Here is a 288,358-nt window from a genome sequence, read left to right on the forward strand (position 1 = left end):
CTATCTTGCACTGTTTGACATTTTGGGCTTGGTCTATCAGCTTGTGTAACAGTCGACAATTGAGGTTTCAACAGTATTATGAGGTCGCCAATTCACATGGTGGACAGTATTATAATAGGGCTAAGGATATGGTTAAGGACAGGTCTAAGGATATGGTTAAGGACAGGTCTAGGGATAGGGATAAGGACAGAGATAGGGACAGGGATAGAGTTAGAGATAATACTGTCTACATTTGAATTGTCAACCTAATACTGTCTACATTGCAATTGATGTCCTAATAATACTGTCAATGTCATTATATTGTCTACTTTATAACCTCATCTACTCTGCTGCCCATCAATCATATTATGTCAATCCAACATAAGGGTGGGTGGGAGTTCCGAAGGACAATTCCATCTTGCATCACTTTTCTTTTCTGCCACTGCTGTGTTGTACTGTTTTCTAAATGTGCTATGAGCTGCAGGGTGTTTGTGCCATTACTAATCGACAGAGCATCCAGGCAGCTCACTGCATTCTTAGAGTTCATTGACAGCACTGTTAGCTTACCTGCCTTAAGCCCATTGTTATCTTGTTTTGAGGGACCCAAAGAATCCAAGCACTTCAATCACAAAAGTGGCACTCCTTGTCGCTGAAGTGCTTGGTTTGCTAAAGTGTGCATGTCCTTTTTAAGGTGGTGCAAGATGGACAATTCCATCTTGCACCACCTTTCTTTTAAGCGAACGCTGTGTGCCAATGTTACCTAGATGTGCTATAAACTGTTGTGTGCTTTGCAAAACTTAGCTTTCCCAAGACACCCATTGATAATGCAGATGACTCAGCACAACATTTTGACGTCTGGTCTCAAAGAATTGACCAAAATTCGTGACACTGCTGCCATAACTCCACCTGATCCTACTATCAACATCCAAAGGATGGTGGAGGATGATTTTAATGACAGCGTACAAATAGACATGTCAGACAGTCACTTTAGATACTGGGAGGAAGAAAAAGCAATTTGGAGACCCATGTACAAACTCGCTTTGCAATACCTAATCTGCCCACCCTCCAGTATGTACTCAGAAAGAGTTTTTAGCACAGCAGGGATCCTTGTCAGCGATCGGCGTAGGAGGCTACTTCCTAAAAATGTGTAAAAGATGATGTTCATCAAAATGAACTACAAATTCCATGAGGAATGCCTTTACCAGCAATTACATCGAAGTACAGAGACTTTTGTAATGGTGCATTCCACAGGTGATGATTTGTTATTGTGTGAGGATGATGACAACAACATCTTGCCACTGTAGAGTTCAATGAGTGCATAGTTGGTCTTAAGGCAGCTAAGCTATTGGTAGCTTGTTTTGTTGGGGGCCCAAACAAACCAAGCACTTCAGCCACAAAAGTTGCACTTCTTGTCACTACAGTGCTTAGTTTTTTAAACTGTACATGTCCTTTTCAATATCTTACATAAAGGTGGGTGGGAGGACCCAAAGACAACTCCATCTTGCACCAGTTTTCTTTTCTGCCACTGCTCTGTGGCAATGTTACCTAGACATGTTGTGAACTGCCGTGTGTTTGTGCCATTGCTCTGTCGCTTAGTATCCATCCAGCTTGCTGCAGTCTTTGGCTGAAAGTGGATGAAAATAATATTGTGACCTGTGAGATGTTCAAAATTGATTGGAAATAAGTGTTATTGAAGTTAATAATAATGTAGGAACAAAAAAAGAGCAATTATTGGATTTTAGCATATTTTAGCTATTTTTCTTACAAAATGCAGATCCAAAACCAAAAGACGGGGGTCAGTGAACATCTCTAAAAATTACCCATGTGTCAGGAACCCCTCCAACCAATACAACACGACCCGGAGTCTACTCTGATAGTCAGGTGTTCGCTGGAGCCCCTAGTGGTGGGGACAGACTTGGCTGCAGACTACAGAGGGTCGTGTGGCGTGTATCAGCTGTGGGGAACCCAGGAGCAGAGGATAATGGCAGGCAGCAATTCCAAAAGACGGGCCGAGGTCAGGGGTCACTTGCTAGGAGGAATAGTCAGGAAACAAGCCAATGGTCGAGGTCACGGGCAAATCAGCAGAAACGGTGGTACAGGCCAGAAGGTCGAGGGCACAGGCAAACAGGCAAATCCAATAACAGGCAGGGGTCATACACGGTAGGCAACAATCCAAAGGAACACCAGGAATACAGCAGCAGGCAGCAACACAGGAAACTGGAAGCTATAACCGGCAAGGAGGCTAAACCCTCCCTGCCATAAATACTGAAACAGACCAATGAGAGCCCAGTACTCTAATTGCCCACAGGCTGTCCCTTGATGGAATTAATCAGCCTGCAGACTTGCCCCGCTGTTGTGCATGCCCTGTAATGCCGGGACGCGGCGCTGGATAGAAGAGCGTCTGGCCGTTGCTATGGCAGCAGCCGACGAGCCCCCGGAAGTGACGTCCTGGTCGTCATAGCGATAGCCGGGACGGAGGTAGGAGAGTCGCCGCGGCTGGGCACCGCCGCGGCTCATAACAGTACCCCGACATCCAGGTTTGCCAGGGAATTGTTTGAAGAAATCCTCAATGAGTTTGCGGGCATGTAAGCGTCTCCACGGAATCCAAGATCTTTCCTCCGGGCCACGATTTTTCCACTGGACCAAGAAGTGGATTTGCCCCTGGACCTTTTTGGAGTCCAGAATCTTCTCCACCAGGAGTTCCCTGTGGCCCTCTGAAATGACAGACTGAGATCTGCGTAAGTAACAAAGCCTAAACTTACGTGCAGGGATAGCCAGCTTCAGGAGAGAACAGTGGAAGGTATTCGGCATCCTAAGTGACTGAGGAAGCTTTAGCCTGAAGGCGACAGGATTGACCTGTTTGATGATCAGGAATGGGCCAATAAATCTAGGCCCTAGTCTTTTGCAAGGCTGTTTGAGCTTGATATTGCGTGTGGACAACCAGACTTTTTGCCCCACCTTAAATGAACAGTCCTTCCGGTGACGGTCTGCAAATTTTTTAGACTGGAAAGAAGCCCGAGTTAATGCAGAATGCACCTTCTTCCAAACAGATTTAAGGTATGAAGCTGTGGAACGGATCTCTGGAAGACCGGAATAGTTGAGTGATGATAATGAATTGGACCTTGGATGGAAGCCAAAATTACAGAAAAATGGAGAGACTTGGGTGGAAGAGTGAGATGCATTATTGTATGCAAACTCAGCCCACGAAAGCAATGATGACCAATTGTCTTGAAATTCTGTGATGTAGAGACGTAAATATTGCTCCAAGGACTGGTTCACTCTCTCAGTCTGCCCATTAGATTGAGGATGATAGGCCGAAGAGAGACTTATGTTAATTCCCAGAAGACTGCAGAAAGACCTCCAGAATTGGGTGATAAATTGGGAACCCTGGTCGGAAACAATATCAATGGGTAAGCCATGAAGACGGAAAACATGTTTCACGAACAGCACAGCCAGATCCTGAGCGCTGGGGAGTTTGGTTAATGGAACAAAATGGGACATTTTGCTAAAACGATCCACTATTACCCAAATTGTGTTGTTTCCTGAAGAACATGACAGATCCACGATAAAATCCATGGACAGATGTGTCCAGGGTCTCATAGGCGGAGACAGGGGCATAAGTGGACCTGACGGAGAAGTTCTGGAAGTTTTTTGTTTTTTGCGCAATCTTCACAGGTGCGGACAAAACTCTCCACATCCGAGGACAAGGAAGGCCACCATACAGAACGTGCAAGTATTTCAAGGGTTCTGGAGATACCCGGATGCCCTGCTGATTTGTTCTCATGGGCCTCAGCGAGAACCGCTCTGCGAAGATGCACTGGAACAAAAAGACGTCCTGGAGGTGTTTCGGAAGGGGCAATTTTCTGAAACAGACGTATGGTGTTTCCTAGATCCTGAGTCAACCCAGCGTGAATGATAGAAGCCGGAATGATAGATGATGGTTCACCAGTGGGTAATTGATGAGGCACAAAGCTCCTGGACAATGCATCCGCCTTGATATTCTTAGAACCGGGTCTGTAGGTTAGAATAAAGTTGAAGCGGGTAAAGAATAAGGCCCACCGAGCTTGTCTAGAATTTAACCGTTTGGCGGATTCAATGTACAATAGGTTTTTGTGATCAGTGAGGACTGAAATACTATGAACTGCACCCTCAAGCCAGTGGCGCCACTCCTCGAACGCCCACTTGATTGCCAGAAGTTCCCGGTTAACCACATCATAGTTGACTTCGGCAGACGAAAACTTGTGTGAGAAGAAGGCACATGGATGCACCTTACGATCACCGGGGTCCCTCTGGGATAAGAGAGCACCAGCGCCTACTTCCAAGGCATCCACTTCCAGAATAAATGGCAACTGTGGATTAGGGTGCTTGAGGACCGGAGCAGTAGTGAACGCTGTTTTAAGAGCTTCAAATGATGCAATGGCCTCTGGTGACCAATTACAAGGATCCGCCCCTTTGCGGGTAAGGGCAGTGATGGGAGCCACAAGATCAGAGAAAGCCCGAATGAATCTCCGATAGTAGTTTGCAAAGCCCAGAAATCTTTGGATTGCTTTTAAATTCGTAGGACGTACCCAGTCCAGGATGACTTGGACTTTACTAGGATCCATAGAGAATCCATCGGGAGAAATTACATATCCAAGAAATGACAATTTTTCGACATCAAACTCACACTTTTCAAGCTTGGCGAAGAGATGATGTTTTCTGAGTTTAAGCAAAACCTGTTTGACATGATCGCGGTGTTGAGAAAGAGACTTTGAATAAATCAGGATGTCGTCCAGATACACCACTACAAACTGGCCCAGGAACTCACGGAGTACTTCGTTAATAAGGTCCTGGAAGACGGCAGGCGCATTACACAGACCGAAGGGCATGACCAAATATTCATAATGCCCTGATTGAGTGTTGAAGGCCGTTTTCCACTCATCGCCCTCTCGGATGCGTATAAGACTATAGGCGCCACGGAGATCTATCTTGGTGTATATGGTAGCGTCTCTCAATTGGTCAAACAGGACAGAGATGAGCGGAAGCGGGTAAGTATTTTTGATGGTGATCTTGTTCAGGCCACGATAATCAATGCACGGGCGTAGACTACCATCCTTTTTGGAAACGAAAAAACACCCCGCTCCTGCAGGAGACTTTGAAGGTCTGATGAACCCTCTTTGCAAGTTTTCCTCCACATAATCTTGCATAGCCTTAGTCTCAGAGCCAGAAAGAGAGTACAACCTTCCCTTGGGCAACTTGGAACCTGGAAGCAGATCAATGGCACAATCGAAGTCTCTATGTAGAGGTAGAGAATCAGCCGCCTTCTTGGAAAACACATCCTAGAATTCACTATACGCAGAGGGCAGTTGATCCGGGAGCGACTGCAGGAGCCGCAGAGACATGGTCAAACAACTTTGAGAACAGTGAGTACTCCAACGAGTAATTTCTCCCAGATTCCAGTCGATCACAGGATTATGGAGGTGAAGCCATGGATGACCGAGAATTAGCGGAACAGAAGGGCAATCAATGAGGAGAAGAGACAAGGTTTTAGAGTGAAGAGACCCAACTGTAAGACGTAAGGGCGGAGTTGTGAAGGATATCCTGCCACCCGGTAAAGGACCCCCGTCCAGACCGCAGACAGTAATAGCGGAATCCATTTTGATGAATGGAATTCCAATGGACTTGGCAAAACTTGTATCCAAAAAGTTGCCTGCGGCACCGCTATCAATAAAAGCTGAGGTATCAGAAGAGTGTGATCCATAGGAAAGATTAGCGGGAACTATTAATGCGTTTTTGGAAGAAATGAACTGCAGACCTAGATGAATCTCCTTCTCTAGGCCTGATCTTTTCCTGACTTGTTGGGGCAGGAGCGCAGGAGATGGCCTTTGGTTCCACAATATAGGCAGAGGCCTAAGGTGCGTCTCATAGATCTCTCTTCCTGAGAGAGGCGATAGGCGCCTAACTGCATCGGTTCTGCAGCTTCCATATTAGGAGGAGGCGCAGAAAGGAACGTACTGGGAATGGATGTTTCCCTCTCGGTTCTTCTTTCCTTGAGGCGTCTGTCACTTTTGATTGTAAGCTGCATGAGTCCCTCCAGGGAAGTAGGTGACGGATACTGTACCAGGGAATCCTTTATTTGCTCCGATAACCCCAAACGGAATTGGCTGCGTAAAGCTGGGTCATTCCACTCGCTATCAGTGGACCAGCGCCGGAATTCAGCAGCGTATTCCTCTGCAGAACGTCGGCCTTGTTTTCGGGATCTGAGGTGACCCTCAGCAGACGCTACCCGATCCGGGTCATCATACAGAAGGCCTAGGGCTTCAAAAAAGGATTCCATGGACCTCAGAGAAGGACTGTCAGAAGGCAAGCTGAAGGCCCAGGACTGCGGGTCCCCTTAAAGCAAGGAAATCACGATACCCACTCTTAGCTGTTCAGAGCCGGAGGAACGGGGTCGGAGATGGAAGTACAATTTACAGCTCTCCTTGAAGTTACGGAAGAGATTCCTTGCACCAGAAAATCGATCCGGCAAATTCAGCTTGGGTTCCATAGCAGGAACTGATGGGTCTAGCTGGGCTTGGTCTTGAGCGGCTCTGGTGACCTCTTCCTGAGCAGACAGGCGTTGAACCAGGTTCTGGACCACTTGTGAGACGGACTGGATCTGACCTGCCAGAATTTGGGCTGGAGAAAGGTTTGCTCCGTTATCTTCCATTAAAGCGAATTCTCCAAAGATTATGGCAGGTTATAATGTCAAGAACCCCTCCAACCAATACAACACCACCCGGAGTCTACTCTGATAGTCAGGTGTTCGCTGAAGCCCCTAGTGGTGGGGACAGACTTGGCTGCAGACTACAGAGGGTCGTGTGGCGTGTATCAGCTGCGGGGAACCCAGGAGCAGAGGATAATGGCAAGCAGCAATTCCAAAAGACGGGCCGAGGTCAGGGGTCACTTGCTAGGAGGAATAGTCAGGAAACAAGCCAAGGGTCGAGGTCACGGGCAAATCAGCAGAAACGGTGGTACAGGCCAGAAGGTCGAGGGCACAGGCAAACAGGCAAATCCAATAACAGGCAGGGGTCATACACGGTAGGCAACAATCCAAAGGAACACCAGGAATACAGCAGCAGGCAGCAACACAGGAAACTGGAAGCTATAACCGGCAGGGAGGCTAAGCAGTTATTTACTTTTTTTTATTCTTTCTGGTCTTCTGAACTGTTTGCATAATGGACTTCTGAGATCCAATAACTGAATATTGAAAAACAATATATGACAAGTGAACTGCATGCATCTATTAGAAGTTAAATGGACAGGCTTATTTCAAAATACAATATTATTTAGTTATAATTGAGTGTAATCATTATTTGAAATGGATTTACCTTTACAATTTATTTTGAATGCTACCACTAGAGTTATAATCCTTGCAAATAGTTCTACTGCTGGTCTTCTCTACTGTCAGAGCCTGTCCAATGCCTGCATTTTACTAAATACAATATAAATTACTGCTTTAACAAACTACAAAGCCATTGAGACAACTGCACCAACATACTGTGTACAGCTCTTCAAATGCTTTAAAATATCTCTCAACTCGACCCATCTGCTGTGCGCCTCCTATCCATGACCATTTACGTGCTTCCATTCCCGATTACTAGACTTTTCTCTGTAACTTGTATTACTGCAAAGTCTAAGGGACATTTTTCTCATTCTCCTGGACGTCTCCGCTGCTTTTGACACTGTTGATCACCCTGTTTTCCTACACATCCTTCACTCCATTGGCCTTCGTGACACAGTTCTTTCCTGGTTCACCCCCTGCCTATCAAACCGCTCCTTTAGTGTTTCTACCTCTGTCACTTCCTCCTGTCCACTCCCACTATCTGTTGGGGTCCCACAAGGCTCTGTTCTTGGCCCTTTTTTTCATTATACACCTCTTCTCTTGGGGCACTAATTCGCTCATTCAGCCTCTAATACCACCTCTACGCTGATCACACCCAAATCTATATCCCTACACTGGCTCCGTGTCCTCCAGAATCCAATTCAAATTACTCACCCTTACCTACAAAGCCCTCAACAACACTACCCACCCCTGCATACATCTCAAATCTCATATCAAAATACTCTCCCTCCCGCTTAGATCTATCTCTGATCTGCTCCTTGTCTTGTCTCTGGTAACCACCTCTCACTCCCGCCTACAAGACATCTCCTGTGCTACTCCCCACTTATGGAATTTCCTACCACGCTCAATCAGGCTTTCCCACGGCCTTCAACTCTTTAGACGCTCTTTGAAAACCCATATCGTTTTTTAGAGGTGACCTTATCCCCAATAACACTATTCACACGAATGCACCCTCACAACTGTCCCAATCTCCACTCTAAGCGACACTCACTCCTCGTTTCAGCTGTACTCTCTTCCATTTAGAATGTAAGCTCTCTAATGAGCAGGGTCCTTCATACCCTTTGTTTTCATGTCTGCATTTATTTAATCTACCTTGTATGTCCCTGTTTTATGTATGTACTGTTTTACCTACTGTATGGCACTGCGGAGCCTTACAAATCTACGATAATAATAATGTGTAAAACTCCTTCCCTTGTATAATAGGATTTTACCCTAGCCTCCAAACCTTCAAGTGCTCCCTGAAAACACACCTCTTCTGGTAGCTTATTAAATTTTTGAACCACCTTCCTAACCTTCGTTAAATAGTCTTCCAATTACCACACCTCTACAGAGTTCACACACAACTTACGTTTTCTATTTCTACGCTCAGTCTAATGCAGTGGTTCCCAAACTTTTTTAGTTCGTTGCACCCTTAGAATCTCCATAATTTTTTCAAGGCACCCCTCCAAAATAATTACTGAGCAGTCCCTGTTTTATAACCAGTTGGTTCAAAATACAGTAATAAGTATTTAGATCAGGACAGAAATAATTAGTAAATTGTTTGCAAAAATAATACACATAAATCCAAGGGAAAAAAAAATATTTGTATATATTTTTTTCAATTATATTTCTGTCAAAGAAAAATTTACAGCTAATATTCAGAGGAATAAGATCAAACAAAATAAAATAACATGTACAAAAATCATCACACAGTGCCCTCCTTCATCCACACACTCTGCCCTCTCCTTTTCTTTTGCTCCTCCATTACGGTTTCCTATCACTATTTCATACTTGCCAACTCCCGGAAACTTGCTTCCGGGAGTTGGGGGCGTGACTGGAGGGTGGGAGGGGGCGGGGCAAGGCGCATCATTTTGGCCCTGCCCCCCGCAAAACCGTACTGTGCGTCGTGGGGGGCGGGGCCAAAATGACGCGATTCACCGAGAATCGCGGCAAATGACGCGATTCTCAGTGAAATCTTGGATCCGGGAGAAATGCCAGCTCCCCCGGGAGCCCGGGAGACTGACCCGAACTTCGGGAGTCTCCCGGACTTTCCGGGAGAGTTGGCAAGTATGCGTTATTTCCCTTCCGTTTCTTTACTTACCATACTTGGCCTTCTTCCTTCTATTTCTTTTGTCTTCTTGCCAATCTGGCGGCGCCCGGTACCCAGCATCCTCCTCTCTCCTGCCACTTCTCACTGAATTCCATGTGCGCCATGTGCCAGGCTACACCTGCTTTACCTGGACGTTGGCAAGCTTTCCACTCGCCCCTCCCCAGTCAGAATATCACCTGTTTCTCAGGGCTTGACACCACTCCATGGACTAAGCTTGACAGTTGTAAAACACTACAGAATTTGCTGGCGATATATAAATGTTAATAAGGGAGGGGGGGGGAGGGAGTTATGGGGGGACTCTGTTCCAGCATCAGATCACATATACTATTAGGCCTGCAGATTGTTTTTATAGCTAGTGTTTTAGGACTTTTTGAAGAGTGTGACTTTATACCTCGCTGCAAAGCCCTGCATTGTACAGCCAATCTGAGGTCAGCCTTTGGCTTCTAGCTGATTTGTTTGTCTCTCGTACACTATGTTTAAGTGGAATACTTTTCCTACTGAGGAAACCTGGAACAATTTGCTTTGCACAGCGCTGTGTAATACGGTGATGCTATATAAACAACAACAACAAGCAGGTAGATGAAATATTGCTCAACTCTGGTGTTTAGTTTATTTCAAAGGTATTTGTATCCTAACACCCAGCAGTAAACATGATCATTATAAAAGTGGAAATTACAGGCTACACCCTCAACACACCTTTGATAATATTGCCTTATGCTTATGAATCTAATTCTCTTACTTTTAACATTTCGGCATGTAAACAAGACACACCCTTCTTTTTTCTCTCAACACAGTGGTTGGATTTGCTATAGAACAATGTGGTTTTTTTTTTTTTAAGAAACTGCAAGACGTGACAATAGACATGTTAGGATAGTCTCGCCTATGTTTATCAGCAGGGAAGAAATACATTGCTGTTATGAGTTATTTAGTTCTAGTAATCATACATGTAGCACTGGCAACTCAAGCAGACCACACATCTGATTTAGATACATCGCTGCAGGCAGAGAACTACATCTCCCAACATGCAGTGGGGAAAAGGACCTGGTGAAGAAGCAGTTGAAATTCTGAGAGGAACATAGTGGGAGGCGCAGCAGTTGGAATTGGAGGAGCATGGAGGGAAAACAGTATTGAAAATGGGATACAGCAGTGATGATAGAGACCAGCGCTGTATAGACAGAAGAGGATGCCATAACAGGAAGCACGATAAGCTGAGCTGATGTGAGAGGTCTGAACTCTGTGCAAAGACAGACACTGATAAGTATCAGTGTTTCTTATATTGTTCATGTGATTGGACTGAGCCATATTTGTTAGCTAAACAGGGAGCGTTAACTGGGGTGATTGGACTTAATCAAATCAAGAGAAAGCAGCAAAAGTCTTCTGTTATACAAGTAATATTTACAGAGTGGAGATCATTTATTTGGCAAGGAGACTCTAATATGAATGTGGACATTGTCTGGCACTTCAGGCTCCAAACTGCTTTATATTAAAGCTGAAAGGGCCTATATTCCAACTAACTAATGATAAAGCTGCATATATCCATATAGATATATATTTATTTTCTTCTGCACTGTATTACTATTTTAAGTGTTCATAGATATTTAAAGCGATTTAGATAGATATTTGTATACAGCTTTATATCAATATTTTAGTATAGCAAGTATTATATAAGTGGTAATAGAGGTACCTCTATTTTATGATATATCCGAGAGACCTGTTTTAGGTGTTATGTACCATATGTTGTAGTATGTTTTTTGTTAATTTTATGAGATTTTACTGTTCACACTATAATAGTCTGTTTTTATATAAAGTTCTAAATTTAATCAAGTGTGATTAGTGTGTGTGTGTGTGTCTATGGTCCAGAAAAAGGGGGGCAGAGGGTTTTGTAGTCTCCTTCCGGTGTTGCTTAAACCAGGACACTACCAAACGAAAACCCTGGTGTGATTTGACCATGGTGGAGGCACTCCGCTACTGTTGAAGATAGACCGTTCAGACCACCCATATACAGGACACGCATTGACACGCTTACATACACACCATAGCACTACAAAGGGGTGTTACATGCATCTTTACAGGTATAGATGTATGATTATCATCTTGTGTAGCAGTGCCACTCACAGTGACTATAGAAGGCACATGGTGATCATGTCTGAATAAGATCACCTACGATCCACAGATAAGGTGAGCTTGCATCACAGGTACAAAATACAAATAGGACAAATCAGAAACAGATAATCTTGCATGTTCCTGATTATTTAAGCATCAAAAGTATATTCATCAAATTTCATTGATTTGGCTATTAATTATCAGCAACCTATAATCAGTAGCCACTTTATTAGGTACATCATCATCACCATTTATGTAGCACCACTAATTCCACCGTGCTGTACAGAGAACTCACTCACATCAGCCTCTGCCCCATTGGAACATACAGTCTAAATTCCCTAATATACATACACACAGACACAGACACAGACTAGGGTCAATTTGTTAGCAGCCAATTAACCTATCAGTATGTTGTTTTTGGAGTGTGGGAGGAAACCCATGTAAACACGGGAAGAACATACAAACTCCTCACAGATAAGGCCATGGTTGGAAATCAAACTCATGACTCCAATGATGTAAGGCAGAAGTGCTAACCACTTAGCCACTGTGCTGCTTGTTATTGCAAATATCTGATCATGTGGCAGCAACTCAATGCATAAACATATGCAGACATGGTCAAGAGATTAATTTGTAATTCAGATCAAACACCAGACTGGGAAAAAAAAGATGGTTTAGATAACTGACTGAAATGATTGTTGCTGCCAGGTGGTGCGGTTTGAGTATCTCGGAAACTGCTGATCTTCTGGGATTTTCACACACAACAAACCCTGGAGTTTACAGGAAATGGTATGCAAAACAAAATGAGAGGCAGTTCTGTCTTGACGAAAATGCCTTGTTAATGCCTAAACGCCCACCGGTCGGCTACCTCTCTTTCTCATCCCTTCTTCCCTTCCTCGACTCCGTTTCTCCCGTCTCTCCCATGTGTCTGTCTTCCCCTCCCTTTAGATTGTTCGCTCCTTGGAAACAGGAGGTAGGAGAGCCCTGCTCAATCACTTTTAACTGCGCTCTCCAGCTACTCAGCTCACCTCCTCTCGGTCCCTCTGCCCTCCGTCTCCTCTCGCTTCTCTCCGCTCCCCTCAGTGACTCTCAACCTGTCATCCGTGCCCACCCTCTTGGGCCATAGTTACCTGCCTATACTCACTTTTCTCCTCCCTCCCTCTCTTTCATGCTGTGCCTGAGCCCCCAGAGTTACAGTGCTTACTGTTACTTGTATTGTGCGGTTTCACCTTGTACTGTGCCATTGTTTGTCCTTGTACGGCGCTACGGATACTTTGTGGCGCCCTATAAATAAAAATGAATAATAATAATAATAATGAGAAGTGTCAAACAGACAGAAAAGTGACAGAAACTAATATAACCATTCATTAAAACAGTGATCTGCAGAAGAGCATCTCTGACCGCACAGCACGTCAAACCTTGAAGTGAATGGGCTACAGCAGCAAAAGACCACACTGGGTTCTAGGTCTGTCAAATCTTTATTTCTGCTGCGACATGCAGATGGTAGTGTCAAAATTTGGTATAAACAACATCGGAAGGATCCATTCTGCCTTGTAAATCTCTAAAATTCTGTCCAGGTGCAAAGGGGTGTCCTACCCAGTACTATAAAGGTGTACCTAATAAAGTGGCCACTCAGTGTATGATAAAGACAGGGGAAATAAGGGGTTTATGGGACATCATGTATTATATGGGGGTATGAGTTATCTATGAAAACTATTGTGGTTAGAGGTGTTTATCTATTTAGGGCAAGCATTAGAGGAGATATACAGATCATGTGCCCAATGAGTCATTATATGCAACCTACAAGCAACTTGTGTTTAAAAAAAACCGAGCATGGAACTTGAGCTTAGTTCTGTAAGTAGGCTCTGGCTAAATGTTATTTGCAGTATGTAGAACAGAGTTCAGGATATGCATGTGTGCACTATAAGGTCATATCAGAACACATGCACAAAAAATATTTTAGAAAATTAAGAACTATTACTACTATAATCATTAATAAAAATATTTGTAAAAAAATGTTTATTATTTTCAGAATAGTAAATACATGTCTGCATGTTCTTAATGCGTACTGCACATACATTCCGTTTTTATAGTCTATCTTACTCACACACATTTTCTGTGCTAGCTAGCTTTACACATGCAGTTTTTAAAACAAATACTATGCCGTGTTAGGGATCACTATCAGTCGGCATTTACACCTGCCCTGTAGCTGCTGCAAATGCTACATCTGAAAACAATCTGAAACCCAGGACTTGAATTGGCTGCATCTCTGTTGGCATGCCCTACATTTATCCAACTCTTTTCTCCCACATTCCACCCTTCAAGTCGTAGGCAGTCGTGTCATTTGCATTCAGACATAAATTGCATTCAATTGTGTTGATTGGCATATGGTCCGTTTCTGAGCATACGGCACACAAAGAGACTTATGTTTGAAGATGAATCACAGGCCCGATGTGTTTAAGTACCAAGTGGTGACTCGAGACAAATGCTTCCCATTTGATGCCGTTGCAGAATTGTACACATGCCAATAGAATTGGAAAAACCAAATTCTGAAACTATATGCATCTCCGACTGTACTATACGTGGAACATATTTTTATTACCAATGCCAACATCTCGTTGAAATTTTCGAGGATGTACATAGATAGTTTAATACAGCTTTTTTTCTGGTTATCTGCAACTTTGGTATGCAATTAGAGCAATGTTTATTACACTATCTTTAGCTTTTGTTGGTTTTTACCCCCATGGAAGAGTCCCTGATGGTCCATATACGTGGCTGAAATCCCTCAAATATTTGCATGCTTATCTTCAGAATTGCCTTTCAAAACCCTTTGACAAACTTTCATAAAAGGACTAATGGATTTTTCTCCATTAACCGAGGATGACTGGGTGGAAAGACTCCGTAATGTCATGTGTAATCATCTCTAATGATGTTCTAATCTATTCACAGGACACCTGTACAGTTACACAAAAGAGACCCTAATCTTCTGATTTAGGTTTCATGCGCTCTATAGAAATGGGAACATATTTGTTCGTTTTGGAGCTGCTTGAAAATTGCCCTGTCTAGATAGCGACTATCCCGTTCATGAGTAATCAAGTTTCCACAGGTCAGGCCTCCTCAGATCTGTCTGCTGGTTATTATAAATGGCCTTGCCTTGCCCCAAGGAACCTGAGATAATTCTACCAATGCTGTTAACGGTACACTGGAAATCTATGCCACCATTGAGGTCATACGGATTGTGACCTCCACATTGTAGGTTAATGTACATGTGCACAGGATATCCAGATAAACTGGAAAAGGTTTGCGAGGCTTGTAGCGGATTTCTACAGCAGCAGTTATCTCTCATCTCACAAGAGATTGATTATATATGAATACTGTATAACCGGAGGATCCATTAATCCGATTTCATGCAGTCAGTCCATAAATCTTCTCACTTGGTTGTAAAAGAGTGGTGTGTATAACAGATTTTATAATAGTTACTACATATTTGTATTAATATTGGAAAAAAAATAATCAACATAATGAAACAAAGTACAGCACTCCTTTACATATGATGCTGTAACTAAATGGTTGTATGTTATATAGCTCTGTCAAATAAAAATGCTTACAGTATATTCTGTCAGGAGGGTCATCGAACACCATGAAAGGTGTTTGGTTCAATGTTTGCTGGCTGTCTTCAAATTCAAAATAATTGTGTTTTTACCAAGTAACTGCTCAATTATTATCATAAACGCTGTTTTGAATTAAAAACTTATTTGTACTAAGTGTTTAAAAAAAACACCCAAATGAAACCAAATTGAGAAACACTAGACAAATAACATGATTTAACTCTTTATTTTTTCTTTTTAAAAGCCATTCCTCTTAAATAAGATCCTAAACATTCACCAGACTGTCACTGTAAAAAAATGTACAGTGGCTTTATTGACTTGTACATTCCATAAAGTTTACAGCTGCAAAGATATGAGGCACACTCAGTATTGCACTTCATTAAAATTTCAGGCTCAAACATAACCCAGAAGTTTAAATGAAACTGCCGTTGTAATGTAGTAAATCTTATACAGGACAAACATTGATATCTTTATTTATTATGTACAGCATTTGTTACAACTTTATACCTTGTTAAGTGTATGTGCCCACCAATGCAGTATATCTGCATTCTCTGCTGAGCACATGGCAGAGCTCTCTCTCCAGCAACCAGATTAACAGTCTAGAAGAAAAACATTCTCCTCTTTTTCCACCGATGCAGGTATACTTGTACAGGGCTATTGGAAAGTCAGTGCTCATTACTGTAACTTTTCTTCTGGTCATACACATACTGTATACATTAATTTATATATCCTTGATATGAGGAGCCTTTCTATATGCTGTGTATACAAGCATTTGTTTGTACACATGTGGTGCCTTGTCAATGGTGCTATATGTAATGACCACATGCAAGCACCTCACAGGTATCAATGTTTCAGTTTAAAAAGAACATTAAACATTTGGTTTGAAGAGCATGGATTGTGAATACACAGCTGTATCTGGTGGGTCCTTCCTGTTTAATCTTGTTCGCAGACTCTTTAAGTGGTCCCATCCTGACCGTAGGCTGTCGTCCAGAACCTGCCTGGCTTGACGGACTGCTATAGACGGTCTCAAAAGTCTCAAAAAGGGAAAAGAAACATGGACTCATTTAAAAAGTGTGAGCATTTCTGCACACTCCACAGCCCAAGGCAAACTCTTCTCCTGTGGGTGGGTGAACTACATGAAGAGGACACTCCGTTCCTTCAAGTTGTTTGCCTTTCGGACCTATAGCAAGAAGAGTCACAAACAGTAACATACACAAGAGTTAACGTTGTATTTGAAAAATATAACAATTTGAGATTACATCATGTTTACAACTTTACAATGGCATTTTGGAAGTGGAGGTTTATCAGAATTACATAGAAAACATAGAATTTGATGGTAGATAAGAACCACTTGGCCCATCTAGTCTGTACATTTTTTTTTATTAACCTATAGTACTTTAAACCCTATTTGATCATTTATTCTTTATAAGAATATTATTTCTATCCCAATAATTTTTAAATGGCTCTACTGTATTAGCCTCTACCACCTCTGATGAGAGGCTATTCCACTTATACACTACCATTTTTGTGAAGTAGTTTTTCCTCAAATTTCCTCTGAACCTACTCCCCTCCAGTTTCACTGCATGTCCTCGATGTTCTAGTACTTCTCTTACTTTGAAGAATGTTTCCATCCTGTACCTTGTTCAAACCCTTGATATATTTTAAAGTTTCTATCATGTCCCCTCTTTCCCTTCTCTACTCCAAACTGTAAATATTAAGAAGGACTTTGAGTCTTTCAGAGTAAGTTTTGTGCTGTAGGCCATGCACCATTTTAGTTGCCCTTCTTTGTACAGTCTCTAATGTGCTTTGTACATTTCTATATTAAACCGGATTGTGACAGTTTAATTTTAGTGTGTATTTTACTGTACTGCATTTACCAAACTTCTGTCACTAAAAGGAAAATAATTAAATGGTTTGTATTGTGTGTGCTGAGTGATTTGTCTTTATTAGTATAGCATGAAAGTCCACAGTCCACATCCACCTATTCAGCAAGTGTTACAGCTACATTTATCTGATATTCTTCTGACCTGAGATAGTCTCATACATAGTAGAGGAATCATTCAATGTTTTCTGCATTAAGGAATCAGTGCAATTGAAGTTAATTTAGCAGAACACAAACTGTTGTTAACAGAGCATATTAACAATATTAGCATTACATGAATAAACTATTTACTACTTTCCAAGTCGTGATGCACTGAAAAAAACTTTTATTGTTTTAGTATCATTTCTTTCCTGTGCTCATTACTTGCTTTTTGACGGATTGTAAATGTAGGAACAGGTCACAATTATTGTTAATTAAAATTGTACCCTAACAGATACCTGCAACAAATACATCTGTTAGCACACTAACCTGCAGGACAATGTGGAAGTTCTTCTTTCAGTATGCTGGTCATTCTCTGGAAGTCATCATGGCAAGCATTACAAAAATGTGTTGTTCCAAAGCAGAAAAATACAGCCACCGAGCAGCAGTAACGACATTTGTATTCTAGGAAATCTGTACCGTGTTTTGGGCACATCTATTACATAGGAAATAAAACAATAGCGCGAGTTATGTCTACCTCTGTAACTTTACTACGTGCACTTATTTATGTATTTACAGTCCACTATATATAGATACAGTGAAATCAATTGACATGCAATTCATACACAAAAATACAACAGTTACACCTACTATACCTCACGGTAGTAGTCAGCATATCGATGCTGACTACCCCGACACCGAAGGGCTCCTTCCCGACAAGGATCGATGATGACTGTTGTGGCAAGTGACTGTAGCCAATCCTGATGAAACAAGAATCCGGCGCGACTTGATGACGTCACTTACATCGCCGATGCTATTAAGGGGGTAATGTAAGTATGTGCCCATGTCCAACAGTTTGTAAACTACATTGGACATGGGCACATACTTACATTACGCCCTTAGCAGAGATAATAGCGCCGGCGATGTAAGTGACGTCATCAAGTCGCGCCGGATTCTGGCTTCATCAGGATTGGCTACAGTCGCTTGCCACAACAGTCATCATCGAACCTCGTCGGGAAGGGGCCCTTCGGTGTCAAGGTGTCGGATTTCTCAGCGTCATTATACCGTACACCACCCATACCTCAGTATACTAAATGGAAAACTGTTTATGAACATTACTGCGAACAGATTAAAATTTGTAGGACTTTACCGCATTTATTTGGCAACCATAAACCATCAAAACCTGTTACTTGATTGAACTTTTTGCACACAAAGCAATAACTATACCTGAGCCCTGGACACATCTGAACACGCTCCACATATCAGCTCTCTTGGATCATAGTCATCTCCTTGTCCTGCTTCTGCATCACAACGCGCTTCACCACCAAAATATGCCTAAAACAGAGGGAAAAAAATAATTCAGCTATACACCAGCATGCACAGATAAAGAAGCGTAATTTAAATGCACTGAAATTGATACATATATCAGTACAAAGCGCACAAAACAAAATCTGGATTTGGGAATTCACCTGTAGTTAGTCTGTGGCACACAATGGCAGATATAGATTTTTTGCTTACTGATAAGTGCTACTCTCTAAAGCCAGTGGGAGGAAATATCAGTAACTAGTGGGGTTACACACTGGTCATAGAGAGTAGAGCTCTGAATACACCAATTCAATTGCTATAATATGGCCTTGGTGACCATAAACCCTTTATGATTAATGGCATCAAGAACAAATCTGTTAAAGCTAGGCTACAGTGATTCTGACAGACCTAAAGATAAAGTGGCTCTAGAAATGTACCTTTCAGCTTGAGAATGTTGACAGCCCAGCCATCTGGGAAGAAAATGAGCAATGCAAACAGGCTCTGAAATATGGCTTCCAAACCCTTACGGGCTGGACAATGTGTTAATCACCCTTAACTGGAGAATTGACATAGACCTGCATTAGAATAGATGAGGATTTCACAGGCCCAGGAAAGCCCGAGATGTGCAGGAGAAATAGATCACATGGGACAAATAAAGGTATGCATTGTCCCACCATTTTCTACAGAAACCAAAAAGGGACATGGGGATGGAATGTAAAACACAGTACCTTATTTAATCAGACTAAAATCAAGGGAAAAAACAACAAGTTGAATTTATTAACTATGTTTCATATAGAAGTACATTTAACATAACAATTTCATGCATTAATTTGGCTATCACTTTCTCTGTATATGGTCGCCTACTTGCTTCCATTCTGCTCATCACATAGTGACACTACCCCCAACTTATCCTTTATGTGAACATTAATGTGATTGGCTTCAGGATTTTCTATCCCTTCCAACTTCAAAAAGGGTAAACACGAGCAAAGGCAGATATAGAGAAACAGAACAAAGATTTGCTAAGACTATCAAATGTAACCAAAATAACACCACCAAATTCTGATTATCACAACTATTCTCTAGAATGAAAAATCTATTGGATAAATTCACCAAAGGGTCCAGAAAAAGGCATCTGTGTGGCCTGTGGCAGAGAAGACTACTGTTGCAGCAATATGTGAGCATTGTCTCTATGGGGGCCTTGGTCAATAAGTCATCAATGTTTGGGATGTTGACTTTCCCCCAAACAGAAATGAGGTTTCAAAATTACCATAGCTAGAACACCACATGGGTACAATCAAGGTCACATGGGAATATCTGGAACGGCCACCAAGCACCATCACTGGCCATGTAACTGTGAGACTGCTGTATTTTGTAACACTTATGTAATGTTGGCACTGTATAAATATGGCACTGTGTATCAGAAAATAACTTTTAAACCACTTTGCAAAGCATATTTTATACTGGGAGCACAAAGAGTATGCATGATAAAGGGGGTCAATTATGTGTTTCTTGGCTCAACAGGAAAATCTATGCAGCAGTTGTTTCTCTTACACTAAACATCATGGGACATAAATGACAATATGGCTTCCATTGCAGGAGAGGAGAGAGAAGGTAATTCCTCCTTTGTCACACTGCAGTTGTCTGGCTCTCCCTGCTGGAGAAGTGGCTGAGTAGGAAAGAAGGACTGTGTTTCTTTTTTGACCTGTTGTATACTAGATGATACTTAACGCTCCTAGTTAGTCTGTCACACAGATGGTTTACAGATAAGTACTTTGCCATACTCGTCAAGTATTAACCATTGCCAAACAATACATTTTACCAACTCCCTGATTTAATACAAGGAAGAAACCGTATCTATTCAGAGACTATTGTGACAGTTCTAACAGAACTGACAAAACATGCATAGTACTCATCATGAAACACAGCAGAGCCAGTAGTGCTCTTAAAATCATATAGTGAATTAGCCTTCTAAGGTTTCTTATATCAGATCTGACAAACATTATCTATTAATAACAAGACTCTTCTCTGTTAATAACCTTACTGCCATGTAGAAATACCAGGTCTAATATAAAAAAAAAAGTTTATGCATATACCCAGAATTACCTTTTTGCACTTGTAGCAGACATAGTAAGCATATCTATTCATGGCATAGCTGGCTGGGTCATTGTAAAATCGTACTCCTGGTGTTGTGATTGCGTCACTTTTGTGCAGTCCTTCATATTCCAGCCTCATCAAAGCCTTTCTTCTTACATCTTCATAAAGATCTTTGATTGGATCCATAAGATCCTTTAACACTGTATGATTTATTTTGTTCTAAAAATAGTGGGGGATAAAACAAACAAGTGAGATATTTGTTATTTACATCAGACATCATTGCACGTCATCTGTGATAACAATATAAAGGTCGACAACCCCCAAGTTATGGTATCTACTTAGAAAATGTCAGTATTCTCCACAAATGGGAAATATGTGAAGACACATAAAAGACAATAGGGACTCTTAATTGAAATAAAATACTACTGAAATAATTTTACATTTAATTGTAATTTTCTTTTAATGATTACCTTGCAGATAGGACAGGTCATAAAGCCAAACGTTATCCGTGGCCCCAGCCATCTGTTTTCCAGAACCCGCCGACAGCATTGTAAGTGAAACACATGGCTGCAGTCCAGCTATAAAGAAAAAATTATAATATTTTTTATATTTATGTTTTAATCCCCCCTCCCCCCAAAGACTAGCCACAATGCATCCCCAAATGGCTGGAGAAAATTACATACCTCACTGAACACATGCATGTTAGATATACGACACAGATGTAGAAAGTACTTGAAGAGGAATGGTGTATATGCTAGTGCACCATACCCACATCTTTGCACAAGTAATTTCTTATAAATTGCTCTACCTGTTATATATGAATAGTTTAACTGCCACATCATCAGTTCTGGACACTGGTTACATCCAAAATACAAGTATGTAAGTAAACATACAACACAGGAAATGGCAGGATAATACAAGTGTCTCTGCAGTAAAAGTGGTAATTTGTGGTTCTCTATAAACCAGACATGTCAAACTTGCGGCCCAAACGCATAATTTTTTCGGCCCCGCCAAAAAAACCCAAACAAACAAAAAACAAACAACATATCTGACAACAGCGCCCGGGACCCTCCTCCCTGAATGTTGGGCGTGACATCATCATGCCTGACATTTGCAGTGAGGAGCGCACAGAGAAAAGCCAGGAGAAGAGAAGAAAACAGAAGAGAAGAGAAGAGAAGAAAACAGAAGAGAAGAGAAGAGAAGAAAACAGAAGAGAAGAGAAGAGAAGAAAACAGAAGAGAAGAGAAGAAAAGAAAACAGAAGAGAAGAAAAGAAAACAGAAGAGAAGAAAAGAAAACAGAAGAGAAGAGAAGAAAACAGAAGAGAAGAGAAGAAAACAGAAGAGAAGAGAAGAAAACAGAAGAGAAGAGAAGAAAACAGAAGAGAAGAGAAGAAAACAGAAGAGAAGAAAACAGAAGAGAAGAGAAGAAAACAGAAGAGAAGAGAAGAAAACAGAAGAGAAGAGAAGAAAACAGAAGAGAAGAGAAGAAAACAGAAGAGAAGAAAACAGAAGAGAAGAAAACAGAAGAGAAGAAAACAGAAGAGAAGAAAACAGAAGAGAAGAAAACAGAAGAAAAGAAAACAGAAGAGAAGAAAACAGAAGAGAAGAAAACAGAAGAGAAGAAAACAGAAGAGAAGAAAACAGAAGAGAAGAAAACAGAAGAGAAGAAAACAGAAGAGAAGAAAACAGAAGAGAAGAAAACAGAAGAGAAGAAAACAGAGAAGAGAAGAGAAGAAAACAGAAGAGAAGAAAAGAAAACAGAAGAGAAGAAAGAAGGCAATAGAAGGGTAAGCGAAGAGGAGCCAAAGCAGCATGGAGGGCGCAGTGTCAAGCATCGGGAAGAAAATATTAAACTTTATTTTTGTTTTTTCTTAATAATAAACCTTACAAAATGGCATATAAGACTATTTTTTTTGCAGCCCACACAATCTTAGACTTTGATTATTTGGTCCAATTGGGGTTTTGAGTTTGACATGCCTGCTATAAATGAACACCCTGAAAAAAGTTGAAATGATCACACCATCCATTCTGGTGTGCCAATACTGCTGAACTGGATGGCTCCCATGACTTGTTCAACCTAGTTCTCTTATTACTAAGGTAATTGATTAACTCTTAAAAGAAATAACATTAAGTGGATTCTTTCTGTATGCGCCACCATAACAGACAGAGAACTGTTAAAAAGAAATTCAGTAAAGCCTTTTATGGTTAAAATTGGCTCTCAACACTACTAATATACACTGTTGAGTGACTACAATACTTTGTCACATATATGGTCTAGATTTCTCAGCTCAACTATCATTTTTATTTTTGCGTGTAGGACTTTGTGTACTATGTAGGGAACTCAGTCATAATAAAATGGTATTGCAATTATTGCCATATGACCAAACCAAATGCAAACAAACAAAACTCACTGGTGTCAATTGCTGGGCCCAAAATATGTATTTCTTTCTTACAGATTACAAACCATTATGATTCAACATGAACTTAAAAGTAAACGAAGCGCTCAATCACAATAAAAACCCTGAAACATAAGAACCTGAATAGCGGGAGCGGCTGAAAGTGCTTCTGTAAAGCAGACCATGCACATGTCATCTGCGTCCTGTTTCAGACTTGTTGCACTTTTATCGCAGCCGTGCAGGCAAGGCAAACAGTGGTCCTCATTCTTCACCCCACCACATGGATGTCCACATGGATGGGTCTTGCTACAAGCTGACTTTGCATACTCCTATAACAGAAAAATGTTTGTATTATATCAGAGTCACAGAGGTGAAAATAGTTTTCAACAAGTCCAAAATTGTCACTGGGATAGCGTCACTCACCTGGCAGTCTGCATCAGAGCACACGCTGCCCACAGCCGATAGCTCTGTCCCATTTCTGGAGCCACAGAAACGGCATGTTTCAGAGCTGCTGCTTGCAGGCTTCCCTATTACATGAAACAAACAAGGAACAGTAACATGCGTTACTAACATGCGACAACCGCTACTTTCCTTACTTCGCTCTACTGTGACAAAGCAAATGACGCTGTATGATTTAGTTCGTAGTAACTCAAGTGAAGTGGTAACCATTATTTATTGGTTTAGGGGTCATGGACATATAGTTTACAATCATTGAAGAAACAAGTGATTTAAAATGGACTTGTCTACTAAAAGGTTACACATTTATGAAGAAAGTGATAGATGAAATCAGGTCATGGGATATCAGAAGATGAAAAGGAAAGCAGCAATTAATGTAGAGACAACATACAGAGGAGAAACATGAGGGTTGAACAGGACTGACCACGTAAAGAGTCGAGTAAGTGGACACATCGGACAATATATATATTTTGTGTATCCCTTTACATCTAACACACCTGTCTGCTCTCTGAATTCCACCATAGCTTTCATGGTTTTAGAGTCCGCAAGCGCCATCAACCAGAACAACTTTGTTCTTCCACAGCCTTCATGCAGATCAACCTTGATTGCTTCTTCCTCTTCTTTGAAAACCTACACAAAATATTAGCAATTATGGAAGGAAAAAGTAGACTACAAGGTGCAAAATGAGTTTGTATTACTTTGAAACTGTAACCTGGGATAAACAATTTAGGTGAATAGGGGCACAGGGTGGTTGTTTAATATCTTGACTTGTTCTATTTAGAAATCTGTGTGGGGATTTCTAGTTTTAGAAAACACCATTTACGTCAAGGAGATGTCCTTAAAATTCTAATTTTGGTAAACAGATATAGCTACGCCTTCAATTTACCTGTCTTTGATGGGATTTTGTTCGCCGATGCAGGTGCAGAAAGCGATCACAGTCTGTGCACAGGTTCCCACAAGCATTGCACAAAATGATTGCCGCAGTTTCGCCATCATCATGATTATCACACATTGGCTGAGAAACAACAGAAGGGAAGTTAAACAGACTACGACTTTCCAGTCTCCCCAACAAAACATGCTCTGTCTATCCACAAACCATTTTATATTATTGTATTACATAATATTAGATAACGAAACAATTTGAAAGCATTTCAGTAGTATCTAGTAATGTATGTTTCCAGGAAGCACACCAGACTCCCCAGTTCTTTACAGCTTATAGTGGCTTCTAGATGAGCCATAAAACATTTCTCCAAAAGCCAGGTTCAAAAATGAGAACAATTACAATATTTAAAATTAAACTCAGAACATAATGAGGCAATTTAAAAGCAATGAGATAGGTTACCATTTGTTTTTGCTGCCCGTCCTTCCCCATCCACCTCCCAGAAGATAACCGGTCCACGTGATCTTGATCAAGCACACACAATGATGCTACAGCTAGCCATAGCTAAAATAAATTCATGTAATGTTAGTTTCACCAAAAGAACAACAAAATCTATAAATAGGTCTGATCATGTATAATCTGCAATGCATACTGGGAAAATATACATGTGGTTTGTCACCACTTAAAATGTAAGTTGCCAAAAATATAACAGCTAATAAAGTCAAACACAAACATAATATGCACACACATAAATATACATAAACACATACATACAGCCATGTGAAAAATAAAGACACCCTCTTTCATATTTGCGTTTTTACATATAAGGACATAATAACCAACCATCAAGTACTCCCCAAGTCACACAACAGATCTTACTTAATCATTGAGACCAGGTTCGCCCTTCCCCAAGTAAATTAAATTGCTCTGATGCCTTAAGAGTTAAAGAACTAAGTGAACTATTAGCTTGGATTACCACCTGCCAGTCTGCGTGTGAAGAGCACCAAAGATTTTACATTATAATTCTGTGTGTATTCCATATGTGTATGTATCCTCACTACTCTCAGTTATGTGTAACAGCTCTCTTTTAAGAACTACTACTGAGCATTAAACATTACTCAACTTAAAGATCCTTGACTACGCTTATCATCCGATTACTTTCTGTGACCTACAGATAGCAGCTAACCCACTAATCAGTCACCTGGCTACTTTGCAGTCCTGATCCAAAGCAAGTGGCCAGGAGGAACCAGCAAAGAGGTATTGCAGCAGCTACACACACCACCCAAAAGTAAGTAGGACAGTAAGAGAAACCCTAAGATAAATTTGTACAACCATATTCCCGCTAGACAGAGCGGCAGAGTAAATCCATCCTGTCACAGTCATCACTTATTCAGCAGTTGTAGATTTGTTGCCTCTAACACATTATGGCTTTTGGGTGTAAATGCAGGAATTGTTATTTTGGGTTCATGCAAACATTATACTTGACTGCTTCAGCAATTCCCAAAAGCAATGAAAACTTTCTTGCATTAACAGCAAAGTGTATTATGACACAAAACTAAGTCCCAGAATCTCACCCTGGTGGTGGCGATACATCGTACAGGGGAACGATACTCCTCCTCCATCTTTGTCAGTGCAATGATTGTCTCTGCAATTGCATTTTTTGTGACACGAGACCATGCCTCTGAAAGGTGGCCCTATTAAAACATTGAAGCCAGAGGATAAGTCATGCATGGGACCGTTACATTTATTTTGTCCTTTTATAATGAAGTCTTGTTATACTAAAGGAGATCCTGCTAAGTAACATCAGAAGCGAATGTTAGTCAGTTAAATGCTACATTATACACACCATTTAACCTTGCATACAATATTTTCACAAAGTATTATACAATTTGCAAAAACTAACTAGTTTGTGTTAAATCTACTGTGCTTACTTTACTTTATTAAGGGAGCAAATATTGGTTAGAAGAACGTGCAGAAGACCTATGAATATAGGAGCACATGGTGTTAATAAGCTATTTAAAATGGTGCTGTGACTCACACACAAAATACATTTGTACTGATCTACTTTCAACTGTGCTTTGCTGATGGCAAATAACCCCTTTTACATTCGCCCAATCCGCCCATTTGTCTGCATATAAATAAACCATTTACATAACATCAAGACATTCTGTTAAAGAACACATAATATAATTGTTTCCGGTCTAAATTAGTGCAAGTTAAACCACAAGTATAAGAAATGAGGATCTGCTTTAGGAGAGTTCATTTATCAACTGAAAACCAATTTACTTCTATGCAAACTGTCAGCTATCTAAAAAGTAAGCAGCAGAGCACACTGAACCAGGCTAAACAGGAAATCAGTGCAGCATGGTCTTGTCAATTTTGAATACGACTGTTTACTGTGGCAGAATAATTAACTAAACTATGCTGTACTTTGACATACCGAATTAAATGGATCTAAGAAATGTGTACTTTAATTAAACAGTGTGCTTCTCTATTTGGTCTTGGATGGATATGAACTTGGGAGAAATATTCTACTTTATTCAATACACTCAAATTATTGTGTAGTGTTTTTTATTTCTTTGTTTTTTTTTTTTTTTAACTATAATAGTGCAGCATACTAATTGAACTTCTTGAAACTCATACTGAAACTTATATATTTAAAATTCTAACACTGAATACAACTTTGGCATTTACATTCCCAAACTAATTATGTATGTGAAGAAAACATAAATGTATAAAACACATCACATGACAACAGCACGGTGGCTCAGTGGTTAGCACGTCTCACAGCACTGGGGTCATGAGTTTGATCCCTGACCATGGCTTTATCTGTGTGGAGTTATTATGTTCTTCCTGTGTTTGCGTGGGTTTCCACTGGGGTGTGTGAAATGAGGATGATGAAAACTAAGTGTTTAAAAACTTACAGCCGCCATGTCTTTAATTAATTTAATAATGATCTCTGAAATCTGAGTCGGAGTTGAACCCTTCATCCACCAGTGACTTTCACCTCTTCGAAGGTAACTGATCAACAACAAAAAATAATAATAATGTAAATACAAATATACAAGTGGCGTCTCACTCTATTTACATCACTTTTAATCCTTAGACCTTACAAGTCAGAAGGTTATTTTAAAACTTTAAATTGACATCCATAATTGATACACAGAATAATGTCCCTTCCAGATAAAACAGAAGTAGTGTTCTGTATCTACATGTCGCGCATCTGTCATTTCATCATAAAACATTTGAAAATAAATGTTTAATTACGTCATTGATGTAACAGTTATCTTTAATTGTAAAATGCCAGAATTATTTGTATAGTACAAATGAAGCAGATTTCAGTGTACCTTTAACAGTGCACTATGATTCTCACAACACAGCTAATCCTTACTCATTTCAACTAAAAAAAACTGATAATGATCTATGTAGTTTATGGTCAAGTGAGCTAAATGCTGCAAAACAAAAAAGAAAAAGAAAGCAGAAAAAAAGCTGTGCTGCCAATCCCATATCTAAAAAACACAAATTAGTGATCAAAATGGGACTAAATATTAACCCTCCATTTTTGAAGTAGCTAGTTTGATATGTCAGTTCATGAAGTCATATTCACATCAACTATGCAACAAGTAAGCTTTTAGATTTTGCTTACTTGGACAACAATTTTTTTTTTTAAATGTAATAGAATATACCTGGAGTTAAAAATCATTGGTAAAGTGACAGTAGTGACACCTTTGCCAGCACTCATTCCTGCCGTGCCAGTGATCGGCGTCCCCTTGGCCTTTAACTGGACAGTGAGTGCCTTAGCAATGCATCCCAGGAACATATCCAAGATACCAAGCTTGTTCCAGTCTCCTTTCTCTGTTGAGTGTATAATGTCACTAATGTCGGCTGGTGGGAGAGATTTTACACCTATGATACTAGCAAGACGAGATGGAGTCACCTCAGGTAAGACACGACGCAGCAATGAGGTTACCTGTGAAGAAGACCCAGAGAAGTGCAAGTTACTACAGCAGCTTCCATAAATGTCTATTAGGTTCCAATTAGTTAAAGCCTAAATACAGTTACTAGCTGCACAAAATGTATCCGTGTGCTTCTTACATTTAGTATTTTTCCTGTATTCAAAACAAGCAGCAAGGAATTAGCAAAGTAAAGTGGTCCTCAATCAGGTTTGATTTGCCTTTCTGACATGCAGTTCCACAATATTCCATCACATCCCTGCCCTCATATTATTGCAAGGGACTAGTAAATCAGTTTAATTTTCCCTCTCCTCTATCATATGCAATTTAACCATCTATCCCTTTTTTTATTTTCCTTTTACTCTCTTTTCTTTGAAAAAGTGTATTTTGTTACAGCAGCTTCAATGAATGGACATGAGCCACTTAACTAGAATGGGGCAGTTCACAAATCATTGAAGCTGCTATAACAACTTACACTTCCCCAGAAAAAATAAACAGTCAAAAGATTAAAAAAAAAAATTTTTTGTTTTTTTTACTATCCTTTACTACTTTTCTTTGTCTATTTCTTTTTCCATGTCCTATCTTTCCTTTTGTTCTTCCAGATGCCTACTACACCTCCTATGTCATATTACCAACAGTCATGTATCACCTACTCTCTGAATGTCTGTAGGCAACAGCTAAAGCCACAGTCTGGCTACTAACCCATTTCCACTGCATCGTTAGCTATCCCTACTGCCTTTCCACATTTCTCAATGACTTATTTATATCATATAGCAGATTTTCATTTGTACACATGCTTTTTGAAAAAGTTAGCTATTCTTAAAGCCTTTTTACTGGAGTACTTCTCCCAATATGGGGATGAGGTAGTAAATTTAGTTTAATCACTCACTTGTCTCTGCACTCTGGGGGAAGCGGTGTGTAGTAGGTGGAAAAGATCTTGCAGTAATGTCAGCTGCTGAGCTAAATACTGTCTGCCAACATTGGATCCACTCAGAGCAAGTACCATGGACAGCAGCTCAAAACAATAAGCATCAGAGGATGCATCTTCATCATTTGGTTGCGAATTTGCATTTTCCTTACTGGAAATGGCATGCTCCCACTCTTCCCGGACACGTGTTGCCTCCATCCTGATAGCTTGTACTATGTGGGCACACACCTGAAGTCAAAGGTTTTCAGTAAATAGTCACTTCTATTGAATGTAAATGTGCACGATCATAGAAGTAGTATGACGATTTTGTTAAATGTGCAAAATAGGTTACAAAGGTTCTTTAATCCTTCTGGTACCTGCATCAGTGTCATCTGGTTTCAACTGACTAGTGTGAAAAGTACAAATGCTACTCAGACAAAGTCTGATGATACTGAGCAGATAACACTGTACTGGAGACACTCATATGCAGATGACCATCCTATTGGAGATCAAAACTATCTAAAAAAAGTACCAGTCACTGAGCTTCCACGCCTCATTATTTATATAACACTAAAGCAATTATGTACACTAATGAAGATTTATGGTACACCCAAGTATTAAAATAAAATGAAATCTAAATAAAACAAAAGTGACCTGATAATTTGTCTAAAACCATTTCGACACTCTAAATCAATAAAAGTGTCAAGAAAAAAATAAAGCTAAAAATACTCATTCCCATGATATAAACATACCTGTTTTTGTAGGTTGGTGAGTTTACTCCTGCTAAATATGATGCCAACCATGTGCTCCTTAAGGTCAGCATCAGATGTTGCCTACAAAGACACGAGTACATGATTACTACATTTCCTATATGCACAACTCTTTTTGCTTTGTACTTACCACTAAATCTTTTTTCAAAGGCAATATGAGTACATATATTAACTACACCCACTAAACAGTGTAATGAAAACTTACAATGCATATCTTTGGTTGCTCTCAAACAGACTTAAGTCATGTTTGTTTGTCGTAGAACAGTCTCAGTTTTCATTTTGTTCTACTGCCTAACATAATAGTGTTTTAAATAATCCTCAATGTTAGAAATCTTTAGGAGTGTGCTTATTGACTAGCTAAAAGAACACGTGTTATAATTTTGTATTTACACTAAAAAAAAATCCAGAACTTTGCTCATTTGGGTCAAGCTGATGTGATATTTTCATTGATCATTTAGTTGCCCAACATAAATTAATCCCCTTACATATAAATAAGCTGGAAAATTCTCATGTGAAACATATAGCAGCATTATATGAATGTACCTTTTCATCGCCTTCAGGTGAGGACAGCAGAGCTTTTTCCTCTTGCTCAGGCGTGGGTTCTGCATCTCCAGAGATCAGCTTGCCAAATACCTGTTTAAAAAAAAAAGAAAAAGAAAGACAAAGTAAAAAAGTGAACCCGTTTCTATGGAAAGCATACAGAAACAAACAGAACCCTCTTTAGCACCTATTCCCATCTACTGTTGCTCTTTAATATACCACATCTTATCACACAATAACTAATGTAGACAGGATCCATAATTTTTTTAAAATATAAAGTATGCTCCCTTCTGGCAGGAGGTGGGGAAATGTGTCTTTCAGCTGGACGTGGGAGTACCCTCCAGCAATCAGAGATTATGTATGTTTGGCCTGGGTCTAACTGTGGACACACAAACTTATTAAACTACTTATCGCTACCCTGTTGATGTTGGCAAAAGTGATCATTGCCAGGAAGTGGATGGATCAGGAAAGCCTTATTCTAAAAGACTGAATAGATCTTGTTAATTATACTGTGGGACACGAACGGTTTATGTATAAAAGTCGTAATTTGACTACTAAAAATGAAAAGATTTGGTACAGATGGAGAATATCTCCTCTTGTTACAAGGGAGCTACAGGAGGTGGATCTTTCTTAGATATTATGCACTGGACCACTACTGTTTTGATATTCGGATACTGCAGGTCTAAATACTTGTTTTGAAATAATTTGTCCATGGAGCGAATATAAAAAAATAAAAATAAATAATAATAATAATAATAATAATAATATACACCCGTCACTCAAGTGTAGTATATATGCGTACCAGAATGATGATCTTTGAGGCTTATCAGATCAAATGTCCCAAAAGAAGCAGGTTACACACTTTCATAATCCAGCATGCAATAGGTGTCTCAGGATAAAGCAGAAATGGAAGCCACAGATGTAAAATTGAAACAAACAATTTATTAAGTGCACAGTAGGTACTTACACATAAAGTAGCAGATATCCAAGCATATCTGTACAGCACACACAGATCCAATAAATGGTATACAAAGGTCCCGGATGTGTATGAATGATAACAATGACCTCTCATTGTTATCATTCATACACATCCTGTGCACTTAATAAATTGTTTGTTTCAATTTTACATCTGTGGCTTCCATTTCTGCTTTATCCTGAGACACCTATTGCATGCTGGATTATGAAAATGTGTAACCTGCTTCTTTTTTGACATTTGATCTGATAAGCCTCAAAGATCATCATTCTGGTACGCATATATACTACACTTGAGTGACGGGTGTATTTGTTTCAATTTCATTCACTTTTTTGACCCATGGTCTATCTCTCTGGTACTAAGGACTGCTATTCCAGACCATTCTTGGTCTTTTTTATATAATACTACACTATTGTGCGCCTTTGCCCTCCATATTTTTTTGTTTCTAGATTTTCCTACCCCACCGTTTATTTTTTGGAAGACTGGCAGCCACCTGCAAATGGGAAGTGTTCATTCCATCTAAATTGACTATTTAGAACATCAGTTCCATATATGGACTTGTGATAATTTTCTGTTAAACTGATATTCTGTTGAAGCACCGTATTGGGTATTTTGCTATATATATATGTGTATATATATATATATATATATATATATATATATATATATATATATATATATATATATATATATATATATATATATATATTTGAACGAAGTATATGTTATGAAGAGGACTACTCTTGATAACCAAGGATAATTCCCATGAAATTTATTATGACAACATCCTCATTCTTATAATACATACATTGTTTGACTCCTATTGTTTTCTAATTTACATGGTTCTTAAGTATTGTGTGTTTGATTTTGTGACACTTATTACCCCTGCGTGAATATAGTTTTAGTATATTATTGTTAAGTTTCAATAAGATGTATAGTATCACTATTTTTAAAAAAAAAAAAAAAAAAAATTGAAGAAACACAAAAATCTCCTTGGATAAATACCAATAAAAAGCTTCTTTAAAAATTGCTACTATGAAGTGATAACTTATGTATTTATATCACAAACCTGTGATGTTATCAGTCTGAACACACGCAGCGTTTCAGCTTCACAGTTTCTTTGCTGAGCCACACTGGCAGAAATCTGTCCACCAATTTTAATGGACTCGCCATCTTTCCAGCCGAGAACTTTTACTTGTCGCACTCTCAGTGTATTCTCAGGGCCCTTCATCTCAATCTTTATGATGTGATTATCCCCTCCAGGCAGCTCACTTGTTACCCATCCAATGTGTCTGGTATCCAGGTCAGCCTTGTAGGATAAAACACACATCATCACATTTCATCTGTACGGCAACCAAAATTTATGTAGCTTTCTTGCAGTAAGTTTAAATTAGAACTTGGTTATTGGGAAAAACACACAAACAGGCTGTGGAACAATCTGCAAACTGTCAAAAGCTAAAATAATCAATTTTGAAAATTAAGAAAGCAATATGATATCCAATACCATTAAATTCAAGGTTTCTTTCCATCTAAAGCTAATGAATAAAGGCATAAAAATGCAATCCTTTAATCTAATAAACCAATACAATATTGCAGCATGCTTTACCTGTTTAATTCTACATAGATCTTCCACAGTCTTGCCACATAAAAATGTCATTGAAGTGACCTTGTTCTACAAAAAAAAAAAGGTATCAGACAAGTTGTGATTTGTTATGTACATAGTGTACGTGGAAATGAAATATTTGAGGTAACAATTCTTGTCACACTGATAAATGACAAAGTTTCCCATAGTTTGTCGATATACACAAAAGCTAAACAACAAAGAAATTTCTATGTATACTGCAAATATTTTCCTTTGATATTTTTAAAGAGCTACATAAATATTAGTGACATAGGATTTTAATGCTTACGAAAAACTTGTTTCTCTTAGTCCATTGGGGGGGACACTGGGGTGTAGAGTAGTGGGGACAAGTGATGGGCACTTTAAGAACTTTGTTCACTATTATTATTATTAATTTTTAATAAATAAATTTTAATAAGTTCACTAGCCCTATATCCTCCCTCTCTATACCCCATTTTCTGTATAAGAGCTAGCTTATGTTTAACTAAGCCCCAAAGAAAAGGAGAAACTAGATAGAAAAAAAAACTAACAGAAAAAGAACAGCATTTTCTTGAACAAAAAGACAACATTCCATACAAAAGGAGAACCTAGAGAGTCAATAGTGGGCACTTTGTGTACCACCAGGGACTCCACCTTTAGAAGAAGATGATCATCCAAATAGGGATAATTCCCGTGGACCTCAACAGTGCAGCCATGACAGCCGTGACCAGATCAAAAGGAAGTGCCTGGAATTGGTAGTGATCTGACTGAACTGTAAACCAGAGGAGGGACTGATGACCCTTCCAGATGAGAACAAGCAGATGGACATCCTTCAGGTCTAGAGCCACCATAAACTCAACCTTGTTCCATCACCGACAGCAAAGACTCCAGCTTGAATCTGGGCACCCTGACCTACGTATTTAAAGATTTTAGATTCAGAATAGGCCTGAACGAGCTGTCAGGTTTTACAACAATAAACAGGTTGGAATAAATCCCCAAACCTTTTTGTGATTTCTGAACCGGAATAACTACTTTGGAAGAAATCAGGAAGTGGATGGCCTTTAGCAGAGCCTGTTGCTTTTATGGAAATGTGGGAAGCCCCGTGAAAAAGAACCGTCTGCTGGGAGGATACCCAAGGAGATTGATCATGTACCCCCAGGGTCCATAACTCCCCGTACCCATGCATCCATGGTAGAATGAAAGCACTGATCCCTTAATAGAAGGTCGCAAGACCATGTACCCAGGCCGTTTTTTCACAATCCACCACCACAGGCCCAGCCGGACCCTGGCTTAGCAAACTAGGAATAGAATCCACCCCACTCACTACACAGGCAGGGCGATTTGGAGAAAGCATGCCCACTGATTGAGACTGCACCAATTGGGCAAGCTCAGCCACAATATTAGTTAGTGGTCGAACTCAGACGGGCTCCACAGAGTCTGAACCAGAACCCCCTGGCGTACACGGCATGTGGTCCCTAGACTAGCAAGCCGCGCACATAGCGACCGCGCCTGACCCACTTGACGAAAGCTTGGAGTTACAGACGGCACAGGTGAACTTCATCATATAAGTCACCCAGCCTTAACTCTCAAGGAACTCTCCCCTATCTGATATTTTCACACAGATGGGACCAAACAGAGAAAAAAAAACCTGTGAAAAAGAGAGGATTTTTTATACTTGCTATAAAGCCATTACTCTGACTCCATCTGAGGGACACTGCTACTATGGTGTTAAATGAGGGGAGCGTGGAGTTGGCACTTAACTAGTTAACTTGTTAATTGTAACATGCTGACAGACCTCTACCATCTGCAACCCCTTGTAGTTCCTCAGGTTAATTCTAAGGCCCCAAGGAAGGGGAGTCAAACAACCACGACCAAACAGCAGAAGAGCAGAATTAACATAATGTAATTTGACAGGATACAGAAGCCTTGATTGAAAACACTAAATAAAATAAAATAAAAGTGAACAGGGCTGCAGAGCCCTAACAAAAACCCAGAATTGACAGGCACTTAAACTAAACTATACAGGAAATGGGGTATAAAAAGGGAGGAGCTAAGGCTAGTGAACAAAGTTCTTAAACTAGTCCCATGGTTCCCCAATAGGAGGATAGAGAAATGAACATACTTCTATTAATAGAAAATTATTTTATACAATGATGATGCATATTATGACAACTGAAGCATTTAACTTGAGTTGTGCATGGGAAACCATATTTCTGGCAATGTACATCTGACAATGGATATAAATGTGATTGGTGTCTTCTATGTACCCTTTGGTGTGAGCAGAGTCATGAAAGGTAAATGAAACTACACATTACATAAATTTCTACTAGGCCAATATTTTTTTTTAAACCTGAATCTCCTGGGTTTGTGTTCTAGCTGGAACTACATAAAAATGTTCTTAATGTGTTCTGTACCAAACAAATTAGCATGAACTCTTCAGAATGCAATATTATGTAGTAGTTATAGATACCCCTAAGTCGCGAGAGTTGTCTACATGAACCGATACATAGCGTGCGTTTATGCCTTTGACGCAATTTATTGTGATGCTCTTTGTTTTATTCTTATCTTCATCTCCTGACTCCCAGAATGTTTCTGTAGACCCATCCGTTAAACTTCCTATCATAGCTGGTCTGCTAGAAGTTTTAATGTCCACAATACTAGTCAGGTCTTTTAGGGCAGTCACCAAACACAGTTCCTGTAAGAAAAACAAATGCAATTCACGTTCAGGGTGCATTATGAACTGGAAGATTAGCAGAGTAGTTTAAAATCAACAAACAATTCTGCACTGGGTAAACTGCAGCACTGTTGTGGTATAAGGCAATTCATCTTTTTTTCAATTGAGTTACCTAAAGCGTACAGATAACTTATTTTTCTGCATATTAACAAATAAGTCACATTATTTACTATGTTAAAGCAAATATAAGAAACTGAATAGTGCCACCCAGTGGCCACATTCACACATTGTTTGGTGACATGTTTAAATGTCATCGTCAAGCAAGTGTATAAACAGAAGTTTGTACTTTGACACGAAAGCCTTGAATGTGGTGTCATATTAAATATAATAATGGCATAAATATTAAATATATTTTAAATTAAGGGTACAAAACGAATTTGATATTTTTATTTTTTTTTAAACATTTTGGAGGTGCCCACTATAGTAATTCCTCACACAGGGAGCTGCATTAACGTCCCTCATTTTGATGTCAACTATAAGCTGATAACTTCCCAGTAAAGGTTGTTAGACATATTTTTGTCATGCTTTATCATGTTTATGCTATAAATTTAAATATGAAACTTAACAATCATATAAAATTTTGACAGCTGAACAAGTACCATATATTTAGAAATGAATAATTACAGAACAGAAATTAACTAAAGAAATCAAACATTTCGTTGTGCTGACAACATAACATGAGAATTACCTGGTTCATTGCTTCAAAACCAGACTGCACACTGATGTTGAAACTTTCCTCACTATCGCCGTCATCGGACTTTGAAAGGATGTTGTTAATGTGATGAAATACGTTACTCTGGTGAAGAAACTGGTGGTCAGACTGCTTGAACTTAAGACTCCAGCACCTGATATAAAATAAAAGTTGAAACATTCTTTGTTGGTATTCAGCATTTCAAGTCATTATGGCATCAGATATCTACAGTTAAGACATGCTTTACCGCTGATGCTGTGCCACCTTCCACCATTGTCTAATTTTCCTAGTCCAAATTTGCCAGATAATACTAGTTCTAAGGGTCTCATTTCTAGTGTACTCCCCTGTCTTCTACCTAAAATAGCATTTTCCATTAGAAAACCCAGTAAAATTAAGTGGGAGGCCGACATAGGGATATTAAACTTGTATTTCCAAATGGTAGCGAATTATTGGGTGAATTATTCAAAGTGGAGTCTAGAAACAATCAACTTACAAAAATAATGATCAGAATGCTATGCTGTATTCTCTAAACAATGTATTCCCATTTAATCTGGGCAAATGTTTTACTTGAATCTGGGCCAAAATCATCTGTATTCTTCACTATAATATGGACATAACAGTTTCCCTACATCCTAAGTCTTGTCTCTTGACTGTAGATTCTCTCTTACCAACAATCAAAATCTATGTACACTTTGTTGAAATGCTATTTCAAGTGAGAAATGTTATAGCTAATAAACTGATCTTAACTGAGCCACCTGAGAGTAGTTGGGACAGGTCAACTCATCTCTATCCTTTAAAAAAAATGGGAGAATTCTGGGTGCAACTGTCCAATGCAAATCTCTGCTCAGGTGGAATATAAATGATGCCAGCCCGTTTTTTTTTTAATCAATCACTTCTACACAAACAACAAACTCTTCCATTTAAAGGACATGTACAGCTAGAGTTTTTGCACCATGATTACAATTAGAGTGATCTTTCTTCGACTTCGCTGTTCTATAGTCACCTCAGTGCCATCTGTTGCAGAGAGCTACCACCAGGAAGTGACATCATTAAATCAGAAATAGTTTGGAGAAGACGGTGGAATGTGTCGGGCAAGGGATGTGCTGCTTCACCAGCAATAACTATGTCTGAAAGTGGGTGCTCACACACTCTTGTGTCTTTTTCCTGAAACACACAAATAATGAAAAGGTTATATTATAAACAAAGGGGCATTAGAAACCCACTAGCATATAAAAAACAATGTATACTTCGACACAATTACAGCAACAGAATCACTTTCTGCTAGTTGTGTGTCCATTTGTTTAATGGATAAGCTTACGTTGACTAAAAAAAAAATGTGTAAAAGTTTCCTCCATGGGATAAAAATTAAACTCACTTTTTATGAGAAGCCAGTATATGACATTGCAAAATATTTACTATGGAGTTACGGAAACAAAAATAACAAAAGAAAACAAACACACAATAGAAGACAGTAAATGGTGCTGGAGATACTGACAGTACATACTTGTTCTGCATTCTCTTTATTTGCCTTATTCTCCTCATCTTCTTCCTCCTCTGGTTCCATGGGGGCAGGAGTGAGAGACACCACAAAGTGCCATAATATATCATGTAGAGAAGTTGTCTGGATGACATTGCAAAGCAGCCAATTGAATGCCTAAAACATAGGAACAGGTCTGGCTTACAAAAAGCAATATAAAGAAATAGCAGGGTATTTTAGAATGCAGCAAAAACCAGTTTTCTAGACTATTTACAAAAAGTGACATTTACTTATAGAGACAAACATTTTCCCCAGAGTTTAGTCAACAAGCTAAGGAAATTCACATGAAATATACGCAAACTTATCTGATAAAAGCAGACAATGGCTGACTGCACCTAAGAATTATGACATTTAAGCAGTCTAACTCTAGCACAATCTGCAGAATTACTTGCCTCCATAGCAAAGACCCGGCAGGCAGATTTCCTTAGCGCCTGTTTCATGGCAATTTCTAGACCTTCTAGATCGTGGTGCTGGATAACAAATGCCAAGACAGGCCACTGAAAATTTCTCTCTCCTTTTGACAAGGAACTATGGGCAGAAATCAAGCGTGACAGCTCTGGAGACGGATGTCTTAACAACGAGGAACCAACTTCTGTGGCATAATGAACAAAATTAGTGGATTAATAATCTTCAAAGAGCCTCATAATCTATTATGCTTTATGGATAACAAACATTTTGCTAGCAAGTACAATACAACCCAGCAACAGAGCATACCATTCTAATAATATTAAGCAAAACAATAGCACGCAATTTAGCAATAAACATGTACCATAATTCTACTTGCAAAGTTTGAATCAACTGAAGTATGAACAAACAAGACAAAAGGCTTTAAATGTAGTGATATTTAAATACAATACAATTAGTTCTTCTATATGGAATCATATCTCCACAGTCAGCGGTAGTTTCATTTTACCAGCATCTCCACTGTTGACTCTGCGCCTAGGAATAGCTTTCACCCGTGGCTGAAGGACAGAGTGCTGCTTGTCATACTCCGAGGCCACAACAGAGTAAGATCGTTGGAAGACTGTGCGTTTAGCGGAGTCAGTGTCTGTAATAGGGCTTGTTTCAAGGCTACAAATTAAGAAAAAACAATATCAAATGTAACACACTTGAATCTATCAATTGCTGAAATAACCAGAAAATAAACAGTCTTTTATAGCTAGAGTCCAGCAACTACTACTTTATTGTAAATTATATTTCTGCCAAAAAAGTTTACTACTGTAATCCATTTAAATATGATTCAAATCGGTAATGAACCTGAATTTCTACTTAGAGGGAACAGTTACTATTCCAAGTCAATTTCCCCTTTAAGTACAAAGCTATAACACATTTAATACAAATTTAATTAGATCAGAAAATAAATCTCAAAATGTCAGAGAAATACCTGGGAGGCATTGATTTCATGTTGTTCTCTGGTTCCTCAAAGACATTTGGACATGCATCAGGAGTGACTGATATGTAAGGAGCAGGTACTGATGTAGATCGAAGATATCTCATTTCATCCTGGAAAAGGTTGTCATCCGGATATCCAACAAAGTTTTCATGATGATGTCTGTGATATAAAAGTGTAGAAGAGCATGAATGCAACTTCCATCAAGAACAGTAAGTGAAATGTAAAGTCATAATTTATAGCATCTTTCTCTTCTTCCACATTAAATAAAAAATATTCTGAAAACAACCCTAAAATATAGTCTCATCAGTAAATTTCCTGTTCCTTTTAAACTGTACCAGTCATGCAATTTGAAACATTACAGCATTAATATTAGAACAACAAAAGCATAATTGCAATGTAAAGTTATTAACATACATGCCACTCGAACACATAATCAGCTATAAAACTGTGCCACTTCTTCTATGTATCAGGGCACTATTTAATTTAACCGTTAGCAGAAGTTCCAGTTCCCATGTGATCATTAAAATACAATGTACTGAAAGCTGGCAATTTGATGATGCAACAGACTGTTTCTCAGGAGCACAATGAGCATGGCTGTTACTGGTACATGGGAGGATCAGACTCATTTAGTGACTGCCCAACACAGATCTATGTTCTAATGTGCTGTTGTACACCCAGCAAGCAGGTGCTTTTCTGCTCCCCTACCAGACAGGACCAAGGCTGACATGGATCCAGCAGCATGCCAGTGAGATGTGTAATTCTACTTCCAGGCATGCACCTGGTATAACACAGCGTTCAATATGACTGCACTGTGCCTCATTGCAGAACATCTGCATAGAGTTGCAAGAGACTCCCAACAAAAGCATCATGATGATCGAGACTGCTTGTAGAGAGGGGCAGAGCGGAGGGACAATCTGTGCCTTTCTGTACTGCAGAAATATATGATCACTTTAATTACAAGTCACATAGCACTAGATCTGAATTACAGAGGATCTTACAAAGAGGTGCATAGGAGGCTTGGATCAAGTCCCTCGGAACCCCTAATTTAAAGAAAAGATAAAAAGCCTTTAAAGTTAAACACTGAAAAAAAACAAATTGAAAATAAATAAATACAAGTAGTTAAAATAATGTCTCCCTCCAACTCACCTTAAAAATGTTCCACCGAGACTCTGAGACATGGACGCATTTTGTAAGAATGTCAAGTCATACAAAAATGCTTGAATATAACACTGAATAATCATTGTTCACACCAATGAACATAACACCAAGACACCAAATGTTGTTTACCCTCACCAGCCCTATTATCTCAATTCCATAGTAAAGGTTTTTGCACTTTGACAAAGTCACATTACAGGTTACATATTAAAAAAAAAAAAAAAAAAAAAGGCATTTCAAACTAACTAAAAAGTGCATCTCTGTCTCCATAACTTCATTAGAGCTTGTGTAAAGTACACATATTTGGTATACCTGTACTCTGGTGTAACACCTGAGTAAATAATTTCATGACAATATGGAAAAGCGTGTAGAAAAAAAAAATACAGTAAATAAACATTTGGGTGACAGGTACTCTAACACTTGTGCTGACACTATGTTTCATGTAAGAAAAAGCTTATTTACCTTGCCAAAGTCTGCAGGTAGAGGCACTGTATTTTAGGAGGCAGGTCTTCAGAAATGCCCTCTTTCACACTGGGCAGCTGGGACAGAAGAGGCTTTGGAGGATGGTAACACAGAATGCTTGGCTCTGCTGCACTGCTCAAGGAAAGCAGGAAGAGTGCATTGGCTTTTATTACTTGGTGAGCTTCCATGGTGGGCAAAGCACGGGGGATTTTCACCTGCACCGGCTTCCGTCTGGATTGCTTCACCTGTAAATATAAGTGTCAGATCTTCCTTTACTTCCAGCGTCACATTTTAATGAATGTGACTGAATATCACAGACTCAACATATTATTTATTAAATGTGGATGAAATTAGTAAATAAGGCATTTGTCTAGTCCAAAAGAGCAGAACAGCCTTTATTACCTTTTCCCTTACCGCTGCTTGTTTCTCTCGGAGATACTTCTCTCTGCAGCGGTCACAGACTAAGTACCAAGTGCTTCCACCCACTCCTCCATCACCACAGTTCCCTGCCCATCCGCCACAAAAGTGCCCTATGCTGTTATATCCTTGACCACCAGCATATCTTCCACAGCCTTAAATGGAGGAACAGAAATAAATCAAAATCTAAAATTTCATTATTTGACATGTCTACTAAAAGTAAATAAATCTGGTTACATGTAAAACACATAATAATAAAAGGACCACATCATTAAAAAAAATATACTTTTAAATATTTTTGTGTTTTTCACAACTCTTATTCATGTGCAAATCTTTCAATAGAGAGCCCTGAAATAAAGTTCCATTTCACGGTTTCTTAGTTGTACTAATAAAGAGACTCATAAGCCCAGTGGGGTTTTAACTTATGCAGCTAAAATCACATTAATACGTTAATCTAACATATTAAAATCAATCTTAAAAATACATTTCTGTTTAAGTTCAGTAAGAAATGTTGGTAACATACAACAGGACAAATTGAAGGTAGGTTGCATTGGCGCCAAGAGAAGGAAACATTTTCATGTAGGTGAATAATATAAATTTGTTTTCATGTACCTGTTAAATTATGGGTTTCAGAAACAGAAAGTTCTACTTATGCTGCACAAAAAAAATATAAAATTATCAAAGATGGAGCAAAAAAAGATGAAAGACCTAACAGAATACATTGTGCAGCAGCAAACCTTTACCCACTAGGAGACAAGTGCTAAACATACCTGGATGAGCCTGCCGCATGTGATATGTCACTGGATATGGGTGAGATTCGCCACACAGCTCACATATTGTGTCTTTCTCAGGCCCTCCCACGGACAGCTGGGCCATTTCACCAAACAAATTACCACGTGGCCTAGCTTCTGCTTTGTCCTTCTTCTTTTTCTCCTTCTTGGCTTTCTTGCCATCCTTTTCACCTTCTTTTTTCTTTAACACAGCACAAGAACCAGGGCTGGGGAAGATCATATTTTGGGAGGCTGCTTTTATGGTGGCTAATGAAATATCTTCCCAAAAGGCTACAAGGTGTTGAAGTGTTAAGGGAAGAGGGGGTCTTGACTTAACAGGATGATGGTTGGACACCTCAAACAGGGAAGTCTCATGTTTGCCATCCTCGCACTTCTCATGGAGAGTGCGTTCTGTGAGCATTGACAAGACTTTGTTCTTATTAATACTGACCATTTTTGATATATCTGGCCCATGAGGTGAAATATGAAACATACTGAGAGCTGATGATATTTCTATAGAGTGCCTGTTCTTTAACTTGACTTCTTTTTCTTCTGTAGGTTGCTGGCTGTTAAGGCTACTTCTAATGGGTGCGTGTTCTTTGGATAGTTCTGGATTAAATTTCAGAAAAGAAGAACAAGCCATGGCATCATGAACTATACCTTCATGCCAAAGAAAAGCTGCAAACACAGCTCTTGAACACTCAGCTACAGAAGGAGACATTGCTTCCTTTGCTGGCTCAGCAGATCTTGATGCTTCTTTGAAAAGAAGGTTTGTTTTCTCTTTTTTGGGTCGAACATGCCTACCAGCACTTTTGCGACTTGCTTTGGGAGATGCTCGTGTATCTTGCTCTTCTTTTAGGGGTGCTTTTCCAATGCTAAAATGGACTTTGGATGAACCATCATCATCAACACTTTTTAGCTCTGTAATGTCCTCACAAGTGCTGTCTATAATGCTGTTCGTCTTTAAAGTACTAGAGGAGCAAACTTCAACAACCTCACTGTGCAGATTTTCTTGAACAACATGCGGAGAAGGAGCTCTGTTTTCGCTGCCACCTGCAGATTTGCCATCTTTCTGTGACGTTTTTGGCTTGGGTGAAGTGGATCGCCCTCTTAATGGTTCAGTGAAAGGTACTTTCTTTTTGCGCAGTGTATCAGGATCTAGAGTATAGGAATCAGACTTGGATCTTTCCCGTGGTGGTTCAAGTTTGGTCTTTGCAGGACCAGCAGCTTTTTGAGGTAGATTTTTCTCTTGTGGAGATGCTGAGCGTGTTGCAGCTGGACTAGACATAGTAAGCTTTCCTGCAGGCACAGTTTTTGGCTTTGGTGAGGTGGAACGTGAGCCTGGTCCAGGAGATTCGGATCTCAGACCAGATGCTTTTCCATCCGATTTCAGAATCTGGAGAGTGTTGTGGTTTGGTGACAGAGATCGGCTGTGAGAATCTGATCTCAGTTTTGCAGCATCACACTTCAGGAGAAGAGATTCGCTTGCTGTGAGCCCTTCATTATTTCCAGGCTTCTTCTGTTCAGCATTAAAGCGACTTACTCGTCCATCTGGTTTCGGAGATTTGCTTTCAACTCTGTGTTTTGAAGGCAAGTCTGATTTGTTCACTGTAGCAACTGGCTTGGCGGTTATAGCTAGTTGACCCCTTTCATCTGCATGACACAGTGTAAATAAATACATTATTATTTTTCTTCCATGTAACTAAACAAAATTAGACCCTGCAGCAGAATTCATGCTCAACTTCTAAAACAAAAAATGTTCATTTAGAATAAAATACATAAAATTACATAAATATTTAAGATCAGTAAATAAAAAATACATTTCTATTATAACCAACCAAAAATGATTCAGCCAGCCAATGTATTAAATGCATAAAGGTGGACAACTGTCAGCCACAAATTTGCACACTCTAGCTGGGTTTGCTTATAAAAGAGGTGGTCACTGGTGCACTGCACTACTGGTGCCATACATTGGATACAAATCAGGCTAAATGGCTCAATGTGGCCACTTTAAGAACAAACATTTAGCAGACTGAAATGCAATGAATGATCACACGTGCACAAATAGCTAAAGTGGAAGTTGGCACAATCACAGTGCATTAGACATAAATGTAAATTATGGGCTAAACCAATGCTGGCCACACATGCAGCGACTATTAGTCTGGTTAATTTTAAATTAAAATTGGTCTTACTGTAATTGCATTGCATGTGTGTCAAACTAATTGTATTCTTTACAGGTAGGTGTGGCCAGTGGCCACATGTGTGTGCAGGCATTAGGTGGCCACAATGTACTGTGGCCTTACAGTCCAGTGAAATGAACTGTTCTACCCCCAAATGTGGTCGACTTTAAGGTATATGTCTACTACTGTTGACAAGACAGCCATGCTCTATTTTTACTGGTTTTCATTATGCCTAAAGGAACATTATCGGATTTAAACGGCTATATATCATACAGGCAAATTGTAAATTCAATCTATTCTGTGCCTGTGCAAAAGTAATATACATTATAAGAAAAACAAGATTGTTAAATAAAAATTGGTATCCACTGTATCACAGGCAGTGTCCACCGAAGAACGCCCTTTTAAAATAAAATCCCTTATAACATTTTTTTTTTTTACTATAATTTCAGGGTACTAGGTTTAAATTATTATTATAATTATCCTGCTTACAGAACATTGGTCGTTGGTTTGGGGTGGAGGGTAAGATGTACAGTGGGGTAAATTTGGGAGGTGGGACTAGTTCTCGGTAGCATGTTGAGTTCTGCCTGTGCCAAGGGGTGAATAGCAAGGCTGGTACATAAACATTTGTGCCCGATGTTTCATCCCCTAGTTGCAACTTCTAAATCTTAACCCCTAAACCTAGGCCTGACGTTTCCTCTAAGTTTATTAAAAAAACTGAAAAAAAATTGATTTTATTTCAAAATGACAGGTGCAAAGGTGTGCTGTCCCTCTTCCATATGTGCAAGGTTGTTTTTTAAAGAATAGATTTATTTCATACTTTACTAGGCACTTTATAGCAAGACTGGACTGTATTCAGACATGCTACAGAACATTTTGTCTGATATATACTCTGAGCCATAAGTACACCGGTGGTCTGTTCCCACTGTGTGCATCTGCTGACATGAGCAGCCTGTAAATTCTCAGTACAAAAAACCACCGACTTTGGTGATTGACACAGTAGCACGGGCCAGAATGTACAGGACAAACTGTTGATTCAAAGCAGAAAGGGAGCGACAGATACTCACAAAAATTACCAGTTAGGTTTCAATTTAAAAAAAACAACAAAAAAAACCCCACAAAAAAACCAAGTGAGCACATTCTTTAGTTCTAAACTAACTGCTAGAGCATTAATCCATATAGTTATACAGTAAAAGGTAGAGCCGGTACAAACTTCTTGTGTCCGCAAAAATAAAATAATGGGCATAGAACTAGCTTGTCAGGAAAGCATCCATTGACAAGCTGCCTGAACTATAGTTGCTCAACTGGCGGTCTGGAGATGAGATATGGCCTCAATTCTATGGCTCTAAAAGATCCTGGGAAGCTCTTTAGCTTCTCCTGCCTAGCATTTTTAACAATGGTTGTGGAAAAATATTTACAAATCAAACATTTAACACATATAGGGCAGTTCAGAAAAATATGTACAATACTTTCAAACAAGTAGTAAACAAATATACAGAATGTAAAAATAAATTAATTTGTAGCTGGATAGCCAAATGATGTGGTTGCTGTATGTATAAAATGTGTAAGACATTGATGTAAATATAGTAATAATTCAAAGCTTGATCTCTGTACCTTTCACATGTTCTGTAAAAGATAGTTGATAAAAAACCATTAAAAAGTGTTGGTGTTTTTTTTTCTTTTAAAAGGACTTTAACACCTCAGGACATCCCCCTCTCAAATGTACCAATTAGGTATACAATTCACAGAGCAGAAGGACCTGAAAGGGATGTTGCCAAAAATAGGACAACCCCTTGATAAATATAGTAAAAACGTGCTACTTAATGCAATTCACTGTATTGTGAAACATTCTGACAGATGCAATGACAGTTTTTGTTAAAAAAAAACAAAACATAAAACAATACGTAAAACAAAATACACAACCGTTTGAGATCTGTATTTAAGTGATATTGATTCTTGAATTTAACAACACATTTCTTATACTGTACTCCATTGACAATTGCAGGTTGTTTATTCTATTGTATGTCAATCTATTAGATAAATGAGTAATTAAGCTTAAACATACTACTTATTGTTAAGTAGAACACCTAATATACAGCTTTGCTTAATGGAAAGTGTGCCAAGTAAACAAGTGGGATGAGAAGCATGCATACCCACCCTTTGGTTTGACAGAAAGAGGTGAGAAAGCAGATGCAGGATGAGCGTTACTTTTGTTAATAGGCTCACGAGAAACACTGCATGGTGTGGGGTCTACAATGGAAAACAGTTGTACAAAAGTAGCAAAGATTTTAGCAAACAAGACATTTTACAAAACATATCAATTGACAGAAGCATTTTTGGTACTTTATATATCTTGTTTGGCAAAGTAAAAACATTTACAAGGCTGTTGTGGCCCAAAGAAAAAAGTGTTATGTTTTTGTGCAGGTTTTGGCATACAAATTCATAACTCCCATTTAACTCAATGATTTCTGCAAATCCACAAATAGTAAACCAAAGAGTCAAGCATAAACTACCCAGTCACACTGTAAAGTAACTTGATCCTCATGTTGCATATAAATATAATACATAAACATTATCCAAATTCCTTTCATGTTATTTATTTAAATTTATAAGAAATACACTTACATTTTCAAAATATGGGTGAAAACAATAATGTGTGTAGACCCTAGTAAATCTTCAACCACCTCTTACCTGTGATGTCCTCGCTTTTGTCTAATAAAACCACCAGTAGCCACATTCATTATGTTAACAGTGTTGACCTTGTGTAAGGTTGTTGCATATCAACTTATGTGATTATGTTAGTGAGGACAGAGTTGTGTCTGACTGGGGCAGTCTAATGATGTGAGGAGAGGACTGGAGGCATGCAGACTGTTCCTTCCACTATTAACTGTCAGAATAATAAAGTAAGGTTTTAATTAAAATGATACAGTAAAATTGCACATCTATGAGTTTATACATACAATGTGCATACTTTGTGCTTGCTCACAACTCTGAACTGATTTGTGCTGAGTGGACAGTGCAAGCAAGTCACATATCAGTATCATTGCGCTCAGAAGCAGAGCAGTTTTGCATGTTCAGTAAGTAAAGGGGGACTTCTTACAGATCAGGGAGAGTGTGCAAAGCACTCTCCTACTCAAAATCACATGCGCAGCAGACCTCTCCTCCATCACTTTAATGAAGACAATATAAATCACATCCATGTGTGTGCGCAACTCAGAACTGATTTTTCAATTTGAGATGTGCATTACAGGGAAAAACCTCTTGCAGGGTAAAATTCATCAAGAGTCAAAAATTTTGCTTACAGTTAGCCGCGAGGTCACATAGGAACCGCGCAAAATGAGTTTCTGCACAATAAAACCGGGCACTACTATATAAAAAACTAATCTTTGCTCACACCAAGCATGAGTGAAGGTTACTATCAGAAACATCATGGGGAACTAACTACATCATGCAAGGTTTTCAGTGTTCTCCCTAGCACCTATTTCTCGGGTGCATCACCTGGCTGTTTTTACTTGCCACAGAGCTCTTGGAGCCCAACAGAGTCTTATAATAGAATAAACCATTGTTTCTCCTATTAGAACAGGCACTACAGTGAGCAGTGTGTGTTAGACCACTGACCACCACTCCTGGCAGGTGTGGACAATAAATGTTTTCAATATTATTGCAAAGTATTATAAATGCCCCCACCCGGCTACTACTCAATGCCACTAGGCTGGCAAAATTTTCTGGGGAGAACATTGGTTCCTATGGGACCTTGCAGGTAATTAAATGTGCACCATTATCTCCATTCAAAATGACTTTTATAAACATTCCAAAAAAGCTCTGGTCATGCCGTTTGCTTTGTAATTTAGAAGTAAACTACTGTTCTATTCTCCCTCTATCAGCTAGTTACAAAAAGGTAGAATCAATTTATTTTCAAAGGAAAAGGTAACTTCTGTGACATGCACCACAGAAAACAATTATATATGTTTGTCAATAATTAAGTAACCAAAAAGTTTAGCATGAGCCTAAAGTGGCCACACAAAAACTAGGCATATAAGATGGGTCTGACTAAACAGATGGTGGTCAGCCCACAACCCCCTCATTAAGACACAATTTGCTATAACCACTTCACTGCTAAATAGGGTGGTCCTAACTCTAAACAATTAGAGTCCCAAACCCCTCCAAATGGAAATATGGCACCAGAACATGGTGTCAGTAGCTTTTGGGGAATGCTGGCGCCATATTGCCAATTGGAGAAGTTTGAATTATATATCTTGGTAAGATAGCCCTCAATTTAAAAACACATATGTATGGCCCAAAAATATGGACTCTCATTGTTTACAGTTAGGACCACCTTATTAGCAGAAGCGCTGTGAAGTGGCGGGTGGATTTCCATACATTTGCAAGTGTGTGCAACTGAGATTTCTGCATTCTTATGTACAAATAGAAATAGCAACTCCTTTGCTGGTTATAGCAGTGTGCTGGGGGATTTGCTCTGTATTTGTTCCTTGCTGGATAAGTCCACCCTTTCAAGCACCTTTCATGAACCTATAAATTAATTGAGCAACTTCCACTTTTGTATTGTAAAACACAATTTGATCAGATAGATACTATAATATTGGGATCACACAACAATTATTGACCCAATTTATTCTGAAACAACCAAACTGGCTGATGAATTTTTTTTGATTTTCACTCCGGCTACATTTTCTCTACATTTGAGTCATACAAATGGTTTCCCAGCCCATCAACAACCTCTCCACACTAATCAGGTTTGTCCAACAAAAACTGTTATCCTTTCTTTAATTACAGATCAGAATAATGTAATTGCTATTTTCAAGGTCAATAAATTGCTGTCTTCCTTGTTGGCTTTTGGGCTCACACACAAGACATTAAATGATAATTGGAACAGAATAAGTAAAACCTGGCCCCATAAGATTACTTGGGGTCCAGCATGTACACTACGCAGCGAGTTCCCCAAAATCTTCGAGTGCACCCTCCCCTGCTCTTATTGTTCTGCTGTCAGATGTCTGCTCACCAGATCAGCAGGAGAGTGTTGCAGATATTGCAAGGCTCCCTTGCTCCAGCTGGCCCAAACAGGCAGCACGTTGTCCAGCGACAGCGGGTACATAGCAGCAAAGGACGCACAGGAGAACAGGGGGCTGGTCTATTCTTATGAACTTCAGACAGATAAGTGATGTTTGGCTACACATGATAATTCAGTATTTCAGTCTCACATCCATGAACTATTAGAACCATTACAGTTTAGATTATGGCACATATGCAGAGGGAAAACATTCTACAGATGCAATGAAGGCAGATTTTTCCACTGCACTTGTGATCAGGCTGACTAAGACAACTAAAGCAAAAATACAAGTTGCTTTAAACTTTGAAGGATATATGATTTTTACTTATTGTTCTTTAGAGAACAATCGCTATTATCGATGAAACATGTCAAGCAATGCTAAGGATAATTCTTCAGAGGTGTATCTGCCCTACTTATAAAAGTTATGTTTGGGACCAGCATTGATATACTTTGTCCGCATAAGAGTCAGCGGGATCGACTGCCATGCAGTGCCTAAAGTGACTACCTAAGATCATTGTACAATTGGACGGGATTATTGTTGCAGACAGGCTGATAAGCCTCCATACTGGTGAGCTTTCTATATACATTTACAGACCTCTGGATGCCTGGTATATATTATTACTAAAGAGGAAGAAGAAAAGGTTTCCAGTGATCATGAATTAGTCTGTACTATATATGATATAACTGGACCCCTCAGCGTGCTACATGGCTAACAAATCAAAACAATAGTATGATTAACTTTAAAACTCAGACAGATTGTTTGGTGATATTAACTGGAGGCTTTATTTATGAAGATACCCTATAAATAACATTTGAATATGCACCGATCAAAACCACTGACAAGTGACGTGAATAATCTCTCGTTATCTCGTTAATATAGCACCTGCCAAGGGGTGGGATATATTAGGCACCAAATGAACAACAGTTGTTGAAGTTGGCGTGTATGAAACAGGAAAACTGGGTAAATGTAAAGATCTGAACTACTTTGACAAGGGCCAAATTGTGATGGGTCAGAGCTTCCCCGAAATAGAAGTTATTGAGGGGTGCCCCTGGTTAGTACTTACCAAAAAAGTGGTCCAAGGAAGGAGAACCAGGGAACGGGCAACAGGGTCATGGGCTCCCAAGGCTCATTGATGCGTCTGGGGAGCAAATGCTAGCCGATCTGGTCCAATCCCACAGAAGAGCTACTGTAGCTAAAACTACTGAAAGTTATTACTGGCTATAGTAGAAAGGTTGCTGGGGGATATTTCTCTTTATTTTTTCCTTTCTGGATAACCCTACCCTTCCAAGCACCTGCTGTGAACCTATTAATTGATTGAGCAACTTCTGTATGATTGGAAGCATAGTTGCCAATTCCGCTTGTTCGTTTTTTTTTTTAAGTTGCAGGTTTTTTGGCTTTGCAAAGAAGTCTGTCGAGTTCAGGTTCATCGCTATCAAAAAAAAAAAGCTTTATTGCCTTATTGTGTATAAGAACATTTCAGTGTTAGACACTGCTGCTCTCTTCATAAGTTGGCGTGACCTCAGCTGTTGGTAGGTATGTGTTAGCAGGAGCTCTCAGCTCAAGTTTATAGCTGCCTGCAACTTGCAATAAGCGCGCTACTCTAGGTTAACCCGCCTCAAGTGCCTTACAGTGGCAACAGGACTGAATGGAGAGGCAGAACCAGGAAGAGGTGAAATCAGGGTCACTCGGTGTGTTTTAGTGGGGAACCTGTGCAGGAATGCACAGGGTGGGTATAGCTGAGTGCCCCAGTAACCAGGAGGATTTAAAATGGAGAAAGGAGTCACATGTGTCAGTACATCTGTCTGTAGTATGTATCTTGTACCGAATATTCTCTACATATACACTGTATATTATATTTATATGTGCTCTGTCTGTATGTAGAATAAAAGTATTAGTATCACTGAGCCTGGCACAACCGGGACCATTCCAGGATTTATGATTGTGACGTCATTTAAAGGGATAATATATTAACACATTCATTGCCTAAGGTGAAACTGCATGTCCTCTGTCTGCAAGGAAACAGAGTAGTAGTCTAATTATATTCATGTATATATGTCATATTTGTTCCTGACTGGTCACCATTCTTAGTAGATAAAGTATTGGAATTAATAACTTTTTCATTCAATGCATTTTAATAGCAGTGAGAACACAATTGGTAAATGTTTTACTGTACCAGATGCTGTATATAAGAAGGTATAGTATTTTCTTTAGAATTTATTCATTGTTCCATTGTTTGCGGGTAAGGCTAAAAACCTTACCCCACAAAGTTGTTTCCAACTTTTCTTTCTCATTCATATTTTTTTTCTGGCCTTCTGTTTACTACCTTGCAGATTAAGCAGTTACACTGCTTTAATAATCTTTAGCTTACAAAACAATTACCATCAATATTTATGAAAATTCTAGTAAACTTTAAAAGTCAATGTGTGTTGTGAAATATCATTATAGTGACATTGAACACAGATTGTAGAAATCTTTATATATATTTATTTAATAATGAACAATAAACTTTGTAGTTTTCAGTACAATAACACCCCTGTCCCCTGTAGGTTGGGCTTGTTTTTCACTTAGCGGTTGCTCGTTTTTCATTTCAGAGTTGGCAACCCTGATTGGAAGGTGTCAGAACTCATAGTGCATCGAAGCTTACTGCATATGGAGCTTCATAGCTGCAAGTCAGAGTGCCAATGCTGACCCTGTCCACCGCCAAAACTACCTACAAAGGGCAAGTGAGCACCAGAACTGGATCATGGAGCAATGGAAGAAGGTGGCCTGGTCTGATGAATCACAATTTCTTTTACAGCATGTGGACGGCCGGGTGCCTGGTTTACCTGGGGAAGAGATGGCACCAAGATGTACTATGGGAGAACAGCAAGGTGGAGATAGTGTTCTGCTGGGAAACCTGGCATTCAAGTGGATGTTACTTTGACATGTACCACATATCTAAACATTGCTGCAGACCAAGTACACCCCTTCATGCAATTGTATTCCATGATGGCAGTGGCCTCTCAGTGGGATAATGTGCTCTGCCACACTGCAAAAACTGTGGCCCCCAAATTCCCCAGATCTCAGTCTGATCAAGCATCTGTGGGATGTGCTGCAAAAACAAGTACAGGCAATAGAGGCCCCACCTCGCAGCTTACAGGACTTACAGGATCTGCTGCTAACAATCTTAGTGCCAGATATCACAGGACAGCTTCAGAGGTCTTGTGGAGTTCAAGTCTTAATGGGTCAGAGCTGTTTTGGTACCATGAGGGGGACCTACACAATATTAGGCAGGTGGTTTTAATGTTGTGTCTGATAGTTGTATATGTTTTGTTTAATAAATACAACTTTTAGACAAACTTATCTGGATTGAATACATTTTTTATATACAGTGCTTACCACCCAAATCCTTTTTACTGAGTATTTATTATGGGAGATCCAGGACCCAGAGTCCATAGCAAATTCACATTTCTTTACATCAATTAAAAACATTTAACGTTACGGCGCCATTAGGGGTTTTTAGCTTAGAGTTATAGATGCAAGAAAGGGGGAGTTGAATCAGACTTTGGGAATGAATGAAAAACCATGACTTTGACCAACTTGAACTTCCAAGTATTATGTCCCTGTTTTTACATTACGGGCAATTCCAAGAAAAAGTGGACATTGGTGATGAAAAAAAAAAGTTGGGCTATTCATAAAATTAATTTCCCAGTGCATCAGTCAATCTATAGTAGTTTAAAAAATGGGCTGGTAAGTGTGTCACATGACATTCTGCCATTTTGTCTTATTTCAGTAATGGCTATCAGGCATACACTGATTGTACAACAAAGTGTTGATGCAAATGTCACAGCTAAGAAAGATGACTCTTTTGTAGTAAAGTATGAGAATGATTAATTTTATGGGACTGTCACTGATATAAATGAGAAAGGGAAGTTCTGTGTGCGGGTGATGCATCCAGCCAGAGGTGGGTGGGTATGGCCAAACCAAGATGATGATATCTGGTACCCATCTGAAAACATTGTTAGAAAGGTAAATGACCCTGTACCAGTTAATGCAAGGGGCCTTTTTTAATTTCCTGATTAATGTATTTGATGGTTAAGACCGTGACAATTTTCAGGTTATGTTTGTTACACATACATTCCATTATATATTGTCAAGATAATAAGAATGACTTTCCTGAAAATTGTACTAAAACAATCTGCGTGGTTTATTGTAAAAAAAAAGTATGTAATAAATATCTGTTGTAGTTTCAGAGAAATCAGACATGTATTTTATTTCAGAAATTACCATGTCCTATCCCGGTTACATCCGTTACATTTAAACAATGTATTATTACAGCAATACCCCCCTCCCCCCCCCCCCCAGGCTATTACCAACTAATTACTGCTGGTAAAATTAGCAATGTGCCTTAGCACAACATACATCAATTCAACTGTATATATACACACTGTAATTATTGCACCTTTTTGGACCTAAATAGAACCTATTTAAAACTAGAAAATCACAAAAAATGAGTGTGCTGCTCAATAATTAATTACTGAAATTGAGTGAAATATTCCAGAACTCGACACAAATATTGAACTTGAATGGTAAATGATAATAGCATTTGAAATGCCACATACCTTAAAACAAATGTATATGTAAATATGCATATGTAACGTGCATTCATTTTCACCTTTGGAGAAAACAAGTACGACAAACATTAAATATTAGGATAAAACATTTGATATCCATGATGCTGGTGACTGGTACATGAAATGAAGAATACTCATAAAACAGACCCTAAACAGTAACTGTGAAAATGGCCAGTACACTGTATGCACACAAACTAAAAATAAAAGGAAATGTGCAGATCACCAGTACTTATGTAAAACTACTTGACAATGGATTATCTCAACCCTTACAGATGGTGTGTTAAACTATATCTATTACAGAAGAATAGATATACCATCATTAGACATTTTCTAAATTAAAATCACCACAAAAGGTGCAAGACAAAATTATTGAAAGTAGAAAAGGGCTATATTCAATCACTACATAAAATCCCTCAATCACATGACTGTACCCTCAATAAATCAGAGTTAGCATATGAACAATGATTTAATCTAATTTCTCTAAGTATTGATCATGAAAAGTGATGTAACCAGATTAACAAAACAAAGAATCTTAATACACAAGTGAATAGGTCCAAGCTCTCATTCTAGCTATATAAATTTCACATGAAGACTATATAGTTAGTCCTTCAATGAAGACTATAACACGTCGGCACAGAACAGACTGCTTTATAAGGAGTAACATCTAGCCGATGCAAGAAACTGGATGAAATATATACAACACGTAATGTGTTAGCAGGAATGACGTAATTATTAACTCTGCTGTTAGAAGATAAATCAATATTTTCTTGATAAAGCCAAGCCTTTTTTTTTTTTTTATACAAACATGACTTTAAAAATCAAACCCCCAACAATGCACTTTTCTACAAATTATAGGTACAGGTTTAGAACAACCTGATAAAAAAATGAACCAATTTATAGTTATTGTTTTTTTGTTTGTTTTTGCTTTCGTAAACAACTAGGCATGCATAGAGATAGAAGTCTCTCAAGACACAAATGACATTGCTTCAGAAAGAATGGATGGATAAGCACGTGAGACGGACAGACTTACTCTGAAGCGAAGGCTGAGGCTGCTGGAAGGAGGGGGACTGTCCAAACACAAATGGGCTGTGGACTAGGGAAGAGGGAGGTTTTGCAGCTTGATCAAAGATGGAAGGAGCTGGCAAACTAGGCCGTGACTGAATGGAATTCAGTAAGGCACTCAGCTGATCACCTGCAATGGGCAAAACAGTCAAAACTACAACCCATTATTAAAAGGAAATAAAAAAAAAAAAAAGGTATGTCACATAAAAATGTACTAAGGATCACAGCTTCTGACTGATCAAAAGGAAGATCAAATCAAAGCCTGGTAATAGTTGAAAATAACCAGCATTGCATGCAAATCTATTATAACATGCACCAGCAAGATACATTAATGATATTGGTTCCATTACATAAAGGTAGAACACTACCTACAGTTGAGTAAAAGGATTAGGCTCTGTTGTGCATTATCAGTAGAAGATGCACATTGTGGTGTTGATCATCACAATTTTGTATAACCCAAATTTAAGTGTGATGTACATGTTTCTGTATTATCCCCTAAACAACAGAAACATTACAACTGCATAACTAACATTTTGGTTTCATGAATTAAGTAACATGCAATAAAATAAAACAGCCAAAACCAATAAGAATAGATACATTCACATGTATATTGGTCGAGACCTTCAGCATTTCATCCGAATGAAGATTTTTCACATGTCAAGTATCTTTAGACTTGGCAAAATAATGACAATAACAACTGCCTACACACTACTAATTTTGTTCACTTTGCTTCAGATTACGATTTTAAAGGTTTCCCATAGTACAACGAGTACATCAGATTAGGGCAATCTTTACAAAAGGTAAAAAACAAACAAAAACCCCCCAGGAAGTTGTGTAATTTCATAAATCTAATCTATATTACCGTCCTGCAAATTTCAATATCAGAAGTGACATCTTTCATGGGATAATTTAAACGAGAAGAAACAGGACACTGAAAGTGCAAGACTGACATCTTATGACTTGTCTTGGCACATCTGGCAGGTCTAAATACACCGCCTGTGAAGGACGGCTTATCAAAAATAGGCAGAGAAAAAAAATAAAAAAATAAAAAAAGAGTAATATTTGAAGTGGCAGCTTACTTAAGTTGGGTACACACTACAGGTTTTTCACCCGATTATCATGCTAATCACACAATAAACGACTATTATGTCCAACAATGAATTAGTGTGTATGCTTCCATGATCTTGCTTTATCATACCAAAGCACCTTGTATCGTTTCATTTGATTTCATAACTGGACTAAAAATCTCTACAAATAATGGAACGATGTTGGACAAATTGTGCAGTGTGTATGCACTTCTGACCTTCAGTGTAGGTAGATGAAGAGCACAGATTTGAAGGTAAATCGTTTAAAATCATGAAGTGTGTACACGAGTCGGCATGCTGATCGGGACTTTCAGTCATTGGTATAGACGTTAAAGATATCGCACTGAGAGAAATTTTCTGCAGTGTGTACCCAGCTTTACTGTACAAATATATGCTTGGTTGCTGTAGGCTAAAGCACCATTATTAATTAAGCATTTATAAATTTGAGACTAAAAACATCCACTGTAAACTCGCACACAGAACGCAAGTCCGCAAACTCTGAAAACAACTATTTTGCACACAAATGCCTCTTATTCCCGTTTAGGTCAGATGTTTTCTAATTTACACTTTTAAATACAGGGGTTGTTTTATGTAATAGTTTCAGAAAACAAAAAAAGTCTGTTTGACATTATGTGTGTGGGGGTCCTTGTGTCTCAATAAAAGCCCCAGTCTTTAATCAATGAATCCAACTCAATCCACATATAGACATGCAACACTACCAGTTCATTAGTGTTATACAATTAACTATTGTTTTCAATACAGTGAAAAGTGACAACGCTTATTATTAGTTTATATGTAAGGCGCCACAGCACTCTGCAGTGCCAAACAGTGGAGATACATAAAAAAAGAGACATACACCGTAGACAAAATAAACGCAGACATGAAAACAAAGAGTAGTGAGGGCCCTGATCATGAGAGCTTACAGTCTAATTGGAAGAGGGCACAGCTGAAACAAGAGGAGCGAGTGGGGCTTTGAGTGGAAACTGGAACAGTTGCGAGGGTGCACTAGTGTAAGTAGTATAGGTGCGAACAGGGTAAGCTGATCAAGAAAACTACAAGGATAGATTACAGATTTATTTTAAAACAAGATTAAATTAATGCCAAGGGTACACGTGTTATTTAAAACAATTCTATGGCCCAGGTAATGGTATTCTTTGAAAAAACAAACCAAAACACCTGGCGCAAGGAGAGATGAGGGAAATCGTGGAGACTACGTGTAGATCAGTAACTGCAGCTGTAAAGATCAATGAGATCTAAACAAAAGGTATACAACACAACAAAAAACAGCGCTGATAACCGATGTACACAAAAATAGGAGAGATCAATCCGTGAGGGATATACAAACACTTTATTAAAAATGTTAATACAAATAAACCATAAAATAAACAAGATAAAATCAACACTGGCCAGCGGATAAGGATAGTGCATCAAATAGAACCAATGGAATAGGTATATCATATACTGGAGGTGGAAAAAATATATATACGTAACAATAACTCTCTAATTGATTGCAAATATGGGATCCCACAATGGAGAGTTGTTACTGTCCAGTAACCCAGTCACAATGCATGAAGTGGAGCCGGATTGATGGTACAAGTGTGGCCACACTGCTGTAACAAGATTAGTTGGTACCGATGATATAAGAAGCACCACTTATAAATTTCTGGCCCGTGAAAATATATATTTTTTCCACCTCCAGTATATGATATACCTATTCCATTGGTTCTATTTGATGCACTATCCTTATCCGCTGGCCAGTGTTGATTTTATTTTGTTTATTTTATGGTTTATTTGTATTAACATTTTAAATAAAGTGTTTGTATATCCCTCACGGATTGATCTCTCCTATTTTTGTGTACATCAGTTATCAGCGCTGTTTTTTGTTGAATGGTATTCTTTGCACTTTGATCAAATTCGGATGGATCATGGACACCAGCAGCTCTGTCAAGGCTTGTTTTGGACTTTGCAAAAACTGGTGTAAACAGAGATCCTAGTAATCATTATTTTGACAAACATGGATGCTGCCTTCACCTATCGATAGGCAAGTGTTAAATCATTAATGAGTATATACATAAACTGATTAAACATTTTATCCTGGAAAATAAACTAATAACCCTCAAAAAAGCAAAGCTTTTCTTTGTAGTTCCGTTTAACAGCTCTTCTTTATTCTAAAGGATTGCACATGTTTCTGACGTAAAACTCTACAGTCCACTATAGGGATAATAAACAGTTCTTCCTTTAATCCAGAGATGCGTAACAGGAAATATTCCAAACAAAAAAAAAAACAGCAGATGAGTTGCCCCAGAGTTCTTTCACCAGCAAAATAACAATACAATATTATTATAACAATATAATAATATAATGCAGGATATATACAGTGTTTCAGCAGTGACCATAGAAAATGCAACACACCTGAAATGCAAAATCAAACTGCAAATGGATATACTTATACCCTTATACTACAGCTTTGAGTAACTTGCGAAAACATACAGGGAAAAAAGATGGTAACCCATCGCAATCAATTCAAAAAATGAAAGCATCTCTGGTTGCTATGTGATACAACAAGTTTACATAAATTGTACACACTTGTGCACTACTCCCATTCTTTTCTGGTGAGAGTATTTCTGATGAATTTAAAAGTCATGAATTGAACCTACAATTGTCCTGGTTTGGAAGGGCAGAAAAAAATAAATATTGGATAGAAGTACTGATATTGTACGATAAGTGCTGATTGAGTGTACATACATCACACATATAAAACATCTTAACTGGTTTCATGTAGTAATATCACTGATTTCCAAAAAGAAACGAGGAATATTTCTAAAAAATGGAAAACAAACTGAAAACTCTTCATAAAAGATACCATTGGGATTTTGCAACCCATGTGCTGTACTAGCTTTAGGGTCAGCGCAAGAGCCCTTCCCTTCAGCTGCTGCACCGACCCCCCACCACCGCTGCTTCTTCTTACCTTGCATGGAGTAGGGGTGGGGTGGCATCTCCACTGTTATCAGACTGGGAGTGTGACGAACGGTTGTGAAAACATCGCCAACATGGAGGAACAGCAGGCAACAACTTCCAGGTCAGCTGCTGCTCCTCCATTTCAGTGGATGGTACTCAGTGCTGTGATGCCACAAAGAATAAATAACATTTAATGATTTACAGTATCACCCGCCTAATTTTTCTTACTGGTAGCGTCGGACCTGACTAGCTTTTGGAGCCGTAAAATCCAGGCTGTGTTGTTTTAAAGGCACGCTAACTTCATTTTTAAAAGGCGTGACATGATTTGTGACCGTCACAGAAAGTATTGAAAGTTTTTCTGTACAGTGCCTCTGACAAACAGCTGAACAGCAAATTTCATGCACCACTATTTAATTTTCCTATACGTGTGTGCTAACAATTCACACCCCCATTCACTCTTTTCACCACTCCTTTTCCCAACTCCAAGTAGAGGTAGTTAACTTTATTAAGAGACTATTAGATAGATGGGAAGAGAAAGAAAGTAGCAGAAGAAAACCACTCAGTGTAAAAAAACTTGCTGCCTCCCACAAAAATGTCTTTACTCAAAGATAAAACAAAACAGTAGACAGTATTGTCATACTTTCCTGCACACAACAGAAAGAAAAATAATGCGATCATGGTCAAAAGCTAGCAGAACAAACAAATTCAAATGTCAACTTCCCCAGTTATAGAACAGAAAACTCACTTATGTAACGGATTATTCTAAGTTAAATGCATTCCTTAGTGCGATAGCATTTGTAATATAAAACACTGTTCAATTCTGCTTACAAATGGAGCAAAAACAAACAAAACCCTCTAAAAACAAAAGAAAGTTTGTAGCTTCAGCCTAGTTTTTGTGCACTATACAATTACGTAAACACATTAATTGTACATTAATTCAATGGTAAGAGTTACTACACACAAAACAAAAAACGCAAAACATACCTTTGTTATTTCCAAGGCCGTAATCAAATCCCGGCACGATGTTCCCACTTGCAGTACGACGAAATATCTGAATGGAAAATGGGCTTGGAGGTGGAGTCTGAGAGCTGTGATCCAAAACTTGCTCTGAGTAATGAAAACCAGATACATAATTCGCTAGTTGCTAAATCAGTCCCAATAACCCATAGGAAAGTGGTCTATTTTTATGCAGCAGTCAGCTTTTTTGTGATTATGTACTTATAACATGTAGCTGGCCCGCTTACAGCACTACTTTATATTAAATGTTTTAGTGTTACACAAATATGGGATCTTCTAAGGAAACTCGTGACTGTTCCGAAAACCAGAAACAAAGCAAAAGTTAAATCATTGGAGATATATGAGTGATTGTTTCAAACATGATTCACCAAAAGCCTCCACCTAGTAGGACTGAAATAGCTCAACTAAACAATTTAAATGTAATTTAGACAATTTAAAGTATGATTCTACAAATTATGAAAAATAAAACCCTTATCCAGAAAATACCAAGTCCCAGGCATTTTGGATAATAAATCTCATAACTGTATTTTGGAAATTTATGGACACAAGCATTACTTAAGCTGTCAGATATCACATGCATCTAAAGGTCATAGACACTGACTAAAAACTAAGTATAGAGTTGTTGGAGTAAAAATGGCACAGAGAACAAAATAAAATATGAAAACTGCATCAATTTGAGTTAGATCTACATGAACAGCAACTAGAAATATGCAATGTATTAAATATTTGGTTACATGGTTTAAAGAACTCCAGTTCCTTTTTACTTTTGGGATTAACAGGTGTCATAAATGAGGGGTGGAACCATGGCAGTTCTTCAGAAACTGTTCCCTATTCACACTGGTAATGATCTCTAGTGAAGTTTAAACAGTACACCTCTCTTTCTGTGTTTTGAGAACACTGACAGTACAGTTGGCATCGAGCCTTAGATACCATTCAATCAGTTATTAATGTTGCATTATGGACTTTTTCCAATCAATCTTTGCCTTGGAAAGCCTTGGGAGAAAGAACTGTTACCAGCACTGGGTGAGTTATTTGAGAACAGTGAAGCCCCAGATAAGAAACAACCACAGTTTGGTAACCTAGAAAGGGGTGTTTAAAACTCTAAAAGAAAAAAAATGGAGTTCTTTTTTAAGCACAACTAATTTCTTACATTGACTGGTATAGTTAAACAAGAAAAGACCTTCAATATAGTAATTTACAGAAATTCAAATCCTTACATGTTGAATGTTTACAGTGGCAATAATTTCAATGAATTTCTTAATTGTATTTGTACAGATTTAGGCTAATGCTCTAGTGATAGCATTTTATGATGCTGACCTTCATAGCTGAGGAACATAACAATTTGTTAACTTCTGGGATTACCATCAATTACCTGTCAGTGTCAAAATGCTCGAATTAAAAAGCAAGCAACCCCACTATCATCCCACTGTGACTGAGGCACCACACATCACTCACTGACTTCTAATGTCCTAGAAAATGGAAAGTCTCTTTACAGATTGATTGATGTATTGAAATACAGAGGCACGATCAGTGTTTGACTTATATGCACCACTGGATGAGCGTTTGTGCACAAAGCAAAAGCAGTTATTTGTCTTGTGTGAAGTTTGCTATAAAGGAGATTGGTACTGGGCCAAACTTCACTGTTCTGGAATGTCAGAGTAAGACCAAATATTGCAGTTTACTCCAAAGCTCACATCCAAAAATCTCTATAGATGTAGTTGTCTTATAATGTAACGCTTATTTTGTTTGTTAGTCAACAGATGTTTTAAGGCAAATATTCCTGATATTATAAAGGGAAAGTAGAAATAGAGAGTTAAAATGTTTGGAACTTGCCATCCTCATGACGAAGATATTGATTGCCACCGGCATCTCTAGCCAAGGACCAAGCCTCGCCTTCATCATTTTCACAGAACTCTACCATGCTGTTCTTGTCCAGCTGTACCCATGTACCTTCTGAACTGATCACCTGGTACAGAGACAGAAACCACAAGATTCATGGAGATCTTAACCATGTCACTGCCTCATGTGATGAACATTAATGGATGCATGCAATGTTACGAATCAGAGCATATATGGTCATTCCAGCATGAAACAGGCTTAAGGTGAAGTTAAAGTATGCAGAGTAATAATTTTAAACATCAGAACAAAGGCAGCAAAAAGCATCCAGCAAAAAATGACAAGCATAGCAGGAAACGGTCCTGATTTCAACCAAGGGATCCACATATCTCATGAGTGGATTGAGAAATAGCATGACACACTACACCCTGAGCAAACTTTACATAGAAGCATCGAAAATTACATATTTTCACTGTAGAGAAACAGTGTTCCATAAACAGCAAGTCAAAGCTTGACACATTTATAAACCAGCAAGTTAATTTGCAACTGTACAGCACACTTATATTTTTGTTCATTTCATACAAGGGGTTAGTAAATATTCCAACTGTTCTATGGAAAATTTACTAAATGCAAATTTTCCAAATATTAGCACAATGCAAAACTTAACACGGAGGATATTTAGGGAAAAAAATAGCTTTTTTACTTCTGTAATTACATGACAAAAGCTGTATCATTTAAGTCATGAACTGTAGCTATAAGAGTCCATACCTCGCCCACAGCCTTGACTTTGTTTCCCAGTACTAACATTCCAATTGGGATACCTCTTAGGTTTGGGCAGCTTCTGATGTTGTGACCAGAGGGCCCAGTCTTCACTACCTTGTAGAATCCTGGTCCACCCCTAAGAGCTGGGACTTCATGTTCTCCTATTGACATTTCCTGTGCACAATGTACATTGAAGTCTTTCAACATATCCTCTGCATTTACTACATGGTCCTAGAAAACAGAAGATCAGAATATGCATATTAATGTTCAGTGTTCAATCTACGCATTTTAAGTGACAAGAACCATTTTATAAAACAAAGTCAGTTTCATGGACCCAAGAAATAAAAAAATTTTTTTTTATTTTTTTGTGCTGGGGACTTACTATATTTATTTACAGAAATAGATTGCCCAATTTGGCCAAATTATTTAGAGAGATCCATGCTTTCAGCCCCCTTCTTCCCTCTTTTTATAAAGTTGTTGAATCTGGTGATTCCTTGAAATCTAGTGGCTCTGGCTGCAGTGTGGATATGAGGCTAAAGCTGTGGATGAAGAAGCCGCTTAGAGCACACAGCCTCTTCCTTCTGAGCGGAGCACAATGAGTGCCAGCACCTGCTAGATGTCAGGAAGGTGCCGATTTAATACCAAATCAGGAATCGGACAGTTTATTTCAATTGACCAAAGTGTATTATTTAATGACAGAAAGAGCTTTAAATATTTTAGTTCCTTAAAATAGGATTTATTCAGTTTTACAAATCAAAATTTAATTTCTTGGTCTCTAAACTAAAAGCTATGTCCAAAACTGCTCTAGGTTGCTACTTTTAACGCAACTCTCTAACCATGTAAAATGGGTGCAAAATAGAAAATCGGCATCATTTTGTACTATAAGCCATGTCAGTGAGGCAATGTAAGGTATCTTCGTGTGTGAAAAAGTAAACCGTAGTGTAATTTTCTACTACAGCAGCCTACAAACTATATACATTCCAAAGCCTGAAACCAAGTTCCTGAAATTCCACCTGTAGAGGAACACTCTGTTTTATATGTCATTAACATATATCTTAACGGTAATTCTGGATGTGAGACAACAACATATGTGTTATCGTCAATGATCATACTTGAGCAAACAGTATGTGTGTGCAACACAAGATATAGTTTTTAACTATTTATTTTCTTATATACAAATCTTACACTGCTAGATTAAATAAGAACAAGCAAATGTTAACCAGAAACCTTATCAGTAGGGGAGATAAAGTAAATAAAACAAACATTAAGACATATTCCCTCTAACATGAAGGCATTTTCATTTTGTTTCATATATAAATATACATATATACACACACCCCAACGCAATGTCATATCAACCTCGCAAATACGCAGATAATCTAATTCACTAAAGTTTTTAGCAGATCAAAAGTTGCGAATATAAGAAACGGAGTTGTGGCTTGGGCTACAGAATATGTGGAGACTATTAGATTACAGTGTGCCACATCCATGTTCTTCCTCAAACATTACTTTAGTTAAAAAGGTAGTCTGTACCTTGAAATTATTTAAATTTATTGGCTTGTAGGTATACAAAATTTACTAAATACATTGTTTTTCTTGTTTCAGTCATTCTCAGCCATGTCTTTAAATCAATGCCCTAGGACACCACAAAACTGCTCATTGGATACAACAACATCAAATGCACAGATCTCAGCAAAGGGCAGAAGAAAAAACACATACCAAAATAATTTCATCCTAGTGATATAAAGACATGGATAAAAAGCACAGAAGGAAGATATAGCAACACTGCAGGACAGGGTGTACAATCCAATGAACTAATACAGACAATATAATAGCATTCATAGCTCCTTCTCCCACACTCACTTTTACAAATGTGAACTGAAGGACTCTCTAAAGAATTCCACATGATCTCAAAGATCCATTGGGTAAGATGTAAACAGTGGTGAAAGGCAGCATTATCACAAAGCAGCATAGAGGTTGGTGATCTCCAACATAATAGGAAGATCACAGGTTTTATAAAGCAGACTTACCCACGGATGTTAAAATGCATGCTTTTGCTAGCATTTTTTTTTTTTTTTTTTTTTTTTTTTAACACCAGTAAAAGCATTTAAACAGGTATGGGGATGGAACTTATTGGTTCAAAGGCACCCCAATATCTACTTCTGCTTTTTATACTTTCCATTTTCCACTAACTTGTGGTCACTGAAGGAATGTCCCCAAGTGACAACAATGATGTTGAGGGCTTTGCAGGTGAGGGCGAGTAATTTGTATTGAATGCTGGAGGTCACAGGGAGCCAGTGTAGGGATTTGCAGAGTGATGCTGCAGATGTGGGGCGGTAATCAACCTTGCTGTGGTATTGGATGGAAGTGGAGATAGATGGCTGAGGAGAATGGCAGATAAGTGGAGATTGCAGGAGGTCAGAAGATTACTGAATAGATAATAGGTTTGGTCACATCTTGGGCAAGAAGATGGCACAATTCTGACAATATTGATAATCTGAAGAATACAAGATTGGGAAAAAGACTGAATGTCAGGAATAAAGCAGAGGGCATTCAAGTATGACACCAAGGCAGCGAGTTTGGGAGGCTGAGGAAATTGAGGTCTGTGAGGGAGATATTAGAAGAGGTGGTGACACTGGTAGGAGGAAATAGGATAAGGTCTGTTTAGGACAAGATAAGCTGTAGACAGCTTTGGGACATACATGCAGTAGTAAATAGGAGCGTTAAGGGGAGGAGAGGTAGTTACTCAAATAATCCTTGGCGCAGGCAGTTGTCTTTAGATGTTACATAATCACTACCATTGATTGGTATCTACCTGTGTACATTTGTTGCAAGACAGATAAAGCAGTTTGTGAGAGATGCCACAACTGGTTAGTTCATTTTCAAACACGAGATTCATCACAAAGAGCAAATAATCAGGAAAAATGTTAAAACATTTCAAAGACTTAATATCCCACATAGAAATGTCAAGTCCATCATAAAGATATAGTGAAAATATGGCACAAGTGAATTTGTCAAGAGAAGGCCATTCTAAGGAGGCCACCAAGAGGTCTATAGCAACTTTGACAAAAGTTACAATGTTCCACGACTGATATAGGAGAAAATGTCCATGGGACAATAGCCCGGGCACTTCTCAATCCCGCACTTTATTGGAGGGCAGCAGACAGATAAACATTGTTAAATAAAAGTCACATGAAACCTTGCCTAGAATTTGCAAGAAAGCATTTTGAAAGACCAACATACAAATTAGAGAAAGATTAGAACGTTTGAACTTTTGGCCTTAATGACAGGCACTATGTTTGTCAAAAGTCTAATACTACAAGTTATACCAAGAACGCTATCCCTCCTATGAAGTATGGTGGCAGGAGCATAATGTTATATGGATGCAGCTCTGCTTCAGGAACTGAAAAGCATGTCAAAATGGATGGAGCAAGATATAGATAAATCTTGTAAAAATAAAAAACTGCTACACAAAAATATAAAACCAAAGCCCCAAACTGAATCCAAATCAAGAATCTGTTAAATAATTTCAAAATTGTTGTTCACAATGGTCCAACATCCAGCTTGATGGAACTTGTGCAATGTTGCAATAATTAGTGGGTGAAAATTGCAGTGTCAGATGCGAAACTTTTCATAAGACTAAGCTGTTATTGCAGCTAAATAAACTTTATGGCAAGTATTAAAACAATGGGGGTAAATAGTTATTTAATCAATTGTCTCTTTATTTCTTAGTGTGATGGGCCTTCTAACCACCAAGTGCTGCAGGGAATGTTTCATCTATCCTAGTGAGCACAGTGCTCATTGTAAAATGTTTTATAAACCCCCCCTTCCCCACCACAATTAAAAGTACCCCTGCTGCCCAGTGAGGATCAGGGACACGACAAAGTGGACAACACCCACCCCCAAACCAGTACAAAAATTAAGAAAGAAAGTCCAACTGATCCTCATTATAAATAAGTGTCAGCTCGACTGGATAAAAGGCACAAGGATTTCCTTCAGCCAGCATGTAAAATTGCATGTATTGGGCAAAAATACCCATTATAAAAGGTGTATACTTCACTACCATCAGGTAGGCATTGTGTCAACAGGTATTTCTTGGCAAATAAACATCACTACTAGTGACAAAGGCAGTGCTCTGTACTTGCAAGATGCCTATACCTGCGGCATCGCTGTGATTTGTAGGAAAATTCTCCCGATACAGTATTGTTAATTATTTTACCAACAGCTGAATGTCCCAATCAGCATGCTGATTCATGAGTACACACTTACATAATTTTACATGAGTTACCTTCAGATCTGTGCTCTTCATCTGTCAGAACCATGGGCTGAAAGATCATGACTCAGTAAACTCTATGGAGATCTGCCGACACTGCTGGTCGTGAGTGCATACATACTTCAGAATTTGCCCGACATCTTTTCACCATTTATACAATCAAATGAAACAATACAACGTGTTTGGTACGATAAATCATGATCGCGGGAGTGTACACACTAATGCAATATCAGACCTAACAGTCGTTTTTCATGTGATTGGCGATAATCGGGTGAAAAACCCAGCTTAAGCGCCAACACTCTAAACTATCTCCAGCTGTACTGTCTTGAACCCAGGCTTCTGAGATAATGCTGACTCCTACTGAGCAGTCCTCGTCCAAAGTAAGTGGTCAGGAGGATCCAGCCAGAGTAACTAGCAAAAGAGGTGCTGCACTATTACACACACCAAGTAGCTTCAGGTAACTGGAAAGGAGCATGGTGGTGGCAGCAACTATTCACCTATGACTGAGGGCACCTGACAGAGAGCGAGTTCTGGTATAGCAAAGCTGAACTGGTAGAAGTGAGGCCAGGTTACGGATAACCACAACCCCAAACAACCTGTAGATTTATGTTGACCAGTAGTAAAACAAAAATAAAAAATATTCTATTTTAATTCAATGCCTTTTAAAATAAAAGTAGGTTATCTATAGTCACTCTATATACTGTGTCTAATGTAAGGCATTAATTAATTCCCAATATTTGATATTCCCTATTGAATATATGGACATAATAATTTAAACCTACTCAATTCGTCTTTGTCTTTGATTTAGTACTTTTGTATAATAGGAGTATTATTATTCTATTTGGATTGTTAGGTACACTTTTTTGGGTTTGCAGTTTGATAACTACCAATATGTTCAGAATATTTTAACAATACTAAAATGGATAAAAACCCTCAAACAATATGTTTTGTATTCTTGCCTTAGCAAATATTGTGATACATAATTCATATTGGTATATTTATCCACACTCACAAACTTGCATCTAGTGAACAATCACCTGTGGAATATTGTGTCCAGGTCCCGACGGCTGTTAGGCTCACAAGAAAATCATGAGTATTATAAGATATGTTTAACATCTCTTTTTAGCTACTGAAGCTTCACAAAATTGAAGAACATGTGCAAATAATGGAACCAGTACCACTCTATGCACACTTTCCTTGCTGGAACATTATATTGAATTCAAAGGGATCAGATAATTTGATACCTGCAGTCTATATAGAGTGGCTAATACTGGTATCCCCTACACTTCAGCACTGGTAGATCCATTGTAATTGTGATCGAACAATAACATTCTAAGAGGTCAAATTAAATTATTATATTAAGTTGTCTAACAGGGGATCCAGCAGTTTTCTGACTGAACACTGGTTAAAAAAGTAAACAAAAAAGCACAAACATAAAATAAAATAAAAATAAAAAATATTGCATTTAATAGTCTTGTCTCCCATAGAAGCCTTCATTTCACAAATTACACAATCCATAAAAATTACAAATGTTTCTTAAGTTTTGTCAGTTAATAGCAGCAATATTATACTATATAGACACACCATAAAGATATGTACAACATACAGTAAATAAAGATAAAAATAAATTGAAATGTGTACTTCTTGGTGGTATCAGACTTCTCCTAGTTAAATTATGCCAGATATGTGTACTTGAGTAAAACGAGTGTATATTTAGGGGGACATACTTCTAGGTTACTCTATTTAGGGATGCAGTTGGTTAGTAACCGTGAAAAAAAGTTTTAGCTATAAAATAACACATTTGAAAGCATAAAATGTTACATTTTACATTAAAGTATAAACTTCATTTTTGGACACTAAGCAATAAAAAAATGAAGGGTTTAATCAACACTGCAAAATAAATGTGAAAGTCTAGTTCACATGTTTCCAATGGAATTTCACTCCCACATCTTGCCTTGTTAGAAAGCACAAAAATAAAACCTACTAACAGAACTTTGTGCTGTGACAATTTCACACTAAAATTTTGCTTAACCTTCTACACTTTTTAACCCACCATAGAGAAAAACACTGCATTGCAATAATCGCAACCAATGCAAATGTATTGTAATTCTACTAATTTAGTGAAACTGTTAATGTTTATAACAGCGGATATCAACATTAGACTAGACATACTAATAAAACAAGCCCATGATATTAAACACAATCATTTTAAAGTACAAGTAAAACAAAAGGTAACATAAAATGTTTAAAGGACAGACGTACAGTCAAATCCATAAATATTGGGACATCGACCCAATTCTCATATTTTGGGCTGTATACACCACCACAATGGATTTGAAAATGAAACAAACAAGATGTGCTTTAACTGCAGACTTTCAGCTTTAATTTGAGGGAATTTACATCCAAATCAGGTGAACAGTGTAGGAATTACAATGGTTTCTATATGTGCCTCCCACTTTTTAAGGGACCAAAAGTAATGGGACAAACTAAACAATCCTACATCACTTTCACTTTTTAATACTTTGTTGCAAATCCTTTGCAGTCAATTACAGCCTGAAGTCTGGAAGGCACAGACGCTGGGTTTTATCCCTGGTGATGCTCTGCCAGGCTTCTATTGCAAATGTCTTCAGTTCCTGCTTGTTCTTGGGGCATTTTTTCTTCAGTTTTGTCTTCATCAAGTGAAATGCATGCTCAATCGGATTCAGGTCAGGTGATTGACTTGGCCATTGCATAACATTCCACTTGTTAGCCTTAAAAAACTCTTTGGTTGCTTTTGCAGTATGCTTTGGGTCATTGTCCATCTGCACTGTGAAGCGCCATCCTATGGGTTCTGAAGCATTTGACTGAATATGAGCAGATAATATTGCCCGAAACACTTCAGAATTCATCCTGCTGCTTTTGTCAGCAGTCACATCATCAATAAACACAAGGGAACCAGTTTCATTGGCAGACATACATGCCTACGCCATGACACTACCACCACCATGCTTCACTGATGAGGTGGTATGTTTTGGATCATGAGCAGTTCCTTTCCTTTTCCATATTCTTCCCATCACTCTGGTCTAAGTTGATCTTTGTCTCATCTGTCCATAGAATGTTGTTCCAGAACTGTAATGGCTTTTTTAGATGTTGTTTGCCAAACTCTAATCTGGTCTTCCTATTTTTGTGGCTCACAAATGGTTTACATCTTGTGGTGAACCCTCTATATTCACTCTTGTGAAGTCTTCTCTTGATTGTTGGCTTTGACACATATACACCTATCTCCTGGAGAGTGTTTTTGATTTGGCCAACTGTTGTGAAGGGGTTTTTCTTCTGTCATCCACCACAGTTGTTTTCCGCGGTCTTCCAGGGTCTTTTGGTGTTGCTGAGCTCTTCGGTGCGTTCTTTCTAAGAATGTTCCAAACCGTTGATTTGGCCACACCTAATGTTTTTGCTATCTCTCTGATGGGTTTGTTTTGATTTTTCAGCCTAATGATGGCTTGCTTCCCTGATAGTGACAGCTCTTTGGATCTCATATTGAGAGTCGACAGCAACAGATTCCAAATGCAAATGTCACACCTAGAATCAACTCCAGACCTTTTACCTGCTTAATTGATGATGAACTAACGAGGGAATAGCCCACACATGTCCATGAAATGGCTTTTGAGTCGATCATCCCATTACTTTTGGTCCCTTAAAAAGTGGGATGCACATATAGAAACCGTTGTAATTCCTACACTGTTCACCTGATTTGGATGCAAATACCCTCAAAATAAAGCTGAGAGTCTGCAGTTTAAGCACATCTTGTTAGTTTCATTTCAAATCCATTGTGGTGGTGTATAGAGCCCAAAATATGAGAATTGTGTCGATGTCCCAATATTTATGGACTTGACTGTATATCTGAAAAGTTTTCTGCCTCTAGGTGCTCATCCACACAAATATTTTAGAGTAACATATGTTAAAGAACAAGGACCATGATTCTCGGTCTTTGTACATATAATAAAAATCTGTACTCAATGATATAGAATATCAAATTATATAATATATCTATCTCTGCACCCACAAGGTTTCACTTCAATTAGGAAAAGAGGATATGCATATATAGCTACGTGCCAAATATACATATGCATTATAGCAGAAGAGGAGAACAACAGAATGACAGACACAAGCACATACTACATTTTCTGGTGTGTTTTGGAGCAATCCCTTCTAAAAATATGATGCGACAAGATATGACAGATATACAAGACTGGCGAGAGCAGGTAAAGAGGAACTCACCTGAGGAAAAAAAGCTTTAGAAGTCCAAGATAAAAATTCCAAGTCCCTGGCTCCATGGCTAGCATAAAAGATATTCTGAGCAACAGAGTTTGAGAGAGAAATATCAACAGAGAAAATGGGGAGGGAGTAGCAAGGTGCATAATATACCATTAAAGCACAAGGAAAATACATAATAAAAGACAGTGCACTTTCTGAAATACACAACATTTTATTCAGTAAATACTCCACAAACACTCGAGGAGTGAGGCCAACTGCAACACTGAAATAAAGCTTGGAACAGATGTAGTGTGTCATGCCATTTATAGGAGAGTGACTGAACAAGAGCCCACAGGAAAATTTTCAGATAAGGTGAAAAAAAAATGTAAACCCTACATATGCATGACAAGAACTACAATTTCAGAGCTCTTGACCTAAACGGAATATTTTCATAGTGATAAGAATTTTACCATGTTATTAATATGTCAGTAAAATCTTGGTTAACAAAAAAAAACCTACAACAAAATTCCCAAAAACACACAGATACAAAATACCTAAACACAAACGTTAACAGAGACAGGCTTCCTTGAACAATGTACAACAGATTCATTAATTTCATTGTTTGAAATAATTAAGAGGCAGACTGAAATGTGGTAAAACACTAATTTATATATACTGAATCTGGTTTTTATTTAATGAAAAAGGTAAAAACACATCTTGCATTAATGATAGCTAGCAAGCACTAAAGAGCTGGAATCAAATTAGATCTATGGCTCTACGTATCTGGCCCACCTCACCTTAACCTTAATGATTATTTTATATTTTATTCATATAAAGCTCCTCAGATAAATGCAACTATTACGACACTGAAATAGATACACTTAAGTTCATACTCTTTGTTTGAGGTCATTATATACACCAAGATGCCTTCCATTCTTAAGTATGCGCCTCTCTGTGAAGCAACTAAGTGGGTCACCTTTGGGATCCTACACATTACATTGTAAAGAGTAAAAAAGCTTCCAACAGTGAATCTCTGTAGAGGGGAAATAAAGTCTGTCTCCATGAAATTATTGTGAATATAGCACCTCACTGACCACCCAACCATACACAACATTAAAGCATACCATCTGTCCATAACACACTTTAAAAGTCACCTGCTCACAAATGCACACTGAACGGACATCCGAACAAACTATAAGTAAACATGTGTTACATTTACTGTATTTACAGGTGTATAAATTCCTGAATGAAGCCATCTTTTGGGCAGTTAGAAACATACCTCAGAATTAAAGAGAGTATGAACATCCAATGTAAAAGGCAAAAGCACTCTCACTGCTTCAGACATTTAGATTGTATGCGCTCTCTCTCTCTCTATAATACCAGGAAATCCACCAGCTTTCAACCATTGACACTGAGAAATCATGAGATAAGTATTACAGGATCTTTAGCTTGCACCAAAAACCAATTAAAAAAATGACCAATGTATTAATGGCAAGTACAAGCGAGATAACACATTTTAATAACCGATTTTCTCATTGACGGCATGTTTATTAATACTTGTGTATCAGGCTTTTACTCAAAAGGGCCAATTCAATTCGGCCTCATTATTCAAGAAATAACGCGGCCTGTGCCCTATTACCGTTCGTACGGTAATTTTAACGCTGATTTTTGCTTGCAACTCTCGGGGCCGTGAGCAAAAATTTGGGTTAAAATTACCGTATTAAAAGAAATAGTACCAATGCCGCGTTAACGACTAACGTGGCCAAATTGAATCTGACCCAAACTGTCTTATTAATTGCATGACAAATACTTTAAAGCCGTGGAAAACTGCGAGCCTCCTGGCATAGAGACAACTATAAAAGTTATCAGAAATCTTATCAAATTGAAGACCAAATATTACAAATAGATGCAATTTACAGCCATAGACTAGATTTGTTTATAACTGGCACAAAACAATAATTAAAAAGCATTGAAACTACACCTCAAAAGCCATAGTAACATAACAAGTGCAGCAGCAGTAATTTATAGTCCCTGGTGGTGACCAATACAAATATTCAGACAGACCACTGGTTTGATTTATAAATATTGCTATCCCTTTAACTAATTACAATATAAAAAATTGATGAAAAAAAGGGAAATCACAATAGACACCAGAAAGAATAAACAACAATCTATGCGGCTCTGCATTTTACTAAGTGTGATGTCAAAAGGGTTACTATTTCAGAAGATGGCACTTTAAATAGTAAGTGTTCAATCTAGCCAATTACACATGCTGTGGCAATACCATTGTGGTGCTACTCCCGCCATGTGATCAGGTCATGTGACTGCCATGAACGAGATCATATGTACGGTATACAATCTACAAAATACTATAGGAAAAACTTGCATAGCAAAGTGTAGTATAGCAACCAATTGGACACTTGTTTTATTTGCATTTTTAACCCTAGTAAAATGAAAAAACACCAATGGGTATGGAAACATTAGAAACAATGGCTTCTACTGTGAGACCCATTTACAACAATATAAAATGAATGTAAAGCACATTTAAAAACACCAGTGACTATGGCCCTTATATAAAAGCTAATTGCCGATTGTTGTGATGATTCAGTGCAAAGGTTGCACCTTAAGTTAGTAAATGAACCGTCTGTCTTTAAAAATAAGTATGCACACTATTTGACAAATATTTAATAGATTTAAGCAAACTGATTTGAATATGTCCCATCCATGACCTTATCTGTGAGGAGTTTGTATGTTTTCCCCGTGTTTGCGTGGGTTTCCGCCGGGTGCTTCGGTTTCCTCCCACACTCCAAAAATATACTAGTAGGTTAGTTGGTTGCTAACAAATTGACCCAAGTCTGTGTCTGTCTGCGTGTCTCTCTGTCTGTGTGTGTGTTAGGATATTTAGACTGTAAGCTCCAATGGGGCAGGGACCGATGTGAGCGAGTTCTCTGTACAACGCTGCGGAATCAGTGGCGCTATATAAATAAATGGTGATGATGATGATGATATGTAAAAACAAAAAAACCAACACTGGATGTTTTAATGACCATGGTTATTAGCTATACATTTTATAACCCACAGTATATTAAAAGATATAAAACCACACAGCTATATACATACAGTATGTTGTTCATGGGCTTCTAAAAAAAATAAAAAATAAGGAGTTATAACTCCTGGTTCATAAATCAATGATGGGATCATGCATCTGAATACTCTCCCCCCCCTACAAGGCAGAAGTAGAATTCCAATAGAGTTGATATCTGCACAGAATTCAAGATAATCTATTCTTAGATGCAATTATGGTACAAACATAGCTAATAGGTGGAATAAATAACGTGAAACTACGGTATAGCTCTAATGCATCAGGAAATGGCACCAAATGTACACCTGCAATATAGACATGTGTACCTCTCGGGCACTTGATAGGGACGCTTTTTTACTTACATCAACAGGTGCCAGCAGACTCTTGCCAAGATGCTGATTAAATGACAGGCACCAAGCTTCATTGTAACCATTCATGTTAGGAACATACTTCTTTATAGTCTCATCATTCAGTCTTAGCCACACACCATCATCATTGTGGATCTAGATGGGAAACAAGCAACAATAACGAGCCATGCTCTCCTGTAACTGCTTCTGTGCTAGTAAGGCCTACTTGACCCATTCTGAAAAGCACCGGTTAGTCTGACGACTAACTGTGGGCATTACACCACATGTACAACTAGTAATGCAAGAGTTAAGGCAAAGGGCCAAGGATAGTGATAAAAAGTATGTGTGTGTACTTGAGCACTGCTCAGGAGAAACAGATCAGGGCAAAGAAGCAAGCAGAACTAAGTGTCTAGCACTAAGGGACACTCTATAAAAAGGTGTACACCTAGAAGAGAGAAAAAGTCACATCTGCAAAATAAAATAGTATTATAATTTGCAAGAATAAAATAGGTCACGTTGTAAAATGTTTTATCTGAAAATACATATGTCTACTCCAATTTTAAATCATGAGAATTCAGATACAGTTGACCAGTAATGGGTTGGACCAGAAATAGGCCTAGGAATTTAATAGTGTGACTCCCACCACCCTTGTTAAAATACTTTTCTTTCACACTTTATACTGTCAATGCATTTTTAAAATAGAAAAAAAAACAGTAAATATTTCAAATACATTTATCTGCACTCTAGAAATAAATCAAGTGGCTGATTATGTAATCTGCTAGGACATGATAAATATTAAATGTCCTTAAATGTCTAAGGAATTACCTCATCAACAAAAGCGATGGTTCCATTGACTTTCACTATGCCTATTTGCTCACTCTGAAGGGAGGGGTGGCTACGAATACGGAGCCCTGCACTGTCCTTGGCCACAAATTTGCGAACCTATGAAGCAGAAGTAGACAGAAGGGAGAGAAAACCTAACATAAGCGCAAGAGCACAAGAAAAACAAAGACTGAAATGATCACAATGCCAAGTATTAAGGTAATATGGGTAGCAAACAGGTTACAGGTTGTTGCTAGTTTCCCAGAACAATGCAATCAATTTCCAAATAATCTAAAATGAGTACGAATCTAAAACCACTTATTTGGGAAAATTAAAAGGTAATATAAAATGTAAACAATAATTTAATAGTTAGCATCACCTAAATTATATTATTTCTGAATAAACAATAGATTGATCAAGATCTATGTTCTTAAACAGGGTATCAGGTTCTTAGCCCTCTTCTTTTCCCTCTTTAAACTGCTTTTCTCAGTGGACTAAAATGCTCCTTTAGCCTCCACTATCACTTCAATGCAGAAAAAAATAAATCTACCTCTCCCCTTCTCTTTCTGCTGATGTGTTCAACACTCTGGCATTGGAACATCAAAGTTGAAATGGCAATGACAAAAACACTCCAGTGCCACTAGCCTGCTGCTTTTGTGTCATTCTTGATTCCAACCTTTTCCCCCCACATCCAGTCTCTTGCACTGTCTTGCCGTCAACTTCTTTGAAACACTGACAAAATACACCTCTCACTCAGGGCATTACCAAATCCCTTATCGATTCTCTCATTATCACCCACATTGACTACTGCAACCTCCTGATATATTTGTCCTTCCATCCACCAGTCTTTCCCTTCTTAAATCCGTTCTATATGCTGCAGAGACACAAATTTTCCTCTCTCATTGTACTGTTTAGAAAAACCCTACACTGGCTTCCCTATTACCTCAAGAATTCAATTCATGCAATCAACCCTCACCTTCAAAGCCCTGAACTACACTTTCCCTTCATACATCAACACCCACCTCTTCACTGTAGACAATCCTAAACCCCACCAGGGGGTAAATGTATGAACATGCGGGTTCTTCAACACCCGCGTGTTCAGCGATTAAATTTCAAGCGGCGCTGCATTGTAAAGGGAAGCTTCCCTTTACAATGCAGCGCCGCTTGAAATTTAATCGCCGAACACGCGGGTGTTGAAGAACCCACATGTTCATACATTTACCCCCAGATACTATTTCTGCAGTATTCTACCAGCTACAGTCCTATATGTACTCAAAATCCAACTGGCTTCTATAATCTGTGTTGCCCTCTCCCTCTACAGTGTAAGTTTTTGTGAGCACAGAGCCATCTCTACCCTCTGTCCGTTGTATGCACTTGTTCTATTTTTAAGTATGATTTGTAATTTGTACGATTTGTCATTCGGATATTCCAGTGCTGCAGGATTTACAAATAAACAATGATTATGTTAAAGCCGTGCCCTCTCCCGAAACACATTTTTATCAGATGTCTTGACCATAACTAATAAATGTTACTGACTGCAGCAGAAAAGTTATACTGAATCTTCCACACAAAAAAAGGAATGAAGAATTATTCAAAGCTGTTAAAATGGAGAAAATCTCTTTCCACCTCATCTCCCCGCATGCCCCCTTTTAAGTTTGTCAGTGTCAACTTTGAAATTTTTCCCCCATGACAAACATTTCAGAGTTTAATGGAGGTTAAGCTCACTGGGTAAGTGTGCTCTGTTTATAGATAGAGTTGCTGGAGATTCCAGTTCAAACTCTAGTGTCTGCCTAGGTCTTCTTTTGTCCTGAGAATCAAATACTAAATTGCAAGCTTGATAATGCAGGGAAGCTGTGCCTGAAATATTCTATGTGCAGTGCTGTGTAATACGGTTTGTGCTAAATATTTTTTTTAAAAAAATACAAATTTTGTTTTATAGAAAAATCCAAATTGGCGCACATTTTAATTCAGCTAAAAAGTGTTTAATAAAAGATAAAAAAAAATAAAATGTAGATCTCAATATTTTGCAAACAAGGTTAAAATCATAAAACAAAGACTCCTACCTTATTGGGTTGAGGCTCCACTTTTGGTTTTACTAACTGGGTTCCAGGTGGTATCATCCCCTTAGGTGGGTCTTTTACTTTTACTTCTAAACCTGCATCTACATAAACCACAGATAAAACATACATCAAAACATCATAAGACAGAGCAGTGGAAACATGAATGTGTAACCCCGCTACTGTGTTCAATCACTCATTATGATATAAGCAAACTTAGATGCCACTTAAACCCTGTGTGGGTTACAATATAGCATGTGCGTGTGTGTGTGTATAGCTGCAAACGGCAGGCTTCCAATTTAGGAGGAGTCCTTATAGACACATGAGATGCCTGATTGATAACAGTACAATTGATCAACTAAATATACGAGTGGGATTACTGGGACAATATAGTGCCGGATTATATAATTATGCTAAACAATTGCTAGGTAGATACTTTATTTAAATCCTAATAATCCTACTACAAATATACTCAAATACTTTAGCCCTTATTGGGCGATATATCGAAGTGTGTATATGGATTAATGTGATCAAATTAAGAATGTGTTTGAGACCTATATGGAGTTTTCACTTTAAGACATCCCATTATTAACCAATGTAGTTATTATAAAGGACTATTGGGATAGTGGATTATGTGAACAACTGTCAGAGACTCTCCTCAAAACTCAGCGCCTATATACTGTTGCAATCAAGGTTACTATAATAACTAGTCCTATCTATACCACACATACTTCAATTAATTTTATTTGAAGTGGTTTCTATAGCTATTAGATCAGTTCAATATAGGAGTGATTACTATATCATATATTGAATGTCCATATATACAGACTTTAAGTAGCGGGGCATAGCAATTTACTTTGCTATTTTAATTCACTTTAGTTTTAATATTTCGCTATTCAACTGGAGGGATTTTTCTTAAAGTATACCAATAAAGGAATAGACATTTTAATTTATTTCTCAATATCGCAGAGTGCCTTTGAATACACAATTTCCCTCTATTCTCTCCTTCGCTTGCATGAATGTGTAAGGACTGATCTTATTTTTCTATGATTTTAAAAATAATAACTACCATTGTTCAAATATATAAAATCTCTCCTCAAATTACAAACTCAGAAACAAGTACCCATTGTAAATAGTAAAATATGATCATCCAACCTCAAAACATTTTAAACATGGTCACTTTGGACATTAATTTAACACAAATGAGGTAAGGTACTTCCTTAAGTTATTTGCTTTGGCGGGACACAGAAAATATATATATGCATAAATGTACCGTACCTATTTCTATTCCATCTATGGTAACATGTATTGTGTAAAGACCAACAGCTCCAGGAGTCCAGTTTGCACAATAGGTGCCATCGTTGTTGACTCTAATTAACATGTTTTCACTTGGCCTATGAGAAAGAAAAAGTGAGGAGCCTACATAGGTTTTCACATGCTTCTGTGGGGAGTATTTTAGCAGCCATAATCAAAACGAATTCATCTTAAAACAAAAAACATATTAATATTCTCTCATTCTACCTCTCCGTCTGTCTATATTACTCAGCATTATTTTTTACTGTGTTTGTTCCCAATAGTAAAGCGCTACGAATTTACTGGCACAATATAAATAAATGATGATGATGTTATGGCAATAGTTTTAGAATTGTATGAAACATTCAGTTCTAGCAAATCATTTGCAACACATCACAAAGAATGTTGGCCATGAGATTTGTACAAAAAAATAAATAAAAATAAAATAAACCATTGGTTCATTAAATACATTCTACTCTAGTAATTTATTTGAGTTATTCAATTAATAGTAGTTGCAACATAAACAAATCTGTCTGGATTTTCAATAAAATGAAAATATACCACACAAATGTGTTTTATGTCATATCTCTGACTTATCATTGTATAAAGGTTAAAAAAAAGCCAAAACACTTAAGGCAAAGTAGCGAAACACTGACTTATTAATGCCACTAAATATGAAAATGTATTGTGTGGCCAAATCCTTTATTAGATTGCTAGACTTAGATACTTACCTTTTAGGCATCGGTGAAGCATATCGAAGTTCTTCAAAGGAGTAACTTTCATACGCCTGTGAAGAAAAGAAGAAAAGGTTTCTCTCCAAAAGCAAAATACAAAATGTAAATGTCTTAACAAATCTTTCAGTATTTTCTGTAATGATCCCAATATAAATATCATAATCACCTAGTCACTATATAAACACATTGTTTGCCAGCATAAAAATAATAACCTATATTACTGAAGTGTATCCACGCCATGAATACATTTCCCAACTTCAAGAACAATGTCCTTTAAGGCCATAGCAGCTACTTTACCGTGGATCTGCCAACTAAAATTCTGATGGCAGATGCATATTATATGAGAAATACATACACAGATTAGATAGAGAAATGTGTAAAAATATGTTGTTAACTGTTTTGCACATTATTACCTTCATCATTGTAATAGCAATGTAACGAGCTTCCTTCACAATCATTGGTTCGTAGGAAGCATCAAGCTTAGGTGAAGGAAGACCACCGAAGGTCATATCAGAGTCTGTAATTGCAGTGGATGACGGGCTGCCTGGTATCCGGGGAAGTTTTTTCAACTGCTCCTGCTGCAGGGAAGTCTTTTTTTGAGATACAGGTACAGCTTTCACCTCCACCTAGAATTAGACCAGTAAAACAGAACATTTACCTAGTTGTTGGGATAGCTGTTAAATTGTAGAATGCAAGGGGTGTTGTAAATATAATGCATGAATTTCATGGTCTACAAGTGTGTTAGGATGTGTTATGTCAGCACAAGTAGGTCCAACATCAGGCAATATTGTTTACATGGTTTCAAAACAGATTTCAGAGCCCTCTGCATTTGATATTTACATATTTGTGATCTCCATCAGTGTCTGTATGAGGTTGTATATCATATGAACACTTGATTTTACATTTAGTATTTTACATATAGCATAATTATTTATTGCTATAAAAACAGCAAATTTGCACAGGAGGCATATGTAGGTTAACCATGTTCATTTTACAATCTGTTTCATTTTTGAAAAGAATAAATATAAAGGAAGGAAGGAAGTGATGCTAGTGAGATGACCACAAATTACTGGCTTATTGATATCCTGCAGCTGCACAGTGGTGATCTCTGGAGAGAAATTTGCTGCACCGTAGTTTTGCAGTTCTGTTTATATTTTCTTTGGGGGTTAAGCAGGATTCTAATCATTAAGGTGCCAAAGCTTATGGACCATTGGGTGCTCTGGTCTGCCAGCAATGGGTTGGTATAAGAGTTCAATTTCTACTAAAACCACCTACATTTTGATCATTTTTGAAGACCAGTAACATGACGGGAGCAATTGTGTATTGACTGAATGAGGTTAAAAAGGTTAAATTATTTAAAGAGAGAGAATAAGGGGAACTATTACAAAACGTAATGAGCAAAAAAAGTCTAGAAAGCAAAGTATGATAGTAAACATAAGAACCCAAAGTCAATAAATCAGTAATAAGCATGAGGACAAATAACCCAGTATTATTTAGCATTAGTAGGGCCTACCCATACAAAAATGGATTCGATTCTAAATAACCTTTATTTAGCATGTAAAACTGTGATAAAATAGATTTTTTTTTACTTACGTAAAAGCAGTTTCTCTTAGTCCACTGGGGGACACCAGGAACATTGGGGTATAAAGTAGTGAGTGTATAGGGGCCAGTTTATGTTTAACTAAGACCAACAGAAACACCAGAGAGGAAAACATAAAAAGCAACAATCTTGAACAAAAAAGACAACATGTTATACAAAAGGAGAAACTGGAATGTCAAGGGTGGACACCCGGTGTACCCCAATGGACTAAGAGAAGCTAATTTAAGAAAGTATAAAAAAAAATTATTCTCTATCCTCCTACTGGGGGACACAGGGGACATTGGCGACATCCCAAAGCCCCAATTAAGAGTGGGAACGATCAGAAGAAACAGCGCATAGCACAAAGCACCTCTTTCCCAAAACTTGCATCCCCTGATGCAAATGCATTCAACCTGTAAAACAGAGTAAACATTTGAAATAGGACCAGGTGGCCATCCGACACAGCTGCTCAGTCAAGGCACCATGCCATGCCGCCTATGAAAAACTCACTGACTTTGTGGAGAGAGTCTGAAAATTTTCAGAAACTGGCTGTCCAGCCCCATTATAAGCCTGACTGATTACAGAGGTAATCCACCGCACAATAACACCTTAGAGGCTGACCAGCCCCTCTTGTGTACATCAGAGGACTAGAAGATCCTCCATCTTATGCACATTTTGAGTCCTATGCACATATGTACGCAAAAGCCTGGACTACATCTGGAGAATGAAGAGAAGCTTTGTCCACCGACGACTGACAGTTGATCAGTGCAGGGATAACAATGTCTTGATTCATGTGAAATCTTGACACCACTTTAGGGAGGAATGAAGGCTTAGTTCGGAGAACTACCCTATCCTCATGAAATAAAATGAGAAGTGGAGAGTTGCATGATAATGCTGCGAGCTCTGAAACTCTTCCAGTGGATGAGATGGCCAAGAGAAAATTAAGAATTATACTCACCGCTAATTTCCTTTCCTTGATATACTCCATGGCAGCCCTGACAATGGGTTAATACCCTGATCAGCTTAGTGTACACAGGAAGAATTTTGCCCTAACTGGACCCTATATAAGGCAGCTCCTCATCTTCCTCAATGTCTTTTGAAACTTTCCAAGCCGTCCTATAACATAACTATTAGAACAAGGGTGGAAAAATATTGCTGCCATGGAGTATGTCAAGGAAAGGAAATTAGCGGTGAGTATAATTCTCAATTTTCCTTTCCCAAGTCCATGGCAGCCCTGACAATAGGATATACCAAAGCAGTACAATATTTGGGGGGGGGGGGGGGGGGGGGGGGCAATAAAAACCAACACCTTATTAACAGTCAAAAAAAATGTATTTACACAGTTTGCTAGAGAATCTCTCAAACTGTGTCTCCGTTGAGGCTGAAACGTCAAGCATATAATTCTTAGAAAATGTGTGCATTGACGACCATCCGGCTGCCTTAAAGATGTCGGTTGCCGATGCATGGGTTTTATGTGTCCAGGAGGTCGCTACCACCCTAGTTGAATGCGCCTTCAGTATCTTGGGTACCTCATGCCCTTTCCGCCTGTAGGCCTGTGCAATCACTTCTCTAATCCACTTCGCCAATGTGGATTTGGATGGGACAAGTCCCTTGCGAGGACCTTCAGGAAGTACAAATAGTTGCTTTATCTTCCTTTTCAGTCTTGACAATGTAGGTATATATGGCTCTCACCCCATCTAGGAGTATGGAGTTGTCTCTCCTCCCTATTAGTGGGATGAGGGTAGAGAGACGGTAGTACCAACTCTTGATTGATGCGGAAGGAAGAGACAACCTTGGGTTCGTTCTCAAAATCACTTTAATCTTCATAAATGTTCAGAAAGGGTTCTTCACATTATAACGCGTGTATGTCCCCTATCAGACGAGGCGAAGTGATTGCCACCAGAAAGAGCACTTTCCGAGTGAGACATTTGAGAGAGACGTTCTGCAATGGTTCGAAGGGGACAGTGGTTAAGGCATCCTGGACAATATTAAGGTCCCAAGGGGCTAAGAACTCTACACATCTGGAACACTAGCGGACATGGGATCCTTCGCCATGTTTTTCGTCCAATAAATGGATTTTTTCCAAATTCTGTAATAAAATTATAGAGGAATTATTTTTGCTTGCCTGAATTAGAATGTGTATTATCTCATCTGAAACACCTTTGGATTTCAATAGCCGCTGCTCAGTCTCCACGCCATCAAACCAAGGGAGCCCGTATTTGGATGCAGAATTGGCCCCCGATGTATTAGGTCTGGTCTGACCAGCAACCACCATGGACGTTCTAGCATCTTCCGTGCTACTATGAACAAAGGGCGACGCGGCCAAGCCAGGAGAACTGCTATCACCTCTACCCTTTCCTGAGTATCTGAAGGATGACTGGAAAGGGAGGAAACACGTACCCCAGCTTGAAGTTCCACTGTATCGACAGAGCATCTATTCCTAGGGCCCTGTTGTTTCTGTGACGGGAGTAGAAAAGGGGTACCTTGGCATTGCTTCCTGTGGCCATCAAGTCTACTTCTGGTGCTTCAAACCTTTGTCGTATGAGTTGAAAGACCACTTTGTGCAACTCCCATTCTCCTGGGTGGACTTGGGTGTCTGCTTAAATATTCCGTCACCACGTTGTCTTTTCCTGCCATGTGTAAGGCTAAGAGAGATCTCAGATTAGTCTCTGCCCATGCCATCAGAGTGGCTATTTCGGCCAGTATTGCTCTGCTCTTGGTGCCAATCTGCTTGTTCATAAAGGCTACTACAGTCTTGTTGCCGGAGAATACTCGCAGATGTTTGTCTTGTAAGTAGGACTGGAAGTACTGGACTGCACGCCAGACCGGTCTCATCTCCAAGATGTTCCCCTGGAGAAGTCTCTTCGTCTCGCCAGGTGCCCTGTGTGACCATCGCCTGCATGTAAACACCCCCCACCCTTCTGAACTGGCATCTGTGGTAAGAACACACCAGTCCGGTATCGAGAAAGTCACACTTTTCTTCCTCAAGCCTTGCAGTTGCCACCAGTCCAGGGACTGTCTTGCTGACCTTGAGAGGTTGGTTTTGGAATCTAGCGACCCCACTGTATGATCCCATTCTGAGAAGAGGTTTGATTGAAGATCTCTCATATGCCATCTTGCCCATGGAAGCATTCCTGTTGTTGAGGAAAACATCCCTAGGAGGCGAAGACACGTCTGTGTCGAAACATGAGGTTGAACCTGAATTTGATGAGCTATAACTGGATTTTGTCCACTCTTTCTTGAGAGAAACAGACCTTGTCCGTTCTTGTATTTATTTGTACTCCTAACAAGCTGTTGTGACGGTCTCAGATGGCTTTTTGATACATTGATTAACCAACCGTGCTGTTGTAGAAACTGGATTACCTGGGATGTAACCTCCAGGGCCGCTTCTTCTGACTTTGTCGCAATCAGGATATCATCCAGATACGGCCACAGAGCTACTCCTTTCTCTCTGTGTGCTGCTATGAGGACTATAAGGACTATAATGTTCTTGGAGATGTGGAAAGGCCAAACGGAAGACAAGTAAACTGGAAATGGCGTCCTTGAATGCAAACCCTCAGGAATTGTTGGTGACAAATCATGACCGGGATATGAAAAAAATGCATCCTTTAAGTCTGTCGCCGTCAGAAAATCTCCTGCTTGTACTGCTTTGAAGATTGAGTTGATAAGACTCCATCTGAAAGTGTTTTGCTTGCACATAGCAATTCAGAACTTGTAAATCTAGTACCATTCTGAAGGCACCCGACTTTCTGGACGAGAAAAAGTCTGGAATAGAACCCCATGTTTTCCTGATTTGTCGCCACTGGAACAATAGCTTTTGTTCTCACCAGGCCTTCTAGGCCTTCCTCCAATGCTTGCTGTTCTAAGAAGAACGTGGGACTTCTTGACTGGACAAATCCGTTTCCTTTTGGCTAGGTATGGAATTCTATGGCATATCCTCTGGTGACTATTTGCTGGTCCCACCTGTCTTGTGTGGTCTAATTCCAAATTTTTGCAAAGCGCGATATGCTGCCGCCGACTGGGGACACTGGAGACTGGATCTGCATATAGTCATTGGGTTCTTTGTTGTCCTTGTTTCCCCCTTTTCGGTCTGAAGGATCAAAAGGACTGTCTTGTCACAACGTCTTGATGTCTGGAAAATTGTCTGTCAGGCCTATAGGCAGGGGCTTCTTTAAACTGTTGCCTTGGAGAGTAAGTGAGGAAACGTCCCCCCTTTCTGTCCCGTGGTAAACGATTAGCACAACCACTTGCTAACCTCTGCATCAGATTATCCAGCTTCTCTTCAAACAAGAAATTACCTTCATATGGAAGCGTTGTCAGATGGCTTTTGGATTGATGATCTGCTGCCCAAGGATGTAACCAAAGCGATCTTCTTGCAACAACTGCAGAGGCCATGCTTTTGAAAGAAAAAACAAACTAACAATTGTATCCAATGAAGCTTCACACAAGAAAACAATGCTCTTCTGCATAACGTCTAAGGATTTTAGAAGGTACACTATTTATATCTTCAAAATCTGTATGTAAACATGCTGGCCCACAATCTAAGGGCTCTAGCTACCGAAGCCAGACTTTAGAGTTATGCCTGAGGAGATGTGTAATTGTCTGAAGGAAGTCGCCATTCTCCTATCCATGGCGTCTTTCAATGGTACCCCATCATCCCATGGGAGAGTGGTCCTTGAGGATAAGCCAGCTATGGCTGAATCCACCTTATGTACCGAACACCATCTTAGCATATCCTTATCCTGGAAAGGGTACATGCGGTTCAGTCTCCCCATGTTAGGATGACTTTTGTCTAAGGCTTGCCACTCTTTAGAGACCAAGTCTTTAAATCACCTTATGGGTATGAAACACTCTACATTTCACCTGGAGTTCTGAAAACAGTGCATCCTGTGGCTTGACCGGAACTGTAGGTTTCTCAATGCCTTGAGATTTGTTAATATGCTTGAGTATAAAATTTACGCTATCCAAATTAAACATTCTGGGATCCTCTTTCACCTCAGCCTCACTATCTGACTCGGAATCCCAAGTCCTGAAGGGAACTGAATGTTTCAGAGGATGGCCCTGGCCTCACATCCTCCTCTCCTCTGCTATTGGAGTCCTGTCCCTCTTTTTGCCCCCCTGCTGTGGGGCCTGAAAATCCTGCATGGCCTTCCCCATCCATGAAAAGAACTGCTTGAATTGTTCTGGGGGGCAGGCTCTTCTATCGTTTCTGAGGTACATAACGGATCCATGCAATCTTTCGGCAATCGGCCATCACAAGCTGAACACACTCGATTTTTAACTTTACATTTTCTTTTTCCCTGCACAAGCTCCACAGAGGTACTGTAAACAATAGGGGAAGGGGGGGGGGGGATAACTAAAAAAAAAAAGGTACATACACACCCACTTCTAAGGGCTTACCTTGGGGTGTCCTTCAGCTTTTTTGGGGCGGGCTCCTGGTCCATAGTGCACTGTATCCAGATAGCTGCTAAGTCCTGCAGCATACAACCACCTATAGCAAACAATGAGCCTCATATAAAGGGTGTCAGTTGCTTTAAAAGGTGCCTGTTCTGACATCAGAGTGTCTATCGCAGGATAATGTTTTCCACCTGTAATGCTTTTCACCTGTCCCTTGACAGGTGTACAGATGAATAGGAGTAGTGCTGCACAGCAACCCGGCAGCGCACTACGCATGTGCGCGCGTTCTCCATGCACGCGCATCCTCCCTGTCTGTATGCCTGACTCGGAAGTCCAGGCAGCATCCAGACTTAAACAGCCCAGCTGAGAAAAACAATGCAGTTGCAGCCCATGCCCCGCTGGACTGCACATAAAGCCAGCCTCATGAGGAAAAGCCACAAACCTTGGGTAAGCCCTTTCGAATAAAATAATAAAACAAAACCAAAAATGCTACACTGCACTAACCTGTCATACACTTGCTGAGACAGGAAAAGAAGACAGTGAGTAAGAGGAGGAGCTACCTTAGATAGGGTCCAGGTGGGGCAAATTTCTTCCTGTCTACACAAAGTTGATCAGGGTATTAACCCATTGTCAGGGTTGCCATGGAGTTGGGAAAGGAAACAGTTTTCCAAGTCAAAAACTTTAAATTCACCGTGTCCAAGGGTTCAAATGGGGAATGCTGTAAAGCATTTAACTAAAACAACTTTAAATCCCACGGCGCTACCAAAGGAATATGCGCAGGCTGTATATGAAGTACACCCTGAAAGTTTGAACATCAGGCATCATAGCAAGTCTTCTCTGAAAGAAGACTGAAAGACATCTGACCCTCAAGTGAACTAAGGAGCAGACCAGCATCCAGCTCATCCTGCAGGAACATAAGCAACCTGGATTACCGAGAGGTTGGGTACCCCTTCCTTTCACACAGGCAATAAATGTCCTCCAGGCATGATGACAACTTTTAGCTGAAACCAGTTAGCGAGCCCGAAGCATGGTTTGCACCACGTGCTGAGACAACCTCTTAGCTCGAAGGATCATGGCTTCAACAGCCACACCGTTAAACCAAGATGATAAAACTGTCCTTGACATAAAAGGTCTGATCATAGTAGCAGACGCTACGACTGACCTCCTGCCATAGAGAAAACGACAATGTACCAAGCCTTTGGAGGCCAATCCGGTGCCACCAGAATGAGTGGAAATATACAGAGGTCTGTTTGTCAGCCAACAGAGGTCTTACCATCTCCTGTAAGCCCTGAGTTTTGTCCAGAGGCAAGAACACCTGCTGTTGTTGGGTGCCAAATAGAAGTCCAAATGATCATCCCTTGGGTCGAAGTCAACAGTGGGACTCCAGAGTCTGGTTTGTTACCTGGTTACGGGACAAGAGTATCGTTGTTGACTCTGCCTTTAGAAGATCGTCCAGGATTATCCTAATCCTCTTTGACCACAACAGCGCAGCTATAGCCATCTTGTTCTTGGTGAAGACCCACGCAGCAGTGCCTGGAATTGGTAGAGATCCGACTGAACCGCAAACCTTAGGAGGGACTCATGACTCTCCCAGATGGGAACGTGCAGATAAGCATCAGTGATGTCTAGAGCTACAAGGAATTCCCCTTGTTCCATACTGTAACTCACCGACCGCAAAGAATCCAGCTTGAATCGCGACACCCTGACCTGGGTGTTTAAAGATTTTATATTCAAAATTGGCCTGAACGAGCCATTGGGTTTTGGAACAAGAAACAGGTAAAAATAAAACTCCAAAACTTTTTGTAATTCCTCAACCGGAATAACTATTCTGGAAGAAATCAAAGAGCGGATGGCCTCTTGCAGAGCCAGTGGCTTTTTCGGACATGCAGGAACCCCCGTGAAAAATAACTGCTTGAGAGGATACCAGAGAACATCTACCAGGTTCCCTCGGCTCATAATTTCTCACGCCAAGACATCCGTGGTAAACTGAAAGCACTGATCTCTGAATAGAAGGCAGGCTCCCACCACGGCCGACAGTAGAGGGACAGAATGACCTCCACACCGACTGCTTGTTTGCGGATGTAGCTGCCGAACGCCGAGCAGACCTGACGTTAACGCTGCAGACTACCTCTGGCCGACAACTGACCTCTCGAGGACTGACCCATGGAGTACTGACTGTAAGACTAGTCTTCGTCCGCTGTGTAAAGAGCGAGAGCTCCGCAGTACTGCCTCAGGAATCTCCAGTACCAAACGCACAACCCTTATCAAATTCTCCACACCCAGACAGTGAGGAGAAACTTCCTTCACAAAAGAATAATTCTCCACATCAGATTCAACCACCACTTCGCCCTTCTCGAACAGTCAGCATCTGACTCACTTTGCAGAAGGGGCGCTGCCACCCGCCTGTGCTTACTGGAGTATGATGTTGTAATGGATTGCAACAACCTCTCTGAAATCAAACCCTGTAACAAGGTTGCAAGAGGCTGGTTCTTCAGAATCTGAAACCACAGGCCTAGCCGGACCTTGCCTTAGCGGTCTAGGACCAAAATCCATCCCACTCAATACAGAGGCAGGGGGATTTGGAGAAAGACCAACTGAGCCACAATTTGGCACCAATGCAGCCACTGCTAGAGATGATGAGAACAGCCTGCGGTGACAGTGGCCGGCTCCTCAAAGGTGTACAGCAATGGGAGCAGGGGGAACTGCAGAGGAGGTACCTAAGATCCCCTGCTCCAGGCAGCTGCCAGATTCAGATAGGAACCGCCGGCTACACAGTGACGATGCAGGTGTTAGGAGACAGTAGGCAGATGCCTCCGAATCAAAAGTAAAATTGAATAAATTAAGTTAAACGTTAACAGGGCTGCAATAAAACAGCCCAATTTGCCGGGCACTAAACCTAAACTGACTCCTATACAGGAAATAATAGGAGGATAGAGAAAATGGGATTTTTATACATAGGTAAAATCCGTTTCTCTTAGTCCATTTGATAGACACCTGGTGGCCAACCTTGATGCTCTGGTTTCTCCTTTTGTATGACATGTCTTTTTTGTTCGAGAATGTTGCTCTTTCTATTGTTTTTCTCTCTAGTATCCCCTTTTCTGTAGGGCTTGGCTAAACATAAACTGAAGAAAATTAAGTTTGAGGAGAGAATTGAACACATGACTATTTATAGAAGGGACAAAATTAACTAATTTAAGAACAAGTAGAGGGTCTGGGACTGTAAGATAATGTGTAAAAATTAAATCACACTTTAATAAAGTCCATGGATATTCAAATTAGAGAACAGCAATCCTTTCGTCATGCAACAAACATTGCAATGTCAAAAATAGTAAGATAAATAAGTTTGCTTTAATTTACTATGTAATTGTTCTTACATTTGAGCAATTCCCATATTGCTAATTGACAAGCTTGATCATCACAGTTCAACAATCTACCATTAATATTAAAGGTAGTTTCAAAACAGTGACTTCAACAGTACACTGCCTTGCCAAAATATCATGACATTTAGACACCACATGCTTTATATTTAAATTAAACATTATAAACATATACAGCCAACAAAACTTCATACCTTCATATTGGGTACATGAACAATTTCCCCATATTGATCTTTTGTCTGTACAGTTATAGTAGTGGGCCAGCCACATCGGATATCATCTTTATTAAGAATTAGTGAAGTCTTCTGTGGTTCAGCATACGAGTCTGGTTGAAGCCACCTAATGATATATAATACATGTTTTTTAGTGGAGTTCTGTTTTGAGACCTGCATGATTGACACACCTAATACAATATACCACACTAACATGTAAATATTGAAATAAATGTGGAAAAAGAGGCCTTTATCTAGTTTCTATAGAAGTATAAATCTGTGTGTAGAGCTTGCCATTTACTATAAAGCCACTTATCATAAACTTCCATCTGTGTCTTATTCCTAAGTGGCAACCCTCTTACAGTATTATAGCGCTCAATGTGTTTTGGGGGTGTAACAAAATAGTGCGTCTAAAAAGTAAAAATTGTAGGCATAGGAAAGCATACACAATTCCTATGTTTGTGAATAGTTGGTACAAAAAAAAAACAAACAAATAAAAATATTTCTAGCATATGTATTCGCCTGTATTGAACACAATGAAGCAAATACAATTTTGGAGGATAGAATGTCCTTAAGTTATTGAACCAAACTTAGAGCTAAATTTAAAACAGAGCATTGGATTCACTTTATTATAAAACTAAGCATGCATGAAAACTTGCCATTTCTATACTTTCTATACCATTTCAGCTACTAATCAATCAAGTATTTAAGATATTTTATTTGGTAACAGAATACTGCAAAATGATTTTACAAGTGATTAAAATATTTTTACACTTATTCAATTCTTTCCTCTGAATCCATTGGGGTACACAATACAATGGCGATATATAGAGCTCCCATTAGGACAGTGGCGCTTTAAAAATCTTCAAGGTGTTTTACCCCTCTCTCTTCTAAATCCCCATCCTGCAGAAAAACTCTTAATTTACTAACCAAGCCCCACAGGACACAGCCAGAGAGGAAGAAACAGAGGGAAAACTACAACCCTGACAAAAAAACATTTATCTTTGTTAAACTTTAACAGGAGAACTAAAGCGTAATTGGCAGACACTGTGCACCCCCCCCCCCCTCCAATTGGATTTCGATAAAAGGATTTAACATAAATAAAAAAAAATCCTGTTTACTCTTTTATCCTTGGGAAGACACTGCACCAAAGGGGCATCCACCGGACCCTTCAGTGTTGCATACCACAGCACCTTCTTACTTAAACTGACATCCTTGGTAACAAATTTTGTAAATGTATGAAACGAAAGAGCACGTGGCTGCCCACCACAGCTGCTCAACCAAATCACAGAATTGCAGCGCACACAAAGCTCTCAATGATGTGGACAAATGAGCCTTCATGTTACAAGGAATAGGTTTCCCTGGTTCGATGTAAATGTGACAAATCATATAAGTGATCTATCTAGTTATAAGCTGCTTAGATCCCAGACAATATCTTTAGAAGCATCAGAGAGGACCATAAGATAATCTAGTCATCCTACTGTCTAGAGTTCTTCTGACATATCTTAATGCCCTGAGAATATTGAGTCAATGAAGAGATCTCTTTTCCTCTAAGGATTGATTCTGACCCAATGCTAGAATCACAGTCCTGATTTAAGTGAAATATAGAAATCACTTCAGGTGGAAAGTATAGTTCTGGCTTGAGAACGGCCTTATCCTCATGAAAAACCAGATCCCTCAGTTCAGACTCCCCCAGGGCAGTGGAAATGGCCTGAAGGAAAGCGGTCTTAAATGTGATACCCTTGAGATCTACTGAGTCCAGTGGCTCAAAGAGGAGTCTGTTTTAATGCCTTCAACACTAAATTCAAGTTCCAAGGGACTAAAGGAAGACCAAATAAAGCGACAAACCCCTGTCTAAAAAGGGTCTGCACCCTCATCTATTCTGGAAGAAATTGGAGTTCGCTCAGGATTCTCTTCATTGTTTTAACCCATTATGCAAGCCACCGTGTAAGGAACAGCAAGAGATGGCCTGACTAGAAAGAAAATAGGGAAGTTCCTAATCTAACAGCAAGAAAATTAGGTCTTCTAGAGCCTATGATAATTTTTTGCTGCAACTGGTTTTCTGGTCCTGAGCATGGTTTTCCCTGTCAGAAAAACCTATTCTTCTTAAAAATCATGACTTCAAACTTCAACCATTGTGGACCGAAATCTTTCATTTAATCTCTCAGGTCTCCAAAAATAATATCTCTCCTTTCCCAGATATGGCATTACTTCATCTGTATCCTAAACATCTCCAGCGACACAATCATTATGTCACTGGACATATTCTCATTGCAGCAAGAGCTGCAATAGCCCAGAACTGGAAATCACCTCTAATTCCAGCACTCCCTAAAATTATTAACAAGATCCAACAAAGCTACAAAATGGAAACCATAGGTTTTAATTTGTCTACAGGGGCTTCCACCCCGCTTGTTAAGTGGTTTATATGGTATGAGTACTTTACAAATCACAGCTCAATCTTTGATCCGTGAGTACTGTGGAATGGTTTTTGAGTTAAGCTGGGTACTTGGGCTAGACCCACTGGTACACTTTCTATAACCGGATAGTCTCTTGTCTTGTCTTGTCCCCCCCTTCATCCATCTGTTTTTCTTGTTTGTTCTCTTTGCCGTCTTCGGCTTATGTATACTGGGTTATAAGATGTGTTGTTGTCTGTACCAATGTTTTTTCTTATTTTTATTTACTTGTTTGATTGTTTATCTAAGCAGTGTGGATTGTTCAATATAACTGATCGGCTGTATGTACTCTGCAACCACTGCTATGTTTGTAATATGCATTTCTAAAAAATTCAATAAAAACCTTTTGAGTTAAAAAAAAAAATCAAAAAAAAATCATGACTTCAACTGCCACACCATAAAGCCAGCCTCTAGAATTCTAAAAAGGTCACTGTATTAGCAGAACCTTCCTTAGGAGAAGATGTCGCGATGGAGCCACCAACACTGAGAACTCTGTAGGGAGCAGACACATGAAAAACCTCCCATCTGCAGGGAAGAGCTGGGCGGTGTGTTATATGTGCGAGTCATTTATCTCAATGCCACTCCTCTAATGTGTGGTCTGGTAATATTGCACTCAATGGCAAGGTATCAGCGCAGAGCCCTCAGACTCTACCTGTGTCATTGAGTCAAGAGAACCCCTCAAGAAGAAGTACCGAAAGTAGTACCATAATAGGAGCTGGAGATAGTATCGGGAATAGCACCTCCTCTGCTTGCTCCAGCCTGCTGAAAAACGGGAAAGGCTGTTCGCTTTTGCCGATTGCTGAAGCGGTAAATTCAAACAGCAACAGGAATTTAAAGCATAGAAAATGAAAAGTTAAAAGTACATGCTGCCCAAGCAACCCAGAAAAACCACCCCGCTGAGCATTCTAAAAATCTTCAAGCTGTTTATTCTCCTCCCTCATATTGTCAGGGGACTCATTTTTTATTTTTTTTTATAAATAGTGCCAATGTCCTGATTGAGGCTCTATATCCTCATGGAGCAGTGTTCCTCCAAAGGGTGACAGATAAAAACACACACCAAAAAAAAAACAAAACCAAAAAAACCTGTCTGTGCAATATTGACACCTTGAATGTGTAGGTTACCGTGTTGCAATGGTGCTTAATTAGTATCATCCCTTATTCCTGCACCCATGCTCAGGTCAGACAGTGAATGCCAGCCATACCTTAATGTTAGAAATATCCTTTATACGTTTTTTTTTTTAATTCGCCTAGCTAAACTAGCTCTCTTACTGTGTAGCGATAATACACACAAACTCTTCTTTAGGGCCTAATTATTACATTTAAATGAATCATGCATTTCCCTTTAAAGATCAATCTCACATACACTATTTTTAATAGCAAGTTTTGTGCCATTTTAATATAAACCTTATATTCATTTTTCCAGAAAGTTCTCCTATAACTCGTGCTTCTCACTGCAGAAAAGTGACTTAAACAGAAACCAAATGTTTCCTGGTTGTTTTTCAAAGGGTTTGCACGGTAACAAGGTGAGTATTATTGTTATTAACATTGGAATATAACATAAAAATAACTATGAATGAGTAATTTTATTAAATGGTAGAATCATATCACATGCAATCAGTGCATAGGCCTCTTAACAGGTTTAAAGGTGAAGTCCAGTAAGAAGTATACCACAATTGTAACTCTATATCGCTGTTGATACATAGCCTGACTGTTCAAAAATAACATACTCCTTACTCCGTCCTAGACTGCTTATAAATTTAATAACCATCCAAGCTCATTATTAAACAAAAACTCCACCGAACAATATATTCACAATAACCCCACATTCCCCAACTAGCAGAACCCCCTCAATATCTGGCTGACGATGTACGATTTAAAGTAAACTCAATACATAGAAAGGTTGTCAATGTAGCTGAACAAAACAGTTAATAAACCGTTGCCATGTCTTGTTTAGTTCAATTTACTTCCAAGTGTTTTCCACAAATAGTGGTCTGTCTGTTACAGCATAGACTGGGGAATTTGCCGATTTGTGGTGGTCTAGGGGAATGGGATCACTCAGGAGTTTCCCCATCAGGATAGAGTTACCCATTAAATGTTTCACTGTTTATTGGCTGACAAACTGACTCAGCAATTGTCTTATTTTTTGTGTGTGTTGTAGCTATTTCTTTTCAATATTCTTCACCTGTATCAGTCGAGCAGTGTATTTTGAATAGATGTATTGTTTACCTTCCATTTATCTTACCAAAAATGACCAGCATATAATACCCAGCAGTGTAATTTCCTGATAAACAAAACTATCTTGCCAGCAGCTTACTATACCTATCAGTGTCACAATATAATACCCATGATTATCTTTAGCATTTTTGCTTTGCTTGCAGGAAGTCTTCCTCATTGATTCCATTTAATATCGCTTCTGCCTCTTTCTACATCAAAAAGTTAAACACTTAAAATGCTTGATGCATGTTTAGATGTGACAGGCAGATGTAGCTATAGGAAAAAAAAACTGTGATAACATAAATTTTGAGCAATGTTTAAGTGGTTTATGGGAAATTCTTAAATGTAAATGCTCTTCTACTAACAGCTTTCTAGCAGTTCAAGCTCCCATGTAGGCTAAGCTGCACTTCACCATTCATCAAAAAAAAAAAAAAGGTTTTCCCTATGACACAGAGCAGAATTGCACTTCTGCATTCACTGTAAACTTCTACATAGAAAAGAGCCTCCTCTGTTAAAAGTAACCATAGGTCATTCCATCACCACGGACTCAGGCAAATGCAGAAGTGTCGCTCTGGCTACAATAAAAGTACAGGAACACTAACGGTCATTGTAATGGTTCCTGCGGTCACTAAAATAGTCAATATTTCAAAATGTCAGTGTAATTCGTTAAAAAGTTATAAATAAAAATCTACCTTGCCAATCGTCCACCGCTGGATCCAGGCATACAGGTGATGAAGTCCTCTAGAAAGGACTGCTCATTGCTTTGTATCTGCAGAGGAAGGTTTCCCTCTAGAGCTTCCAGGATGGTTGGAGAATGTGATAGTGCAAGTCCTTTCCCTAAAATTCCTGAATGAGTTTTGCACACCTACAAGGAAAACAATAATAATGAAGTAACCATTTTAAGCTTAATGCTAATAGCGAAATAACTATAATTGTTTCTATAAACGGCATCATTTATTCTGTATCTTAAGATTTTTTAATAGGAGATCATACACACGGATTGCTCTGTCGAGGTAAAATAAAAACATTCAGATTCCATTTGTTTTTAGGGAACTAAGGAACAAGCCCCTTCTGAAAATAACCCACCAAGAAACAAAAAAACGGATAATTGTTAAAGGTCATAAAGACATTTGAGGACATCAGTCACCGTATACGGTCTTAATTCTAAGAAAGCAACCATAGCATGGTCTACATAACTGTGTCAGGGACACATTTATGATGAAAAACAACCATAGTACTGTGGATGAAATGGCCAAACATACTAATTAGAAGGGGTGCCACATGCTTTTGCCCATGCAATGTGTGTGTATGTATTTATCACTATCATAAGAGGACACCTTAGAAAGTCAGTTTATCAAATTTCTGCCCTGGTAGAGCTATCCCAGGCAACTCTAAGTTCTGCTATTGCGAAGTGGAGATGTCTAGGTGTAATTGCAGCTCACAGAATGGAACCACTGAGTGCTGAAGTGCATAAAAATAGTCTTTACTCTATTGAAACACTCTACAGAGTTCTAAACTGCCTCTGGTAGCAATCTCAAGCACAAGGACTGTTCTTCGGGAGCTTCATGTATTGGGGTTCCATGGCCATGCAGCCACACAAAAGCCTCAGGTCACCATGTGCAATGCCAAACGTCAAATGGAGTGTAGCGTAAAGCACACTGCCACTGGACTTTGGAGTAGTGAAAATACGTTTTCTGGAGTGACAACTCACGCTTCTCCATCTGGCAGTATGACAAATTAATTTGGGTTTGGAGGATGCCAGGAGAACGTTTAATACCTAATGACAGCTGTAAACTTTGGTGGAGGCGGACTAATGGTCTGGGGCTGTTTTTAATGATTTGGTTAGTTCTAGTAAATAGAAACCTTAATGCTACATCATACATTAAAATTGTAGAGAATTGTATGCCTCCACATTTTAAGCAATGGTTTGGGGAAGGTCTCACCTGTTTCATCATGACAATTTCCCTGTGCTCAAAGTGAGGTCCATCAAAAAAATGGCTTCCAGAGTTTGATGAGGAAGGACTTGACTAGCCTCCAAAGATCCCTCACCTCAACCCCATTGAACACCTTTGGGATGAAATGAAACTCTGAGAGCCAGGCCTATTGCCCCAACATCACTGAATGACCTCACTAGTGCTTCTGTGGCTGAAGAATGGAGGTGAATTCCCACAACCATGTTCCAAAATCTAGTGGAAAGAATTTCCAGAAAAATGGAGGCTGTTATAGAAACAAAAGGGGAAGGGGGGCAACTCCATAGATGCTCACGGTTTTGGAATGAGACAATCAACAAGCATATATGGATGCAATGTTTGGGTGTATATGTATTACAAGTTAACCCGTGCATGATACTCATGCATTCTAGTCAAATCAAGCTACTTAAGGTGTTAAAAAGGTTCTTGTCATGCATTTGGGGCTAGGCCAGGCCTCCTCAGGGGAAGAGCGTTACTTCCCGACGTAAGCGCCCTTTTTTAACGTGGTTTTGTCCACGTCACCACCTCATCATTCTTCTCCATCACCTCATCCTTCATCTTCATCGCCACATCCTTAATCTCCATCGTCTTACTGTTCTAAAACCTCTTGATACACAATGTTTCTGCTAAACACCTTATCGCTGTGCTCAATCAGTCTTCCTTGAAGGGCAGTATTCATAACCTGCACTTTCACATCACTGCTTCTCTGTACTCGTGAAAATGCGACATACAATTGTCCATGACCAAACACGGGCTCTGGTAAATAAATACCCACACGGTCAAGAGTTTGAGCCCTCAACTTGTAAATTTAGCCTTTACTACCCCTCCCATGGGGGAAAGGGGGAATGATGGAAGTTAACTGACTTCACTATTATAATTTTTTTGCCAAATAATGCCAGTATACCAAATTTCAGGTCAATTGGATGAGCCCTTTCTGAGAAAATAGTTTTTTTCCCACACACACACACACTAACACACGCCGCTAGGCTTATATATATTAGATAAGAGAGATGCATCCTGTCAGTCTCAATAAGGATCTGCAAATAGGATATTCACCTCCTGGTGGACTAAAAGAGATTCTTCTTGCCCTAAGTTCTACAATTTGTGTGAAAACATGATTCTAATTCTGCTTTTGAGTGTCACTGCATCAGTCACAAAAGAAAATAAGATGTAGGTGCAGACAGTACAATTAACGATACACCAGTACCTAGCCCAAGGGGTTGGTACATGAATGAGAGACAGGGGAAGGAGGGGTTTCTATTACTCTTGAGGTTTCCCATATACCCAGACCAACCTACCGGGATAGGTATTAGGTCCTGTACATTCCACTCTTTTTATTAAAATGCAAATTACCTTAAAAGTAAGGTATTTAAATTTGTTTATGACACTAAGCTATATAGAGTATTAACACAGATAAGAATAGTAGCTTGCTACAGAACGATATAGACAAAATAGCACTGGGACATGTACATGTGAGATAAAGTTTATTGTAGATTAATGGGTAAAGGTTACGCACCTAGTATCAAAGTTATTACAACAACCTAACACATTAATTTGAACATTGGTTGAAAAAAGCATAAGCAGAAAATGCACAGGGAACTAGGCAACAACTGCAAAGGCACATTAAATCATGGGATGCATAAAAAGGGGAAAAACAAACTACTACTATAAAGTAAATCACTCGCTAGATCAAAAGTTAAATCTGGGGTACATTTTGGGGCACCACATCATAAGGACATAGGTGAACTTAAGAATGTTCAGGGGCAGACAACTGCAGTAATAAAAGGAAATGGAATGGCTAACTTATTTAAAAAAAAAAAAAAAGCCTAAAGAAGGTACCTTAGAGGTGGACCTAATCAATATGTATAAATATATCCAAAGTCAATAAAAAGATTTCAACAACAAACTTAATATCAAGGACCATAGAGGTAACAAGGGATGGCTTAGGGCAGCACGGTGGCTTAGTGGTTAGCACTTCTGCCTCACAGCACTGGGGTCATGAGTTCAATTCCCGACCATGGCCTTATCTGTGTGGAGTTTGTATGTTCTCCCTGTGTTTGCGTGGATTTCCTCCGGGTGCTCCGGTTTCCTCCCACACTCCAAAAACATACTGGTAGGTTAATTGGCTGCTATCAAAATTGACCCTAGTCTCACTCTCTCTCTCTCTGTATATTAGGGAATTTAGACTGTAAGCTCCAATGGGGCAGGGACTGATGTGAATGAGTTCTCTGTACAGCGCTGCGGAATCAGTGGCGCTATATAAATAAATGGTGATGATGATGAAGGGATCATCAGTTGTAAATGGAAGAAGGAACAATGATTTATCATGTGCGTAGGAAATTATTTTTATTGTAACTGTGATTAAACTCTGGAACTCCTTACCACATAATAGCAAGGTCACCGAGATTAAGAATGAATTGAATGCCTTTCTTACAAGAAATGGTAACAGTAACTATAATTACAATAACATTACAGATGTGATGGAATCAAGGAATTTATCAGATGTCATTTTTGGGGTCAGGACGGACCTTGCAAGACTGGAGGAAGGATAGGGCCCAATTAGGAGCCAGCATCACCAGGAATGTCTCGCTCATCAACTCATCAAAAATGTGGGACAGAAGAGCAACACAAGAAATACTCTGGGGTCATGGAATGACATTTTGAAGACATAATTGTGGACCACTAAAAGGAGGTATTTAGGAATTTTCATCTTGGGAATGAGCTCCCTGCTAGTAAGGCACATCCAAACAAAAAGAGAAATACCCGGAGAAAGAAGTGCAGAATATTATACGTTGCAGTCTGAGACCAAAGTTGCCACTTAGTATTATATTACCAGAAAAAGAACAATAATTAATAATTAAAAAGAAACAAAAACATCCCTGAAATAAAGATTGTTCAAGGACAGCAGGGGTCAATGTCAGGTAGCCTTCACTGTGTCACTTTCCAACAAGATGTTGATGCAGGATTCTGGAAATTCTTGGAGAACTCCCACTGGCTGCCTATGTCACAAATAGTGCAGGACCTGATTGGTCCTGCACTCTCCAGCAGGAATCTTCAGGAATAACATTTAAATACTTGCACCATCACTGCTCTATTTGGTCTATTGTGATTGTGGATAATCATGTGGCTTCACAACTCTTCTATTGAAATACAAAGTACTCAGGTGTATACTGTTCACTGTACCTTTACCAACCCTCTGGCAAACAAGAACAAGAAGATGACTCCTATAATTAAGTATATATAACACACATTTTTTTACTTGGCTGGAGTTCTCCTTTAAATGTTGGCCTAATTTCCCTACACATGAAAGTCACAGACCTCTCAGAAAAACCATTAACATGAGTAAAGTCGCTCCAGGCATAATGCTAGTTTTAATATTCATCATTTTACCTGCAGAGCAGCCTCTTCAACAATTTCCAGATCTTCTTCCAATTCGCTGCCTGTTGCCAAAAAAAAATGGGAAAACTATCATTTTTATACTTCAAAATTATTCTCATAATGGTGAGATCTTTCATATTCAAATTGCCGTGCAAGGGTGACTATCTTCATACTCGCCAATTCTAGCAGTAAAAACAAAATTTGTCCATCAAACCAAAGTACTATATGCTGCACGTGGATGGATAGGATGATATAAATTGGTGAACCTAAGTAAATGCCTTACATAACAGAAGGTGGTTTCTTAATTTTGTGAGGAAGTTCCCAATTACAAAATTATAATAAGGAAATATGGAAAATAAATGAAAACATTAGTGACATACGCAGAATAGCCATTTATTTCAAACATGTAACACCTGAATCCATCTGCAGCAGTGTATAATGAAAGCTGTGCAGACTGTGACCTGTAAGACTTTGCAATCCACTTATAACTATCAAAATGTTTCTGTTTCTCAGTTCTACAAAGATATACAAGCTAAACTCTGAGAGGCATTGTTTATACGTGAACCCCATAATCTCCTAATAGCGATTCAGAGCTCTCTGGCCAATGAATGTCTGATATCAGGTTGTGAAAGGGGTTAAACAACAAAGTCTAAAAATAACAGAAGAACAATAGGGAGGCAGTCACAAGCAAAGTTAGCTCATATCCTGTACTAATAAATAGCATAAACTATGCAATACATAGCGATACAATTAAGAGGGATGTCACTTTTGGCCAGCCTCCTTTCTGTATGTGCTGCCCACCTCCCTCACTTTTATTGTGCTCCACTGAATAGGGCCGACTGATTTCTGCTGTGCAAAGACTACCTTTACATACATAGCTGTGGCCGGGTCACTCCTTGCCTCCACTACCTGAATTTCCCACTCCAGATTGCTGGCAACCCATGTATAGTGCGAGAGAAGGTAGCCAGTGTTATTTTGATCTGAAGGCCATTTTCCCATGCGGGGAGAGCAGCAGTGCCAGACCCTTTTCCATGGAGCAAAGTAGCACAGCTGAATTTAAAGAGGTCAATCCTCCTGGAGCAATATATGTGGGTGAAAGCACCCCCTGAATCCGATTAGAATGTTAAAGCGTGAAAAGGTCAAGGCTGATTCAAATACAAGGAAAGTGAATCAACCAGGATTCGTTTAATCAACAAGGGCTGGATTACCCTCTACCAATATGTATGAAAAAACTGTATATTTCGGTAAAATCTTGTGACCACTAATCAGAGCTACAGTATTATCCTGTCCCCTGGCTATTCTGTGTTCAAACCAGCATTCTAATTCAACGCTCTGCCTGCTACACTAAAATGGTAAGTAGAATCCAGTCAGGGTAACCAGCAAAGAGATGTTAAGCAGCTACACAAACTACCCAAAAGCATTTCCAGGTGACACACACCAAGTGTCTGGTGACCGAGTAACTCCTATTAGGTGTGTGGTCAGAAATGAAACCCCAACAAATCTGCAAAAACTCTTCCGCTTACATGGTAGTGGAGTAAGTCCATCCTGTCACTATAGCACATTTCTATTTAAAAGAGGGATTGTACAAAAGTGGACAAACTCTTTAAGATAAGAATATTTAAGGTTAGCATGCCTCAAATAACAGTATAACAAAGGCTCACAAGCATAACTAATCACTGAAAATTAAGATCATATTGAAATTCTACATACACCACTCAACAGTAAAACTAGTTATCTTACCAATGGGGAGGGCCAGATCTTTCTTCATTAAAGCAGCAGCACATATGCCGCCTAGGTTGGCCAACTCTTTTTCCAACTGAATAATCCCCTAAAATTAGAGACACAGACAATAATCTTAATCTTTTTCAGAACCATGGTGAAAAATCTATCAAACATGCAGTGAGATAAAGTTGTAGCACTCATCTATATTACACCTGGAATTTAGGGTTAAGCCTGCAAAAACAATGTGGATAATAGGATGTCATCAGGTACATCTGATCGGTTAAATATATGGCAGGTGATGGGTAGATTTGAATTGTGAAACATCCGTATGAGTTTAATAATGGATTTACTTGTCCCCTGTTATATATTGTCATCTATCTACTCCTATCCATCTCAAAATAAACTGAAGACATGACACAGGACTTTTAAAATATACTCTGTATAACCAAATCACGGGTAATAGGAGAAAAAAGGAAACAGAGACATGGACTCCACAAGATCTCTGAAGGTGTCCTGTGGTGTCTGGCATCAAGAAGTTAGCAGCAGATCCTTTTAGTCCTTTAAGGTGCGAGGTGGGGCCTCCATGGCTCTGACCTTTTTTCCAGCACATCCCACAAATGCTTGACCGGATAGAGATTCGTGGAATAAGGTAGCCAAATCAACACCTTGAACTCTTGTCATGCCCCTAAACCATTCCTGAACAATTTTTGCAGTGTGGCAGAGTACATTATCCTGCTGAAAGAGGCCACTGCATCAGGGAATACCGTTTGTCATGAAGGGATGTACTTTGTCTGCAACAATGTTTAGGTAGGTGGTACGTGTCAAACTGGCATCCACATTAACGCCAGGTCCAAAGGTTTCCCAGCAGAACATTGCCCACAGCAACAAACTGCCTCAGCCAGCTTGCCTTCTTCCCATAGTGCATCCTGGTGCCATCTCTTCCCCAGGTAAATAACGCACGCACCCGGCTGTCCACATAATGTAAAAGTAAATGTAATTCATCAGTCCAGGCCATCTTCTTCCATTGATCCATAGTCCAGTTCTGGCACTCAAGTGCCCATTGTAGGTGCCTTTGATGGCAGACAGGAGTCAACATGGGCACACCAACCAGTCAGCTGCTAAGCAGCAAGCTGTGATGCAGTGTGTGTTCTGACACCTATCTATCATAGCCAGCATCAATTTTTTCAGCAATGTGGTGCTACAATAGCTCTTCTGTGGGCTCGGATCAGACAGGCTAGTCTTCACTCCCCACAAGCCTCAACGAGCCTTAGGCGCTTATAACCCTGTCGCCGGTTCACTGGTTGTCCTCCTTGGACCATGTTTGGTAGGTACTAAACATTGAATACCGGAAACACCTCACAAAACATGCAATTTTGGAAATGCTCTGGCCCAGTCATCTAGCCATTACAAATTAGCCCTTGTCAAAGTCACTCAGATCCTTACGCTTGCCCATTTTTCCTGTTTCCAACACATCAACTTCAACAACTGACTGTTCACTTGCTGCCTAATATATCCCACCCCTTGACAGGTGCCTTTGAAACAAGATAACCAATGTTTTTCACTTCACTTGTCAGTGGTTTTAAATGTTGTGGCTGTGTAAGCCCCCCAAAGTTTACATTTTATTGAAAAGGAGAAACAGAAATGTAAGAAGCAAGTGAAAACAAACTAACCTCATCAGTTCCTGGATTAAATTCATATCCAACAGCAAAAGACTTGAAGCCATAAAAGCAGGCCTTTTCATCTTTAACATAGTCTGATGCAGTTTCTAGAGAGAACAAAGCCTCATTTCCTAGAGATGGAAAGGATTTATTTTGTTAATAAGCAGATTCTGCATGTCACATGTAAAAAAAAAAACAATAAATCACCTGTGTCACCAAGAAAACACCAACTTACTACCACAAATTGTCCATAAACACTGTAGGTATGGTGTATTTTATGTAAGAATTTCAGCTCACTACTTTGTTACAATGCAATTATACAACAAGATTAATACTAAGTGTTACTTTAAATTTGTTTAAACAATCTATAGCCAACATAAATTTGTGATAAAAAGTTAAGTTAAAATAAAAGATTTGGTACGTTGTTGAGGCCTCAATTTTCATGTAACATAATGTAGCAATATAATTCGCCAGTTAAAATCAGTCAAAATGATATTAGGGTTTTCACACATTTTCAAGCACGTTTATTTGTTTGAAAGGCTGTCACCACTTGTTCCTTCAGATAGAAATCATTAAACCCAGTAGAGAGCATTATCAACATTACACACAGAAGAATTCGGAGTGAACGGGGATAGACTATAGACACATGACAATAGTACATGCTGCATCTACAATTGGTCATGCATTCACACTAAATGCTCATGTATACAGTCATTGTGTTATTGATAGAACTAGTTGAAGTGCCAATTATGCTGCCTAATAGTGCGTCTATATTTACTTACACATTAATTGGCTATGGAACAAATAAATTGATAAAGCATTTACCTGGTAATATTAAGACAGCAGTTGGCCACCCAGAGGAGCCAGAAAATTTCTTAAGCTCAACCCAGGAATTAAGGCTTTCATGAACAAGCAGCTTTGGTCCAAAACCTGAGAGATGTGCATGTCGGCCGGGGATCATAAGGCGCAAAACATCTTCAGACTGAGCTGTACCACACTGTGGGTCAAACTCCACAGATATCCATTTAACACACTCAGGAAAAGAAACCTGCAAAGGCAGACAGAAAGGTAGTGTTACAATAAACTGTAATACAAATGAAGGTGACCGAACTAAAATTGGGGAACCATGTGTCATTACCCTAATCAGGCTGCCTCTTTCTACAACAAAACATTCATCCATAGACAATACAGCTCCAGCTACCACATACAAAATAAACACCATTCAACAAGATATTTCCTCATGCCAAATTCCACCCACCCTTAATTAATTTTCTCCAGTAAATGAAGAAATCTTTGCACTCATCTCATACTACAACCTGTCCCCTCGATCCTATTGCCTCACAACTTCTCCAATCCATCTCCTACACTGCAAGCTCACTTCTTCAACCTGTTGCTCTCTGCTGGCACATTTCCATTCTCTTTTAAATGTGCTCATCACACCAATTGTAAAGAAACCATCTCTCAATCCAGCCTCTCTCTCCAACCACCACCCTATTTCACCCCTCCCATATTCCTCCAAACTACTTGAGCTATTAGTGTACAAATATCTGCCTCACTTTCTCACCTCTCACTCCATTCTCAACGCTCTGCAATCAGGCTTCCACCCCCACTATTCCAGTGAAACTGCTCTCACAAAAGTTATCAATGATCTACTTACTGCAAAGTCTAGGGGTATTTTCTCAATACTGATTCTCCTGGACTTCTCTGCTGCTTTTGACACTGTTGATCATCCTCTTCTCCTACAGAACTTTCACTCCATTGGCCTTCGTGCCCCAGTTCTTTCCTGGTTCACTTACTACCTATCGAATCGCTCCTTTAGTGTTTCTACCTGTGGCATATCCTTCCCTCCCTCTACCTGTTGGCGTCCCACAAGGCTCTGTTCCTAGCCCTTTACTTTATTCACTGTATACCTCTTTTCTTGAAAAACTAATTTGCTCATTTTACCTCCAGTATCACCTCGACGCTGATGACTTCCAAATTTATATCTCTTCCACTTGACCTCTCTCTCTCCTTCTGTATTATCTTGTATAACTAACTGACTTTATGCTATCTCCTCATGCATGTCCCAATGCTACCTAAAGCTCAACATATCCAAACTAGAACTTCTTATCTTCCCTCCTTTCAGAGTCACCACCTCCTTAAATTTACCTCCCTGTCAATAACATAATTTCCTCAGTCTCCCAAGCCCGTTACTTTGATGTCACAACTGACTCCACCCTCTGCTTTATTCCTCACATTCAGACTCTCTCCCAGTCCTGTCAAATATACCTTAAAAACATTGCCAGAAAACAATATTTTCTAATGCAACATGCTACCAAAACGCTTATCCATTCTCTCTTTCATCATCTCTACTGAAACCTCCTGCTATCTGGCATTCCCGACACCCATTTATCCCTACTGCAATCTATCCTACATGCTTTTGCAAGACTGAGCTTCCTCTCTCACCTCTCTACATCTTCTGCACCACTGTGCAAATTCCTACACTGGCTCCCTGTGACCTCCAGAATCCAATTTAAAATTACTCGCATTTATTTACAAAGCCAACACCACTCATCACCCCCCTTCCTACATCTCAAATCCCACATCAAAATTCTCTCCCTTCCGCCCTCTTGGATCTACCTCTGACCTGCGCCTTGTCCTTGAAGGTGGAATGACAGGTGGATACAGAGACGAGACTTCTCCAATGCTGCGCTCCACTTATGGAGATCCCTACGAATCAGGCTTTCCCACAGCTTTCAAATCTTTAGAGACTCTCTGAAAACCTCTTTATTAGAGCTTACCTTAACTCCGATACTATTCACACTAATGCACACTCACATCTGTCCCGATCTCCACTCTAAGCCACACTCACGCCTCTTGTTTTAGCTGTGCCCTCTTCCAATTAATATGTAAGCTCTCAAATGAACAGGATCTGCCATTCTCTTTATCATGTGTGCATTTATTTTGTCTACCTTGTATGTCCATGATTTCTGTATGTACCGTATTCACTACTGCACGCACTGTGGAGGCTTACAAATACACAATAATGAATAATAATAGTACTCTGCAAAATAAGCTCTGCGGGAAATGTTGAAGCTTCACAAATAAAAAGGTACCGGTAATTGTCTTCTGCTTTAATATAATGTCTCTACGTGATTACAATAAAAAGGAGAAATATATTGGCACAATTCAGAATATCCAGTATGTTTGACTTATTGAAATCCATATGGAGGACATATTAGGGGTTACGGTGTAAGCTGAAGTCTTGCATGTGTCAATAGCAAATTTTACTTCTGCTTCATCAGTTATTAATTAAATACACATCTTGATAATAGAACTATACCTTATACTGCATCACACTGGCTGGTTTGTACGGGTGCTCACTTTCAGACACGGCATAGTGATTGGAGGTAGTACATGCAGAGAGCTGCTCGGGCTGATTGCCAGTTGTGCTGTCGGTGGATTGATTTGGGTTGAACAGAGGGGGGGCATATTTCTGGTTCAAAATAGCAACTGACGGAAGTAGTTGTTGAACAAGACCAAAAACTTCAACAGCGGCCTATAAGCAAAGTTAAAACAAGGCTTACTGGTATTAACTCCCACAACAGTAAATTCCAAAAGATGCACAAAACAAGCTGGTTCTCAATATTAGTACAGAATGTAAAGATCTGCAAAGACTTACACAAATCACTATAATCTGCATTTTTCTACAGACGTCAATCATGAAAACACAATATTCACTTGTCCTTACCTTTGGAATAGCAGCCGCTACTGGTCCAATGTACGCTATCAGAAGGGGAAGCAGCATAGAAAACAGACTGGAAGAACTAAGCAGCTCTGGAATGTCATCAGCTATCAAGATGAAAAATCAGCAAGAAAAACCAATGAAATTTTCTCAAAAAAGTCATACACTTTAATTTTGCGACAAGCACTCAGCATGCTTCAGTTCTAGTAAAACTTCTTATATATAGTATTCTATATTACAGAAAACAAAACTTATGATCAAGTGAAGCAAACACTGGTTCAGTTTCATACAAAAACAAACACTTTTCAGATGAGAAAGTCTGATGATTCAATTTCTGTCTGATGAAGTTAAATTATGAATAAAGAAACCCCCTCATCAAACACCAGTTTTAAAAATATGAAATGCATTCAAACTACACAGGTATAATTAAAGCCTCAAATATTTGTAGAATAAAAAATTACTCTTATTGAAGTTTAAATATGCCGCATTCTTTACAAGATGCTGCCTGAACTGGTAGAAAAATTAGGAAGATCTTACCATCAACAGCGAGTGCTCTGTGCAGCAAGTCCTTAGCAGCTTTGGTTACAGCATTTACTACAGAAAGCGCTCGGCTGCAATTTTTGTCTTCTTCATTGGCTTTGCTCAAGAGTTGTGACTGAAGATCTCCATCGTACTCGCTCCTACAACATGAACAAACAGTAATATATAGCAGATCAAACAAGTCTTGGCCTTACACTGCTAATCATTTAAAACAGAAAAAACAAAAAACAAAGTAACAAAGTAACAAACCTGTAATATAATACTTGTGGGATTTGCCCTCTGGTTTGATTTGTACCATTACTACTTAAACTGCAGGAGCTGAATGTGAAGGTCACACCATCGGGACATTGAATTGTGGTTATTCCTCCATCCCCATTAGCAGTGCGGCTCCCATAATTTCTCAGACGTACTGCATATTTCATGTTCTCCTGCAAAACAGAGGCGCCAATGAGAGAGATATTTCAAACGTTACTTATTTTTCATTGAATATTCACTAAACTAAAAAAAAAAAGAATAGCTGCAGCATTACCCTTTTCATCACAATTTATGCAGAAACCGACTTCTTGCCACACATACTAGATTTATTTAGCTCTGGGGATATTAACTTTAAAGTATATTGTTAGAATGTGTGACTATTAATTAGTGGTGAATGTGGTCTTTTCTGCAGGTCTCAGTTTTCAAACAAGAACAGAAGATGATTTAAATAAACACTAATACACATACACCTTTCACAGCATACTGTGAATCAAGAGCTGGAAGGGGTGAGAACATGCTACATCTCATTCTATATAATATTGTGGGAACAAGTAATAGGATGAAACACATGAATTGGATTAAACAAGTTCACTTACGAAGAAATATTTTGCATCAAAATATGATTACAACTTTCTGAAAAGAACCTATTATCTTAAAAGGTATTTGCATGAATCTGGACAAAATTTTGCGAATAGCATTTTGAAGGCCTAATGTGGAGAATGCAGGAGAATAGTTACATGTTTCTCTGATACACATGTCTACAATTAGTACACGTTTACCTTCAAAGGCACAGCCTTGTCCAGTCTAATTTCAGCAATATCACTGGGTGATTCATCAGTTGTGTAAGTGCCTTTCACCAGCTCTAGTGATGTCCATCTATGAGAGTGTCCTGCATCACCAGAGTGGTCACTCTGTTCAAAGGAACACATTGAAAAATCAAGACCATGCATATTTATACAGTCCCTGATGAGGTGCAACCAAGTATGCAAACATGTAGCATTAGAAACAACAAAAAATATTCTGAGTAACCCAAGTAGGATGAAGACATTTCAAAAGTGAAATTGGTACTTTATGGAAACCCCTCCATAGCTTGGTTTAGGAAAATGTCCTATTTAACATACACCGTAAAATAGATTCAAGATCTGTTTACATATCAGATATGATTAACAATTATTTAGTCCTCACCAAATCCTAAAAATGTATGAATCTAATCTTATTTGAGAAAATATTTTTGTACTCACCGTAAAAACCCTTCCTCGTAGTCCATTGGTAGACACTGCGATACATTGGGGTATAGTAGGTGACCCAAGGAGTCAAGGCACTTTAACATAAACTTGTGAGTGTGGCTCCCACCCTACTATATCCCTCCCACAGGAAGGAGTCTTCATTTTATGCAAAACAAAGTCCAAAAGGAGGGCATAAATTCAAGTTAACCAAACAACCACAGTGAACCCAGCATACAACACAGAACAAGGGTGGGCATGCAGTATCCCCCCTTCCCCATATGGACTACAAGAAAGGGAATTTACAGTAAGTACAACAATCCTATTTTGTCTTACATCCTATTGGGGGACACGACAATACATTGGGGACATACCAAAGCTACCCCTAAGGGAGGGATTGCTGTGAAATAGCTGCTCGTAAAACCTTGCTCCCAAAGCTAGCATCCTGACATGCAAAGCCCAGCAACCTGCAGAATTTGACAAAAGTGTGGACCAGCAGATCAAGTGGCAGCCGGAACAAATGATCAGCTGAAGTTCCGTGATGAGCCGCCCAGAAAGCACGCAAAGCCCTGTTCTACTGAGCAGACAAGCACCCTGGCACAGGCCTAGCCAACCGCACGTAGGCCAACACCTCCAAACTCAGACACTCAGCATGCCAAAGATACCGCCAGTAAAAAAGCCACCTTCTAGGTAAAATACAGAAGATTCACCAATTCTAAGGGTTCAAACGGTTCTTTGACCAAAGCTTTAAGAACCAAATTCAGGTCCCATGGCTCAACCAGTTGCACAAATTTGGGTAGAACATGAAGCGCCCCCTGCAAAAAGGTGTGAACCCCCAGCCAAAACGACCAACTTGCGCTAGAAGACTAACAGCATGGAAACCTGTAACTTCAAAGAAGATCATCGCAAGCCCTTGTCTAGTCCTGCCTGAAGGAAGGCGGACAACCTGGCTAGGTTGAAACGAGAGGTGTGGGAATGATGAACCTCACACCAAAGCACATAGGTCTTCCAAACCCAACAGTAGTTTGCAGCGGAGGAAGGCTTCCTGGCCTTAATCATGGTTTTCATCACCGAAGCGGAAAACCCCCTAGCCTGGAGAATCATGGTTTTAATAGCTACGCCGTCAAAGCCAGCCGACTAAATGACTGCCATCAAAGAGGGCCTTGTGCAAGAGGTACTATTGCCACTCTGAGAAGTTCCGAGTACAATGCTCGGCGTGACCAATCCGGAGCCACCAGGATGGCCGTGACCTGTTCCCTCTTCAATTTCTTTAGGACGCTTGGTAGCATCAGAATAAGTAGACCAGGTGAAACCGCCACAGAATAACCATGGCATCCACGAAGCCTGCGGCTGGATCTCAAGATTTTGTGCAAAATATGGGAACCTTAAAGTTCAGACGAGATGCCACGAGATTTGTCTGGGCGATTCAAATGCTGAACTAGAAGGTTGATTACAAACTCGTGCAGGGACCATTCTCCTGGCTGGACCTTGTTGCTGCTGACAAAGTCGAGAAACGCCTCCCAGTTTTCTACCCCTGGGATGAAGACGGCCGAGATTGCTAGAAAGTAGCATTCCGCCCACAACATGATCCTGGATGTTGCTTTAAGCGCCCTTGCGCTGCGGATGACTCCCTGATGGTTCATGTATGCTACTGCTGTTGCATTGTTTGACTGGATTCTCAGGGGCATGCCCTGCAGAAAGATCTGTACCTGGACGAGCACGTTGTAAACTGCCCAAAGCTCCAGCACATTGATGGGGGCAGCATGGTGGCTTAGTGGTTAGTACTTCTGCCTTACAGAACTGGGGTCATAAGTTCAATTCCCGACCAAGGCCTTATCCGTGAGGAGTTTATATGTTCTCCCTGTGTTTGCGGGGTTTCCTCTGGGTGCTCCGGTTTCCTCCCACACTCCAAAAACATACTGGTAGGTTAATTGGCTGCTAACAAATTGACCCTAGTCTGTCTGTCTCTGCCTGACTGTCTTTCTCTGTCTGTGTAAGCCCCAATGGAGCAGGGACTGATGTGAGCGAGTTCTCTGTACAGCGCTGTGGAATTAGTGGCGCTATATAAATAAATGGTGATCATGATTATGATGATGAGTAGCGTTACCTGGGGGTCCCACAGACCCTGAAACCCAAGAGCTGTAATGACCCCTCCCCACCCAAATAAGATGGCGTCAATGGTCACCAGCATCCAGGGTCCACGACAAGAAGGACCGACCCGAGACAGGTGACCCGAGTCAGCCAAAAGAGAGACCAACGCACAGATGTGGACAGCTTGATAAACTGTTTGTCCAGATGAAGATGGAACTTTGACCATTTGCGCAGGATTTCCCTCTGGAACATCCGCGAGTGAAACTGTGCAAAGGGCATCAATTTGGTGAAGACTCTTGGTGCGGTAGCCAGGCCAAAGGGTAAAGCTCTGAACTGGTAATGAGCATCTTTCATTACAAAGCGAGGTAGACACTGATGCCCCAGCCATATGGGAATGTGTAAGCGTCCTTCATGTCCAGGGAGGCCAGAAACGCTCCTGGTCCCATCCCCGCAATGATCGACCGGAAAGATTCCATACTGAAATCTAGGATTCGCACCTAATGGTTGAGGGTTTTTTGAAGTTGATGATGGGACTGAAGGAGCCATCTGGTTTAGCAACTAGAAAGTAAATGGAGTAAAACCCCAAATCCCTTTCCAGTGGGGGGACTGGAATAATTACCCGAGAGAGATCGGGACCAACAGATTCTGGATTGCCACTCGAAGTGCTCTGCACCTCAGACCGCAGGCAGGAAGCCCTGTGGTAAAAAATGTCAAGGCAGTGGAAGAGGTCTATGACATATCTGCGAGTGACAATGCCCCGATCCCAGAGTCGGGAGGATGATTCCAGCGTTTTGTCCTGAAAGATTATAGATGAGCTCCCACCACATTCCTGTGGTAGGGAGTCCAGTCATGCTGAAGCAGACTCTGTTGGTCTAGGGTTACCCTGTCTGGAAGGTCCACGGCTCTGACAGAACTCTCCCCTTGAGGGAGCAGTGTGACCTCTTTTAGGTGAATCCCGAGATATGCTGAAGGAGCAAAAAGGACAGAAAACTGGGATGTTTTGGTCTGCCCTGGGTAACTGATAAAAAGGGGCTTTAGCCACCTGTAGCCTCCTGGATGAGTTGATCTTACCGTGCTTCAAAAAAGGGGATATCCCATCAAAGGGTAGTGCTTTCAAAATACTCTAGCAATACGCGTCCGCGAACCAAAACCGAAACCATAGGAAGCACCTGGCAGCTATAATGAGTGCTGATAGTTTTGAAGTGACTGATATAGCATCCACGGATGCCCGTCCTCTTAGATCAGAAACTTCTCTGATATGATCAGTAAGGACCAAAAACTAATTTTGTGAACTGCTCCCTTGCAGGCTCTTGGTCAATTGTTCAGCCTAAGCCTGAATTGCTTTATTTACCCAGGCTTTGGACATACCCGGCCAGAAAATGCTATCTGCTGCTTCATGGGTATATTTGAGCAAGAAATCACATTTTTTTGTCTGTGGTGTCTTTAAAAAGAGACTACCCCATTGTACAGGGATAATAGTGTCTCTAGTCAACTGGGCAATAGGAGGCTCCATTACTGCGATAACTTCCCATTTTGTGTATTCTTCTGCAGGAATGGAATAGAGAGACCTGAACGTTCCCTGGCATATGTAAAACGTCGGTCAGGCTTTTTCAGGCTTCTGAAATTGTAACCATCAACTGAGCAGATGGAGGGAAAGAAATTACTTGTTTCACCTTCGAAATCTGAGAAACCAGCTGTGCATGAGATCTCTGGGTTTACAAAGTCTAAAGTCTGGCGGACCCCCAACAGTAAATCATTCACACCTAAGAACAGTGATCGAGTCTTCTGCCCTTCCTATACCCTCCTCTCCAGAGTCTCTATTAATATCACTCTTCCTCAGATGAGAGGTCAGAAGTGGAGTCTACTGGCAGAGCCGCCTGCGAGACTTAACGTTTGTATGATGTCCTCTGGGATGCATTAAGGATACGTTCCAATGATACGTTCCAATGAGGATGAGGCCCCATCCAATACCTGGGTTAATTATGCAAGGGATTGCGCTAATGTAGATTCCATATGGGACATACCCGAGATGGGTAAAGCCATCTGTGAAGTAGACATGTGTCAAGCGGAAGTAGAAGCAGAAGATTCACCTACCTCATGGTGAGATAATACCCGCATGAGCTCTGCTATTGATGGCGTCAGCGAACGGAGCGAAGCAGGTGCTTCCAGGACAACAGAGGCAGACTGAGGCTGGTGCTAATCACGGAACTCCGCCTCATATGTTGCACACAGGGCCTCTGGGTCAGACTGTCCACAAGAGAATTTTATGTTACATTTTAGGACACAAGCTAAACTAAAGACTCCTTCCCGTGGGAGGGTATAGTAGGGATGGAGCCACACTCACAAGTTTATGTTAAAGTGCCTTGACACCCTGGACCACCTACTATACCCCAATGTATCAGTGTCCCCCAATAGGATGTAAGAGAAATATATACTTTGCCATTTACACAACAAAATAATAAGCCAATGACATGGCCACCCAATGATTCAATAGCTTGTAGCAACACTTTTATCAGCAATAACTTGGAAGTAATAATGTCCAGAAGCTCCTGCCATTTTTGGTGGGTCGGTTGTCTTTTGCATACAGCCGCCGCCCTCAGCTAGGTCATCCTACCTAGAATATTGGATCTGAACACCATAGCATAAAAATTTATTTCGCTAATCTAATATCAGTGATGTTCAAAGGAGGGCTTTGCAGATAAAAGACAGGTAAGCACTATACAGTCAGTCAAAAATATTGGTACCCTTGCACTTTTTTCAAGCAACTTCAAATTTCCTCTAAATATAAGTTGAAATTAACAGGAGTATTTGGTATTGACAATTATTTCTCTGTTAATATAAAAACGTTTATTCTGAACTTAATGCTGTATATCCTTATACAGTATATCAAAAACATTAAAAGAAATGGCATTGGCAAAATGATCGACACCCTAGACTCAATGCTTTGTAGCACAGCCTTTGGATAAAGTAACTGCATTCAACTGCTTCCTATAGCCATGGATGAGCTTTGTGCACTACTTTACAGGCAGCTTGGTCCACGCTTGTGCTGCTACAGTCCTCCCAGAATTGAAGGGAGTCTTCTTCCACTTCCATTTTCATCTCTCTTCACAAGTGTTTATGGTATTTAAATCTGGACCTGTTGCTGGTCACTTCAGAACAATCCAGTGTCCTGTCTTGAACAATTCCTGATGCTTTCTGAAGTGTGTTTGAGGTCATTGCCCTGCTGGACCTTCAATGCAGAGCAAACTTTCGGACACTGGGTTCATAATTGCAAGCCAAAATGGTCTGGTAATCTCCAGATTTCAACTTTCGATGCAAAGCACGCACAGTGACAGACGCAGTACAGCAATCCCCACAAAAATTCACTGTATCCCCTACATGTTTTACTATGAGTAAAGTGTTGTTTTCATTGAAAGATGAATTTTGCTTTCTGTAAACATAGGGATGATTTGCTTTATATCAATATGCTATCATTTTAACTCATCTGCCCACAGGACATTCTCCTGGAATGAACTTCACTTGTTTAGGTGTATTTTGTCTAACTCATCAAGTCTCTATTACAGCAGTGGGCTTCCAGAGCCTCCTCCCATATAAACACCATTCAGTGAGTTGGTTACGGATGGCGATTTGAAACGCTCGTACCTTGTGTCTCAAGACAAGCTTGAATTTGTCTGGCAGTTGATCAAGGTACTTTCTCCACCATTCAAATAATCCTGTCCTGCAATCTTTGATCAAAGCTTCTCTTGCAGCCACATCCAGGGAGGTTGGTTGGCTAATATGTACTTGGCCTTAAACTTACCAATAACACTGTATACGGTCGAAACAGGAATATCAAGGTTTCTGGAGATTGATTTGTAGGCTTGAGATTGTATTATAGGAGATTAGACAGACTACTGTAGCCATGCTTGGCTACAATAGTCTGTCTAATCCCCTCAAACAATTATCTGTATTTCTTTCTTTCTCCATGGTCATTGCAACACAAAAACTAGAAAATTAGTCCTTTTCTTTATTCAAACTCATTTAATGAGTGTTTTTTATATTGCAGGCACCTGCTACAGGTGAGTTCAGAAAAATAACCTGCTTGAAATTCTTTCTAAATACTTTAAAAAGGTGCCATTTTTTCCTGCCCATTTAAGGATCTCTGTGCGGAATATACTATGAATCAGTAAAAGTAAAAAGAAATACATATGTGGACATACCAACATATTTTTTCATATCAACAATTTTCAGGAAGAAATGGTGCATTATTAGAAGAGAACTGCAGAACTACCACAACTGTACACTGTACAAGAGAAAGTATACAGAAAACATTTAAAGATATGGGTAACATTTACAAAAATTGACAGTCCTGGTCTACCCATAAACCCCCCCACCCAAATACACACCCGTTTAGGTGGAGCCAAAAAACAGAACACATTATTCCCCCATAAATGTATCCTAAAGGACGATCTTCATATGCTTCATCAATTGGCAAAGCATAACACAATTACATTATAACGTCTATGCGACATGTAGTAATTCAACAATGTAATGAGTATTCTCACACACCAGCAGCAAAGACATGACTCTCACATATCCAGAAATGCCATGCTGCAGTTAGGTAACATACTTCAAGAGAAAGTAAAAGGCTTTGAAACTGTGATATTAAATAAAAGGAATATGGAGAATGTTTTCCAGTCAAGGCAATATTTAATTATACAGAATTTGTTTTTAATATTTAGTTACTACTCACATCGTCTACCAAAACCTCTAGTTCATACTCATGGATTCCTCCTCCTCCATACACACAGAATCCAACGACCACAAGCCCAAGTTTGTCTACTGAGAAGCAAATTGCATCTGGAGAGCCATTCCCAGTGTTCCAGCTTCTACCCTGGCTGGTCTTGGTGAAACGATTAGGACTGGACTTAACTGAATGCAGAGAGTTTAACCCGTCAACCTATAAAACAATTATACTGAAGATTAGAAACAAAAAATGGAAAGACATATATGACCTGATGCATATGTTTAAGATGAGGGGAATATTTAATGCATGTTCTTTTCAGACCATGTACCATTTGAGGTGTAATTTTTTATTATCAATATTTTAAAATTAAAAAGAATGTGTTCCTCTTTCTTTTTTTTATTTGGAATTTCTGCATATGCTAGTCCACTGTCTCTCCAAGAACTTTGTACATACAGCAGCTTGGTCACACCTGTGACCTCCTTTGATCTATTCACTCTTAATCAGTCTCAGGCTAACACAAAACAAAGTCAATGTCTGCAGCACAGTGAAAGGTGACAAGCTCATGAGATAAAGCAATAAACATAACAAAATCTATCTTCTATGTAGACAGCTGTTAAAAAAGAAAAAAACGGCAAAAAACAAACTGGATTTTTGTACTTGTGTTAAATACTTTTCCCCAAGTCCATTAGAAGACGACAAACAGGCAATAGAGGCTCAGACCTGGAGTTGTCACTTAAAAAATTCTGCAAAATGTGTTTACACCCCCCCCCCCCCCCATCTCCACACCTTCCTACCCCTCAAAAAAAACCCTGTACCTGCAAGAAACTCGTTATTTTTAACCAAACCCCACAGGATGGAAAGGAACATGAGAAAGACAAAAACAACACTAAAACATTGAAAATCCTAACTTCGCAATGGATGAAAGGAAGGTTGCGAAGACTTAACCTATTCACATAAAAAAAAGGGAGGTATGGAGAACTACAAGACAGAACCCCCAGATCATGAAATTAGCCAAGCAGTTCGAAAGGAGGATGTTTAAAAAATAGCTATCAAGCTCGGACACAATTCACAAACCCAAAAGGAGTAGTGCTATCTTTCCCAGGACAGAAGGAGCAGCGATCTGTACCTTTAAAGAACCAAGTCCAATCCCTCCAGCAAAAACAGACGCAAACAGGCCCACTGAAGAAAGAGGTTGGAAACTACATTTCCTTGTACCGAGAAATAAATGAAAAACCTATATAAACCCCATGTCAAAGGCAGTTGCCAAGGCTAGCCTACAGATATCCCAAAAGCATCCGTTTACCACAAACATTTTTCAAGATGCATGGCATACCTACTGACAAAATCCACGTTTTAAATGTCTACAAATGGGGTAAACCGTCCACATCCTGGAACAAAACGTTCCACACAATGCAAGATCCCTTAGGATACCCTCTCTAGTTGTCTCTCTGATCGCTGATGTATGCTCCAGTTCAGGTTGTCTACTCCCAGCCACCATGAAGCAACTAAACAGTCTTGGGGGGACAGTATGATGGCTGGACAAGATTAGACCTCTGACAATATCAATATAACCTCAATCTGGAACATCATAGAAGAATCTGTGCAACTGTACTGTCTCAAAGCCTATTTTTCTCCCAAGACCTACATGCCAAGAAGGACAGATCTGAGAGTCAACACATTCTAAACCAGTCTGAACCATCAGGCTCATTGGTTCTTTGACAAGAACACACTCTGGTGGCAAGAGATTGTCAGCCTAGACAAGCCTCTGAGAAAGTAGGTAAGTCTCACCCATGGGACTCCAATGTCTGTGCTGTCTTTGTACCGGAGCTAGAAGCCAGGCTGAGGTTCTATCCTTATCAAGGAAGCATCAAGGGAAGATTGTCAACGGATCACAGGTAGAGCCCGAAGATGGTTGAGTAGTGACTACTCTGCAAATGTGAAAGTCACCAGTGACCTTACCTGATCGAAATCTGTAGATGAGCATCCTCATCCATGGACACCCTAAGCCTACAGCACCTTCTAACCAGGATTTAGGGTATTTGATGCCATAAAAGTCCACCTGAAACTTTAGGTTAAACTTGGATGCTCAACATGTCACTTAAAAGATCGGTTTGGCTATGGACAGGAAGAAAAACCCCGGTCCTTTGCTCCTCAGGTATCTAAAGTGGAACACGCCCACTGAACTTTGAAAAGCAGTAGAGGAGCTTCCACCCAAGTTGTACCCCCGCCTACCCATCACGCCAACTGTATCTCTGATAGCTAGGATGCCAGTTGATTAGCAGACTCAATCTGTTTTCCTCAATGTTGCCCTCCACGAAGGAAGAGGACTGAGTTGTCAAAGTCTGAACCCCAATTTTCTCTGCAGCACAGGACACAGCCCCCAAGGGGCCTGCTTCCCGAACCGGAGTACAAACAGGGAATGAGAGCGAGCCTGCAGAAAATCTCAGCAAGGTCAGGAGGCACAAACTAATTCGAACACCAACTTTCATTACATTACTCCTCTGGAGGGCTGTGAGGTGTCTGAGATCTGGCAGGCTACCAGGTGAGAGGAAGCCTGCCAAGGAGGAGGTGCTGGCCAGTCAGTGGAAAGTGCTAACATGACAGAGCATCCCTCCCCCCTAAAGGTACCTAGTGAAGATTGTGCTCTGGCGTCAGCCCTCATCTAACCCGCCTCTATGTACAAAGTGCAGGCCTCGGTCTGAGACTATCTTAGCTACGCATTCTGGAGAGGGGAGCACACTTACCTACTGATGCTGCTTCAGAGCGCAGTCCAATGCTCGATGATGGAGTGCAGAAAAGTTACAATCTGGAATTAAGCCCACAATGAGAGCAGGTGGTGGCAGTAGGAGAAACTGACCATTATCTCCTCACCCTGCTCCTCATATGCTGTGTGGATGCCAATAGTTATTTGCAAAAAAAAGTACATAAATAAGAGAGACGGCTACCACAATCAGCCAAAAGCAGTGCCTACTCCAGTGAGGCACTCAAAAAAACAAAAAACAACACAACAAAACTGGAGTTCCTGGCAGAGAGAGGGTACAGAGGGGAAGGAGTTAAACATCTTGCAGAACTTCAAGCTCCAGGTCCGAACATCTATACCCCCTGACAGCAGTATCCCCAAAATGGATAGAGAAGCTTCCTTATTTTTTAATTTGTTTGCATATGCAATTTGCCTGTCTATTAATGTTTAATATAGTTACATTAGAGGCTTGAACCAGACAATGTTTTGTGAAGAAAAAAAAAAGTTAAATTGCTGCTCACATATAGTTGAATAGTTAAGGCCTGAAGTTGCAGACCTATTTTAGAATTTCTGCAAATACATTAACAGTTTTGTAAATAATGAATAATGGATAGCAGTACAAAATAAACTTTAAATTAATTACAGTTCATGTTATTTGTTTACTATGAAGAACGTAATTGAAGATGAAGGGTGAATTTGTCAAAGTTGCCTTTAAAGAGCACAGACAATTGTATTTCATCACCAACATAAGAAAATAGCTGTATTTGTCTTTGAACAACTACTAGATGCAGAGTGTGAGTTGTGGTCATAATCTCTGGATAACATAGGTAGGAGCAAAGACAGGGTCACTACCAATTACAGCAACTGGCAACATATCATATAAACCTACAAGCCCATAAAAGCCCTGGAACAGGGAATCAAGCAGAAATGGACATACCTCTGATCCAAGAGCAGACGCTGTTAGTTCACTGACAATACTAGCCAGGAGACCACAAGTGTTGGATACCAGGTGTGAAGAGAAGAGTTCATGCTCCCTGCGTAAGCTGTTCCTTACAGGTAACACAACAATGACCAGCATCTTTTCCAGAACCTCACGAAAGCTGGTCATACCAGAGACATTCTCCTCACTCTAGAAAACAAATGGTGTTTTAGAAAATAAGTTAGTATACAGTGATTGCTTCATAAGGTCACAAAGAAGAGATTCATACTAGTGACCAGTTAACAATAGATACTATAAACACAAGAGAAAAAAACCAAGCAAATCCAAAACATGCACAGTTTGTCTCTAAATCATAATGTTCAGTCCATGAAGTATGGTAATGACAGCATTTTGCCAACATATTGACAACCATGCTTAGCTATGACTATCTTCTCAGGAACAAAACACAGTAACAGTCAGTATCTCTGAAATATTGCAATATATTTTATGCTCAAATATTTGTTATGTTCAAAAAAACAAAAAACCAATAGCATGCTTACATGTTTGCATAATCAAAGAGAAAATTATTTTTACTGGACCTGACTGAGTTTCTCCATACTTGACACCAGCAGAGGAAAGCGATGAGCCAAAGCAGTGTCATTTTCTGTGCTAACTTGTTTCACCATTGAACGAAGCAGAACTTCACCATCATAAGCAATGGGAAAGATGGAAGTAAGTTTCACAGAAGTGTGGCAAAGGGCAGACATAACTGCAGCTAGCAGACGACTGCTTGATGTTTTGAAATTAGCTTCCTGAATGTCCTTTAAAAAAAAAATAAAAAAAATCACTTCTAATACCCGTTTGACCAACACAGTATTGAAAAAAAAATACAAAACACAATTCTGTTATCAAATCATTAACCTTGTATAGACACACTTTTTTGAAATTCAAATTGATAAAACATTCCCGCACTGGTAACCCAGCAGCATCTAATTACTAATTCATAATTTAATACATTTTATTTGCAGTAACTTGTATATATTACACATTGCAGACCACACAATTTGCTCTGAGTATATTGTATATAACATGTCAGCCATGCACCGATCTTAAAAGGTGTATTCTTACCTGATCCAAGCAGTTCAGCAGGTCACAGAGACAGGCCCACTGGAGTGCAGGAGTGGGGTAGAATGAATGGAAGCATGCTGTAAAGGTGTTATGACACTCCTGGAGAACAGCTTCCAGCAAGCTTAATGGCTGACTGAGATATCCTTGGGGGTCATTGTCCAGTTTCATCATACAGTTATCCACACCTTCAGAAAGTATTTTCCTTAGCAATGTCCTAGTTTTTCCAATGCATTCAGCCAGCTTGCTTGATTCTTCTACAACCGGTTTAGTGGAAGCTGCAAAGAACAAAATCACAAAAACAAGATCAAAATACCTTAAAATGTACTTATTTACTACATGAAACGGTGTATTAAAAGCCTGACGCAAAGCTGGGTGGTTTTTTTCTTAACCTTTTTTTGGGGTAATTTATAAACTTAAAAAAAAAAAGACCCATAGGAACTCTAACACAAGTGTAGACCACATTCTTGACTAGCCCAGACACCCTGTATCTAAAACAACCTAAGCTTTATTAAAAGAGCAGCAGGAGGCCATTAAATCACCTGATGCAAGTTGGACACAAAGCCCATAACCATAAATACATCTGATAGCACAGAGAGTCAGTATATATAATACACACTGTATATACATAGTCCCCCATTACAAGTCTACTTAAATCATCATCATTTATTTATATAGCGCCAGCAAATTCCGGGGCGCTTTACAATTGGGAACAAACATTAATAAAACAATACTGGGAAATACATACAGACAGAGGAGGTAAGAGGGCCCTATGGGGTACTTAAATACCAAAATACTTGGGACAAAATTTGCATACAACTCACAATACATTTAAAAACACTAAAATAACAACAAATCAAGTAGTATAAAACATTTACAGCAATTGTATATGGACTTCATCCCCTAAAGAGCAATTTGCAGCAAATGTACTAGTGAGATACACTCTGTTAAGGTAGGGCATCGAACCAATGACTGGATTTAAACTAAAAAAAAAAAAAATATTTTCAGCCTATTTTCTATATTTAGCCACCCAAAAAAATTCACAAGTGTGGACTTAATCCTCATTAGACTTTATTTGATGAATGGTTAAGAGAAAAATTGTGGTGTTATTGGCTACTACTCTTTTGCCCCTCTTGTCTCAACCCTAATCCGTCATGAGGACCCCTCCTTACCCTATCTTTTCCAATTTGCACTTATTTTTTCTACCGTTTTATGTATGCTCCGTTTCTTTTCCATTGTCCAGCTCTGCGGAGCATAGTGGTACCTTACTAATCAAAAATAATTACTATGCTGCTGATCTTATCAGAATATTCCACGGATCCAATATTTAAAGATACAATTTTAGTGTAGATAAGCCATTTATTAATACCAGTGAAAGCAAAAAATTACTCATCTAATTTTGTCGATGTAAACACTCCAGCACAAAATGAACAGTGACCCAACCTATGTCTAGATTCTAAATTGTAGACAGGATAAAGCAAGATAAAATTATGCTATTTATTAAATCATTACAATTCATAAAAAACAAACAAAAAAAACGTAATACTAAAAATACAAATATTAAGTGTGTATCATCTGAGAAGTGAATTTCAAATGTAGAAAGGGATACCTTATAGTATTTTAAAGATGCACCCCTCTATCTTTATATTTATTCCTCTCAAATCTAACTGATAAATAGAACAAGATCATGGCCACAATGACTATTTGTTACACAGAGAAATCACTGAACACTGAAACAGTAATACCTGATATGGGGTAGATTTCACACGTGTAAACTCGCAGCAATCGCAAACAGCAAGTCCCCACAAAGCGTAATCTCTCCAAATCCAGAAGAGTAGCTGTGTACTGAAAACCTTTCAATCCTCTGAGTTCTTCTACACCTAGAACCAAAGTGGTCCAGCTCCAGTGCAAAATGCTCAGCAAGGATTCAAAACACTCCTGGGGAAAGACAGCAAAATATGGGATTCAAAAGATCAAAAAGGCAACATGAGATACATACAATACATACTGCGGTTCAAAAACAGCCAAAATAACAGAACAGGAAGACTGTACTGTTCAAAGTGAAGCAAATGCATACTACTTTATAAGAAGCATAGCTATCTAGAAAGCAAAGATGCTAAAACAGAAGCTTTTTTAAAACATGGAAAAAAAAAAATAGCATAGCAATGAATGATCCCTATTTAAAGCTCAGTTAGCACAGCCCAGATATGGAAAAAAATGCCAGGATGTTGGAGACCGAAGAAATGCTTTTCTCAAAATGCTGCCACTATTTAAAATAACAGAAAAAAAACCCCAAACATAACAGATGAACCATGGTAGCCAAAGTACTAAGGAGTATTCTTCTCTGGGGAGAGTTGACACACACTATTGAAAAGAACATTACCACAAAGCATTGTACAATGGAGACAAAAATAATTTTTATACTTGCATTAAATTATTTTCTTTGAGTCCATTGGGGGATACTGAAAACACTGGTGTATTGAGGCTGCACTGGAGCTTTGTGCATTTTAAATCTAGCTCCAAAAGTTTAAGCCCCCCCCCCCCCTAGATATCCTCATCCACTAGCTTACCAGGATCATCAGTCTTTGTTTGTTTAAAAAAAAAAAAAGGTCCCAAATACAGAATCAGGAGAAAATGAAATCTACCGATTTGGTAGAATGTGCCAACACATTTTGGGAAATAGGCTTTCCTGCCCAATTTATGCATCATTACACATCACTGCAAAAATTGACCTAGCAGTGATCTGTTTGGACACTGACCAACCCATCTTGTAGGAGCATAGTGGACCTAAAGGTCACCAGCCTGCACATTTCACAGGTCTTATGGATATAGATCCTCAATGTCCAGAGTGGACAGCCTTAAGCGTACCACAGTCTGAAGTTGGAAAGACATCCTAATTAAGGTGGAACCTGGACACCACTTTGGGCTCAAAGGAACATAAAGTCCGAAAAACAGCCCTGATCTCACAAAAGATGAGATATGGAGACCTAAAAGAAACAGCTCCCAGCTACAATATTCTCCAAGCTGTAGAAAAGTAAAGTTTTCCAGGTTGGCAACTTTACATCCACCGAATTAAAAGGTACAAATGGTGGTTGCTGTAAGGCTGTGAGCACCTGGCTGAGGTCCCAAGTAGATATTGGGTGGGGGGGGGTTAGGGTGTTTGATGTATGGAGGCTGCACTTGCATCATTCCCTGCAATTCTGTCAGTGAAGGTTTTCTCTTAAAGAAAACGGGGGTTTGAACCACGATCCTTCCAAAGCTAACTTTCGAACCACCAAAGGGATGGCCAGAAGACCGGCCCCCTCGGCCTCCTTGAGCGGGACTGCCCTGACAGCTTCCACCTGACTTTCTTTCCCCCAGGGAACCTGCACCTACTGCTGCTCCCATGTAGGCCCCACCACTGGAGGCTGACGACAACAAAGACCGGAGCCACCCACATGCAAGCTGCCAGTGCTTGTTCCAATGCAAATGGTGCTAAAGACACAGAGGCCACGTTCACTACCTGTGGTGGAAGTAACGAGTCACCCCAGAGGCACGTTCCGAGGTGTGAGCGGGCAGGCGCAGTTATCGTCAGCAGTGGGGTTAAGTATATATATATATATATATATATATATATATATATATATATATATATATATATATATATATATATATCTATATATATATCTATATATATATATATCTATATCTATATCTATAGTAGCCCTGAAAAAGATCGTCCAGCACTGATGGACGATTGAAAAAAAATAATTGAGGGGAGGAGCTTGAAATTTTGAAGCCAAATTTAACGTGCTCAAGTTCCAAGGCAGCCTGAATATCCCAATGTTTCTCACATGGATAAAAGATAACTATTACAAGCTTAGTACTTATATATTTAGTGCAAACTAGATACATTGCAAACATTGCTCAGATAAAGCAGTATCAACTTTAACTTTCCTCTTTTATCCCATTCAATGGGGTTACCATGGGTAAATACACTGGGGAAGTCTATAGTGAGCTCCTAACGATTACTCAATGCCAATGATTACCTGGCCTAAATAAGGCGAATTCTAGGAAACTGTCTAATTGAACAGCTCATTTTTTATTTTAATAGAAAAGATGGATTATAAAGATCATTTCAGTCAAAAAACAGAGTTAGGATTGCACTGTGCAAATTATTGGTCGTACTTCATCCAGCTAGAACTGGTTCTATTCACTTATTATAATAGGCATTACAACAATTTAATAAAAGGCATTTCAAAGACACCAAGACAGTAAATACTCCGGTATGAATTTGTATATGTGCATTGCTTATTCCATTTTGAACAAGAGCATAATTTGTAGACTTGATATAAATGAATATAGAAAAAGACAAGTTACTCACAACAGAAACGGACCGAGCAAATGATCTTTTCAGGATATGCACTGGCTCACTGACTTGCTGCTTTCCTTTGGCAGCATTTCCATCGCTTGTTGGCAACCTGTCATATTTACAAATGAACCTTACATCAAGAAATGCAGCTCATACAGTAGAAACATTTGGTAAAATTACTCTTTTTTTGTAGAAGTTTCTATCTTTTCACATGCATACAGAAAAGAAGTTCTTACCTATAGAGCAATTGTGGTATTTGACCTGCATTAACATCTGTACCATTATTTGACTTCTTGGAGCTTTTAAATTGGAAAACAACTCTGGCAAAAGAAGAAGAAAAAACATCAGCGCCTTAAGCTTGTAATACTGTACAAAGTGTAATATGGAATCACAATTGGCAAGGTCTACATACATTTATCTAAAAAAATGTTACACACTGAATATTTTAGGGAGTTTTGAACTTTCTTTCATTACTCTGAAGCCGTTTACAGACATTTAACATGGAGTTTAGGGGAGGATACAGGGGCTGGGCACTTTTTGGTCTATGGCTCTGCAAGTTCAGATCGAAACTTCTTTGGACTACAAGCGCATAATCACAAGGTCTAGGTCTGCTGGTAGTCAGGTTAAACTTGTTTTAATCATGCCTTAAATCACACCCACTTTCCTTCATTATGGATGGACTCGTATTTATTCGGGCTGTCTTTTTATTTGTGCTTTTTTTCATATCTATTCAAATATCAAGTCGAAAAGTCAGAACAAACTAAGAGATGAAATATACTGCGGAAACCAGAAACAGGTCTACATTTTCCACCAGTGGGAATACATAGCAGGTAAAACACAATGGACTATCAAACATAACAGGAGGAGGGAAAAAGCTGCTATAGCATTGACTATCGCAGTTGCTCTCAGTAATGATGTAAGCACCAAAACATATTCTATAAACACGTCAGATCTTATCTTGCTTGTGATTAATATTCTACTTCTTAAATAAAAGCTGCTTCCCTCCTCATTTTTCTATTTATTTATATATACCTGGTGTGATTGGATCACTTATAACCAACTTATGGTATAAATTAATTTAAAGGAAATAGCACAGGGCGCTTATTTATATAATTGCAAATGCACTTCTTTTTGATATTGTGTATATTTTGGTATAGGAAATCCTTATTTCTTGATTATTTCTTGAGACCAGAAGAAAATTCGTTTTTTTTCTTTTTTAACCTTGCTAGAGGAAATGCATTATTTCTGATGCATATATCTGATACAATAAGCCTTTGTTTATGAAGTCTTGTGTATCTTGGTGTAAGGAAATGCCTTGCTTGGGGTTTTGCAACTTTTCTTGGGGAATTCTTTTCTTTGGAGGAAATGTGCATTTTGCAACTGTTGGAAGAAAGGACACATGTTAATTAGCCCTTATTGATGTGTGAGGGTCTAGCACCTGAAGGCATAGGAAGGTTTAATTAGACTGCTGTTCGATTTTCTCTGTCTCTGAAACACGATCCAGGAAATCACAGCAAAGTTTTAGGATATCACAGATAAGCATAAATATTGTTAGCTTTGCATTGCATGTAAATCCATGTTTGGGTAAACAAATTGCATCCTGATTCTAAAAATAGCCTGTGAGGCTGTGTCCAAATCTGTATAAAAAGCCCTGTCTTGTATTGAAAATTGTTCTTCTGATTCCATCTGACCTGACCACTGGTACCTTCAATCAGTGTGACTGCAAATAAACATCACTTGCTTAAAAGACCTGCTTGAAAACATCTTCCATGCTAAAAATCCTGTGACCTACAGATTAGACCAAATATCTAATCCGTTCCCGGCTGTTTGAGGTTTGGACCCAACATCCAGTACCACCGCACTGCCACTACCCAGCAGCTCTGGCCAGTGGGGATCCATACACAGCAACCCTGATCCATAAGAGGAGGTCAGGAGTACCAGCCCAGGTTACACAGTAACAGGGTACATTAGCAGCGTCAGTTATCCAGAAGAAACCCGGTGCTGGTTGCCGGTAAAGGAGTCCAGTGGTGGTAGCAGTTGTAAGCCCCTCCTACTGCGGTGAGAGGACTCGTTTGGGATAACGAAAGGAGACGATGGCAAAGTAAGCCCAGCCGTTTCCCAGCAACAGCAGACAGGGTGGCATAGGCGGTCCATCCTGTCAAACCAGGATATATCATGTTTCTGCAAAATGTAGCCATATAGTCTGGGAGACCAGGATCAATAAAATAAGAAAGCAAGCCTTACCCATCATCTGTGGTTATTGAAGCCTGTCCATGAGAGCCGCAGTCACTGCTAGGACCCGATACACGAGCCCATGCCACATACCACCAGCCAGCTTGTAAAAGGACGGGTTCATCAAACATCATGGCATATTTCTCTCTAGGATTAAAATGAAAATCTAGTGTGAAATAGTTTGATTTGTTGATTAGCTTAGACATGATTTCTAAACTAGCTTTACATTATGAGCAGATAATTTCTTGTAACTAGACCTTCTGCCAATCCTAATGAGATACCACAGCATATCTACTATGGCAAAAAGGTGATATACATGCAAGTACGCGCCTAAACACTGTTTAAAAATGTACAGTTCTAATAATAATGTGTCCGCACACAACGATGATTGTGTTTACCACATTAAACAAACTCAAAGTGCACTGTGAACACATTCAATGACCACCTTACAAATGTACGTTATTCAGAGTGTTACATTATATACATACCTTCAAGTTGTTTCCACATTTATTTTCCATTATCGAATATTTGCATTTCTGTACAATCCATCAACATACAACTAAACGTCAGACATTACGATTACGATTATTTTTTTTAGAGAGATTTTGTCTGTCATAACAGTGTTTGCTTCATATATTACAATTCTGACATGATAGAGCAGATATATTTGCAGTGCATGCACAATATAGAACATTTGCAGTATCATTACAGTTTAATCACATGATTACAATAGACGCACTTTAATCAACTCAATCTGATCAGTTTGTAAAAAAAAACCTTCCACTTCAGATTGGATCATCAAGCAATTTAACCATCTGCCTTTGATTATATTTCATTTATTGTCCCATGTACACTGTCAATAAAAATGATTGGACTCAATGATCAGATTATAGGCAGAGTATGATTTAGTAAGCATAGACCTCTGTGTACAACTCACCTGGCTGCACAGTCATATGCAAGAACATCAGTCTCTGCAAGCAAGTCCCCATCTGTTTCATGGTCACCTCCATCTGACCCCAATTCAAATAACTGTAGTGAGGAATACAAGAAAATGCTCATTATGTCAATGTGTCTCTAAATCACATTAGAGGAGATCGGTGCACATTACACATACAAAAAGGTCACCTTTATTTTCGCAGTGTATTCTCCTCTACCTCCAAAAAGACCTAGTCCACCAAGCAGGATGTCTGTGTCAGCACAGAAACGAATAGCTTCCACTGAATGTGCAGAGTAGCCCCAGCCTCCACCATGACCTTAACAAATGGCAAACAACATATTTATTTAAAGTAGCTGGACACTAATGCTTGGCATGTTTGTTTCTGCAAGTACAAACCAAACTAGACTCATACTTTCAAATCGGTTAACAACACTGTAATCTTCCTTGGAATAAACTTTCAACACTGATTGAGTTTCCTCTTCAGTACTTGAGACGCCCATCTTCAAGTCTTGCATTGCAGCCAGTGTGTCGAGACAGCCTGAAATTAGGAATATCATAAGGACACAGAGAAAACAGCATAGAGTAACTCATTTCTATGCATAACACACACACTACAAACAATTGTTTTTCCATTTAACAAATATACTCCACTATATTGCCTCATATTCAGAGTTTTAGCACTTTATTGGTAAGAAAAAAATCAATTTAAACTGTTCAAGTTATTCAGACACAAAGCTAACACAAGTTATGTATACTAAACACAAATAAACCTACCCAGTATATGCAAAGCAGCATGTGATCGAGTGGTTACTGCTTTTTGTCCTGTAGGCAGTGCCAGCTCTGGGCTAAGTATGCTACATCTTAACTGCATGTCCGGGGCAGATGGGAGTCTCGAGTCCGCTATAACAGCATTATAACACCAAAACTCTCTAGTGCTGGCCTGAAATCTAGAACAAAAGATCACTAATCAAAGTGTTTTATTTGCATTAGTATTCCGTTATGTGTGTTAGAAGACAGGCAAACTATTGTATTCAGAACATGTTAAAGGAGCAGAGACAATTATAGTTAGAAAGCACGTTTAGCCCAAATTCTTATATATAAGGTTTTAGGGTAGTGTCAGATGGGCATATTTAGCGACACATTTTTTCACTACTGACTGAATTAACTGTAGAAGTAGAACAAAATATTGTACAAGAAAAAGAAAAAAAAAAAAAAAAAAAAAAAATCAGGTCCCATGGGAGTATTTCCACAGCTAAAATATCTTCTCAGAAATTGTGGCTAGTGTAAAAAAAAATGCTAAAAACTCTGCTATATTAAAATGTAATGTATGTTACACAACTAGATTTAATTGCCTTAAAGTATTTTCAGTCCGCTAAAGTAGTTTAATGTTTTGGATTAGGTCCAGAGCTAAAAAAGCTGTGGAGTTTTCCCAACTTAGATTGTGAAAGGAAAATGCTCTGAGAAAACATGCTCAAAAATGGACCTCTTTTTTCAGCTGCTTTCTTTAGCCAGTTGAGTCGTTGCCATCCGATAAGAGCCATAGGTGGCAGTCTACATTGCACAAAATTGATTTCTTACAGTTCTTTAAAAAAATGCATATATTACTATTCAACACAAGTTAAAACTACTGGCATATACATTTAGTGGAGGAGGAAACATACCTCCAAATAACATCATGAACGGGGTCCAAGCAAACCCCAAAACCTTGCAGATCTTCTTGTTCAGAATCGTTAAAAGTAGCACAGCTTCCATCAACTTTATTGATAAGAAGGCATTTAAATGGTGGTGGCTCAGTCATAGAAGCTGGCACTAGACCTATAGAATTAGAGAACATTATTTAATATTGCCTGCAGTTACAGGATATCATGCAGCCATCACATTACTACTAAGGGGGTCTTGGTGTGGCTGAAATACAGTTGATTGTCAGTCGATACAAGAAAATACAGCTACTGAAAAATATTGTCAAGAAGCAAAAGAAAAACAAAAGTTGCCAAAAGCAAATAAACTAAAAATTGTTTAACACCAATGCTTTGATCTAGTTAAAATGTCTAACGCCACATGTCAATTCTTTCCTTTTTTCATTGTGTATATAAAAACAGATTTCCAATTAAAGACAAATTGCCTATAATTAGAAATCTATATGGTTTACACCATGCAGAAAGGATAAAAAAAAAAAAAACAAAAAAAAAAAAACCCTCAAAGCAGCTCGAATACTTCTTCAAAAGAATCAAAAAAGCTTGCATTCATTTAAGGTTCCTAAAATACATGTAAATCGATATTCATCAGTTACTACATTGTAGTACAATTCACTTGCGATGCAGAATTCAGCAATTAAACATAAAAAAAAACCTGTTACTTGCCTATTATATGGCGACTTGCAAAGATTTCCGATGTGGCTAAAACATGGGAGTTTATAAGTGCTTCGTCTATCCGCAAGAAGGTCTGATCTCCACTTGCACCAACCCATGTTGCTTTCCTCCCGTACTTTGATCCAATATTTGGCATGGGTGCTGGCTTTGCATTCCAATAAGGCATGTCTAAGATCGGTCTCCCAAGCTGTCCTTTCTGGAAAGAACAATTCATATACTAGGATTAACCACCCTATACATTGACTTTCAAAGTACTTACCACCAATTACACATTCAGAATACACTTTAATTGAGTTAACCCCAAAGATGTTCTTTTGTAAAAAGAAGATTTTTTACTCACCGTAAAATCAATTTCTCTTACTCCATTGGGGAACACTGCGAGACATTGGGTATAGTAAGTGGGACTAGGAGTTTAGGCACTTATGAACTTGTTTGTTCCCTACACTCCTCCCCTACTATGCCCCTCATCTCCAGCTCAGACCCCAGTTTTTTTATAACAAGCCAGGAAGAGAGGAAAAGCAATACAGAAAATAGCACCAAAAACAGCATTTCTTTCAGAGCAAGGGAGGATGCGCAGTGTGCCCCAATGGAGTAAGAGAAATCGATTTTACGGTGAGTAAAAATCTTCTTTTCTCTTTTTTACCATTGGGGTACACTGCGAGACATTGGGACATACCAAAGCTGCCTCTAAGGGAGGGATTGCTCTTGAACGGCTGCACACAACATCCTGCGCCCAAAGCCCGCATCAGCGGATGCAAAGCCATGCAACCAAGAAACTCTGTAGAAGATGTCGGCGTTGCCATCCAGCACAACTGCTTTACAGACGCACCCCGATATGTCGTCCAAGAAACGCCAACCGTCCTGGCGAGTGAGCTATAAAGTCACCAGAACAGGATAAGGGGCGTGAACATCCCGCAGAATGGTGGAAGAGATGTAGCAGGCATGATACTGTCTGGAAACTGACCAGACCCGCTATTAAGTGTCCGAAAGGACGAAGAGGACATTAGTTGGTCAATCTGGCACCGAAGAGCACGAACCGCATCCGGCCGATGAAGAGTGTAACAAGCAATGGAGGAAGAACAACAGAATGCTTGACCACAAAGCTCCAAAGTGTAATGCAGATACTATCCTCTGAACCAATCTTGGCCGGAGGGATGCACCTCTGTATCTTTCTGGAAAAGTAAAATGTGGGAGTGCAATCCACACTACCGCCACCGGACCCCTGCGAACAGGGGCGATATCCAAGGAAACACCCTTACCCTGGGATAAACATTTTCCCAGAGTCAGCAAGTCAAAAGTGGCCAAAACAAGTGCTCTGATCACCCGGACTAGATTTCATGGCTTCCCCTCACCAACCAAAGGGGGGTGAATCGGCAGAGACCCCTCGAAGAAAGGACTGAACATACCATGATAGTGTAAACCGGCGCCGAAATTCATGTAGAGCACCGGGAGCTGCACCTTGTGGGAACCTAGGCGGATATCAAGGCTAGGACACGAAAGAAAGCGACCTAGAGAGTCAGCACTGGGACATGTGAAAACTCTAGGATTCACACCAAACGTTTTACCGTTTCCAGACCTAGGAAAACGGATGTGGAAAATGCCTTAGAGGCTCTATTCAAGGTATCAAGCAGCTCCCTGCGAAGAACCTCTGGCCCTAAGGTTAGAGTTTTCCAACGCCACTGCGCCAAGCTAGACGATATAAAGAGCAACAGAAGGAGGACCCCGACAGTTCAGATTTGGCCACAGAGGTAGGCGGAAGGGAGGTGTCGCCACCAGCCGCCAATACCTGAGAACTATACTTTGCGATGTAATTGACGGGCCCCAGGATAGCTGGAAGCCGCACTGTTTTAGAAACTCCTTAGCACCCATGAGAGCCTGGGAAGTGGAAGAGACAGGTACACCAGACCAAAGCTTCAGGCAGCATCCTGGCATCGGAGAATTTCACTTAAGGATCTCTAGATTATGAGCAGTAAAAGGTTGACCTGATAAATAAGTATGGATGCCCTGGGGACAAAATCCGGAGTGCCCCCAAGACTCCATCAGGAGGGCAAAAGGACGTCTCCGTGGAGAGACCATTCCCCCTGGTTAATTGCCTGCCTGCCGAGACTCTTGGCCTCCCACTTATTCATGCCGGGATAATGGACAAACGTGCGGGAACATGACACGTTCCTCAGGTCATAAACTGGTTGTCTCTCGCACTGTTCTCAAGCCACATGTTCCCCCGTGATACTACAGAAATGCAACAGCCGTGGCATTATCTGACTAATTGTCTAGAGGCTTCCTGGTCAGGAACTGCTGGGCCTGACGCCACATCCTGCGAACCTTGGGCACCAGATTGAAATAACAGTCTTCTTGGGAGGACCCAAAAGACATTGGAACCCTAAGGACCCTATTAATTGGCCTCCATGTAACAGATTAGACCCTGTCAGGACCGGGGTTCAGGACCTGGAGAACGACTGACCTCACTCCTGACTGTGTGGCTAACCACTGTGAGAGAGTTTGACATGTGGGTTTGGACAGAGTGATGATCTACAAGTCCAAAAACCGGGGACCCAGCTCTTTTCCAGAAAATCTCCCTCTAGAGATGTCGAGACAGGAGCGTGCAAACATTTCTACTCTTAACGTTGGTACCCTGTATTCCAGAAGCCTCCTACAACTGAGAAGAGAAAACTTCTCTCCTGCCAGGAGCATCCTTTTCATGCGCTGAAGTGGGAGGGCCATTTCCTGCGGTAGGAAGACCCTGTGGGACCCAGAAGCTAAGGTCTAATAAACGTATCTGCTGTGGCAGAATGAGTGGGGACCTATGTAGTTTCTGCACCCCGACGTGTGCTTCCAGGAACCGGATGAAGATCTATCTGTGAGAGAGAGATCACGGAGCTCTCAGAAAGTGGTTGTCCAGACAGGGAACGATCGTGACTTGCCGGGTGTGGCGTAGCCCTGCCATGACAACCATAACCTCGAAAACCCACGAGGCGAAATGTGTAGAATGAAAAGTCAGAATCCTGAGCCGGAACTGAAATTATTGTACCATCAAAGCGAAAGAGACACCGGTGCCCCCTTCCCGACTGGTACATGTAAGAAGACCTCCATGATATATATTGATGTATATTGAGGCCAGGAACTCCTTCTGTTCACTGCCTGCAATGACTGTGCACAGTGACTACATCAAAAACAAGAGAATGCAGGCCTGCCTGTTGAGGCACTGCCAGCTTAAAAGGAAGGAAAGGATCCGTCTGTGGGCCAGGAACAGGTTGGAATAAAATACCCCAACCTCTGGGAATACCACCAGGTATATAGGATCCTCACCTAACTGCACCTGTGCAGGTGCTCCTATGGGAGTCAAGAAGTGACTATTTGATGGGGCACCCCGACCCCGGGAAAGAAAATGAATGAAGGGTTTAAGTCCGCCCTTGACGTGGCCTAGCGGAGATGTACTCTGACCCCCCAGTGGCCCCTTGAGACTACACTGTAATTTTGCAAAAGTGAGAAGATCCGTTATTGGAACATCCTCCAGAATACCTCTGGCTAACTGCTCTGACCACGGCTGAATGACCTATTTCAAAACGCAGCTATGACCCTGTAGGGTGTAAAACAAACTGGCAGCCGTCAGTTAAGCTGAGTGGAGGCCATGTCACACTTCCAGTCAGAGGAAACCTACCATGGGCGTCTGCCCTGTGTAGGGATAGCAGAATATGTGAATATACGAGTCACAGGGTTGTCAATCGAAGGGGTTCCTTCCCTTCCTATACTGATCCCGACTGTGAACAACTCTGAAAAGAAAAATTATGCTTCTTCTGTGAGATGGTGAGCAAATGTGTCTATGTCTGGGTGGAATCACACCAGGACATAGACATAGGCATTCTGTCTGGGAAGATGTGCCTGCGACAGATATGATCTGTGTGGGCTGAGTGTGTGTGTAGAAGCGTGAGAAAAGGGGGGGGGGGATGTTAACGTACCTTTTCAGACCCTATCACCACCTTAGTGAGTTCGGCCATTGATGCAGTTAGTGATTTTAGCCTAGACTGGCTTCTCCAGAGCTGCCGACACCGAGGCGGGAGCACCTCGTTCACAGGCCTTAGTATCGTACATATACATATATATATATATATATATTATACACACACATACACATAAATTGTGAAAGTAGAGCAGGATGTTTAACTGGGTCTATCTAGCAGTTAATCCTGAAATAAGATACATTAAGCTCCAGTACTGTAAAACAAGCTCTGTACACTAATATGTGTAACTTAGGTCAGAGAATAAAATTTAACTGCTATAAAGCGAGGCGACCCCGTTTAAGCAATGTTAACACATCTACTGAAAACGATACCAATCAGTAGAGGCACAGAAGGTCGGAATCCTGAGCGTTCTATCCAGGTGCAGCGTGTCCTGTAATGGCTGCCCTCCGTGAAGCCCGCCAAGGCTTGCAAGAGGAAGGAGGAAATTCCATAATTCAGACAACCCAGTTAATGGCCGCCTCCATGTGCAGGTGAACAGACCATATATATATGGCCGGTCAGCAGATTGTCTCCTATGGAGTGCAATCGCTGACGTGTCCCCTTCACCGCTCGTTGTCCACGGGAACTGCCGGCAAGTGATTCATGTCGGGAGGAGAGGCTTGACACTTCACTCCCGCCTGATGCAAACAGTGCTATGAGCCTGCATATTTCAGGTTTACACTAGCAGCTCCTCCGTTCTTGTGTGGTTTTGCTCGTCTAACTATGGGAAGGTATTGCAGGCAGAGATGCGAGGGATGAAAGAGACCAGGCTGCTTCCCACTCCGTAGGTACCCAGAGTGAAGGGAGCCGATTGGCTATTCACTCCCTGGGTTTTTAATGGTCCCTGCGCTGCACCTAAGAAAAGGAAAAAAAAAAAAAAGAGAGAAAAGAAGTGACCAATCTCCTAAGGCACTTAAAAAAAACTGAGGTCTGAGCTGGAAAGGAGGAGCATAGAAGGGGAGAAGTGTGAGGAACAAACAAGTTGATAAGTGTCTAAACTCCTAGTTCCACCTACTATACCCAATGTCTCGCAGTGTCCCCCAATGGTAGGAGAAAGAGAGAAAAAGAGAAAAAGAGAAAGTATCTTTTTTTTTTTTGCTGTAGATTTAGTTACCTGGTGTTATGTGGGCAGAACCAAAGCTTAAAGACATGATAATGGTCCCCCCCTTGGGTCCATGGTCACTATTAGAATACAACCTCCCCTTCTCTCTTCCCTGTACAGCTTTACATAAACAGTGGACTGTTTTTTAAAATGTTGTCTTCACCATCACATTTTATTTCATATAAGACTTTGTTGCTCTATAACTTAACATGCCTAGACCAACTTGGTGTTTTCAATGAGGAGAAAAAGAAAACTATGATCAGTGTTGGCTGTGGATCATAGCAACTTCTAGCAATCAGCCAGTACTTGTAATCAAGAATCACACAGGCTGCTTATTATAAGTTACTTTGACTAGCACTGATCACAAGCAGTCATAAAAACTTACTGCAAGTAGTCTTCATAGTCATGTCTCATGGCTTGTCCTAAGTTCTTATAATTAGGTCATGTGATTGGTGTGATCATAGTAACTTAGGAAAGCCTACGCAGTCTGATTAAAAGTGCAGGCAGATCACCGCTTGTTCATGTATTTTTTAACTGATCATATCATTCAAGTAACAGGCGACATCCAGGTAGGTTGTACTGAACAGTAGGGGCTGTAAAGGTAAATTAGAAAAACATGTGGCTCTAGTGCAGTTGTGGGACTAAAAGTGGTGCTAAGTTAAAAGCTACACAACAACTGGTGAGATACAGCTCGTCCGGTATAAGGGCTGCAAGCTGGTTTTATAAAGGATGCATAATGGGCTATAAGGCTATATGCAATTAAGCAGTTTATTATTGCATGATGCTGCATATTTTGGGTAAGTGGCTATATAAAATAGATTTTACAATTGTATACAAAATTTACAAGTTTCACAAACACTGCAAACGGAAGAAAACTTTCTGGGTATATAACTTTTTTCCTGTACCGAAATGCATGTTATGTTAACCAGTAAATGTTAAAGAAGCACCTCTTATGACAAATCATAAAGAAAGGATTAGTTGTGACTGAAACATTATTCAATTTCAAATATGCTGGTGCGCACACAATCACAAAATATTGGTATAGAAGCAGTGGAAAAAGTATATGTTGAACAGAAAATAAAAATATTACACCTAATTATTATAAACTTTACATTTCTATTACTTTATAGCATTAAAGTCCAATTTTCACAGAACACCCTCTGGTTATGCCAAAAAAGTAGTTACCCATCCAGAGCTTGGAAGAACATATAAACATATTAGCTGTGCTAATCAACAAAATAAATAGACAATGAGCGCGAGACTACGAAGCAATAACTTTTAAACAAGGATCACAATGTGGGGAAAAAAAAAAAAAAAAGATATGCTAGCAGATGACAAACATCAACTACGCTGTACTATGAAAATCACTTCCATATATGTTTTTATAATGAGACAATTGTGAACCAAAGAACCAAGTAATATTATAAGCAGTGACAAAATCAATCAATGGAGATTAAAAAAAATAAAAAAAAAAATAAATAGAAATACTAGGAAGCAACACAAAAAAAGTTTGATGTGTTTTTAATTAATAGCTGTGCCAATGATGTATGCTAATATAAAAATCTCTGAAGTGGGACTAAAAGTTATTTGTGAGAAAATGGAATGGGAATTGGGCAATGGGCAAAACAGGTCAAAGAAGTTTAGTATTTATTTAAAATCTTTTAGATAAACCTTTTAAAGGAGGAATTTAGAATGCCTAGTGGTACCCATGGACTATGCTGGTGTATAAAGAAATGTTTGAAAGCTGACTACATCATAAAGCTTGGTGTACCTTCTACAATCTTATATATAAAATTCATTGGTCTGTGTCTGTCCGGTTATGCAGTCAGACACTCCTGCAACGATTAGGATGAAATCAACGTGAGGTGGCCCAGTAGGATCCTGGTCAGGATTTAGTGGTGTTAGGGTCCCAGTTGGACCTCCCGATGATGTACGTTGTGCAGAACTTAGACGTGGGAAGCCTGTACTGAGCCCTCCACCGGATGGATTTGGATAACATCTTAGCTGCTAATTATTTTTAAAATGTTGAGTTACATCCAACTCATTGATAACTTAATAACAAAGATTTATCCCCAGTGAATTGTGGGTACTTCAGCTAGTTGTAGTATAAAAGTGTGAACACAAAACTTTGACATATCATCCAATAAGTGATTGCATACAGTATGCACTGGTAGACATATCGACAATACTTATAATGAAACAGCAAGGATACAACCATAGGCAAGTTAAAACATTACAAATACAAAATAACAAAGGGAATATTATTAGCAGAACTTTCTAACAGAAACCATTTTCTTTTCCCCAAAAACAGCAACATTAATTTATAGAACAGCCACAATTTTCTTCTTTACTTACTGAAAAACTTCCAAATGTGAACACTTGGCCATCCATTAATAGGACTGCTGTGTGATTGCTCCCAGCCGTGACTTGAGTACTTGGGCCTGGCAGTGCCTGTACCAACGTTGGACAACCCCTATATAAGAAAAATCACGATATAGAGATAGAAAAAGAGATAGAGATATATATGTAGATAGAAATATACACAAAAAATCATATCTAAATACATAGGGACAGTCTCACATTTTAGAGAACAGTGCATAATACAAAGAATAAATTCAAGTTATATGACCAATCCTGTGCAAACTAATCTATTTAATATAAACAAGCTCCAGGAGATATACAAGTTTAATGCATACAGATTTTATATTACTTCTATCAGTCCAGTAAAACAGATTGTATCCACTTACACCGAGAGAAGCATTGAACTTAATAACAGAAGTGAACTGTACCAAACAAGTAATAATTCCCACACCCCAGTTGTTCCAGATTACCATGCAGAAATGGAGCAAAGAAATCTGTATGCTGTGGAAATGGTCACAGATTGAAGCAAGACGTCATTCACGACTGTTCTTTTTTTTTTGGTCAGAATACCCATAAGGATGGTATGCATTAAATATGGAATAATGATCAATTTGATAATGAAATATTAAACCTATCAAAGGCTGTATCCTACTATCTGTTAAAGGATAATATAGTAAGGCACTTTGTGAAGACTGTAATAATCAATAGTGATACCTTCACTAGCTAAACTGAAAAAAATGGTTCTAAATAGGCTTAGATAGTGATGCACATCTCCTGTTGCACAGTCAATAATGTTCAATATTATATAGACATACCTGGGTTAAAACACAGTAAAAAGAGGATTTATGTACTTACGTTAAATCCGTTTCTCTGATTCCGTCTGGGGGACACTGCTTACCATGGGTTGTGGAGGGGAGCTTGGGGAGTTGGCACCTAACTAGTTAACTTTAGTACTGCCTACGGACCCCTCCCCTCTACAATCCCCCTGCCTCTTCCTCCGCAGTTATTTAAAAAGCCCCAAGGAGATAGGTCAATCAACCAAGAGCATATAGAGGAAAGGCAGAAGGGAGGGATCGCAGTGTCCCCCAGACGGAATCAGAGAAACGGATTTAACGTAAGTACATAAATCCTCTTTTCTCTTTCATCCAGTCTGGGGGACACTGCTTACCATGGGGACGTTCTAAAGCAGCCCCCTAAGGGTGGGACTACTCTGAAAGCCCCGCTCGTAAAGCATTACGAACGAAATTTGCATCCGCGGAAGCAAATACATTAAACTGAAAAACTTTGTAAAGGTGTGGACAGAGGACCAGGTGGAGCCCTGCAAAGCTAGTCTGCAGAAGCCCCATTTCTCGCTGCCCAAGACGCCCCTACCGATCTGGTGGAATGGGCCGTAAGTCTCTCTGGCACCGGATGGTTAGCCTTTATGTAGGCTTGTTTAATGGTAGCCGTAATCCATCTTGCAATGGACTGTTTTGAGGCTGGCCAGCCTCTCTTATTAGCATCATAAAGAACAAACAAGGAATCCGTACGCCTCATTAGAGAAGTTCTTTTGACATAAATGCGGAGAGCCCTAACCACATCTAACTTTTCCATAGACTCTGAATCCAAATGGGTAGTGGGAGAAAAGACCGGAACTACAATTTCCTGTTTCAGATGGAAAGCCGAAACTACTTTAGGAACGAAGGAAGGGAGGGTTCTTAACACCTCTCTGTCCTTGTGGAAAACCAGATATGGTTCCCGGCAAGACAGAGCTCCTAATTCTGAAACCCTACGCACAGATGCAATAGCCAAAAGAAAGAGGACCTTCCAGGTCAACCACTTCAAATCTGCCACAAGTAATGGCTCAAAGGGAGGCCCTTTAAGCATGTCCAGCACCAGGTTGAAATCCCACGGTGCTGTAGGCGGAACATAGGGAGGCAGAATATGCAAGACTCCCTGAAGGAAAGTCCTAATATCTGGCAAATCCGCTAATTTCAGGTGAAAAAAATACTGAAAGTGGCGATACCTGAACTTTTAGGGAACCTAAACGAAGCCCTGCTTCCAGGCCATCTTGAAGAAAAAGCCAATAAACGAGGAAGACAAAAGGAGGACGTGTGACATGTCCTATTTTCGCACCATCTGATATCGGCTTTCCAAATCCGGTGATCGATGCGAGCGGAGACCGGCCTTCTGGCTCGCATCATAGTGTTCACCAGGCTGGAGGAAAAACCTCTAGCCCTCCAGAGGCTGGCTTCAACAGCCCTGCCGTTAAACTGAGCTGAGGTAAATTCTGGTAACGGAAGGGACCCTGTAGAAGAAGGTCGTCTCGTGATGGAAGAAGAAACCCCTGTCCTTCTGCCATAGAGAGTATGTCCGCGTACCAGACTCAGCGCGGCCATGAGGGAGCTATCAGAATTACTGGCAGACCTCCTTGTCTTACTCGTCTGAACACGGGAGGAAGCATGGGAATCGGAGGGAACAGGTATCCCAACCTGAAGTCCCATGACAGTCATTACGTCCACTGTCACCGCTAAGTTGTCCCTTGCGCAAAACCTGTAAACCTTTCTGTTGTGCCTGGAGGCCATGAGATCTATATCCGGAAGACCCCACCTCTGAGCCAGAGACTGGAACACTTCCGGATGGAGTGACCACTCCCCCGGCATCATCTGGTTTCGACTTAGGTAGTCGGCCTCCCAATTTTTTATTCCTGGAATGAATACTGCCAATATTGCTGGAACATATTTTTCTGCCCAAATCAAGATTTGAGCTGCAATTTTCATTGCAGCTGCACTCCTGGTTCCTCCCTGTCTGTTGACGTATGCCACGGCCGTGGCATTGTCGGACTGAACTCTGACAGGATGGCCCTGGAGGAGGGACTGGCCTCCCCAGAGGGCCAAAATAATAGCCTTCAATTCCAGCACGCTTATCGATAGGGCTGATTCCTGAACCGACCAAAGTCCCTGGAGCCAAAGGTGCAGGATTACCTCCCCCCCCAACCTTTCAGGCTGGCGTCTGTCGTGGCTATGATCCATGACCATGGAGCAAAGGACCTGCCCACCGTCATGTGATCCTGAATCAGCCACCACTGGAGTGACTCTCTCGTCCTCGGGGATAGAGAGATCCTTTGGAGGTCTAAGCGTAGGTGGGATCCTGACCATTTTGTCAGCAGATCCCACTGAAAACATAGAGAATGGGCTCGACCAAAGGGGATGGTCTCGAAGGAGGCCACCATCTTTCCCAGCAGCCGCATACACAAGTGCATTGAGGGGCTGGGAGAAGACAAGACCTGAGTTGTTATGCTTTGAATTGAACCGATCTTCGACAGTCTGGAACACCTTTTGCTGGCTGGTGTCCATGAACAGGCCTAGGAAAACCCTGCGTTGACACGGAACCATCTGGGATTTCTTTAAATTGATCAGCCATCCATGGCCCTCGAGAACCGCCAAGGAGAGGGACAGGTGATGACGTAAGCAATTCTCTGAGGGGGATTTGATGAGCAGATCGTCCAAATAAGGCACGACCTGAACTCCCTGAAGGTGAAGACGTGCCACCATCACTGACCTGATCTTTGTGAAAACCCTCGGCGCTGTGGAGAGGCCGAAGGGGAGGGCCCGAACTGATAGTGGGAGGATCCCACTGTGAATCTGAGGAGGGACTGATGGTCGCTCCAAATGGGAACGTGGAGGTATGCGTCTTCTATGTCTATGGACGCCATAAAAGGTGTGTTCTAGTACATGTGCATATAGGCCGTCCTTACTAGGGCTGTGGCCGATCATAAGCTGGTCCCTGGAGGGAGGTGCAGCCCCCAGGGCAGCATAACCCTTCCTCCCTCGCTGACTTTCATACACGGACTGCAGCTCAGCAAAAAAAAAAAAAAAAAAAAGAGACCTAAACAGAAGTTGCTGAGTGTTGCAGTCTGCAGGACACGTTTTCTAGAACTGGGGTGAGATTACATACTGGGTTAGTGCGTTTTCCTTTTTCTTACACACTTCAACAGCTGGGTCTCTGTCTGTCATTACAGTGTTCATTTTTCCAAATCGTGTATGCTACATCTGCCTTTTCTCCTCTTTACATGTCTTGTCTGATAAAAGGAGTTATTCCAAGTCTAGGGGGTATATTTAGTAAACTGCGGGTTTGCAAAAGTGGAGATGTTGCCTATAGCAACCAATCAGATTCTAGCTGTCATTTTACAGAATGTGCTAAATAAATAACTAGAATCTGATTGGTTGCTATAGACAACATCTCCCCTTTTCAAACCCGCAGTTTAGTAAACCTAGCCCTAGGGCTGGCAATGCTTCATCGGTAACTTTTTCTGTATGTTTAAAATGTCATTCTAAGTTGCCCAGTCAGGTACTGATGCCTTACGTATAGCTTGCAAGGTTAATGATGGCTGACCATCGCACACACCTGCCGGATTCACCACTGAACTGATAGAGGACATGGAGCGAGCCAGGCTGGTTCTATCAGTTCAGTGGTGAATCCGGCAGGTGTGTGCGATGGTCAGCCATCATTAACCTTGCAAGCTATACGTAAGGCATCAGTACCTGACTGGGCAACTTAGAATGACATTTTAAACATACAGAAAAAGTTACCGATGAAGCATTGCCAGCCCTAGGGCTAGGTTTACTAAACTGCGGGTTTGAAAAAGGGAGATGTTGTCTATAGCAACCAATCAGATTCTAGTTATTTATTTAGCACATTCTGTAAAATGACAGCTAGAATCTGATTGGTTGCTATAGGCAACATCTCCACTTTTGCAAACCCGCAGTTTAGTAAACCTAGCCCTAGGGCTGGCAATGCTTCATCTGTAACTTTTTCTGTATGTTTAAAATGTCATTCTAAGTTGCCCAGTCAGGTACTGATGCCTTACGTATAGCTTGCAAGGTTAATGATGGCTGACCATCGCACACACCTGCCGGATTCACCACTGAACTGATAGAACCAGCCTGGCTCGCTCCATGTCCTCTAAATCATATGCAAAAGGACCCATCCCTCCAGCTCTTCTGCGAAAACTTTGAGTCCTTTAGCAAGACCACAAGACAAGCCGGTTTGGGCACAATGCCTGGCTAGGTCAGTCTAAGGTCTTGTAAAAGTTTCCTCCTCTTTAGTGAGGATACTGAAATGTCTGATTTTAAGTGCTCCTCACGAAGAGAGTGAGGTAGAGGAGGAATCAGACTGAGGATGCAGATTTTGTCGAGGACTCTGATAAACTGCCCACACTAAATTATCCATCCCATGCAGTCTTAAGGACACTACACATCAAGCACAGAGAGGAAGCGACAGTACCTCCTTTCCCGCCCATATATGTCATTGGAAAATTGTCTCTGCGAGGAATGGGCGAAACCCAGATGGAAGTATCAGGTTTCATTTAGATTATCCCTTAACAAATGAGTCTATCAATAAATGAGAAAATCAACCTATAGTGGACACCCCCATAACATGATGTGTAAGGCCAAGACTATTCCAATCCCGAATGCTGCAGCCATTAAGTATGATATGCATAGGAAAGTCAAGGTCATTCTTGCATCTATTTATATAGCAGCTGGTGCTTCTTCAAGATCCATTGTAGCATCAGCTTGGGTCAACAAGGCTATGGAAAGGTAGTTAGAGCAACTTTTGGAAGGCTTGCAGTAAGGAATGTCTAGGTCTGAATTGGTGATCTTGGTTGAACACATCCGCAAGTTGTATGAATTTCTAGAAGTGGCTCTGGCTGTCAAATTGAGGGCCAGAATTTCGGCTTCGGTGGTCTCAGTTCACCAAGTCCTCTGTTTCAAGGCTTGGGAGGTGGAAGTAAAATCAAGAGAGACAATGGAGTCATTGCATTATTTTGCCCAGAGTTTGATAAGATCACTAGCCAAGCGATAGTTCAGAAGTGCACCTTCCTGCAGATAAATCAAGCAAAAAGCGCGGGTCTCTCCTTTTTGGTCATTTCACGTTGCCGGTAAAAGAAGGTCAGGTGTCAATAAGGCAGTTCTCTGCACCTCATTGAGGAGGACACAAAGGAAAACAGGTCTGGTCTATAAAGATAAGTAGGAAAAAACTGCAAGGTGGTAAACGCAAAGGGTGCCTAATGTAGTGACGTGACCAAAATGCGAAGGGTAAGGCAACTAATGTATTTTCAGTCACACAAACGATATGATAGTGTTAGATAGCAAAAAAAGTAATAGTGATGTACATTCAATAAAAACAAACAAAAACCCAAATTCTGGCCAGAAATGAGAAAATCCACAATTAGAAGCAAAAATGAGCATACAGATACCAAGATGAATGTTAAATGGTGTACAGGATACATATAATAATAAAAAAAAAGGTCAAATAAACCTGCAGGGCAATAAACTTGTTACTCATATAGAGATAAAGTACTAGTGTCCATAGGTGAACCCAGGGGTATTCAGAAAGGAATAATCCCCAATGGTGGAGTAGGAGCCCTTATAACTGGTGATAGATAGTAATGACCTCCTATGATAGGGATCAAATGTAAAAAAAGATTCTTAAAGTTGTTCCTTGGTGTAAAAAAAAAAAAAAGAAAAGAAAAAGGAGGGGAAAACAAAATAGAGTTCACATAAATTGTGTGTCCAAAACAAAAATCTTTGTCCGAAAGTTATGAGTCTATAAATCAAACGAAATGCCCGAGTGGTGGTGATATGAACTGCTTCTGGGCACTACATAAAAACACTGCCGTTGTTGACCAAGAGTCCTCTCAGGGGGTACCTGTCTTACCGCTCCAGATGAACGGGAGGTGGCACCTGCATCTATGGCAAGACTCTCCTGTGCTGGCAGTGATCCAGGGCTGCACGCAAAACGCTGTCTGGCGATGATTAGCAGACTGAACTAAGTGTCAGCAGCTGCAGTATGAAGCCTCCCCCTTTCCCCTCTGATTTTTGCACCACTTCTGCTAACAGCAACACCCCAATTTTTTTTTGTTTTGTTTTTTCCCTTCTGTGGACCAGGTGCATTGTCAGGCTCTGCGTGAAGCCATTATGAAGTATTTATAAGTAAAGTCACATTCCATTAGTATTCTTATTGTCTAGAGATCGGACTCCTCGCCCTCTCTGAGGCACGGAAAAGAATGAATCCTAGGCTCCTAGATCTTAAAACAAGAACAGGGGCCACAAAATAGTCCTGTCCAGTTCAGGACCAAAAACTCTCCAACAAAGGGCAAAATAAGTCCTTTAGGACTCTTTGCTTGCATTTTAAAACCTACGCAAGATGGCTGCCAGACTGTAGACATTCTGACCACCTCTCCACCAGCTAATTGACACAAGGCACAGCTAAAAAGGGTCTAAGCGAGGCGCCTACTAACATGTAATCGGACTTAAGCGTGGCCTCAGTTTTTCTATCCCTGCTATCCCTTAAAGTAGCAATCGAAATGGAGGACTACAACCTGTTGGGAGACCGGAACTTATGATCAGGCTAAACCACGCCGTGCATAAAAAAAAAAAAAAAAAAAAATCTTTTAATGAAGGTGATGAAAGGAAGTAAACAGTGTTTCTACTATTTCCTAAACACAATTGCAGTTGAAATTTCAGTTGAAACATCATTATATTCTGTTACCTAGCATGATATGTATTGCACTTGTGTATTCTCATACTATCCCCTTTCAATTGCTTTACTGGACCAAAGGCAAGGTTAGTGTGAGCTCAAGCTCTCTACAGCATCACATGGTTCAAGTAAAGCACAGTATGCTTACAGAATATTCAACTATTTTTTGTTTAAGACTCTTCACACAAATGTAAGTTATAAGACTGTGACAAAAATACACGTTAAGTCTCCCCGGCACAATGAAAATAAGAATGAAATAAAATGTAACTATGCTAAAAAGAATGCTGCCCGTCGCAGCCATGAACACCCTGCTCCCGCACACACAGTTTTAAAAAAGATTGAAGTCCCCAACAGGCTTTGGTGGTATAGAAGGGGAGGAGCTTAGTTTTTGGGATACATATTTAGAAGAGCTCAAGCACCTGTCACCGCAGCATATCTAGTGTTCCTCATAGGAAAAAAAACAAAACAGTATTTTTATACATAATTTAAATCCTTTCCTCTGAATCTATTGGGGGACGCTAAGCTCCCACACAATTACACTGTAATTCTGCTGTTAAAAGTTCACATAAGTTAAATGCTTTTATAGGGATGTTGTAGTTTCACTCTTTAGTTTCGTTTCTCTGGTCCTGTGGCTTGGTTAGAAAAATAATTGTGTTCCCTGGAGGTGGGGGCATAGAGTGAGTTGCAGAAACATACCAAATATTTTAAATTGTCAAAGTCCAAAAGGAGAGCTTTATACCCCATGGTGCAGTGTCCACCACAGGATTCATGGCAGTTTGCACAAACACTTGATTATTTTCTTATCAAAAAGTGATTTTTATTTTTACATTCAAGGACAAGCAATGTAATGCTTCAACTACACTACCACATTTTTTCTTAAGTTCTTAGTGTACACAAATGCGGCTGCGCCATTTAACACTTTACATATTAACAGCCCTATAAATAGTCTGCCGTTCAAAACATGAAGTTGTACCTTCGTTTTCTATTAAATTGCTAGTTGTGCAAGCAGGGCCCTCAATTTGTCTCAAATTATGTTCTTGTAACAAAAATTTTTTATTTTACCTCCCAGATGTAAAGTGCTATATAATATATTGGTGCATTAAAAACAAAAGAATAATTAATAGCAAACAACTATCCAAATTTTACTTTACTAGATATAAAGCAATTGGGACGCTTTTTTTTTTATTTATTTTTTTAATAACAAGAAACTACAGTATTTGAACTAGTTTCTGGTTAAAACTTCTTTGATCAAACATTTATTTACAGGTGTCCCTTCAATTGACAGATAGTCTTGTGAATAATCAGGAGTTGTGCTTCATTTTCCATGTAGTAGATATCATACAACACAGTTTAAATGAGAAACTACGTATCCATATATGCTAAAATCAGAGAGCGTACACATGGTACAGAAAGAAAAAGAAAAAAAGAAAAGAAAAATCTGTTTTTTCCCCTATCTACTATATGTTCCATGATTCCTACAAACTTAGCTTGTGTTCGTGTCACCATCCAAAACACACTTGTGCTAGATTTAGTACCTATGGAAGAAATATACTTTTAAATGCTTATTAGTACTTGCCTGCAACTAACATCGCCGTGACCCAGCTGTCCATGTTGACCATAACCAAAAGTATATACGTCGCCATTCTCCATTAAAACCACTGCAATAGACAGAAAGACAGTATGGTTAAAACAGCACTGAGTTTAATTATGTACATTACTAAAGCAAAATACCACCTAGAAAAGCACCATTGTGAGTTTTACAAAGACCCAGATATGACAAGGGTCAAACATATCATTCTTGGCTTTGATTGTCCATAACGTAACAGGGATTTCCCCCTCCACAACCAGACCGACTGACATTTTTTTGAGTTGTTGATCCAAGTAGGCATTAAGTCCTTAGTCCACTCTAGCGAATTTTATATTATTTGTTTGAGAGCAGGTATAACTTTCTTTTGGTAGCACACTAAAATATTTTCTTTCATGTGAATGGTAAAGAGAAAAAAATACCTACATTTTGAAGAAAAAAAAAAAAAGCTTGTCTACATTTCTTCCCATAGTTTGTTTCACATCATTACAAAAACTCAAGATGTTTACTCTTGAATTAAAAATAGTCTATGAACTCTCCAGTGCAGAGACATAAAAAATGTGTACCTTATGTAAGGTTAGGTGGGTTACAAGCAGCTTTAGTTATAAGGCACATCACACAACTGAAACAGGGGGTATGCAGCATCTAACAAAAGTTGGATAAGCTAGTGATAAAATTGGAGGAAATTAATTAGTTTTAGGTCAAAAATTATATTATCAAACATTTATTCATAGGTGTCCCTTCAGTCAACAGTCTTGCCAATAATTAGAAGCTGTGCTTCATTTTACATGAAGTAAACACAACATAAAACACAGCCTAAAAGAGAAATCATGAATCATTGTGCGAAAATCAGAGAGCTTACACATGGTAGAGAAAGCAGCAAGGATCAGGTTAACCCTTTTTTCGACTATATGTATCCATGATCCCTATTTCAAGCATGGTCTGTGCTCTTTTCACCATTCAATGCACTTGTACGGGTATTTTATGTCCTCTGTGTATGTAAAGTCCACCTTATTCTTGTAGATGGTTTAGAGGTAACTTTAATGACTAAAACACCAATTACTTTCGATCATATAGAACAGTGGTTTTCAAACCTGTCCCCACATTTCCTAAACAGGTCACATTTCCTGTGCTGTAAAATATAGAATAAGTTAATTGAGGACATGTCTGAACCACTTTAAAAGGTAAACTGGTGAAACATGTTTCTTACAATCACATTAGCATTACAGTCAACATATAGTGTATAACACATCACCATACAGATATCTGAGGACCTGCAGCACTTCAGAATTTGCTACCAGTGATGGCTATTACAATGCTCAATTTTGTTTAGGTTCTTGGTGTCACCAAGACAAAAAAAAAACAAACTTCAAAACTTGAAATGTCATCTTTCTGCTAGCAAGTTCCCAAAAATAGATTGGACTCTTTACCTGAATGGTGGAACCCACAGCTGACTTGTACAGCCCGCAGCTCACTGTCAAAGCGGACAGTTCCAGGGGGGTAGGTTGTGATTTTGCTGGCATCTTTCTCTCCTTGTTCCCTGCCCTCATCTGAAAGAAACACACACATACGTTCTGAAAATCTCAGAGAAAATATAGAATTGGAGTTCAATTTAGCATTATGCATGCCACCTCCACAAATGGCAAAATAATTTTGCACTGAAAATAGAACAGGTCAGATAAAGTAGAGGCATGTCAAGTTCACATACATATATCTATATATCACGTTACTGGCAAATATTAACATTTGCAGAGAAACAAATCCATAAGACAAGAATACAGAATTGTTCAAGGTTAGTGTAGGATCTGCACCTACAAAGAAGAAGCATTCCAGGAATGGAGAAATGAACAGAAAGAAATGAAAACTACAGGTAAAGACAAGAAAGGCATCAAATTTTAACTACACCATCAAAGAATACCAAAAAGAGAAATGAAAGCTATGATCAACTTTAAAGATAAAGAAATGATTACAAGACACACATTTAAATGAATGAGTATTTAATTGTATTTTACACCAAAAGAAATGTCTAGTTCTGTCCTTTTACAAATACTTATGTAATTCAAAAAAACAAGATTTTTACTCACCATAAAATCGATTTTTCTTACTACATTGGGGGAAACTGTGAGACATTGGGGGTATAGTAGGTGGGACTAGGAGTTTAGGCACTTAGACTTGCTTTTCCTCTTCTACTATGCCCCTCCTCTCCTGTAGCCTGAGTTTTGTCTAACCAAGCGTATAAAGAAGAGACAACCTATGGGGCCTGAAAAATCTTTCATTTTTTTTTAAAAAAAAATTCACACAACAGAGCTATTGAGTAAGAGAAATAGATTTTACGGTGAGTAACAATCTTGTTTTCTCTTTCGTACCATTGGGGGACACTGCGAGACATTGGGAACATGCCAAAGCTGCCTCTAAGGGAGTGAGGGAATGCTCTGGAACGGCTGCACGCAACACTTTGGGTCCAAAACTCGCATCCGCTGATGCAAAGCCCTGCAGCATCTCGCTAAGGTGTGGACAGATGACCTAGTTGCAGCTCTGCATAGCTGCTCTGCCGAAGCCCCATGGCGGGCTGCCCAAGATGCACCAACAACTCTGGTAGAGTGAGCTTTTAACAATACTGGGACAGGTTGAGACACCCGGACGTAGACCAGAGAAATAGTGGACCTTATCCAGTGGGCAAGAGACTGCTTAAAAGCCGACCAACTCCGCTTGTGCGCATTATAAAGAACAAAAAGGTCTCTTGTTCTGCGGACAAAGGCCGTGCGGTCAACATAACACCGGAGAGCCCGAACCACGTCCAGCAACAGAAACTCGTCACAAGAAGACGACGGCGGCGGGCGGAAAGCCGGGACCACAATCTCCTCATTTAAGTAGAACCTAGATACCACCTTTGGAACAAAGAAAGACTTGGTGTGAAGGACCGTTCTATACTCGTGGAAAATTATGAAAGAATTGCAACAGAGCGCTGCTAATTCGGAAACTCTACGAGCCGACGAGATAGCCAACAGGAACACCATCTTCCAAGTGAGATGGCGTAAATCAACTGACTCCAGTGGTTCAAATGGGGTCTGGGTAACTGCGCTGAGCACCAAATTGAGATCCCAAGGCTCTACTGGGTGAACGAAGGGGGCTGCACATGAAGCACCCCCTGCAAGAATATCTGAACATCCCTGAATGTCACAAGTTTGCGCTGAAAATAAATGGAAAGTGCCGAGACCTGAACCTTAAGGGACCCCGGTTGAAGCCCCTTATCGACGGCGGTCTACAGGAAGGCCAGTAGCCAAGGGAGGCTAAACCTGGATGTGTGTAGACTGTGCCTCACACCAAAGAATGTATGTTTTCCAGACTCGAGATATGGTCGAGGACGACGCTTTTCTGGCTTTAATTATAGTATGACTTCCTGTGAATTAGGGTTTCAACAGCCACGCCCTCAAAGCTAGACGATTCAAAGAGTGGCAGAGAAGAGGACCCTGTGCGAGAAGATCTGGTTGCACAGGCAGATGGAAGGGGGATGCTGCCGCTAGCTTCAGAATGTCGAAAAAACCATGCCCTGCCTGGCTACCAGAATTGCGGCCACCCGTTCTCTAACTCTTTAAGCACCCGCGAGAGCATGGGCATTGGCGGGAACAGGTACACTAGCTGAAAGTGCCTTGAGACCGTCTTGGCATCTACAAACTCTGCCTGAGGCTCCCGAGATTTCGAGTAGTATCAGGGAATCTGATAATTTAGCCTGGATGCTATAAGATCGGTCTCCGGCATGTCCCAGCGCTCCACTAGAAGAGCAAAGACCTGTTTGTTGAGGCGCCATTTGCCTGGGAGAAGTGAACCCTCTGTCTGCTGAGGAAGTCAACCTCAAAATTTTCCACACCCGGAATGTAAAAGGCTGATATATTGGGAACATGGCGCTCCGCCCAAACCATGATCCTGGCCGTCTCCCACATGACCCCTACACTGCATATTCCCCCCTGGTGATTTAGATACACCACGGCCATGGCATTGTCCGACTGAATTTGGAGAGGCTTCCCTGACAGGAACGTCCGTGCCTGAGTCAGCATCTTGTACAACGCTCTGAGTTCTAGAACGATGACTGGGAGGGAGGCCTCCTGGGGGGACCAGAGACCCTGGAATCTCGGGGACCATGTCACCCCTCCCCAGCCTAACAGACTCGCGTATGTCGTGACTAAGGTCCATGTCCAGGGTCGAAGAGACTGACCCTTTTGCAGGTTTTGTTTGGATAGCCACCACACGAGGGAAAGTAGCATGGGATTGCACATGGGATCCTCACCATTTCTGAAGGATCTCCCGTTGTAGTGGGTGAGTGTGGAACTGTGCGAACGGCACCGCCTCAAACACTGACACCATCGTCCCCAGGAGCTTCATGCAATTGAGGAGAGAAACCTACCTGTGCCCTAGAAGGGTCCTAGTTTTGCGCAAGAGGGTGAGGACCTTGTTTTCCAGTAAATATACTCTCTGAGTTACTGTGTCGAACAAAAGAGCCAGGAATCGCATTTGCTGTTGCGGAATGAGAGAGGACTTGGGTAAATTTAGAACCCAACTGTGTGCTTCCAGAAACTGTATCGTGGTCTGGATATGGTAAGATAAATGTGACGCCTTCAGAAGGAGATCGTCCAGATCGGGAACTATTGTGACGTCCGTCTAGCGCAGGAGCCCCACCATGATCTTTGTGAACATTTATTGGGCGGTCGCTAGGCCGAAAGGTAGGGCCCTGAACTGAAAGTGGGAGTTCCCTACTGCCAAGCGGAGGAGACAATGGTGTCCCCTTATATAGGAACATGTAGGTAGGCATCCTTAATGTCTAAGGAGGCCATGAACTTTCCCTGTTCCATTCCGGCGATGACAGTCCGAAGGGACTCCATTCGGAACTTTTGAGACTTTATTTGCTTGTTGAGGGACCGCAGATTTAAAATTGCAAATAATGATCCGTCCTGTTTTGGCACCAGGAAGAGACTGGAGTAAAACCCCTGACCTCTCTGCATTGGAAGGGGAACAATAATCCCAGCTACCAGCAGATACCTCTGCTATACTCTCCCCTGGGGGCAGAGGATTGACCTCTGGGCGGAGTTCCCCGGCCCCGGGCAAAGGAACAAAAGGACCGAAACCGCCCATGACGTTGCCTATTTGCGGCCATGGGTAAAGCACTGCACTTTCCTCCTGTGGCCACCTGAATGACCTTCTCTAACTCTGAACCAAACAGAGTAACCACATCAAAAGGCAAACCCTCTAGACCTCGCTTTGAATCTGCGTTTGCTGTCCAAGATCGTAACCATAAGGTACGGCGAGCTGAGATAATGAGGGCAGAACATCTGGCACTTACTGACACAGCATCCATGGCTGCTTGGCTACATAATCTGAAGTGAGCAGGATATGCTCGGCTAAAGAGAAGGTTTCTGCGCGTGGAGTGTTGTCTTGAATACCCTTAACCAACAGTTCAGCCAAATGCTCTATAACCTTGTTAGCCCAAGCAACCGCCATTGAGGGTCTAAACATACTACCTGCCGCAATATAAGCGGAGGGCTTGATCGCACTTCTCATCAGTGGGATCCCTTAGTGAAACCCGCTCCTGAGTTGGGATAGCCGAAGAGGAAGACAAACGTGCCACAGGGATGTCAACTCTAGGGGAGGCCTCCCATTTAATGAAGTGCTCTACCGGAAGTGGGTAAAGAGACTTAAATCTGCCCAGCATCATAAACTGCTTATTTAGCCTCTGCCAAGCATCAGATACCATCTCCATCATCTGAGGCGATGGTGAGAAAGCAGTCAACTGCGCCTTGTTTTTTTTTTAAACAAGGAGAATCCTGAAGGGGCTAAGAGCTCCGGTTCAGCAAAACCTAAGGTCTGTCTGATACCCAGAATGAGGTTATCAACATTATGGGCAGGGGCACAATCTACAGAACTGAGTGAGTCATCCTCCTGCATATCAAAGTCTACTTCACCCTCCGCTTCTAAGGAACGGTCTGAAAATCACGATCGCGGCCCTGAGATGCATCAGAAATTATTCTCTTGGCCCTGTGTGATACTGTAAGCAGGCTTTCCTCTTCATGCACTGGATCGGATTGAGAAGATGTGCCTGCGGCCGCTAGTGATTGTGTATAAGTGTGGGAAAACTAAACCTCACGCACCTCTGTGGACTGTATCATCACCCAGGTGAGCTCTGCCATGGCTGTTGTTAGTGACTTAGCCAAGGGCGGTTCTTAGAGTCTGACTACAAATCAAAAAGATTTAACCAAGTCTCTGTACCAGGTAAATCTTTGAAAATACACCAAATCCAAGACACTGCAACAATAGTCCTGATGGTGTAAACAGCCTAAAAGTTATGACAATCGTCTCTAAATATTACAATTAGAAAACAAAGATACCAGTTAAGGAGAGGCAGAGCAGAGGAGCAGCGTGCAACACGATGATCTCCGTGTTCCAGCAATCAAACATCGCTGGTTCCGTGTCAGGAAGTAGGGTGTTGTCCTTTCCGCATACCTCCCTAAAATTGTCTGCCTCCTTGAATCGCAGCTGCCCTTGTATGGCAGTCGGCGTAAATCGCCAGCACATAGATAAAATAGCCCAGGTTGCGTGTGGCGAGTAAGCAGATTGCCTGCTGAGGAGAGCGATTCTTATTCTGTCCCTTGCTGCTCGTTTTCTACGGGAGGGGGGACTTGACGGCTGTCCATCGCGTGGGGAGGGCGCTGCAGACTCCCTCCTGCGCGAGACTGTGGCTCTGTGCCTCCGGTCTGTTGCCGTTCTTAAATAGGGCACCTAAAGCTCTAATGGCACAGGACAACTATATATATATATAGCCTCCGCTGCTCGTTACTAGGGGAGGACTGCAGACAAAAGATACAGGTAAGTGAGGCCAGGCTGCTTCTTACCTTCGCAGGGACCCAGAGTGAATAGCGGTGACAGTCTATTCACCCCTCTGAGTCTTAGGATCGATCCCCGCACTGTACCTGAAGGGAGATTAAAAATAAAAATGTGAAGAATCTAACACTAATACAAGTATAGGCAGGAGCCTATACCAACGTGACCTATCTCCTAGGCTCTTGAAAGAAACGGAGGCTACAGGAGAGGAGGGGCATAGTAGGGGAGGAAAAACAAGTCTAAGTGCCTAAACTCCTAGCCCCACCCTACTATACCCCCAATGTCTAACAGTGTCCCCCCAATGCTAGGAAAGAGAAAATATGTTATTGTCGTTAAATATTACATACTTAAGATACATTACAAATCCCATATGTAACAGATTGTGAGCACACTATTAACTCATATCGGACACCATGAAAAATTGTTGGGTGCATCGTTGCCTTGCAGTGCTGGGGCCTGGGTCCATATCTAGTCCACGGCGCTATGTGTGTGATGTTTGTATGTTAATGATGCACAAAAACAGATCTGAAAACAGAAACTATTTAGCACAAGTTGGAGAAAACCTTCCAAACTCAACAACTCCATGTCAACATGATTTTCCTCTCTCACTGCCCCACATCTGCTGCACCACTTTGCAAATCCCTACACTGGCTCCCTGTGTCCTCCAGAATCAAAATCAAATTACTCACCCTTAATTACAAAGCCCTCAACAACACTACCCACCCCTGCATATATCTCAAATCTCATATCAAAATACTCTCCCTCCTGCTGTCTTAAATCTACCTCTGACCTGCGCCTTGTCTCATCTCTGGTAACCACCTCTCACTCCAGCCTACAAGACTTCTCCCGTGCTGCTCCCCACTTAGGAATTCCCTACCACGATCAATCAGACTTTCCTACAGCCTTCAACTCTTTAGACACTCTTTGAACACCCGTCTCTTTTTTAGATAACACTATTCACACTAATGCACCCTCACAACTGTCCCAATTTCCAATCTGAACCACATTTGTTCCTCTTGTTTCAGCTGTACACTCTTCCACTTCGAATGTAAACTCTCTAATGAGCAGGGTCCTTCATACCCTTTGTTTTCATGTCTGCGTTTATTTTATTTTGTCTACATTGTATGTCCATTTTATGTATGTACTGTTTTCCCTACTATACAGCACTGCGGAGCACTGTCGTGCCTTACAAATCTACGATAATAATAATGTCAAATGTTTGAACTTGTTTAATCTGCTCAAACCAACCACTGTTGGTTGAATTCGTAGCAATTTTATTAACCATTTTTTATATAGGAGCAACATATTATGCAGTGCTTTCGAGAGTCTGCTGCTTTTTACATTCTCAAGTCTCTAATACACACACACACAAACCTGCATGTTTTTGGACTATGGGAGAAAAACAGTGCACCTAGAGGCTGGGCCGTAACTAGGGTTGTGCGATAGGGGCGACCGGCCAGGGCGCAACGCTGAAGAGGGGCGCAAATTAGTAATGTTTTAGGTTAATTTGGTTAAAATTGAGGGCTAGGGAGGCGGCATTTGTCTTTCTCACCTCAGGCACTAGAATTATAAGTTACGGCTCTGCCTAGAGGATAGCCATCAGGGGCGGACAGGCCCGGGGGGCAGGGGGGCATCGCCCCCCCGGCCGCTCGGTCAGGCCGCTGTTAGGGCCGGGGGGTAGGCTAGCCGGCCGCCCCCCCCCCCCGGCTGCAAAATACAATGCTTTCCCCCCGCGGCCGCATCTGATGACATCAGATGCGGCCGCGTCAGCGCACAGGCGGCCGCATCACATGACAGGGGATGCGGCCGCGTCATCAATGACGAGGCCGCATCCCTTTTCATGTGATGCGGCCGCCTGTGTGCCCCCCGGCCACGCCTCTCCCAGCCCGCGCCTGATAGCCATGCAAACACATGAAGAAAAGCATACAAGCTCCACACAGATAGTGCCTTGGCTGGAATGGAAATTATTGCCCCATCGCTGTGAGGCAGCAATGCTAAACACTGTGCCACCCAAAAACTGCCACTTGCACCTAAAGGTGAGCACTTAAAAAAATTAAAAGCCACATTTCTTTTGCTTAAATTGAAATGCGAGCAAATAAATATGACATCCTGCAGAAGGGACAGAGAAACAGCCAAAGGGCAGTTAGTTGTGTGGCTGCCTCCTGATGGCATTTTACACCTCCATTTACCAGTCAGCATGTTAAGCAACCACCCAAACATGAGCAGATGCATTCCCTCCATGAACTCAAATAAATGCCCATTCGTATCAGTCCACTTCCCCAGTGTTTCAAAAATATATTTCTGTATAGATACATTGTACTACTTAATGGTACTTATTATCATACCTAATGTCTTTGTTGTTGTGATAGAAGATGTATTTTTGAGTACAAAATACATAAGATCGATGCTTGAATATGACTTTATTAAATAAATAAAAATTATGAAAGCAAATGAGAAACAACATTGGCATAAGGACGGACTGGCTGTGCAGACTGCAGTCTGTTAGTATCTAGATATTAGGTGGGGCTTCAGTGGTTTCATTCTCTTGCAGCATCATCACCAAGGGATGAATAATTGAGAACAGTACCTTTATGGTGTTGCTATAGCAGTGATAGTGACATGCTCATTCTTTAATATAAAAATGTTTTGGGTTTTTTTGTGACGGCAATTCCCTTGCAAAGAGCTTTTTCCCAAAAACAATACTATTTACCTATACAAACAACCATTTTTCTAAAAAATCACTTGAAAGCATTTTGTAAGTATTAGTTTATTATGTTGTTTAAATTATACAAATTGTGTCCTCATCCAGAAGGATGAGGGATGTGTTTACTGCAATTTCTATGATTATGCAGATATTCTCTAAGTGGAGAAAGCAGAACAATCGTGTTAAAATGGTGGTAAAAATACTCCACATTTTATAAAAGAAAACACCATCATTTTAATTATTGTTTATCATAACTTCATTGATAAACTAGATTTTTTTTCCTACAAAACATGGAGTACTTTCATTACTATTTTACCACCAGTTTTCTGCCCTTTTAGGACTTCTACACATTTGGAAACCATTAAAAAGAGACACTATTTCTGTTCGATCATTCTAAAATGTTAAACATTTGGTTGCAAAGAATAACCAAAAGTCACATTCCAGATCTCACACCTAGGCACCTGTACACTAGATACATGTAATATTGCAATGCTTCCAAAAAAGAGATAAACACAAAGGCCCAAATGGACTCACTCACACGCCACTGGCATACAAATGAAAAAATGCACATGAAAGAGAAAAAAAAAAAAAAAAAAGGACATAAGTGACATGATTGTGCAGGTATTAATTATGAAGCAAACTATGTAATATTATACAGTGTCTTCCCCAGAACTTTTTGCCAGCCGGGTGGCATTAAGAAACAGCTGGGTGGGGGCAATAATACTTAAATATTAATGAAAAATATTGGAGGTTATAGCCCACCAGGTCAGACTGGTGGTCAGTGGTCTAACACACACTGCTGGCTGTAGTGCTCACATAGTGCCTGTTATATTCAGAGAAACAATGGTTTATTGCATTATAAAAGAACTCTGTTGAACTCCAAGAGCTGGGTGGAGCACCCAGAAAATAGGTGCTGAGGAGAACACAGACATAATAAAATTACTTGGTAGTCAGGGGTTTTTACAATAAAACCAACAAATAAGCAATAGAAGACTAGGAGATTCCTTATTTTAGTCGGGAATTCACTCTGGAACAGATTATTACTTATTGATATATTATTAAGTCAACAGCGCTTTTAAACACTGCAAAAATAGTGACCTGACACCATACATTTGGCAATAAAAATGTTAACATAATACACGAATATCTGGGTAGTAGATGTGAAAGGATTTAGTGAAAAGGACAAATTAAGGGGACTGCGTCATCGTTTGCAACTGTCCTTTGTACTAAAGGACAAACACCATACACAAATTCAGAAGAGCCAAATAAGCCAGTGATAAGCCAGATGGTCCTCCGGTGAAAAGGACAGACTGAGTATAAGACTGGATGAGGTGTGCTCAGGAAAGGACTGGGTTTTGAGTTTGTCCTCTCTAGTGAGAAAGGAAGACTAAATACCTTTTTTCTTGTCCCGCTTATGCTTTAGTTGTGCTGGTAGAGCTCTTAGTCTGGCTAGAGCCTGCTCTCGGTGGTTCATAAAATTAGGACCAGGAAATACAAAGGGGCCTGGGGAGAGACATTTTGCACATGCATGGGAAAGCTCACAAAATGGAAACAGGTTTAGAGGAAAAATGAACAGAACAAAAAAAATGGTGAACAATGACAATACAAGTATTTTAAATCATACCATGGACTAATATAATAAATTAAAAATTATATAGGACTATACAAAAGTCCTTTTCTCTTTCAGATATTTAAAAAATCAATGCTTAATACCTGAAAATTATTAGGTCAACAGACACTATGGGAAAAAATGGCAACTGCATTAATTAAAAGTAAAATGCGTCTCAAAAGACTCACCGAATCCACCTTTTAAAATGTGGTACAAACCTTATGATAACCACTGGTTAATAAATCTGACTTTGGACTACATAAAATTTACAAAAGCATAAATGAAAATCTAAAATGTAAATACAGACACTTGGTCCCCATAAAATGTGGGGAAGCATACAGATGCTCAATCACCATAAAATATGGGGACCACAGGAGTTATCCATGCCACAAAAAATGAAAAGCACCATATAGACACCAAATCCAAGCACAATAAAGGAAGATAATAAAGACACCCAGTGTCCACAGAAAGAGAAGGTGTATAGGGAAGAGAAACAAACACCCGTTACCAACGAAATAAGGAAAGGGAGATGGTGGGACTATACAGACACACAGTGCCAAAAGTGTAAAAGGGGCCCTATAAACATTCAGTCTGAAAATCATGAGAAGGGACCACACAAATACAAGACAACACAAATATACAGTCACCTTGTCCCCATAGGGTGAGGCCAAGCGAACCACACAAAACCATATAGCATTTAGCCGGTTAAATGTTTAGTGAACTCTTAACTTAAAGGCTGACCCAACAACAATTTACACTGTTGAGAATGTGGTCTATGGAATGACGTAACTGCCACGTCATTTTTGTGACTTCCTAGATGAACTATTGAAACGCAGCGCGTGCAGGAAAATGACTTGTCAGGAAGGGAATTTAGTAGAACACGTTTCCCTGCAGTTGAAATGATTTCTCAGTGAACAATGTTGTTAGATGCAATTAACAAAATGTAATGTACATGGTTTCCAGAGAATGACATTTATATTTTTCTCTAAGATTATTTGTGCATGTAAAGCCCAATTATCAGTGACAAAAACTTAGATATTCCAAACCAATACAGTCTGTAAAAATCGTATATTTACATGGATACTTTTACTTATCACTCATAACGTGGTTAAATTTAAGGATTTACATTCACTTGCTAATACCAATTGCATATTTAATTACAGTAGTATGTTATGTTGCATTTCGGTTAGTAGTACCCTTTAGTTGCCTAGAAAATTATGAGCAACTTTAAAAGCCAATATATTAAAAGATAAAAGTTGTCTTTTTGGGTGGGGGGAATACTTTAACGGTGAAAATAGAAAAATAAGTACCGATGACAAATTAGTGAAACAGTGAATTGTGTGTGTGACTGGTCAAACCCCTGCTATGCTAGCAGAACTAAACCCCAGCACTCGGGCGCCCCAGTGGGGACACACTTGAAATAAGTGCAATAAATGGCAGGCAATGAGCGAATAAAATAAATCACTGTATGATTGTATGGTACAAGACCAGCCTGCTGAAACAGAAAAGAAGGACAGCAAAGTGACAACTGTCATTTAAGTATTGAAAAGTGTAGAGTAGAAGGAAAATGAGTGCAAATATAACTTGTATATAAGACGATAATATACACAGTAAACATACGGTATCCAAAAAGTACTAACAATGATTTCTCTCAATTTATATTATCTAAATTCATATTTGCTACTTGTACCTTACACATTCTATATAAAATGACCATTCAAATATGTCATGTTCTAAGATTTGATGGTAAGTGCAAGTAGAAAACTTGCCATGTTATCTTTCAAATGTAAATAAAACCTTTTCCTAATATATTGTTACCGACAAAATTATAATTATTCATATTTTTTGGACTTCATACCTGTGAAATGTTGGGGGTGGAGCTATTGCAATAGACAACTATAGTATATTAATTTAATAATAAAAAACAACAAAAAACACATAGTACATGTACATAGGACTTGATATATTGTTAACTCCATATAGTAAACCAATCTCTATAAAAGAACAAACTGTAAACCAACAATAATTACAATAAGTTTCTTTAGCACCATTAGCTGCAGTTATACTTCCTATGCAGGTTTTAAATACGGTTAAGCAAACTAGAGTTTGATGGTCCCGAATGTTAGTCTAAAAGTATATTAGTTAGTGAATGTACTTCGTACATGGAGAAAAGGTTAGTGGTAATAGCTTTTGTTTCAGCATCTGGCATAACTTCAACATAACAGACAATACAGTAAATCACTTTAGATGATTTTGTACCAATTACTGGCTAATGTAGAACAGCATCAAAATAATCATCCCAGAAAATTAGTGTTTTATTGTATACATAGCTAGAACCCCTAAACATAGGGTGCATGTCTCGACAAGAGCATTATTCAAATGAAAGGTAAAATGCTAATGGAGGGGGGAACATATACACACACACACAAACTTCAATTAAAATTAAACAGAAAACCAAACAAAATCTGTACTTGCAGCTAGTAGTCTCACCAAACTGAAACCATGTGATTTACAGAAGACAACTGCTGCCATCTGTGAAAGGTGCATACATTTACCCACAGGCTCATTGCAAATACTTCAAAACTATTACCAGATTTCAGGACAGTCGGCATACCTAAATTTCCATTTGGTTTATTATTGCCTAAAAAAAGAATAAAATAAAATAAATGAAATGGAACTGCAACATAAAAAGATTGTGCATGCAAAGCAAAATAGCAGGATATGGGTCCCATATTGTTTGCATTTGCAAGATAAACATGTGCATGCCACAGAAGAGCTAAACACGGCAGATGGAAAATGACCACAATATTTCACAGCAGAACACAAAAGGGATTTCTTTGGTCAAATCAAATGTATGCTTTTTTTCAACATTTTTCATTATTTTAGAGTAGCCATCTCATAAAAATATCAGGTTAACAAATTTACCTCTCCCTTCATCTATCCTGTGCCTCCTGTTGACCCGCTGTCTTTTATCCTCTTGTCGTAATTGTAGGTGCTCATCGATGTTAACCCCTGGCACAGGCACAGCTGAAACAATTCCAAGAATACAGGACCGAAAATGTAACAAAAAGGTCCCTTATAAATAAAGAATATACTGAATCTTCAATGAAACCTTGTGTTATAGCAAATGTGGTCACCTGATACAGGGACTGTTTTTTCCTCTCTATATGATAACATCTTATAAGAGAATAAAAAACAGAATCCATCTTTCACTGAGTCTGTACAGCTAATTTCTTAAGTTATTATTTTGCAATTATGTTAAGTTAAAAATGAAACTACTACAATGCAACATTTTCCATATCTCCCAATTCCAACATAAAAAACGGGTGATACACACATCTTTATACCCATTGTACTAGTAGTAATTCAGCCTGAGACAAGGTAAATGATTAAATGTCCTATTGCTGTTCCCCTACAAAAAATAGGAAAAAAAACTGTTGCTGCCGCAGCCAGTGAGTGAGAATCTAATGACCAATTATATAACACAGAGATCACCATTGTATTTACAGTGCAAAAGACATCAAAATGGTTAAAGCATGTAGCTGCTTCTGTCTGTACATGGCCTGACACAGCACACAAAAGGGTGCCAAGAACTGTTGTAGTCCACACAATTATAGCAAGGAACCCCCAAATGATTACAATTATATATTCGAAAAAAATACATAATAATGTCCTATCTTAAAATGCAGTGTTAGAGCACACCATTGGCAAGACATTTTTGCCATGATCTGATTTATTACCACCACAACAAAGCAAAAGGCATTTTTAACTGGATAAAACAAAGGCTGTTTTAGTTTGTAATTATAGAAACCACAAGACTAAGTTACTCCCTTTTAGTAAAACATATTTAAAACAGATGCCTGTAATGCAACAGTATTGCCAGAGACAAGTCAATCAATAAAAAATAAAAAGTTCACACCTTTACCTAGGAGCAAGTCCAAAGGTATCATTTCTTTCACTGCATCTAGAATTCCTCTTTGTCGTGCCTCATGACCATCCAGTTCTCTAGCACAAGCCTTGCAGCATCCACATACAGCGCAGCCAGACTCTCCAGAGCCACAACCACAAATTCTAGAACAGGCAAAAGACAATGCCAAGGTTGTCAACACGGAAATCATTTTATTTCTAACATTACTAGCATTTTGTTTTTGTGCTCTGTTGGGCAAACCAGAAATTACATGCACATACCCTCCTGGCACACGGTCTGGTCGTCCACTGCTAACACAGCTAGCTCCATATCCTGTACAGTCTCCACACACTGTGCAAATCATGCAATATTCCAACTTCCACTTATGCATTCGAGGAGGACACATCACAGATTTCTCATCCTTCTCATCCAGCTCCTCCTCAAGGTCTTCATCCATTGCAGTTGCCATATTCTCAACTCCAAAGCCTGTTATGATCATAAATAGAGCAGAGAGTGATAAATATCATGTAGGCAGTAAAACTACAATTACTTAAACACTTAGGGGCATATTCAAATAGGATTCACGGCTGTGCATGTAAAGTGTTATTATGGCATGGCAAGGTCATGCGCACCCCTATGGGGTGCACAAGGAAATCTGCGATGTTGCCATACCGCGACCCAAGCTTCCGCGCATAATCGCATGCACAAATCCTAATTGAATATGCCCTTTATAATGCTTGCTTCCAGTTATTTTTTTTCTACTTCCAGAAGTGGAATAATTATAAATAATAATATGAATATGAATTAAACTCGCCAATAATTTAATTCTTTGAAAAACTCCATGGCAGGAAAAATGGCAGACATCCCATGGGGTAATATAATGTGACTCTTTCTTCCATAGCTTGTGTTTAAGTTACTTCCCAAGCTGCCTCTGAAAAACAACATAGCCAACTACAACATGGGAAGGAATATTAGGGCTCCAATGAAGTATTTCAAGAAAATGAAATTATCTGAGAGTATAATTTGCTTATTTCCTTTTCATACCCCATAGTAGCCCTTGCTGATTTGAAGCAACCAAGCAATATCCGAAAGAAATTATTCAGTCTCAACAACTGAGATCCTGAATATAAAAAGTTTTTATTGCTCAACAGCTTGGAGGATTTCTTCTTTCAATTTGTATGTCTGCTGTTGTCGCCATATCTAGGAGAGTTTCTGGGAAAAGTATGTAGCAAAGTCCAGTCTGCACAAGTTGTATGCTGAATCCCGGGCTCTGTGTGTCTATGTTGAATGTGCTCTCAGTTTTTCTGGCACATTCCGTTAGTTCCTCTAATTGGTCTGTACCATCACTCGACAAATGCACCTTGCTAGCTGTCTTTTGTCTACAGTTTTTGTCCTTGGCGTGGACCTTCTAGGATAACAAATAGATTATTAGTTTTGCTATATTTATCAGTTTTGAAACATACCCCAAGATCGCTCTTGCCAAATCTAGTGTATGCACTCTTATTTCCATTTCATGAGTGAGTTCTGGGAAAAAAGCAGAGCGCAAAATTTTGTGATTTATAAGGTGAATTTGACACTTTAGACACAAAGTCCAGATTTGTCCGCAACATTACCTGTACATGTTGAGGAATGGCTCTTTACACCCCAATGCTTGAAGTTCTCCCACTCTTCCAGTGGATGCGCTTACTATATAAAACAAGACCTTTAATGTACGCCATTTTAGTTTACTCTTCTGCAGAGGTTCAGAGATTCTAGAATCAAATTAAGGCCCCATGGTGCCTTAAGGATTTAATGCAGCGGCATATTCTTTTGGATGTTTTGAGAAATGTTCCCTCGAAATCGTCTGTCACCAATATTTTGTCCGTAAACACAGAGTACTTGGTGTACTGCATGCCAAGCCCTTCTGTAACCCCTCCTGAACGAAGTACAGTCCTTGGGAAATATTTGCCTCCACAGGGTTAATCATTCTGACCCTGTATGTACTCCAGACTCTGTAGTAATGCTTCTGTTATCTTTTCTGATAATCCCTTATTCTGGAGTATTGACAGTTCCATTTTCAGACCCGCAAGGAAAGGGTATTTGAATTTAGAATACAGATGAATTCTTCATGTAACACAGATCTGGATGATGAAGCAGAGGTTGTTCTAGGCAAATTGAACCACAGTCAGCGGACCAGTATGGAAGTATTTTCATTACTTCTGCCCCTTTTTTCCTATCTTCTATCGATGTAAGAAAGAAAAAGATCTTCTGCTATCCATTGGTAGGTGATGCCATTCACCTTCCATGACCCTTTTAATCATCTAATTTATTACCAAAAAGAAGACCCCCGTCAAAAGGAGGTGTCACTATTTTTAAATTACCTGCTGTCCTAGGGGGCAGCCAAAGTGCTCTCCTAGTTAGCACAGTTGTCTATGCTTCTGGCTGAAAGCACAATTGTGTCCAGGGATACCTCAAAAATAAAAATCAATTCCTTTCTTCATGGACTTCAACATGTTTAGAAAATTCTCCCTGCTTGCCTTTCCTTGAACATCTTCATACAAAATTATCCATCCACTTTCTCAGTGCCTGGGAGACCGAATCCCTAAATACTCCTGCTTTAATCACTGTTCATGCTCCATCTCCTAATGGTATAGTAGTTCTAGTTTACAGGCAAGATACAAGAATCCCACCTAGTGGCTCTTTCCTTCCAAAAGGGATACACACTATCTGATCTCTTTACATTCATTAGTAGTTTTCCTTATAAAAAAAAAAAAAATGTATCCTGTAAGGTTGCTAGCTAGGGCTGGTGTATTTTGAATTCCCATAATTTTATGGATATGTTGAATCAATGAATCCACTAAAAAGGGTTAAAATATATGTGTTCCTCTCTTATCTTACGCTCTTCACTATCATAAGATTCCATGCTTACACAAATGCCACTGAGGAGACATCCTGCATGGTGTCAAATTTTATACTCATCTGAGAGCAGATCACTGGAACTTTTAACCCTTTGCTTAGCTTGAATCTCCTCTTAATACATAATACCATCCAATTAGTTGTTTATATTTTTCTCGGGGTTGCAATATATCCTCTCTATGTTGAACACAATTCATACATAGGGGATTCCTTATAATCATTAGGTAAATCCTTATATCAGACTCCACAGTTGTGGTTATGAGATTTACAGGTCCTCTTTCCCTCTACAGAATCTAAGTGGACTGAAAAAAATGTGGATTGTGTAAGAAACGAACTGTGCCTTTAGGTTTATTTGGAGCAGGATCCAGATTCATGCTGTAGATTATGTACTGAGACTCAGCAATTCTGGTGATCCGGATGAGACATCAGCTGCTCGGGACACTCCAAGCGATGACGTGGTGTAACAAACTGCCCTTGCTGTCAGAGCGCATCTACTGCTTTCACTCTACAGATAGTGAAATTGCAGTCCAAATAGCCACCCCTGTCCTGCTGGGCCTGCCAATCCATGGCGCGACACCAAGACCCTCCGGTTTAACCGAGAAACTAAAGTAACCCGTAAGAGATAATGAAAACAATTCCCGGCACTACCACCATCTTACTCAGCTATGGACAAATAGTAAAAAAGACAAGCTATGAAAGGAGGAGTCACATTATATACCTTCCAGGTGTCAACTTTTTTCCCCCCAGTAAAAGGCTGCCATAGAATAGAGAGGAAAACAATTTTAGCTCACTAAATAGCTACTTATAACCAATAAGGTCGGTAGCAACACTTCCTACACTTTCTTAGGTAAATAGGTACAATACAGACCTTAATTCTGTGCTGTGCTTTGTGAATTTTTCAAAATATAATAAAATGATAAGTATGTGAGAACACAGGAAAAGTAAGCAATCTTGAACGAAGCATTCTACTATTTGATTCCAAGGATCAAAAGTACGATTAGTAATTTAAGTAAAAGCTTAGTGCAAAAAAAACATATTTCAAAGAAAATAAGAATAAAAGTATTTAACTATCAAAATATGTACAGAAAAGTGATTGACATATTTACCTTTCGCTCCTTGACTCAATGCTCCAGTATCTCTTCCACATTGCCCCTTGTTATTTACTCCGAATGTCCACACCTCACCTTTCTTAGTCAAAACACAAGTATGGGCTTTCCCCATGGCCACCTGGATAACCAAATGTCCTTTCAGGTCTGTTACCAGATCTAGACAATACATTTACAACAACATTTTAGAAAACTTGGCAGTGTGGGGTTTTTATGTGCATATTTTCAAACCTATCATAGATAACTTTACCTGTCGAATTATTAATGCAAGTGCAATTTTATCACTTATTTGACCTATCATAATTCTTCTAGTGTCTGTCTTAATTTACTACACCAGGAAAGTCGTCGCTTTGCACTGGACACCTGACATTGCTCAGTGTCTAGCTAACAGCAGCTAAGACATCTTCTTTTGTAATAAAAAAATTATTGCATCTTTGGCTGGATTGCCTTAAAATTACATATAATGCTACATTAATCCTTCTTTTTGGCAATGATGTCCTCCCGATCAACAATCTGGTTGTTTTAGATCAAATTGGCCATAATCCACCAGGTGTGTAGGATTTAACTGGGTGGTAATCTAAATAAATATGGTGACCAAAGTAGACAGATATGGGCATTTATCTCCGAGATCTACTTATGTATGGGAACGAACAGGACACACTATACACTTTGTCTCATGCCTGCACATCATTCCATAAACTCTTATTTAGTAATTTTGTCATCTACAATTTGCTTTTGTGCAATTTGTCATACAGTCTGTGAGACAATACAAAACACAGTAGCACCAAACAAGCCATGATGCCTTCATGAGCTTGTCCATTTAAACTTCTGATGCCATCAGCTTATGCCTTTTGCATGCCACATATAATCTATGCTGTCACTTTCATGTTCTATCAACCCAGTGCTGTTTAACAAAGACACTGTTTTTAGTCATTTCTACTTTTTAGTCTTAACTGCCTTTAAGACCCTGTGCAAATCAGTAACAGAAGAGATTTCTTGTTACAATTGTTACGTAACAGCTGGACAACAAAGAAGAAAAATCACACAATCATAAAGTACTGCTAAAAGCACTAAATTGATGAAATGATATCACAAAATGTACAGGTACATGATTATGCCTTGATATTACTCCACTCAATTCATGTTAATCATTAGATTTTGATACAGTGGGGGAGATTTAATTAGCCGCAATATTTTCAGGAACATCGCGGTTGTGCATTTTTACCTTTAGTACGGTAAAAATAAATATACGCACAATTATTGTATTAGTCCCTGAATATGTATAACCTGTTTGTAACAGACTTCGTCTTGGACTGATGCTCATTATTGACCTTCTCAAAAAAAAAAAAAAAAAAAATATACGCTGATGTTTGCTCCACCTCTATGGGACACGAGCAAAAGTCAGCGAGGTTTCACTAAAAAAAAAAAAATATGCGTGCAATGCCCCCTGCGTCCGTTCCGGAGACACATTGCACGTATTGTTTTCTAATTGAATCTCCCTCAAAATAGTAATCGAAGATTTCAGTTTAATAATTATTTTACATATATGCTTTCTGAGATGGTGAAAAACGCATATTACACTTATTGCAGTAGAAATATAGAAATATCCTAAAACTGCATTTACCAGCTGTTTTATTTACTTGTCTTCCTAAAATACATGTATGTTGTGGTTAATTTTAGCCCTTAAAGGATCAACTAAAAAAAATTCAAAAAACTCAGCAGCTAGCACAAATTGCACACGATCAGTCCAAAACTAGGACTTAACTTTAATGGCAAAGTGACTCAAGTCTTGATTGCTGGGCAAAGCTATTGGCACAAAGTTCCTTTAAAGGCCTTAACATGGATATCATGCCATACAGTTGCTACATCTTATATTTTAAGCCTGTAAATTGGCGAGTATTCTACACGTGGGTTTCCATCCTGTTTGTTAGTCAAATGGTTGCTGAAAACATTTTGAGCGTGGGGACGAGAGAGTTACTGTGAGAAGAACTCAAATAAAATAACTGCAGTTACAAGGTCCCAATAACGGTTTTGCAAAACATTTTCTTTTGCTTTAATAATGGTGCCACAACACAAGCAATTGATTCCCAAAATGCAGCTATTACCATAAAAATCAGTATGCAAACATGGCATAGCAAAATTCTTGGTACTGGAACTTTTGCTCTCTGATCAAATATAGGTGGCAGATCACTCCTCGAGGCAAACAACTGAATTTTATAGTAGGGAGTGAAAGGGCCATATATTTTCAACAAACAATAACCCAATTTTAAATTTTAGTCATTTCATTTGCCTATTGCCTTGTAAAGCCAGAATGAGTAATTACTATAACTGTAATGTAGCAAAGTTACATTAATGGGCATCAATGAACGCTGCCAGAAAGCTAATAACTTGCAAGGAAACTTCCACATACAGCTGTGTAAGAATTACAACACTAAAGAGGTCCTGATGAGGAGGTCTGCTCATCTACCCTAAAGAAAGAATAGGCTTCTCACACTGCAGTGTTCTCATGAAATAAGCCCACCCAGTAGACCAAGTGTAAACTGGGTCCCATTCTACCTCTTAAGCTCACTGCTTCCTAAACACCAGCTTCTGGCGCTCTGAATCAGTAAACAATATGGAGCCTAAAAAGTCATTAATATGCGAGAGTCAATGCTGCTTGGCAGATCTGTAGCTCTCCATCTCACTCCTGTATATTACTAATCCAGAGTGCCACGAGCTGTAATGTGCCCAAAGGGTAGGTAGTGTTGGAGAGGCAAAGAGTAATCCACTTAAACAAATGGTGTTGGCTGGAAGAAAAATAAAACATGTTTTTAAATGTTGATAAAAAATTCCAGTCTTCAAAAAGACAATGTAAATAAAAACACTCCTCTCTTTAAAGCAGACAAAGCATCAAAACAAAAAAACAGACTAGAAAACCACAAAATTACGCATCAAAAAATTCCAGAGTGTTTTTCATTGTTTTTAAAATAAAGACAATGTGATCAACAATCAAAGTATCTCTTAGTAAAATAATTTTAGGTTACCTGTAATCTCCAGTAAAGACAAGAAAAAAACAACTGTATTGGGAGATCTGTGAATGACTGAGTGTTTGTGAAACTGAACATTGTGGCAGTTCTAACATTTTGTGAAGCGAAGGAAACTCACAGACTGGCAGCAAAACAATCACATTGCATTGCCATCACTTACTCGAGTTGTCAGAATAGATGGCATCTTTCCCGAACATATACAGCTCACCATCCTTGGTAATGACGGAGCTGCTCCCGTTATTGCAAGCGGTGGTTACAACAAACTTGCCTTCCATTTTTATCATTTTTTTCGGTTTGTATGGTTTTGACTGTCTTCGGCTCTTTGCTGTAATGTGTAAATATCAACCATGACATTAGCAATTAAAGATAATTAGCAGCATGCTTAAAAAAAATAAAAAAAAATGAATGTTGGAATTAATCACACATTAATGTCATCTGTTGTGGCAATAAAGCACTAATTACATCACTGTCAAAACTAAACCAAGTAAAGAAATGAATGGCTAGTTTTACAGCACATTTACCACACACTACATCACTAATAGCTGTTTCAGAGCAAAAGCAATTCAAACTCACAAATATCTTGGAAAATGCTGTACATAAAAGCACATTGAATTTGCTGTACTCAGAAATGTCTCCCATTTACAATTACTTTATATAGCTTTCTTTTAACAAAAAGGGGGAGGTACTTACTTGATTCTCCATCTTCCCCTTTGCTAGCTGTTCCAGTGAAAAATACACTCCCATCATCAGCAGTGAGTAAGGCATGGGAGCCATCATGACCAACAGAGAACTGGACAATCTTTGGGGATTTTGTTATTGTGAGCTCCACCCACTTCCCAGAAGAGGGGCCACCTTGCTTGATTCCAAGGCTCTGATATTTACCAGTATAATATATCTGAACAAACAATAAATAAGAAAATGTATGGATGTAGAATGCTACTAAAGTGACATTTCTGACAATAAAACAATTATACTACACGAACATCAGCTACTGAAAAAAAATTGCCTGCAGTGTATACTGAACTGGACCAAATCCCTGGGTGGAGCCACTACAAGGAACACACTTGCAGTACTGACTTCAAATACTGACAGACCATAGGTGCAGCTGCCTTCATTTTTGTTCCATTCAGTGTTTGAAGTCCGTATTGTGAGTACTGAAAGCATGTTCCTCTTGTGAGCAACAGAACACTATTTTGGGATCCTCTTCTGCTGTCCTCAATTCCTGGAGTGTCCTAACAATTCAGGCAGCAAAAACACATTATTACCATTTTCATAATGTCTGTGAATGAAAACCAAGCTATACATGTTAAACAGACTATTCATCCTAGTTCCTTTTTAATCCATATTCCTCCATTTATAGTAAAATAATTTGAAAGATTGTTATTCTTTTCAACACGTCATTCTGTCTAAGAACGAATAAAAGCTGACTGAATCCTCTCCATTCCAATTGCTCCAAGGCATTTATTTATTCATTACAACAAGGTGATAAACAGTCAGTCTTTGAGAAATCATTTTAGCAACTCTGATTTATACTCTGCAACAGTTTATTTTAAAAGGTTTCCTCCATCAAGACAGCTTTTGTATACAAAGTTGTCACCCAATGAAATAAAATTGAAATTACCTGTAGAGATTTTCCTCACTGAGCTTTCATTATTTTTCAGCAGTTTATTATTTCTATTGATTTTATCAAATCACAAATATGCAATAAAGAACGTGGAGTCAAACAAGGTACAACTGAAGCACAGTTAAAAAGGGGGAGGGAGCAAGCAGTCCAATAAATGTTCTTTCAAAAGGTTTGCTTATATTTATTTATTCTGCATAAGCAGCAAATTGTGGGATGCATAGTTTTTACATACATCTCTACCTTCTCACATGTCTTCAAAGAGCGCTTTTTAAATTAAACCAACTTACAAATAGCCTTTATAGCATACTTACCAACTTTTCGGAGTTGGTGTTCAGGAGCCTCCCTGGGGCAGGTGGGCATGTGGGGGGCGGGGCTCCGAAATAGCATTTTGGCCCTCCCCCCGTGACGTAATAACGCAAATTGCGCCATTTTACAACGGGGGCGGGGCCAAATGCTGCGATACCCAGAGAATCGTGCCATTTTGGCCAAATTTGTACAGATGCGGGAGAGTGCCACACTCTCCTGAGAGACCCACCCGAAATGCGGGAGTCTCCCGGACATTCCGGGAGAGTTGACAAGTATGCTTTATAGGGCTATTTAACAAGCATGTAAAGAATTTAAAATCTATTTATATTGAACACATTACTACATTTATTTAGGGTACATAATAAATAGATTTTCAAGTGCTAATTTTAATTATTTATTCTAACCAAAAGAAAATACATTTCTTATGCATCGATATTATGTATTTTGGTATATAAATGTCGTTTATCCTGTCATGCACCTGTTCATGTGTAGGATTTGCAGATGACCAACAGTGGAGGGGCCTTGCTCAGGAATCTTTATAGATAAAATTACTTTGGTTTAATTTATAAGAAAAGCTGGGGAATCATGTAAATAAACACAAGGCTTAAACATCTTCACAACATTTTTTATTAGCTTTTTTCCCTTCAATTTATGATCAGAGAGTCATTTAACAGAACCCACATATAGATCATGCATAATGTTACAGGCTGGGGTTTTCTGGAAAAGGGACTTTTCTGTAATTTGGGAATATATATACAGATAGATATAAAAAAAATATATTCACACTTTTATTGCACAACCCCTGAAAGTTTGTAGAAGAATGCACTTTGTGATATGAATGACAATCACTGAACAGCAGCATGCTTTGTGGAACTTTCTGGATAACATTTCTAGGCATTATACAATTTCTTTCTCCTGCGCCCTCTACTTTCTTCTGCAAGTTGAAAATCATACACATAGCCAAACTAAGGAAAAAGAGGATTTTTATACTTACGATAAATCCCTTTCTCAGATTCCATCTGGGGGACACTGCTACCATGGGGTTGTGAGTGTGGAGTTGGCACTTAACTAGTTAACTTGTGGCTGCTGACAGACTCCTCCCCTCTATAATTCCCTGTAGCTAGTCAATGTAATTCTAAAGCCCTCAAGGAAAGGGAGTCGAACAACCAAGAAGCAACCAGCAGAAGGAAGGGAACACAGTGTCCTCTAGATGGAATCAGAGAAAGGGATTTATCGCAAGTATAAAAATCCTCTTTTCTCATTCATCTTATCTGGGGGACATTGCTACCATGGGGATGTACAAAAGCAGCCCCCTTAAGGGAGGGACCGTCCTGCAAGGCCAACTCGTAGAACACTTTGGCCAAAGCCAGCATCGGAGGACGCGAACCCACTCAAGTGATAAAATTTGGTGACTGTGTGGACCGAGGACCATGTGGCAGCCCAGCACATCTGATCAGCCGAGGCCCCATTCCACGCAGCCCAGGAAGCCCCCACAGACCTGATGGAGTGTGCTGTAATGTGGGTAGGCACAGTCCAGTTAGCATTAAGATATGCCTGTTTTATTGTAAAGGTAAGCCATCTCGCAATGGTTTGCTTAGAAGCTGGCCAGCTTCTTTTTTGGGAATCAATCAGGACAAAATGAGAATCCATATGTCGGATATCTGAAGTCCTTTGGGCATAAACACGTTATTCCCTGACCACATTCAAATATTCTAAGGTGGAACCTGCGGAAGCATTCTGGAACACCGGAACCACTATTCCTGATTAATATGAAACACAGAAACTACCTTCGGTTGAAAGGGACAGTCCAAAGCACCGCACTGTCATCATGGAAGACCAGGATAGGCTTCCTGCAGGAAAGAACACCAAGCATGGACACTCGACTACCCGACGTTATGGCCAGCAGGAACATCTTCCATGTCAGGAATCTAAGGTCCGCTGATCGTAAAGGTTCAAAGGGGGGTTCCTGTAGCATAGAAAATATCAAATTCAGATTTAAGGGTGCTGTGGGAGGAACAAAGGGAGGGTGAATGTGCAGGACCACCTGCAAAAAAGTACGGACTTCCGGAAGGTTCGCAAGACGCCTCTGGAAGAAGATGGAAAGAGACCTGGATCTTTAAGAATCCCAGGCAGAGCCCTACATCAAGACCGTTTTGAAGAAAACCTAGCAGCCAGGGCAAATTAAATTTACTCATATGGTGTGCCCGGTCTTCACACCATTTAATGTAAATGCACCAGATTCCATGGTAAATGCGGGCTGAGACTGGCTTTCTAGCCTGTAACAGGGTATTTACTGCCCTGGAGGAAAACAACCTTCAGACCGCCATTGGCTGGCTTTAACAGCCATGTCGTCAAAGTCAGCCGAGGCAGGTCCAGATGCTGAAATGGACCCTGCAGAAGGAGGTCGTTGAGAAGAGGCAGACAAAGACCTTGTCCCACTGCCATGAAAAGAATGTCTGGTCCTGTAGGGTATGGTATGCAATCGGGAGCTACAAATATTACTGGGAGCCCTCCCTGATTGACCAGCCGGACGACTCGGGGAAGCATTGGAATGGGAGGAAAGAAACCCCAACCGAAAATTCCAGTGCACTGTCATTCTGTCCACCGCCACCAGGTCCCTTGTTCTTGCATAGAACCTGGAAACCTGCCTGTTGTGTCTGGATGCCATAAGATCCAGATCCAGAAAGCCCCACTTCCAGACCTCTGGATGGAGTGACCATTATTACCCTGGTATTGCTGTGTGACGATTTAGGAAGTCAGCTTCCCAATTTAGAATGCCTGCAATGAATACAGCTGACCGAGATGAGATGAACTGTTTTGCCCACGCAAATATCTGGGCTGATATGCACATTGCCCTTGGAGTCATTGTGCCCCCGTTTGTTGACACATTGTCCAATGTAGACGTACCAGGAATCCCTGAATGAGGGACTGAGTCCCTTTGAGAGCCAACAAGGCCTTCAACTCCAGGATATTTATTGGAAGTAAACTTTCTTTTACCGACCAAAGAACCTGAAGGTGCAAATGTAGCGTCACTGAACCCCAGCCCTTTAGACTGGCATCTGTTGTTAAGATGATCCAGGAACACGATGCAAAGGATCTGCCCATGCTTAGGTGTTCTTGAATTTTTCACCACCTGAGAGATAGACAAGCTTATGGGGACAACAATATCCTCTGGTGCTCCAAGTGGAGAGTTGAACCTGACCATTTTTTAGGAGATCCCCCTGGAAGCATCTCGAGTGAAACATTCCATAGGGGATTGTTGAGACCATCTTGTCCAGTAACCTCATGCAAAGGAGCATGGAAAGCATGTGACTGTTTAGGACCCTGGTGACTAGGTCTTGTACTGAGTGAACCTCTGCCTTCTGGTGTCCATTATGAGACCTAAGAAAATCATCCTTTGGACTGGTATTAACTGAGATTTCTGGACATTTATCATCCAAACGTGAAGCTGCAAGGTCTCTATGGTGAGGTGTAAATGTTGATGCAGAAGCTGATCCGAGGGAGCTTTGAACAGCAAGTCGTCGAGGTAGGGCACTATGCTCACCCCCATAGAATGGAGATGGGCAGCCATTACTGCCATGATTTTTGTAAATACTCTGGGCGCTGTGGCAAGGCAAATCCTGTCTACTCTCAGGTGTAGATTTAGAGTCTTTAAGCTCAAAATCAGATGGAAAGAGCTGTCCGGCTTGAAGACAAGAAAAAGATTTGAATAGAATCTCTTGATTCGCTGATTCTCTGGGCAGAATACACCTGCTGAAAGAAGAGAATCTACGCAATTCAGCATCGCGTGCCTTCTGTTCTGGTCGAGGGGCAAGGAAGTTGCAAAAAGAACTATGAGGCCTGACTTAAAAGATCTACAATATATCCCCGTACCATGATCCCCTGAATCCAGGATCTGGAGAGGATCTTATTCACTGTTCTGTGAACACTCGCAGACGCCCCCCCCACTCTCACGGTCAAGAGGAGAGGAGGGTGCAAGTCAGACAGCCGGCTTACCCAGGAGTCTGGCATGATGCTTGCTGGAAGAGAAGGACCTCCCTCTATGAGAGTGACCTCTGAATCCAGAAGACCCACCTCTGCTTGTCTGACCTCTAAAGACGGAGCCTCCCCGAAAGGACTGGCGAAAGGAGCTAAACCTCGGGGTACGAGGTTTCAGTACAGTAATAGGAAGGAAAGTGCTCTCCCCCCCCCCCCCCCCCACCCCTGTAGCCTGGCAGATAATGTTATCTAACTCTGGTCCAAAAAGTACAGAGCCCGAATAAGGAAGGGCCTCCAAGGCTCTTTTGGATTCTGCATCCACTTCCCAGGATCGAAGCCAGAGTTCTTCTAGTCGCCACCGCAGAAGCCAACATTGAAGATGACAAAGATGCTGTGGTCTGTGCTGCCTCATAAAGATACCCTGAGGCCTCCTTCAGGTGTAAAGCCATGGGAAGAAAGTCCAAATACTGCAATCCCTTTGGCAGCCGGGACAGCCCAAGTTTCCATAGCCCTAGCAACCCACGCAGATGACAGCATGGGTTTAAAGCAAGCTCCAGCTGTTCCATAAATGGATTTTAAAAATCATTCTACCTTACGATCAGTGGCATCCTGAAGGCTGGTGGTACCCGGAACTGGAAAAGTAGTGTGGCGCGCCAGTCATGCCACCGGTGTATCCACTCTAGGAACATGTTCCCATCATGCTAGGTTATCTGGTTGTAATGGGTACAGGGACATAAAATCTATGTGGAACCACTATTTAGCGATCGGGCTGTGATCACACCGATTCTGCAATCTCCCTTAATTCCGATGGGGGGGGAAACAAACTGAGTTTTTTGACCTTATTGAATAACCCTTGGTTAACTGGTCTGGGTTCGTCAATGTCCACAAGGTCTAAAGCCCCTCGTATTGCCACAACTAAAGCCTCAATCCCCTGGTTTCTGTTTGAGTCATCCAAAATCTGATTCATCCAGAAGTTCCCCGTTCTCCTCTGAAGATACCTCAGAGACCGAGAGACGAGGATGGTTCACTCTGTCGCTCGTTTCTAGACCCGATGGTCCTGGGTGGTCTAAAAAACGGTTTAATTTGTCTATACCGCTAACCAAAGCACTGGACCAAGCCAGTTCCCCCTGGGAATGGCTTGAAGGAGTTAATGAGGATGGGAGGCCACTTGGACGTAAACCTGCACTCTCCTCTTGTTGTGGCAGTATTTCCGTCTGGTCTACACCTCCTCATTGTCTGTTTTTTAGAGTTGGTCTTTGGCGCTTCTCTTATTAGGCCCGCAGATTGTCTCTCTGTTAATGCTGATTAGCATCATTAAGGATAGCTCTGCCCCCCTCTCTGAGGAAGGGACTTGGCAGGTGGCCATCGCTATGAAATCCCGCGATCTATGCTCCACAGAGCAGCACCAGTCCTCAGGAACTGAAGTGACCGCGGTTATTCCCGCCACGTGCCACCCTCAGAGAAAAGATAAGTGCCAATTCTGAGCGCCGCCGCTCTCCTTCTTGACAGCGCTACAGAAACCTGCCAAGGTATGCAGCCTAACTGTCCCAGCAACCTAAAATAGATTCCCTAGGGAATCACCAACGGCGCCAACAGTCTACCAAATTCTTCTGAGTTACGGGGACATTGTTTGGAATCTATAAGGTACATTATTGGGCTACATCTTTTCCTAGGAAGCTGTCTACTGAAGGATCTATACTTGAGTGAATATTCAGTATTGGGAAATACGCGACATACCATCTGTGGATTTCTCGTTTTTTATTTTTTTTTTTATTTATTTTTTTATTTGATTAATGTGTTAGTACCTGTGAAAAGGACTAAAAATAAGTCCTATTTTGTTTGTATGCCTGGGCATGTTTTACCACTTATGGTTTGAATATAGATATATACCATCATATTTCGTATGCATACTAACACTGCATTAATTGTGTTCATTTTATTTACTGCATTTTAGGATTTAATTTTTCTCAGCAGCTAGAGTATTTTGTACTCATTGGGATAAATGTCATTATGTGATTGGGTTTGGCTCTATTAGTCAATGCTAAATAGATTGTACCATCCGAATAGGTATTTCCCAGCGCTCTATATATCCTCGCTAACTGTCCCAGCACTCTGCTATCTTCTTTCCACTTCTGATAGGGATAAAAACCAGCCTATAACAGTAATAAAAATTAGCAGCAAAGTAAAAAGTCAGCCCAACTCCTTGGGGGCTTACGACTACACCGACTAGCTACAGGGGGTTGTAGAGGGGAGGAGTCTGTTAGCAGCCACAAATTAACTAGTTAAGTGCCAACTCCACACTCCCTAACTACAACCCCATGGTAGCAGTGTCCCCCAGATAGGATGAAGGAGAAATTAAGATTTACAAGCTATTCACTTTTTAGCCAAAGAATCATAAGATGTCTGCAAACTAGAGTGATACTTGTGGGCAAACATTTAATTTTGGATGATGCAGCAATATTAGCAGTATACTCTGTTTAAAAATACAAAACTTAATATATAATACTGGTGTACGGTATTTAGTGTATTACTGGAACAATAACATGATGTAAGGGCAACCAATCATACAAAATCTTTACTAACCGTAAGACTAAAATTGCAGATTTTCTATGAATTAGGAACATTAAAACAACTGTACAAAAGTTTTATTTTTTTTCACCAATATTCCAATGTACCTTTCCACTTGAAGTCTTCATTAGTGCAAATTCTCTTCCTGCTCCCAGAACAGCCAATTCCTCATCAAAGCCAGTACCTTACATAACAGACATGAAAGAAAAATCAGTATATAGCTAAATCAATCAGCTAACACTCAGGAATACATCGGTACAATACAAGAGCAAACAAAACAAAATTAAAAGAATTAAACATAATTACAGGGACACAAAAAACATAAAATATGTTTTGTTTTTTAGAATTATCATCTACACAGAGCCCAAAAGGTAACAATATTTTGAAAACCCTGGTGGTCTAATATGGGTGGGGGAATCACACTGCACAAAACATCTCAGCCTCATTTCTGACAGAGTGCTTAGACTTGCCTTCCGTCAGAGGAATACTGTTAACGTGTGGTGATAGTCAGTTTCAACTTTACTTTTACAAAGACCATGATATTAAAAACAAACAGAAAAACATAAATGTTTCAGAATCCAAGAATTAGTTTAGAATTTTTGAAGCAGATATTAAATCCTGAATGCGCACTAGTCATTTGAGTAATTAGTCATCTGAGAAACAGTGGTTGGACAGCAAATATATAAAAATGGCTTTCTTCAATATCTCCCTCACTAATTTCCTTGACGATGAATACTCAGTTGTTGCCATCCTAATAGATTTTGAGGGTTCCCTTATGGCTCCCAATTCCTCCAGAGCTCACAACAATTTATTTATGTCATGTTCGCATTTGACCACAGAGTATTCAATATATTTTAAGTGTAAATCCCATTTACGAAGGTGCAAACCAAGAATTATATTGATATTCTGAGCATGACTACAATTAGAACTAATTATTACAATTAAGATTTGATTAGCATGCATTTTAACATCTGGGTGTTATAAGAGAGGATTTCTATCAATGCTAGCTCACATCCCAGCAGCGACTGTTTAAATCCTCAACACTGTGTAAGCTTCTGCCATATCTAGAACAACAATGCCCCCCATTTCCCTCTTTAGAGACAACTGGCCACAGATGAAGTGCTGGTGACCACTGGTTGGGCACCAGGGCTACAAAACACTAGGGATGAACGAAATTGTGATAAAAGTTTTTGTGGATTTTATACTCTATGAGCAGAATTGGTCTGACGATAAGCAATTCATTCTGCTGTGTGGTTGGGGTAAAACTATAAATAAAAATTTCACTAGAATAATGCAACATTTCAAGAGTAAAAGAAATCAAATGAATAGAGAGATTTATAGTTGGGGTGGGGCTTGTCCTAGATCAACTTTAAATTTCAATGTAGTAATAAAGCTATTAAGTATTTGTGTGCTAGATGAAAAAGAAAGCCAGTATTTAACTTATGTGCAAAATAATAAACTAATTTGCACCCCTTGCATTGTAACATGGTTTGTCCAAGAGAACATTTACTCCTTTTTTGCCTTAATGACTCAGGCCCACGATGTTTAGGTCATGCAAAATATTTTCTACTCACAACAAGCACAGCTTTATATTTTAAGCAGTTCAAGATACTTTTTCATATGAATCCTTATCAAACTTATTTATATAAATGGAAAAAGAAAATCCCACACACTTCACAATACATTCTCCACCATTACTCCCTAAAATCACCATAAGACATGTTTTGCACAGTAAATCACAATATAAATTACATAAAAACAAAATAAAATTGAAGACATAGGACTAGTTTTACACCAATCGGATTTCACAAAAAGGTGACCACATGCTGCAACATTGCAATCGAATACAGTCCTCATAATCGCAGTATGTATGAGCACAATACCCATTAGTGAGCCTATTAAAATAGATAGGCTAATCATAAGATGGATTACCTCCCAGCTTGTGTTTTCAGTCAACCACCAACCATACAAACAGACCCCTGGGTAGGCTGCAAGTCATCCGGGCACTTAACACAACTACCAAAACAGACGAATGTTGTCCAATTATACCAGCGCTTATTCTGGCCGAGCAGCAGAATGGTCCTGTGCGTGACCAGCATTAGGTGCAGGTTTATTTAACAACATCTAAAGCCAAGTAATTTACTTTTACGATCATGTAATATGTATACGTTAACGTACACTCCATTAGTCTTCTTTCATTAGCCTTATTTATACTCTTACCAAACAAGCGCTATATCTACAATAGCTACATTATTTTGCTCTTTGCTTTTTTAAGTCTTACTTATGATGTGCAAATCTTTCTCCGAATCAAATAATGAAATGCCACAAGCGTGCAAACATTTCCGAGCCAGCTTAAGTTGTAGTTCTTGCTGTAGTACAGGCTCTGTGCTGGTTGCAAATATTCGAACCACAAATCCATCCTAGGAAGGGAAATAAAAAATAAAGAAATTGGCTTAAATAGGACTAAAATATGAACAAGCAAAAAGTTTTAAGGTGCGGATTCCAATGCTGCTTCTCCTCAGATTGACAACCAGGAACAGGGGAAAGTTTTGATCATTGATACTGACTGACCAGAGCTGCTGCTGTACCCAATCAGCACCTCTGTTAGAAAATGACAGTGCAGATCCAGTTTAAAAGTTGTCGGTTGTCAAACTGGGATTGATCATCATCAGCGCAAGTGAGGTTCCAAAAACAAGGGGGTTTCTGATACACGACTTCAATAGTTCCAATAAATGGAGTAAAGGGAGATGTTACCAAAGCCAAACAGGTGGACTTATCCTTTAATTAAAAAAGTGTATTTTTAATGTGACAATAGTCAAAGTTCCAGATTTGTTTACATACACACAAATCTACAAAACACACAAATATGTACACAAACACTTCAGTTTTCAGTGTTAAACTTGTTTTTTCTTAGAAAAGTAAAAGAAAAAATTTATTTTTGTTTCCAGTGTTAATGAAATAAATGTGTAAAAAAAAAAAAAAGAAAAAAAGAAAACTCCATATATTTGGGGTTTAGATTATATAGTTTTAAACATAGTTTGATACGGATCTATTTTTTCATCACCTTATGAAGGTAAAGGGGAGACAATGCCAGTGGAAAGGAAAGAGAGGGGTTCCGGAGTTAAGAGTAAATTAAAAAAAAAAAAATGTAGTACCAATTAACCTACCTTTGTCATTTTCTCCTGCATTTCATCTTAAGCTTTTCTCCCTGTCTCCCTGCATGTTTGTGTATACCTCTCTCTCTATTATATATGGTTACATGCGTAATCTTTATTATTCATTAACATTCAATATAGTGTTTGCATTATGCATAGCTTTACAAATATTATTTCATCATTCACATTAGTCCCTTTAACCTGCACTTTGACAATTCTGGTTAGCAAATATGCCAATAAAAAGCTTAACCATCCACACACTGATGAGTGGTAATAAGCCCGAGAAAGATTGGTAGATGTCTCTGCATCCTTGTAGAAAGTGAGAGGTTCTGGATGCATAGTTGGCCAATGGGGCAAGCAAGGACCAATGTGCATATCTTAACTGAGGATTCCTAGGTCAGGCTTAAGCCTTCACTCTTCAGTTTTGTGGGATATAGCGATTTTTCTTAACTAGCTACGAGAATATAAATACATACACATGAGATGTGAAAAACGGTACCATACGTATTCTTACCAAGTAATATCTGTAAATAAAAAGTGTACTTTATGCCAGCGTCTTAAAATAGAGAAAATGTGCTAATTAAAAGTCAGGAATAAATGCAATCATTCTAAACAGTTCCCACATTTCTAATATATACTTATTTACAGCTTTGTTCATTCCACGTAAAGTTCAAAAAAGACTACTTGTCTCAAAAATATCCTTCATATAATTATATCTTTATAAATGCAGTGAAGTGTTTAATGAAGTACTCACATCTTTAGAAGCAGCAATCTGGTTGATAAATTCCCCATCAGTAAAGAGGATGTTCTGTCCGTCAGCATTACAATCTGATTTGTCAAGGTGAAATAAGGACATGGTAATGTTAGCTCTGGCACTTAACTGATTTTCACACACATCTGTTTTTTTATACACAGAAAATTAAGTTTTATCTTTATTTTATCAGCAATAAATATATTTTATCACCAATAGAAAAGACTCTCCATTCTGTGGTGTAATAACATAGGTCATTCTTTTACTATACAATTTAGGCTTGGACATAATTATAAAAATATAAGACCGTCAGTCGAGTCTAGAACCATCTTGTCATTTTAATTAACAATAAGAATACATGTGCCTAAAATATTACCCCACATAACGCTTAGGCAAGGGAAAGGTTTATTTGTTGTTTATCAATGTAATCACATTCATTTAGTTCAGGACCAGTAAAAAGATAATCAGATTTCTTGCATTTTTTCCTACATTAAGGTTATATAGAAGAGCAATTGTCATGGTATCACTTTAGAGTAGTGTCAGATGGGTGCTTTAATCACTAAGGCTCTTCCAGCATTCATACTGCTCAGTTGCTCCCATGCTGATACACTAAAGAAGCAACTAAACTTAGAAGAGACAGTACGGTGTAAATTGGTCCTGTGTGACAGGGAGGAGCGTTCTTCATTCACTTCAATGTGTCAGCACCGATCGATTGAATGATACTTCAATTCTGTCAAACACTTGGGATTATCTTTTTGATATTTTTATTGCAGATTTATTAAGAAAACGATTACTAAAAAACTGATCTTTTTGATATTTTTAAGGAAGTTTGGAACACGATTGTTTTATCATCGGTTCAGATTAAAGCAAAAGGCTGGTTGTATTAGTTAGTCTCAGTATTTTTAGGGGTAGCCAAATGAGAGAGTATCATTTTTCTATATTTTTATTTTCTTTTTGCTTTCCCTATTTCTTTTTCAATTTGCTTTGTTACATTTTCAAGGTATATAAAATTACATCATGTTATATTTTTTATTGCTAAAGATGTTAAGTTAGGCAAAAATGTCATGACCCTAAGCTTCTATACCCCAGTGTATCTTAAGCAGACTGTATACTGAAATCTCCAGAATAAGATCATCTTATAAGGCATCTTCAGCTAAAACATTTTTCCTCAATATATTGCATAAGACTAACAAGAAGTGTTAAGTAACACTGCACATATGTAAAGCATCTACTCTACATACAGGGGCATATTCAATTAGCTTTTTGATTCGCGGTAACGCGCGTTGCCGCGAAAAGTGCGCGTTCTTGCGGGTATTACGGTACCGCATTAACGCGGATTTTCAATCGCAACCCTATGGGCTGCGAACGAAAATCCACGTTATTGCGGTACCGTGTATTACGTTTCGCGGCTGTTCCGGCGCGTTACCGCGAATCCAAAAGCTAATTGAATATGCCCCACAGTGTTTATTTCTAGTAAAATCAAGAAAAGGAAAGTACATGGAAACAATTATTAACAGAAGAAGCTCTTCATTTCCAACAAAAAAAATTTACATACATTTAATAGCTCACTTGCTGACTATTATGTAAAACCATGACAGATTTAGTATAAAGAGGGTGTTAAAAATATATGCTGTGACACTTAGATGAGAACTGGTCAGACACTGCGTATATTGTACTGGCCAATTGCCAATATTCATAGAGAAATGCAATGTAATATCTACCTGGCACAGTTACGGTTCCATCCTGTTCCAAAGTCTCTGAGTTAATCCGTATGGCTGTCATACTGTGATTGCTCACATCTCTGTAAAGCAAGTAACCCTGGAGCAGAGAATAGGAGCTATTAGCAGATAAAAGAATGTCCCCCCTTTTTAACTGAAAAGCGAACTTTTTTTTTGATAAAGAGAGTGCATTTTAAAGTTTTCTTTTTTTGCTTTCTACAATTGTTTAGTAACAAACAGTTACATATTATTATACACAAATAACCAGATTTATCTGCATTCCTTTAAAAAAGCGAGTCCCGACATATTGCTTGGGTGAGGGTAAGCTAATCGTAACAGTATATAAAACATGTTTTGTTTACTAGGCCACAAGATTGAATCCAAATATACCTAGTATCCTCTACCAAATATATACTGTAACATTGTATTTACAACAGCACAGAATGAAATCTGTTCACCATACCTGAGCATAACCTAACCAAGAATTCTTCTCTTTACGGCTTTTGATACGGGACGTGGAATTGTAGATGTGGCCCTGTAAAAAGTGAATCATCGCATTATAATTCTACATAAATAACGAGTGCGAACTCCTAGGGCTAGATTTACTAAACTGCGGGTTTGGTTGCTACAGGCAATATCTCCACTTTTGCAATCAGATTCTAGCTGTCATTTATTTAATACATTTTACAAAATGACAGCCAGAATCTGATTGGTTGCTATAGGCAACATCGCCACTTTCTCAAACCCGCAGTTTAGTAAATATACCCCCTAGTGTGAGTGCTCAATCCCATATCCGCCACAATTTTTATTTTATTTTTGTAAGATACGATTCAATACCACTCCAAATCAGAATCTGTAAAATAACAAGGTGTGAAACAGAATAAAAGTAATCATAGCCTGCTAAAAGATTTAGTATTCAAAAGATCAATATGCATTCAGAAAAATGGGTATGGGTTGGCAGCAAGGTCTCATTGATTCATTGATCTTTGTCCTTCTAGAGATATAGAGCCTGATTCATTAAGGAAAGTGAAGTAAAAAAAAAAAAAAATGAGTAAGTAGTCTCCTGGACAAAACCATGCTACAATGCAAGGGGTGCGCAAATTAGTTTTCCATTTTGCACATAAGTCAAATACTGGCTTTTTTTTTCATGTAGCACACAAATATTTGATAGCTTATTTGTACACTGAAATTTAAAGTTGATATTTGTGTGCTACATGGAAAAACTGACAGTATTTCACTTATGTGCAAAATAGAAAACTAATTTGCACCCCTTGCATTGTAACATGGTTTTGTCCAGGAGACTACTTACTCAATTTGTTTACTTAACTTTCCTTAATAATCAGGCCCATATTGCTTAAATGCATCCAGTTGCCAAATTAACCAGGAAGTAATCTATTGAATGCAAATCTTGGTGTCTTCATTGCAGATTTCCTTATACTTTACAACAAAACATAAGGCTTACCCATCCAGGTGTTCTGCTAGGCTCACAGATATCAAGTATTAAGAAATGTTTTGTATTTACCCTCACTGTCCCACTATATCCAGAACCAATTTTATAAAGGCCATCTTTGCATAAAAGGTAAAGGAAGAAGCCGTCGCTCTGAAGGAGGCACTGGTCGTCTTCATCGACAGGAATATCTTTCAGAGACCATTTTTGCATCAAGGCAGCCTTTTTAATCCCATTTGTAAACCAGTCCTGGATCTGGATTTTGCCCACCAGAACTGCTTGAACACTCCGCTGCAGAGAGTTTAAAATGATTGGCACCTGGCAAAAATAGATACAAGAGGGTGGTGTTGATAACACTGGAGACCGTACAGACAGGCAACATTTGGACCAAATAATTAGACCCGTTTTATGAACATTTTATATGAAAAGATAAGCCATTATTGTCACCACAGAATCTAACGACTTCAATGACCTGACCTTTAAGTGCATTTATTTTTCAATTCCAGAAATAAAGCTAAAATAAGTACCCAATGTCTCACAGTGTACCCCAATGGTAGGAAAGAGAAAAGTATTTTTGAAATTATGAAAAATATTGCATAGGAACAGATGAGATTACTCAAAGTCCTGTCTCAGTCCACCTTTCCATTTCAACTTCGTGCACCATTGACAGTAATGCTACATATAGAGCAAGAATTAATATTTTGCTGCACACTAACAGCAAATCATAACATATTAAACTAATCCATCTACCTCTTGCCCCACTTCTAAGTGCCAAAGACACGGGCTCCGAAAATAACACTACCCATATATTCTAGAGAACTGCAGAATAGTGCACAAGTTCTTAACCTTATTAAACCAGGATTAAGTCTGTGAATCCAGTGTTTTCACATTAAGCATTGTAAATTACTGCCAAGAAACAGAGAAGGACAATGGGACTGGTACATAATTATAATAAATCATTAAAATGAGTTGGTAGTGAACAATATGATTGCAGAGAGTCATGTGGACCCATCATAAATGGTATAGTAACACATGTTTTATATCTGACCTACGAACTAGAAAACCCCTGATCTAATCACAGAAAGCCTTTAACTAATACTGATAACGTATGTTGTATTCTGATCCTGACAACAGTAAATTGATTTTATTGGACTAGTTAGCAGTGTGGTTTTACATGTGAATATATCTCAACCAATTTCATCTGGAAAATAAATTTACATTCTGGATACACTATACTTGCACATATACTTCCCATTAAATATGGGATGATAAGGGGTACGGAAAGTACACACAACACTAAATACTACTTAAGATTGTTTTTAAAAAAATAGCTTTATTTGCACCACAGATAAATTATTCAGAGTAAAGGTTTGGGTAACACCTTCCACTTTAAAAATGCATTACTACCCAGCGAAAATTTTTCCTAGGTGGGCATCCCCCTAGCCAGAGCCTTGGTCTGCTACATGCAGCTGTTATTCCTGGGTCTCTGCAAGTTTTTCATTATACAATGATCAAAATAATTCTGTTAGCCAACATTAAATGGTCTTGGAGGGGTGTGGAGTTTGGTATGACAAACCAATCACATGCTGAGGCTATGAGAAAAACGTAAGAGCCTTGAGAAAAAGGGCTGCATGGAGCACCCTCCAGGGCTTTGGCTAGCGGGTGGAGCTACCATAGGAAAAGATTTTCCAAGGTGGTAATGAAGCTTTACAAAAGGTATAGCTGAGTGGAAGAAGGTAAGCCACAAACATTCAGAACCAGGAAGTTGCAATAACACTGCTTGTGTCAAATGGCTGAACAATTATAAATACCTCTTTTGTTGTAGTTGAATAATGAAAGTAGCAACACAAAAATGTATAGGTCTGTGATCCAGTATATTAAATTCAAAGCCTACTTACACTTATGTGAAACAAGGTCCCAAACCAAGAAAAAATGCCCATTCACGCAGATCACTACACTACGGCTTACTAAGTGGAACCTATAGATGGTTTCCTATTCAGAAGTATATGTGACAACTCAAGACAATTTGTTACATCTTTATGTCGTTAACAATAACTTAATTTTGGTATCCAAAACTTTCTAAATCATCATAATATTACACAGCGATTGAAAGAAAACAATTCATACAAATGTGTAAAATACTTTTGACTCTGAAAGTGCTGCAGACCTATGGCTCTTTTAAAATATTGGGATAAACAAACACTGCATCAACTAAATTTATTTAATCTGTAGGTAGCATTTGGAAATACAAGTAGTACACAAAGCAACAAGAACACAGCACTGTCTGTGAAAAGCCAGATAAGTAATTGCTACACAAATTCAGATAAAGCTGGAGGTAACACATTAGACCGTTTGCAAAATAACAATAGTTTGCTTAAAATATGTGAACTCCAAAGGCCACTGGGACGGAGTTAAAACAGTGGCATATATTGCTCATCATCCAGTGTTACTGCTTTATCTGCAAAAATCATAAACGTGCTACAATTCCATCTTTCTGCTGCTTACATATTTACTTCAAACTAGTGTATACTTTTAGTGATGAATAGCCTTGGAAGACACTAACAAAAAGAAAGATACCTGAATAGTTTGGCAAGCATGGCTGCCATTGTTGGTAAGAATAGCCGAAATGGCTTGTAGGGTTTTTCCTGTTTCTCCCCATGCTACCACCAGACTGAAGAGGCAGGCGCAGGAGAGTGCAGTCAGCGACTGTCCAGTGCTATCATTGACGCCCGTACTACGAACAGTTATTTCCAAAATAAGCTGGAGGAGGGATTCTGTTGGCAGAAATGGAACACACATGAAGAATGGTTTACATTGCATTCTAGTACTAGAATTTCAGACATTAGCAGTTATGTTGGGGAGTTTTAAAGCAAAACAGGTAATTAGCTATAGTCAATTTTGTACATCATTGTTGGAAATATTTAATATATATAGCTTCACATTTTTAATTATTAATTTTTCCTTTTCTCTTGATCTTCTGCTCAGCCATAATTGCTTTGCAATTGCATTAGAGATCAACTATATATACTGTATGTGCTTTAGTTAAATATATTAATCCTACTTTCTAACCAGATTTTATTTCTTCGCATCCTATAACAAGGCTCACTATTACAAAAAAAATAAAAAATCTGTATTTCAGACAACTCATTGAGAAAGTATGTGCACGCGGAGAATGGACAGCAGTCGGTGCCTTACACCCCACATTGTGTATCAGACTTACCTAATACTTCTGGAGGTTCTGACTGGAGTCCTTCTGGTTGCTGACCCTGTAGTATATTGAGCAGAGCCTGTAAGCTCCTCAAACACAGTGATTGGTGAGAAAATCGTGTTTCCTTTATCAACTCGAAAACTTCACATAAACCAATTTCAATAATCTAAGATGGAAAATGAACAAAACACTATCAATACATGTTTAGAAAATTGCTATACAGCATACAATAGTGTGTGCTGTAGCATACATATTTTTATATCGTAAAAGATGTATGATACACCACAATTTAACTTTGAATTATTGGTTTATACATGCCCCTCCACCTTCACGTACATACAAGACTTTATCGCTATTACCTCCATCTGTGATTGTCTCCAAAACCTTTATGCGATTTTTGCTATTGGGAAACTACTAGCTGCACACCCAACCTGTAATTCTGCACCTACATTGGATTTAAAACCCACTAAGAAAAGGAGGGAAGGATTGCTTTGAAGGATTGAGAAGGAACTGTCTGGAAAACATTTGTGTCTATTCATGGCATGTACATCTCAGTAGGTGACCATCCATCTCTAGGTCAGGATGTCTCAAGTGCGGTCCCCATAATTATTTTAGTGATCAGAGGATTTATTGCAACCACACAAAACAAAAATTGAGGCTGATCCCAGAAGTCCTCCGGAACTGAGCACAGCACAGAGGTGCCACCTTGTCATGGGCAGCAATGCTTACTGAAAAAGGGAAATCAGTTTAGCAGTGCCTGATCAGCCAATAGGCTGACCAGGCTGCAGCCTGGGGCGCTGGAGCCAGGGGGGGCGCAGCGACACCAAGATGTTTTTTTTTGTTTGTTTTTTTTCTAAATGTGGCAGCCGGATTCATCGGGACCGCAGGTGGCAGGTGGCAGGTGAGGTGGCTGGATGGGGGGGGGGGGGGGCGCGCTACAGCTGAAATAGCCTAGGGCGGCCGGAACCCTTAATCGGGCCCTGCAGTTTAGAGAACTTCATTTGGCAATTAGTAATGATACTGCAAGTGAATTCTACTAACAACAGCCCTATTATCTGTTTAGGAGCAGCCTTAGCAAGAAGACTCTGCAACGGTAAAAGCATGGGGATTGTTACCTTGAGATGGGTCCTTGTACTGGTAAAATAGTGCAGCATTTCATACCGTAACATTTTAAAGGCATTGCAACTTCTCTTTTTTTTAACCCAAGAGCTACAACTGTATGGCCGTCCTAAACAGTTTGGAATTCTTTTTTCTTGATAACTTTAAATTGCTGAATTTCTGGATACAGTATCCAAGAAGAGCTGCACAACAAATTCTAAAATTTAATAGAATAAAATAAACAGGGTGTGGATATTTACCAGTGCTGTTTATTTTAAGAATTCTACTTACTGCATTGAAGTATTAAAAAGACCCCAAAAAAAAAATATACATCAATCCGCTGACTCCTGAAAACATACATGAAATCATGGCATAGATGGAAGGAAATCAAGTATAATAGCGGAGTTCCAAAAATAAAATGTTATAACATATTTAGATGGCATACGAATGCAAGTATGCACCTTTGGAAGCTTGACTGGTGGATCTTTGGACTCCTCCTCTTCATCGCTGTCAGACTCCCCACTCTGCACAGAGTTCTTTGAGGACAACAAAAGGGAGGTTTCCTTTCTCTGCCATTCCAGGACACAGTGTCGTACATTGCAATACACATTGAATGCTGAAGGGTTGCTGTGGAGTTTGAGGTCAGGTATGAAGAGAGCATTTTCCAAGTTGTCAGCCTAAAATATATTTAAATAAAAAAAATAATAAAAATTAAAAGGGTGTAATACAATTAAAGAAAGAACAGTAAAAGCTGAAAAAAAAAAGTATTACATGTCTACAAATATGTATACAAAAACTGCACAAGGGCATGGATTTCCAAGACAGCCAGATAGGGACATGCAGTCAGCTGTTGCTTATACATGAGCATCCCCCCCACAAAAGTGTGTTCTCCTTTATATGAAAGAAGGTCTATGCTTTCATAGTGTGCCAAGATGTAGGTCAAATAAATTTATATCACTAGCTCAAATAGTTGTCTTTCAGGCCTGCCACTAATGTATTTGTAATGTGGCAAAATATACAGCATGCTAGATGCTAAAAGTAGGATTCATCACCTAAAACTCAAAAATCACCTTTTAAAAACTGTGCTGTACAGAACCAAACATTGCAAAATAATGTTTAAACTGTAATTTTGCAACACAGCCCTATGTAGAAGGCTTGGATAACCGTTCAAGCCACATGAAAATATAAGACAAAGTTATTACAAACTGCAGGTTTGATGTTCTGGCCTCTGTGCAGCAAATTGCATAGAAGAGAACACCATCTGGCAGGAGTGAAAAGAACAGTGTTTCAGCATGTGAAGATGTGGGACGAGTATGTTTTTGGAGTGTGGGAGGAAACCGGAGCACATGGAGGAAACACCCACAAACACAGGGAGAACATACAAACGTCACACAGATAAGACCATGGTCAGGAATTGAACTCAATCGTGAACCCAGTGCTAGTAGTAGTAGTATTTCACGGATGGCAGTACAAAGTGAATTTGTTTTTATCTGGGAATCTGTTTAAAGTAGACATGGCATAGTTACATAAAGTAACCCATTTAGGTGAGGAGGTCCAGAGAAAAAGGTTTGTGGCGGTACTGTTGGCCCATACACCCACAGGCAATCGCTGTATAAAATCACAGAGCTGCATCAGTGTTAATACAGATTTCTGCATATGAAACACAATCACATTTCATATGCAGTGTTAACCACTTGGGGGGATTAGTGCTGTGTGTTCACTTACAGAAAACATGAATAAATAAAGCAGGCAGTATGGGATTGTTCGAACCAATAGGCTCCTTGTCCGTTTAGATTCTTTAACTAATACACTAATAAAAGTATGATTTTAGACACCAGTGAGTAAGGTGTTGAAGTGTAAGAAACATCTAGCAAATGAATTTCCCTTTAATAGTCAATTCCACTTATATAGGCATGCACACAAACAAATATGTAATTTGTACACGATAATGAAAGACTGGATACCAGAAAATACAATTATTTATTATATTTGCACACAGCTCAGATATTAGCCAATTTTCTCCAGCATATTCAGTGTATAATGCCTACAAAAGGTTTAGTGCCACATGATCCAAGTCCTATTTTGATTATGATTACAATATATGTTTACTTTAAAAAAAACAAACGGTTTCACAGTATTTACTAATACAGCGTTCACATGCCAACTCTGCTCATATGAAAACAGAATTATGAGGTTCTTAAAATGATATTATCATCATTATTAATCTTTATTTATAAGGAGCCACAAGGTATCTGCAGCGCCGCACATATTACAAACAATAGATCTTAAAGGGTAAACAGCACAGAACAAACAACAAGTACTACTTAGGCTCCAAGCAAAGCCAGTACCAGTGTAGCTGGAACAGAGGTAGTAAGTATAGAGACAGGAGGGAAGCGGGCTCTGCTCCTGAGAAATTACATACTAAAGGATACTAGGGATATGAAAGGATTTACCAAGTTTGATTATCATATTTTACTTCACCTTTGTATGTTTTAACATTTCTATTCACTATATTTGACATATGAGTTGTATGTGTTTATGTGCCATATTTTCACATGTAAAAGACCCAAAAGACTATACACCTGAAAAACACATGTAGGATTGTTGCACTAACTCCACTGATAAGAATAATCTAAAAACTGAAGAAAAAAAAACTACAGTGACCTTGCATTGGGGATTCTCAGGCAAAAAAAACGTTTATAGGTATTGGATTAAGATTATGTGAAAGATGTTTTTCTAAACATATCAAATAGGATAGGAAGAATGTTGCATTTTGTTTCTCACTTTATATTTGCCAACTACTGCAGCAGCATACCAAAACATAAATATTTGTTGGGGAAGCCGCTTCTTTTACACATCAGAATGTCATCAATAAATCTATTCAAGGTAGATTGCAGTGAGTCAGTCTGACAAATTAAGGGCTCTGACTTGTGAACGCAGCACTCCCTCTGCCAAGTTATGGAAAAACTGATCCACAATGTTCAATGTATTTTTCTCTTTTAATTCTCCAAAAAGTTGTGCACACTGCATTTTCCTGCATTTCTTAAAATCCAATGTACATTGAGCATTCATAAGTTTTAATTATCCCAGAGGATGGGTGCTGTATTACTGAGGGGTGCCGTATTACTGAGGGGTGCTTAAAAGGCAACAAAAATATGCTTGTGTGCATGAGCTCCATAAAATGACCAAATCATTCTTAACATGCACACTTCTTTTCAATAGCCAACGTGCATCAATAAATTAGTTTCAGATGTAATCCATACCAAACAATGACCTGAATGTAATTGTCCATTACATAGCTAAAACGCCTTCTTTTTACCAGCAGAGCCCAAAATATTATGCGCACAATGCCAATATTCTAAAAGAAGAGCCCATGTCATTATATCAGCAGTGCCAACCTCAGTTCAGGTTGTGTCAATTTTCTTACTCATGCTACATAGATTATATAGTTCATTTCAACTTTCAGAGGCAGCCACCACTGCCAACCATGCCATGCACAGAGGCAGCCCCCACTGCCAACCATGTCATGCCCGCACCTGCTCAACTAAACATACCCCAGTGACTCCACACTGTTGTGTCTTCCAAGGGTAGTTTAAGACCTCAATTACATTGAGGTTCCAGTGTTTATAAGCCCCACCAGCTGGAAATCGTGGATTGGACATGAAAAAAACACTGGTTGTGTGTTGCACATGATGGACAACAGTCATATCAAGCAATTTATCCCATCAGTTTAGAGCGGTTTATCATGTGGCCCTGATACTTGCCAACGCTCGAATACAAGAATATTCTCGAAGATTTCTGGTCACAAAAGTATTTTAATGCGGTTTCTAGTCACCTGTCACAGTGTGACTTCAATTCTTATCACATAGGGCATAATTTCCATAATTAAAATGCATATTTTTCTTCCTTGATAGTGATAGGACAGGTTTTGCAGCAAAGCATATATGTAGCATATACAAATCATACTGACAATAGCACATTTATGTCTTAGTTTTGTACAATAGTTCCTAGCTGACAGTCTTTTGTATGTCAACTTCCAGAGCAGTTTGTATTTAGTGTTGTCATAGTGTCTTCTGTAAACCAGCAACACTTTCTAGCCTTTATGCAGGTTTTGACTAAAGAGTTTGTGGATGTTAAGAGCACTGGAACATGTAGAGAGCTTTGCTGATACTATATGTTTAGGGACTGCTCTTATGTCAGTAATAAAACAAGGATAACTAACAGCTGCAACAAATAGGGCTTACTTACTAAAAGTACATATTCTTCATTATTGTCTGTGCAATTTTTCTAATGGATTCAGTATCACCTTTATGCTGACGACATTCAACTTTACATTTCTTCTCCTGATCTCTCTCCCTCCCTCCTCTCTCGGGTATCTGACTGCCTCTCTGCCATCTCCGCCTGGATGTCCTCACGCTTTCTCAAAATTAACATCTCTAAAACCGAACTCATTGTCTTTCCTCCCCCTAGACTCCCCTCCCACCACAACCTCTCTATCGTTGTTAATAACACCACCATCTCCTCTGTCATCCAACTCCGCTGCTTGGTTGTCACCCTCGACTCATCTCTCTTTTGCCCCCCATGTCCAATCCCTTGCTCAAGCCTGTCGCTTCCAGCTGCGCAACATCGCCCGCATTCGACCCTTCCTCTCACAAGACGCCACCAAAATCATCATCCACACACTCATCATCTCCCGCCTCGACTACTGCAACCTTCTCCTCACTGGCCTCCCCCTCTCACATCTCGCCCCCCTCCGCTCTGTACTCAATGCGGCTGCTAGACTCATCTTTCTCTCACGCCGCTCCTCCTCTGCCTCCCCTCTCTGCCATGCCTTACACTGGCTCCCCATCCCCTACAGAATCCTCTTCAAACTCCTTATCACCACTTACAAGGCTCTCTCCCTGTCTACTGCTCCCTATATCGCCAACCTCCTCACCATTCACACTCCTGCCCGGTCCCTGCGCTCTGCTAATGACCGTCGCCTCTCCTCCACTCTAATTACCACTTCCCACTCCAGAATCCAAGACTTCGCCCGAGCTGCCCCACTGCACTGGAACGACCTCCCTCGTTTCATCCGTCTCGCTCCCAATCTGTGCTCCTTCAAACGAGCACTTAAAACTCACCTGTTCCTCAAAGCTTATCAACCGTCCACTTAACCCCTCATCTACTCTGCTCGCTATTCCCTCACTCCCCTGGCATCACCAGCTCCCTCTCATGTCTGATTTGTCCACCCTCCCTTAGGATGTAAGCTCTTATGAGCAGAGCCCCTCTTCCCCCCGTGTCTCCATACCTGTTCTTCTGCTCTGTCCTTACTCCTTATGGCTGTCCCGGAGTTACTGAAGCATTGGTACTTTGTGTTTATCGTTCTGTACTGTTGAACCCTGTACGGTCTACTGTTTGTACTATGTACGGCGCTGCGGAAATCTTGTGGCGCCCAACAAATAAATGATAATAATAATAATAATGGATACAAGGTGCTTTATTAAAATGTAATAAGTAATGAGAGCCCATGGGCACCACAGAAGGATTTCAGTAAAAGACATACATTTGAGAGTCAATCATAATTAAGATCCCCAGGATGATAATATCTATTGTGGTACCTATAACAGTTACAGATAAGACAAAAACAGCCACCCCACGGACAGAGTCCTGAAAAACCTGCAAAGAGGGCCTTTGATACAGATATTTCACTTTTCAAAGATCATTATTTAAACTTGATGTGTCATGAGTAGCCACCGTGAACTTCTCCTCAACAAAGATGGCTACACCAACACGTCTGGTTAGTCTATCAGCACTATATAAAGCTGGGTACACACTACAGAAATTTCGACCCACTTTTTATGCCGAGCAATTTTACATGCGATCGATGGTTCGATCGCTCGGTCCATGGACTGCATATGAACTAGCCTTGTTTAGGACGAGAAAGGGAAGAGCGGACGTCCCGTTAGCGACTTTTTACAGCCATGTTGTCGTGAACAATGATTTAAATTCCGTACACACTGCAGCGACATTTGCAGGGAAATGTACGAGATACCGAACACATTAGCATAAAGGGGCAGAGCTTTAGCTATAGTTAACTCCCTTCATTTCTATAAAATAGAAGTTTAGTAATATACATTCAGAAAAACATTTAACTGCTAAAGTGGAATGCAATGAATATTCCCTAATAAGTGACAGTGGGAGTCGCGGGTGAGGAGAAGATGTCAGTGGGAGTCGCGGGTGAGGAGAAGGGGTCAGTGGGAGTCGCGGGTGAGGAGAAGGTGTCAGTGGGGGTTGCAGCTACGGAGACGGAGATAGACTCAGATGGTGCTGGAAGGGCCAAAAAATGTTGGAAAAGTTAAGGTGGGGGGTGGAGATACTCAAGAAGAGCAAAAAGCAAATCCAATGAGCCCAAGAGCGGGGAGATGATGGTAAAAGTACTGGACCAGGACGACATTAAAAAAGGTCAGTAGCACATGTAGTGTACCTGTAGTGTAGATGTAGATGTATTGTCACATAAAGCAGTAGAAAATGCTAATTTATAAACTAATTTTTTATGTCAGAACGAAGATTTAACGGTGAGAAAGCCGGTTTAGATACCACTGATACCACTAATGTTAGCAAACAAGGAGAAATTGAACAAGAAAAATATATTAAAGAAGTTCTACACCAAGGTATTTCAGTGAACATGTGTAGACATGTAAATGCTTTGGGCACATACCTGTACTGTTATAATAACCAAAATGGCGCCTGTTTTCCAGAATGCTCGGAGGTTAAGCCCACTACTAGTGCGATTTCGCCACAGGGACCGAAATATAGATATAAACTAATCTCGAGCAGTGTGAAAGGTGAGAGGGTGAGAAAATGAGAGTATTTATGAGGTAGATTGTAAATTACATATAGAATTTAAATGATAAACATTTTTATTTTCTTGTTTCGTAGATAAAGAAATCAAAGGGAGTGGAAACGACATCAAGACCTGTTCTGCTACAAACCAGTAGCACCTTTAAAAATACCTTAAAAATAATACTCTGCAGTATTCAGCTCTCTGATTGGTATTTGCGCACTCACTTCTCATGCGGATCTTTCTGATAGCTGTGTGTGTTACAATTTGTGTACCTTTTTCTTGCAATAAAAATGTTGCTTGAACACTGTGTGGTTTATTCTGGGTAATTCACAATTATAGGTTAATAAAGGTTACTATAAATTTAATAGGTTATAAAAGGTATAAGTGTATAAAGAGTAAATATGAATACATAGACGCAAAGGGTAATAACACACGTGCTTTACACAAGTGTAATGGTCTGCAGCTAGACAGGTGCAATATACATCGATACAAAACACAGTGATGTGCGGATTCCGCACCACGTGGGACTGGGATTGACATAAAAATTAACATACACATGCCCCCCAGGTCGAGGAAGTATCGGAGGATTGTTGTGGATCCGTCGGAAGTTCATACACACTGAACAGTGGTAACGAGATTGGAACGAAAATATTAAACGGTACGACCAACCAAATGAGGCGAGAATCGTCCATTTGGGCAGACTTTCGACCATCGTGTAACTGTACACACTGACCCGACTCTTGAACGAGCGGTCGTATGTCGGCAGTTTGAGCCGATTATTGGACGAAAACAGTGTAGTGTGTACCCAGCTTAACAGATAGTTGGGGATACTGACCTATTTAACCGTTGGAGAGAAGAAACCAGGATTCAGATATGACAAAAACATTTGACTTCATAAGAATAATTCAAGCCTGTATTTAAGGAGAGCTCTTTAAAAGGCTAGAAACAAACATGAATAAAAGGTTAAACTGCATGACTTCGGATGGTGAAGGAATTACTTATATAGGGCCAGGGTAAAGTTTCACAACACATAAGCACAGCAAGAGGGGGACTACATCTTTGCTCAAGACAAGTGAGAGACTAAACCTTCTTTGGTTAGTGAAAGTAGTAATATAGGAATGCAAGTATCTTTTCTTTGTGCGGTTCAATCCTAACAACACATGTTATGACTCCAGCTGTACAACACTAGTGGATACAGTGGGGCGAGTAGGTATCATACCTTGGGTAGATAGCCAAATGCTGGTGGCCATCTGATGGAGAAACACAGATGTGCATAGGTAAGACGAGTTGGGGGCATAGCACGGTTTTTATAAAGGGACTCCATAAGTAAACACTCTTAGGGACAAATTTACTAAAGCTTCTAAAGAGCAAAAGTGGAGGTGTTGCCCATTGCAAAGAATCAGATTCAAGCTAATATTTTCTAGACCGTACTAGATGCATGTTAGCTTGAATCTGATTGGTTGCTATGGGCAACACCTCCGCTTCTGTTTTTCAGAAGCTTCAGTAAACCTATCCCGTAGTTCTCTTAGGTGTAAAATCCATTTCACGTGTACTCTAACAACAGTAGGGAGCTTAAGGCAAGTTCCATAGTTAAAGCCTATTGGATAAATTTCCAATGGCGTATTTAACTAAATACACTGGCAGGCCACAGCAGCACTCCAGCGAGTGTGGTTACATGTAGAAAAGGAATGTGGTCTAAGAAAGCATATTATTTTAAGGGAGACTTACTTATGCAATGGCAGAATGAGCAGGCAGACGCAAGATACGCACAAGTCAGTTGACAGATACTAATGGTAAATATTATATTTTATTTAATTAGTACCAAATAGGCGGTGTCCTATAGTTCAAGTAGAGGATGCATGTTGAAACAGTAGTAAGAGTGTCCCTTTTACAATCTATAGACTGGAGTTAATGCTGCACCATGGTGCTGGGTCCACAGGTATGTAATGTGGGAGAAAAACACATATTGCCTATAACCACTAACCATCTATTAATTGTGTATATCTGATTCTTCAATTTTATATTATAATATATGTGTCTAAAGATCCCTGTTGTTCAGCTCTTGGTCTTTATTGTTATTAATGTACTGTTCTTATATTTTTATTACACACTTTTTATGAGATTTTAATACTTTATATTTCATATAAACTAAACACAAAGGCAATTTGTATTTTTCAAGATGTAAAAAGTCTTGAGGGCTCTACTTCATTGCATTGACTTTTCAGTGCACATAACAGATTGCCACACTGCTATTGGAGCAAAAACCTGCTTGTCCCAGTTTGCATTTGATCTGTTAGTAACCTACTTGATTCTCTGATTAAAAATGTGAACAAAATAAATAAAACAAAATTAAAAATAAACACATTCTACTGTTTCTCACCTACATCCCAACACGTATTTAACCAATAGCACATATCTTTGGATTTGGTAGAGGAGAACTACAGAAATAAATTTGAAGGTAATTTTGTGGTACTGCTCAAAGTTGCAGAAAAGTACTCATGGAAAGAATTATGACCACAGTGTGCTTATTATCTAGTATATATATATATATATATATATATACATACACACACACACACATATATATACATACACATACATATATACACATACATATATACACATATACACATACATACATAAATTTGTAAGGAAGTTAACACTGCAAAAGGCATTTTGCCAGGAAAGATTTTGCTATTTTGACTAATTATGAAACAACTTCAAAATCTGGTTTTGGGTTACCCTCTAAATACTATGCATTGGAGTCTAGAAGTAGACACATTGAAATTTTCTAAGAATCGATTACTCTCTGTGAATCAGAGAATATCACTCATATCTCTAGGAATTTAAAAACCCATGAAATAAAAGCTCTTAAAAATTTCCAAAGTAAAACGAAAGTAATAATAAAACAAGCAGATAAAGGAGGAGGCATTGTTGTACAGGATCGTACAGATTATATTTAGGAAGCTAATAGATTATAGAGTTACGTAATATCATATACTTCCCTAAATGGAGACCCCACTAGTGAGTTTGTTAGCTTGTTAAGAGAAGTGTTAACTAGAGCACTTCATGATGGTATTTTCGTTAAAGATGAATTCCTGTGTCATCTAGTTTAAATTCTCTAAATACTTAAATGTATGGCTCATACAGCTCTTATAATAAGTATTTAGGTCCATGTGGTAAACCCTATATGTGTAACATGTTTATATATGAGCATTTATAATATATGATCCAGAATGAGTATGGCACATTTGTGTTATTATACCTTACTGAAATCTTGTAAATTACGTCATTTAATTCAGATATGTATGCGATTGTTGTTTTTTTTCTTTTCTTTTTGTTGATTGTTATGTTTGTATCTTGAAAAATTCTAATAAAAATACTGGATTTAAAAAAAAAAAAAAAGATGAATTCCAATTTTTGATGGTAAATAGAGCAGTAATACTAATATTTTATCTGCCTAAACTTCATAAATATTTGGATAATCCGCCAGGTAGGCCAATCATAGCCGGCATAGATTCATTGACCTCCCATATTTCCAAATATGTAGATATATTCCTGAGAAAATATGTTATTAATTTGAAGTCGTACTTAAAGGACACCACAAATGTGTTACAGATCTTTGAGAACTTCAAGTGGAATAAAGAAATTTTATGGGTTACAATTAATGTTCAATCGTTATATACATCCATCGAACATGAAAAAGGGATAATGGCAGTAAGAAATTTTTAGATATGGATGTTACTTAGTCAAATGCACATAAAGATTATATTTGTAATCTGATTAGATTTATTTTAACTCAATTTTTTTAAATTCCTAGACAAGTTCTATTTACAGTTATGCGGAACTGAGATGGGCACAGTTTTCGACCCCAGCTTCACAAATTAGTTCATGGGAAGCTGGGAGGAACAATATATCTATAACTCTAGTCCATATTCAGAGAATATTGTTTTATTTAAGAGACATATAGATGTTATTGTATTAGTCTGGAAAGGCAATACCAAATCGTTAGAAATTTTCATAATGTATATTGAAACAAATTAATAAAATCTTAAAATTTACGATGAAGTATGACCCGATACAAGTGGACTATCGGGATCTAGTCCTTAAAGGACAAGACGCCAGGGTGATTACTCAGAATTTTATGAAACTGGTTGACACAAATAGTTACTTGCACTACAAAAGCCCCCATGTTAAAAGATGGAAGACCAATATTCCTTTTTCTCAATTTCACTGCATTAAGAGAAATTGTGATAATCATTGCAAAGAGCAGTTAAATATATATTCAGAAGAGGGGTTATCCAAGATTTATTAACAAAAAATGCAAAATCGATAGAACAGAAAGATTAGATAGACAAAATCTTTTGATATATTCAAAAAAGGAAAATAAGAACAACAATACTCCTTTTATCACCACATATTGTAGTGGTGAAAATAGAATTAGATCGGTCATGTCTAAACATTGGAGTATCTTGAAGAGAGACCCCCATCCTGTATAATATTCCTCCGGAGAATCCGAATATTATTTTCAAAAAAAGTCAAAATTTGAAAGATATCCTGGCTCCCAGTATATTAAAAAATACTAAGACCAAACACACTTCATTCTTTGATATAAAAGGGAGCATTAGGTGCAATAATTGCAATATATGCAAATATACAGCTCCAACGAATAAAGTGCTTTATAACTACAATAATAGTAGGAGCTTTAAGGTTAAGGAACTCATGAATTGCATGTCAATTTCTGTTTTATATATTTTAGAATGTACATGTGGTTTAAAATATGTAGGCAAAACGAAAAACTCTAAAACTTTGCATTCAAGAACATACAAGGAATATTAAAAGTAATAAAAATAAAGTGACAAGTCATATGGTTTCAAAACATTTTAAAGGAGAATTATCAGGCAGACCCTCAATATTTGTTCTTATAATATTTGTATTCATTATTGGGATTATTTTGGTATGCAACATGTGCATACATATATACTTGGGATATAGATTATATATTTGGAATATCTATACATATTTTTTATAATATTCTTAATTTTTATATATATTTTTTAGTTTCATTATGGATGCAATACATATATGTGTCTATTTATGTGCATTAGAATTGTTATAAATAGATACAAGTTTGTATAATAACACTTTTGTAATATCCGTGTTGAAGGGTTTAGAACAGTTTCTCCCATTTTTGTATACATATGTTTAAACATAGTCACTGTGTTATTAATTTCATTGCGGGTATATAAATGTATTTGTTCATCTAAGACATATAATGTTTAATGATATTTTAATGTATTATATGATATTTTATAATTTTTAGGTCATGCGACTGTTCGATTTACTTTTTAACTATACTCGCGTGTTTAGGATATAACAAATGTTTAATAACTATATGTAACAATTTTCTTGTTATGTGTCTGCTACATACAAGTCTGCTATGTTTAGGATATGTATAGCTTAATACAAATGTTTAATAACTATATGCAATGTTTTTTGGTCATGCGTCCGCTTTGTATTTCCCATATAATTTCATTCACGTATGTAGTATAATAATAAAATCTGACACTCTCGGTCGTGTGACCGCTCCGTTTACAGTCTGTAGTTTATTCACACATGCGCAAAATTACGTGGTTCCGTGTTAGTGCACAAGTGCAAAATGGCGCTGTGCACTTTATTAAGGATCGCGACCCGAGTAGTCGCATACTTATTTCCTCCTAATGAAGTCTAAACCATACAGACAAAATGCCTTGAGGACCTATGTTTTATTACCTTGGACTTTCTAACACCTTGTCTGGACTTGTTGTGAGTAGACTGGCTTACTTCACCTGGGATCCATCTATACCAGATCGTATACACAAGGCCACTATCCAGATAAGCTATTCTTATTTTAATTAAATAACAATCGGGAGAAAAGTGAAGTCTTCATGACTACAATCAGGTCAGCATTAAAGTTCTGTTTTCTGGTACACATATCACTATTGGAGGCGCTTGGTGCATAAGAGTTTTGCATGAAAACTATTATTCTTTCTGCTCTTACTGTTCACTCTGGTTGATTCTGCTATGAGATTTGGAATATCCAAATATACAACACATGTGGATTATTCTATCTATTGGTATATGGCTACAGTCACTACAGTATTGTCTATTATTTAACAATACTACACTATTTTGGCGCCCTATCCCATGTGTTTTGTTCTAGATTTTTTTCAAGACCACCATCTGGTTTAATGGGAATTGGCAGCCGCCTGGACATTGGCAAGTGTTCTCTAAATACTGACTTTTGGGACAATTATCATTGCCGAGTTACGCGCCATCTTATATTTATTTTTTATTTGAATATATTATTTAATATCTATATTAAGAGAGTGTCAGACAAATCCAACACAAAACTATGAAAATGGGTCTGCTTAATGAGAAGTCAATCACCAAAGATTTTGACGTTTCCCATATGAACAGACTATCAGAGCGATGATGTATATAATGTTTTCGGGATTTTTGTCCTCAGCATATGTACAAAAGATACACCAACTTTATATAGCGATCATCATGACAGCATTTCAGTCTATAAAGCCAATACAAAAGCTTTGGAATGAGACATATTACACTTTCATTTTATTACAAAGCCTATTACATTGAGTCTCATGATCACAAACACACAAAATTATGCAATGCCAACTGCACTAACGTTTAGGAGAGAATCCAATCTGGTGGAAGGTGGCTTTATGTGTCTCTGTAACAGTCCATGGAAAAACACATCCTCAACGTTTTTAGTCAAAGCTCCGCTCATTTTCTCTCGCATCCAATTGAGATGCGAGGAGAAAAGGAACAAAGTTCTGTTACCGGATTGTGTGTCGGCAATGTTGTGTAGCAGAACATCATGGAGACGTCAGCTCCTTAGTCAGAGCTCTTCCCAGAAAAGGTACAGGTCAGAGGGACCCAACATACATGTTCCAGATACACAGAGGGTGTAAATGAGAGTGAAGTGCACCATTTATGTGCTGAAAGAGTGATTAGCACTGATTTATTCAAAACACCAAATTTTAAACGTTTAGTATTCACATTTTATACAATTACTGATTGGGGAAAATTAAGAAGTACTGTATTGTTTGGGGGAGTACCATATTTTGATCACAAAATATTTTTAAATCAACCTTTGATCTACCTTTATTAAAGTCTAAGCAGCAAGTGAATTAAAAATCAACTATACTCAATCTTGAATCTTAATACAATTGCTAATATCATGCAACTATTTTTTTATTTTATTTGTTATTATAAATGAATATTCCATAATATTCTGATTGCAATATAAACAATTCAGATGGGGGGGAAAAAAAAGGAAAAATGTGATAACAGACAGCTGGAAATTTGCATATACATTTATAAAACACACTAGTAGATGTATTACAACAGTGGAAGCATGCTGACAAATTAACCCTTACCTTGCTTCGTAATTTCCCTTTTGATTTGGTCTTTTGCTTCCTTTTTAGTTTTTTCTTGCTAAGAATTTTCTTATTCCTAAAAACAAAAAGGAAGATGGAGTTGAAGAAAAATATCTGCTTCTATAAGCAATCAAGTTCAGTTTGTCCAATAAACAAAATTGCACCTATATTTTGTTTACTATTTGTTTCAGTAGAGATGGCCATTTTTGTTTTTACCCTTTGTACACGTCATTCCTTTACTGCACCCATACAACAAGGGAGACATACTCAGAGAGAGCAAGACAACAATTTCAGCAGTAATCTAGTTTACAAGAAAATATCACTCCTATCGCCATGCTTTGGGGAATATAGGGTCATTAACAAATCCTTTTAGTTTTAACACGGTTAGATGCATAGGAAGCTTATATACAGTACTTTGCCGGTGACAAGACAAACATAACGCTTTTTAGATTTTTTATTTTTTTTTTTAAAAAAAAGGGAAATGTTTCCCTCCAACATATTTATGCAGCATAACCTATTGACATATGGAACAAAGTGTTAATGTCAACACAGTTTAACTTACATTTATCTTAATGAGAGTGCACTGTAAATACAATGATCTGCAGTTAAGATGCATTTACATGTGTGTTTGTCTTGAACACTGCCTGTTTTGTCACAGTCAAGTTTAGAAAAAAAACGAAATGCTGTTTTATGCACTTCAGGCAATGACTTTTGACAATGATCAGCAATCTTGCTCTGGTAATGTCATACGTATAGAAACAAATTAGACACAGGAGCTTCACTCAAAGCAGTGGTGGGTAAAAGGCCCTCCGAGCCTTTACACGCAACTACTAGTTTCTTCCCACTTTATTGCCAGATTGTTTTAAAAAGTCTGCTCATGTGTTATTACAGACAGGTGTCTCTTTGCTTTATTAAATGTATTGTTTTAACCTATTACTAAGATTAAGAATAATATGCACCCCATTTGTATGTTAGAGGTTCATAAGGTTGCCTATCACTGTATTAGAGCAAAATAGTACAGGCCCACAGTGCAAGAGACAACCTCAGCAACTCTCCTTAGTGAACCCTTCCCAGAGACAGCTTAGCAACATATCAAGTCCCTTAGCAACCACATCCTGCAAACAGCAGCTAGTAGGAATAAAGTAGTGGATTCTAGAAGCAGTTTGTTTCCATGTGTTTAGTAGTCTGTTTTGTATGTACATAATGCCACAGAGAAATGACTTGAAGGAGCTCAACAAAAAGGGGACCAAAAGCTATAGATATACATAGTAGCACATCATCTTGGCAGCATATTCAGCACAATTCTCTTACGTTTGGGTGGAATACACTAGATTCTCCATTTTAAAAAGGAGGGAGCACACAGTGAATTAAACAGACATAAAGCAGGGTTGACAGCCTGGCACCTTTTGACAATAGAAGGCCAAAAGGAACATTCAGTGTCTAGTTTTAGAAGTAATTATTTGTGAAATTGCCCAGGATATTTAGGATCAGAAATCCAGCCTTAGGAAAAGGTCTTTTACAATAATTTCCATTAAAAAAATAATATAAAATATATATATATATATATATATATATATATATATATATATATATATATATATAATATATATACACACACACACACTGTATATTAATTTGTTGAGTGCCAGCAGCAAACAGATGGAACAATAACCGATAGCGAGTGAAATACAGAATAAACACTATATTATGCAAGATCCTTGGCCTGCTTTCTATAAACCATCTGTTTGACTGAAATCTTTGTTGAATATATACATCTTCATGTTAAAAATACATTGTGCATATACAATAAATCTAAATATTTGAGAAAGATCTGGACATCAGGACAAATACACTGATCTTTGGCACATAAATATATGTAAAGTATATATTAATACCAGAATATTATGCAACACAGAATATAATGATTTATCAGTTTATGCACCTGGCAGGTCACAGCTTCCTGCTATCATGGTGGGGATTTACCACTACAAATACATCATTTTTGGGCTACATTATACCCGTATAATGAATCTAGAAGCTCTCCAGGGTAGTCTGCAAACATCTTCATAAACTATTAAAAAGGAGGGATATTATTTTAAAACACACCACAACTTAACACTTAATTGATGGCATTTATAATCTGGAACTTCAAATGTACATGGTATTTACATCTGCACGAAAAGTCCCCGGTATTCGGGTCAGGATATTAGTTCTGTTAGCCCCTCTGCCAAGAAAAGAGTGTAGCATCAGTTAAATAAGAGTGAAAAAAGTGTGTCTCCTGCCAAACTGAAGGACATCAATGGTTTTACCATACATGCAGCACCAGAAAATGCACCAAGGGACAGTCAATTAAGCTATAAAAATACACCATTATGAGATAGGTGGGAAACAGTTAAGAAATCAGTTTTCAATTAATGTAGTCAGAAAAACAATATAAAAAGACTGAAAGTCTGAAAATGTGACATTCATGGATAATTATCTAAATATGGTAAAGCCTGTGTGTGCTGGGTGGTGGGGGAAGGAAGCACCTGCACCAAACAGTATTTGACACAAACATTTTGTTACATAATAATTCCAACTATGTGCAAATGGCTTTTTTCCTTCTTAATATGTACAACTGGAGGCTAGTACTGTGGTATTGAAAGGTTGCATGAGGCAAGCAGCTCAACATAAACACTGGTGACTCACCTCCAGCACAAAGCAACAATCACAATGTTCTTGCTAACTCAAATGAAGAAAATCGCTTAAGAATGTAAATTAATAATGTGCCCCTACTGTAAAATATAAAAATCGTGGAAGTCACAGGAACGGACTGCAGACAAGAGATTCTTATACAAGTCATTGAGCTCTGAGCTGATATTTAATATATTTCTATTTTACAGTAGGGAGTACATAATTCCTGCAAGAATAATCCACTTGACACAAGAATAAGTTGCTTAGATCAGGTGCTCCTCAAATCTAGGAGAGTTACACTTAGTGACACATATACATTTCATACCAGAGCACTTTTATAATGAGTCAACTGATATCCCTACTCTACAAATATATATTTTACATATATTAATATCAGTTTTACTATATAATTAAAAATCCTAGTAGCAAACATGCCTACAACATTACTGCTGGTGCCCACATTTTTGAGGGTTTTTCTAGGTCAATGACTATGTCTCACCAGCCTCCTTTACAAATCTTGCTGGCTCTCAAATTTGATTGCTTGGCACCTGAATAAAGTAACCACTATGGGGCGTTATAAGGATAATAGAGGGCGTCAGTTTTACAGTAGGAGATGTGTTCAGTTATGGGTGTGTAACTTTAGAGCTTACGACTCTCCGTAGTGTATGTTAACAGATGTTTTATCACAGCATAAATCACTGCACTGTAAGAGTATGCATTTACTTACACCAGGTCTAGACCATAATATAGACTATACTTTTATTTAATAATTTGGAAGTAGAGTTAAGAATTTTGTTTCATAAAGGCCAACTTACACAGAATATATTTATTCAGAAAAATATAAGATGTTAAAAAGATGAAATACTTTTTGCTAGGAAAAAACAAACATTTGAAGTAAATCAAGCATTGAGAATGACAGTCACGTCAAAGGGTTTACTTTCAATGTATCATCGTATAAATCAAAAACATATTTCTATTTGTGATGCGCAGAGATTATTATTTCCTTCATTTTGAAATTATAAATGAATAAATCATCCAAGCTGAGACTAGGTAGACGCATCACATTAGAATAAACAATATATACAATAATTGTGCAATACAAAATAATTATCAGGAATGGTTTTATTGTATTGTGGCCTTGTATTTGCATTTAAAATAAGGTTTACATCTGCCACACCTATGTAAGCCCAATCCCAATATTCTGCATTATTAGGTAACCTGTAAGCAAGGGACATTATTGACATTTAGGGGAGAATTTAAATGGCTGCATTACTTGACCGTTATTACGGTAATAGTGCACGTAAATACCGTTATTACGGTAGTTTTAACACAGCTCCCTGAGCTGAGAGCAGAAAGCCGGGTTAATATTACCGTAAGAACAGTAATACGTTTAAAGCGGCTGTACTTCGGGTCGAATTGAATTCCCCCTTATGGTTTGACATGTGACTCATTTTCCCACACCGATTTGAACATTCCTGTCATTGCGAAAATACAGAGAGGGAGAATACAGCGCTGGGTGGGTACTTTCTAATAATTGTTGAGGTAGCCACCCGGCCATGGCATAACATTGTGCCTCCCATGGACACAGCACGAGACAGCCATATGGGGAATCTAAGCAGGATAAATACTCTTACTACCCCATTAAAAATATGCAGAACTTAATCAAATTTATCATTTCTCAGACATGGGAGAAACCTTGTTTTATTCAGCCTAAACAACACTACAAAACAATTAGCAGACCAAATTCACAAAACTGAAGTTAGATGAAAACTTATATTACTAAAATCACAAATTAAAAGTAATTTTTCTCTTTAAAGATTGATATTCGAACAGAAAGAAGGAAAACATGACTCATAGGGGCACTCAATGATATAGTAAATAATAATCATTAACAATATAATCTTTATTGTTGTTTTAAGATAAAAAAAGGAGGAACAAGGATTCCCAAAATGCTTGAGCACAAATGGTAGAGAAATATTAAAACCAAATAAGTGATGGTGATAATAAAGTGAGAATAAGGTGATTAAAATGGTAGCAATGCCACCGGCCTCGCTGTGTGCTTCTCATGTACGGTAATTGATTACATGACTCAACATATCATGTTGTCACGGTTACATGAATTATTCCTTAATAAGATCCTAATTAAATATCATGCATTCCTGAGTAACTCCTAGCAACCATCTATAAACTGTATCTATTAATTGACTGAGAGTAACAGACCCTTTATATATAGGGTAATTATCACCAAATAGGAGCAGTAAGGTAAGGATTAATATCCTATTTGCAAAGTATATTCTTTATTGACAGTCAAATGAAGATCCTCTTTGTTTACGTCCGATTTAGCTATACAATAGAATTCATTCCCTTGAGAAATCTATAGCTAAATATCCACTAAAGTATCTGGCCTATTATTCAGGGCTATTGTATAAAGACAGTCCAATAGAATCCAATTACACCGGTGGTAGTCAACATATCGATGCCAACTACCCCGACAAGACCTAACCCGACGTCTTGACACCGAAGGGCTCCTTCCCGACCAGGCTCCAGGACGACAGATGTGCCAACCGACTGGAAGCAATCGCGATGAAGAAGCCGGCGCAACTTGATGACGTCACTGGCAACTGCAACGCTGTTATCGGTGCTGTTAAGGGGGCAATGTAAGTATGCGGGCATAGACAATGTACTTTACAAAAGCGTTGTACATTGATAATTACCCTATATATAAAGGGTCTGTTACTCTATCAGTCGATATTTCGCTACCATTTTTGCTCAAGCATTTTGGGAATCCATGTTCCTCCTTTTATTTTATCTTAAATCAACAATAAAGATTATATTGTTAATGATTATTATTTACTATATCATTGAGTGCCCCTATGAGTCATGTTTTCCTTCTTTCTGTTCGAATATCAATGCTTAGTTTACATGAATTGGGTGCACCACCAGGACAATTAATACTGTAGCCGTTCTTTGCGGCCATTCATAATGTTGAGGATGTGATAACCTGATACAGTGGTCATTACTATATTCTTTTCAAAGATGACTAGCGTTACCAAAAAAAAGTAATGTTAAAACTGAGACTGGCTAAGGTACCTCCAGATTTAGAGAGAGATTAACCCCTTTAGGTTAACCCCTTCTTAAATCTAACCTTAACCCAATGAATAGTAAAATGGAGTAGGATTCCCCAAATCCCACTCTTGCCCGAAGTTGTGAAGTGCTTCTACAGATCTAGTGTGTGACACGACCAGACTTAGCCCATAAAAAGATGGCATTTCCTGCCCCTGCTTATCTGGCAATCAGAAAGTAAATTCCCGGGGACAGGAAACCCTATCGGCAAGGGCAAGTCAACTTTGAGTAAAATAGTTCTTTAACTTGTCTTGTTTTTTTACCCGTTTTTACAGAAACACCCCTAACTAAAGAATCCACATATAACCTATATTCTAACCTGACAATCATACATAAAATACACTGATTTTACTAAAACACACAAACCTTTTTCACAATATATACCAAAACATGGCCCCCATTTCAACAGGTACACAAAGTTTTATTTACATTACATGAGCATTTTCCAGCTGCAACAACTTGGTCAGAAAAAAAAAAATTCTAACCCTATATTTATATTCTCTTTACAAATTATAAGGGCATGACCATAAAAAAAAAACAAAAAAAAAAACAAAAAAAAAAACACATCTTGTTTTAGGACTTGACTGATTTTTTTTTTGTGGTGTAGCAAATAAGGTCGGCTCATTTAGTACAGTTCCGTTACTTAATTTTTTTTCACCCCAACAATCTCATTATACCACACATTAATGAACACATTCCACCAATGTTTCCGCAAATATTCATATGATCAGCATGTTCTTACTCAACTACCATGAGCTGGGACAACGCCATTGATGCTGCACGCTGGATGTAGAGGAGTGTAATCATCTTCCAGTCACAGCGGCTCACACACTGCTCAGTGTGAGGCATGCAAAAAGAATGGCAGCATCCCAGTGTATTGGGTGCCAGTTTGGGTTACAGCATCGGTGCATCTGGAATCTATTTTAAGTGCTGCATTTACATCCACAACCCGTCCTTTTAATGAATGTCCCTCTGTGAGAAATATGTACGTTAATTAAAAGCAAAAGGGTAGATTGTGGATGTTTGTGTGTAAGTGTGCTATTTTTGAGGTTTGTGATAGGCAGACCTGTGCTAGGTACAATTAAACTAGGAAAAGATTAGGTGATGATGTAACCTCTAGAAATGCCAGTCCTCTGACACAGGTGCAAAATGAGATTCTAAAAAATAAATAAAAAAAAAATTACCTATATAGACTTTCCTGTGAGCCGTGATTGGTTAAAAAAGCCATGTGAATATTGGCAGCATTTTCAAATAAAAAGGATTACCTAACACGCAACCCCGTTTTGTTTTTTTTTCTAATACCAAACAAGCCTGAAATTTCTTTCCAACCAGGACACACAGGGCAGTGATTAATGCTTTTCAAATTATTCATTCAAATACTGCTCTAACAGTGGGGTAAAAGTTGATCTATTGGAGTCTATTCCTCTAAAATCTTTAGAATTCAAAATGTGGTGTTTGAAGCACAAAAAAAAAACAAAAAAAAAAACAAAAAAAAAACAACACATTTGCCCCAGTTTAAGGACACCCGCAGTCTGAGCTTTTACAGATCTACACCATTGGATTCTAGCTGAAAAAAAGTCATGTTGTAATGTAGGATGTACATAAATTACAAGTGACAAAATTTTAAGTCGCACAAAGCAGTTTTAAAACATATGCGCAACAGACATTGAGGCTTACAAAATTTCCAAATATGAAATACTAACAACTGATGAAACAAATATAACTAGTTATCCAGCTATACAGAAACAAACCCAGGTATTCTGGTTATTATTTAGGGATCATAAGATAGTGATAGTTTCAATTGGAACTGGAACGTAAATACATTTGTAGCAAAGTGGTGTCCCAAACCTGTAGAAATAAAAAAAAATTAAATCCTGAAACAAAATATTAATATTTATTTGTATGGTGCCACAAAATTACGCAGCGCGTTATATGAACATTGAATCATTGACATCATTTCCAACCTCAGTGGTCTAAATTCCCGACCATACAAATCCCCCCCCCCCCCCCCCCCAAAGCTAAGGTCCATTTTAGCAGAAGGAAACCCAAGCGAAAACATCCAAACTCCATACAGATTGTGCTCTGAAGAGAATCGAACCCATGGGCTGAGCGCTGTAAGACAGCAATGCTAACTGCTCTGTCACATTAAAATAGAACTCTCACATGAATAAGACACTATCTTAGAACTTTATTTTACATCAGCTGCAAATCCTTTTGTCAATTACAGTTTGGCCTATCAAAATATACTACATGCCAGTTTAATTTAGACAATTTGCACTCAACTAAACTCTGAGCCAAAAATATTCAAAGCAGCAGTGGAGACTTGTGTGTATTACTCATGTGATGAGACTGATACACCCACAACACTTGCCAGCTTACAAGCAGTCCAACAGACAATTCCAGTAAAAATGATAGATTGTGCCAAAGTCACACAGCTCTCTCTCTCTCTATATCTATATATCTATATATCCACACAAAGTGTAGAGGATGAGGCGCACAATAGTGTAGTATGGTTGTAATAAGATAGCCCAGGACCAAAGAGATCCTGATAGATCTATGATCTTATTGTGTTAAATATGATAAATGAAACACCGGCCACTCGTGCAGTGAATGTGCGTACCAGAAGGATGGTCTTAAAGTCTCATCAAAGGGAAGATGTCCTGGATATAATGGGTCATATATTTTCCATATTCCAGCAAACCAATGGATGTCTCAAAGATAGAATGGAAACCACAGATGTAATGGCTCAATGGTAATATTTATTAAAAATGCACAATAGCTACTTACATATCAAGTAGCCATAGTTCAGCTTGGCTGTAATAGCGTATCCATAGACAGCATATCACAAACCCAATAAAAGTAAAAGTCCAAGTGTAATTTCTCAACGCGTTTCATCTGTATAAAGTATCAGACTTCATCAGGAGAAAATAAAGTACTTTATTTTCTCCTGATGAAGTCTGATACTTTATACAGACGAAACGCGTTGAGCAATTACACTTGGACTTTTACTTTTATTGGGTTTGTGATATGCTGTCTATGGATACGCTATTACAGCCAAGCTGAACTATGGCTACTTGATATGTAAGTAGCTATTGTGCATTTTTAATAAATATTACCATTGAGCCATTACATCTGTGGTTTCCATTCTATCTTTGAGACATCCATTGGTTTGCTGGAATATGGAAAATATATGACCCATTATATCCAGGACATCTTCCCTTTGATGAGACTTTAAGACCACCCTTCTGGTACGCACATTCACTGCACGAGTGGCCGGTGTTTCATTTATCCTATTTAACACAATAAGATCATAGATCTATCTAATTGGTGTTCAGGGAATCTATCAGGATCTCTTTGGTCCTGGGCTATCTTATTACAACCATACTACACTATTGTGCGCCTCATCCTCTATACTTTGTTTTCAGATTATTCCGTTTTACACCGATTGGTCCAAAGGAGGATTGGCTGCTGCCTGCACATGGGAAGTGTCTCATAAAAGTCTTTTTTGGACTATTTATTCCAATTATATATATTGCCAATTGTGTCATAGCGCCATCATTTGGTATCCCTTTTTTTTTTTCATACATATACACATATACATATATACACACATACACACATATACACATAGACACATACACACACACACACACACCTTCACATTTCTGCTAAGGACAAGGAGACAGAAAGCAGTACAAGGCAGGTATTTGTGATTTCAATATCGGAGCACATTTGTTGATTTCCAGGACTTGTGGGTTCAACAGCCATTTACAATTTTCAGGTCTGGTGAAGTATACCTGCACCAACAAGGTGAGCACATGGAAAGAGCATATGGCCAAATGCACTTTTTTTTTTGTAAATCTCTTTTTTATTGGTAGTATAACATCTTATACCAACATACATACATGTCACGCAATAGACAGTAAATTACAGGTGATACTGAATGCCAGTAAAAAAAAAACAACAAACATGTAATATGTTATTTAGTAGTGAGAATTGGAAGGATGGGGGAGAGAAGAAAGACGGGTAAATGGGGGAAGGAAAGGTAGGTCTAGAGTGAATATGTAAGAGGGATCAGTTATTCCACTAAGTGTATAATGGTTTATCCTTGAATTCAAGAAACTCGAATCACACAAAATAGTATTCTCTATCTTTATCCATTGTTGAATAAAGCATCTCGTCCATTGTTCTGTAGAACTCCAAACGTGTAAACTATTCTTTAATGGTAGAGGCGTTTGGCGATCTCCAGTGAACCGGAATCACGGCCTTTGCCGCATTACATGGATTTTTAACTGTTGATTTTTTATATTGTGGGATGGTCATTTTGCTGTCATTTAGTAGCCAATATTTAGGGCAATTTGGTAGCTCTACGCCTACTATAGCTTTAGATAAAAGGAGAACTGCGTCCCAGAAGGGTCTAAGCGCCGTGCACTCCCACCATATATGTAACGGGGTACCCAGCGCCGTCTGGCATCGCCAGCACATATTTGACAGCCCCGGAAACATCTTGGCAAGCAGACTACGGCATCGGTACATCTCGTCATAATCTTGTACAGAGTTTCAATTATTTGTATGCTAATCGAACTAGCTTGTGTGCGTAAAAAAAATGTCTTTCCAATCTTGTTCGGTTATTGAACACTCCAATTCACATTCCCAATCCCGTATAACAGGTGGGTCTTTTACTGAAGGAATGTTCAATAAGGATACTATAGATTAATGATAATGTATGCCTTGGATATGATAAAGTGGTACATAGTGTTTCAAACTGAGTAAGCGGCCGTCCTGCGGACTCTCGAATGCCCTGGGAACCCAGAAAATGTCGGAGCTGTATATGTCTCCATATCTCCGCATTTGGGAGTTCCCATTTGGACTGGAGATCAGCGAAAGGTAAAGCCCCAGAGACGCCCACCAGCTGGCCAACACGATGGAATCCCGCCCCAATCCAATATAAAAGTCCGTCTAGTAAGGCCTGGGGGGAAATCTGGGTTGTCAAGAGTCGGAGTCAGAGGGGAGTATCGAGAGGAAATATGTGGGACTGAGCATAGTTTTGACCATCTAGCCAGAGTTGGGGTAACAGTCGGATGTACAATTTTAAGGATAGACGACAACCAGGGTGTAAATTGAAGTGGCTTGTCTGCGATGTAACTCTCAATCCAGACCCATTGTTTTGTCAGTCTCTCCCAGTCCAGCACTCTAACATAACAGCATCGTAATACACAGTGAAGTGAGGAAGTTGTAGACCCCCAGCATGTTTACGCATATATAATATGTCGTGTCTAAAGCAGGGTCGCCTACCTTTCCACACAAAATCCCAAACTGCTTTATGTAAAGTCTTTAACCATGAGGCTGGAAGATGTATAGGAAGCGTATGAAGTAGGTAAAGAATCCGAGGCAACAGATTTATTTTTACCACATTGACTCTACCTATCAGGGAAAAGCCTTTCAGGAGCCAATTCCTCAGATCATTACAAACTGTATTGGTGATGGGCACAAAATGTTCTTCAAATATCTTCGAGGTGTCTTTGTTAATAATCACCCCCGAATATTTAAGTTGTGTGGGATGCCAGGTAAATGGGAAAGTTGGCTTCAGGCCTTCAACTACTGCTGCAGGCGCAGAAATGTTAAGTGTCACAGATTTTGAGTAGTTAATTTTAAAACTGGAGAGTTCGCCAAAAGTGTGGAATTCCGATACTATATTGAGAATTGAAATTACAGGGTTAGTTGGGATGGCCAGCAAGTCATCGGCAAAGAGAGCAAGCTTGAAGTTTTTGTCCACCATCTGAATACCAGAAATGTCAGGGTTAGCCTGATGGAGCGAGCCAGGGCTTCCATGCACAAAATAAAAATCAACGGGGACAGGGGGCAGCCCTGTCTAATACCATTCGAGATGACAATAGGCTCTGACAACTCCCCATTGACCTTAACCCTTGCTGTCGGCTGTGAATACAGGGGGGCGATCCGCGCCAAGCTCAATGGACCAAGACCCAAATGGCTGAGGACCCCTTGCATAAACTCCCAATCCACTCTATCAAGCGCTTTTTCAGCGTTCGTGGATAAAAGAACTGTTGGTATATTGGTGGTCGTTGCAAACTGCACCAAATTGATTAATTTTGTGGTGTTGTCCCACGCCTCCCTCCCCAGGACAAACCCTACCTGGTCAGAATGAATAATTTGAGATAAGTGTTGTTTCAACCTGTTTGCTATCAATTTAGAATATAGCTTAATATTCTCATAAAGTAAAGAAATGGGCCTATAACAAGAACATAATGTTGGGTCTTTCCCTTCCTTTGGCAAAACAGTAATATGAGCGGCCAAAGATTGGGGAAAGAAATATGCATGGTCAGAGACAGAATTAAAGGCCTGAAGCATAAGAGGGGCTAGATAGTTATTGAAAGTTTTGTAATATGCAATGGTAAAACCATCAGGTCCTGGGCTCTTCCCCGAAGTCGTCGTCTTAATCGCCTCTTCCAGTTCCTCAATGGTGAAGGGTTCCTCTAATAATTGAACGGATTCTGCCTCGAATGTGGGAAAGTTTATCCTTTGAAGATATTCTTCTATGCGGGACTTTGGTCGCGCGCCTATCTACGCGAGATGAGTTGGACAAGTTATAAAGTTTAGTATAATAAGCATGAAATGCCGTGGCAATCTCCGACGTATGTACTGACAGGGTCTGGCCAAATTCACTTTTATAGACTTTAAGGCTTCATACAAAAAGGCCCATCTTTTTCAAGGCATTCAATTCACATTGTTAGAAAGCACTGAACGGGTTATAAAACAGACGGCACATATAATTTTAGAAATGACAGGGCGCATATGCACAGGGTGCTATAAATGCAGACAGAGCAGCACTTCTACACAGATGAGGTCACTGTAGATTCCAAAAAATGTGCAAGTGAAGCTGTCACTACTTGTTTGCATCATCATGTCGTGCATAAATTACCATTGCAATGTCAGAAGAAACTGAGAGGGGGCAGCTGACTGGGAGACATGCTGTTAGTCCACCACGGTTTGTCCAGTCATTGAAGGGAGAAGATGAAACCTACATTGGATACAAATATAGCAAAATTCCCAGGACCTCGGAAAGCTGGGAATGAACTGGACATTCAATACATTTGTTGTACATACAGTCTCAAATAAAAAATAAATAAAAAAAAAGTGTAATCTTCTGTAGAAAATGAAGCTACATGCTTTAGCAATACCCCTCTATAGTCCAGGAAATGAGAAGAAATGGAAGTAGTTTATTCTGCTAAACTGTTCACTATAAAAAAAAGATATAAAATCAAGAGCACAAACAACAGAAAGATGTTGTACAGGAAAAGAAAATCACCTTATACCGCTTTCATACTGCCGCCCAGGTAATATCCCGGGATATTGCTGGGGGACAAAGGAGGGCAGAGGCTCCCAGGCAATATCCAGGGTCTCCATGGAAACATCACAAGATGAGCTCTGATAGGCTCCTCTTATCATTTTTTTTTCTTTTTTTTTTTACTTTAACATTGTGTCTGGTGAGACCCGGGTTATAAAACCCGGGTCGCACCATTCATAGTGCAGGCTTCCCAGGGCAGACGCGGGAATTACCCCACCAAAAGAACCGGGTCCAATTCCTGGGTCCGATGGCCCGGGAATTAGATCTGGGACCATTCATACTGCACCCTGACTCAGGTCGTCTGGGCTTGCCCCAGCAAAAACCCGGGTTTTTGGTGCAGTATGAATGGGGTATTAACCTACTTGTCTATGTTCGGATAGGGCTGACCAATCGCAACCTAAATGTTGTAAAATTGAATATCAGATGAGGCCTCAATACATACACTTCAGGTTTGTCACACTAAGTTGACTTATTTATTGGCATGAAAGCAAAGCTGATGTGCTAAAAGAACAAAAATAAAAAAAACTTGCTTAAAGCTTCATTACCATCGATTCAACAGAAAATTTAAAGTTAACCTCTTTAAAGGCTGTGTAATACCGCTTTCATACTGCCGCCCCGGCAATATCCCGGGTTTTTCAAGCCGGGTTTTTGCCGGGGCTTGGAGCGTCCCAGCTCAGAAACACCATTCATACTGCACCTCGGACCCGGGAATTTCCCGGGTTGACCCCATTCATACTGCACAAGTCTGTGCCCTGGCAATTTGTGGGAGTCATCACCAGAGCAGTTTTCATTGGCTGAAAAATGGTGATGTCATTGAAAGGTGACTGGTTTTTTGACGAATAAAGATGATGCAAAAGTGGGTGGTGATTGTTTGTCATAATTGCTGTTAATACACACTTTTTCAGTGAAATAAAAGCAATTTTCTTCAACAAACTCCGATTCTGCTTCAGCTTGATCTGCACTCCACCATTTCTCGTAAACTCCTTCTCGAATCTTCCACGGGCTCCCACCGATGACATCATCCTCCAGAGACAGGCAGACAGCCAATCAGCTTGTTTTCTGTGCAACCCGGGTTGAAAAACCCGGGTTGCACCATTCATAGTGCAGGCAACCCGGGTCCGACCCGGGAATTACCCCTCGATAAATCCCGGATTGAAGACCCGGGTTTTTAGACCCGGGATTTTTGACTTGTCCCATTCATACTGCACCAAGACCCGGGTCGTTTGAGCTCGCCCCGGCAAAAACCCGGGATTTTGGTGCAGTATGAATGGGGTATAACTGTGCGTCAGAGGGTCGTGAGCAGGAGATTTAATCAATACACAGAGGGTATGGCCCCAGTTTTTGTCAGTGGCTGTGAGATGAACCAGAAAGCCCTAGGAAAAATGGGGGTATGGAGCTCCAGGGAGAGGAAGGAGTAGGTTAGCGACATTTACGATTAGTGGTATAAAGTTTGTTAGACAAGTCATCCTATTGAACTTACTTCTAAGGCACTTTTTTTTTTTTACTCTTAAAGTAATCAAACAAAGTTCTTCTAATCTCTATTTATAATGGATTATATTTAACCCTTCATTCCCTTTATTAAGAGATTGTCCCTCTCTGAATCCTCTCGAGTTCTCCTATATTCTTCTTACATTGAAGTGCCCAAAATTGTACATCAAAATCAAGATGTGGTCTATCTAGAAACGTATACAATGATAATAGTTTTGTATCGTATACATTTATCCCCCTTTCTTATGCATCCCAGAATATTGTGCACCTTTTAGATGCTGAACTGGAAGAAATAAGGACCAACACCAAAATAGAACTTTCTCCTGTCAATAAATCTTTTGTATATCTCTGGATGGTACATACATACACATATATCTATCTATCTATCTATCTATATATATATATATATATATATATATATATATATATATCTCTCTCTATCTATAATGAGATTTACAATAACATACTGAAGATCTACTTCCCTCTTGATATAACTAAAGTGGTGTACCAACTCCATGTACAACACGATCCTGCCATATGCCGTGTAGTTCACGTCAGCAATTCATGTAACAATTTCTCATCAAAAGATTTGTTCTTACCCATTTTTCTGTCCTACTGTGTATTACAATAAACTACACACCACTTAAAAAAACCATCAAAAGAAGACATTCATGCCTTCCATTTGGGACTCTACATTTCACTATTTTATTCACACAAGTAACTATAGTACTCGTTTTAGACTACTAGTTTCGTCCACTAGTAACACAGCCATTGAACCCAGATCAGCATCTCAGACTGAAAAGCCAATTGCCAGAGAGCCTGCTCACTTGCTCTTAGAATTTTCTGATCACTAACTGCAAAGGATAAACATATAACAAAAAGTATAATGAACATTTATTTCCAGGCAATTTACCAAAAAACTGGAATACAGTCCATCATTTCATTAAAAGGGTGTGATAGCAGATTAAAGGAAACAACATTGCTGCAGATTTGGAACTGGCTAATGCTGCCATGGGCACATTCAAAAATTTAATTATGCAATGTGTTTGGCAATAACAATGATTAAGTCAGAATTTCTCAATTGCATGAAATGCAAATTCAATCTGAAGGATTCCGCAAGCATTAACCAACATGGTTGTAAACTGTGCATTAACATTGCACTAACAAACCATTTTCTGCTATTATTGATCATGAATTTGGATCTGAACCTTGGCTGCAGCTACAGGTAACCACGAACAAGTCATACTTAGCTAGCAAATAAACAGCATACCGTATTCTCCAATCTGCCCACTATTATGCAGGACATCCTGTAAAATATTGTGTTTAGAGTGCACATAATTATTTTAATCGGTCATAGTTTCTATGGTTTGTCAACAAAAAGATACAATGTATTTCAACATGTGGCAATCGTCCAAATGTATTTAACATTTTCCTAAATGTATTTTTCCCCTTGACTTATGGAAAAGGTAGTTAAAATGTTTCATACCAAACACTGTATGCACTGGTTGCATGTCCAGTTTATACTTAGGCAATAATTGGGTCAAAGATTTTCACAGGGATAAAGCTATAACTAAACCAATTGTTGCCAAAATGTTTTAAGCACTATAAGGGCATTTATTTAATCTATAGATTACCTGCTAGGATTCATTCAATATTTACTGTTCTGTAGAATGAAAGGACTAAATGTTCCCTGCCTGTGGCTAATAGCAAGATATGTTGAATGGAGCAATTTCCAAACTGCTAGCTACATTATTATGGCAAGACATAGGAAATAATTTGCGGTCGCTATTAGGATTGCAAGCTGTGTTGCTGTATACAATAAAAGAAGAGTGAACAATCCCAAGTTTTATATTTTGCTTCACCCAGAAAATGGAAATTAAGTTTTAAAATTTACATCCATTTATTAATTTACAGTATTTAATAAAGACCACTTCATAGTTATCAACACTGCAACTCTGAGAAACACTGGCCAAAGGTTGTAATGTTAGCTGTAGTTAAGTTGTTGTCCCCCCCCCCCCACACACACACCCACTAAACCTTATGTTGTAGATCAAACAGGACATGCATAATATAACACACCAGGCACTTCAGTTACAGAAATGTTGAAATGCTTGAAGTATGACCCCCCCACAAAATAAAAAAAGTTCCTCCCCTCACCGCCTCCACTGTTAAAATTATGTTAGGGCCAACCAACCCTTACCCCTGAGTCACATTACCAATGCCCAATGCATATCCTAGTAGTTCACTTTTTAGTCCCTCCCCACTTTTGAAGCACACTGTGCTCAACTGATGCCAAATCACTCATAACACAAAGCCCTAAGTTGATTGTTGGCCCCCTGATGCCTAGTCATCACCATACTCCCACACCATGAATTTCAGGCAAGTGATTTCCATGTCATCCAGCCAAACAACTTCCACCTTCTCCATCCCCTCCCCCTCTGGTCGCCACCTATAATCTCATGCACCCACCATTCTAATTTAATTTCTGCCTCAAGTAAACTCCCAATAACCTACTGATGACCCTACGCATTATCTCATGCAATGCTATAGGAGCACAACTTTCCTCAAAAACACACAAAACGTCACAGTGCTGCAGTCCATGAAGGGAGAGGTAGACTTCCTCCAGGAAATGCACTTTATCAAACACCTGCACCCTATACCAGATTCAAAAAATTCCCTGACATACCATACTTGTGATGCTAGGCAAAAGAAATGTGGTGTCACCTCCCCTTTGATACCTCCAAATTTATAGGGACAAACAGGGCAGACACCTATAGGATATTCAAAAATAATCTTTTCTGCACCCTGATCACACCAAAGTTAACAAACATTCAAATTTTCACTAAACCCTGGTCAGAATACTCACCTATTGTGGTAGACCTTTGCAGCAGGGCACTTAAACCCATAAAGTAACCTGTGAAATTAAAGAGCCCCTGCTTCCTCTGCAGAAGCAAATCAGTGCGCAAAGAACTAAAAGATCTTCTATCATACCAAGCTGAAAATAAATTCCTGGCTGACTCCAAGTTCCCCTCAGTCTATCCTCCCAAATGGCTAAGTAGCTCAGTTCTGAAATTACTGAAGAAGTTACAATGCTGTGAAAGGCCAAAAATCAAGAAAGGCCGCTGGTCCAGATGGATTCTGGGCTGCTTACAAAATAATCTCCGCCTTCACACTCTTAGGGGCGTATTCAATTGTCAGCGTTAACGCTGCAAAACGAGCGCTCGAAAAATCTTACCGTTAATACGGTAATTACTCGCGGAATTTCAGCTCGCAGCTCAGGGCTGCGAGCTGAAATTCCGCGAGTAAACTACCGTATTAACGGTTTTCGCGCACAATATTACCGTATAAACGGTAATATTTTTTGAGCGCTCGTTTTTCAGCGTTAATGCTGACAATTGAATACACCCCTTAAACTCCATCCTAAAATGAGGTTCTTGGTCCAGAGAGGCTCTAGAGATTGGGATTATGATTAGCCACCATCCTATCTCCTTACTTAGTAATGACGTTAAATTATACACCAAAATCTTGCGAATATACTGACATAAAAAAAAAAAAATCTCCTAGGCACTAGGATTAAAAAGAAAAACAAAAAACCAGCGAGAGTCAGCTCCTTATGGATGAAGGTGCCAACTCCTTTCAATATTATTCAAAAAAAAAAAAAACACAATAAGGAGCACCATTCACCCTAGTTAATTTTTAACAAATTACAAAATAAACAAATATGGCAGAATACACAGATTCCTGATAATCATTAAAAACATTTAACAGACTGAAAAAAATAAAATTTTGTATAAAATATGTACACAAATGTATATGAAGGGATTATCCAATATGGTAAGAACAACAATTACCAGATTATCAAGTCTAATGTAAAAATCACAAACACATAATTTATCCAGGGTCCATTACAAACAGGTAGGGTTTATCTGGGGCAGACAGGGAAAGGATAATACGAGGAGGACATTTGTCCTGATTTATATTATTAACACCAGAAAAAACTATTATTCTATTCCTGGATACTTAGAAAGTTTCTGACAGGATATTCTGGCTCAAACTCTAAAGCTTATTGGCCTGTCCAGCTTTCTCACAGGTGTCAAAGCTCTATGTTCTCAGCCTTTAGCTAGAGTCATTGTCAACGGTTTCCCCTCAGACCTCATCCCTAATAAAAATGGTACTACTGTAGGCAAAGATGCCCTTCTCTTCCCTAATTATGGAACCTCTAGCAGCAATAGCCTGCTAGGACATACAGTGTGTGAGGGTCGCAAGCTAGAGACAAGCTATATTCGTGGATGATGTATTACCGACTCTACAGCTGCTTCCTTAATACCACAAAGTCGGAGGCTATCTTATTAAATCTGTTCCCCCAGGATAGACAAAACATTACCTCCTAGTACAACTTTAAATAGCAAAAGATGACAATCAAATAACTTGAGATCTGTATTCCACAATCCTACAAGTTACTATATCAAGAGAATTACGTGGGCCTTTTTTTGATCAATTCAGATCCAAAATTAATATCCTACTTAAACTCCTCTATTATTTTAAAACACTCCCAGTCTGGTTTTACGCTTCAAGCTCGTAGCCATTCAAAAATGCCTTGCAAGGTTTGGCTGAATCAATAGGATCCCCAGAATCATATTAACTCTCCTTAAGAAACCCACAAAGCAAGGGGGAGAGGCCATCTCCAGCACAAGTGCTCACTTCTGGAATACAATTTGTTTGTGTTCTCTTTGACGGAGAGGGGGGGCACTTCTAAACGTTGGAGACTTACACAGCAAATACTCCGATCTTCAGACAAAATTATCTGAATACTTGCAACTTAGGCATTATATAGGTACTCTTCTCAGACAAGGTCTCCAGAGAACTGACAACTTAGGCATTATATAGGTACTCTTCTCAGACAAGGTCTCCAGAGAACTGACAACTTAGGCATTATATAGGTACTCTTCTCAGACAAGGTCTCCACAGAACTGACAATTTAGGCATTATATAGATACTCTTCTCAGACAAAGTCTCCAGAGAACTGACCCCCTTTGAAAGGCTAATTATCCCCTCATCCCTAAAAAAAAAAAAAGTTTGCTCTCTTCCCTATACATACTTGACTCTACTCTGGAACCGGGAGGCAGGTACGATAGAAAATAGAGGAGGGAGGAACCTTGGCCCGCCCATCCTGAGGACGACTAGTGGGAGATCAGAGAAAACAATCTCTACATTAATCAAAGGAAATATTTCTAAAGTTTACTATAGATGGTAATCTACTACTGATAAGTTTACCATTATGTATCGCTCTACCACCCTGACTGTTGGAGAGAATATGCAGTCAGGCACGGTTATACATGTCTAATGCTCTTGCCCCAACATCTCTTCCTTATGGGATAAGGTCTGAGACCTCATTTCCTTGCTCCACCTATGCCCTGGACACAAGGACCCCTAGAACTATTTTCTACACAACGCCCTACAGGATGCATATAGCCATTCCGCAAAAATTAGCATCCCAAATCTTGGATGCAGCCGGATGCCTAATCACCAAGACCTGGAAGCAGAGGGAACCATCTTGCATCTATTCTCTGAAGTCCTACATTTGGTACATAATCCCTATGAAGAAAATCACCTAGCATCTACATGATAAAGATGAAAAATGCCATCAGGATCTCCCCAGTGGCTCTTTTTTCAAGGCTAATCCTCAAAGGACCCCTGGCTCATAAACAGCAGCCCTCCAACTTAGTTCCCTTCTACATACTATATAGTCAATACCCCATACCATAAACTCCAATAATGAATTATGCCCCTACTGCTACTACAAAAACAACTTCCTCACCCCTCAGGGCCCCAAGGAGATGACCCCCCCCCCCCCCCCCCCATCTCACACACACACCTAAACAATACAAGGCTTGTTAAAAGGTCTAGAATAATTGTGGTGACTAAGTTATAGCATATATTAATTTTTGCATATCTTATAATTGTACCCCTTTGGGTTTTTTTGTCTCAATATTATTGTATCCCAAATTTCCTAAACAAACAGTAAAAAGAAAACTACTCTTACTCCATGTGATGACAGATTAGAGCCTCTTGAAAGTTCAAAGAATCACTTAATTTAAATTCATTAAAACAAAAAAGTTACATGAACGAGTCCACATGTTATAACGATCTTTAATGTAAATAAAATATGAAAATTGCATAAAATAAAATATGATGTACAACAATATTGACAACAGGCCCTCACAGTATGAAGATCTTGCATGGGAGGGGGGGGGGGGGGGGGTAGCGTGATTTTCAAGTGCAAGTCTATTGGGCAAACCTTTTTAGTGATACCCAGGAATGCCATTACACATTAAAAAAAAAATTGCACTCAATATAAAGTTTATATTTTAACAGACCAAAAAAATCATTTGGAAGATCAAAGTGTAAACTTACCTGCAAGCCACCATAAATATGATTTCATGCCCTAGAAATGTATTGCTATATTGGCTTTCAAAGCACAGCATGCACCAATGTCATAATTAATAACAAAACCAAAAAATTATAGTGTATTCTCTTTAACGTAAACAAAAATCTCAGGCCGTAGCAATTACACTGTTCTTTTATGCTATAGTGGTGGGATTTTATTGTGGGACTGCAGCAACATTAAGATCTTATTTTATATAATATATTTTAAGATTTTGAATTGACAGATTATATTAAAGACATTATATGAATAACCTATTGGATATAATAATAAAAGCCTTTATAATTATAGTTTTATCCAGGAGACAATTTTATATGGTTATTAGACATATATTTAAATTGTTTTATTTAAAGCCAAATAACTTTTATACCATCTCTGGCACAAGTGTAGCAGTCACTATTACAGCATTCACCTACTATGTTTATTAACTCACATAATATTACTTTAGTACAGTGAAATTAGAATCCAATTAACGTTGGAAAACTGCAGTGGATGTACAGAGAATTCGCTCACATCAATCCCTGCCCCATTGGAGCTTACAGTCTAAATTCCCTAACATGCACACACAGACAGACAGAGACTAGGGTCAATATTGATAGCAGCCAATAAACCTACTAGTATGTTTTTGGAGTGTGGGAGGAAACCAGAGCACCCGGAGGAAACCCACGCAAACACAGGGAGAACATACAAACTCCACACAGATAAGGTCATGGTCGGGAATTGAACTCATGACCCCAGCGCTGTTAGGCAGTAGTGCTAACCACTTAGCCACCGTGCTGCCCAGCATGAGTGCATTTGCCTAAAAGTGTGGTATAAGCCCACATGAAAAGACCACGAGCCCTTAACACATGAAGACTTCAAAGTTAAATTTAAAAGGCTAACTTTCCATTACTGAAATTGCTACTTTTGTGTATATGTAATAATGGGTAACTTTCTAAAAAGAGATCAGACATATTAAGGTAATAAACCTCGCAGTAAGAGTTAAATAAAAATGATGTCAGTATCCTGAAATAGAACTATGATGTAATTGTGCAGTATGTGTAATGCTCAGAGACACCACTAACGTTATTGATGGCCAGTATAAAGAAAATTCAATTATCCCACTGCAACTGCTTTGCCTGGGATATACAAAATGATAACAGAGCATGGATTCCACCTAGACCATACAGAAGCAGCTCTTTCAAATATTACATCTCCTAACAATCACTTAGCACATAGCAAAACAAGACCAGTAACAATACGTCCCTCAATTACTGCATGTGTCCAATCAAATTTTCAAGCTATTCATAAAAAGGTTATACCTAATCAAGGTTTATAAAGGTTAACAAATGGTAAAAAAATAAATATGTCATGAATGGTGGTGGTTCCTCTATGACAATTTTTTTTTTTTTTTAACTTTTATTAAATAAACACTGAGTGAACGCCTATGAAATCAGGCCTCCGCGAAGGAGGACCAATAATTTTATATGAGGGTGCAGTGAAACACAATGTTGGGCTCGCCTCCTATAACATCATGCCGTCACTTCAGCAATCTGGCATAAATTTTACATTACGTTTTTCATACTACTGAAAGAAGCGCTTTGGAGTGTAAACACGTCAGTGGGCTGATACGGCAGAATGAGGAGGTGGAAGAGGGCCTGACATCGAGTTCTGCCGCAGCCCCAGCTGTGCAAATTAGGCTCTCATTTGTGATCAGGCATGCACCCTATGGTAGAGGGTTCCAAGACCAGGAATATGGAATTAGCCTTCAAGGTTATTAGTGCACCACTATTATTCAATGCCAAATTAAGTAATAGAGTTTTATGTTTTAATACAAATGTGTTGTTGTTCTTACTGTAATACATAGACAAAACACCATATAGTAGCACATACATTTTATAACCTAGATGTACTTTTGCAATATTGCTTTTTCCCCCCCAACATTCACACATTGCATTAACCATACTGTGAAGAAATAGAAGGGGAGAAAAGGTGCCGATTGTTACTTCCAGAGGAGACCAAGTGCTATACTGAGGAGAAAAAGGTGTGAACGAAAAACCCAAATAAGCAGCACTCCATGTACTATCTCTGGGATACCAGTGAAGTCTATTTAAGATACAACATGCATTCCATTAAGTATAGAAAATTATTACTGGCTGTTCAACTCCACGAATAAGGCCAGTTTTTGGCTATTTACTTTGTGTTAGCAGCAGTCTCTACCTACCTTAGTATATTTTCGCCACTGTGGTTTCATTTTTGTAATTTTAAAAACACAAATGGATTTTAACTAAAATGAAGTTTATTTATACTTGTCCCCACATGCAGTTTGCACATTGCTTTTTTAGTTTAATGCAAGGTAAAGTGTGAGTTTTAAATCGTAATTTTTCTTAGGTTACACTCAAATTTAAGTGGCATCTTCACACATTTGACAGTAATAAATTGTTATTTTATACGGCTTTATATCCGTTTTGTAATAATGGTATTGGCTGATTAATAGATTAGATCATGTCTGATATCAAAGCATGCTATATTATATATACTGAAAAAGTGATTCTTTTAATAATGTAAATGACTGGCCTTCATTTTTTTTGTGATGATTTTTTTTTTTTTTTTTTAATCATCTAAATCGGTGAATACATTTTGGGATGGGTAGACACAGAGACATGGCATTACGCAATGAACTTCTCAATGACTTTCAGTAAACAGAGGTATGATGGCAGTCAACAGAAGTTTCTGTAAGACGATACCGACCAAACTCCTCTACAATCCTTTTCCCCTCAGAGTTAGTGCCACTTTATAGACCAGGTCATCCTAAAGTGCTGATAATGTCAGCTTTACACTATGCTACACAATTCTCAAAACAAGAAGAAATTTTTCGTTTCCCTGAAATGTAAACTAGCACTGTTTATACTGATAATCACCCATGTTCGTTCAGTCTTATAATGACAACAAGTTCTGAGATGTCAGGTAATTAGCCCTGTATCTCAGGGTGTGCCACCATGCGAACTCAGATATCCGACCATCATCAGAAATGTTGGCAAACAGTCAGATAACTATCAGGCAAGGAAAGATCCAGCTTCTTGGTTTGTCTGTTGAGTTGCAGGATCTCCTCAAATTTGGCCAACTACAAGCGTGCTGAAATTGGACACTAATTTTGTTGCTTTGGTCTCAGGCAGAGTGGTAAAAGTAGCCCATGTGTGTGAACATTCAGCTCTCAATGCAATCGAAATGGGCCCCAACTGTGCCATGACTACACATAATGTCGGATTATATTTGTTGTGGCTGGCAGAAAATGTATTTGGCCAATAGACATCTGATTAATGCTGATCAAGACCTTTGGATGTTTTGTGCCCACAAATATACACTTTGTTGACAACTTGTTTTAAGGGAACCAGATTGACCATTTCAATCCATGAAGATATGGCCAGCTTCACAAATACATAGTTGTGTTCTTAAAGGGGAGGCACCCAGCCTATGCTATGGTAACAGTGTTTAAACCTCACTGATATAGAGAAAGGCCTCAAAGTGTTGTTTAGTTTTTTTAGAGTCTACACCAAGACAATCACCAATGAACTGAGACTAACCTATTATACAGACTGTGTGAATGGACAATGCTAATAAACATTAAAATCATCAGGAAATAAGTTAAGCCTGGTCAGGATTGCACATGACTCCTATGAGGGCCTCTGGTTTCCCACCACTGGTCTAGAACTTTCATTCTACTTTTCCATGGCAATTAAATTTAAATGCACTAGCCCCATGTAAAAAACAAGCATTATAACAAAGGTTGTATTTGTATTAAGAATAAATACCAATAACAGCAATTGTTACTTGTAATAAAGTAGCTTAAATTCTTGATATAAAAATAAAAAAGCATGTTGAGTTAATTTGAGTTTTTTTTATGACAGCCAGTGAGCAGTAGATCAGACAGGCCCACTATGTCACTGTGGAGAGGCCACACCAGCAAAACTGCCACAGCTAATTACAGTGACATTAATTGTGCAAGAAACTTTTGGTGGATTCACTATTTGGCCAAAAGACAACATATGGAATCAAAATGCTTGGTGGGCTAATGAATGGAACACAATCACATGTATTTCTATATTCCCTTAAACCTCATATCACTCCTTTCGCAACGTTCTAAAAATTCTCACAAAATATGCTGAAAGACAAACATGCAGACACAGCAAACTGCTAACATGACTAGACACACTGCTTTATATGTCATTCAGCCACACCCATAGTAGGGCCTGAAACAAAGCACAACAGACCTCGTCAAACACCAGGAAGAACTTGCCATACTCATTTTCACTATAGGGAGAATTCCTAACGCTCGCATACTGTTTCTGTAAAATGATAGGGATAGTTTCAAAGAAGAAAATGATCTTGTAGTCAAGGCTTATGACAATATGATATTTCTTAATACTATGTAACACTCAGGCAATTTCAACTACTTTAAGGGGCTTCACAAATGTGTTTGCTGCAAAACCCAAATATAAAACCACACACACTAATATATATATATATATATATATATATATATATATATATATATATATATATATATATATATATATATATATATATATATACACATACATATACATATACATATACACACACACACACACACACATACATACATACATATGTATACATACATACTACCTAGAACAGTGCACAAGGTGCAGGTGATCGCACCACAATTTAAAATTTGCTACTGCCGGATTTCTAAATTCTATGCTTGTATTTTTCTAGATGTGTTTTTTTTTTTTTTTTAAAAAAGGGAGGCAACAGTATATTTGAAACGTTTCTCATGGGCTTGCAAGACCCGGCAATTTTAGCATGTGACAGTGTGTCTGGATGATAAAGCTAGTGATGGAAATGTTCAGAGAAAAATACGCTTATATTTGAAAATAATGTAATCAACGTAAAGTCAACACACAAAAAAAAAAACTCTTAAAATAATTGCAAATATAAATGAAAATGTAGGAAATTTAAGCTAATCACATATCTCTAACAGTATGCCACCACAGATTAAATTGTGCTAGGCTACTATGTTGTAGTCATTATTCAAAAATATAGATTACATACATACTTAGAAACAGCAGTGTAACAGACTCTTAAGACTCCTGAACAGAGCAATCATGTCATGAACAAAAATACATTATTCAAATTAATAAAAGTATTATAAATTATTTGATCCTTGTGTTCTTTAAGCCTGAAATGAAAAACTACTGTTTGAGAAACGTGTTGAGTGGCAATCACCCATTCCTAGCAACAGCCAAAAGTTAGTATTGCCTATGGATTGAACCATATACTGTATGTATGGGATGAAGTATTCTTTGCATAATTTTCATAGTTGATTGCACATAGCTCCATTAAACTGCATATTTCAAATTCAGTGCATGTGTTTACTCAAAGCAATTCTCTAAAGAATAAGCCAGTTTTATACATATTCCAATATGCATATGGCATGTTCCACACATCTTGACCGGAAGGAAACATAATGCACACTTCCTTGCTACATCTCAACACCATCAATATAATACACTTGTGAATTACCTTTAAGATTTGATATTGTTTACATTAAAGGTTGTACACCTAAAATATTATAAACTTGAGAAAATGTTCTATTACATATTTGTCTCTTTAATATGGATAGATTTGTCTTATTACTGTTTTTGTTCCCAATTGAAAAGATCAACAGGGTATCAGAGTGTGTTGGTGCTATATAAATAAATGTTAACAAAATAAGTATGGTGCACGCTTGTCAACGTCATAGCAATGTTCCAACACATTGGAAGTGCAAATGTCAACTGTATACAGCCATCTTACTATATGTAAAACTAGCTTTCCCTCTTCACCCAAAGCTACCTGGTGCCCAACACCTATTTCACAAGTCACCCCCATCTACGATTCCTCTCTGGTACATCTTGTGTGTAGCAAATTCCAAAGTCATGAGGTTCTATGTCTTCTTAACACCACCTCATCTGATTTAACATTTCTACCTGGACAACTGTTCTACCACTGTTTGTCTATGTAATTCTCTATTTACTTTGCCTCCTCCCTAAAGCATGTGGCACTCAACTAATTGCAGTTTTTTTTTAAATGATATATATATATATATATATATATATATATATATATTACACATACACCATATTTACTTGACAATTAAATATTTGTATATTACTATTTTTAACACACCCTAAACCGTTTTATAATGTGTTATTAAATAAGGATGGAAAAAAAATAATCACAAAAGGTGCCCTGCACCTTCACAGACTGCCACCTGGAACCACATCACTTCTGAACACTGCCACCTCACATGATGCCACTGTACCTGTGCAGAACCACCTCACCTTGTGTCACATCTGTGTCCACAGTCCCCTCAGCTGGAAGGTCTCCTAATCTTCTGTCACCCAGTGCCCTATAATTATGGTAACCTGACTGCTCCAGGTGTCATCCACCCCTATCTGGGGATAAAGGTAGAAAGACAGACGGGAAAGACATCCCCCTGTCACCACTGCCGTGTATTATACTAACAGACACACAGACGGTCACCTCAGAGCAGCCTACGTAGGAGTCATTACCTGGCCGACTGTCCAGCTTGCTGGTCTCGGTCATTCACCGCAGTCGTGTAGATTTGCCGGTAGCGCTCAGCCAGGGCCTTGCCGGATAGCAGCAGCTGGTAGCGGCTCCTGCAGTCAGACTGCGGCCCCGAGGTAATGTCCTGCCCCCCCGGCATGTTCAGTCGTGCTATGCAGGACGAGGAAGACGAGGGCAGGGGAAAGAATCCGTTACCCCCCGGTCCGGAGGAAGGAGCCGGGGGAGGAGGGGGTGCGGTTGCTGCGCACATCATCTTCCTCGGTGCTGTGTGGGGAGACGGTGTGTGCGTGTCACTGCAGCCAGACCATGGAAGAGAGCTGTCCTGTGTCACTGCGTCCACACTGGACAATTGCGTGGATCCGTCTCGCCGACAACCTTGTGCAAACCCGGAACAGACAGAATCACCGCAATCCCCAAGCAAACCCACGCCCCGACCCTCTCACCATCCTCTCTGCACAGCTGCAGGGGAAGGGTCTGTTCGCCCCTCTCTGACTTCCTGTGCTCAGCTGTTGCCCCGCTGTATGTAGCTCCAATGACAGCAAGCTCCGTGTATACCGCTCATCCGCCAGCCAGGTTCACCTTAATAGCTGCTAAAGTGGAAGCTGCACGCTCGGTGCTGCCATCTTAGCTTCATTATCTCCTTGCTGCTATTTCCCCCCTCTCTCTCTCTCTCTCTCTCTCTCACACACACACACACACACATACGCTCAGAGCATGCTGGGAGCAAACCTTACTCTACTCAGCCACAGCTTCCTCATAGCAACAATACTGCACCCTGCAGGACTCAGCTGTGCCCTGCTCTTAGTACTATTACCCTCACCACAACATTGCACATACTCATGGACAATAGCAATATACTGCAGGTACATAGGTCTTCGCTGGCCCTGCCTTGCTTGTTTATCAAACATTATATAAAGTAATTAGATAACATTAGCAACAAAAATATGCACCATGGAAGCATAACCTGTGAAAAGGTGATCACAGCAATCTACGCAAATGTGTCTTCATGGGCATAGGGTGGCATTGGTTAGGCTAAAGCTACCCACAAACATTACAATCCTTTTGAAACTATTGACAATTTTAGATTGTTGATTGCATCATTTTTTTCTGATGCAAAACAGACCTTAATTGGATTACATCTTTTTAAAAAAAAAACAACAAATAATAAGATTACCACACCTGCAAATATTTTACAGTTTACCTTGGCAGAACATGCACACAACAAGGATAAATTGTGTAATTACAGCACATATACAATTTTATTACATTACCATTTTTCCAGTGCATCCAATCTGGAATATACACAATCTAATTGTGTATTTTTTTTTAAAGTAATTATAAATCTCCCAAGTTGAAATATTTCTGTAGAATTAAAAATATGAAAATTGTTTGATTAGATAGTAATATATAGGTCATTTAAAGTATGCATTGAGTAAGCACAGCAAAAATATAGCCCATAATCATTTCACTGTTACCCTCTTTCCCTGATTATTGTAGTTAAACATGCCATGGTACGATATGACGAAAGAGAGTATAATTAGTTGGCGTGCATTACCACTTGTTTTTACTGTGGCACACAATAATCAAAATAACCATTTGGACAGTATGGTAAAAAAAAAAAAGCAAATACTTATGAGCTGATTTAGTGGTAGGTGCAAATTTTGCTCATAAGCAGAATTTTTAGTCGAGCCAACCATGCTACACTGCAAAGGGGTGCAGAGGCAAAAAACTTTACAAGCAGTGCAAAAGTGGAAGATCAGCTGGATGAAAGAAGAGAGATCCGTTCAGTGGCGTCAGAGCTCTGGACCAAGCAAATCTTTTGAGAGTCACTATGAGAGGCCAAAACGGCAAGCCAATCAGGGCTTTTCTGAAAACTGAACCTTAGTTATAGCTCACACAGAAACAGGAGAGGTGACAGTTTTCAGTCCTGAAAGAGAAATTATAGGGCTGGCAGTGTTCTTCAAAGACTCTAGTGACATTCTACAGAGATATAGCTCACACAGAAACAGGAGAGGTGGCAGTGTTCAGTGGTGAAACAGAAATTCAAATAATAGGGCTAGCTGTGTTCTTAAAAGTCTGCAGTGACATTTTACTCTGCCATAGCTCACCCAGAAACAGGAGAGGTGGCAGTGTTCAGTGCTGAAACAGAAATTCAAATAAAAGGGCTGGCAGTGTTTTTAAAAGTCTACCGTCACATTGCTCTGTGCCATTACTCATACAGAAACAGAAGGGGTGGCAGTGTTCTTGTCACTCTCCAGTTTCAAGTCACATTGTTCATTTCACTCCAGTCTCAGTCATGATGATACTAATCCCTCTACGTCATGTGCTAAATTCTATTTTCAAGTGCATAGTGGTTTTAAATCAGGTAAACAAAAATGTAAAAAAAAAAGCTTTTACCTTTTTAAAGAAAAAGAAACCTCTCTAATAAAGGTGAAAGTTTACTGTAGAAAAACATAACATTGCCAAAATGCCATTCTACCCAAAATATTAAAAAGCATACCAGCATCAGCTAGCTCCCTTGTGTCAGCTAGATCCCAGCACCTGCAATCTACACTGTCATCATCCTCACCCTCATCAATGTGTACATCATTCTCGCACAATACTAATTCATCCCCGCTGGAATCCACCATTACAGAAGTCTGTGTACTTTGATGTAATTACCGGTAATGGTCTTCCTCATGGAATTTGTAGTTAATTTAAAGACAGACCTGTCACGATTTGTGACTAATTTTTTAAGACCAGACAAAATGTCAAAATGTTGTGCTTACTCATCTGCATCACCACTGGGTGTCTTGGGAATACTGTTTTTTTCCTAGCAGTAGTTGCCAAAGAAACTGAGGGAGGAAACATCGTTGTGTCATGTACCATTTGAGCTGTCAGCTTGATGACCAGGAGCTCATTGCATCTCTTGAGATCTGGGTCAGTTGGAAAGAAAGAGAAGACATAGCTCTTAAACATAGGAACATGCACAGTTGCCAAAATGTTGTGATCTAATTTCAGTAGTTTACTTGGATGACAATTTGATCTTTTCCAAGGATCTTCTGTCTCATCGCCTGCACGTACCTGAGGTTCTCTCCAGATTGTGCAGTAACCACCTATACTGCAAGTTAGAGAAATGCTCTCTCGAAGCCTCCAAACTACCCTTCCTCGGCTATATAGTTTCAGGATCAGGTCCACAAATGGACCCCGAGAAAATTTGATCTATTCTGGACAGGCCCCAGCCGAACACACTTGTCTCCATCCAGCGATTTTTGGGGTTCACCAATTATTACAGACGATTCATTTCTGGTTACTCTTCTATCGTTGCACCATTAGTAGCCTTCACTCAGAAAGGAGCAGACCATCAGTCTTGGTCACCGGGAGTCCTGGATGCTTTTTGATTTCTAAAAGAAGCATTCTCTTCTGCCCCTATTTTTAGACAACCAGATGTATCCCTTCCTTTTTCCCTAGAGGTGGATGCCTCTACCGTTAGAGTGGGAGCCGTTGTTTCCCATAAAACCATTCAAGGAGAGTTTCATCCTTGTGCGTTATTTTCCTGCAAGTTCCAGCCAGCAGAAAGAAATTACGCTATAGGAGGCAAGGAACTGCTTGCTATGAAGTTGGCTTTAAGTGAGTGGCGCTATCTCCTGGAAGGGGCCAGTCACTCCGTCACCATTTTCACGGATCATAAGAATCTACTCTACCATCAGACAGCCCAGTGCTTGAATCTCTGTCAAGCCCAGTGGTCACTCTTCTTTACACTCTTCGACCTTCATGTTACGTTCAAACCTGGTCTTAAAAATAAGAAGGCAGATACGTTGTCCCGGGCTTTCACTGGAACCCCTGGAACTGAGTACTTCCTCGAATGCCCTATCCTATATAGGATAGGGCATTCGGCTACCCTGTCCTCTGCTCCTACCCCTCCTCCTGGGAAAACATTTGTTCCTCCTCATCTACGCAAGAAACTTTTGTTTTGGTTCCATGCTTCACACTTTGCTGGACACTCATAAGACCTCCAAACGTATTTCTCGACAGTATTGGTGGCCTAAATACCAGTCTGAAATTAGGGATTTCGTGGCAGCCTGTGTAGTTTGTGCTCAGCAAAAGTCTCCTCGTCGAGCCCCATCAGGTTTGCTTCACCCTCTACCTTTACCTGTCAAACCATGGACCCATATTAGCATGGACTTCGTCACGGACTTACCTATGAGCAAGAAATATAATACTATCTGGGTGATAGTAGACCGCTTTTCCAAAATGGCACACTTTGTTCCCCTCATGGGTTTACATTCCTCGGCACGTTTGGCTCAGCATTTTGTGAAGTAGGTGTTTCGTCCCCGCTGAAATTGTCTCGGGCCGCGGACTTCAGTTTGTCTCAAAATTATGGAGAACCCTCTGCCATCTCCTGGGTATTCGTCTGAAATTCTCCTCTGCATACCACCCACAAACTAACGGTCAAACCAAAAGGCCCCGCTCCTCTAGATGAAGTCATACCGATCCCAGCTAAACTGCAAGGATCCAATCCCTCCTCATTGGTAACCTGACAAGCATTGTCCAAAAATTGCCCTTCACTGGAGGCTTAGCACAAACTCTGAAAAACAGCCCCATACCATTATTCCTCCTCCACCAAACTTTATAGTTGGCTTAATACAGTCAGGCAGGTAACGTTTACTCGGCATCCGCCAAACCCAGACTCGCCCATCTGACTGCCAAACAGAGAAGCGTGATTCCTCACTCCCCAAAACACGTTTCCACTGCTTCACAGTCCAGTGTCGGTGTGCTTTACGCCACTCTATCTGACGCTTGACATTGGTCTTGGTGATGTGAGGCTTGCATGCAGCTGCTCGGCCATGGAAACCCATTTCATTAAGCTCCCACCACACAGTTTTTGTGTTTACATTAATGACAGTGGAAGTTCGGAACTCTTCAGCTATGGAATCAGCAGAGCGTTGGCGACTTTTCAATAATTAACAAGTATGGCCAAATACTTTTGTCCATATAGTGTATTATTGATCAGCCAGCGGAGGGCCGGGGACCCTATGGCAAATTCTAGATTGGGTGATCATGTACCTGTGAATGTGGACCAATCTGTGTGGCTGATCAATATATGCATAGCAAGCTACCCGTGCTGTGTAGTGTGGTTAATCCATGTTATGATTCCCAGTATCTATCGGACTTCCATCTTCCTAAATGCTTTATCATCTATCATTCTTCAGAGGCTGTAACAGTAGCTGACCCAAACCTATGTGAAAGGGTGACAAGGATTGAAACCGATATACCTAATGATCCGCTTAAAATTGCGTCATGAATTAAAGTCAGGGAAGAAATTCCACATGCACTAAAATTTGTGACATCCCCTTGTGAACTAAAGCTGCATACCACTCACCTAAGGCGACCGAACCTATGGTCGGGTCTGTATGCAAGTGATACCATGCGGGCCCGAAAGCTAAAGAGCTTGATTGCTGTCCCATAAGCGTACACTGATGTAAACCCGAAGCAGTCATCTCCAGTTACTTTAGACTATAGCAACCATTAAGTATGGCATACCAGCAAAGACATTAAAAAATGTTTAGAGTGCAGTATGTTAAAATTGGACCTTGGAACGATCCCATTGTTATGTACTCATTCAGAGTATATGTTACCATATATCCATGAAATGAGAATCAGTGTAGAGAAAGCAAAACTCCTATAAGTCTAACCCCAAATTTAGAAATCAGTAGAGGCTACATAGCGGATATATGCTCCTTAGCAATCACTGGTTAGAGATCCTAGCCAAAATCTGCAATTCAAAAGTGTTGAATAGCTGCAAGACTCGGTCAACTCAAGCTGGAATAATTGCCAATTTGAATCCCATGATACTGGGCCAAAATTACGTAAATCAATTGCATAGGACCAACAGGGAAGGGAGGGAGAAGGTATAGTTTATGTCTACTGGCATATAGAATGATTTATAATGCAGAGTCTGCTTAAAATAAGACACAGATTAATACGCTGAGCTATAGACTGGTTATTTCCCCTATTTAGCCAGCCCCAGAGCTGTGGAGGGGGCAGGAAGGGGGAAGGGGAGGGCAGAGTGTTACCCAACTGGGGATGGGAAGGGAAGGCAGATGCCCCCTGGTGATCTAAGCATGGCGTGTCATATTTCCTTGTTTTTCTATTTCTTATGTGTCCGTGAATACATACACATGTGTGTAGTGTACTCCTCATTTAGGGACAGTATGAGCCCCTTTTATAAATGGTTGATTGCAAAGTCGGGGTGGGGGGGCTTTTCAAGTAGGGCTGGTGATAATTTGAAGCCCATCTGCCCTCTGTACGATGGAGCTGAGTGACTCATTGGTGATGTGCTGGTGTGAATGTCACTTCTGAACCATTTTCCTAGTTAATTTATTTGCATGTAATTTATACATCCTCTCAAAGCTCTAGAGGTTTATCTGTTTGAGGAGTATGGGGAGAGGGGAGTACCTAAGCCTCGAATGGGGGGGCGTGTTTGGGTGCTTTCCCCTCTGTATCGGGGTGTACTGGTGCGATGCGTTATGCTGGGGAGCAAGCGTGGCAATGGGTAGAGGATCCTGTCCCCCACTGCTCACTGCAGCCTGGTCCCGCAGCCCCAAGAGTGTAGCAGCGAGACTGCCCACTCCAGGGTGCTGTCTGCCCTACCATGCGAAAATGGTTGGCGGCTGCCATAGCAACAGCCACACCATGTGACCCACGGCCATGGCAGTGCAGTACTGAGAGAGGTGGGGGATAGTCTAATGCCAGCAGGGCATGTGAGATGAGGAAGTAAACCATTGTTGCCGAAGGGGGGAGAGGGTGGGCATGGATTGAAATGGTGGGAAATGAATGGGCGGGTGGGGCTGTGGGCGGTGGTACAAATTTTGAAAACGGGGAGGTTTACAATGAGGTGAGGGAGATGAGAAGAGATAATGGAGACTAAAGGAAAATAAAAGGGGGTTTACAATGAGATGGGTGAAATGAGAAGGGAGAATAGGGACTAGAGAAAAATTGAAGGGGGGTTATAGGATAGTGGGGAAAAGGAGGAAAGAAGAGAGAAAGACAGCAAGCAGGGAAATAGCAGAGTAAAGGGCAGAAAAGGAGAAAGGCGAGAATAAAATAAGATGCATGGAAAAGGTAATGTAGATATGTGAAGCACAGATACTACCCCTGTCTTCTAAATCTGCAGTCACATTGTACTGTGTTATATAGGTAAAACACAAAGAGGAGAGCTCCATTGGTCAATTGCTCCATTGCTAATTGCCATTGCTGAAATAGAAATACTAGGGCTGGCTGTCTTGGTCTAAATCTGTAGTCAAATTGTACTGTGTTATATAGGTAACACACAAAAAGGAGAGCTCCATTGCTAATTGTCATTGCTGAAATACAAATAATAGGGCTGGCAGTCTTGGTCTTAATCTGCAGTCACATTGTACTATGTTATCAAAATGGATTCACAGCAGTACACAGAAGACCAGGAGCACCAACCAGCTGCTGGCACCAATGATGATAGTAATCTCTCCACTTCATCTGCTAAAGCCTATGTTAAAGTGCATAGTGTTTTAAGTCAGGGAAACAAAAATGTAAAAAAACACCTTTTACCTTGGTCAAGAAAAAAAGACCTGTAATCCAGGCAATGTTATCAGCAGAAAAAAATAAAATTGGCAACATGCCATTCTACACACGCAGTGGCAAAGAAAGAATGAGGCCTTTGCCTTTCTCTATAAGTGCTAGTTCTGCAACTGTCACTGAGGCATCTTCTTGTAAGGTCAGTCATGACCAAGCAAGACATTGTCATTCGGACTCCAAAAGTGGTGTCCAAATACTTTTACATGTAAAAGCCGAGCTGGAAGAAAACCGTACGGCATTAGAGGAAAATGTATGTTTAGATTCAGAAATGACACCAATCCCTGAGGAGAGTCTGTCCACGAGTACTATGTGTAATCGTGACCATTTTGATAGTGTACCCATAAAGAAGGCCCCTTTCAGCATTTCTGCAGATGTGTGCCTGAACAGCCCAAGTGTAGCCGTTGATACACGAATTGAGGATGCCACTTTGGAATTGCAATAGGATGAGGGGGATATTTGTGTAGCTGTCAAGGGCGCTAATGAGGATGATGTTGTTTGTGTAAGCCCTGCACCAGTAGAAGCAGTTCTTGCACATGATAAGAAGAAGACTACTAATAATTTACAACAATTGACTGTTAAATAATCCTTTGCAAGAGGAAGCAAGTATGAAAGCTGTCACCCAGTCGCAAAGCGAATCACAAACGTCAGGGCAACTATGCTAGTATTAGATCTGCGTCCAATATCCACTATTAATGCAGCTGGTTTTAGACAGTTACTTGAGGTCTTGTGTTTCCGTTTTCAAATTCCATCACGACACCATTTTACTAGAAAAGCTATTCCTCACCTCTACCAGAAGGTTTGTAAAAATATAATTATTGGGCTACAAAATGCAATTCTACACTTAACCACAGATATGGGGACAAGCGGAACTGGGCAAACTAATGATTATATGACTGTGACAGCCCACTGGGTTGGTGCTTCGCCTTCACCACCAGGAACAGCAGCAGCATGTACCCAACCAAGTGCGTCACATTTTTCTGAGGCAGGCTACTCTGTGTATCACCAGCTTCACTAAGAGGCATACAGCTGACAATCTGTTACAAAAACTAAGGGATGTCATTGCAACATGGCTTATTCCGCTTGGACCCTCCTCAGGATAAGTCATTTTCTGATAACACCCTGTTTTGTTTACACAATAAACTTGGAGGTGCAGAGCTTTTTAAAAAATGTCAGGGACGTGCAGGAGATGCCTGTGTCCTGTAAAATATCTGGACATTTTCGGCATTCGGCAACAGCATCTAAGAGATTGCAGCAGCTACAAGAGCAATTTAATTTTTCCTGCCACCAACTGAAGCAAGAGGTGGCGACCGGGTGGAATTCCACCCTGTATATGCTTCTGCGGATGGAGGAACAGCGAACAGCCATCCACGCTTACTCCACAAGCCATGAAATTGGGAAAGGAGGGGGGATGTATTTTACTCAAGAACAGTAGAGAATACTTTCCGTGTTGTGCAAGGTGCTGAAACCATTCGAAGTGGTCACTTGTGAAGTGAGTTCAGACACAGCTAGTTTGAGTGAAGTGATTCCCTTAATTAGACTTTTCGAAAAGCAGCTTGAGAAACTGAAGAAGGAGATGAAACAAAGCAATTACGCTAAGTATGCCAGACTTGCAGATTAACTACTTTATTCACTTCACCAGCATCCAAGAGTTATCAAAATCTTGAAATCGGATCACTACATTTTGGCGACTGTGCTTGAATTTAGGTTTAAGAGCTATGTCTTCTCTTTGTTTCCAACTGACCGAGATCTGAAGAGTTTCAAGGAGCTCCTGGTGAGCAAGATGACAGCTCAAGTGTTACGTGACAGGACGGCGTCTGGTGGAGCAATCAAATGAGCCATAACTGATTTCATGCTCCAAGCACAATTCCGTCTTGCACCACTTTTCTTTTCTGCCACTGCTGTGTGGAAATGTTTCCTAGATGTGCTATGAACTGCAGTGTGAGTCATTGCTATGTCGCTTAGCATCCAGTCAGGTCACTGCGGTGTTTGTTTGAAAGTTTATGAAAATAATATTGTGACTTTTGAGATGGTCAAAATTGACTGAAAATTACTTGAAATTAGTGTTATTGAGGTTAATATTAATGTAGGGGGAAAAAAAGCAAAATTAAGTGATTTTAGCAAAAAATAAATAAATAGGGATTTAAGAAAAAAAAAATAGGGATCCAAAACCAAAACACGCAAGGGCGGTTTTGCAAAAAAACAAAACCAAAACCAAAACACGGGGGTCAGTGAAAATCTCTAATTTAGACTAAGGTAAAATGTTCGTCAGGCATGGTCAATTAAGTTGTCTACTGATGTTTATTGTGATCAATTGGCCTTCAACTTTTGTTAAAGAAAGTAGGGAAAGTTAGCAACTATGGCTTCATGTATGTCTTAAATTAATCATTTACTTTGTGGCTGTTTTAATACATGTGTCATTATCATACATTTAATTATTGTTTTAATACATTGCTAAAAATCCTAAATTGAACCAATACAGCGCTGTATTGGTAAAATGTATCCTTTTCGTTTGTTAAGGACTTGGCAAGGTCCTTTATTACAGTTGCGACTCCCTCTAGTTAATATTCATTCCATGTTTATGACTACCCAGCATCAGTTTCTTCTTTTTTTTCTCCTTATTGCTAAAAATGCACCCCAAAATGGCTTCTTGTTGAAAATGTAGTCTGATGCCTGATCTCTGACACCTCCAAGAACCTGTAAAAATGAAATAACCCTGCTGAGAGAAAAAGACTTTGCAGCCACCCCAAAAACAAGGAACAGCTTGGTAGTTATAGTGGTCTTGGGATCATGCACAATGTTTGGCCTGCATCACAAATGGTACCTAATGTTGTGGTCAAAAGTATAATCTTGGTCTTATCAGGACGGTATTCTCTACATAGGTTGCACTGTTCTAATTAAGTGATTATTGAAGTGTTGTGATTATTCTTGGTGGGTGCAGAATTAAGGGACACCAGCATTCTATTTTTATTTATCAAACAAAGTTATGGGAAATATTGCAATGCCCTTATTTCATTTCAGTGTTTTTTAGTGGGTGATTTTAACACAAACACCCAGTGTTAAATACCTCCATTCTTCTCATCTTTTGCAAACAAGTCTCTTATGTAAAAAACTACCATTGCAATATCCCTGCAGATTGCTTAACCCTTTCACTCCATTGTCTGCATATTTTTCTCAAGAATAGACTATATTTTAGTGGCAAATTGTTTAGAAAGTACAAACTGCAAATATAGGGGATATCCTAATATTGGATCACATCAATGTTTTCTTAACAATCCAGCTATAACTTTCAACTCTGACATGACAAAAAACGTGAAATGAAAGTGTGTACTTACACATCAGAACCAAATTAAGGTGACATAAAAGTCAAAATGTAAATGAGAATGCACAAAATAAAAACACTACGATGCAATGAAATATGTACAAAACAGAAGGCAGGAACATAAACAAAGCCTAAGAAAAGTCGAAGACAGCAGAACAAGACAATCTTCCAGAGCCAGGAAGGGACCACAAGGCACTGCAGACAACAAAGTCTAGGATAGGCAAGGTACAAATTGGATAAGCCACCAGCAGGACAGAAATTAGCCTGGACCTGGAGCAGGGTAAAGCCAAAAAGCGGTGGACTCCAAGCAGGCAAAACAAAATGATCTTTGCTGGATTAAATAGTGTTCTTGACTGCAGATCGAGCTGCAGAGATACTGCAAGTGCTTCAGGAATCAGTGGTGATATACTTCAATGACCATGTGTCCAATCCACGTGATGACTCCCTAGATAAGCAGACACAGACGTGCCAGCTATTGGACAATTTCCTCATCTCCTGAGCTCAAAATAAATTGTACAAAAAACAAATATTATAGCTTATCTATTGCCTCATAGAAGATTTATAATATAACTATCCGATAACCATACTTGTCATTAATTAGACACTGACTTAAATTAAACCATTCTAGATCCAGGTTTTCTGATAGGATCACAATTACTTAGTCAACTATCTAACCTTAAACCAGGAATAGTTTTGAAAGACGGCAACATTTTATTTTACTTACCATTTGGTACAATTCTCGCCTATGTACACAAGATCAGCAAAAATATATATATATATATATATATATATATATATATATATATATATATATATATATATATTTCCACTGTTATTTTCCCCTTACCTCACCAAACTGTTACTCATGGATAGGTGAATATGTAATTTTTTTGTCATCTCTTTGTTGATTTCCATGGAAAAATCTTTAAAACCTCGGACTGTCCTGGGAATTATGCAAACTTTGCAACTATGGCTTTGTGTATGTCTTAATTTAACCATGCAGGTAAGTGGACATCAGTACTTTCTTTATACCACGTGTCCCTATTGTACATTAGCATACTTGTTATTTGTTAATTATATTGGTGTCACTCTGGTCAACACTGCCCAGAAGTTGAGATCACGAATAAGCTCAGCTCAGTGCGCCTTGCCTTCTTGAAATGAGGGCGGGACCTTGATGACATGATTTGCATCACTTGGACTTGGCAGGTGGGTTCTGATGACATTATTCATGTAATCATGGCCTTGCCTTGCACTGCACAATTGTGCCATTGTGTCATTGTGTAGTGGGGGCGGGGCCATGGTGATGCAAATAATTACATCATGACCACTGCACTTTGGACCTCACCTTCAGGATCTCTCAGAGGATAGGTCCAAAATGTCGGCCAGAATTATTTTTGTTTCCTTTTGGATAAGACCTTCTAGTGATATATGTGCTGCTAAAAAATCCACCCACCAACCTCTACCTACCCAAATCTCCTTCTGTACTGGAAATGGAAGCACTTTATTTTCTGATCAAACAGTTGTTTATAAAGGATAAGGAAGGGAGGGGCAGGAAGCTGCCTGCTGTCTGCCTCAGATATGTCTCAATCCATAAGTAAGTGATGACACCCTACTTTTGCACAGTTGCATCCAGTTTTATGGGAAAGCTCATGGATTTATGGGCCAAGATAGAGCATTTTGCTAAATAGGGATTAGGATTATTTACAAATTAGGAATATTAGGAATATGACAAATATTTGCAATATCTAGGCATATATATTATTTTTTAAATTCTAAATGGGGTTAGGACATAGAAGTGGGATCAAGAAGCAACTGTATGAAATTGGCATGATAGGGGCTCAGTAAGACATGGTTTAACAATTCCAATAGATCGATGTACGAAGTTGCAATGGAGTCGAAAAACTTAAGCCCTGAGAATTAAAGCACAGGAGAGGATTTAAACTGATTGGTCCAAGGGTACATGCTTTTGTTTAGTGGTAAAATATTATTTATGTGAGGCAAGTGGTTTGGAGAACTCATTAAGCCATAAATAAACTGAGCAGGATATTAGGAGCAAAACTGGAACATTTAAATTAATAAAATGGGTGGTTCTAAAGTGTCAGTAGGTTGGACTTGGAATTGATGTTTCACGCTTCCATCATGTGTATTATAAGGTGTAACTGTAAAGCTAGTCGCACATTGACTTTCTGGCCTAATTTCAATAATCAGTGTGCTGGGCCCATAAACAAACATTGTGGGACTGCACTGTTTGTGGGGGTGGGGTACAATTGTGCGACAAGCACAATTCCGACAACAGTGAGAGGGACAAGAACATGCCGACTAGTGTAATTAGTGACATGGAGGAATTTAGACTTCTTTAAACAGTGACATAGAACAATTCCGACACAGGACGATACAGGCACAGAGATTGACTTTAAATGGTCAGAGTTACATTGCTGCTATTAAGGGGGCAATGCCAAGACCCGGCGCTTGTATAATATACAACCCTTCCTAAAAAACATTACATTATTACATTATACAGTGGCCAGTTCCTCGCATTGCCCCCTTAATAGCAGCAATGTCGCTAATTACACCAGTCGGCATGTTCATGTCCCTCTCAATGTTGTCAGAATGTAGTCTGTAGGAATAATGACTACCACCGGCTAGTGGTTCATAAATGACCATTAGTGTTTTCCGATTTACTTCACATAAACACATATAAAGAAAGTAACATTTTGAGGTTAATGTTCCTTTAATGCTGGGAAGTTCTGTAAATGTTGAACAGACTTCATAGTTCTTAATGAAAGTGTTGCTGATGATCACAGCATAATTAATGTTTAATGTAAGATTTCAAATTCATGTTTTTTTTAGTGTTGAAGCTGCAGACTGGTTATGTAGCCCTACTTCTTTATACTCTGATTGTTGTGTACAGAGGGAAGATAAAGACTTCTGACTTTAAAGAGTTCAAAGATTCTAAATATGGAATAACTACATAGTATGGAGAATGCACGTTTGTCTCGTATATTGTTGACAGTCTCCTGTCTAATTAAAAGTTGAAAGATAACAGAAGGTAACAGAAGATCTGAGAATGTTAGCAGACATTATTCAGAAAGGTTTGTTTTTGTGGAAGCTTGAAGTGTAAAAATAAGAAACTCAAATCAGTGTATAGCAGTGGTTCCCAAACTTTTCCAGTTCGAGGCACCCTTAGGGTCTATATAATTTTTCCAGGCCCCCCATAGTCAAAATAATTACCAGGTAGTATAGTTTTTAATAACGTAAGAAGCATTTAGACCCCTTCACCATATCACATTGTGTCCCTTTCACCATATTACACTGTGCCCCTTCACCTTATCATACTGCACCCCTTCACAATATCACAATGCACTCCTTCACAATATCACAATGTGCCCCTTCACAATATCACATGTGCCCCTTCACAATATCACATGTGCCCCTTTACAATATCAGAATGTGCCCCTTCACCATCACACTGAGCCCCTTCACCATCACACTGAGCCCCTCCACAATGTGCCCCTTCACAATATCACAACATGCCTCTTCACAATATCACAGTGAGCCCCTTCATAATATCACAACGTGCCCCTCACAATATCACATGTTCCCCTTCACAATATCACATGTGCCCCTTCACAATATCACAATGTGCCCTTTCACAATGTACCCCTTCACCATCACGCTGAGCCGCTTCAGCATCACACTGAGCCCATTCACCATCACACCGAGCCCCTTCAAAATGTGCCCCTTGACAATATCACTACATGCCCCTTCACTAGCTCCCACACTCTGTGTCCCCCTTTTCACCAGCTCTCACACTCTGTGTCCCCCATTTCACCAGCTCTCACACTCTGTGTCCCCCATTTCACCAGCTCTCACACTCTGTGTCCCCTCTTCACCAGCTCCCACACTCTGTGTACCCCGTTCCTTTACTTACCTTGTTTTCTCTTTTTCTTCTTTCTTGTTGTTCCTCTCTGCTGCTGCTCCTCACTGACGCTGTCTGATGTTATGACGTCACGTCTGACAGTCAGTGAGAAGAGAACAGTGAAGAGGGAGGAGGATGATCCAGCGCCACTGGAGTGGTAAGTTATTTTTTTTTCTTCTAGACAAGCAGCTCTGGCCGCAGCACCCCTGTGACAGTGCTGCGGCACCCCAGGAAGCCGCGGCACACACTTTGGGAACCGCTGGTGTATAGTGTAGCACTGTGCAAAGATCTACTACTGTATGCTGATGAAATGTGATATTTGGTGTCAGGGCGACCATCAGTATGGGGGGTACAGCTGTAACAGTGGTAGTCATATTTCTGATGGAACATGAAATGCAGAGAGGATAAATGCTGGTATTTCAATTCCCCACGTACACAAATAAAATACAGACATTGTGATTGCTGACGTGAAAATGCCGACATTAAATTGGCAATGCCAGCGGGTCCAGCTGCTATACCATAGGTTTAACCAGCTGGGGCTGTTGGCTCTGTAACAGGGGAATCTGCAACAGGGGGTTGCTCTGTCATGACGCCAATGACTAAGAGCAATAATCTAGGGTCTCTGTCTTCCCTTCATTTGCACCTCCCAGGGCCGTCTCTTCCATTGGGCACGATGGGCAGGTGCCCGGGGGCCCTGCAGGCAAGGGGGGCCCGTCCGAATTTTTTAAAGAAAAATACTTACCTTGCGGTCACATCAGCGGTGATCCGGCTCCCTCCCTGGTCCCCTCTTCCGTGCTGTGCTCGCAGTGAATGCATTCACTGCAACCACAGCACGGAAGAGGGCAGAAGAGACTCAGCGGCGCGGAAAAAAGAAGAGGATCGGACTTAAGGTAAGTTAAGGGGGGCCCTATATATATATATATATATATATATATATATATATATATATATATATATATATATATATGTAAAAAAAAAGTGATTATATATATATTTTTTTTTTAGGGGCCCAGTATACTGCATTGCCCGGGGGCCCATAAAGTTGTTAAGGTGGCCCTGGCACCTCCTGTGTTTTTTTTGCAGGCAGGGTCCACTTGCCATGGTCTGACAAAAATATTGGTAAAAAGAAGGAAGTACAGAGTGAGAGGTTAATGATAGTAAGTATCCATGCCCTAACAGGGCTACACACACAACCACAGTATAGCAACACTTATTATGGGGAAAGGAAACAACAGGAGTTGGGGAAGTGTTTTAGATGCTTAAAGGCAGGACACCTAGCAAGGAACTGTGGAGAAAGAACAAGACAGGACACAAGGAGATTTGGGCCACCTAGGAGGGAATCACATAGATACCCACAAAGAAGACATACACCAGCCTCAGAGGTTTCCCATGCACATTATAGCAGCAAAAGCTTTGTGGGAGAACAATGACCAACAGTAGAAGTTAGGTCATAACTGTATCCTACAACCAGTTAGATTAACTGAAAATCTAAAGGAAGAACCCACAGTTACAGTTGATGTATCTGGTGTAACAGAAACTTTTCTTGTAGATACAGGAGCGGCCAGGTCACTTATAACTTCTCCCTTAAGTTTACATCTTACTAACAAAACTGTTACAGCTATGGGAGTAACGGGAAGAGTGCTACATTACCCTTTGACTAAACCTGCAGAGGTTACTATCAGGCCCCTGCATAACATGCATTAATTTCTCTTGGCTGCAGTGGCTCTTACTAACCTACTAGGCAGGGATTTATTGTGCAAAATGTTATGTGTTATTTGCTGCACCCCTGATCGTGTATTTCTGGATATCCAAGGAAAGTTCGCACATGAAGTGTAGGACATACTAGACACCCCACATAGGCTAATGCTGCACTCCACTGTTCTAGCTCAAAGTCCATCTCAGGTAGTAGAAGTGTTATCGCAAATTCCAGGTTTCCTATGGACCAAAGATAAATGGTACACCGGATTGATGGCAAATGTAGCCCCTGTAATGGTTCCTCTAAAAAGTGGCAGGCAAACTCAAAAAATACCACAGTACCCATTAAAAACAGAGGTGGAATTAGGGGTGTATCCTGTAATTGAAAGGCTGTTGCAAAAAGCAATTTTACATCTAACAGTCCAATTTTCCCAGTGAAGAAGAATGGGGAGAGGGGCTACAGACTAGTCCAAGACTTAAGGGGAATTAATAAAGTAGTTGAGAGCCAATTCCCCGTAGTGCCCAATCCAGCTGTTATCCTTATGCAGTTTCCACCATCTGCCAATCATTTTACTGTAATTGGTCTCTGTTCTGCTTTCTTATCTCTTCCTCTTCATCCTGACTGTAAGTACCTCTTTGCTTTCTCCTATAAGGGGGTACAATACACATGGACAAGTTTTCCCCAGGGGTTCATTGACAGTCCCAGTATTTTCTCCCAGGCCTTACATGACTGTTTACAATCTTTCCAACCAAGCAATTGGTCTGTCCTAATTCAATATGTTGACGATTTGTTGCTGTGCACTGATTCATTTATGTCATCAGTGTCTGATACTAAACTGTTGTTGCTTCATCTCTCACAGACAGGGCACAAGGTTGCAAAGGATAAATTACAGCCATGTCAGACCAAGGTCAAATACTTGGGACTCTGTCTCACCCAGGGGCTAAGACACCTGACAACGGACAGAATTCAGGCCTACAAGACATGACACTGCCACCGAACCAACAGCAGATCCGTACATTCTTAGGGATGTGTGAGTATTGTAGATAATGGATTCCAGGTTTTTCTATTCTGGCCTTGCCATTGCAGGAGTTAGTCTCATCCTCAAAGCCTGAGCGTGTTACACATGCAGAGGAGTCAGAGCAAGCATTCTTTAACCTTAAAAAGAGTCTGACTAAAGCACCTGCTCTGGGAATACCTGATTATGAAAAACCTCTTGAGATCTATTGTACGGAAGCTGACGGTTGTGCAGCAGGTGCTTTGACACAGAAACATGGTGACGATTGCAGACTGGTAGCATACTACAGTGGGCAATTGGCACTGTGGCAAGATATCTCCCTACGCGTTTAAGGAGTGTAGCAGCAACTGCTCTTCTGGTGTTTAAGAGTGAGGACGTAGTACTAGGACATGATTCAACTGTCTATACACCACATACAGTATCTGCTCTGTTAAATTCTGCTCATGTCTCCTCAGCAAGGTTCACAAAATGGGAATTAGCTCTGATGGCACCTGAAAATATCACTATTAAAAGGTGCAATACTTTAAATCCAGCTAAATACCTACCATATGTGCCTCGAGATGCACAAATGGTGGAAGGAGAGGAGACCCTAGCTGTGGGTGAATTTGGCAGGTATACAGATACGTACGATTATATGGAATATCTGAACCAGACTTTTACTGCGAGACCTGACATACGTGACACCCCCTTACAAAATGTAGATTTTACGTTTTACACAGATGGGAGTTGTCATAGACAAACTGACACAGGAGAATTACAGTATGTACCGGTTATGCTGTCGTAGATGACGAGGGCGTTATAAAAGCTGAACCCCTTGGTCCACTTCACTCAGCCAAGTGAGTTGGCAGAGGGTAAATCAGCTAATATATACACTGACTCTAGATACGCATTTGAGGTAATGCATGACTTCGGGGCCCTCTGGCATCTTAGGAACTTTATGACAGGGGCAGGCACACCAGTAGCACACTCACAGCACGTAAAAGGACTTTTGACAGCAATACAATTGCCAAGGGCAGCAACTGTCATCAAGTGCAAAGCCCACACACATGAAGAAGACCCAGTATCATTGGGGAATAGTAGGGCTTATAAAGCTGCCAAATGGGCAGCAGATTTATCGGTAAACATGTCAACTAACAAGATGATGATATTACAAATGACAAACACACAAAAATTTATTGAAATGCAAGATTTGTGTTCCCTACAGGAAAAGGAGGTCTGTAAGATGAAGGGATGTGGTCAAGAGTCCTCTGGACTCTGGAGAGATGGACAAGGTAGGCCCGTGGCTTCAAGAGCATATTTACCAGGGCTAACTGAAGCAGCACATGGTCTGACTCATCTAAAGAAGGTATGTGTAAATTGGTTAGAGCATACTGGTGTGCACCACGCTTTTCTTCACAAGCTAGTAAGAAGTCTTACTTGTTTGAGGACAAATGTCGGAAAGGTAACACCAACGGAGCCATCCCATATCCCTCCAATAGACATATATTTTCAGGCAATACAAATATACTTCATCTAATTACCATCTTGCAGGATATATTAGTATATACTGTATTTATGTATGTATTTTATAACTGGGTAGAGGCATTCCCAGCTGCCACTAATACTGCTGTTTTTACTGCTAAAAAATTGTCCAGGAATTTATATGCAGATATGGTATCCCTAAAATTATAGAAAGTGATAGTGGTACTCATTTTACTGGTGATATCTTCCAGATCATGTGTAAAATCATGGGAATTGATATCAAACTTCATACTTCCTACTGACCACTAGGCAGTGGGAAGGTGGTAAGGTTAAATGGAAGAACAAATTGAGTAATGTAATGGCTGAAACTGGATTGGCATGGCCAGAAGCTTTGCCACTAGTCCTCCAATGGCATCAGAACCACTCCCAGACCATCTCTTAGTTTTTCTCCTTTTGAGACTCATTTGATGATAGGTCCACAGGATGATTTAAAATGCAACAATGAAGTGACTGTTCAATACATCATACAGATGAGCAAGCAGCTAAGACAGCAGCAACAGAAACTCACAATACTGTCACCTGGTATACCAGAAACTATCTGTCCCGATGTTAAACTTGGGGAATATGTCAAGATCCGCAATCTCATATGCTTTGGTTGTTTAACAGACTGATGGGAAGGCCTGTACCAAGTGTTGATGACCAGCACCACATCTCTGAAAGTAGCAGAAAGAGACACTTGCATCCATTTGACTCACTGCAGGAAAGTCAGCAATCCAGAGAAGGTACAAGATAAAGGCAAAGCTGACACACCAGATCTGTCACTCGTCAATCTGTTTCGGGAAACCTAAAAACTGCACTGACACCCGAGCCAAGGATGTTGCAAAGGCTATTATCCCAGCATGGAGTGGCGGTTCTTCATTTCTGCTTTTTCCAGAATTCTTCTTATTTTTATTCTTTCCAGGACATTCTATTCTTGCAATGGTGGTCAGATGATAGAGAATGGGTCCGGTAGTGATACTGATGAGGTGGAGATGGAGGAGAACTCGTTAGAACAATCAGTACAGCCTGTTGCCAAACTCAATTCAGGAGTAATGAAAAGGTCTGCTAACTCTGGAGCTTGGAGACAATGTGAGGGGCTATTGTCTGAAGAATATTGTATCTGTAAGTACTGTGACCCCCTAATTGAAGAGAGATGCATCCAGCGGTGCCACTCCAGTAGTAATTTAAATTTGGGGGGGCATCCCTTAGATGATTATCATTCCTTGATGGGTAAGGTCTTAAACCAAACTGAATGCTGAGTGTGCTCTCACATGCATCAGGGACAAAATAATGTAGGACTAGTACCGTTCCCAATAAACATCTCTGAGGTCCTTGAATTACAAGGAGGAAGACCCATAGAAGGGAGATATAATACCACTAGGTCCCCTAGTTTGAAGCTTTGCCAATACTCAGTAGATCGGTCATTGCTGGGCTTGAATTTTTACATGCGAAGAAACTTGAGAATTGGGAGCTTGACTACCTGCTCAGACAATAGCTCACCACACCGGTATTAATTGGAGACTCTCAAGAATACCGATAACCATAAATACCGAAGGACATCATAGACTATGTCATGTGAACAAACATAAGAGAGTATTGATTGGGAAAGATCCTTTGGGTTATTATCAGAATGTCATAAGGAGGCTACGGCTGTAAAATGTACAATTCTCCTAGAATCGCAGCATTTGGCCCCGCCCCTTCTGTAAAATGACGCATTTTGCATCATTACGGCACTGGGATGGGGCCAAAATGAGGCGATTTCGGAGCCCCGCCCTCCTGCACGCCCACCTGCCCCAGGGAGGCTCCCGGACACCAACTCCAAAAAGTTGGTAAGTATGGTTATAGTTCACCTTTGAATGAAATAGTGAAACTTAACGTATAGGATATTTTACCATGTCTTGTTTAGTCTTTTTTGTTTAAATATAGGGAGAACAATGCAGATGTGATCTGATAACTAAATGTCATAGTAATATAATTAGAGAATAAAATGTGCACATTGCAGGTCTTAAATCACAACATGTTATGTGATAGGGTTATTTACTTGTCTACAAATCACTATAATTCCATAATGGTTTGATACCTGCCCTGCTTATGGACTCTAAAGTTATGTCTTGATTTTTTTGTTGTTGTAAGTGCCACTGCCATAGCTTAACCTCAACATTCACTGTTCAAACACTATTCTTCTCCTTGCAATTAATCCTTTGCCACCCTCTTGCTTCTGATGACAGCTGCTCACAGAAATCCCTGCAGTTGTCCCTGTGAATAGTTGTCTCACTATTTAGTAAGCCATTGTCCTAGGGAGTAATTAGCGAATTGGAAATTATTTGGACATCAGAAATTATAGATCAATGAACTAATTCGCACAAATAAGAATGTGTGTTATTGGATCTTTTCACAGGTGAATTGCAACCCAGTTAGATCTATTTTAACTAATCAGTTTAAAATAGGGAGTGGAAAGTGGTAATTTTACATATAGATTTTTATTGTTAACAATATTGTATTACACCTTATTAGAAACAGCATGTGGTCAATAGCAATATCTCAGACTGTAATTGTCATTTCTATTGCATTACAGAAAATGAAAAGCAAGTATCTGACTGGTTGCATTTGGTTACAGCACCCTTACCATATGCACCCGTTCCTTATGAATTGCTTCTTTATTATCTTTCACAGAACAGAGTCATGTTAATTTTTTTTCTATGACACTGCTTTTTTCTGCATATTGGGCATTAATCATCTTTGAATGCAAGTCCATTTGCATATCTTATATAAAGTAGCCTTGCGCATGCACCAGAACAGGACTTACATCAATGAATGCAGAAGGCGTGCCAAGTTCTGGGTTTCTCTTAAGCCCATGTTTTTAGCTGTATCATTTGCACTGATAGTGATGACTGTCACGGCATAGTCTTTGTATTAAAAACTACACTTATGTGTGCCACTATATAGCAAAGAACATGTGTATGCAAGGAAGAAAAACTATAAAAAATACATCATATGTACAGTATGGGTTAAGAACATCCTGATTTACATATTTAATGTAAAAAAAATATATATTTTTAAAACACATATCTTTATTAATTATTATAGTATTAAACGCTGTTAATTTATTTTATAAAACTTTTTTTGCATGCATTCTGGTGGGACTTTATATTGCACATTTGCATGTGCATATGCTGCAGTCTGTTCTTTCTGTCTATATATACGGTAAGTAACGTTTAGCCAGAGCGTACTTATACCCAGATTCAGATGGAAACGTATATATTCAGATCCACTTGGATATGAATACAGGCGTATGTGCGCACAAGTTAGGCACATGAAATCTAATGCAAGTTGTGATCAGGTTGATTATATTTATGTGTGCAATTTGGATGCAATGTTCTATTCTATGGCATATACAGCATGTGTATGCACTATGCATCCTGGAAAAGGTATCCATAAAATGTACAACAAATGTACTATTTTGGTTGCTAAGATGATATACTGCATATGTGGCAGAAGTTGATTTAAGCATGAGAGAAGAACTGAGCTATCATTGTACTGGGTGATGCTGCTCCTCCACGTTGTCATGGTTTCCTCATCTCCTCCAGGCTTTTTAGTGTTCTAGAGAATTTTGCTTGACACTGAAAATAGAGGTTTGTTATCACAGATAATAGAATTGAGGTGAAAAGTGCTTAATTATGCTGTGCACCATAACACAGAATTTAATGAGATTATGCTCAAACAAACGTGTGGGGCAAAGCAGCAGGTTTTGAATGAATGCTTTGGGAGGCATTTGCTGCGACAGATATTTTAATCTGAAAATAATGAATGTCAATGCATGTCCAGCTCTACTCTGCTGGCTGCTGTTCACTTGCGTGTGTGGCAGACATTGTGCGACAATCTTTGCTTCTGAAGACCCATTCTTAAGCAAGAGCAAGCAGAAGAAGAAAGGTGCATGGTAGACACAAGCAAAATCTTATGGTACTCACTGGACGTTGAAAACACTAGATCTCAGGTAAATACAATTTTGATATGGAGTATAAGAAGAAGGGTGAAATGGGTCTAACTGCTTAGTGCTTCTTTTTAAACATGGTACATAGTGCTGAAATTCATAGCAACCAATCAGATTTTAGCTATCATTTTATAAACTACTAAAAACAGACATCTTGTTAGGAAATCGTGGAATTTTGAGGTGATGCTGTAATAAAATATCCGTCTCTCACCCAATCTGTGCTCCTTCAAGCGGGCACTTAAAACTCACCTGTTCCTCAAGGCCTACCAACCATCCACTTAGCCTCTCATCTCCTCTGTTTCTCCCCTGGCCCCTTTTCTCCCCCCTTTGCTTCACTGGCTCCCTTCAGTGCCTGATTTGTTTACCCTCCCTTAGGATGTAAGCTCGTATGAGCAGGGCCCCTCCTTCCTTTCTGTCTCCATACCTGTTCTTCCGCTCCGTCTCTACTGTATTTGCCTGCCTGGAGTTTCTGGAGAACTGGTACTTTGCGTTTATTCTGTACTGTTTTACCCTGTATAGTCTACTGTTCTTACTGTGTACGGCGCTGCGGAAACCTTGTGGCGCCTTACAAATAAACGATAATAATAATAATAATATTTGAAGTGAGGCTGTGTCACTCATCGGACTGTGAGTGCTACTTCTAAGGTAGCTAGGAACCGTGTCCGTCCATTATTATGAGGTACTGCGCATGTGCAGTCCCTTTTAACCTTCAGTTCTGTTCCTTTAACTTAATTGGCTGATCAGGCAACACTCCCTATATTAAGCACCTGTGGTCAATACCACGTGGCCTGATCTTGGAGTCTCATTCCTCATGAGTCTCTGAAGGTGTTCCAGTGCCTCCTCGTGTGTTCAGCCTATGCTGATTCCTGTTTGCCGTTTGTGGTTTCCAGACCACTTCTACTCCTCGTGTTCCTAGTGACTTCAGCAGCTGATTCCTATCCGCTGCCTCCGTATATCTACAGTTACAGATTACTGCAAACTCTCCTGTGTTTCATCGTGACTCCAGCAGCTGATTCCTATCCGCTGCCTCCGTATATCTACAGTTACAGATTACTGCAAACTCTCCTGTGTTTCATCGTGACTCCAGCAGCTGATTCCTATCCGCTGCCTCCGTATATCTACAGTTACAGATTACTGCAAACTCTCCTGTGTTTCATCGTGACTCCAGCAGCTGATTCCTATCCGCTGCCTCCGTGTGTCTAACAAGTTACAGATCTCTCCAACTCTCCTGTGTTACATCGCTACTGTTCCAGCTGATTCCTGTTAGCTACTTCAGCGTGTCTACAGAGTCCTGCTCGTCTCAGCGCTCCAGTCTGCATTCCACCTGCCGTCAGCTGACCCGCTGCCTACTGCTTCTACAGTGTGTCCATTTGTGTCAACTTGCCTGTTAAGCATCGAGTCTACGCTCCTCGGCTTCCAGCTCTGCTACATCGCTTCAGCTCTCCCGTGGTCTCCTGCTGTTCTATTCGATATACTACTGCTTCCTGAGTATTTTGTCGTCCTTGCTGGCCTACCTACAGTGCGCTGCACCTACCTGTCGCTTCCATTCTGCAAGGACTTCTCATCTCGTCAGTTCCCTCCCGCTCAGGTATCCCTGCAGCTATCTCTAACAGCCTGCTCATCTGAACCACGGTATGCATACTTCTCATTGACTGTGCTGGTGTATTGCATATCCATCTGGACTGAGTTGTTCTCCTCCGGAGTTTCCATCCTCTGAGACTATTGCTATTATTGACTGTGTTTCCTTTTGCTGGACTATTCTAGTGACTTTGTTTATCTGTGCAGTGCTGTTCATTCATTATTATTATTGTGTGCAGTTCAACGTGGGATCAAGTTCAGTGTACCCGTGTAGACTCTGCATAGCATTTATCTCCTCGTGTCCTTCCTCACATATATATTCAGTGGTACAACTTGCTAGAGGCAGACCACTGATTCCTGTTTCCCTGTGTCACCAGTTGCATATATCCTCTCACATAAGCAGTGGTACAACTTGCTACTCGCAGACCACTGACTTCCCCGTTACCTTCACCTGGATTCCATTCCTTCACTACAGACAGCGGTACAACTTGCTATACGCAGACCGCTGACTTCCACCTCCTTATTACTCCTGGACATTCTTCTCACTATAGCAGTGGTACAACTTGCCGTGCGCAGACCACTGACTACCCTCACGTGTCCTTGTCCATCCAGATCCTCGTGTTCAGTTACCTATTGTTTACCAGTGCTGCTAGCCATAGACTTTCTGAGCATTCTCTAACCATCTGCTGTTTCCAGTTCCATTATCACCCTGCCATCAGAGTATCATATACCAACTCTACTGCTCTGATAAGACCATCAGCGGGTGATACTGGGTAAAGACTCCTAGTGCCCGTGACAGTAAGATCAGGCCATGACAGACCCAGATTCGGAACCCACAGCTAAAGAGATGCTGCAGCATCTGGTTACTCGTATTGAGCAACAGGAAGTTCGCCAACGGCATTTGCTGCGGTGTTACCAGGCGTTAGCCTCCCAAAGAACGTCGGTGCAGAATATCACAGCTACTGTTGATGCTCCTGTGCCTTCCTCCGTTTCCCCAGTGCCATCCCAGGTGTCTACGGCTTCCACGCTTCACCTGCCAACTCCGTCAAAGTATGATGGAGATCCCAAAACATGTAGAGGTTTCCTCAACCAATGCTCAGTACATTTTGAGCTCCAACCTTAAAACTTTTCTACTCATCGTTCCAGAGTGGCCTATCTCATCTCATTATTCTCCGGATAAGCTCTCGCATGGGCTTCCCCTCTGTGGGAAAGAAATGATCCGTTGTTACAGGATAGTGCCAAATTTATTTCCATGTTTCGTAATGTATTCGATGAACCAGGTCGTGTTATTTCCGCTGCCTCCAGCATTCTTCGTTTACGACAGGGTTCTCGTACAGTAGGACAGTACGTCATTCAATTTAGGATCTTAGCCTCTGAGCTTCAGTGGAACACTGAAGCGTTAATTGCCGCCTTCTGGCAGGGGCTCTCGGACAAAATTAAAGATGCACTGACTACTCAAGAACTCCCTACGTCTTTAGAAGATTTGATTTCTCTTTGTCATCGTGTGGATCTCAGATTTCGTGAGAGGGACTCTGAGAGAACTACTTCAGCTAAAACATCTCTTCGTCCCACTTCTCAAATTCGTCCTGCTTCACCTCCGGTAATACCGATGGAGATTGGACGTTCCAAACTAACCTCTGCAGAGAGGAATCGAAGAATTAAGAATAGACTTTGTATCTATTGTGCTGATGCCACACATATGCTCCAGTCATGCCCCAAAAAATCGGGAAATACCAGGCCCTAACTAGTTCTGGAGAGGTGAAGTTAGGGTCCCTGGAGTCCTCTCCATCTTCTACGAAATAAAAAATCTGTGCATTTGACGTTACCATTTCATTTGCTACTAAGTCTTTTGAGTCCCAAGCTCTGATTGATTCAGGAGCTGCGGGAAATTTCATTTCTGAATCCCTTGTAAATCAATGGTCCCTACCAGTGATTACCCTGAAGACTCCTGTTACGGTGACTGCTATCGATGGATCACGTATTATCAACGGTCTCATCACCCAAAGTACGTCTTCAGTGACCCTTCAGATTGGTGTTCTACAACGAGAAGAAATTTCGTTTTTAATCCTTCCTGTTACTACAAGTCCGATTGTTTTAGGCCTTCCATGGCTTCAATGTCATTCTCCCCAGATTGACTGGTGCACTCCTCAAGTTACGTCTTGGGGACCTGAATGTCACCAACATTGTCTTTCTCGTGTTGTTCCTCGTAAAATACAGCAAACCTCCATTTCACCTTCCTCACCGGGACTTCCTCCTCAGTATGCTTCATTTGCCGACGTCGTTGATAAAGCTCAGTCTGAACGTCTTCCCCCTCATCGTTCATGGGATTGTCCGATTGACCTGTTACCTGGCAAGACTCCACCTAGGGGTCGTGTGTATCCACTTTCATTACCTGAGACTCAGGCTACTGCTGAATACATCCAAGAGAATCTCCAGCGAGGATTTATTCGACCTTCTACTTCTCCCGCTGGAGCTGGGTTCTTCTTCGTGAAGAAGAAAGATGGATCATTACGCCCCTGCATAGATTTTCGTGGACTTAATGCTATCATTATCAAAAATCGGTATCCCATTCCTCTGATTACTGAGTTGTTTGATTGGATCAAGGGAGCCCGGATTTTTACTAAGTTGGATCTTCGTGGTGCCTACAACTTGATTAGAATCAGGTCCGGTGACGAATGGAAAACAGCTTTTAACACCAGAGATGGGCATTATGAATACTTAGTAATGCCCTTCGGGTTATGTAATGCCCCTGCTGTTTTCCAGGGCTTCATTAACGAGATCTTTCGGGACTTGTTATATGTATGTGTCGTAGTATATCTGGAGGACATACTCATCTTTTCCCAAGACCTGCCTTCACATCACCAACAAGTGGCCGAAGTTCTTTCCAGACTCCGGAAAAATTCATTATTCTGTAAATTAGAAAAATGTTCATTTCAGTTGCCCCAGATTCCATTTTTGGGTTATATTGTTTCCGGAGTTGGTCTACAAATGGATCCAGAAAAGGTGAATGCTGTGTTACTTTGGCCTCAGCCAACTATTCTTCGTGCCATTCAGCGTTATTTAGGCTTTGCCAACTACTATAGAAGCTTCATTCAAGACTTCTCTTCAATTGCATCTCCCATTGTGGCTCTAACTCGCAAAGGGGCCAATACTAAGCAATGGTCATCTGAGGCTCTCCAAGCCTTTCAATTTCTTAAAGAGTCCTTCTCCTCTGCTCCCATCCTTCGACAGCCTGATGTGACGCTTCCCTTCTTCCAAGAAGTAGACGCCTCTAATGTTGCTTTAGGAGCCATTCTCTCCCAGAAATCGGAGCAACAAAAATTCCATCCTTGTGCCTTTTACTCTCGGGGTCTTCTGCCTGCGGAGAAGAATTACACCATCGGGGACAAGGAGTTGCTGACTATTAAAGTAGCATTGGAGGAGTGGAGATATTTGTTAGAGGGAGCTCGTCATCCGGTGACAATTTTTACGGATCATAAAAATTTGTCATACCTACAGTCTGCTCAATGTTTAAATCCTCGTCAGGCAAGATGGTCTCTTTTCTTTTCCCGTTTTGATCTAATCATAACCTTCAAACCAGCTGCAAAGAATAAAAAAGCAGACACTCTATCTCGAGCCTTTGTGGCGTCCTCAGACGTTGAAGAGAGTCCTAACCACTTTATATTAGACCCCAAATGTGTTTCTCTGGCTGCTTCTTCCACTAAAGTGCTACCATTTGGGAAGACCCTCGTGCCTCCTGCTCTTAGGAAAAAAATCCTTTCATGGTTTCACTCTTCTCGTTTCTCTGGACACGCTGGTGAACGCAAGACCTTTGAAATCCTCTCTCGAAGTTATTGGTGGCCTTCTATGAGGAGAGATGTCAAAGAGTTTATCGCGGCATGCGATTTATGCTCCCAGTTCAAGACCCCCCGCAGAACTCCAGCGGGGTTGCTTCAGCCACTACCCATTCCATCTAAGCCTTGGACCCATATTAATATGGACTTTGTTACTGAGCTTCCTCCTAGTAAGAATTGCAACACCATTTGGGTAGTGGTGGATAGATTTTCGAAGATGGCGCATTTCGTTCCCTTGTCTGGTTTACCTTCTTCTACCCTGGCTGAAAATTTCATTAGAGAAATTTTCCGTATCCATGGATGTCCGTCCGAGATCGTGTCAGATAGAGGAGTACAATTCGTTTCCAGATTCTGGCGGGCCCTTTGCAAGACCTTGGGCATACGATTAGCACTCTCATCTTCCTACCATCCTCAATCGAACGGACAAACTGAAAGAGTCAACCAAGATCTTGAGACTTTCTTAAGGATGTTCTCGTCAGCCAATCAAGACAACTGGGTAGAATTACTTCCTTGGGCTGAATTCGCTCATAACAACATGTACCATGAGTCATCATCTAAAACTCCATTCTTTGTGGTTTACGGTCACCATCCGTCTTTCCCGGAATTTCCTGCCCTCCCACCTACCCAAGTTCCTGCTGTTGAGACTTTGTGTCAAACTTTCAAAAATATTTGGGCTCAGGTAAAAACCTGTTTAAAGAAGACATCTGCCAGATATAAGTCTTTTGCGGACAAAAAGAGACGGGCTATTCCACCATTGAAAGTTGGAGACCGGGTGTGGCTATCTACTAAGAATATTCGTTTGAAGGTTCCATCCATGAAATTTGCTCCCCGTTTTATTGGTCCATATAGGATCATTCAAGTTATAAATCCAGTTTGCTTCAAATTTTTACTTCCCAAGAGTCTTCGTATTTCCAACGCCTTCCATGTTTCCTTGCTCAAACCTCTCATCATCAACCGTTTCTCGGTCCCTTCTTCAGCACCTCGGCCACTTCAAGTTCATCAGGAGGAAGACTTTGAGATTACTCAGGTTTTGGATGCTAAAATTTCGCGAGGAGTTCTTCGTTTCCTCGTGCATTGGAAAGGCTTTGGTCCTGAGGAGCGTTCATGGATCAAAGCTGAAGATCTCAACGCTCCAGCCCTCTTGAAAAAGTTCTATACCAAATTTCCGGACAAACCCGGTTCCAGGTGTTCTGTGCCCACCTTTAAAAGGGGGGGTACTGTCACTCACCGGACTGTGAGTGCTACTTCTAAGGTAGCTAGGAACCGTGTCCGTCCATTATTATGAGGTACTGCGCATGTGCAGTCCCTTTTAACCTTCAGTTCTGTTCCTTTAACTTAATTGGCTGATCAGGCAACACTCAATATATTAAGCACCTGTGGTCAATACCACGTGGCCTGATCTTGGAGTCTCATTCCTCATGAGTCTCTGAAGGTGTTCCAGTGCCTCCTCGTGTGTTCAGCCTATGCTGATTCCTGTTTGCCGTTTGTGGCTTCCAGACCACTTCTACTCCTCGTGTTCCTAGTGACTTCAGCAGCTGATTCCTATCCGCTGCCTCCGTATATCTACAGTTACAGATTACTGCAAACTCTTCTGTGTTTCATCGTGACTCCAGCAGCTGATTCCTATCCGCTGCCTCCGTATATCTACAGTTACAGATTACTGCAAACTCTCCTGTGTTTCATCGTGACTCCAGCAGCTGATTCCTATCCGCTGCCTCCGTATATCTACAGTTACAGATTACTGCAAACTCTCCTGTGTTTCATCGTGACTCCAGCAGCTGATTCCTATCCGCTGCCTCCGTGTGTCTAACAAGTTACAGATCTCTCCAACTCTCCTGTGTTACATCGCTACTGTTCCAGCTGATTCCTGTTAGCTACTTCAGCGTGTCTACAGAGTCCTGCTCGTCTCAGCGCTCCAGTCTGCATTCCACCTGCCGTCAGCTGACCCGCTGCCTACTGCTTCTACAGTGTGTCCATTTGTGTCAACTTGCCTGTTAAGCATCGAGTCTACGCTCCTCGGCTTCCAGCTCTGCTACATCGCTTCAGCTCTCCCGTGGTCTCCTGCTGTTCTATTCGATATACTACTGCTTCCTGAGTATTTTGTCGTCCTTGCTGGCCTACCTACAGTGCGCTGCACCTACCTGTCGCTTCCATTCTGCAAGGACTTCTCATCTCGTCAGTTCCCTCCCGCTCAGGTATCCCTGCAGCTATCTCTAACAGCCTGCTCATCTGAACCACGGTATGCATACTTCTCATTGACTGTGCTGGTGTATTGCATATCCATCTGGACTGAGTTGTTCTCCTCCGGAGTTTCCATCCTCTGAGACTATTGCTATTATTGACTGTGTTTCCTTTTGCTGGACTATTCTAGTGACTTTGTTTATCTGTGCAGTGCTGTTCATTCATTATTATTATTGTGTGCAGTTCAACGTGGGATCAAGTTCAGTGTACCCGTGTAGACTCTGCATAGCATTTATCTCCTCGTGTCCTTCCTCACATATATATTCAGTGGTACAACTTGCTAGAGGCAGACCACTGATTCCTGTTTCCCTGTGTCACCAGTTGCATATATCCTCTCACATAAGCAGTGGTACAACTTGCTACTCGCAGACCACTGACTTCCCCGTTACCTTCACCTGGATTCCATTCCTTCACTACAGACAGCGGTACAACTTGCTATACGCAGACCGCTGACTTCCACCTCCTTATTACTCCTGGACATTCTTCTCACTATAGCAGTGGTACAACTTGCCGTGCGCAGACCACTGACTACCCTCACGTGTCCTTGTCCATCCAGATCCTCGTGTTCAGTTACCTATTGTTTACCAGTGCTGCTAGCCATAGACTTTCTGAGCATTCTCTAACCATCTGCTGTTTCCAGTTCCATTATCACCCTGCCATCAGAGTATCATATACCAACTCTACTGCTCTGATAAGACCATCAGCGGGTGATACTGGGTAAAGACTCCTAGTGCCCGTGACAGTAAGATCAGGCCATGACAGACCCAGATTCGGAACCCACAGCTAAAGAGATGCTGCAGCATCTGGTTACTCGTATTGAGCAACAGGAAGTTCGCCAACGGCATTTGCTGCGGTGTTACCAGGCGTTAGCCTCCCAAAGAACGTCGGTGCAGAATATCACAGCTACTGTTGATGCTCCTGTGCCTTCCTCCGTTTCCCCAGTGCCATCCCAGGTGTCTACGGCTTCCACGCGTCACCTGCCAACTCCGTCAAAGTATGATGGAGATCCCAAAACATGTAGAGGTTTCCTCAACCAATGCTCAGTACATTTTGAGCTCCAACCTTAAAACTTTTCTACTCATCGTTCCAGAGTGGCCTATCTCATCTCATTATTCTCCGGATAAGCTCTAGCATGGGCTTCCCCTCTGTGGGAAAGAAATGATCCGTTGTTACAGGATAGTGCCAAATTTATTTCCATGTTTCGTAATGTATTCGATGAACCAGGTCGTGTTATTTCCGCTGCCTCCAGCATTCTTCGTTTACGACAGGGTTCTCGTACAGTAGGACAGTACGTCATTCAATTTAGGATCTTAGCCTCTGAGCTTCAGTGGAACACTGAAGCGTTAATTGCCGCCTTCTGGCAGGGGCTCTCGGACAAAATTAAAGATGCACTGACTACTCAAGAACTCCCTACGTCTTTAGAAGATTTGATTTCTCTTTGTCATCGTGTGGATCTCAGATTTCGTGAGAGGGACTCTGAGAGAACTACTTCAGCTAAAACATCTCTTCGTCCCACTTCTCAAATTCGTCCTGCTTCACCTCCGGTAATACCGATGGAGATTGGACGTTCCAAACTAACCTCTGCAGAGAGGAATCGAAGAATTAAGAATAGACTTTGTATCTATTGTGCTGATGCCACACATATGCTCCAGTCATGCCCCAAAAAATCGGGAAATACCAGGCCCTAACTAGTTCTGGAGAGGTGAAGTTAGGGTCCCTGGAGTCCTCTCCATCTTCTACGAAATAAAAAATCTGTGCATTTGACGTTACCATTTCATTTGCTACTAAGTCTTTTGAGTCCCAAGCTCTGATTGATTCAGGAGCTGCGGGAAATTTCATTTCTGAATCCCTTGTAAATCAATGGTCCCTACCAGTGATTACCCTGAAGACTCCTGTTACGGTGACTGCTATCGATGGATCACGTATTATCAACGGTCTCATCACCCAAAGTACGTCTTCAGTGACCCTTCAGATTGGTGTTCTACAACGAGAAGAAATTTCGTTTTTAATCCTTCCTGTTACTACAAGTCCGATTGTTTTAGGCCTTCCATGGCTTCAATGTCATTCTCCCCAGATTGACTGGTGCACTCCTCAAGTTACGTCTTGGGGACCTGAATGTCACCAACATTGTCTTTCTCGTGTTGTTCCTCGTAAAATACAGCAAACCTCCATTTCACCTTCCTCACCGGGACTTCCTCCTCAGTATGCTTCATTTGCCGACGTCGTTGATAAAGCTCAGTCTGAACGTCTTCCCCCTCATCGTTCATGGGATTGTCCGATTGACCTGTTACCTGGCAAGACTCCACCTAGGGGTCGTGTGTATCCACTTTCATTACCTGAGACTCAGGCTACTGCTGAATACATCCAAGAGAATCTCCAGCGAGGATTTATTCGACCTTCTACTTCTCCCGCTGGAGCTGGGTTCTTCTTCGTGAAGAAGAAAGATGGATCATTACGCCCCTGCATAGATTTTCGTGGACTTAATGCTATCATTATCAAAAATCGGTATCCCATTCCTCTGATTACTGAGTTGTTTGATTGGATCAAGGGAGCCCGGATTTTTACTAAGTTGGATCTTCGTGGTGCCTACAACTTGATTAGAATCAGGTCCGGTGACGAATGGAAAACAGCTTTTAACACCAGAGATGGGCATTATGAATACTTAGTAATGCCCTTCGGGTTATGTAATGCCCCTGCTGTTTTCCAGGGCTTCATTAACGAGATCTTTCGGGACTTGTTATATGTATGTGTCGTAGTATATCTGGAGGACATACTCATCTTTTCCCAAGACCTGCCTTCACATCACCAACAAGTGGCCGAAGTTCTTTCCAGACTCCGGAAAAATTCATTATTCTGTAAATTAGAAAAATGTTCATTTCAGTTGCCCCAGATTCCATTTTTGGGTTATATTGTTTCCGGAGTTGGTCTACAAATGGATCCAGAAAAGGTGAATGCTGTGTTACTTTGGCCTCAGCCAACTATTCTTCGTGCCATTCAGCGTTATTTAGGCTTTGCCAACTACTATAGAAGCTTCATTCAAGACTTCTCTTCAATTGCATCTCCCATTGTGGCTCTAACTCGCAAAGGGGCCAATACTAAGCAATGGTCATCTGAGGCTCTCCAAGCCTTTCAATTTCTTAAAGAGTCCTTCTCCTCTGCTCCCATCCTTCGACAGCCTGATGTGACGCTTCCCTTCTTCCAAGAAGTAGACGCCTCTAATGTTGCTTTAGGAGCCATTCTCTCCCAGAAATCGGAGCAACAAAAATTCCATCCTTGTGCCTTTTACTCTCGGGGTCTTCTGCCTGCGGAGAAGAATTACACCATCGGGGACAAGGAGTTGCTGACTATTAAAGTAGCATTGGAGGAGTGGAGATATTTGTTAGAGGGAGCTCGTCATCCGGTGACAATTTTTACGGATCATAAAAATTTGTCATACCTACAGTCTGCTCAATGTTTAAATCCTCGTCAGGCAAGATGGTCTCTTTTCTTTTCCCGTTTTGATCTAATCATAACCTTCAAACCAGCTGCAAAGAATAAAAAAGCAGACACTCTATCTCGAGCCTTTGTGGCGTCCTCAGACGTTGAAGAGAGTCCTAACCACTTTATATTAGACCCCAAATGTGTTTCTCTGGCTGCTTCTTCCACTAAAGTGCTACCATTTGGGAAGACCCTCGTGCCTCCTGCTCTTAGGAAAAAAATCCTTTCATGGTTTCACTCTTCTCGTTTCTCTGGACACGCTGGTGAACGCAAGACCTTTGAAATCCTCTCTCGAAGTTATTGGTGGCCTTCTATGAGGAGAGATGTCAAAGAGTTTATCGCGGCATGCGATTTATGCTCCCAGTTCAAGACCCCCCGCAGAACTCCAGCGGGGTTGCTTCAGCCACTACCCATTCCATCTAAGCCTTGGACCCATATTAATATGGACTTTGTTACTGAGCTTCCTCCTAGTAAGAATTGCAACACCATTTGGGTAGTGGTGGATAGATTTTCGAAGATGGCGCATTTCGTTCCCTTGTCTGGTTTACCTTCTTCTACCCTGGCTGAAAATTTCATTAGAGAAATTTTCCGTATCCATGGATGTCCGTCCGAGATCGTGTCAGATAGAGGAGTACAATTCGTTTCCAGATTCTGGCGGGCCCTTTGCAAGACCTTGGGCATACGATTAGCACTCTCATCTTCCTACCATCCTCAATCGAACGGACAAACTGAAAGAGTCAACCAAGATCTTGAGACTTTCTTAAGGATGTTCTCGTCAGCCAATCAAGACAACTGGGTAGAATTACTTCCTTGGGCTGAATTCGCTCATAACAACATGTACCATGAGTCATCATCTAAAACTCCATTCTTTGTGGTTTACGGTCACCATCCGTCTTTCCCGGAATTTCCTGCCCTCCCACCTACCCAAGTTCCTGCTGTTGAGACTTTGTGTCAAACTTTCAAAAATATTTGGGCTCAGGTAAAAACCTGTTTAAAGAAGACATCTGCCAGATATAAGTCTTTTGCGGACAAAAAGAGACGGGCTATTCCACCATTGAAAGTTGGAGACCGGGTGTGGCTATCTACTAAGAATATTCGTTTGAAGGTTCCATCCATGAAATTTGCTCCCCGTTTTATTGGTCCATATAGGATCATTCAAGTTATAAATCCAGTTTGCTTCAAATTTTTACTTCCCAAGAGTCTTCGTATTTCCAACGCCTTCCATGTTTCCTTGCTCAAACCTCTCATCATCAACCGTTTCTCGGTCCCTTCTTCAGCACCTCGGCCACTTCAAGTTCATCAGGAGGAAGACTTTGAGATTACTCAGGTTTTGGATGCTAAAATTTCGCGAGGAGTTCTTCGTTTCCTCGTGCATTGGAAAGGCTTTGGTCCTGAGGAGCGTTCATGGATCAAAGCTGAAGATCTCAACGCTCCAGCCCTCTTGAAAAAGTTCTATACCAAATTTCCGGACAAACCCGGTTCCAGGTGTTCTGTGCCCACCTTTAAAAGGGGGGGTACTGTCACTCACCGGACTGTGAGTGCTACTTCTAAGGTAGCTAGGAACCGTGTCCGTCCATTATTATGAGGTACTGCGCATGTGCAGTCCCTTTTAACCTTCAGTTCTGTTCCTTTAACTTAATTGGCTGATCAGGCAACACTCAATATATTAAGCACCTGTGGTCAATACCACGTGGCCTGATCTTGGAGTCTCATTCCTCATGAGTCTCTGAAGGTGTTCCAGTGCCTCCTCGTGTGTTCAGCCTATGCTGATTCCTGTTTGCCGTTTGTGGCTTCCAGACCACTTCTACTCCTCGTGTTCCTAGTGACTTCAGCAGCTGATTCCTATCCGCTGCCTCCGTATATCTACAGTTACAGATTACTGCAAACTCTTCTGTGTTTCATCGTGACTCCAGCAGCTGATTCCTATCCGCTGCCTCCGTATATCTACAGTTACAGATTACTGCAAACTCTCCTGTGTTTCATCGTGACTCCAGCAGCTGATTCCTATCCGCTGCCTCCGTATATCTACAGTTACAGATTACTGCAAACTCTCCTGTGTTTCATCGTGACTCCAGCAGCTGATTCCTATCCGCTGCCTCCGTGTGTCTAACAAGTTACAGATCTCTCCAACTCTCCTGTGTTACATCGCTACTGTTCCAGCTGATTCCTGTTAGCTACTTCAGCGTGTCTACAGAGTCCTGCTCGTCTCAGCGCTCCAGTCTGCATTCCACCTGCCGTCAGCTGGCCCGCTGCCTACTGCTTCTACAGTGTGTCCATTTGTGTCAACTTGCCTGTTAAGCATCGAGTCTACGCTCCTCGGCTTCCAGCTCTGCTACATCGCTTCAGCACTCCCGTGGTCTCCTGCTGTTCTATTCGATATACTACTGCTTCCTGAGTATTTTGTCGCCCTTGCTGGCCTACCTACAGTGCGCTGCACCTACCTGCCACTTCCATTCTGCAAGGACTTCTCATCTCGTCAGTTCCCTGCCGCTCAGGTATCCCTGCAGCTATCTCTAACAGCCTGCTCATCTGAACCATGGTATGCATACTTCTCATTGACTGTGCTGGTGTATTGCATATCCATCTGGACTGAGTTGTTCTCCTCCGGAGTTTCCATCCTCTGAGACTATTGCTATTATTGACTGTGTTTCCTTTTGCTGGACTATTCTAGTGACTTTGTTTATCTGTGCAGTGCTGTTCATTCATTATTATTATTGTGTGCAGTTCAACGTGGGATCAAGTTCAGTGTACCCGTGTAGACTCTGCATAGCATTTATCTCCTCGTGTCCTTCCTCACATATATATTCAGTGGTACAACTTGCTAGAGGCAGACCACTGATTCCTGTTTCCCTGTGTCACCAGTTGCATATATCCTCTCACATAAGCAGTGGTACAACTTGCTACACGCAGACCACTGACTTCCCCGTTACCTTCACCTGGATTCCATTCCTTCACTACAGACAGCGGTACAACTTGCTATACGCAGACCGCTGACTTCCACCTCCTTATTACTCCTGGACATTCTTCTCAGTATAGCAGTGGTACAACTTGCCATGCGCAGACCACTGACTACCCTCACGTGTCCTTGTCCATCCAGATCCTCGTGTTCAGTTACCTATTGTTTACCAGTGCTGCTAGTCATAGACTTTCTGAGCATTCTCTAACCATCTGCTGTTTCCAGTTCCATTATCACCCTGCCATCAGAGTATCATATACCAACTCTACTGCTCTGATAAGACCATCAGCGGGTGATACTGGGTAAAGACTCCTAGTGCCCGTGACAGGCTGTATAGGACGAACGTAGTTAAAAGAATGCAAGTGATTGACAGAAGTACTTACCCTATAGTGCAGGTCTTCAACCACAACAGCCCATGGGGAGCAAGGGAGGTGTTACTGGGCTGCAGCTATGTAACTCCTCTGCTCCATCAGGGGATCCTCTGATTTCCTGGATCCAGTTTGCTGGCTGGTCTCCTTGTTCAGGCTCAGTATGTGTGTTTGGCTTTTTTTTTGTGCCTTGTTATTCTCCCTGTGTTTTTGTCTGTCCTCTTCCTTCTCCCCCTACTTTGTTTTTTCCCTTATTTCCTTTCTTCTGCCTTTCTCTCCCCTATTTTCACCTCCTCCTTCTCCACCCCTCCTTTCTCTCCCCCTCTCTCATTATCCGCCCTTCCGTCCCTACCTCTTTTCTCCCCTCATCCCCTTCATCCTCCCCTTTATCCCTTTTCTCCTCCATCCTTCTTTTCCACTCAGCCAGCATGCCTCGTCGCAAGAGAGCCAGGGCTGTCCTGGCTAGATTTTTGGATGCTCCCTCCACTTCCGTCTCCACCCCTCCCCTGCTGCGGTCAGCTCTTCCACCCCCAGCCAGGCCAGGCTTAACTTTTTCCCCTGCAGCGAGGGATCCCTCCTCGGCTCTCAGTTTGGCTCCCTCTCGTGTCTCGAGAGGTCACATGACCCCGCCCTGTCCTCCGCAGCCAGCGGTCTGCGTCCATCCACATTAGGTAGGTTCCGGGCACCAGAACATCCCTGCCCCTCGGAGAATTCCGGCGGCAGCGCCCCCCCCCCCACCTGCGGCTACAAGGTACCGCAGGGTTTCACCCCTGTCCCCCTCAGCCAGGCTTCCGGTTAGCTCCTCCTCTGGTACAGACATTTTCAGGAGCCTCCCCGGTAAGATCATCCCGATCTCCACTCATGAAGGCGCTGGCCATTCCCCTTATAGGGGTCTAGCCCCATCATCTGGGATCCCATTGTTCCTCCCTCCAGGACGGGCTCAGCACCCTCAGGTGAGCATTTGGGCCACTTTATTCTTGCGCATGTCCTGTTTTTTTCAGTGCCCTTGAAACGCTTCGGTCCCGCAAGTAGTACCTGTCCCGTTACCCGCATTTCATTTATCTGGAAACTACCATGTTGCAGCATCAGACAATTCCATTCATTCATTCATTCATTCAGCTCTACTCAGTTCGGCACAGGTGCAAGGCTATTGCACTTCTGGACCTCCCTCCTCTTGTCATTGGCTGAGCATTTCTGGAGCACTATTTAAACCTCCTGGATTCACCTGTCTGATGCCTGTTCTTCAAGCTCACTTCCTGTAGCCTGTGGTTCTGGTTCCTGTTCTCCTTGTGGATCTCCGTTGTTCCAGCCTGCTCTCAGTTTGTGGTCTGTGTTGAACCATCGCTGCTCCAGTACTACTATTGCCATCTCCAGTGTATTTCATTGTGGCAGCTCCGGTTCTCTCTTCGCTGCTCCTCAGAGCTGCTATTACACCTGTGACTCATCAGCTGCTATTCCGAGTTGCCTTCGCTATTCCAGCCTGCTCTCAGTCTGTGGCCTGTGTTGAATCATCGCTGCTCCAGTACTACTATTGCCATCTCCAGTGTATTTCATCGTGGCAGCTCCGGTTCTCTCTTCGCTGCTCCTTAGAGCTGCTATTACACCTGTGACTCATCAGCTGTTATTCTGAGTTGCCTTTGCTATTCCAGCCTGCTCTCAGTCTGTGGCCTGTGTTGAACCATCGCTGCTCCAGTACTACTATTGCCATCTCCAGTGTATTTCATTGTGACAGCAGCTCCGGTTCTCTCTTCGCTGCTCCTCAGAGCTGCTATTACACCTGTGACTCATCAGCTGCTATTCTGAGTTGCCTTCGCTATTCCAGCCTGCTCTCAGTCTGTGGCCTCTGTTGAACTACTGCTGCTTCAGAACTACTATTACCATCTTCAGTGTACCACATCGTGACAGCTCAGGACATCTATTCTCCTTGTCGCTGCCCATCACTCTGATCTCTAGTGTTCCTGTTCTCATACCATTTACCGGTGGGCTCTATCTCTACCTGTGTTATCTGGCTCCTCCACACCATTCTGCCTTTCACCCACTCACAGGACCACGACCTGCAGGTTTGGTGCCGCTAAGCCCATACCTCCTTGCAGGGGTTCCTGGTGAAAACCACCTGCCTGTTAGACTCCGCGCCTATGGGTGGGCTTAGCCATGTTCAGCAGAGCCTAGGGATCAATTTTCCAATTGTAAAGCGCTATGGAATCTGCTGGCGCTATATAAATAAAAGTTGATGATGATGAATTTCACATACGCCAACCGTGACAGCCCTCCACTTCTACGCATTTTAACCCTGGCATTAGCGGCATCACTCCCCTACAACCCCCTTTTAGCGGTCTTGTTTGGAGATGGTTATCCGTGCTCATTTCCACCCCCCCCCCAACGCTGTGTGGCTTCCCCCAAGCCTTATAATGTAGATAATTACATTACACCATTTCCGCATGATCGGGTTTCAACATCCGAGCAGAGGGCGCCCGGCCAGGTTGCTGTCTCCCTCTCTCCCGGGCCCTTTCCTTTGCCTCCTGACAGGTTTCCAGCTGGAGGTGAGTCGGCTACAGTTCATTCTGGGATCCTCCTCTACCCCTCCATTTGACCCCGGTGTCTAGCCCAGTGATCTTTCTGCAGCTGGTTCTTTGCTTTAGCCCTCTTCGGTCCGTTTCTCCCACCCTACTAAAGAGATTGATTTGCACACAGATGCAGCAGGAGCTAAGGGTTTCGGGGCGTTCTATCAGGGTGAATGGCGTGCCTCTCCGTTCCATCATTCATGAAAGGTCAAAGGTTTGACACACAATCTACTAGTGTTGGAATTATTCCCCATCATTGTGGCTCTAGAATTATGGGCTCCGAGACTTAGCGGATGTAACATAGTGTTTTGGTGCAACAATCTTAGTAGCCCAGGCAATAAATAAGCAAAGCGCCTCATCATCACCGGTGGTTAATTTGCTTTGCGTATTAGTTTTGCGTTGCCTGGAATATGACATAAACTTTCGTGCTCGCCACATTCCTGGGGTAGACGACAGCATTGTGGACTTGTTATCTTGTTTCAACTGGCGTCGTTTTAGAACCCTTGCCCCTCACGCACGGCCCAATGGTTTACCATGTCCGTTTTAGGTTTGGCAGATGGTCATCGATCCTTGCGGGAACGTCCCTGTACCCCGTCCACTAAAAAAAAAATACCGATTGGCGTGGCAGCGATGGTCACTTTTGTTAGCATCTCAAGGCAACAATGCTGTTGACCAATCTGACGGCATGGTGGAATTCATGTGGAGCCAATACATTGAAGGGTTTTCCAAAACATCTATGGAATCCATGCTTGCAGGCATCTCATTCATGACAAAAATACAGGGATAGCAGCATCCCACCAAATCTTTAATCATAAAGAAAGCTCTTAAAGGTTGGGCTAAGTTGAGGCCCACGTTATCAGATAGAAGAAGGCCAATAGACCTTAATATATTGGGTAGAATTGTCGCTATATTGGGTGAAGTGGCCTCTGATCAGTACGAGATATCCCTTTTTAGTATGGCTTTTTCAATGGCATGCCATGGGGCTTTCAGAGTTAGTGAATTGGTCTCCCAGTCCAGGGTTTCCATGGGTTCTCCTCTCCTAGCCAAACACATAGTGCTGCATGCCGAATACGTTCAGTGCAAAATCACCAGGTCTAAAACAGATCAAACAGGTAAAGGTCACTGGGTTACCTTGCCATGTGTTCCTATGTCATAGATTGGCTACTTTACATCCCAGCGTTGCTGTCACGGGCACTAGGAGTCTTGCCCAGGAAATCACCAGATGACTGGGCTTACCAGAGTATTGAAGTTCACACAACGGTCCTCTGGTAGCGGGGTGACTAGCGGAACAGATATCACAGCAGATGGAGAGAGAATGCCAATAAATAATAGGAAAGTCAGTGACTTGCAGCAATCTTTGGTCAATGAATCAGCGACTAGCTGATATAGTGGACAGGCAGATTTGAACACGGAGATCAGGATGGACGTGAGTAGATGCAGGGAGGTAGCAGGGAAGTCAGTGGTCTGCGTATAGCAAGTTGTACCACTGCTTATAGTGAGAAGACTTGTCCAGGTGCAGGTAGGTAGCGGGGAAGTCAGTGGTCTGCGTATAGCAAGTTGTACCACTGCTTAATAGGTGAGGAAGTGTACAAGTGTTGATGAGTGGAAGCATACAAAGATAATAGGATGCAGACACTGAGAGCACAGAGGAACTTGATCCCAATAGGTATGCAGCGTATCCAACAAAGTCTATATAACGGTATGTGTGGCGCTGCTTGGTAGAGACTTGCTCAGCACAGATATGCAGGCCAATAATGGATAGTGTCACGGGCACTAGGAGTCTTTACCCAGGGATCACCAGGTGGTAGGCTTACCAGAGCAATGTAGATGGTAATAGGGTACTCTGGTAGCTGGGTGATCACGGAACAGGAAGCAGCAGATGATGGGATGCTCGTGAAAGTCTATGACTAGCAGCACTGGTAGTATGGAGGTAATAGTACACGAGGAACTGTAGGACAAGGACACGTGAAGGTAGTCAGTGGTCTGCGATAGCAAGTTGTACCACTGCTATAGTGAGGGGGAATGTCCAACAGAAACGAGGAGGTGATGAGAGTCAGCGGTCTGCGGATAGCAAGTGGTACCGCTGTCTGAGTGAAGGAATGGAATCCAAGTGGAGGTATCCGGGGAGTCAGTGGTCTGCGATAGCAAGTTGTACCACTGCTATGTGAGAGGATACTGGAACAGGTGATACCGGAAACAGGGATCAGTGGTCTGCTACTAGCAAGTTGTACCACTGAATATATATGTGAGGAGGTGCACGGGGAGAGACTGCAACACAGGATATACACAGGCACCTTATACACGATCCACAGTAACATGCACAATATATATATAAATGACTGAACAGGTCTGCAAATATAGAAAGTCTCTTGAAGTAGTCCAGCACAAGTTAACACAGTCAATGATGGCAATAGACTCAGCGGATAGCAGACTCCAGAGGAGAACCAACACAGTCCAGCAAGATATGCAATACACCAGCACAGTCAATGAGAAGTATGCATACCGTGGTTCAGAAGCAGGCAGTCAGATAGGAGTGCAGCGATACCTGAGCGGCAGGAGGCCGGCTGGATGAGAAGTCCCAGGATAGATGAGGCAGCGGTCTAGTAGGTGCAGCGCACAGATAAGTAGACCAACAGGGACACGAATCCACAGGAATCAGTAACACGTGGAACTGGACTCAAGGAGGACCCAGGAGAGTGGAGATGATCCAGCAGAGGAGTAGTAGATGAGATATAATCCAATGCTGACAGGAGTGTAGACCAGCGGGACACGTGAAGGCGTGGAGAGCGGGTCAGCAGTAGATGGGTGATAGCGCGGTCAGCAGCAGCAGGACTCTGCGGTACACGGAGGTAACCAGTAGCAACCAATAGGTGTCAGTAGCGATGGAACACGGGAGAGCAGAGTAGACCAGGAGCTGTTGATCACGGAGAGTAGCGAATGGCAATGAGAGCAGCAGTCTCGAGGAAACACAGGAGAGCTGAGAAGAGACTGCAGTGCATAGGGGCAGCGGATAGGAATCAGCTAACTTGTCACGATGATGAACACAGGCGAGTTGTAGGCTGGAGGCTGTAGTGCACGGAAGCAGCGGATAGCATCAGCTAACAGTCACGATGATGAACACAGGCGAGTTGTAGGCTGGAGGCTGTAGTGCACGGAAGCAGCGGATAGACATCAGCTAACAGTCACGATAATGAACACAGGCGAGTTGTAGGCTGGAAGCTGTAGTGCACGGAGGCAGCGGATAGGAATCAGCTCACGGACTTGATGAGGAACAGGTGAGTGGATGTAAAGTAAAGGCTGGAGTGCACGGAGGCAGCGGGTAGGAACCAGCAAACAGTCACAGTGAAATATAATAGCGTGATGTGGATTAGAGGACTGTAGTGCACGGAGGCAGCGGATAGGAATCAGCAAACAGTCACAATGATATGTAATAGCGTTGAAGTGGTTTGGAAGACTGTAGTGCACGGAGGCAGCGGATAGGAATCAGCAAACAGTCACGATGATACAGTTGATGGTAGAAGTGGTATGGGAACCACAGTAGTAGAAGTGGTTTGGAAACCACAGAGGTAGAAGTGGTTTGGAAACCACAGGAATCAGCAGCGCTGAAAACACGAAGAATACAGGAACACCTTCAGAGACTCATAGGGAATGAGACTCCAAGATCAGGCAACGTGGTGTTGACCACAGGTGCTTAATATAGGGAGTGTTGCCTGATCTGCCAATTGAGTTAAAGGGACATACACTGAAGTATAGGAAAGGGCTGCGCATGCGCAGACCCTCAGGATGGAGGACGACCACGGTTCCTAAATGTCCGGGAAAAGGCACTCACAGTACGGTGAGTGACAGTACCCCCCCTTTTAAAGGTGGGCACAGAACGCCTGGAACCGGGCTTGTCCGGATTTTTGGAGTAGAACTTCTTCAAAAGAGCAGGAGCATTAAGGTCTTCAGCTTTGATCCAAGAGCGCTCCTCAGGACCAAAGCCCTTCCAATGAACGAGGAAACGGAGGACTCCTCGCGAAATTTTTGCGTCTAGTACCTCAGTAATCTCGAAATCCTCCTCCTGATGAACTTGAACTGGCTGCGGAGCTGAGGGAGGATTTGAGAAACGGTTGATAATAAGAGGTTTGAGTAAGGACACATGGAAGGCATTAGAAATCCGAAGATTCTTAGGAAGAAGAAGTTTCACACATACTGGATTGATTACTTGAATGATCCTATATGGACCAATAAAACGAGGGGCGAATTTCATAGATGGAACCTTCAAACGAATGTTTTTAGTAGATAACCAGACACGATCTCCAATTTTTAGTGGTGGAATAGCCCGCCTCTTCTTATCTGCGAAAGATTTATATTTGATAGATGTCTTCTTTAAACAGGTTTTGACCTGAGACCAGATATTTTTAAAGGTCTGACAAGCAGTCTCCACCGCAGGAACTTGGGTGGGCGGGAGGGCAGGAAATTCCGGAAAAGACGGATGGTGACCGTAGACCACAAAAAATGGAGTTTTGGATGATGACTCATGGTACATGTTGTTATGGGCGAATTCAGCCCAAGGAAGCAACTCTACCCAGTTGTCTTGATTGGCTGAAGAGAACATCCTTATAAAAGTCTCAAGATCTTGATTGACACGTTCAGTTTGTCCGTTAGATTGCGGATGGTAAGAAGATGAGAGTGCTAATCGTATGCCCAAGGTTTTACAAAGGGCTCGCCAGAATCTGGAAACGAATTGTACTCCTCTATCCGACACAATCTCCGAAGGACATCCATGGATACGGAAGATCTCTTTAATGAAATGTTCAGCCAGAGTAGACGAGGAAGGCAAACCAGATAGAGGAATAAAATGAGCCATCTTCGAAAATCTGTCCACCACCACCCAAATAGTGTTATGATTCTTACTAGGTGGTAAGTCAGTAACGAAATCCATACTAATATGGGTCCACGGTTTGGACGGAATGGGTAGTGGTCGCAGCAACCCTGCTGGAGTTCTGCGGGAGGATTTGAACTGGGAACATAGCTCACAGGAAGCAATGAACTCTTTGACGTCTCTCCTCATTGAGGGCCACCAGTAACTTCGAGAGAGAATCTCAAAGGTCTTGTGTTCACCGGCGTGTCCAGAAAAACGAGAGGCATGGAACCACGAAAGGATTTTCCTCCTTAGAGTAGAAGGCACGAGGGTCTTCCCAAATGGTAGCGTTTTGGTGGATGAAGCAGCCAGAGAGATACATTTGGGGTCTAGAATGGTATGGTTGGAAACCTCCTCTACATCAGAGGACGTCACAAAAGCTCTAGATAAAGCGTCAGCTTTTTTGTTCTTGGCAGCTGGTTTGAAGGTTATTATTAATTCAAAACGGGAAAAGAAAAGAGACCATCTTGCTTGACGAGGGTTCAAGCATTGGGCAGACTGGAGATATGACAAGTTCTTATGATCCGTGAAGATCGTCACCGGATGGCGAGCTCCCTCCAATAAGTATCTCCATTCCTCTAATGCAGCTTTGATGGCTAGTAACTCCTTGTCCCCGATAGTATAATTCTTCTCTGCGGGCAGGAGGCCCCGAGAATAGAAGGCACAAGGATGGAATTTTTGCTGTTCCGAGCGTTGAGAGAGAATAGCTCCTAAGCCCACATTAGAGGCATCTACTTCCAGGAAGAAGGGGAGTGTCACATCAGGCTGTCGAAGGATTGGAGCCGAAGAGAAGGACTCTTTTAGTGTTTGAAAGGCTTGAAGAGCCTCAGGTGACCATTGCTTAGGATTAGCCCCCTTCCTAGTCAGGGCCACAATAGGAGATGCAATGGAAGAAAAGTCTTGAATGAAGCGTCTATAGTAATTGGCAAAACCTAAAAAACGCTGGATAGCACGAAGAGTAGTTGGCTGGGGCCAATGTAGTACAGCATTCACCTTGTCTGGATCCATCTTCAGGCCAACTCCGGAAACTATATACCCCAAGAATGGAATCTGGGGTAATTCGAATGAACATTTTTCTAATTTACAAAACAATGAATTTTTCCGTAGCCTGGAAAGGACTTCTGCCACATGTTGGTGGTGAGAAGGCAGGTCCTGTGAAAAGATCAATATGTCGTCCAAGTAGACGACGACACATACATATAATAAGTCCCGGAAGATCTCATTGATGAAACCTTGAAAAACAGCGGGGGCATTACACAGCCCGAAAGGCATTACCAGATATTCATAATGCCCGTCTCTGGTGTTAAACGCTGTCTTCCATTCGTCACCGGAACGAATTCTGATTAAATTGTAGGCACCACGAAGATCCAACTTAGTAAAGATACGGGCTCCCTTGATGCGATCGAATAGCTCAGTGATCAGCGGAATGGGATACCGATTCTTGATAGTAATGGCATTGAGTCCACGAAAATCTATGCAAGGGCGTAAAGATCCATCCTTCTTTTTAACGAAGAAGAACCCCGCTCCCGCGGGAGAGGTGGAAGGTCGAATAAACCCACGCTGGAGGTTCTCCCGTATATACTCAGATGTAGCTTGAGTTTCAGGTAACGAGAGTGGATAGACCCGGCCCATGGGGGGAGTCTTGCCAGGTAGAAGATCGATCGGACAATCCCAAGAACGATGAGGAGGAAGACGTTCAGACTGAGCTTTATCAAAAACATCAGTAAATGAAGCATATTGAGGAGGGAGTCCCGGTGAGGTAGATGAGATGGAAGATTGCTGTACTTTGAGAGGAATGACTTGGGAAAGGCAACGATGGTGACATTCAGACCCCCAAGACGTGACTTGAGGGGTGCGCCAGTCAATCTGGGGAGAGTGACACTGAAGCCATGGAAGGCCTAAGACAATTGGACTAGTCGTAACAGGGAGGATTAAAAACGATATTTCTTCATGATGCAGGGCACCAATCAGAAGGGTTACTGGAGACGTACTCTGGGTGATGAGACCGTTGATGAGACGTGATCCATCTATAGCCGTCACAGTAATGGGTGTTTTTAAGGTAATCACTGGTAGGGACCATTGATTTACTAATGATTTGGAAATAAAATTTCCTGCTGCTCCGGAATCAATCAATGCCTGTGACTCAAAGGTTTTGGTAGCACAGGAAATTGTAACATCAAAGGCGCAGACTTTAGATTTCATGGAAGATGGAGAGGACTCCAGGGACCCTAACTTCACCTCTCCAGAACTAGTTAGGGCCTGGCATTTCCCGATCTCTTAGGGCAAGAGCTGAGCATATGAGTGGAATCAGCACAATAGATACAGAGTCTATTCTTTACTCTTCGTTTCCTCTCCTCTGAAGATAATTTGGAACGTCCTATCTCCATGGGAATCACAGAGGGTGAAACTGGACGAAATTGAGGGTTAGAACGAAGAGGTGCTTTAGCAGAAGTTGTTTTCTCAGCCTCTCTTTCACGAAATCTCATATCAACACGATGGCAAAGAGAGATCAGATCTTCAAGTGACGAAGGAAGCTCCTGGGTAGTCAGTGCATCTTTAATTTTATCGGAGAGCCCCTGCCAGAAGGCGGCAACTAGGGCTTCAGTGTTCCACTGAAGTTCAGAGGCTAAGATCCTAAATTGAATGACGTACTGTCCTACTGTATGAGATCCTTGTCGCAGACGGAGGATGCTGGAAGCAACGGAGGTCACACGACCTGGTTCATCGAACACACTTCGGAATGTAGAAATGAATTTGGCACTATCTTGCAATATTGGGTCGTTTCTTTCCCACAGAGGGGAGGCCCAAGCCAGGGCTTGTCCAGAAAACAAAGAGATAAGATAGGCCACTCTGGAACGATGGGTAGAAAAATTTTGAGGTTGGAGCTCAAAATGGACTGAACATTGGTTAAGGAAACCCCTACAAGTTTTGGGGTCCCCATCGTACTTTGACGGAGTAGGCAGGTGAAGCGTAGAAGCTGTAGACACCTGGGATGGCACTGGGGAAACGGAGGAAAGCACAGGAGCCTCAGTAGTAGCTGTCACAGTCTGTCCAGATGTTCCTTGGGAGGTTAACGATTGATAACACTGAAGTAACAGCTGTTGGCGGGCATCCTGTTGCTCCACACGGCTGACCAGATGCTGCAGCATCTCTTTGGCTGTAGGTTCCGTATCTGGGTCTGTCATGGCCTGATCTTACTGTCACGGGCACTAGGAGTCTTTACCCAGGGATCACCAGGTGGTAGGCTTACCAGAGCAATGTAGATGGTAATAGGGTACTCTGGTAGCTGGGTGATCACGGAACAGGAAGCAGCAGATGATGGGATGCTCGTGAAAGTCTATGACTAGCAGCACTGGTAGTATGGAGGTAATAGTACACGAGGAACTGTAGGACAAGGACACGTGAAGGTAGTCAGTGGTCTGCGATAGCAAGTTGTACCACTGCTATAGTGAGGGGGAATGTCCAACAGAAACGAGGAGGTGATGAGAGTCAGCGGTCTGCGGATAGCAAGTGGTACCGCTGTCTGAGTGAAGGAATGGAATCCAAGTGGAGGTATCCGGGGAGTCAGTGGTCTGCGATAGCAAGTTGTACCACTGCTATGTGAGAGGATACTGGAACAGGTGATACCGGAAACAGGGATCAGTGGTCTGCTACTAGCAAGTTGTACCACTGAATATATATGTGAGGAGGTGCACGGGGAGAGACTGCAACACAGGATATACACAGGCACCTTATACACGATCCACAGTAACATGCACAATATATATATAAATGACTGAACAGGTCTGCAAATATAGAAAGTCTCTTGAAGTAGTCCAGCACAAGTTAACACAGTCAATGATGGCAATAGACTCAGCGGATAGCAGACTCCAGAGGAGAACCAACACAGTCCAGCAAGATATGCAATACACCAGCACAGTCAATGAGAAGTATGCATACCGTGGTTCAGAAGCAGGCAGTCAGATAGGAGTGCAGCGATACCTGAGCGGCAGGAGGCCGGCTGGATGAGAAGTCCCAGGATAGATGAGGCAGCGGTCTAGTAGGTGCAGCGCACAGATAAGTAGACCAACAGGGACACGAATCCACAGGAATCAGTAACACGTGGAACTGGACTCAAGGAGGACCCAGGAGAGTGGAGATGATCCAGCAGAGGAGTAGTAGATGAGATATAATCCAATGCTGACAGGAGTGTAGACCAGCGGGACACGTGAAGGCGTGGAGAGCGGGTCAGCAGTAGATGGGTGATAGCGCGGTCAGCAGCAGCAGGACTCTGCGGTACACGGAGGTAACCAGTAGCAACCAATAGGTGTCAGTAGCGATGGAACACGGGAGAGCAGAGTAGACCAGGAGCTGTTGATCACGGAGAGTAGCGAATGGCAATGAGAGCAGCAGTCTCGAGGAAACACAGGAGAGCTGAGAAGAGACTGCAGTGCATAGGGGCAGCGGATAGGAATCAGCTAACTTGTCACGATGATGAACACAGGCGAGTTGTAGGCTGGAGGCTGTAGTGCACGGAAGCAGCGGATAGCATCAGCTAACAGTCACGATGATGAACACAGGCGAGTTGTAGGCTGGAGGCTGTAGTGCACGGAAGCAGCGGATAGACATCAGCTAACAGTCACGATAATGAACACAGGCGAGTTGTAGGCTGGAAGCTGTAGTGCACGGAGGCAGCGGATAGGAATCAGCTCACGGACTTGATGAGGAACAGGTGAGTGGATGTAAAGTAAAGGCTGGAGTGCACGGAGGCAGCGGGTAGGAACCAGCAAACAGTCACAGTGAAATATAATAGCGTGATGTGGATTAGAGGACTGTAGTGCACGGAGGCAGCGGATAGGAATCAGCAAACAGTCACAATGATATGTAATAGCGTTGAAGTGGTTTGGAAGACTGTAGTGCACGGAGGCAGCGGATAGGAATCAGCAAACAGTCACGATGATACAGTTGATGGTAGAAGTGGTATGGGAACCACAGTAGTAGAAGTGGTTTGGAAACCACAGAGGTAGAAGTGGTTTGGAAACCACAGGAATCAGCAGCGCTGAAAACACGAAGAATACAGGAACACCTTCAGAGACTCATAGGGAATGAGACTCCAAGATCAGGCAACGTGGTGTTGACCACAGGTGCTTAATATAGGGAGTGTTGCCTGATCTGCCAATTGAGTTAAAGGGACATACACTGAAGTATAGGAAAGGGCTGCGCATGCGCAGACCCTCAGGATGGAGGACGACCACGGTTCCTAAATGTCCGGGAAAAGGCACTCACAGTACGGTGAGTGACAGATAGTCAATCACAGTTATGCATATAACGACTGAGTAGTACAGTTAATTCCAAACAGGTATGCAGCGTAACAATAACAGTCTATAGCGGGTATGGATACCGCTGCTGAGCGTGGAAACTTGTCCTAGCGGATATGCATAGTAAACGTAGAAAGTCAATAACAGATAGGCATACCGCTATTCAGTAGAACAGTCTGTCCACAGGGAGATGCAGGAACTGCAGAGACGCTGGACGGCAGAGACGAGTGTAGGAACCACAGGTGAGTAGATCCGGTAATCAGAGTCCAGCTGAGGACACAAGCAGGAAACAGGAGACTGTAGCAGGTATGGAAACCAGCGATGAGTAGCACAGGGAATACACAGGAACTGAAGACACTAGTAGTACACAGGAGATAGTAGCGGGTATGGAAACCAGCGATGAGTAGATCAGGAATCAGCAGGAAACTGAAGACACTAGTAGAACACAGGGAACACCTTCAGAGACTCACAGGGAATGAGACTCCAAGATCAGGCAATGAGGTAATGCACACAGGTGCCTTAAATAGGGAGTTGCCTGATCAACCAATTTGGATTAAAAGCAACAGTCACAAGAGTTCTTGGGTGCTGCGCATTCGCAGACCATCAGGATGGCGGACGGCCGCGGTTCAGGATAGGTGCCGGCAGGAAGGCTAGTGAGCCACGCACCAGCGCAGAGGCACTCACGGTCCGGTGAGTGACACTGACATGTGGTTGGTACACCTGGATGGTTCACCCGTAGCAAAGTTTCCGAGTTGGAGCAACTACTGCTGCACCGGCCAGATGCAAATTCAGCCCCTTGGTAGGTGGAAATCAGACACCTACAAGAAATATATCAGACCTGATGTTTGAGTTTTATGTGTTTTACTTCCTTCTCTCCTTCTCTCTTCTCCTCCTCATCTTAATTCCTGGCGGTGGACACAGGGCTCTGCTGCATGCCGCTTTTAGCGGGAACATGAAGGGATTTTTTCCTGTTTCTCCCACGGATCAAGGCCTGATTATTGGTGTGCTTCCGGGGTTTTATGGGATTTTTACCCTCACCCGGGTCGCCGTCTTCCTCTTCTCTCTTTTTCTGTTTATTTGTACTGTTTGTTTTTTATACGGATATGATAAATGTGTAATATAGTTATAACATATGGTAATACTTGTGGTATACTGTGTTGGCTTAGTTCTGTATAGGATGGTGAGGTTTGGTTTGTTTTTGTCTCCTTTAAGGGTAATAGGTAGGGCTAAAGCAAGCAGTAAAGTGCAACACAATTACCTTATAGACCCGTCCTGTTGCACAAAACTTATTTGCCATGTGACACTGCCCCTTTTTTATGTTTTTTCTATTTTAGGCGCACACATCAAGGAGACCCAAATATGGGTAGTGGGACATTCCTACATTTTTTGGGCCAGCAAGCCCGTAGTTTGGCTTACTTTTCTCATCCAGTGCACGTTCGGTGGATAGGAAGGAAGGGTTTGAGATGGCCCTCACTTTTGCCACTGCTTACACAGGACATAGAGGCCCATGGAATCCAGGATATCTTGGTCATACACCTAGGTGGCAATGACATATGGCATGGCAAATTGCTGGAGCTGATTATCCGTATAAGAGTGGATTTGAGCAAGAATATACAAAGATGGCCGTTAGTTAAGTTATGTTGGTCCAATGTTATGCCCCGCCTGGTGTGGAAAATTAAAATTCCCATATCCACTTGGGTTTCCCTAGTGAGGAAGATCAACCAATCAGCTGGGAAAACCACAAGATCATTAGGAGGATTAGTCATCGGTCACCCTCTGCTGAAGACAGACTCGGCACACTTATTTAGACCGGAAGGGGTACATCTGAATAAGGAAGGTTTAAGGTTTTTCATTGATCAGATTTTATGGAAATTGAGAGGGCCAGTTAGGGCACTTAGTGGCGGGCCATGAGTACGTTAGAGTATCACAGCGGTGGGTGGGAGAGCATCGCAGTCAGCAGTTGATTAGCAGGTGGTGCTGTTTTAGAGTTAGGTCAAAGGTCACTACCCCTCGTCGAAGTCATCAGACTCTTGGTCAGCCTGTGTGGAAGACCCCTGGCCGTATGGATCAGGGAACGCCATTGTCGAGTCCAAAGGGGGGTGTAGTCAATCCTCATGACAAGTTAGCACTAGCCAATAGATAAGGTATATCCTGGGTTGGTGGTACAATGGTCTGACCTTTCCCCTTTTATTGGTACTGCAAGAAATTAGCTGACTGCCCTGCTCTCTCTGCCACATATTACTCTAATTTCTGTTAAATAAAACGCTGTTCTTTCTTCCAAACCTTATTACGGTGTCAGTGTCGTTTCTTTAGTAATGCTAAGTTGTTTAAGAATCTAATGCTATGGGGGTAAGGACTGTTAGGAAAATACATGCTATGCATTTTATGAAGTTTATTGTAGTACACCGCATATAATAGCTAGAGCTCAAGCACTCTGTATTTGGTAGTGATCAAAAAGTAAACATCCCAGCGATCATTGCGGAGCCCTGCAGAGCAAGCAAATAATAACTGCACCATGATCATCATCATCATTTATTTATTTATTTATATAGCACCACTAATTCTGCAGCGCTGTACAGAGAACGTACTCACATCGGTCCCTGCTCTATTGGAGCTTACAGTCTAAATTCCATAGTACACACACAGACAGAGAGACTAGGGTCAATTTGATAACAGCCAATTAACCTACTAATATGTTTTTGAATTGTAGGAGGAAACCGGAGCAAACGGAGGAAACCCACACAAACAAGGGGAGAACATACAAACTCCACTTATGACCCCAGTGCTGTGAGGCAGGAGTGCTAACCACTCACTGTGTAGAGCTAGCTAGCATGTAGATACAAAGCCAGATATAAGGAACCAGGAGACAAATGAATGTAAAGCCAGGAATTACTAATGCAAGATCGAAAGCATACTGAACACAGATTAAGGAACCAGGAGGCTAGCATATAATGTTAAAACTGGCAATAAGTGCAGGACAGGTGAGAGATTATAAAGTTCAGCCTTCCAATTAGCACTGACACTCCTGAAGTGCATACCAGGCGGTAAATGTATCAAGGTCCGATTTAGCCAGCGTGTAAATATCGCGGGTGTTAACCCGCGATTTTAGTCCCAAACTCATCAAATGTGTCAAGCTGCGATTTTGACCATGATCTTCAAAATCGCTGGTCATCTCTGGCGATTTGCTGCGATGTTAAACACTCCTGTGTTAGCTAACTCTCCTGTGTTGTAGCAGCGAGATGTATAAACACATCACTGTTACACTGTCCTGTCATACAGCTGCAGGATCTCCGGCAGCTGTAAAAACTGTAAAGAATAGATAAAAGATAAAAAACAAAACAAAAAACGTGGGTTCCCCCTCTATTCATGCTTAACCCTAGTGCTGCCTGACTACTGCTGGTTCCATGAAAATTGGGGAAAATTTTTGCATACGGTCCCCCCGATTTCCATGGAACCAGCACTAGGCAAACCAGCCAGGGTTGGAGGCACTATAGCAGGGGAACACGCGGAAGGGGTCCCCCTGCCATAATGACTAACCAACCCCAGACTGTTCAGCGCTGGGCTGGATTCCCTAGGGAGTGGGGTCCGCCGAAAAAAAACAAATGGGCCCCCCCCTAGGGACACCCAGCCCAGTGCTGATAGCACTGGGGCTCTTCCTACACGCCTGTGCGGGGGGTGTAGGGTAATAACGGCACTTAAATGGTTAAAAAAAAAAACAGACGCCATTTTGTTTTGTGGAACTACAAGTGCCAGCCAGCCAGGTTGCCCTAAATAGTGTGGGCATGCTGCTACTTGTATAACTACAAGCACCAACATACCCACGGCAGCCAGGGCATGTTGGCACTTGGAGAACCACAAGTGCCAACATGCCCTGACACCCACGGCTGGCTGGGACCTGTAGTAACACAAAAGAAAATATTTACAAATCTACTATACCCTCGTTAAAACCACAATCATTTATTAAAAATAATAAACCCACAATAAATACAGTAAACCCCCTCATTTACACCACATCATTTTATTAAAAATAATAAATTCTCAAAATACTCACCAATGAAGTTTTCTCCTTTTGTCAGCAGCTTTCAATCCCAAAATTCCTGTAAACCAAGTCCAAAATAAATTTGTATCCAAAGTCCGGCTTGCCCCTGTCCCAAAGTAATTTGTACTTCCAAAAGTCCATGCTTGACAAAGTCCAAAATAAATTTGTAATTCCAAAAGTCCGGCTTGCCCGTGTCCCAAAGTAATTTGTACTTCCAAAAGTCCATGCTTGACAAAGTCCAAAATAAATTTGTAATTCCAAAAGTCCGGCTTGCCCCTGTCCCAAAGTAATTTGTACTTCCAAAAGTCCTTGCTTGTAATATGTTCACTTCTTCGCCCAGGGTAGGGGGGGGGCATTGTTGATTGATGTCTTCAGTTCTTCACCCAGGAGGGGCCCATATTTGTAATTCCCACAAATCTTCTGTCTTGATTGCAGAAAAATAACAAATGGGAGGAGCCGCCGCAAACACATCCTAGCTAGCTAGGAACTCCGCTACGTAAGCTCATTGCGCTATGTCTATTTACAGTATTAGGTGATTGCGCATCGGAGCTCCTAGTTAGCTAGGACTCCGCTACGCAATGAACTTCATTGTTCATTGCATTAGGTTTATTTATATCCTCTAAGATCCTAATTGGTGCTGGGAAGCCGGCAGTCAGAGACGCTGACCACCGTCAGTTGAGGCGTCGCGTTGCCTGTCAACGGGACCCTAACGTGAATCATTCATTACATTGTTATATTTAAAATGCAACTCTCACATTTATTAATAACTGTTTAGAAAATATTCTCACACTTCATTACATTATATTGTGTACAAATAGGATAATGCCAATTCAGCATTTACTACACTGCCAAGCCATATCTGCACTGTCTTTATGTTATTGTGAGGTATAGGTATACACACCTATATACTTGTATACCTGACATGCCTCTGGAGCAAGTGCTACTATTTTAAAACAGAGTGCTTTTTGAGATGCGTCTGGCTGAACATATGATCATAAATGTGCTTTATGTTGTGTGCATCTTTTCCTACACATGTTTGGGGTTAATTGCATCAACCTCTAAATAAGCCTCTATGTGTGTTGAACTCAATGAGCAACTATTTGCTAAAATGTATTTTCAATAGATATCTGGTTCCATATACTCTTGTGAGTGTGTATACTTACACAATGATCTAAAGTCGTCCCAAAGTGCAGATCATCGTTTAATTTTGTTGGTCGTACTGTTTAATATTTTCGTCCCAATCACCTTCCGATCCCCCTGCAGCATCCCCTCAGCTCAAATTACAACTTTGACAGCAACAGCGTATGCAAGGAATCCAGCCTGCTTAGTGATTGAATGCCTGCTTTCCATCCCTCCCCGCCCTGCTGTTCACTCGCATTTAACCCTAAAAATCACATTATGTTTTAAAAACACACACAGCATTTAACCCTTGCTACCTGCCACACTGAGGGCTGTTAAAACTCTCTCCCATGTCTCGATCTACCCTCATACCTTCTGAGTGCACCAACTGTTCCAGACGGTAAAAGGGACCTCCAGCACGCCTTGCTAGCAACACAGGGGTTAACACAATGAATTGAACAATGTGGCTGTGGATGCATCAGCCTGACACTTCATGGCCAGGCAGAGACCTGCTGGACATAACACTTGACAGATAAAGAGCACAGATCGATGGTAAATCTTGTGTAGTGTGTACACCTGAATCCAGGGCCATCTTAACAACATTATGGGCCCCCGGGCAAAGCAGTGCACCGGGGTCCCCTAGATATGGATATATAGATGTATACAGATATAGATATATAGAGATAGATAGATGTACTTGCTCAGTGACCCTTGTAGGTTTTTTTTGCAGTTTTTTCACTTTTGCAGGATTATTTATTCTCATTAAAAGCCGTGCCTATGGGGCCCCCTTGCCCGTGGGGCCCCCGGGCAGCTGCCCATCGTGCCCAATGGAAAAGATGGCCCTGCCTGAATCAGCAGACTGATCGGGACTTCATTCGTTCATTAAATCGTTACTGATAACAAATCGGTCTAAAGTGTTTGTAGTGTGTACCCAGCTTTAGTGTGGGCCGCGACCTGCGGGATAGATGCTGCTAAGACCAAATGACCTTGCAGTGGTCCCTGGTGAATACCGTTTCCCCGTTACACTCCGTGCCTCGCTAGGGGTTCTGCCAAACTAGACGAACCTAGGATCCTAACCTCTGAATTGTGACACTAATGCAGTTTTGAAAAAGAAAACAAAAGTCTAATTGGCTACTTTGGTTCACAGCACAATGTGTAATATACTTTGAGCAGCTTAGAAGCATTATTTTATTGAATGCAGGAGGAGTGCTTAGTTTATCCGCTTCTGAAAGCTTTAGTAAAATTACTCTTTATAATGCATTCATTAGTAATCGTCAATAGTATTGATTGGGATAGCATCCAAAAATAGCAAAGTGGAAACAATGTATTTACTTATTTGCATACACTTTCAAAAAGGCACACATTATGACACAGCATCTAACTTTATAGTTTAAGTGAAAATTATATTTATAAGTTAAAAAATAGAAAAAAAAAGAACAGTGTAATTTATAAGTTAAGTTTAATTTTCTGTAATAAATTATTATACCAAAAATGTTGATATAATACATATATTCATGATACTTTTCAGGAGCCTTTTTTCCCTGTATATTTGTATTTTATAACATACAGTAGCTGAGAGCTGTGATATGTCATCATTTATCTGCAAAACAAAATGTAAATTTCACACACTAAAATCTAGCTCCACCTATTTTAA

At 40.4% G+C, this 288,358-nt stretch overlaps 1 protein-coding gene across 17 annotated transcripts; it reads right to left on the reverse strand.

The window, feature by feature from the left end:
- Window positions 1–15,350: 15,350 nt before the first annotated feature.
- On the reverse strand, window positions 15,351–231,966 carry MYCBP2 (MYC binding protein 2). 17 transcript variants are annotated; one of them, XM_075199851.1, is made up of 87 exons: window positions 231,281–231,966; window positions 203,611–203,686; window positions 189,804–190,019; window positions 188,257–188,410; window positions 187,614–187,810; window positions 185,112–185,354; window positions 184,053–184,124; window positions 183,593–183,689; window positions 181,875–181,948; window positions 180,247–180,385; window positions 178,073–178,149; window positions 170,180–170,384; window positions 169,650–169,814; window positions 166,464–166,622; window positions 162,744–162,948; window positions 162,475–162,626; window positions 161,481–161,582; window positions 161,170–161,196; window positions 158,342–158,449; window positions 148,803–148,922; window positions 147,364–147,445; window positions 138,261–138,378; window positions 130,797–131,001; window positions 130,098–130,251; window positions 129,211–129,383; window positions 128,849–128,974; window positions 128,625–128,752; window positions 128,437–128,528; window positions 127,512–127,646; window positions 125,504–125,587; window positions 125,280–125,376; window positions 122,662–122,854; window positions 120,920–121,194; window positions 120,391–120,612; window positions 119,810–120,001; window positions 116,139–116,345; window positions 108,872–109,003; window positions 108,087–108,265; window positions 107,835–107,977; window positions 107,304–107,404; window positions 106,896–107,111; window positions 104,399–104,621; window positions 103,586–103,704; window positions 101,934–102,021; window positions 100,206–100,255; window positions 95,538–95,710; window positions 90,161–90,305; window positions 80,027–80,239; window positions 79,611–79,666; window positions 78,865–78,980; window positions 77,593–77,690; window positions 75,533–75,649; window positions 74,723–74,863; window positions 71,303–71,377; window positions 62,779–63,003; window positions 62,008–62,140; window positions 60,142–60,264; window positions 55,083–55,244; window positions 46,528–46,620; window positions 42,194–43,846; window positions 41,421–41,578; window positions 41,007–41,251; window positions 39,381–39,548; window positions 38,910–39,067; window positions 38,389–38,588; window positions 37,955–38,113; window positions 37,463–37,623; window positions 36,457–36,613; window positions 35,505–35,729; window positions 33,041–33,106; window positions 32,504–32,743; window positions 30,465–30,554; window positions 29,904–29,984; window positions 29,134–29,400; window positions 27,978–28,261; window positions 27,216–27,312; window positions 25,866–25,985; window positions 24,754–24,855; window positions 24,298–24,426; window positions 23,909–24,041; window positions 23,379–23,482; window positions 23,096–23,284; window positions 21,029–21,136; window positions 20,568–20,777; window positions 18,387–18,494; window positions 17,490–17,655; window positions 15,351–16,319 (listed from the first exon to the last, which is right to left on the reverse strand). In XM_075199851.1, the coding sequence occupies exons 1-87, from the start codon at window positions 231,547–231,549 to the stop codon at window positions 16,204–16,206; spliced, it is 14,355 nt and encodes a 4,784-aa protein (XP_075055952.1). In that variant the 5' UTR covers window positions 231,550–231,966; the 3' UTR covers window positions 15,351–16,203. The 17 variants fall into 17 exon arrangements, with proteins under 17 accessions (XP_075055952.1, XP_075055950.1, XP_075055951.1 ...); XM_075199849.1 differs by having other exon boundaries at window positions 41,409–41,578; window positions 162,481–162,626; window positions 231,281–231,965; XM_075199850.1 differs by having other exon boundaries at window positions 37,964–38,113; window positions 41,409–41,578; window positions 231,281–231,965.
- Window positions 231,967–288,358: the final 56,392 nt, after the last annotated feature.

This window comes from Mixophyes fleayi, chromosome 2, assembly GCF_038048845.1.
Source record: "Mixophyes fleayi isolate aMixFle1 chromosome 2, aMixFle1.hap1, whole genome shotgun sequence".
Taxonomy (NCBI): domain Eukaryota; kingdom Metazoa; phylum Chordata; class Amphibia; order Anura; family Limnodynastidae; genus Mixophyes; species Mixophyes fleayi.

Excerpts from the sequence above, each read along its gene's own strand:
- MYCBP2 (XM_075199848.1), bottom strand. The coding sequence starts at position 231,549 with ATGATGTGCGCAGCAACCGCACCCCCTCCTCCCCCGGCTCCTTCCTCC. Across the intron at positions 162,949-166,463 it reads ATTGAGTCAAGGAGCGAAAG|GCTTTGGAGTTGAGAATATG; the intron begins GTAAATATGTCA and ends TGATCATAACAG. Across the intron at positions 78,981-79,610 it reads GCTTCACCGATGCCTAAAAG|GCCAAGTGAAAACATGTTAA; the intron begins GTAAGTATCTAA and ends TCTTTCTCATAG.